Below are 243,793 nucleotides of genomic sequence, written 5' to 3'. Positions count from 1 at the left end.
CCTGTTTGCTAAGGATGCTCTGTGTGTCGCAGGGGATTCTGGGGGTCACGTTCTATGGCTCAGTTTACACTAGGAGCTCCCTCCTAGCCCTGCCTCTCCTCACTCCATTTGCTACCAAGCCACGTTTAAGGTTCTGCCTATTTCTGGGGTCTCCAGCTTGTGCCTGTGGGCACCAGTGTGCCTGGAGACACCTCTCTTGAGGCCCATCAACCTCCCCAGTCCTCCTGATTCATATATTATTATTGTTGCTGTCGTCGTTTTAATTAGGAGGCTGCCATGCTCAAAAGCGAAGTGCTGCTCTCCAGCACCATCTTTGAGATCAAACAAGTAGTTTTGTCATGGTGTTCAGCCCCCCATCTCTCCCTTGTACCTAGGTTCTCTCGGACAAGTTACTTTTCCCATAGACTCAACTGTTTGATTGCCTTCTGGAAAATGAGGGTTGTGACCAACCCTGCCCATCATGGCAGCCACTTTAGGAAAGGGCTACCCCCCGCATGGCAGCCATTTTGTGAGAGTGCCCACAACACACTACCTTCATGGAATCTCTCTTCACGTATGTATTCATGGGACACTTTCTGCATTGCCTTGTCTGCCAGAGAGTTCCTGTCAGGGTGGAAACTGAGCCAATAGAGCCCCAGAGCAGTTCTGATTCTGAGGAGGAACAGCAATCCGTGGGAGAGGAGCTCGCTCATCTCTCACAGGCACAGCAGCTGGCAGAGATTCCTCCTGCCAGCATTCCTGGGAGAGATAGTGACCCTGGCAGTGAGAGAGCGCTGGAGGGGGGCTTGCTGGACGCTCGGCGCAGACGCAGGGAGCGACGACAGATGGAGGGCGCAGAAAGGAGGCGTAGCGCCTGTTTGGCGCGCAAACAACGGCCACCTCCCGTGGACCAAAGGGAAAGAGGGAGGATCTCTCCCTAGCCCATACGTTCAGGGTCTTCCCGTGGTTCTCCTTCAAACGGGGACCAGCTGCCTTACCTGGAGCTTAGGCTACTCTGCTCTCTTTCCCCAGTGCTGTTCCTTGCTTTGTCGCTAGTGATTAGTATCTGAAAGAGTCATAAAGGAATAAAGGAATAAAGTCTCGGAAAGAATCCTCATCATCTGCGTCCTGAGCTGGCTATTGGTGGGGACTGCAAAAGGCAGCTAGGGCGCTCCTGACAGCTTGGTCCCCGTTACTCTTTTTCTCTCTCTCTGCTCCTTCTGCCTCTGGAGGCTGCCGTGGAGGTGCAAGCTTTCGTGCAAGAGAACCAGGCTCTTCGTGATCAAGTGGCTCAACTGACGACTGCCGTACAGAGTCTGCAAGCTGCAGTTCAACCGCCGCCACCTCCAATTCCCTCCCACCGCAAGTGCCCAGTGGCTCTGCCAGAGAGGTTTTCTGGTGAGAAAGGACTTTTTCAGATTTTCCGGGCCCAATCAGAGCTGTACATGCGCCTACGACCTGAGGATTTCCTGACAGAACAGGTTCGTGTGGGCTTCATCATTAACCTTCTTTCAGGCATGGCAGCTAAATGGGCTTAGGGACTTCTTCTTGCTAATGATCCCCTGCTTGGGGACTATCAAGGTTTCATGACAGCGATGGCCAGTTTTTTTCGGTGACCCCCTGCGCATGCAGACGGCTTCTCAGGAGATTCGCCGCCTCAGGCAGGGCAAGGACTCAGTTTCCAGGTACACAACAACTTTTCGCTTGCTGATACAGGATTTACAGTGGAATGATGCCGCGCTGGTGGCTCAGTTTTTGGACGGTTTGAACGAGACTTTGGATGAGTTGGCATGCACGCCTAGCCCACCTACTTTGGAGGACCTCATCCAGACCTGCCTCCAGATAGATAGTCAGCTGGAGGGGTGCCGGCAGACCCGTCGGGGCGCCGGGGGCCCAGATTTCCCTCCTCCCATTCCCTGCCCCCTCCCCCACCCCCACCCCTGCGGTGGGGGCGGAGGAGACCCCAATGCAGCTGGGAGCTACCCGAGCCCCGCTGCCACCGGAGGAACTAGATTGGCGGCGCACCGATGCTTTCAGTGTGGAAAGCTGGGACATTTCACTAAAACCTGCCGCGCTAGACCCGCAGCCCCACTGCCTCTCCCTCCTCTCCTTCCTCCTCCTCCTCGCCCCCAGGCCTGACTAGGCTGCCCCCCAAGCCTGTTGGGGGTCTCCAATGTGGGGGTCGGTTCCCCACCAGGTGGGTGCCTCTCCCATCTGCTATTGCATGTTCACCTCTGCTCCTCCCAGTGGGGTGGGGTGGAAGCCCTGGCTTTAGTGGACTTCGGGGCTACGACCAGTTTCATGGATGAAACGTTCGCTCACCTCCACAAGATTCCTACCCTGCCTCTTCCTGCCCCCTTGGCAGTGGAGACCATCGATGGGCATCCTCTTTCTTCGGGCGCGGTGACCCGGATTACAGCTCTGCTCACTCTGTGCACCCAGTCCCACGTTGAGCAGATTCAGTTTCACTTGGCCAAGGTTCCCCAATACTCAATCGTGCTGGGTGTTTCCCGGCTCTCTAAGCATAATCCTCAGATTTCTTGGGGGCTTCAGCAAGTAGAGTTTGCGTCTCCCTAGTGCCCGGAGCATTGCCTCCTGACTGAGGAGCTAGTCCCAGCCCAGGCCTTAACCCTTTCCTCCCCCTCCTCTTCTGCTTCTGGCAGTTCTTCAGCTACCGTGATCCTCCCAAAGAAGTATGCAGCTTTTCGGGATGTTTTCGACAAGAAGGAGGCCGACCAGCTCCCCCCTCACCGCCGTTTTGACTGTGCCATTAACCTCATTCTGGGGGCGACCATCCCCGCTGGCCGGCTGTATTCGATGTTGGAGCTGGAACTTCGAGCTCTGCGGGAGTTTTTGGACACAAACCTCAGATGTGGCTTCATTTGCCCTTCCTCCTCCCCCGCCTGCGCCCCTACCATGTTTGTGCACAAAAAATCGGGAGAACTCCGCCCGGTGCACTTCAGAGCGTTGAATTCGGTCTTGATCCCCGACAAGTACCCCGTCCCCCTCATACCAGAGATGTTGGAGTGCCTGGGGCGAGCCAAGATTTTCAAAAAGTTGGACCTGTGTGGCGCCTACAGTCTGATTCGCATCCGGGAGGGGGACGAGTGGAAGACCTGTTTCGGCACATGGTACGGAGCGTATGAATACCTAGTGATGCCATTTGGGCTCGCTTGCGCCCCCCCCCCCTTTTTCAAATTTTATGAATGCCATCTTCCGGGACTATTTGGACACTTTCCTCATTGTGTATCTCAATGATTTACTTATATTTATATTATACTGTCCTCTGGCGCCTCCGCGAGCACCATCTTTATGCCAAGCTGGAGAAATGTGCATTTGACCTAACCTCTTTGGACTATCTTGGCTACATTATCTCAGCTGACGGTATCAGGATGGATCCTGCAAAGGTCCAGGCTGTCCTCTCCTCGCAGGCTCCATCCACCAAAAAGGACTTGCAACATTTTCTGGGGTTTGCTAATTTTTACAGAAAGTTCCTGCTCAGCTTTGCTCGGCTGACTTCTCCTCTCACGGACCTCCTTAAGGGCAGAAAATCTCCTTTTCATTGGACGGCATCTGCCTAACAGGCTTTTGAGAAACTTAAGAAGCTTTTCAGTTCTGAGCTGATCCTGTTACATCCTGACCCAAGAAAGCCTTTTGTAGTGCAAACTGATGCCTCTGACTTTGCGGTGGGGGTGGTGCTTTTTCAGCCAGATCGGGCGGGCGGCAGGTTGCAACCTTGCGCCTACCACTCCAAGAAGCTGAACATGTCTGAGAGGAATTATACCATCTGGGAGAAGGAACTCTTGGCCATCAAGTCCACTTTGGAGACCTGGCGTCATCTGCTGGAGGGGGCACAGCACCCAGTCGAACTTAGAACCGACCATCGCAACCTGGAACATCTTCAGACAGCCCGTGCCTTAAACCCGCAGCAGATTAGGTGGTCGCTTCCCCCGCCCCCGATTCCACTTTAAGATTTGCCATGTGAAGGCCTCCGACAACCTACAAGTGGGTGCTCTTTCTCATAAGCCGGACCTCCAGCCAGAGGGTGAGGGAAATCCCCCCCTCTCTGATTCTTCCCCCCCAGACCTTGGCGGCAGCTGTGGTGCTTCACTCTTGGGAGGAACTTATTCACTCTGAACAGGCTCAAGATGCTTTTGTCCGCACAAAAGTGGAGGAATTGGGGCTAGCCTCTGCCCCCCCACTCTACCCCCTTCTCTTTGCGAGGTGGCCTGCTTTACCATTCCGGCCGGGTCTATGTGCCTTCTAGACCCCTCCACAAGAAGGTCCTCCATCAGTGCCACGACTCTCCCACCGCTGGGCATTTTGGTTTTGCCAAGACCCTGCACGGAGTGACGTGGGATTTTTGGTGGCCTCGTGTGTGTCGGGACATCAAGACATATGTCGCCTCCTGCTCAACCTGCCAGCGGGCGAAGGCCCCCTCAGGCAAGCCCACAGGCTTGCTTCACCCCCTGCCTACCCCCTCAGGACCTTGGAAACTGCTCTCCCTTGACTTCATCACTGACTTGCCTCGCTCACATGGTAAGACCACTATTCTGGTGGTGGTGGATTTGTTTTCTAAGATGGCCCATTTCATCCCCTGCTCTGGGTTGCCCACAGCCAGGGAGATGGCGGAGCTGTTTTTGGCGCATGTTTTACAGCTCCACGGATGGCCCGAGGGTCTCATTTCAGATAGGGGGGCCCAATTCACTGCCCATTTCTGGAGGGAGCTACTTGGGCTTCTCCATGTGATGCTCCATCTTTCCTCCGCCCACCATCCACAGACAGACGGTCAGACCGAGTGCACCAATGCAACTCTGGAGCAATATTTGCGCTGTTATGTCAATTACCAGCAAGATGACTGGTTTTCCTTGCTGCTTCTCGCAGAATTTGCTTATAACAATGCCTGCCATGCTTCCACCCGCCAAACTCCATTTTTTGCCAATTTTGGTTACCACCCCAAGGCTTTCCCATCCACCTTTGCTCCCTCTTCGGTGCCAGCGGCCCATTAACTTTTAGAGGAGTTGCGAGTGGTACACCACCTCTTATGAGACTCCCTTGAGCAAGCCAAGACAGCCTACAAGGCCACTGTGGACCGGCTGCGCCAGCCGGGTCCGTCTCTGCAACTGGGGGACTGGGTTTGGTTGTCCACCCAATACCTCCCCTTTCACTCGCCCACAAGGAAGCTCGCGCCTCGCCTCACGGGGCCTTTCCAGTTTACTGCCCAGATTAACCCTGTTGCTTTTTGCCTGGCTCTCCCCCCCTCCATGAAGATCCATCCTGTTTTTCATCAGTCCTTGCTGTCCCCCCTGGCTTCTAGTGACCCTCACTGCTCGGCCAGCTCCCCTCTGCCCCGCTGCCAGTGCTGATGGAGGGGGAGGAGTTTGAGGTTGGGGATTCTGGACTCCCGCCTTTCTCGCAGCCGCCTGCAATATCGGGTGGACTGGAAGGGGTACGGGCCAGATGAGCAATCCTGGGAACCCGTGGAAAATGTGCACGCTCCGTTGCTGCTGAGGCAATTCCACCAGCTGTACCCCCACAAACCCGGAGCCCCAGGGGAAGAGCACGAGGGGAGGGCTCATGGGAGCGGGGATGATGTCAGGGTGGAAACTGAGCCCATAGAGCACCAGAGCAGTTCTGATTCTGAGGAGGAACAGCAATCTGTGGGAGAGGAGCCAGCTCATCCCTCACAGGCACAGCAGCTGGCAGAGATTCCTCCTGCTGGCATTCCTGAGATAGATAGTGATCCTAGCAGCGAGAAAGTGCGGGAGGGGGGCTTGCTGGACGTTCGGCGCAGACGCAGGGAGCGACAGCAGATGGAGTGCGCAGAAAGGAGGCGTAGCGCTCGCTTGGCGCGCAAACAACGGTTGTGTCCCGAGGACCCAAGGAAAAGAGGGAGGATCTCTCCCTAGCTCATATGTTCAGGGTCTTCCCGTGGTTCTCCTTCAAACGGGGACCAACTGCCTTACCTGGAGCTTAGGCTACTCTGCTCTCTTTCCCCAGTGCTGATCCTTGCTTTGACGCTAGTGATTAGTATCTGAAAGAGTCATAAAGGAATAAAGTCTCGGAAAGAATCCTCGTCATCTGTGTCCTGAGTTGGCTATTGGTGGGGGCTGCAAGAGGCAGCTAGGGCGCTCCTGACAGTTCCCAGGCATGAATCTGGCTCGGAACCCCCAAGGAGCAAACAGAATCTGGGGTACGTTCTAGGGGACACGCTCAGTACACATGCAGCTCTGGACTAGCACGCTGGGCTTCATTGACCAGTTGCACAAACTGAGAGAGCAACCTCGGTCACACTCACTCCTGTGGCTGCACATTGTCAGGGAAGATCCACAGAGGTGGGCAAGCTGTCTTCCAGAGTTGTTTGTGTGCCATTCCTGATCTCCTGCAGAACCCTTGGTACAGGAAACATTTTGAAGGTGTGTGGAGGCTGGAGGCAGGGGTCTCAAAACTTCAATACTAAATTAAAAAAAAATCCAAAAAGATCCCAAATTTATGGAAAAGACAACGTTCCTGAATGTGATGGAATGGTAGAATAATTTAGAAGTTCACTGTTCAGGGCTCTGTACTTCACTCTCAACCTCAGCTCTGTCTCCTTCTCTCTCCATGCATTAGTTCATAGCTCAGCTAGGCTTTTCTATCCACAGCAAAGCTCTGCGGAGGGCTCTGGGGGAAAAAAAACACACGCGGCTACGGCCGCCGCCATTTGCGTTCCTTATTTTTGACGTCTTAATCTACGTAAATAATTACGTAGACTAAGACGGCGAAAATAAGGGGAATGCAAATAGCGTAGTGGACGCTATTTGCGTTCCCCTTATTTTCGCCGTCTTAGTCTACGTAATTATTTACGTAGACTAAGACGGCCCAAAATAAGGAATGCAAATAGTGGTGGCCGTAGCCTCCGCCATTTGCGTACGCTTTTTTTTTTTTTTTTTACCCAGACGTTTTAGGCTATGTAAAAACTTACGTAGCCTATCACGTGTGTGTAAAAAAACCCCAAAAAACTGCTAATGGCGGTGGTGGCAGCCGGTCGGAAGACCAGCCGCCGCCACCGCCAAAGACGCCCGGAAGATTCGCCCCAGGTAAGTCTCGTCCTGGGGGGATCTGCAGGGGGGTGGGTGTGGCAGGCCGTTCCGCCACAGATTTTTTGGGGCCGAATGCACTGGCATTCGGCCTCCCCGAGATCCGTGGCGGAATTCTCTGCCATCCCTAGGGATATGAGGTGGTGGGGGTAACTATTGGGATAGGCCAGGAAGTCGTGGTTATCCTTTTCCTCTCCTGCTGCCATTTGCACTCGGAGGAAAGTATGCTTTTAAAAAAAATCTTCAAAATGGTTGTTTTTATTCACAAGCAAAGGGATGCAGATTTTAAAATGGATAGACTACTGGGCTAAAAGACATGGCCCAAACCCAGATCAGGTTTGTCACACTCAACTCCTGTTGAAATGAATGGGACACAAATTAGTTGTAGCTAACATGTCCCATGCCAGAGGTAGGCAACCTGGTGCCCTCCAGATGTTTTGGACTACAACACCTGCCTTTCCGGAACATTGGTTATGCTGGCCGGGGTGGATGGGAGTTATAGTTGCCCCTGTCCTTATTGGTCTTGGTGGGAATACGGGATAATTAAATTCCTCTGGATTTGGCCCCATATGACTATGGATTGCGTGAGAACCCATATATATTTGCACATATATATGTGCAATATGCATGTCTGTGTGTGTATTATATGTGCAAATATATTTCACATATTTGCCCAACATATTTCACAGATTTGTGAAATATATATGTGTTTTCACACATATTTTTATGCAAACACACACACATACACAATAAGTATCTGTATGTACAGGTATGTGAATATGTAATCGCAAGAAATATATCATATTGATACATAAACTGAGTATCACTGTCTGTTGATATTGTCCTCTCAACAAAAAGTGCAATCATCCTAGTCTAGCTTGGCACCTTCCAAATTTGTGGAGCTATAGCCCGAATCATCCGCAACCAACATGACCAATGGCAATGCTGGCTGGGGATAATGGGAGTTGTAATCCAACACACTGGGAGGTACCAGGTTGGGGAAGGCTGTTCTAGTCAATCAGACCATAATGCAGGAGAGTCCCACAAATAGGGGAAGACAGTGAAAAAATTTAAATAAATCAGCAAGTCATACTAACAACCCAAACTTGTCTGGGTTGGCTGGTGTTTGTGTACCCATATCAGGATGGGTGAATGAGCGATGTTTGAGATCCTCAGGATCTCCAAGGATTGTCTCACTGCTTGTCTCGTGCCCAATTTCCCTTCGCGATCACTGCTTGCTGTGTGCGAATGGGAAACTTGCCCAAATTGAACAGTGATCGGACTGGAAACTTGCACAAATCGTGTGGCAATCGAATGGGAGATTTGCGCAAATTTCCTAATCGGTTTCTGTACAAAATTTGCACAAATTGATCTGGGAATTAAGAATGAGATGAATGCAAGCATGTGTGTAAGAATTTATGAATGTTTTGTGGCTTTGAGCAGGGCGCACTTGCACGTTTTGCAAGCAAAAACAAAATTCTCATACATTCCCTAGCTCCATAGGGAGCCAAAGTGAGTCAGTGAAGCCTCAGCACAAGGTTTTGATACGTTGTCCTTTCACAGTCCCACAGATGGTGCTTCGTGACATACTCCTTTGCCCTTGTCACAATCTTTTGGTGCAAAAATGGGTCGTCGATCAAGGTTTGGGACAGCTGGACAAATTCCTGAAAAGATAAAATTACTGTGATCACTAACATCATCCATATCCTCAACCTCATCGCACTGTCAGTGTCCATGGCAGTTTACAAAGGACTAGAGGACAGGATCCCTGCCCCAAGGGACTTACAATCTAAAACACGGCACACAGCAGACAACCAAAGTAGGGGTGAATGGGCAAGAATGCACATTTATTTCAGTTATGCACAGAGTGGGATTATGTGCAATTAATGGCACCTTCAGGGGTGAATTGTGGCAGGAATATGGTGCAGTGGATATGGCAACCTGGTGCCTTCAAGATGTTTTGGACTACAACTCCCGTAAGCCCAAGCCAGCTTGGCCAACAGTCGGGGATTTCCCAGACTTAATCGCTGTGCACATGGAAAGTTGGTTTACTGCAGCTTTCCCCAATCCAGCGCCATCCAGATGTCTTCGACTACAGGCCCCATCATTCCCAGCCAGCATGGCCAATGGGGGTGATGGGATCTATAGTCCACCATGACTTGTCTTGCCGCAAAGGAGCATTTTGAGATTTATATTTGACTACAATTGCTATTGTACACACGTTCTTCACACAAACACACAGAGACACAAAGAGATCATTCCACTTCCCGAGAGAGGGCATCTATACAAATATTCATTATCCTTAAGCACACAGCTTGGAGGGCTCCATAGAGAATGAGAAATTAATGGCTTTCTCTGAAGGCCCTCTAGGGGGATGTAAAGGGAAAGGATACATAGGAAGACCCGGGCGGAAGTCAAGCTTAGATGGTCATATAAAACTGCCTGGTACTGAATCAGATCAAAGCAGAATCACGCTGCAAGAGGGCTATTTAGGTTAGAAAGAAGGCGAGTAAGGGGGCTGGGGGCAGACAGAGATGTATGCATAACTGATTCATTCATGCCTCACATTTCTAAACTGCGCAATAGCCGGAGCTCTCTGGGCAGCAATGATTAAAACCTTAAAAACGCGTTATAAGAGCCATTTACATATGCTGACATTGATACATAGATGTATAAAATTAGGCATGGCCCAGAGAAAGTGGAGAGGGAGAAATTTTCCTCCCTCCCTCCTAATACTGGAACCTGGGGTCCTCCAAAGAAGCTGAGTGGTGGATGATTCAGGACCGACGAAAGGAAAGACTTTTTCAAAATGCACTGTGGAATTCGCTACCACAAGATGTACTGGATGGCTACCAATGTGGACAGCTTTAAAAAGGGATTAGGCAAATTCATGGAGGAGAAGGCTATCAATGCCTATTAGTCCCGATGGCTATGTATGCCTCTATGTTGGCAGTATCAAATCCTGCCTATATGCTATCTCCAGTATCAGAGGCAGTATGCCTATGTACACCAGTTGCTGGGGAACATGGGTGGGAGGATGCTGTTGTGCTCATGTCCTGTGTGTGAGTTTCCCACCAGCAGCTGGTTTGCCAATGTGCCAACAGAACACTGGACTGGATGGACCCCTGGCCTGATCCAGCAGGGCCCTTCTTACGTTCTTATGGCTTAGAAGCACTTCTTGTTGCTGGGTTTTAGAGCTACTGACTCAACGATTTGCTTCCCGGATAGGCATCCTGTTAAAATATGGAATTCGCTACAACAAAATGTAGTGATGGCCACCAATCTAGATGGCTTTAAAGGAGGGTTGGACAAATTCATGGCAGATAAGGCTATCAACGGCTACCAGTCCTGATGGCTATGTGCTACCTCCAGTATCAGAGGCAGTGTTCCTGTGTTCACCAGTTGCTGGGGAACATGGGCGGGAGGGTGCTTTTGCACTCATGTCCTGCTTGTGGGTTTCTGGTGGGCAGCTGGTTGGCCACTGTGTGAACAGAATGCTGGACTGGATGGACCTTGGTCTGATCCAGCAGGGCTCTTCTTATGTTCTTGGTATATCAGTTGGTGGGAAACATAAGGGAGAAGACACTATCGCACTGCTTGTGGGCTTCCCATTGGGGCATCTGGTTGGCCACTGTTGGAACAGAATGCCGGACTAGTTAGGCCAATGGTCTGATCCAGGACCCGGTCTTTTTATGCTCTTATGGCTATTGACTCTTGGGTGACAGCAACGAGGGGTGGAGTCCAATGTGTCTGTTGTGCTTTGTCTGCTTGGCACGTAGGTTCATAGAATCCTAGAATAGTAGGGTTGGAAGGGGCCTACAAGACCATTGAGTCTGCTCCATGCAGGAATCCAAGTCAAAGCATCCCCGACAGATGGCTGTCCAGCCTCGTCTTGAATGCCTCCAGTGTGGGAGAGCCCACCGCCTCCCTAGGGAATTGGTTCCATTGTCGTATTGCTCTAACAGCCAGGAAGTTTTTCCTGATGTTCAGCCGGAATCTGGCTTCCTGTAGCTTCAGCCCATTATTCCGTGTCCTGCACTCTGGGATGATGGAGAAGAGATCCTGGCCTTCCTCTCTGTGACAATCTTGCAAGTCCTTGAAGAGCGCTATCCTATCACCCTTCAGTCTTCTCTTCTCAAGGCTAAACATAACCAGCTCTTTCAGTCTCTCCTCCTAAAGCTTTGTTTCCAGTCCCCTGATCATGGATCTTGTGCTCCCCGTACCATGTGGACAAGGCAACAGCCATGGCCTTTGGTAGTGGGGAGTTTGCACCCCTCCCTCCCCAAGAACAACAGTACATGACGGAGGACAACTGGCCGTGTCCGCAACCTACCTAGAAGACAATGTGAAAATATGAAAACGATGTTTTCAAACAAAGGGAGGGAGACTGGCAAGGAAGAGAGGAGGGCGATGACAAAAAAATCTGACAAAAACACCAGGAAGGAGACTTCTACAAACAAGACTTTTCTCCTTATTTATTTAAAGCATTTGTTTTCTCCTGCTTCTCCACCAAAAAAGGTTCCCGGAGTTACTGACATGCCATCAATAAAAGGAAGGCTTACAATCGAAAAAGACACGACACAAAAGGAAAAGGCCTTGGGAGGAAAGAGAGCTGAACAGGACAGCGCTCATCCTACCCTTCCATTCATGGACCTGGCTCAAATTCAGGAACGACCAGAAGCCAGCTGGAAACAACACGTCTGCTAGTTCCAGTATCTGCTGCCTGGTCTCCAGTGTCTTGCCTTGTGATGGATGCTCCATATTACTGACCCTGGACTGTTTCTTGACCCTGCTTCTGAACTCAGTAACATACCTGACTGATTTACTGTGTTTGACCTCTTGCCTGTTACCTTGGCTGCTTGTGATGTTGCCTGACTGTTGTTGTCCGCATGCCTGCCCGCCTTCTGACTTCTGTCTGGATTTTGTCCGCTCTTGCCTTAGCCTAAACCTCCTTGGACTGAAATCTGTGTGCTTGACCATTTACTTGCCAAATTGACTATTCTGTTGCTCCCTGTATTTGCTTGCAAAGAGCCAAGACTCAGTCTAGAGCAGGACAGGAGGCGCCCAAGTTGCCAAATCAAGATCTATTGGCATTAAAAACACTCGCCCCAGATCAACTCTCATTTTGTGATTTTGAGCCATAGGTACATACAAGAAGAAGGAGAAGCCAACTGGGATGGCTTTAAAAGGGGGTTAGACAAATTCCTGGAGGATGGCTGTATGCTACCTTCTGTATCAGAGGCTGTATGCTACCTTCTGTATCAGAAGGCAGCGTGCCTATGTACACCAGTGCACAGAATACCGGGCTAGATGGACCTTGGTCTGATCTAGCACGACTCTTCTTACGTTCTTATGTTTTTAAGGAGAAGGAGAAAGACTGTCTTTTTTCCTGGAAAACAGGATGCATTTGTTAACAAAGAGATTCATTTGTGAAGACCGTGGGGAACAATGAACTCTCTGGGGAGAAAAATGTTAGGCGCAATCATTTTTTGGGGAGGGGGGGTAAGGAGAAAGACGAGGAAAATACTGCACTAAAATAAAGCACTGCCAAAGACTAATGAAAACAGAGAATCCACCTTTCTGAGACTCTACTTAATAGTATGCATTAATCATGGGCAAGCTGAAAAAAAAGAACCTTGAGAAGAAAATGCATTTTCTACTTTGCAGTTTTATTTAATCTCTCTCTCTCTCTCTCTCTTTCTGTGTGTGTGTGTGTGTGTGTGCGTGCATACACATACATACACATGCATACATACATTAAAGTGTAGTATTACTGCACTTAGTTCATTATTGATGGAGACCGAAATCTAATTTATGGAATCAACAGGATTAATTCTTTCACACTCCCCCGCCACACACCTTTCCAAGCCTAATTAAAGCTACTGGATAATTAGGATATAGGGTGACGCTTCCAGAAAATGGAAAGCATGAAAAGTGGCATGCTGAAGGCTTAAAATCATCTAGGCCACATTTGCTGCTGCTTCTCCTTGGGCGTTGCAAAAGCCATCAGAGTGCTCAGCTCTAACAAGATTGTGAAATACTCTAGTAGGGGCTACAAGTCCCTCAGGATGTGATCCATCCTCCAGCCCCAATGGGGGCAGCTGGGCCTAGTGAAGAAAAATGAACCCAAGTCTCTATAGAGACCTCATCCTTCCTCAGGTCCCTGAGGAACTTGGAAGCGGGAGATTCCAGGGGCTGGATCAGGAATTGTGTGCAGGTGATGCTGGCTGAGGCTGCTGGGAGTCTTAGTCCAACACACGTGAAGGCCACCAGATTGGGGAAAGGTGATGCACAGTGTACGCTCCATCACTGAGCTATGGGGTCTCTCCCAGGCCCGTTATCCACGATCAACTGAGGATACCTGGGATCAGACCCGGGACTTGCTACATGCAGAACATCTGTTCTACCACTGAACTCTGGGCCCTTGACCGTGAACAGGTATGAAGCCATTCACTCTCACTTGTGATGACCTGTTATGCTTTTAGACAAGACAGAAGGCATCAGTCAAGGCTGATTTCAACATGACACAAGTCATGGACTAGTGCAGATAACTCTCAGGAGATCCTAAGGATAATGATATTCTTACAGAGCCATCCTATATTACCTGGGTGAGTGTCCCAGGGACCATAGGATGGCTTGGAAAAACCCTTCCAGCTCGGAGACAGTGCTCCAACCTCATAAGAACTTCAGAAGAGCCCTGCTAGATCAGACCAAGGGTCCACCTAGTCCAGCATTCTGTTCACACAGTGGCCAACCAGCTATCAACCAGGAACCCACAAGCAGGGCATGAGTGCAACAGCCCCCTCCCACCCATGTTCCCCAGCAACTGGTGTACACAGGCTCACTGCCTCTGGTACTGGAGGTAGCCACAGCCACCAGGACCAAGAGCCATGGATAGTCTTTTCCTCCAGGAATTTGTCCAACCCCTTTTAAGGCCATCCAAACTGGTGGCCATCACTATGTTTTGTGATAGCAAATTCAACAGTTTGACTATGTGTTGCGTGAAGTCCTTCCTTTTATCTGTCCTGAATCTCCCACCAATCAGCTTCATAGGATGACCCCGGGTTCTAGTGTTTTGAGAGAGCGAGAAAAATGTCTCACTATCCACATTCTCCACACCATGCATGATTTTGTAGACCTCTATCATGCCTTCCCTGACCCTTCTTTTTTCCAAGCTAAACAATCCCAGCAGTTGTAACCTTCCCCAAGGGGAGATGCTCCAACCCCTTGATCAACGTCGGAAGGAGAAATCAGAGATCTGCCACCACCCCGCCTGCTCGCAGCAGTGTGGAGAGAACCACACCTTGGAAAGGGGGAAGAGGGGCCGTTCTGGTGGGTGGAGAGGGGAGGAGACTGGAGAGGCCAGGATATGATTTATCTTGAGCTTCCTCCGTCCGCCTTCCCGCCTCCTCCAAAGTGCTGTTGCTAGATGGGCTGAAATGACCATCTAGTGAAAATATAGGAGATCAGAGGATGGCAAGGCAAAGATCATCTCCGCCACTCCTTCCGCCAGGCCAGCTTCAACCTGGCAGGGCACAGGAACCTTGGAAGATTCCAGGTTCGGAAGCATCCAAGCAGCGATGGAGCATTCCATAGGATTGCCCCCTTAGTCCGTCTTTTTATGCACTGGAGGCCATTGAGTATTCTAGATAATGTGCATTCCCATTTATTTATCTAAAGCAAGGATGAGGGATCCTGAAATCACAGAATGCCAGGAGTCTGAGAGAGCAACCCTATGCATGTTTACTCCAAGGTAAGTGTCATTTTCTTACCTGGGGATTCGAAAATAACAATCCGGTAGCTTCGTGTGCAATTATTGCAGCATTCCCTGGGATATTCCTTGCCAGCACTGGAACACTTAAATCCATTGCCTAAAGAATTGCATAGAGGAGGAAAACACTTGGGTTAGGTAGAACTGGAACTTTGCAAAGGATTCTGGAGCAACAGGGGTTTACAGGTGGTGACAGACATGGAACAATGTTACTGGGCAGCTTTATGTAAATATAGTAAGTTTCTAGTCCTTACGGAAGTGAAGAGCTTTTAAGGCAGGATAGAAATGTTTTAATTTTTTTAAAAATGGGTGTGCCTTCCATGCAAGACTCAAAGCAACTCCCCCCACCCCACATATCCTGATTCAGTCAGTAGCTATTAGCTCTACGATAACAGCACAGACTCAGTTTGAGTTGGCAATCCCATTGTTCAACGTAAATTATTTCAAACGTACAGTGCCTTGCACCTTGCTCAGTTTCAGCCACTATGCAATGGCATGCTACCAAGATAGGAAGGAAGGAAGGAAGGAAGGAAGGAAGGAAGGAAGGAAGGCACGGATTCTAAACAAATGCAAACCTCAGAGGTTCATGGAAGACCACTCAGCACACCAAAAGTTGCTGTGATCAGAACAGTGGTCTTTGGTGTTCTAGCGATGCTAAGAAAAATAGGATTCACCAGTGGAGGAATTGCAGGAGCATCTCTTGCCGCAAAATGATGTCAGCCTCGGCCATCGCCAGTGGTGGAGGAGTTCCCGTGCACAGCGTGGTGGTGATATTCCAGTCTGTTGGTGCAGCAGGACTTTCATTGGCTACCAAATGTAGTATGACAGCTGGGGCAGCCAATGGCAAGGCAGCCATTGGTGCTTCCAAGAAGGAACCCCCTCCCCATCACGCAAGGTCTGTGGATGAGACTATGCTCTAGATTCCATCTTGGTGGCGGCGGGGGCATTACCCTCCACCAGGAGCAGGGCCTTTTTGGTAGGTGCCCCAATGCTGCTAGAACTGCTAGGGAAATTCCAACAGCCTCCTCCCTGCTTTCTGCAGACAAGTAAAAGCACTGTTGTTTCAATTAGCCTTTGGGAATTAACCATGTCACTGTCCTGTTTGCATTTTAACTGCTGCCTTGTCATTTTCAGTTTGTATGATAGCTGTTGTTGTCGTTTTAATTGTTGCAAATAACACTATAGAACTTTGGAGAATAATGGTATAGAAATATTGGGTTTGATCCAGATTTAGTCATACCCAGAGTAGACCCATTGCAATCAATGGGACTTGAGTGAGTCATGGCTAACTCAAGTCCAATCGATTTCAGCGGGCCTACTCTTAAGTCTGACGAAATCTGGATCCGACCCATTTTAAATAATAAGCAATACTGTTAAGAATACATCACCTGGGTTTACTTGGGCTCAAGAGCACTCACAGCCCTGGTAAACGTTCATCTCCATCAGGGCTAGAAACTTTTTGACAATGCAAAAAACGAGGCACGGTAAATCCCCCACTGTCATTCCCGGGGAAACCCAGACGCAAGTTCTGCTCGTGTCCTCATCGAGCAAAACCACCGCCCCACCCCCATCGAACTCACATTTTAATTACCGTTGCGCCAGCTTCGGAAATCCTGAACACATACAGTCTTTTGAGTGCTTAATGCCTTATCTTGTACAATTATCGCAGTGTCAGACAACAGAAAGAAATCCACTCTCCAGGTTGTTCAATCCATACTGATTCACTGGCACTTAGGGAGAGAATGCACTTTTAATTACTGTCATTACGGTTTCCGACTGGGGAGGGGGAGGAGTGATTTCTCTGCAGCGAAATCAGCATGGAAACAAAGCAGGCGACGTTTGGGGTCGGAGAATTCAGAAAAGCAGATTCTCTGAGCTCACCTGCAAGCACACCCGCTTTGTTAGATAGGGCTGCTACGCTGAATTGACGGGATGGATTGATGGCGTAACGACGCAATCCTATACATGTCTGCTCAGAATAACATCTCGGGAGAAGAGCTTACAGAACCCCGATTGAGAAAATACTGGACATGTTCGTGGTTCAAATCCGGTACGGGGAAAATGTGCATGTCTGGAACTGGTGACGGGACAACGTGTCCCTGAAAAATACATCCTAGCCTGCTGGTGAAAAAATGCTGCTTGAATCCTTCTGACAGATGTATAATCAAAGATGGGATTACAACTCCCATCATCCCCATTCAGCGATGGAGGCCACTACACTGGGGAAGGCTGATATCTGTGTGCATTTAATAATAATGATGATGGTGATGCATATATATAATGCACACACACTGAAAACACATTTTGCAGGGCCATTTCTGATACATATATCAGAAAGATTCAAGCAGCATTTTTCTCACCAGCAGGCTGTGATTTCCTTATAGCTTTCCAGAGCAGTATCTGCCCAGGGTTAATGGAACAGGATTTGGACAGATGGCTCTCCCCTCCGCTGACCATTTCAGGTAGGGTTTTTTTTGCCTAATTAAAAGAGCATCCTCCTTCAAGAGCTCTCTTGTCTTTGTTTGCTAGGCAGATGGTGCCACATTATTGTCAAGGCCAACAGGAGTATCCACGGGGAAGCTGGACAAGATAAGGCTTCAAACAAATGTAAAAAGAACTACAGAGAAATGGGACGCTTCATGTCTTATGGATCTCCTACTGTGGGAAAATAAATAAATAACAACCCTAGAGGAAAACATGTGAATATGGCTGAGCAGATCAGTCCGTTTCCGTATCAAATCCCTGTCAATTTCGCACATGTTCATTCATAAGCCCATTCCATCACATCTCTGTATTCGTCCGCAACTTCTTCTTTTTTAAGTCTGCAAGAAAATTTCCACATGGACCGACTGGAGTCCACCAGGAGAAGAGCCTTCCGTGTGGTGGCCCCCTTTCTTTGGAACTCCCTGCCCCTGGAGGTCAGGCAGGCACCCACACTGTGTGCTGTTTCTGGCGCCTCCTGAAAACAGCACTGTTCCAGGAGGCATTCCTTAACTGACCAGTCACGGTTTCTATTGGCATCCTGTTTTTTAAAAATAGCATAATTTCAATCTGGTGTTTTAATCTATTTATCCTTTTACTGTTTTATCTCTTGTGTTCACCGCTCCAAAATCTGTTCTAGATATGGAGCAGTATACAAATATTGTAAATAAATAAATAAATGTGTATAAATGTGTATTTAGGGTCCAATCGCATGCATATTTAGATGGGGGGGGGGACCATCCTACAACTCCCAGCATGCCCCAGCCAGCATGACGGGCTGGGGCATGCTAGGAGTTGTAGGACCTTTTCCTGTCTAAACATGCATAGGGGTGTGCCCTTAGACACATAATTTCATCACAAAATACACATTTCTTTTAATGTACATGTACACCGAAATGTCTTTTATTCTAAAATATGCATTTTGGGTACTTTTTTTGAGCGGAGAACTGCACACAAAGGCCTCTTGAACTGCTCCCTCTTAAGGGTGGACAGACACAGATGTCTTGGCAGAAACCTCGCCTTTTAAATCAAGGGCAGAAAATCTCAGACTTGGGGGCTAAATCTGGCCCGCCTGTAGTCCAAGTCCAGATGCCTCGGGTTTCCCGGATGAACTTGCCTCCTTTCTCCAGACCACCAATCGTTTGGTGGTTTGGAGGGTGAGCAAATGCTCTGCAGTGGCTTACGGAGGGAACCATCTAGCTACGAACACCAGATGCTGAAAGGCATTAGATTTGCTCTGATGGAGGGGGAAAAAACTGTGATTCTTGGAACTGCAACACTCTGGACTGACTGACTGAAACCAGCCATGTGACAATTACACCAGTGCGTGTTGGAACCTAGAAGATCTCAAATTATTTTCCTTATGCAACGCCAGCTTCATTCTCAGAGTCTGTAAACATATCCTCCCCCCATGCATTAATGCTCTATTCTAGCTTTATGAAGACTGTAGTTAAGTGCAAGGGGATTTGCCCTGTCTGTTTTGCTAGAGATTTGATTTCCAGCCTCACTGGTATAAAACCCAGGAGACCCCGTGACCTTTGGAAAGCTGAGTACAGCATTGAAGCAAACAGGAAATTTGTGCTCCTTTTTTTTTTTTTTTCTTCTTCCTTATTTTTAAAACTCCCCCCACCCCCAAACATCATGCTTCAAGCATACTTCTATAATCATGAGGGCTAGAAACTCACTCTTTCTTTCTTTCTTTCTTTCTTTCTTCCTTCCTTCCTTCCTTCCTTCCTTCCTTCCTTTCAAAAAAGTGAAATTGAATAAAAATTTTGGGACGCTCAGATTTCTGATGAGCTGCTATGGGTTGCACAGAAATTTATTTATTTTATTTTATTTACAATATTTATATACCGCTCCACATCAGAAGATTTCGGAGCGGGGAACAACATGATAAAAGAATAAAACAACAGGTTAAAAGAGTTAAAACATTTTTTTTTAAAAGACAAACCCCAACAAAGTGGAATTTAACAAACCACAGCTGGTCATGCAAGGAAGGCCTCTTGAAATAACAACGTCTTCAGGAGGCACCAGAAGAAACACATGGCACCTGCCTGACCAATAAAGGCAGGGAATTCCACAGGAAGGGGGCCACCACACTGAAGGCTCTTTTCCTGGTGGGCTCCAACCAGGCCATGGGTCCATGTGGAACCACCAGGAACTTGCCCTCTGATGACCTCAGTGACTGGGCAGGTTGGTAAGGAAGGAGGCACTCTCTCAGGTATCCTGGTCCCAAGTTGTTTAGGGCTTTGTACACTAGTACTAACACCCTAAACCTGACCAGGTAGCAAATAGGCAGCCAGTGCAGTTCCCTCAGCAAAGGAGTTACACGCTGAAAAGGGGCAGCTCCTGACAATATCTCGCTGTGGCCCATTGCTGGAATGAAATATTTAATTTAATTTATTTATTACAGTTCTATACTGCCTAATAGCTGAAGCTCTCTGTACAATTCACAACAATTCAAACCATAAAACGTAACATAAGATAGGCTATAAACGTTTAAAACAGCAATATAAAATAGAAGTAGAAACCAACGTAAGACCTAGCAGCAATGCAAAGATTTAAAATACAGTAAGGGTCCAATCCTATGCATGTTTAGACAGAAAAAAGGCCTACAACTCCCAGCATTCCCCAGCTGGGTGTTGTAGGCCTTTTTCTCTGTCTAAACATGCATAGGATTGTGCCCTAACAGATTTAAAACAACAGAAACTGAAAGACTAAAATGCCTGGGAAAATAAGGTCTTCCCCTGGCGCTGGAAAGAGCACAACGTAGGCATCAGGTGAGCCTCTCTTGGAAGCTCATTTGAAGAATTCTTATGCTGCTTTTTAGGCCCATGCCCTCCCAAAGCCATGCACAAAAAGCAGTGACAGCAATTTAAAGGTGATCACATCAAAACAGAGGTTATACACTGGCGATAGGGTTAGAATCATGGAGTCAGCAGGGACTTCGGAGATCATGTAGTCCAACTTCCTGCTCAGTGCAGGCTCTGCAATGCAGAAGGCACCTACTGCATGCCTAACATTTGGCCGTCCAGCCTCTTCTTAAATGCCACCAGCAAAGGAGCATTTCCCCACTTCCCAAGGCATTCTGTCCCATTCAGTGGAGGCTGGTGATCCTTGGATCTCTCCTTTAGAGTTCTGACTGAAACCTGGAGCAGATTCACCGCCCCACTGACATCGGAGCCCCCAGCCTCCACTGCTCCCACTGCTGAACAGCCCTCATGGCCTGGAAAACACTCCTAATGATCGGCTGGAATCGGGTTAGTGAGAGAGAGCCAGGGCTGTGCTTTTTGAGAAAGGGAACAGTGAAGGACAGCCCAGCTTGGCCATTAGAATACATAATGCAAAGTGCATCTATGCATGGATAATCTCTCTCTCTCTTGCCGAAGGCAAAAAGGGAGGGCCTTAATACAAGCATGATTGTCAGGGTTGTCTCTGGGCCCACAGAGTCCCAAGGTAGCTCTGATTCTGAGGAGGAGATACAATTCGTGGGGGAGGAACTCTCTCAGACTTCAGAGGCACAGCTGGAGGGGGAGCCCCCCCTGCTCACATCCCTGGGAGCGACAGTGACCCAGGCATGGAAAGGGAGGGACAACTTGAGCTTTTACATGCGAGGCGCAGGCACAAGCGAGAGATTGCAGGAGCCGAGCTTAGGCACTCAGCCCGATTGGCTCGACATCAACAGCTACGCCCAGACGCATCACGGCAAAGGGGGAGACCTTCTCCTCCCACCCCTTAAGTGCAGAGAGTTGCCACGTTTTTCCCAAACGGAGATCAACTGACATCCTAACCCTTAGAAACCCTTAGATGGCTGTCCCTTTGTAGTTCCTCTGAGTCTCAGGCAATTAGCATCTGTATGTCTACTGTTAGTGGGTACTGTTAGGGAGGTACTGTTAGTGGGTGGTTCGTCTGCCCGGCTAGGTGATATTCAACCTGTTCTGGAGGGGGTTGCACTCCCTCTAAAGGATCAGGTTTGTAGTTTGGGGGTGCTCTTGGATCCAGAACTGTCACTTGAGGCACAGGTGAACTCAGTGGCACGGAGCACTTTTTATCAGCTTAGGCTGGTATACCAACTACGCCCTTAGCTGGACAGAGATAGCCTAGCTACAGTTATCCATGCTCTGATAACTTCTCGTCTGGATTACTGCAATGCGTTATACGTGGGGCTGCCTTTGAAAACGGTCCGGAAACTTCAGCTGGTCCAAAATAGGGCAGCAAGATTGTTAACAGGGACTGGCCTGCGAGCTCATATTACGCCAGTACTTTTCCAGCTGCACTGGCTGCCAGTCCATTTCCAGGCCCGATTCAAAGTGCTGGTGTTAACATTCAAAGCCCTTAACGGCTTGGGGCCAGGTTACCTGAAGGATCGCCTCCTCCCATATGTGCCTGCCCAGACCTTAAGGTCATCATCAGCGGCCCTCCTCCGTGAGCCCCTGCCAAAGGAAGTGAGGCGGGTGGCTACTAGGAGGAGGGCTTTTTCTGATGTGGCACCCCGGCTCTGGAATGAGCTCCCTAGTGAGGTTCGCCTGGCGCCTACATTGTACTCCTTTCGGCGCCAGGTGAAGACCTTTTTATTTTCCCAGGCTTTTTAGCTTTCTAAATTTTTATCTTTGCTGTTTTAAATCTGTATTTTAAACTCCTGTACTGCTGCTAGGTTTTATTGTGGTTGTATTGTTATATTGTGGTTTTAATGTTCTATATATTTTAAATTGTTTTATTGTGTGTTGTTTGGTTTTAATTTTTGTGAACCACCCAGAGAGCTTTGGCTATTGGGCGGTATAGAAATGAAATAAATAAATAAAAATAAATAAATAAATAAATAAATAAATATGTCTCATTAGGATGAATGGAATTAAAGCCTCAAAAAGCAGCCCTTTTGTCTGAATGTTGATTCTGGCTATTGGAGGATTCAGTAGGCAACAGGGGCATCTTGACAATGCTTTAGCTTGAAGTTCTTACTGCCAGCAACTAAGCCTTAGGAGAGGCATCTCAACTTCTTAGATCCCTCTGACTGGTGGTTGGGGTGTGTGAAAGTTTGAGGCCTCAGAGGCAAAGGGGGAAAAGGGTCAGGCTTAGAGGCCTGGAGTTTTGTCCCTGAGAGAAGTAGTTCCACTTCCCCGGTTCAGTTGCATGTCTTCAGGTTTGAAACAATACTTTCAGTTTTGAGGGAGGAGGGTATAAAAAGAGTCAGAGAGAGACGGAGTGGGAAGCAGCAGCCTAAGGCTAAGTGCAGCTAGGGTGAAGGAACTTGCGTTTTTACAACATGTGTTTTCTCTTAATGCCTTTTGTATCACTCAGCTCTATTGCGTAAATACATTTAGTTGTGAAGCTGCTTGCTTCAATGTACCAGTAAACTGTTGTGGTTAAACCCTAGAGTGTCTAGAGTGTTAGTCACCCCACGTCTACAGCCTAAACCCCACATTATTGGGAAGGGGAAAGTAAAAGAAGGAAGGTGAGACTCTTAAGGAGGCAAGAGATCCTTAAGGAGTTGCTTAGGGGGGCCAGGTCATAAGGGGAACCCTAGCAGAGGGAAATGGAGTGGGGCCAAGAGAAGGGGGCATAGCCATCTGAGAGACCCCAGAGGGTCACACTGGGACCCTGGGAGGCTGAATTTGGCCCCTGGGCCTGAGGCATCTGCACCTTTGCTCTAGACATACATATAAGTCCATTCAGGCGTTACACCCTATGCAATTAGATTCCCAGGACGATGGGTGTGGGGCTGTGATTACTGGACCCGCCACTGCATTCCCACTGGCACTGGTCTCAGGTGTATGTGGGGGGTCTGAAGTGGGGAGGCTGCTCTATGGGTTTAGCCTTGTCACATGACGTTGAGCCCTGATCGTGCAGGATTCTACTCTTTGTGGGTAGTTGACACATTTCAAGCAGGTTCCCTACTTCAGACCATCTGTCGAACACGTGGATATGAACGTGGGCTGTGGGACCAGCAAGAGTGTCCCTGCTGTCCCTCTCCCCAGTGCAATAAGAATTATGTGAAGCATAGTGCCTGAACGGGACTCTGCACACCACACTCGCTTTGCGCTGTTCGTCATTGTTTTATGCACTTAGAAGACCGACATTGTCTGCTTGAAAGGACCCCACAGAAATTTAAGTAATGGAAGACCTTTCATAAAATAAATAAATAACCAACAAACCACATCATTAAAAAAAAAAAAACATATTGAAGAATGGTGGTCGGCAGGCCAAAACAGAAAAATAAAAATGCATCTGTCTCCCAAATCTAAAGAGCAGAGTTTGATTCATAACACAATGAGGGTGCCAGCTGGAAAATACCTTCGAATTGCTGACAAAACATCAGCAGGGAAGCAGACAGCTGGATCGGGTAGGGGGCTGTGGGGGTGGGAGGGGGAAGAACTTATACCTTAGCGGCAGAGCGCAGGCTTTGGATATAGCGGAAGGCCCGCAGCTCCATCACCAGCGCCTCCAGCTTAGACGACCCAGGTAGAGGGGCTGGGAAGGACCAGTGAAGGTGGGTGACCCTGATTCCAGTGGGACTGTGAATCCATTCCGGGTTTCCATCAGGACCAGCCAGAACTCTAAACAAGCTATCCAAGATGCTGTCCCAAAAATAAGTTCCACACTTTGGATAGCTCCATTAGGGTTCTGGCTGGTTCTGACTGACACCCAGAATGGATTCACAGCCCCACTGGAACTGGAGCTGCCAGCCTCCCCTAGGAAGAACCCCCTCCGACCCACCTGCTAGGAGAGTAGAGACAGCATTGGGCTAGGCCAGCCTTGCCCAAGGTGGTAGATTCCAGATGTTTTGGACCACAACTCCCACCAGCCTCACCCAGCATGCACAATGGACATGGGCGATGGGATTTGTAACCCAAAACATCTGGAGGGTGTCAGCATTTATTTATTTTTATTATTTATTTATTTAAAACATTTGTATCCCGCCCTGTATCATTAAGATCTCAGGGCGGCGTACAGATAAAATAAATGTAAACAGTATAAAACAATAAATAAACAGCTAAAAACATATTGAACAAGCTAATACCAATTAAAATCTAAAACAATAAAATAGTTTAAAACAGTGTGCTACCTTAGGGAATGCATTTAGCCCTCAAAGGCTTTGGTAAAAAGCCATGTGCTAACTTGGCACTGAAATGAAACCACCGTCGGAGCTGATCGGGCCTCCAAAGGGATGCCATTTCACAACTGGGGTGCCACAGCAGAGAAGGCCCCTCCCAGATCCCACCGTAGTGTACTGGTGGGATGCAGAGAAGGGCCCCTCCAACAGATCTGTCCTCAGGCAGGCATATATAGTGGGAGGCACTCCCTCAAGTATTGAGGTCCCAAGCTACTTACAGCTTTAAATGTCATCACTAGCACCCTGAATTCTGACCGGAAGCGTATCGTCAAGCAGTGCTAATGAAACTGAATGAGACCAATGTCTGCGCCAATCGGGTCTCCAAGGGGAGGGCATTCCACAACCAGGGTGCCACAGCAGAGAAGGCCCTCTCCCACATCCCATCGAAGTGTTTGCCTCGCACTGGTGGGATGTAGAGGACAGCCCCTCATCTCAGTCCTCAGGCAGGCATATATAGGGGGAGGCGCTCCCTCAAATATCGAGTCCCAAGACACTTAGGGCTTTAAATGTTGGAAAGGTTGGGGCTAGATGGACTGACGGTCCGGCAATATATAGGGATGAGTGAACCAGCAAAACGTGAGCTCGCCAAAGTTCTCCAGATTCCATCTCGAAGCTCATTCCAACTCAAGTCAATACCAGGTTGCGAGCTATTTTTTTTTGTGCATGTAAATCCGAGTGTATTTTCACCTGGATTTTCCCAAATGTGTGCATCAATTGTGCACGTCTTTGAAACATATGCATTCTTCTCCCTTTAATTCTCCCGTATTTGGGCGCATTTTTCAAAAGTATGCATTTTCATGTACATTTTTCAAATGCCATTGAACGCATGCCGTTGAATGCATTTCGGGGGGCTCCGTGAATCACATTGCAAGCTCGGAAATGTATGGACTTTGACCGCAGGTTGCATCAGAGTCCGTTCAGTCTGGATGTATGGTGAGAACCGGGTAAATCCCGATCAAAAACAACCTGAAACAAATTTCTCGTACGTGCCTAGCAGTATAAGGCTGCTTCGTTGTTATTTTTTAAATTGAGCAGGGGAGACCTATAAGTCAATAGTCTTATTGCTTTTAATTGCCAGCCTAAATCTGACCAACGACTACAGGAGTTTGCTCACCTCTAACAATGGCACTGACTTACCCTACAGGGCTGATGAAAGGATGACAAAGGTAAAGAAATGGTACAGATTCAGCCAGAATGGAAACACATTGGAGTAGAAACCACATGGGAGGAACACCTGGATTTTATAGTTCCAAAATGGGGGATCCAACATTTTTCCCTTTCTGGTTCCCAGGAATTCTAGGGGCAGCTGTAGGTCCAACCAACCAATGACTGGAAGAGCCTAATTTGACTGTCTGCAGACCACACTATATCCCGGGGCTCTAAACGTGCAGTCACTGCGACTTCACTATCCAGTCACTTTTTTTCCTCCCCGGTCCCCCCCACCCTGCCCACCACCCCTGAAACCTGATGAAGAGGTCTGGAGATCTCCAAAGCTTGCACATTTTTTCTGTTCGTTTGGGTGGTGTTTTGAGATGGAGTTTGGAAGACAAAGTATCTGGCACATTTTGACCACTAGAAAACCCTGTATCAGGGGTGGGCAATTTATGGTCAGTGGAGACTGATGGCTCCAATTTTGGTGCAGTTGTGAATCCATTCTGGGTTTTAGTTAGAACCAGCCAGAACTTTAAAGGAGCTATCCAAGGTGCTGAACCTGTTTTTTTGGCTAGGGCTCAGCATCTTGAATGGTTCCTTTCGAGCTCTGGCTGGTTCTGACTGACACACAGAATGGATTCACAGCCCCACTGAAATTGGAGCCACCAGCCTCCACTCCTTATGGCCCTCCGTATGTTTTGGCCTACATCTCCCATCATCCCTCACCACCGGCAATGCTGGCTAGGGCTGATGGGAGTTTTAGGAGGGTCACAAGCTGCCCACCCCTGCCCTATATCAACACTTCTGTATTGTTAATTTCACAGGTTGGCTGAAATTGCTTGAACAAGACCGTGGTGGAGGGAAAGTCTTTTGTTTTTTGTGCTTTTGCGGGCTTCGAAAGGCAGACAGGAAGGCTGATGGAGATTTCAAATGAAGCAAAGCAAGGGAACATTCAACATGGAGCTCAACGCTCAGATGTAATTACCTCCAAGATTGCCGCTGACATTCCCTCTGAAATGGAACTGTTCACAACAGCGAAGCTTTTTTTCACAGCAGCGTGGAGATCTTCCTGGGGGATCTCCTGTAGCAAATGTACCCCATCCACCCTTGCAAGGAAACATTGTTTCATCCGTTAATTGGTCTCCAGGCCCTGGACTCTGGGGTCATGCAGTGTTACTGTATGGCAGAAGACTCAGGGACAACAGTGTGGTCTCATTTCGGGAAAAGAAAGACGTCACAGGAAATTGCCTTATTCAGAGTGAGACCATTGGTCCAGCTGGCTCGGTATTGTCTACTGTCAATAACGTCTATACCAGGACATCATGTGGCCTGTGGACTGAATGCGTCCCCCACCACACCGCTGAATTTGGCAGTGAGAAAAAGAGAGAGTTGGATTTAGCGTCATGGAGTACTAAAAAGGGGCAAATTTAGCTCGTCTGCAAGCTAAATTTGACCCTTTCAGCACTGCGTAGCCACTATGGAGTGCTAAAAGTAGGGATGTCGGAGGAATCCGTCCAGGGGGTGGACTTTGCCAAGCTTTCAGCAGCTTGGACTTCGGCACGTCTTCCTGTGAGCTGGCCAGACCCAATCTGCATCGAGTCGGGTCAGCTCGTGAATTTTCTGGGTTTTTTCTTAAATAGAAAGTTGTGCAAATTGCAGTTTATGCAACTTCTTGTTTACAGGGGGAAAAAACACCAAAAAAGGTTCCCGGATTTCAAGAAAAACCCTTGGCTCGGCTCATGAATGCAAGCCAAGCTGGGCAGGCAGTGGGAATCCTTCGGGCCCCCAAAGGGCCAGATTTGCAAATAATGGACACCTCTAGCGAAAAGGGTTATATTTAGCTTGCAGACTACCTGAATTTGATCCCTTCAGCACTCCATAGAACTACAGTGCTGTTTGCGGCTGAATTTGAAGTCGAACCGCCATTGTTGTTTTAAATATAGAGTGTGGCTTGCAGTGTGTGTGTGTGTGTGGGGGGGGGGGGAGTTCAGGCAGTAAAAATGGTCCCCACCCCTCCCAGAGCTGTTCACCCTTGGTCTACACGGACCGGTAGCAGCTCTCCAGGGTTCCAGACAAGGGTTTTACGCAGCCCTACTTGGAGACTCCAGGGATAGAACCTGGGACCTTGTACATACAAAGCAGGTGCTGTGACACTGAGCTACAACTAGGGATGGGTGAATGAGCAATGTCCAAGACAGCCAAGATTCTCAACATCTCACTGCTTGCCTTGTGCCTGATTCCAGTTTGGGATCACCGCCCCCCCCCCCCATGCACAAATGGGAAACCTGCACAAATCGAACAGCGATCGAATAGGAGATCCATGTCAATCCCCCCAAATTTGCGCAAATCCCCTGAATGTGCACAAATTTCCACCATAGACAAAAACATGGCTGATTCAGTCTGCAGAGGAAATGTGCACAAATAGAACTGGGAATCAGGAACAGGATGATCATAAGCATGTGTTGGGCAAGTTACGAATATTTTCGGTGGGCACACGCTCACGCTTATGCTTGGAACTTTGAACTTTGAACAGGGCATGCTTGTATGTTCTGCCAGAAAAAAACGAAGGTCTCGTACATCCATAGCTATGGCCCTTTGCCATCATCTCAAGAGAAGAACTGAAGAGGGCCCATGGCTCAGTGTTAGAACGTCTTATGTTTTGAACATCTTCTGTCTACCCTCCTGTTCACCAGGGCAGCAGTCCAAAGTGTGTATGGGGGGTAAGTGCTTGGGGGGCCAAGAATAGATGGGAGGAAAAGAGGAAGTACTTCAATTCTTTTCCAACTCGGATGAAAATCCAACCGGAGAAGAATTATGGGGGTCATGATGCTTTGCTCATATTTGAAGTGAACTTTCCAAGCCCCCAGTGCTCATATTTCCAAGCTGGGGGGGGGGGAGATACATTTCAGTGACATCACTGCCCCAAATCAAAATGAATAAAGTAAAGGGAGCTGGGGGAAAAGAAAACAAAAAACCTCTCTACATAAATATAACATTAATAGCCTACCGTTTCACTTTCTCTTTGACTTCCTCTGCAAACACTGGATCGACCTATAGCAAAAAAAGGGAAAGAAAAACAGAAAATAGGTATATCATGCCAACACAGCACCCTCCATACTGGGAAAATACTAACGCTCTTGGGCTGAAAACAAATGCTTCTTTCCTAAGAACGGTGGGTTAAAACAGGACAAAGTCTTTGCTACACACTGCACAGGCAGAAGGGTATTTTTGCAACAAGGTTCTCCCCAAGGTAATGCTGCTACTTTTGAGTCCCTCAACAATAAAGCAAAACAATCATAAGTCAACCATCAACTGGTGCATTTCACTGAATGATATTTCTTCCCTTTTCTTTTTCCAGCAAAGCTGTTGGAACATTTACACCCAGTCTGGCCCAGAGGGGTTATTTGATAAGTCAAAGATGGCACAGTAGACACGGCTGATACCATCACTTACGATACATGTGGATCCTAAAAGTGCATTTTGGGGGTTGGGGGGTGATCTCAGTGAGATCAGGACATGATAAATGATGCCTACTTTTCAGGTACAGTTGTACTTCTATAAAGTTACTAGCTGATATACCCGGCGTTGCCCGGGATGTAATTTTGTCATAGGCACTATTTGTTAGAAACACATTAAGGTAGGTTTACGCTTCTCGGAAAGGCCCCATAAGAAAGGGGAAAAGTTGAATCCACCAGGCTGGATTAAAAAAGCATAACAACTATAATGAGTAGATTGAATAAAAAACACTACTAAAAATGCAAGAGACTGCATCTGTAAGCACTACTACAGTATAATCCACACTGAATCTCATACCACTATTAAAATGTTCAACAGAGGCTTCCTTGCTGGATATTGCAGGAAGAGGGGAGAGAAACTAAATGCTCTGCACAGTCAGAAAAGAAACCATGAGTAAAGGGGAGGGAACAAACGGCGGCCAGCCCATCCAAGGTGAAGGAAGTCAGAGTGAATGGGAGAGAGACCAATAGAATGAAAGATGGCCGATGGCATGACTGGTAGCTGAAATCAGAAACCTGGCCTGCCCCATGATTGAGAGGGTGCACTTGTTAGTAAGGGAAAGTATAAGCAAAGTAATCATGTGACCCAGTGACTCCTGTCATACAATCCGGCAAGTGAGAATGTGAACTAAAAGCGGCAAGAACTCTAGGGCCCAAATGGCAGGCTCACTGGGCCCCTACAGTGTGATTACACCCAAGGCAGCTCCCCCTTATTCCCTGCGTTACAGACAGCCCTGCAGCCAGCCACTGTCAGGGTGGAAACTGAGCTGATAGAACCCCAGAGCAGTTCTGATTCTGAGGAGGAACAGCAATCCGTGGGAGAGGAGCGCGCTCATCTCTCACAGGCACAACAGCTGGCAGAGATTTCTCCTGCCAGCATTCCTGGGATAGATAGTGACCCTGGCAGCAAGAGTGCGCTGGAGGGGGGCTTTCTGGACGCTGACGCCAGGAGCGACGACAGTTGGAGGGCAAGGAAAGGAGATGTAGCGCACTCGTTTGGCGCGCAAGCAATGGTAGCGTCCCGAGGACCCAAGGGAAAGAGGGAGGATTTCTCCCTAGCCCATAAATTCAGGGTCTTCCCGTGATTCTCCTTCAAACAGGGACCAACTGCCTAACCTGGAGCATAGGCTACTCTGCTATCTTTTCCCCTGTGCTGTTCCTTGCTTAGTCGCTGGTGATTAGCATCTGAAAGAGTCATTAAGTTGTAAAAGGATTAAAGCCTTGAAAAGAATCCTTTTGTCTGTGTCTTCAGTTAGCTATTGGAGTAGCCTGAAAGAGGCAACTAGGGCGCTCCTGACAGCCACAAACCCACAAACCCACACACAATTTTTGACTTATATATATCATTATCATATATATATGATAAGCTGTCACGTTGAATAGTGCTGAAATTGTATTTATTATAAGGACTTATATACCACTCCATGTAATAAAATCCCCAAGTGGTTTACAGGTAATAATATCAAAATCACAGCTTAAAATATGCTATGAAGACAATCTCACCTACAATAATAAAAGCAATAAAAATTTGCATCATGATTAATTATGATTCACAAGCTAGTGTAGAGAGCGAGAGTGTTGGACTGGGAGCCAGGAGATCCGGGTTCTAGTCCCCACTCAGCCATGGAAGCTCACTGGGTGACTCTGGGCCAGTCACAGACTCTCAGCCCAACCCACCTCACTGGGTTGTTGTTGTGAGGATAAAACGGAGAGGAGGATTATGTACGCCACCTTGGATTCCTTGCAAGAGGAAAAGGGTGGGGTAAAAATACAATAATAAATAAATAAATAAATAAATAAATACAAGCTAGAGAAAGCCAGAAATGAGTTTATCAGAGTCAAATGAATAGAAAATCGCAGGACATTTAATTGATCAAAGTAAAAATTATAGGACATTGACCAGTCTTGTGGACAATAGCAATCTCTCTCTTCCTGATCATTTTGCCTGTGTGTGTGTGTGAACTCACACATGTGACTCAGCCCCCCTGCCAATCTGAGAGGGCTATTTGTATAGTAGTAATGCTGTTGTTCTGACCCACCTTAGGTCAGATAGAGATCCAGTACTGGGTTCTGACCCACCAACTGAAGATAAATGTTCGACGGGGAACCTACCCTAGCTCAATGGCAGACCACATAAGAACATAAGAAGAGCCATCAGACCAAGGGTCCATCTAGTCCAGCATTCTGTTCACACAGTGGCCAACCAGCTGCCCATGGGAAACCCACAAGCAGGACATTAATACAACAGCACCCTCCTGCCCATGTTCCCCAGCAACTGGTGTACATAAGCCCACTGCCTCTGATACTGGAGGTAGGACATAGCCCTCAAGCCTAGTAGCCACTGATAGCCATCTCCTCCAGAAATTTGCCTAGCCCCCTTTTAAAGCCATCCCAATTGGTGGCCATTGTCACATCCTGTGGAAGTGAATTCCATTGTTTGATTATGCACTTTGTGAAGAAGTCCTTCCTTTTATCTGTCCTGCATCTCCCACCAATCAGCTTCATGGGATGACCCCGGGTTCTGCCACATGCCTTGCACGTAAAAGGTGGCAGGTTCAACATCTACTTCCTGAAATCCTGAAGAGGCATCACCAGTGTAGAACATACAACGCTGAGCTGGAAGGACCAATGGCTTTGTGTTCCTCCACCAAGGCAGGTGTGATGGTTGGGGGGGGGGGAACAGGGCCTCTCTGGTGGCAGCACCCTGATTGCGGAAATCCTTCCCAGTATGAGGTTGGCTTGGCTCCTTCTCTGTTGCCCTTTAGGTGGACAGTTAAGACGTTTTTGTTCAGGGTTCCACAGATTAACTCCATGCTTAATAGCCAAACATTATTTCTGTTAGCCAGCAAGAATATAGTCAAAGTGCCTGTGAAGACATGCAGAGTGCCTTCCTTTTCCTACCCAGACAGCTTGCCAGTCCCACAGAATTAAGGAAAAGGGATAATCGTGTGGATGGCACTGTTCCCTGTAAAGCCCAGAGGGTCAGATTAGGACTCCAGTTAGGCTGGATTTTCAATACCCATGTTATTGTTGTTTTAATTATTATTACAACATTTATATCACACCCCTTTTCCTCTTGCAAGGAACCCAAGGTGGCTTACATTATCCTCCTCCTCTCCATTTTATCCTCACAACAACCCTGTGAGGGAGGTTAGGCTGAGAGTCAGTGACCGGCCCAGAGTCACCCAGCGGGCTTCATGGCCAAGTGGTGACTAGAACCCAGATCTCCTGAGTCCCACTCTAACCACTACACCACACTGACTCTGAAAAAGCGCTATAGAAATGTTTTATAAATAAATTCATGGCCTCATCCACTATAAGGCAGTTACATATATAAGGCAGATACATATATATATCCACTATAAGGCAGTTACATATATATTTTACATATATAAGGCAGTTACATATATATACTATAAGGCAGACATATATATGTCTGTTTATTCCAGACATTCCTCTTTTTTAACCAATCCCCTGCTGTGGCATAAGCAGTTTCAGAACCTTAAAAACAAAAACGTGATTCCCCTGGCAGTCATAACTAAGGTTAGGATGTATAATGTCTGAAGCGTTTTCCATATCTGTGGGGCTGTGGTAGATCCTTTCTATTCCAACGGTTCATTTGCGGGGGAAAGTGAAGCAAATGGAATGCAACAACTGAAACGCCTGAAGTCTTTACAGGAGGCGTCTGAAGGAGTCAGAAGCACAAACCGCATTATACCTGCCTCCCCATTTTCTCTTCCACCCCAGTTCTCTTTCAAATCTTGCAGTGTATCAGAGTGGAAAGAAACGAAGATTAAAAAAAGAAAAACAAATCAACAGCCGACCACCACAATGAAACGGGGAAGGTAATAAGACAGCATGATGTTTTAATGAAAATATAGGGGCTGGACGTTTTAAAAGATAAGTTAATAAAAGAGGGGAAAGAACAGCATTCGTTTTACATCAAAGATGTTTGGTGGGGGCATGAAACGACAGAGCGGGGTTGCTGTGGTATCATCTGGCAAACTTTACCAACTCGTTGTTAAGCCTGGGTGACTCTACGTTTATTTGCACAAAAATAAGGATGGGGAGGGAGGGAGGGGAGCGAAAATAGTTTTAGGGTGCTGTCCTATGGGCTGCGCTCCCAATACATAGGAGGGCTCCGTGTTCAGAGACCTCCACCTGTCCTATGACTTACTGGCAAGAGCCAAACAGGGAAAGAGGACAGAGGCAATTTGGCCTCCATTTACATTGGAGCCAGTGTGGTGTAGTGGCTAGAGCGTCAGACTGGGAGCTGGGAGATCCGGGTTCTAGTCCCCACTCAGCCATGGAAGCTCACTGGGTGACTTTGGGCCAGCCGCAGACTCTCAGCCCAGCCTACCTCACAGGGTTGTTGTTGTGAGGGTAAAATGGAGAGGAGGAGGATAATGTATGGCGCCTTGGGTTCCTTAAGGAGGAAAAAAGGCGGGATATAAATGCAATAAATGAATAAATTGCCAAAGGCAGCAAGATAGCCCTCTGAGCCTCTCTCTAGCTGACTTACCTTTCAGTGGGCAGGGAAGGGACTGGAGAAGCCATAGGATTCTGTGTATGACAGCCTCTCCTCCCCCCAGATCCCTCAGCATGTCTAAACCAACTCTATGACCTGAGCGCAACCACTTGTCAAGATGGAGCTCAGGCTCCCTGTTTAGACTTTCAGATTTTGAGTCCGACTTAGAGGCAGAGCTAGAATCTCAGTCAAGTCCGAGAGCAAGGGAGGAAATTCCCCAAGACTCTCCAAGAGGCAAGGAGGAATCTTCCCAAGGGCTTATCAAGAAGGAGGCCCAGGTTCAGAGACCATCTTCCCACCTCCCGCGTGCCCTTTGGGAACTCAAGTCTTCGTCAGAGGGGAAGGGAGCACCGGAATGGACGGATCTCAGAGTCTGCCGTGGGGCTAAGCAGGCGGAGTGGAGAGCAAGGTGGGAGGTGGTCTGCCAGACCAACTGCACATCAGAAGCTGGGTCTGAAAGACCCTCCCTGAAGGAGGAGTCCAGTAAATGACTGTCCGGCATGGCGGGAAAGCATCCTAATGCCATCTAAAATGATACAGCCACTGGACAAGCATGGTTATCTCCATATAACCATTATAAATTAGTATTACAGATTTTAAGTGCTTTGGGATATTAGTATACAATAGGTCTAGGAAGTACAGGCACTCTGTATTATAGGGTGCAGAGAAGCCCCTCACAGACGTCAGCATAACTCTGCCCCATACCAGGCATTCCAGTGCCATGCTAGGCTGCTATGATGCTTCAAGTCCATGCATGGTAAGCCTTCTGACTGTAATTTAAAGCATCCAGCATCCCACTCCTTCCCAAATCCCAAGGATTTGTTTAGCTAATTAGGTGTAGAGGGCAGCTCTTAGCTTTCACAGAGGCTACAGGTGTGAAGAGGTGTGTTTGCTGAAACAAGACTTTGTGGATTGCACAGCGAATCTTGGTGCCTCTCTATTCAGTGGGAGGGCTTGGCATCCTTGACACCACTGCTAGAAAAGCGTTTGGCCTCGGAAGCAGCTGACCTTGGGGATGGAGATGGTCCAGGCAACCTCCTGTCACTGCACGACTCACCTTTTACACGCAGTGAACATCTCTCTATAAAAGCCAGGTCCTAAATTGGTCACACTTCTGTAAAATCCATTCTATGTTTGGCAGATTGCCAGGTACCTTTCATTCCGTCATCCGCTTGTTGATGGAACAGGATTTTTCCCAATTTCCCCAATTTGCGCAAAAGTGCATTCGTGCCAATTCGCACTTGAGAAAATGCACAAATCCCCCCAATATGCACAAATCCCCCCAAATGCACATTTTCATGCTTTAGCTCTTGGGGAAATTGTACATTTTTTCTATGACCAAATTTGTCTAAAATTCCAGAAAATTAAAAAAACAACCAAAAAAAAAAAAAAAACAGTCTGCAAACTTGCGGAATCTGTGCGACTCAGGAAAAGCCAATCTGGTGTGGAATCCATGGGTCAAATGCATAGAAATCCGAACTCATTTGAATTCATTGTGGATTTGTCCAACATCCGTAGTTACACTTGAGTGTGACCAACAGGCAAGACTCCTGCCTCTCATCACTGACAGAGGCTTTTGCCAAAATATTTGGGCAGAACAACAGCTGGGGGCAGTTCTCCTTTGAAAAGGGAGGAGATGATGAGTAGGTTTCAGGAAATGGGCTTTTTACTTAGGTGACAAATTCCCCCTGTCCCCACCATGCCATCATGGAGAATCTAACCTTTGGTGATTTTTTTGGCCATAAGCAACAGATTTCCATTGTTTCTGCCTCCCCTTAAGTCCAACTTTCCCAGTATTGCAACCCCAAAGATTGTAGCCTGAGTCTCTACACATAATTCAGATTTACCTGGGGTTGTCCCCACCCCCCCGCAATCCCATTGTCAGCTGGAGTTTTGTACAGACTCTTGCCAGATAGAAATCTCAGTCATTTGCTACCAGCTAACATCTGTTAATTATGTGCAAAAGCAGACCAGCAGAAATGGCCTCGAAATAGCCTGAACTGCGTGGAACACAGAGACGAGTTGGCAGTGTTGACGTGAGAGGCGTAGAAAGAGAAACAACGGCTCATTAGTAGTCACAGGACGTGTTTACTCCATAGGGGACTGTGGCTCCTGCTTGCGACGGAGGCTGAGAAGCCTGATCTAAACGTTCAGAAAAGCAAGTAGAACCATCAGGGCCAAATGGCAGGGCCAAAGGAGACGGGGTGATTTTTTAGCAGGCAAGTGTCATGAAGGATCCTGATTTGGATCAGGGTCTCCTTTGCTTTTTTGAATACAAGAAAGAGAGTTCTCAGTTGAAAGCTGTTCCTTTGGCCAATTACCAATTGCAGTTACTGATTCTGAACATTCAGGGGCAATGAGTTCCCCAGGTTAACTATGTTTTGCGCATCGGAAGAGCAAGCATATCCTTGGTCCCAGGTTGAAGCAACGGCATCTTAATCTTATCTAGAATTCAGCGCACCATGAAAGACAGCAGTAACACCAGATGCCTTTTAATGTGTTGCCCCCTTGTGGCTAATTTTCCCTACCCAAACTGAGCTTGCTTTCTTTCTTTTCTTTCTTTCTTTCTTTCTTTCTTTCTTTCTTTCTTTCTTAATAGAAATTCTACAAGGAAGAGAGACAATTTGACAGGTTGTTTTTCATGCCGACATTTTGTGATAGGCTGAAAAGGAAGATGAAAAGGTGAAAGGTGTCCCCAACCAGTCGTGTCCGACTCTAGGGTGCAGCGCTCATCCCCGTTTCTAAGCTGAAGAGCCAGCGCTGTCCGAAGACGCTTCCGTGGTCATGTGGCCGGCATGACTGAACACCGAGGTGCATGGAACGCTGTCACCTTTCCCGCCGAGGCGGTACCTATTTATCTACTTGCAATTTCTTGCTTTCGAACTGCTAGGTTGGCAGGAGCTGGGACTGAAGACGGGAGCTCACTCGGTCACGCAGCACTCGGGTCTCGAACTGCTGACCTGCCGACCTTCCAGTCTGCAGTTCAGCGTCTTAACCACTAAGCCACCGCGGTCCCTTAAAAGAAAAGGAAGATACAGTTGTGCTTTTGTGAGGCTCTTGCAATGATCTAGATAGAAAACCCGTGAACTTTGGCTCAGCCCCTGACGAAATTGAAATCCCTTGGAGGAAGAGTGGAATTAAGAAAATAACACATAAAGATGAAAAAAATGTATGCAAAAATTGCCTCCTGAGAACACTATTTTAAGAATTATTTATTATACTTCTATATAACACACACCCTTGGCGTTAGAAATGCTACAGCAAGCATCAGGCAGTCTCCACGCTCCAAGGGACTGGAAACATCTTGTACAGAAGTACTGTTCAAGATGTTTCCAGTCCTTCAAGTTAGGTACGGGGCAGGCAGAAGGGAGATAGGGATTGACTGGCCGATCGCTGGATGATTTGCAATCGATCGGCAAGGGTTTCCAACTCCCTTACCAAAAGCAACAACAAAAAAGCTTTCCTCCCGGCCACCCAATCCCACCTAAATTAGGCTGTCGGAAACCCTGATCTGTAGTAGCGCAGATGTAGATTTGACTTGTATACACAGGTTCGGACCATAGGAAGCTGCCTTATACTGAGTCAGACCACGGGTCCATCTAGCCCAGTATTGTCCTGACTGGTGCTGCACTGGAACCCAGTATCGTCCACACTGACCCTCTTCCGGGTTTCAGACAGGTGGCCTTTCTCAGCCCTACCTGGACATGCCAGGGATCGAACCCAGGACCTTCTGCATGAAAAGCAGGTGCTCTACCACTGAGCTATGGTCCCTCCCAGTGTATGCTCATGAAGTACAATAAGTAATGATGGGAGGGTGCTGTTTAACTCGTGCCCTGCTTGTGGGTTCCTGGTCGACAGCTGGTTGGCCACTGTGTGAACAGAATGCTGGACTAGATGGACCCTTGGTCTGATCCAGCAGGGCTCTTCTTAGGTTCTTACATTCTTATGTAATTGGTGGTGTCCTGGGCCACCACTTTGTACCTGGCACCTCCCTCATTTCCCCTGCTAATTCCCATCTTGCCTCCACTTGATGGATCCCAAGGTTCCAGTAAAAACAACAACAACAACAAAGTAAATCCTTCAGGCTTTGAAATGTGGTCATGCCTGTTTCAAACCACCAGGATGGAGGCTGTTATTCATTTCACAAAGTACATCAAATGCTTGGGGTGGGGGGAAAGGAAGAGGTAGCAAAGTGGTGATGGTTGGTGAGAAGGGCAGGGGTGTTTAACCACTTTCAGCCCAAGGGCCAAATTCCATTTCAGATAAGCTCTTGGGGGCTGCATTCCAGTGGTGGGCAGAGTCAAAGGCAAGACGGTGTGGCTGAATGCAAAACAGGGTGGTCCCCAAATACCCACATATTCTAGCTTAAAGCTCTTACTGCCAGCCACTAAGCCTTAGGAGAGGAGTTTCAACCTTTTAGAATGGGGGAAAAACTGCACAGAAGCCATGAAAACCACCAAACAATTGATGGTTAGAGGAAAAGTGGTGGTGCCACTGGAAATGGTGAGGGCTACCTGAGGAACCCTGGAGTGCTGCATGGGGCCCCGGTGTGTGTGTGTTATAAGACCTGCTTCCCCCCCGCCCCCATCAGGCGGATTCCGTGGACTTGTGGACCGGTCTTTTAACTTTCCCAAATTTGGCGCAAATTTTGACATAGAGAAATATGCCAAATACCAAAAAAAATACAATAAATCATGGCCCCAAATGGGCATTTTCCACACAGGCTAAAGCACGAAAAGCACATTTGGGGGCGACTTTGTGCATTTTTGCACATGCGCAATGGTGCAATACAGATTAGAACAAATGCAAATTTGCACAAATCTGGAAACAAACAAATCTGATTCCATGGATGGGTGGACCACAGAATGGAAAGCGCCTGACAATCTCTGAAACACAAGCAAAACTGATTTTACACGATCTGTTCATCCCTACAATGAGATAGGTCCTTGGAATGCGGGGAGGCAGGTTTTGAGGGTCTTTGAGGGCAGACAGATCCGATCTGGGGGCACAATCCGGTGAGAGATTCTGCACAAGACCTGCACTGCCCTTTATTGGGTGGTGGCAAACCTCTCAACGGTGGGGGCTGGTACCTAAGTTAACAGCACTAGGATGCAACAAAATGTGAAAATAAATTTACACATGACCAAAATCAAGGAATCTGTATTTCAAAAGATTGTTCGGGAAAAAAAGGAAAATAATAATAACGACAACAAGAACTTACAGCCGGTCCAATGATAATCAGGTGTACGCTGCGCTCCTCTCTGTGCCATTCTATCAAACAATGGGAGAAAGTGCTGGTTATGGAAAAATTGGCATTCGTTGTCCGTATTGAGAGTTAAGGCATCAAGAGGTTCAGTTCTACCACGAGAGGCTTGAATCAGGATAAAGGTTTTATGCTTTAAAAAAAATCACCATACCTATGTAGATTGGGTTACCTAGAACCAGAATGCTTGTATTATCAGTAACAACTGTTTTGTGAATGACAGCTTCTAATAATGTGTCAGTACCTTCTGAATTTAATTTCCCTCTGACCTCAGGGTTTATAATCCCTTCCCCCAACTATATGTACTGTATATAAACCTGAAAATTACGATAATACTCCATGCATCTAATGAAGTGGATTGTAGTCCAGAAAAGCTTATGCCATAATAGACTTTAAGGTGCTACAAGACTCGTTTTTTCAACAGATAATTAAGGTTGCAATCCTATACAGACTTGACAGCAAGTCCCAGTGAACTCAATGGGATTTACTTCTGAGTAGACATGGATAGGGCTGCATTGTAAGATGGGTTCTTGCTTTTTGATTCATTGATTGATTGATTGACTAATAAGGTGCCTCTGATTTACTAGGCAGCTTCACAATTTGGGGATAGGGAAAGACCTATGAATTCATAGTACAGCATCCATTTCAAAAGGGTAAGACAGATCCTTGATAGCTGCAGGGGTCCCCAACCTTTTTGGTTCAATGGGCACACCTGGAATTTTGAGTGTCATGGGCACTCTCACAAAATGACTGCCATGGGGTGTTGCCCGTCTGTCAAATGAGTACCAAAGGGGACATGGCTGGTCACAAAAGACTCATTTCCCACAAGGCAACTGGTGAGACTAAAAGAAAAGGAACTTGCCTAGGAACCAAAGTACAAAGCAGAGGTGGGTTCTGACACCAAAACACAAAACTACCCTTGTGAATCCAAATCATGGATTCCTTGTGAATCCAAATCATGATGCTGTCAGTGGGCAGCATTCTGCTTTGCAGCAGCCCAGCCTCCCAGTTTTTGTTTTGTTCATCAATTTTAAAAATCTTAAGAAATATAATAAAAATCAGAAAGAGCAGGAAGCCTAGTGGATGCCAAGAAAGGAGAGCCCAGGCTTGGAGAGCCCAGACTTAGAAAGGGGAAGTCAAATGTAATTCTTAAAAAAATAATAAAAAATGAAAAGGCAGGGGGAGATGAAACCCCACAGGACAACTGAGCCCATAATTGTTGAGGATTACATGGAGAACAAAGTGGTTCAGGTGTACAAAAACATTTTACAAATACTTCAAACAGTGGCTGGGATTTAGAGCATTCCCATGAGCATAGGAGGGCAAACTGATTTGTTGACTAAATGCAATACAATCCATCAGCTAAGATTGTTTTAATCAGGTGACAGCCTTACTTTTATTAGTGAAGTGCACTACTTACTACGCCAGGTTATATTTAGAAAATAGTTTTTATAGCTTAGTTTCCACACAGGAAGATTGGATTAGTCCGACAATTAATTCCATCATTTAATCAATAATATGTCGCTGACGGCCAGTTCTGAAGTCATGTCACTTTTGTGTCTTCCCTCCTTTAACACAAATGTAGTGGTTTGTGCCTCTCTCTCTCTCTCTCTCTCTGTCACACTCACACACACACACACACACACACACACTTTCCTTGTCTCTCTCTCAATAACATAAGAACCATGCTGGATCAGACCAAGGGTCCATCTAGTCCAGTGTTATCTTTACACAGTGGCCAACCAGCTGCCCATGGTAAACCCACAAGCAGGACATGAGTGCAACAGCACCCTCCTGCCCATGTGCCCCAGCAACTGTTGTATACAAGAACACTGCCTCTGATACTGGAGGTAGCATATAGCCATCAGGACTAGTAGCCGCCAATAGCCTTCTCCTCCAGGAATTTGTCTAACCCCCTTTTAAAGGTGGCCATCACTATATCTTGTGGAAGTGAATTCCAGTGTTCCAGTGTTTAACTATGTGCTGTGTGAAGAAGCCCTTCCTTTTATCTGTCCTGAATCTCCCATCAATCAGCTTCATGGCATGAAGAAAAATAGGGAGAAAAAATTCTCCCTATCCACTTTTTCCACACCATGCATCATTGTGTACACCTCTATCATGCCTCCCCCTCCTCCCCTTTTCTCTAAACTACATAATCCAACCTTTCCTCATAGGGGAGTTGCTCCAGCTCACACGCGCCCCTGCCCCCCCGCCCCGGAACTCCTTAACAAGGAATTCTGAGCACCCACAGAGACTACAATTCCTTGGAAGAACCAGCTGAAAACTCATGGCTGCCGAACAGACACAGGCGTCTGTACTCTCCTTGTGTGTGTGTATACACACACATACATATACTTGTGTGTATGCATCCGAGGGAGAGAGAGGGAGAGAATTCTGCACTCACCCATTCCAAATTCTGAACCAAAAAAAGCTGTATTCTGCATCCTCTTTTACGAAATGCAAAGGGAGTACAGACATCCATCTGAAATGAAATTCCTCTTAGGATCCCCTCCCCATGAATCCTTTTACACCGCGAAAAAATAATTATTTTCACAGCCCAAAAATGCACCATATATTTTGTTTTGATTGGAGCTGCATTATTCCCAGCAGACAAGGAAAAGCACCCATTATGGAAATAATGCAGTTTTCAGATCAGTGTTTATAAATGTGCCTGTGTGTGTGAATGGATAGATAGATATAGACACAGTATAAACAGACGCACTGAAAAGAAGGAATGAAAGAAAGAAGGAATGAAGCTACGAAGCAGAGCTCCTGTGTTGTGCGCAGAAGGTTCCGGGTTCAATCTCCAACATCTCTAAGAAGGGCTGGGAAAAATTGCCATCTGGAACCCCGGAGAGTCCCTGCCAGTGTAGATCAGTGGTGGCCACCTCTCGCTCTCCAGATGATGTTGGACTCTGTCTCCCATCATCCACTGCACGGCTGTAGCAGATGGACTTTAACAACATCTGGAAGGCCACAGGTTGCCCAGCTCTGGTGTAGACAATACTGACCGAGATGGACTGACTCAGAATAAGGCAGCTTCCATTTTTCTTAAGGGGGGAAATGGAAAGTATGTGTGGGGGGAGGTCCTGACCTGCAAAAGCGTCCACTAAGTAAAGTGGATCCTTGACTCTTCTCACCCCGCAGATTAAGAAGAAGAGGCGTAGATCATTGCTGTCCTGGGGAATCCCTGTTAAAAAAAAAAAGCCAAGAAATCTTAAACACGGTTGGGAGAAGTGAAAAGGGAAAAAAGAGAATGAAAACAGGAACAACCGTAAATAAAGGCAGGCAGCAAATTATGATGCTACTATCTAAATCTTTGTGAACTACCCAGAGTACAGTATAGAAATAGAATAAATGAAATGGAATGAGCCCCCCGCTCCCCCCCCAGCCCCAATCCAGCACCTTGATTTCCTAAAATCTGTGTGATCTCTTTTAAGACTGGCATAAAACACAGGACACTCAACTCTCACACGCTGTCGAAATAGCTCTGGATGCTTATTTCCCCTAAATGTCACTGGGGGGGTTGTTAGCTGGTGGCACGTTCTGGCAATATTGCTTTTTAAAATTAAAAACCAACCCAGGGATTTAAAAATGCTTTCATTTTCGCAGAATTTTCAACCGCATCATTTAGCTTCAATCTGAAAAGGCTGAGCTATCGCAGAAGGCTCCAGACGCCAGAAGAGGCAATGCAGTGTGATCTAAGGAGACGGTATTTTATAAACGTGACTGCTAAAAAATAAAAAAAAAATGCCAGGAATCAAAACAGAGCTCAGTTACAAAATGTTGACTAAGGAGGAATGAAGAAAAAAGAAAATTTCTAACCAAAATATTCCTAACGCTCTAAAAACTCAAAACGTATATTGCTTCATATAGTCACCCTTAATGCCACTTTGTTTAATATTCCAATAAAATCTAAATTATTTCCATTGTTCTCCAAATTGATTTTTTGCCATCTCGCTTTGCACAGAGGTAAGTGGTTATTTTGCTTGCAAGAGCAAAATCCCATATATATATTTTTAATAACCATTCTTCCAGGGATGACATGTTCCTTTTCCCTCCCCCCACTCCCCCAATATTTATCAAAAGATTGTTCTGGCTTCTACTAACCTATAAAAAGTAGTGTTCCTTGATCCCTTGAAACTACTCCATTCAAGTACATCCACGAGCATATGGTTAATGTGATAATGTGTGCAATTTGATAATGTGTGTAATTTGATAATTTGATAAACTCAGCCCCAGTGTCAATCATATATAACAGGGGTGAGGGCGATTTGTGGCCCTCCAGATGTTTAGGTCTACAACTCCCATGATCCCTCACCATAGGGCTGATGGGAGTTGTAGGGCAAAACGTTTGAAGGGCCACAAGTTGCCCACTCTTGATATATAGCAGGGGTGAGGAACCTGCAGCCCTCCCAATGTTGTTGGTCTACATCATCCTCAACTATTGGTCACAATGGTTGGGGATAATGGGAATTGCAGTTCAGCAACCTCTAGACAGGTTTCCCCATGCCTGACATATAGCATAGCGTGTGTGTCCATAAGACCTCCACACAGGGCTCAGGAATTAAAAGGAGATAATCGTCAAGGGTTCCCTTGCCGCCCACCGTCCCCCATCCCTGCCTTTTACTCTGAAAAGCAGGCTTTTGTAACCCACTAGGCCACTTAAGAGTTTTTACTCTCTCTTTGCTTAACTGAAGACAGCTGTAAGGGTTTCTAATTCTCACTGTTTGTGGGTACGTGCTCCTTCAAATCTTTAAGTGAGGTGGCAAGAGATAGACATTTATTTATTTTTTAACCTCAGAATAGCCACCTGGGTAGCAAGGCCTATGAAGTGAGTCACCCTAGCAAAGGGTGCTATGGCAACTAGGCCCCACAGCCCAGGATGGCTTTCCCCAACCTGGTGTCCTCCAAATGTGTTGGACTACAACTCCCAGTATCCCCCACCCAGCATGGACTGGGAGTTTAGTCCAGAACATATGGAGGGCACCAGGCACCAGGAGGGCACCAGGCTGGGGCAGGCTGCCCCAGGCAGTTCCATGGTGGGGTGGGGAACTTGCTCGGAGAGTTCTGCACCCCATCCCAATATCTCCTGGGCATGAGTCCCTTTTCTGATGCAGGGACCCACCTCACAAGGACACTTCGACACTGGCAGCTTTGTAACTTACATATGAATACCAGGGAGAGGGCCTTTTTGGTTGTGTCACCCTGCTAAGGAGGCGTGCTGAGAACAGTAACTCACACAGGGGGTTCCTTTCAGGGCAGGCCACTCTTCCATATTTCAGTCGCCAAACACAAACCTTTCGGGACGTAAGAGTGAAGGTGGTGCGCCCCCTTCTCCTGGGCATGAAACAAGAATACTGGGAACCATGTTCGAACAGTCGCCTAGGATGAAGAACCCAACGTGTGCATGCACGACCGACGCAATCATGACCCCCCCACACTTTGAAGAGTCATAGCAGTGCTGATTCGGACACTGCACGGTGCCTTCATAGACACAGGCCGCTTTTCAAACATGACTCCGGGGCATAGATTAGTCGGTTGTATTCATTTACTTACTACCAAAGGACATCACAAAAGATTACTCTGTTTAGCCCAAGAGAAAGAAGCCAAGATCCAAATCAAGAGGACAGAAGCACTATCTCTCTGATTACCTCTCCCCCCACAAAAAACCGCAAGGGTCATTATCTGGAACAGGAAGCTCATTGCACAGTATCTCAATGACTTATCTCAAACTATCACTACAGCACAGTGACTATAATTAACACTCTGCATTTCTGATTCTCTCGGTGGCTACTGCGAACAAAGTCATCTTGAAGGTGACAAGTCTGTCTGAGCCATATCTATATATATCTATATAGATATATCTATATAGATATATATCTATATATGGCAGGGATGCAGGGGAGAATCAAAAACAACAAGCATTTTGAACGTATGTGAGCCGTGTCAGTCCGGTAAAAAGCATGGCAAAAAAACACATTATCTTGCATTCTAATGAGCACTGAAGGATGGAGAGGGAGAAGATATTTCGCGCCACATCCCTGCCCACGTAGTGCAGCTCACAGAATGTCTGCATAAAGCAGGGGTGGGGAATATGTGGCAAGCCAGATGGTGCTGTACTACAAATACCATCACCCCCAGCCAAAAAACCCAATGGGAGGTGTAGTCTGACAACATCTGGAAGGCTACAGGTTCCCCACCGGCGGCACAGAGATTCCCTTACATCTGATGATGAGGGAGGGAGGCAATGAAATGTGGTGGTGTATTGCCATCCTGTAAGAGGATATTCCTGTTGACAGCTTCAGGCAGCTGGGAACTGGAACCCTGGGGCAGAGGAAAGGAAGATTCAGGGGCGACAAAGGGATACAGGCCCCCCTTTTTCCCACTTACTCCCGCCTGAGGACTTCCTGCACTATGCTACAGAGCTGCCTCCCCCAAACCGGAGTATTTTCTATATTGGTGTGTGATGATGTAGATTGTTCAGAAGGAAATGGCTGGGTAAACAATGGCAGCTGCAAAGAAGATCGCCAGTCAAGGGCCCTATTTCAGCACACACACACACACCCTGAAATGGGCTCAATTTATATTTCTTATAATTAGGCCATTGTGGCTCATTAGCTTTTTAAAAATCTACCCATTCTTCAGAGGACCTAGGAAAATCCAAAACGTCCACCCATATAAAGTTTGCGTAGAGGCAGTTATGTGAACATTCTGTAACCACCACATTTTAATGCTGCCAGCACTCTGGAGCATTGTTCAACAGATTTTCTTTGTTTGTTTGAGGGTTGGGGGAACTTAACCAAGATGGAAAGTGCTTTGGCTTGTCTTGAATCGTAGGACCTGCATCCCATATTAGATTTCGCGAGCAGGCATATTAAAGCGTGAACTGTTGGCAGCTGGCAACTACACCATGCATTAAGACGGCTGGATCGGCAGTTTCCAGGGACGGGCGTAGCTGGCGCACCAACCTAAACCGGGCAAAGGGTGCACGTGGCTACAGCTGTCACCTGAACATCTAGCATGAAAGCTGGGTCCAGAAACACCTCCAGACTATAAAACTGCTCTTCCAAGGGGAACGCTACTCTGTCCAACACAGGTTGAATCCTTATCCTGGTTCAGCCGTAGTACTAACCAGAAGCACCTCCATTTTGGCTGGATTCAGTTTCGATGTACTAGCCCACGTCCGGTCCGTTATTACCTCAAGGGATGTCCTGTGCTTCTGCGCTGGTGGAGGCCAACAGCATTATCACATCCAGGGATGTCTGTCGCTGTGGAATCTGGCACTTTGGGGGCTCGACAGCCTCCCAGCAAGCACTCGACTCGGCTCACATTTGTGGGATGAGCCGCAGGGCTTTCCCTGAAATCTAGGAACTTATTCTTTTTAAATACATAAATAGGAATGTGTGCAAACTGTGGGGCATGCTTTGCATGATTTACACAAATTTTGGCTGCAATTTGCGTAATCTGCACACATTTTGGTCACAATTTGCACAAATTGCAGCTGAAATTTGGTAGATCACATTTGTGTACATTTCTAATTATGTAAATTAAAAAAATATTTTTTAAAATTTAAAATTAAATTTAAAATTGAATTTGCACACATCTCTATTTATGTAAATTTAAAAGAAATCAGAAAAATCCACACGATCGAGTCAGGCCAGCTTGCAGGGAAGTCCAGGGGGCCGAGCTGATAAAATCTTGGCGAGCTCTATCCCCACCCCCGGGCAGATTCCTCCAACATCCCTAATCACATCACAAGGTACGTCTTCGTATGCATTAAGACAACCTTCCCCAACCAGGTGCCTTCCGCATGTTCTGGACTACAACTCCCATCAGCCACAGCCAATATAGCCAATGGTCAGGAATGCTGTGAATTGTGGTCCAAACTATCTGGAGGGGACCCGGTTGGCGAAAGTCTGACTTATGGGAATGGATGAGAATTTGAGGTGGAAATGCCATTTCCAGCGGTGGTATCCCCGTGTCTCCGGTCACGTCACCCTGCCGTAAGCAGGCTTCTATTAGTCTAAATTAAGACATGGAGTGTTTGTACAGCTTCTTTTGCTCCCTCTGAAAAGGAGACTTTGACTTTCTCCGAGCATAATCTTCCCCTAGGCTTTGTAAATACATCCAGGAGAGCATATGGGGGGGGGGGGGGACGACGACACCTAAAGGCCTGCCAACAGAACGCATAAAAAAAGAGAGAGAGATAGAAGAAGAAAGTACAGAGCAAAACACAAGAAACATCCCTTTAAAAGGGCTTTGGAATAGCATTCACTTAATGCCATCCCAGCGTGTGTGCCGAAGAATGAAAAAAGCCCAACTGTTCGAGAATCGCCGATAAAACCCTTACAAAACACGTCTTGCAAATCGTTAATCTTACCACAGGGCCTACAGGCCTCTATGCAACTTAGCAATATCAAAGCGAAACTCGCTGGAAGTAAAGGAATCTGCCAGGGAGATTCCTTATCTTATCTTAAGTATTTCTCCCCCTTTGCTCAAAGAAAGAAAATGCAAGACGTTTTGTCCTATTTGAGGCTTTTACGCAGCTGCTCGCCTCACCGCGTTCTCTGATAAGAGAATGTTCAACACCCCTTAAAAACGGAGACCGGCTTTGGCCGGTACCTGCACACCCCAGTTCAGCAAACGACTAACAGTGCCAAAAACAAAAAGTTGGTCCCAGGTCAAGATCATCCCTGGCTGTCCCTCATGAACAGAGACAGTATAGCAGTGAATAGCAGTCGTTAGGGACAAAAGACTGGGAAAGACCATCACTTTCAGCGCAGCTTCTGACCTCACACTGCCTGCCCTTTGGAAACAGAATGCAGGTCTAGACCAGACTGACACCCTCCAGATCTGTTGGATTACAACACCCATGTCCATACTGGCTGTGGATGATGGGCAATATAGTCCAACACATCTGGAGGATACCAGGTTGGGGACGGGCTGGTTGGATCGGCGCTCGAATTACAGGGAAGTCCCAGCTCCTTGCAGATTTGTTCTCCGAGCGTGTGTCCTTATGCAGCCAAAACGGCACCACCCACACACACGAGGGAGGGATCAGGGGGCTTCGGGGAACCCCTAGCTTTGGAGAAATACAATTTAAAAATAAAACCTTAACCATAGGGAAGGGAGCACCCCCCCCCCCCCGGCAAAATAGCCAGCTGAGAACTAACCATGCTTGGCGGACACAAAAGTGTTGGGAGAGAAAAAGAATGGAAAAACCAGGGAGGAGGGGCAAATGGAATGAAATATCTTAGAAAAGGGCACAGCCGGCCAGCTGCCTGGAACCCTGAACAGGAGCACTCCATACTGCAACACTGGGGTGTTAGAAGGCTACAGTGTGTGTGTATGTGGGTCTGTTGTGGTGGTGGGAGAATGATATCGCTAACACGATGGGGTGAATCAGGAGATGTGGCTTCTGGATTTAACCAAGGGTCTCCTCCCTTTTCCTGGGGAGGAAAGCTATGGCCAACCTAGACAGCCTAGTAAGAAGCAGAGACATCACCTTGCCGACAAAGGTCCATATAATCAAAGCTATGGTTTTCCCAGTAGCAACGTATGGCTGTGAGAGCTGGACTATAAGGAAGGCTGAGCGCCGAAGAATCGATGCTTTCGAACTGTGGTGCTGGAGAAGACTCTTACGAGTCCTCTGGACTGCAAGGAGGTCAAATCAGTCCATCCTAAAGGAAATCAACCCTGAGTGCTCATTGGAAGGACAGATACTGAAGCTGAAGCTCAAATATTTTGGCCACCTAATGCGAAGAGAAAACTCCCTGGAAAAGACCCTGGTGCTGGGAAAGACTGAAGGCAAAAGGAGAAGGGGACGGCAGAGGATGAGATGGCTAGATAGCATCACCGATGCAATGAATATGAACTTGAGCACGCTCCGGGAGAGAGCGCAGGACAGGAAGGCCTGGCGTGCTATGGTCCATGGGGTCACCAAGAGTCGGACACGACTGAACGACTGAACAACTCCTTCTTTCCCCTGAATGGCCTTGGTCTGACGCGTCACATCGATCCGCACGCTCTCATGATGCACCCAGTCTGCGCTGCCCATCAAAACAATGGGTGAGCACAGGCACGTGTCGGTTCGGCTAGAAGCCCCAGGTCACCCAGTGCGCTTCATGGCCGAGTGGGGATTAGAAGCCAGATCTCCTGAGGCCAACACTCTGACCGCTACACCGCGTGGGTTCTCTCACTCGGCGCTTTCTGCTGAGCTGCGGGGGCTCCTTGATAAGACACCGAGCTCCGTGAGAGGAACGGGCTTGCCTGCAAGCTCCCCTTCCGGCTGTCAGGTTGAAAGGAGAGATTATGAAGCTCGTAGACTTTGCAGGCCGGGCTGGCGGGTGCGCTCTTGTTTCCCCTCCAGGGTTTGTGTACATGGGAAGGGTTGGGTTGAACGTCTCTATCAAGGCTCAAAATAAACATTACTTTAAACGATGTAGGTTGGGGGCATAGGGAGGATTTAACCCTTTTCCCTTGGTGCGGTCCTGATCCAGATCCCTCTGCCCCCATTTTGCAGTTTATACTACCAAAAAGGAGTCCCTTGGCACAGGAGAGGGACCGGATCAGCGTGGGCAAGGGGATTAAATACCCCTACGTCCCACGCTAGGATCCCAATCCAGATTAGGTTCCCTGTGTTTACTTTTGAGTAAAAAAAGGAGCGAGCCACACGTCTTTAGAGCAACATATGGATTGATTCGAAGTCATACTTCTCTGGAGCATCATTCATTCCAGAACAAAGACCTGTTTGTTTTGTTTTGTTTGTTTATTTATTTATTTATTTTATTTATTGCATTTATTGTTGTTGTTCAGTCGTGTCCAACTCTTCGTGACCCCATGGACCATAGCACGCCAGGCCTTCCTGTCCTGCGCTCTCTCCCGGAGCGTGCTCAAGTTCATATTCATTGCATCCGTGATGCTATCTAGCCATCTCATCCTCTGCCGTCCCCTTCTCCTTTTGCCTTCAGTCTTTCCCAGCATCAGGGTCTTTTCCAGGGAGTTTTCTCTTCGCATTAGGTGGCCAAAATATTGGAGCTTCAGCTTCATTATCTGTCCTTCCAATGAGCACTCAGGGTTGATTTCCTTTAGGATGGACTGATTTGACCTCCTTGCAGTCCAGGGGACTCGTAAGAGTCTTCTCCAGCACCACAGTTCGAAAGCATCAATTCTTCGGCGCTCAGCCTTCCTTATAGTCCAGCTCTCACAGCCATACATTACTACTGGGAAAACCATAGCTTTGATTAGACGGACCTTTGTCGGCAAGGTGATGTCTCTGCTTCTTACTATGCTGTCTAGGTTGGCCATAGCTTTCCTCCCAAGGAGCAAGCGTCTTTTAATTTCATGGCTACAGTCACCGTCTGCGGTGATCTTGGAGCCCAAGAAAGTAAAATCTGTCACTGCTTCCATTTCTTCCCCTTCTATATGCCAGGAAGTGATGGGGCCAGATGCCATGATCTTCATTTTTTTAATGTTGAGTTTCAAACCAGCTTTTGCACTCTCCTCTTTCACCCTCAACAAGAGGCTCTTTAGATCCTCTTCGCTTTCTGCCATTAGGGTGGTATCGTCTGCATATCGGAGGTTGTTGATAATTCTCCCATCAATCTTAATTCCGACCTCTGATTCATCCAACCCGGCATTTCTCATGATGTACTCTGCATATAAGTTAAATAAGCAGGGTGACAATATGCAGCCTTGTCGTACTCCTTTCCCAATTTTGAACCAATCGGTTGTTCCATGTCTGGTTCTTACTGTTGCTTCTTGACCCTTGTACAGGTTTCTCAGGAGACAGGTAAGGTGGTCTGGTACTCCCATCACTTTCAGAATTTGCCACAGTTTGTTGTGATCCACACAATCAAAGGCTTTAGCGTAGTCAATGAAGCAGAAATAGACGTTTTTCTGGAATTCTCTTGCTTTCTCCATGATGCAGCGAATGTTGGCGATTTGATCTCTAGTTCCTCTGCCTCTTCGAAACCCAGCTTGTACTTCCGGTAGTTCTCGGTTCGCATACTGCTGAAGCCTAGCTTGTAGGATTTTGAGCATCACCTTGGTGGCATGTGAAATGAGCGCAATTGTGCGGTAGTTTGAACACTCTTTGGCGTTGCCTTTCTTTGGAATTGGAATGTAAACTGACCTTTTCCAGTCTTGTGGCCACTGTTGAGTGTTCCAGATTTGTTGGCATATTGAATGCAGCACTTTAACAGCATCATCTTTTAGGATTTTAAATAGCTCGGCTGGAATACTGTCATCTCCGCTAGCTTTGTTGTTACTAATGCTTCCTAAGGCCCACTTGACTTCACTCTCTAGGATGTCCGGCTCAAGTTCAGTGACCGCACTATCATGGCTATCAGGGACATTCAGATCTTTCCTGTATAGTTCTTCTGTGTATGCTTGCCACCTCTTCTTAATCTCATCTGCTTCTGTTAGGTCCCTGCCTTCTTTGTCCTTGATCATGCCCGTCTTTGCACAAAAGGTTCCCTTGAGATCTCCAATTTTCTTGAAGAGATCTCTAGTCTTTCCCATTCTGTTGTTTTCCTCGATTTCTTTGCATTGTTCATTTAAGAAGGCCTTCTTGTCTCTCCTTGCTATTCTCTGGAACTCTGCATTCAGTTGGGTATATCTTCCCCTTTCTCCCTTGCTTTTCACTTCCCTTCTTTCCTCAGCTACTTGTAAAGCCTCCTCAGACAGCCACTTTGCTTTCTTGCATTTCTTTTTCTTTGGGATGGATTTCGTTGCTGCCTCCTGAACAATGTTACGGACCTCCGTCCATAGTTCCTCAGGCACTCTGTCTATCAGGTCTAATCCCTGAAATCTATTCCTCACCTCCACTGTATATTCATCAGGGATATGATTTAGGTCATACCTGAACGGTTTAGTGGTTTTCCCGACGTTCTTCAATTTCAGCTGAAATTTTGCAAGAAGCAGCTCATGATCTGAGCCACAGTCAGCTCCAGGTCTTGTTTTTACTGACTGTATGGAGCTTCTCCATCTTTGGCTGCAAAGGACATAATCAATCTGATTTCGATATTGACCATCTGGTAACGTCCATGTGTAGAGTCGCCTCTTGTGCTGTTGGAAAAGAGTGTTTGCTATGATCAGCATGTTCTCTTGGCAAAACTCTATTAGCCTTTGTCCTGCTTCATTTTGTACACCAAGGCCATGCCTGCCTGTTATCCCGGTGATTTCTTGACTTCCTACTTTAGCATTCCAATCCCCTATAATGAAGAGGACATCTTTTTTTGGTGTTAGTTCTAGAAGGTGTTGTAGGTCTTCATAGAACCGATCAACCTCAGCTTCTTCGGCCTCAGTGGTTGGGGCATAGACTTGAATTACTGTGATGTTGAATGGTTTGCCTTGGATTCGTACTGAGATCATTCTATCATTTTTAAGATTGTACCCCAGTACTGCTTTTCCCACCCTTTTGTTGACTATGAGTGCTACTCCATTTCTTCTAAGGGATTCTTGCCCACAGTAGTAGATATGATGGTCACCTGAATTAAATTCGCCCATGCCTGTCCATTTTAGTTCGCTGATTCCCAAGATGTCGAAGTTCAATCTTGCCATCTCATGTTTGACCACCTCCAGCTTACCTTGATTCATTGATCTGACATTCCAGGTTCCTAAACAATATTGTTCTTTACAGCGTCAGATTTTCTTTTCAGCACCAGACACATCCACAGCTGAGTGTCCTTTCGGCTTTGGCCCAGCCACTTCACTCTTTCTGTCGCTACTTGGAAATACCCTCTGCTCTTCCCCAGTAGTATATTGGACACCTTCCGACCTGAGGGACTCATCTTCCGGTGTCATCTCTTTTAGCCTTGTGTTACGTTCCATGGGGTTTTCTTGGCAAGAATACTGGAGTGGGTTGCCATTTCCTTCTCCAGTGGACCACATTTTGTCAGAACTCTCTGCCATGACCTGTCCGTCTTGGGTGGCCCTGCACGGCATAGCTTATGGCTTCACTGAGTTACACAAGCCCCTTCGCCACAACAAGGCAGTGATCCATGAAGGGGATTGCATTTATACCCCGCCTTTTTTCCTCTTGCAAGGAACCCAAGGCGGCTTACATTATCCTCCTCCTCTCCATTTTATCCTCACAACAACAACCCTGTGAGGTGGGTTGGGCTGAGAGTCTGTGACTGGCCCAAAGTCACCCAGTGAGCTTCCATGGCCAAGTGGGGACTAGAACCCGGATCTCCCAGCTCCTAGTCCAACACTCTTGCCACTACACCATACTGGCTCATACTGGCATACTGGCTTTAAAGAGAGTTGTTTCAAAACTCCCCTTGTTTTGGGGGGTAATGGCAGGTGCTCTAGTTATCATGAATAGGAATGTCGGAGATATCTGCAACAGAATCAAATGAGTTCAGATTTCCATGAATCCAACAGCGGGTTGGATTCTGCACTGGACCGGCTTTTCCAGAGTCGCACAGATTCAACAGACTTGCAGACCATTTTTTTTTCTTTTTAACTTCCTGGAATTTTACCCAATTCTATTCATAGTGAAATACGTATTTTTGAAAAACCACCGGCCAAAAATGTGCATTTCCCCCCCGTAGGCTAAAGCATGGAAATGCACACTGGGGGCGGGGGGGGGGGATTTGTACATTTTCGCAAGTGCGAATTAGCACAAATTCGGGAAATTGGAAAAAATCCGAGTAGATGACGGAACGAAAGGCATCCGACAAGCTGCAAAATGCCAACGGAACAGATCTGACAATATCCATACATCTCTTGTCCTGGATCAGTACCAGTCATAAGAAAACAACACGTGAAGCCGTCTTTCACTGAGAAGGCAAGGCTGCCATGAAGAGACCCGCTTTCTGGGCCATCGAGTTTGCATCCAGCAATGCAGGGGAAGCAATCGGGATTTGCAGAATCATTGGTGACTGTTTTAGTTCCACTTTTTTCAGCAGCATTCAAGAGAGTTGGGAGGGGGGTGATAGGGTGCCAGCCTAGTTCTGAAACATCTCAGACCTTCCTTGTTTGGATTCTCTTTTCTTCAGAAGCCGAGCCTACGCTCAAGCCTGATGGCAGGGGTTACATCTCCTCTCTGATCCTGGCGCTCTGTTCCCTTTGAACCACCTGGAGTCTTTCATCCCCCCCTTGAAGAGCGGCCCCTTTCTTCTCTCTTCTAAACATTTCAAAGTGTTAACTGATCATCTACAAAAAGCAAAAGTGGGGCTTGCTGAGACCTCAGCCTCAGCCCTACAAGGATTGTTTTATGTCCCAGTGTTTTTGGCCTAGGGAAGACTTTCTCCAGACCTGAAATAAGCTTTCTGATAACTTTCCATAAGGATCCGAGAACTTAGGTTTTTCCTGCACATGTGGAGACAGTCATACGTGGGTGGATACATGGATGTTTCGGGTTCTGGGGCCATCTGAAATGTTTCATGAAGATACAAAGCCCCCTAATATCAAGTCAGAGCATCAGAGCCATCCCTCTCAAAATTGCCTACTGCATCAGGTGTGGCAAGAAAGTAGATCTGCAGATGTTTGGGGCTTCAATTCCCAGCATTCCTGACCACTGACCATGCTGGCAGATGGTTCTGGGAACTGAAGTTGAAAATATCTGGAAATCTACCTTTGGCGCGTTCCTGTAACTGGCAGCGGCTGCCCAGAACACAGTGCATGGTCAAGCTATGGAACTTGATACCACAGGATGCAATGATGGCCACCAATTTGGATGGCTTTAAAAGGAGGTTGGACAAATTCCTGACAGGGAAGGGCTATCGATGGTTACTAGTCCTGATGGCTCTGTGCTATCTGCAGTATCAAAGGCAGCATGCCTTTGTATACCAGTCGCTGGGGAACATGGGCGGGAGGGTGCTGTTGCGCTCATGTCCTGCTTGTGGGTTCCTGGTCGGCAGCTGGTTGGCCACTGTGAGAACAGAATGCTGGACTAGATGGACCCTTGGTCTGATCCAGCATGGACCTTCTTATGTTTCTTTCTTTATTACATTTATATCCTGCCTTTTTTCCCCTTTAAGGAACCCAAGGTGGCATACATAATTCTCCTCCTCTCCATTTTAGCCTCACAACAACCTTGTGAAGTAGGTTGGGCTGAGCTTCCACGGCCGAGTGGGGACTAGAACCCAGATCTCCCGACTCCCAGTCCAACACTCTCGCCACTGCACCACACCGGCTCTCTTAACCGTTCCTAATTTCAGAAAAGAGTCATTCCCAGCCCTACTTGGAGATGCCGGGGATCAAACCAGGGACCTTCTGCATACAAAGCAGGGGCTCTACCACTGAGCCACGGCCACTCTTGGATGCGACAGAGCGCCTGGTGACAGAAAAGTCACGCGATGCTGCTGACGGTGCATTTCATCTGTACGTTATTTGGCAGGCACATACAGCCTCTGCTTACCTCTGCTTCTTTCTTCCTATGCGACGGCATTAGAGAACACTAGAAGCGATGCTTGCGTTTTTCAGATTTCCACCCCCTCCCCACTGCACCTCCTTCATGTATTTGTCGCTGGCTCCTTTAATCACACAGAACAACCAGATGCAGGATCCAATCATCACCAGGGGAACACTCCCTGGTGCCAAATCATCCCGCTTCTGAAAATTATGTATTCCCCTCCCCGCACTGTTCCTGGGCTGCACCCGCGCACTATGATTTACTGGAAATGAAATAACCTCACAATGCCCAATTTAAGAATCGGACACTGGTTCTGAATAATGACACACATTTACTACTGTGATAAAGCAATTGAATCCCCGCAGTTCATTTGCAACAGAGGGAAGGCTGCACTCGCCGAGCAGGGATTGATGAGTGGGGGATGCTAAAATGCTTTTTCTTGAGTACTTCCCCAGAGTGAAATACAGAGAATCCGGCCCCCACCCCCTATCCCGGGCGATAGTCAAAGGAGCATTTACTGTTTTGGTGGTGTGAAAGGTAAGGCGGCCTCGTGGAAAAGAGTCATTTTTTCAGTCTGTACTTCATTATAAAAAAAGGTAAAGGTGTCCCCAACCAGTCGTGTCTGACTCTAGGGTGCGGTGCTCATCCCCGTTTCTAAGCTGACGAGCCAGCGCTGTCCGAAGTCGCTTCCGTGGTCATGTGGCCGGCATGACTGAACACCGAGGTGCACGGAACGCTGTTACCTTTTACGCCGAAGCGGTACCTATTTATCGACTTGCAATTCCTTGCTTTCGAACTGCTAGGTTGGCAGGAGCTGGGACTGAAGACGGGAGCTCACTCCGTCACGCAGCACTCGGGTCTCGAACTGCTGACCTGCCGACCTTCCAGTCTGCGGTTCAGCGTCTTAACCACTAAGCCACCACTGCCCCTTGTACTTCATTATAAGCATGTCTATATCCCACCTGTCCTCCAAGATAGAACTCCAGCAAGAGACTCCCCAACGGCCTCCCCTCCAGGCCCTGACCAGGTCTGGTCTGGCGTGGCTTCAACAAGGTGCAGCATCATGTGCCTTCAGACCACACCCCGCCTCCTTCCAGAAATGAGCATTTCCGCTCATTTCGGGGATCCCTGGAAGCACTAAGCTGCTATTGCACCAGAGCTGGGGAACAGAACTGGAAGGGGAGGAACAAATTCGGCAGGGGGAGAAGCGCCCCGTTGGATTCTGGTCAACGGCAAGAAAGTGCCCTATAATTTATATTATAAATTTATAATCCCCTCCTTCCTCAAGAACCATTCTTTCGTCTATAGCAGACTTCCCTAACCTGCTCCCTCCAGATGTGTTGGACTACAATATCTGGAGGGTGCCAGTTGGGGAAGAATGATTTAAGTCTTATTGGGAAGGTTTGGTGGGGATTAGCCAAACTTGTATTGCATTCGGTTTGTAGGCATACAAGTTGGTGTGTGTGTGTGTGCTTGTTCTTAAAAAGCTACACGATTTCTAACTTATTGTTATTATCGCTGTTGCTGAATTAAAAGCTGGATCGGCACCCTCCCCCTCCTGACATCGTTAAGTTTTGGTTTAGAGCTGGAAAAAATCAATTTTCTCCCTGCCAGCAGGAACTGTAACAAACCCAGAGGACATGGCCTCTGTTTAGCTTTCAATTTCAGTTCTCAAAAAGAGTCTGTGTTACGCTGCTTAAATGAAAGATATGGGCATTAATTATGAAAGCTCAACTTTTTTTTTTTTAAGGGAAGCTTTTAACGAGAACTTGGAAAAGATCCATTCAGAAATGGGTATCCAAATCATTTCACCCATTTGGCCAGCCTGTACAGACATAATGGCAGAGGCCTGCGCTCAAGTGGAGATGGGCAAATGAGTGCTGTTCCATATCACCAGGACTCTCTGAACGTCCTCTCGCTGCTCATCCCATGCTCAATTTCTGTTCGCGATCACCGCGTGCTCTGGGCGAATGAGAAACTTGCGCAAATGGAGCGGCCATCGAATGGGAGATTTGCGCAAGTTTCCCCAAATTTGGACAACTATCCTCCACAGAGTAAAGCAGGGCCAATTCAGTTTACAGTGGAAATTGGTGCAAATTAAGACATTTGCGAAAATCGAACTTGGAATCACAAACAAATGCAAGCACGTGTTCGCCGACAGAAGACTATTTTCGGCGGACACATGCTTGCGCTCCTGCTCAGGTTCAGAGTTTCGAATGGGGCATGTTTTGCGAGAAAGAATGAAATCCTCATACATCCCTATGTACAATCTATTTGGGTGTCCCTGAAATCACATCAGGCTAGAGAACCTCTGTCTTATCCAGCAGTGAGCCCAGTTCAGCGCCCCTGAGACCTTGTTCACAGGAATAGTAATCCTGTCTTCCCATAAATGAGCTGTGTTCTGCTATTGCACATAGCCTGTTCACTCCTGCCGGTATGAAAGGCTAAGCAAGTCAGAAATGGCTGGCTTAGCATGCCGTCCAAACCAGGAATCCCAGCTTGTTGCTCCCAAGCAAGCCAGGATCCATAAGCCAAAAACAAACCTGGCTTTATAATCCTGGCTTGCAAGGGCGTAACAAGCCAGAACCCCTGGTCTGTGTACCCCCTCCTGCTAGCAGGAGGACCCAAGCAGGAGCAAACGGGCTGCATGCCCCAGCGCACAGCTCATCACAATAAACCCCAGAGCTGTGGTTTACCATTCCGTGAAAACGTGGCCTTACTGTATGGGGAAAACTGGACGAGACATTCAATCAAGGGTGTTGAACCCCTTTCTACCCAAGGGCTGATTCAATTTCGGAGATGTTCTCAGGAGCCGCATTGCGGTGCTAGGCAAATGTACCAAAACTACCAGCTTGTTTTTGCGTAAAGCTCTAATTGCTGGTAACTAAGCCTTGCGAGAGGCATTTCAGCCTTCTACAGTGGGGGACAGGACTCTGAAATGGTGAAATGCGTTAACGTATTTTACTGAGACCAGGTTTTGTTTGTTAAAATAGCGGCCACGGAGAAGGACACAGAGAGGGAGAATCAGGATTAGAACTGCGGCACTCCGGGAGAGGGAACCCTTGACTTTCCTGTTGCAGTCCTGACAAAAAGCACTCCCTACTCCTGAAGCTGTTCTCTCCCACCAGAAGCGGAAGATGCTCTTGGCACCAAGGGAAGCATCCCTCTCAGGGGGAACAGAAGCTTTGGGAGGCAGTTTTCGTGGCGGGGCAGCACAGCGGGGAAGGATTCACCTCCTCCCAGTGGCCCTGATCTCCCCTCCCCACCCCCCAAGGCTGTCATTTTAAAAATAGACTTGTTAAACGCATTCATGCATTTAGGGCACAGTCCTATGCATGTTTCAACAGGAAAAAGTCCTACAGCTCCCAGCATTCACTAGCTAGCCGCACCTTTAATGTATCATCAAATTTGGCTCTAGATCAGAGGTGGCCAGTTTCCATGGGTTGGGGGGACCTGCACCCCTCTCCTGACAAAACTGTTCCCACCGGCGGCAAATCTGCTGCCACCACAACAGTAGCAAAAAGCTAAGGATTTCAGAAGGAAACAGAAGAACCACGCTCCCGGCAGGCTTCCATGAGTGCACTTCTGCTTCCAAACAAGGTGTATGCTTCCCTCTGCACCTTGTTTTCTCCCAAAATTGCTGCTGCCGCTGCACCAAATCCCTCCAAAATGGCGGCGGGGGGGGGCGTGCATGGGGCCTGCACGTTGCCCACCCCTGCCCTAGGTTGTGACACCTAACTGCACATTTGCAGACATCCATACAGCCTTCCTAAGCAAGAGTGCACAACTTCAGAATCTGAGCAAGAGTGCACAACTTCAGAATCACCTTACTGGACCAGACCAAAGGGTCCATGTCACTCAGCATCCCATTGCCCACAGCAGGGCAACTAAATACTTCTGGAACCTGACAAGCAGGGCATGGATGCCATTGGCACCCCCCCCCCCGCCCAGTTTTCTGCTTCCAGCACCTGAAGCTTAGAGGGGTCCGGACTCTGAATGTGCAGCTTTCAATTAGCACCCCCGGGGCGCTTGTGATATACAAGCACTCGCCTCACACATTCTCTGTGGCACAGAATAAATGGGCATTTTGCGAGTACGGATCAGGTCTGCCCATTCAGAGCTGCTCCTCGACAGGAATAGGAATCTTTGAATGGCATAAAGGACAGAGATTTGAGATCGGCGAGTCTTTTGTCTGGAAGACTGGAAAAAAAGTGTGGATGTGTGTATTTACCTGCACTCTGAAGAAATTCCTTCCAGTTAAAAGAGGCATTGGGGGTGGTCAGAATTCCTAAAAACAAATAAACAAACCAATAATCATAACAAGCATTAAATCAGCGGTGGGCATCTTCGAGAGATCCAGGGGCTGCTTCTACCTGCCCCGCTGAAAAATATATGTAAAAAAATTTAAAATAAAATACAAAATCGGTGTCTGGAGTGGCTACGGAGCTCCCAAAGGGTTAAAAAAAAAAATTAAGCTGATTTTGACCCTTTTGATCAAAGGACCAAAAAAGCTTCAAAATGGCTGCTCTGGACCCACATTATTATTATTATTATTATTATTATTATTATTTTAAATTACAAGTTTTGGGTAGCGTGCATTACATCATCTGTGGCAATCCATAGCAGGCATATTGCACCAAGTTAAGCTGGATTCTTCTTTGTTTCTGGGTCTCTATTCCAAGTACTGGTGCTAGCCCTGTATCTCGCGGTGGGGATCTTGTTGGACTCCAACTCCCATCAGCCCCAGCCATTGCAGCCTGTGACAATGGGACCTGTAGTCCAATGTCTGGAGGGCCACAGTCCCCCCCCCCCCGCTATATACCACAAGCGAACTCATCTTTCAAGTATAGCTTGTTACGTACCCCAAAGGGAACCCTTCGGTAAGGGTAATACCTGATTCTTCTGAGCTGGGGGTGCCAAGGACTGAACCTGGGACCTTCTACATGCAAAGCATGCACTCTACCTGGGTTCTTCCCTTCACCATGTTGTCTACTAGCCACAGCCTGCCCTATGCCTTGGGGAAATTCAGACTACATTCATAAAAGTGAGATTTATACCCTCCCGTTTGTTCTGAGCATCTGATAGACCTCCGATTTTATTGTCGCTTAAAACCAGGACGTTGCATTTTCGGCTGTCGTTCCAGCTACTGACGAACCTATCCCCTGGATTATCTACTCTCTTTGTTATGCCTTTTACATGAGCAGCCATTGCAGCATCTCATAGCAAAACATCGCTCTGTAGGTTCAGATCTTGGTTGAAGAAATAGGAAACAAGCACTTACCTTGAGGTTGGATGTATATTTTGTTCCTGGCGTGAGGCTTGAAAATGAGAGAATAAGAAAGGTGGTGGTGGGGGGGAGAAACAGGGTAATTTAATTGTGCCCAGCAATGTAGGAGTGTCACAAAGTCATCTTGTTTTAGAGAATGCTGTTTCCAAGCCCTTTGCAGAGGGAGGTAAGGAACATGGCAGCAAACCAGTATGGTGTGGTGATAGAGTGCTGGACTGGGATTCAGGAGATCTGGGCCATGAAGCTCACTGGGTGGCTTTCGGCCAGTCACAGACTCTCAGCCCACCCTACCACACAGGGCTGTTGTGAGGCCAAAATGGAGAGGAGGATCATGTAAGCTGCCTTGGGTCCCTTGCAAAAGGGTGGGGGGAGACAAGATATAAATGAAATAAATAAATAAAATAAAATAAAATAAACTGTCCGTGTCCGACTGGCTGTCCTCCAGTTGTTTTGGACTATCATCCCCAGCCAGAACAGCCAATGGTCAGGGGTGATGGGAGGTGTAATCCAAAACATCTTAACAGCACCAGGCTGGGGAAGGCTATTTTAGAATGCTTGACTGCATGAAGGAATGCCCACGAGCAAAGCCGGTTGCATTTCATATAGGTTTTGCCCCTTTGAAAAAGCAGCGTTTTGAGCAAGGTCAGGAGCAGAGAGGGTCTGGAGGCCTGAAATGAGCTTTAATGAATATATACAGTAACCACCAACCAATTTTGTAATTTGACACAATTACCAGGTTGGCTCATAAGCAGACTTTAAAAAAAAAAATTATGGCATGCTGGTGACATTTTCAAGCATCCATTAGAGAGTGTGCATTGCGCGGGGGGGGGGATGCCTCCTTAGGAGGAGACTGTGGGGGTGGGAGGAGGGGGATGAAAAGAAACAAGAACAGATAATGAAGGCTGCAGGGTGGGGTTTTTTTTTTTTTTAAGGTTGCCAACAAAGAAGGTGCAATTTGTTTGGAAGACGAAGAATAATTGCAGAACAGCGTATTTATCTGGAGCAGGGCTTTTCAACTGTATCAAAATAAATTAAAGCCCTGCCTGCGATTGCTATCAAATAGAGTATTTATACAGAAGGGAACTCTCCCATACTCCAGAGCTCTCTAAACCAAACTTCCTCTTTACGCCTGACATATTTTTATAGCCACCACAGGTCCGCTGTTCTGCCAGTGGGTTGGTTCAGACACAATCGTACACTAGCATTTCCCAACCTGGAGTCACTGGATGTGGTGGGACTACAGTTCTCACCATCCCCAGCCAACACAGCCAAAGGTCAGGGATTATGGAAATTGTTGCCCAACTGCCTCTCAGGACCCAAAGTTGGGAAAGGGTGCTCTACAACTTGGTTTGGCGTTACTTGCATAAAGAGACACGCATGGCACCGAAATTTCTGAACTAGCTTTTGGATTCTCAGCAAACCATCATTTGCCACTGCACAATCACCCCAATTTGGGTTCCCATTTTGCGGGGTAAACTATGGTTTGGATGAACAATAGCAAAACACCCCATTCTTTAAAAAAAAAAAAAATCAGGGCTTTATGCCTTATTTTGGATTTAAATGGTTTTTATAATTATGTACTGGAAGCAACCCAAGGAGTTTTATGTTGTTAATAAATAAATAAGTGAGCAATAAGGATGGGATTTGAATGGAGGACTTCATGGTGCACGGCTCAAAGTCACTTCGCTACATTAGCCTCTGAATGGGGTGCCATAGATAATTTGGACTTCAACTCCTATAAGCCCCAGCCAGCATGGCCAACCGTCAGGGATGATGGGAGTCATAGGGGCTGTTCACACCACACGCTAACCCACACTCGGTGGCTGAGTGTGGGTTGTTCTGAATGGTGGATTGTTTGTTGAGCCGCAAGTTAGCATATTGTCTGAATGCACCACGTTTTCCACAGGGTGGGGTACTGTGTTGTCTGAACATGGCCAGGGTGGCTTGGCCTGAACAAGCCAAGAACAGACCACAGGTTCTCAAGGTGGCTTGTTCAAGAAAAGAAGCCACGCTACATGGTGAACAAACCACCCTGGCTACGTTCAGACATCACGCTAACCCACGGTTCAACAAACAACCCGCGGTTCAAAACAACCCGTGGTTCAAAACAACCCGTGGTTCAAAACCACCCGTGGTTCAAAACAACCCACGCTCAACCACTGATTGTGGGTTAGCATGTTGTTGGAGAATATGGGGCTGTTCACACATCTGGAGGCCACAGGGTTGCCCTCCCCTGCTCCAGGTGCCAATCATTATTTTAAACCTCGCACTTCTGCACACGCCCTCGTAAAAAACAAGGCGGGAGCAAGATCAGAACCCGATCCACATCGAGGACACTCGAGCTGACGTAGGACTGTGCCATTACGGTTCCGCCAGCCAATTTCCTATTAAGCTGAATAGGCTGGCAAAGCGAACAGTTGAGGAGGAATAGGGCTCCGTTATTATGGAAATTGAAACCGAAGGGATGCTGACGCAGCCAAGTTGCCACCGCTGCTCTTCACAAACCGAAACGGAGGGATACGACCACGTTACCACCCAGCCCCATTGATCAGGAGGCACCAGCAACTCTCGTGCTCGGATCTAACAATGGGGAAGGTTTATCCCAGGTTTATCCCTGCGTTATCTGCAACACAGCAGCCTTGATTTCCACATTCAGAGACAGCGTACCACTGAATACTAGGCTCGGACCACTCTGTCAGCTTCGATTAGGCTGGGCTAATCTGTCAATTTCAATTTGGCTGAGACAAAACTGTCCATTTCAGTTTCTCATTGTCCCGACTCCAGTTTGTTCCGTCACGTTTTCCATTATCAGTTTGGGACTTTAGAAAGAAAACGTCAGCTCGAAAAGCATATAGGCATTTTTGTGAGCACTTTACATCACACACGCACACATTTTAAGACACACATTAGTCCAATATCCAATTAGTCCAATATCCACTTTCTTTCTTTCTTTTTCGGCAAGCCATCTCCTGTGCAAACCTGATATGGAAAATGGGATGGAACGAACTGGACATGGGAAAACGAGAAACTTAAACTGACAGATTTGTCCCAGCCTAATCGAAATCGACAGATGTAGCCCAGCCTAATCGAAACTGACAGAGCAGTCCGAGCCTAATACTCAGCTGTGGAGGCTGGTCGGTCCACTGTCAGTGGGGCGGTAAATCCACTCCGGGTTTCAGTCGGAACCAGTCAGAACTCTAAAGGAGCTATCCAAGGTGCTCTGCTCTGGACAGCTCCTTGGGAGTTCTGACTGGTTCCGACTGAAAGCCAGAGTGGATTCACTGCCCCCTGACATTGGACCTTCCAGCCTCCACTGATTCAGTGGTATACTGACTCTAAACATAGAGGTTGAGGCTGTTCTGTGGTAGAACACCTGTTCAGCATGCACGACCAGGGCCGCAGCCTGGGGGTCATTTTAAACTCCCAGCTGTCCATGGAGGCTCAGGTGCTAGACGTGAGCCGGGCGGCGCTGTACCAACCCCATCTGATATGGCGGTTGCACCCCTACCACCCTAACCATCTGCTCCCATCAATAGTTCATGCCCTGGTCTCCTCTCACCTAGACTACTGTAATGCGCTCTACATCGGGTTACCCTTGAAGACAGTTCGGAAGCTGCAGCTGGTGCAGAATGCAGCGGCCCACCTGATTAAAGGCGGCCGTCGGCAAGATCATATCACTCCAGTGCTGAAGGAGTTGCACTGCTTACCAGTTGTTTTCCGGGCCCAGTTCAAGGTGTTGGCATTGACCTTTAAAACCCTATACGGTTCCCGCCCAGTCTATCTCAAGGAGCGCCTCCAGCAACACCAGGGATGCCGCTCAACGAGATCGGCCTCGGAAGGCCTTCTCTCTGTCCCATCAGCCAGGACAGCTAGGCTGGTGAGGACGAGGGAGAGGGCCTTTTCTGTGGTGGCCCCTACTTTGTGGAATTCCCTCCCTAGTGACTTCTGCCACGCTCCCTCTCTGATGAGCTGCCGACAGGCATTGAAAAGCTGGTTGTTCAGGCAGGCATTTGGGGTGGGTTAGGGTTTTTTTTTTTAGAACAACGTTGTTTCTGGATCATGTTGTATTTTGTGTTATTATTTGTTTGTTTGTTTGTTTATTTATTTCATGTCTATACTGCCCAATAGCCAAAGCTCTCTGTATTGTATTATTTGTATTGTACGCTGCCTAGAGTAGCTGGGTAGCCGGCCAGATGGGCGGCTAATACATCAAATAAATAAAAAGAAGGTCCCAGGTTCAGTTCTCGACACCTCCATTTTGAAGGATCAGCTGACGGAAAGACTCTTCCGTACTCGAGACCTTGGAGAATCACTACCAGTCAGAGCAATCACTGCTACAAAGAGTCTGACCTGGTCTAAGGTAGCTTCCCAGGTTCCCTCCCACACGATACAGGCTCCTTGGGGCAGAGATCTGTGTTTGGGGTTTGTTGTTGTTGTTGTGCAGGTTGTGTGTATTTGTGTGCGTATTTATGTTACTCTGTAAAACACCAGTACATTGATAGTGTGATAATCGATAAGGATCATGAATTATCCTGGCAAACAGCAAAGGAATAACCTGTGGAGGCCACCTTCTTCAATGGAACGGCTCCTGCGCCTTGCAAAAGCTGCGCTGCGGGCTGGAATCCAACGCCAGGACTTTTCCCCAGCATAGAAATGCTGTCATGGGAAGTGCTGGAGCGATTCCGTGTCTCTGCCTGTTTATCACAGAGGCGCCTGTTTATTAAAAAAAAGAAAGTGGCAACCCTAGAATAAAATGAAACTGCGTAGGCCAAGCGAGAGGAAGGTTGGGCAGTTGGCCACACTGAAAGCTTTCGCTCATCCTTACTTAGACGCCTAAAAGTTTTCCCTGATCCTTAAAAAACAAAACCCTCCCACCCTCCCCAAATGCAATCAAATTCTTGTTTTACAAGACTGCTTGGCAAGAGATGCTACCACAAATGCCAGCATTACATACCCAGTATGCTAGGGCGGTTTCCTTCATTGCCTTGGTGAAAGACACGGCAAACCTAGTGGCGATAAGAAGAAGGGGTTTAGATCATCCCTGCCACATTTCCCAAAAGCCCCATTTACTGTGAAGCCTTTGGTGCAACCCCTTTGTTTGTCCGTTTGTTTGTTTGGAATATTTTTAAACCACCCCCTCATCTATATCGGGGTGGGCAACAGAGTAGCCCACGGGCCGTATGCAGTCTCCGCTGCCCCCCCCACGAAAGTCACTTACCATTTCGAAGGGTGACATTCACGGTGGGGGGAGGCGCTCCATCCCTCCCCCCGAAATTCTCTCCGGCCGGCTCCGCGGCGATTCCGCGGAGCCGCCAGCCGGGGCCACCCGCAGCCGGACATCCGGCCGCTGGGCAGCCTGCAGGGACGCAAATGGCGGCTGCTGTAGCCACCATTTGTGTCCCTGTATTTTGCCGTGATAGGCTACATAAATATTTACGTAGCCTATCATGGCAAAAAAAAGGGAACGCAAATGGCGGCCGCCGTAGCCGCCGCCATTTGCGTTCCCTTTTTTTTGCCGTGATAGGCTGCGTAAATACTTACGCAGCCTATCACAGCTTCCGCAGGGACGCAAATGGCGTAAATAGCTTAAATAGCATAAATAGCAGGGACGCAAATGGCGTACGTATTTACATAGCCTATCACGGCTATAGTGATGAAGTGAATGGCGGCTGCGGCCGCGGCCACCATTCGCAAAGCAGCGCAAACGGCAGCAAGTAGGTGTCCCGATTCGCGCGCCTTTTGCGGGGCGGGGGGGGGGGCTTTGTTCCGCCACGGATTTCGGGGGGCCGAATGCACTGGCATTCAGCCTCATCGAGATCCATGGCGGAATTCTCTGACATCCCTACTTCAAAGGCCTTTTAATCCTTTTAGTTCTCTGTAGTCTCTACGGAGCACCCAAAGGATCAAAATTAGCTAATTTTTATCCTTTTGGCGCTCCAGTCCCCCCATTTTTTTTAATTAAAAAAAAAGCACAGCTAGGGTGAGTGGATGGCATGTAAGGGGAGAACATGGCCCCTCAAATTGCCCTCCCCGATCTATATGGATACCAGGGTGATATGCAAAGGGCATGACCCAGACTAATCACACCAAAAAAATACAATACAATAAGGACACAATCAAATAAAACAAATTTCAAAACAGTAAATGCAACAGACCAGTTAAATGGACCAACGCTGAAAATGCCTGGCCAAATAAATCAGATATTCCCCCTTCAGTCATTCCCCCCCACACACACCACCATCCACTACTGAGGTGAAGGCCTCAGCCTAGTCTTGAAGCAGAATGAGGTGGCAGAATGGACCACAGCAATACAGATATCATTACATTTGTTTATAAATGTATGAGTCGCCTTTCGGCCCAAATAGGATCCTCCAAGGCGAGCTACAATTAAAACTGAACATAATTTAAAAACTTTAAAAACTTTAAAAACAATGTAAAGACTTTAAAACAAAAATCGCCAAGAGCAAAATTTTGAACTCCACGGGCCTTATTTCTAAGTACATGTATATAGGACTGCATTGTTAAAATACTACGGTGGTCTTCTCCTCTGCATTCCACTCTACATGTTTGCTAGACAGGCGTTTTCGCCCATCTAGCTGGGGCTCTGTGGACTGGGAGGGAAGGAGGCTAGGGAGGTTGGAGGATTCTTCGTAAGTTGTCCCCCCAGTCCGCTCCCCTCCCCGCCCACAGAACCGCCCCCTTTCCCTCCTCTCCGAGGGTGCTGTTGCAATCTCGGAGAGGCAGCGGGTGCAGTTCTCTCCGTGCTGGCTGTGAGGGGGAGGAGGCGGGGAGCTCAGACTCCTGGCACTGTCTCTGTCCTCGGATCCAAGAATCCGAACTATCCTATGGCCCCCCAGATGCTGTCAGAGGGCGGGGGGCTAGGATCGCTCACTAGGAAGCCATGCAGAACAGAAAATTAACAGCTTGCCTAATGCTGAAGATAACTGATTGTGTGTGGGGTGGGGGACAGACACCATTTTTGAATGCTGCCCTGTCTAAGAAGATCTCAGCGCACCAGTCCTGCTGTGGAAGGGGTCAGGGAAGAGATCTCGAAGGGAATTCTGACAACTCGAGCCAAACGACAAATCCCCAGCTGCACAAGTCCAGGAGCGGCAGAGGTGAGGAAGGCTGACGTTCTCCCATCATTTTGAAATAGCCAATTCCTCGGCTATGGGCCTCTATTTGAAGTTTAATTGTCACCACCAATTCTGTCCATGCCCAAATCCGACAGCGACGAGGTTTTATCGGAAACTTAGCAAGAGGCGCACTTTCCCAGAGGCCCTGCGCTGCTCTAATTTCTTTTCCCACAAATTATATTTCCCAATCTACGACGTCGCCGAGTGGAAGGAAACAGGCCCTCCTGGGGGACTGGAGGGGGGTGGGGGTGGACAGTCCAGCGATGGACTGCCTAATTGGGAAACATAGCCTCAAGGAGAAACAGACTTCATTTTTAAAAAAGTTTGATTAAAAATCAAATAAAATAGCATGTTCCCTTATTTATTTATTTATTTATTTTTAAACAAGCTAGATATGTTTCTTCTTCTATTATTATTATTATTATTATTATTATTATTATTATTATTTTGATGGAGTCAGAGAGACCATTATGCAGGTGAAATCAAATCTACGATTCCATGGACTCTGTATGCTCAGGATGCTGCAAACAGTTATTTGTTTACTTATGGTATTTATATACCGTTTCATATCTGGAACAGATTTTGGAGCGGTGAACACAAGAAATAAAACAGTAAAAGAATAAAAAGATTAAAAACACCCCATTCAAATTATGCTTGTTTAAAAACACAATGCCAATAAAAACCGTGACTGCTCAATTAAGGAATGCCTCCTGGAAGAGTGCTGTTTTCAGGAGGTGCCAGAAACAATGCCGTGTTGGTGCCTGCCTGACCTCCAGAGGCAGGGAGTGCCAAAGAAAGGGGGCCACCACGCTGAAGGCTCTTCTCCTGGTGGACTCCAATCGGGCCATAGGTTCATGTGCAACCACCAGGAGCAAGCCCCGCAATGACCTCAGTGAGCGGGCAGGTTGGTAAGGAAGGAGGCGGTCTCTCAGGTATCCTGGTGCCAAGTTGTTTAGAGCTTTGTACACTAGTACTAAAATGTTAAACCTGGCCTGGTAGTGAATAAGCAGCCAGTGAGTCTAGTTCCCTCAGCAAAGGAGTTACATGCTGAAAAGGGGCAGCTCCCGACAAGACCGCTGCATTCTTGGGAGAATGATCCCAGTGCACTGGTAAAGCCCCTACTTTGCTTGCAGAAGGTTCCAGGTTCAATTCCCGGAGTCTCCAGGCAGGGCTGGGAAAAACCCCTCTGTGAAAATCTCTGTAAAAACCTGGAGAGCCACTGCCAGTCACTGTAGACCCGGGATATTGATCCTCAGGACTGTGGGCTAAATCTGCCCCGCCCCCACGGGTCCCAATTTAACCTCCTGGGGTTTCCCTGATAACCAAGTTTCCCCCGACCAGCATCATTTGGTAGCTTTCTGGCTTTGGCGTGGTTCTCCACCCCCGTTCTTAAAAGTCGAAATGTTTATCCTACGGCTTAGATATTGGCAGGGAGAGCTTTGAGCTAAAATACACCGGTGTCTGTTGGACACTTTTGTAGCCCACCCCCCCTTTAAACATTTATATTCCGCCCTGTATCATTAAGGTCTCAGGGTGGCGTACAGATAAAATCAATTCAAACGGTCTAAAATGACACATAATTTAAACAGCTAAAAAAGTATTAAACCATTAAACAAGCTAATGCCAATTAAAATCTAAGACAATAAAACTGTTAAAACAGTGTGCTACTTTAGGGAATGTATTTCGCTCTCAAAGGTTTTGGTGAAAAGCCATGTTTTTACTTGGCGGCAAAATGAAACCAATGTACGCGCCAATCGGGCCCCCAAGGGGAGGGCATTCCACAGCTGGGGTGCCACAGCAGAGAAGGCCCTGTCTTACGTCCCACTGTTGTGTATTGCTCACACTGGTGGGATGCAGAGGAGGGCTCTTCCAACGGATCTCTGTCCTCAGGCAGGCATATGCTCTATGGCTCCTCTATGAACCAAAAGTACTTCTTCTGAGGGATTTTTGCATTAAAACGTTTTGCATGAGCGCGAGAACCTGGCCCAAGATTTATTTTTATTCTTTAAATTTGCACCTACATGCACATACAAAAGGCAGCGTGGCATGCTTTTTGCCTTCAGCTCCCAGCCACCACTGTAACGCGCCTCCCGAAAGCTTCTCCAACACTGAATTTGGCCCACGGACAAAAGCGGTTCAATACCCCTGGAGTAGATGGTACTGAGTGAGACAGACCCATGCTCTGATTTTGCAAAAGACAGTTTCCTGTGTTTCTTTCAATGAGGGGAAACAAGGATTTGCCATAACAAAGGCAAGAAGTGACCAGTAAATGCAGAGTCTATGACAGCCTTTCCCAATCTGGGGCCCTCCAGACGTTCTGGATTACAACTCCCAGCATCCATGGCTGGCTGGGGCTGATGGGAGTTGAAGTCCCAAACATCTGGAGGGCAGTGGGATGGGAACAGTTGCTCTATGAACTGAAAGTACTTCTTCTGAGGGATTTTTGCATTAAAATGTTTTACATGAGTGCTAGAACCCGGTCCAGGATTTATTTTTATTCTTTAAATGTGCCCCCCAACACATACACACACAAAAGAGAGCGTGGCATGCTTGTCAGTCATTTCATTTCATTCATGGCTGGCTGGGGAATGCTGGGAATTGTAGGACTTCTTTCTATCTCAACATGCATAGGACTGTAGGACTATTTTCATCTCAACATGCATAGGACTGTAGGACTTTTTCTGTCTCAACATGCACAGGACTGTAGGACTATTTTCTGTCTCAACATGCACAGGACTGTAGGACTATTTTCTGTCTCAACATGCATAGGACAGTAGGACTTTTTATGTCTAAATATGCATAGGGCTGTAGGATGTTTTTCTGTCTCAACATGCATACGACTGTAGGACCTTTTTCTGTCTAAACATGCATAGGACTGTGCCCAAAAGGGACCCTTCTCAGCAGTCTGGCCTAGGGCCTGTGCTTTGATCTGTAGAACAGGAAAAAAGTTTATTAAGTGGTCCGTCAAGGCCACCAGCAATTTTTAAATGGCGAGGGTGGGGGGAGTTTGAGAACCAGTGCACTACCTGGCTTCGTCAAGTACTGTCCTCATCACCTGAACCTTCTCATCACACTTGACGTCTTCGTTGATATCGGTCCCACCAAAGATGATTCCAAAAGGAATCCTGCAGCCTGCAAAACATGAAGGACCCAAGATCTAGTTGTCGTTGACACAGCTTGTCTCTCCTGAATCAGCAAACGGATTTACAGTTTAGCGCACCTCGCCTTTCCACATTCAGGACCCAAGCTAATGTCACAACCAGACACAAGCAGCCGCAGTTCTGTACGCCAGCCTTCTCCAACTCTGTGCCCTCCAGATTTTGGGGACTTCAATCCCCATCAGCCTCAGCTGGCATGGCCAATGGTCAGGTATGATGAGAGTTGTAGTCCAGCAATATGTGGGATTCCAGGTTCCCCTATGCTGGCTGGGGAATGCTGGGAATTGTAGGACTTTTTTCTGTCTAAAGAAAAGGCCAATGGTTAGGAAGGGGGGGGGCATTGTAGTCCAAAACATCTGGAGGGCACCAGGCTGAGAAAGGCTGCTGTACCCACTTACCTAGGAGCAAACTCCATTGAATTCAATGGGACTTACGTCTGAGTACACACACCCACACACACAGGCTGGCACTGAAACTACACAGCAGAAAGAAGCAATCATTGTAATAACAAGGAAAAACAGCACATGTGATTAAAGAAGAGCAGAGAAGAACAAAAGTAGTCACCAAATTCAAGCCAACTGAAAAGCCCCACAGAGGAAAAGGAAAGAGCAACTCAACTCACAGGCAACGGACGTTCTCATCATTTCATGGCCAACCTGCAAGACTTTTAAAATTGTGTTTTCCCCAGGCTTGATCGTTTCGGTCTGAAGTCATTTTAACTTAGAAAAAGGGTGAGTAATGGTGCATGTGAGAGAGGTGTGGAAAACTAGGCACGTCGAGGATGAAGCGGACACAATACTAGAACCCGGGGCCATCTAACGCAGCTGAGGGTTTGGGAGATTCAAGGCAGGCCAACGGAAGGTCGGCGTATAGTTAAACTATGGAACTCACTACCACAGGATGTAGTGATGGCCACCAATTTGGATGGCTTTAAAAAGGGGGTTAAATACCTGGAGGAAAAGGCTATCGATGGCTACTAGTCCTGATGGCTCTGTGCTGTTTGCAGTATCAAAGGCAGCATGCCTTTGTATACCAGTCGCTGGGGAACATGGGCGGGAGGGTGCTGTTGCGCTCGTGCCCTGCTTATGGGTTCCTGGTTGACAGCTGGTTGGCCACTGTGTGAACAGAATCCTGGACGAGATGGACCCTTGGTCTGATCCAGCAGGGCTCTTCTTAGGTTCTTACGGTACATCATTACCTGAAGGATCATCTCCTCCCATATATACCTGCCCGGACCCTAAGATCCGTGGTTCTTCTCCAGGAGCCCCCACCAAAGGAAGTGAGGGGGGTGGCTACTAAGAAGCAGGCCTTTTCTGCTGTGGCACCCAGGTTGTGGGAGGAACTTCCTGGAGAGGCTCGCCTGGCACCTAAGTTGTGCTTTTTCCAGCGCCAGGGGAAGTCCTTCTTATTTCCCCAGGAATTTTAGTATTTCAGTTTCTGTTGTTGTAAATCCGTTACCGTATTTTAAATCTTTGCACTGCTGCTAGATTTTATTTTGCTTTTTTATTGTATAGGGCAGTTTAAAACTTTTATATTGTACCTTATGTTGTACTTTATGGTTTTAAGTGTTGTGAACCACCCAGAGAGCTTCGGCTATTGGACGGTATAGAAATGCAATAAATAATAAGTCATGCAGCATATAACAACTGTGGCATTTGCTACCCAGTCCCACTTATTTCAGTGGGACTTACTACCTGGTGAGAGTGCACAGGATGGAGGCTGTACTCAACTAATACAGGCCTCACATCTTCCTAAACCTGTTCCGTCATCTCGGATCCGCCTGTTTACACACAGGAAGGCAATTCACTTTGCTGCACTGCTGCCTCTTAAAGCAAACATCAGGTGGAAACCGACGCTCCTTTCACGATGCTGGCAAGACAATAAACATGACTCTCGATTCTTTTAAGCATTGGAAGTGGGCTGGATGGGGAGAGACGATTAACTGGACAGTTTTACACCTCATTAAGCTAACAAATAGCGACATGATGGCCGGTAATTAGTAACATTGCTGCTTCTACATTCTGGATGAATGAGTTCACTTGCAAAAAATGAATCAGGTAACTGTCAGAAGGATGTCGGAGGTGCAGAAGTTTTTCGCGAGCTGAATAACACTCTAGCCCAGGGGCACAAAAAATGCGGCCCATGGGCCACCAAGCTGTTTCTAGCAGCCCGGCACGCACACACACGCACTGGGAAGGGAATCCTTTCCCTATCTCTGATGAGAGATAAAGGATTCCCTTGGGAGTGCTAGCATAGGAAACCCTTGCCTTATCTCCAAACCCTGATGAGAGATCACAGATAAGGGATTCCCTTGCTAGTGAGAGAAACCACAAGCTTGTGTGTGTGTGTTTGTGTGCTGGCATGACCCCTTGTCTCTGCCCGATCCAGCCCTTGGGCCCAAAAAGGTCATTGGTTTTCCAGCCCCTCTCTAGCCAGCTGAAATGTCACCCTCATAAAGCCAGGCTAACATCCTGGCTCCAGTATGCAGAGCTGAGGAAGCAATATCTTGAGCCCTTAACAGCTGGGTCCAGCAACAAATCTTCTCTAAGTATAACCTTACTACTACTGGCTGGTACAGATTACTATATGTCATACAGGACTGCCAAGTTTGTCCAATGGGCTTGGGAGAAACACAAATTATTGACTAGCATTGAAGATTAAGTCTGCTAACATATACGTCAATAAATATTGTCTAGACTTCGTGAAATGTTTTAATAGCCCCCTAGGAAATGTTTTATTTAGCCTTTTCATAATCACCCTCCTTGATATTTCTTATTTTGGTGTCACTTCCTGTCTAAGAGGGGCATTTCATTATGTTTTTGCATGCGTACGGCCTGACTGGTTAATAAGCAATAAACTGAACTGAACATCCCATCTCCCAACTATGGGATAAGGCCGCTGGTCTGCCATACAGGCCCCCTTTGCGAAGATCGCACCAGCCTTTAAATCAGCCTTCCTGACGCATCTGGACTGCAACTCCCATCATCCCCAGTCAGCACGGAATGGCCGCACTGGCCAGAGAGGATGAGAGTTATAGTTGGGGAAGGGCCAGCCTGAGGCAAAAGGACAAGATCATGCCTCATAAGAACGTCAGAAGAGCCCTGCTGGATCAGACCAAGGGTCCATCTAGTCCAGCGTTCTGCTCCCACAATGGCCAACGAGCTGCCCACAGGAAACCCACAAGCAGGACTTGAGTGCAAAAGCACCCTCCTGCCCATGTTCCCCAGCAACTGGTGTACGTAGGCTAACTGCCTGATACTGGAGGTAGCACATGGCCATCTGGACTAGCAGCCAATGATAGCCTTCTCCTCCAGGAATTTGTCTAACCCCCTTTTTAAAGCCATCCAAATTGGTGGCCATCACTACAGCCTGTGGTAGCGAGTTCCAAAGTTTAACTATACGCCGTCCTTCCGTCGGTCTGCCCTGGATCTCCCAAACACTCAGCTGCGTTAGATGGCCCCGGGTTCTAGTATTGTGTCCGCTTCATCCTCGACGTGCCTAGTTTTCCACACCTCTCTCACATGCACCGTTACTCACCTTTTTTCTAAGTTAAAAGGACTTCAAACTGAAACAAACCAACAAGCCTGGGGAAAATAAAATAAAAAAAGTCTTGCAGGTTGGCTGCAAAATGATGAGACTGTGAAGAAGTCCTGAATCTCCCACCAATCTATTTGGCTTTTTTTTTTAACATGTATGTTGTCTGTGTGAGTGCGCTGTGTTTTTATATGTTTTTATGTAAATGGTTTTACACGTTGCGTAATGTATTTTTAACTGTTTGTAATCTTTGTGAACCGCCCAGAGAGCTTCGGCTGTGGGGCGGTATGGAAATGTAATAAATGAAATGAATAAATGAAATGGCCTAGCCTGCTATAAGGTAACGCTAACATGCACAACCGTTCTTTGAGCGACTGTTTCCTGTTATCATTTTTATTCATTTATCTTCTGGCGTGGAATCCCTGCAATGAATCGTGGATGCACGCTTGTTTCCTTGGGCTTACACAACCATCAACCAGCCAGAGTGAGACCCAACCCACTCGCGCTAACGGATGACTCCCAGGGGCACAAAATGCAGGCAAAGGTTTGTACAAAGTGAAAACTAGCCCTCAGGGACACCCACTCCTGAAAAAAACGTTTTGCTTCTTCTAAAAGGGGGGTGGGTGGGCAGGGATGCCACAACAACAACAACAGAACACCAATTTCAAAATCAAGGGACCCACTACCTTGCAGAAGTCTGCCTGCTTTATACAGATGGATACCCAGAGCGGCCTCAAAGTTCTCAGAGGAGATGAGATCCGAAACCGTCAGCGGGGAGTTGCAGCCAAAAGTATCCTTGAGTGTACACCTGTGGCCGGCAGCTTCCAGATGGTCCCTTTGGGCACAGGAGCAAATGGAATATTTTTTTTTGCAAGACAGGAAATTGTTACTCATATCTGCTGCAAATTTACCATAACGCCACGTAACTTAAAGAAGGCTTTTTGCCTCCCGCTTAATAACTTCGGGATGTTTTATAGGTCCGGCTGAATCGACGGGTAGAGCTTTTTCTGGCCTGTACTAGGAGGTCACTGTTTGAATGCTCCCTGGCAAACAAAACTCCCTGAATGTAGAAAATTAGCACATCAGGGTTGCAGCCTAGCCTCCTCTCCTGGCAGAGCATGGGATTCTTCATCTCATTCTCACCGGGATCAAGGCCAATGGGACACAGCTCAAAGGCAAAGAACTCACTTTGCAGGCTGGCAGTCCCGGGTTCGATTCCTGGCATTTTCAGTTAAAAGGATCTTGAAGCCAGCGACTCTGTGTGAGTCACTGCCAGAGAGAGGAGGCAACAGTATGTTATATGGACCAACGATCCAACTCCGTATAAGACAGGTTCATAGATTTAAGCCTCAGCCTTTGCAAAGGTATCTTTGAGAAATGGAAGAATAACGCTGCTCTTATGTTCATGTTGGCATCACTTTTATGCACTGTGCTAACTAATGATTGGGAACACTGGTGCAGTTAGGTCATTTTAGGGTGCAATCCTATGAATGTTTAGATGGAAAATAGTCCTATAACTCTCAGCACTCCCCAGCTAGCATGGCTGGCTGGAGAACACTGGGCATTGTAGGACTTTTTTCCGTCTAAACATGCATAGGACTGCATGCATCGACAGACAGATAGATGATTCGGTCCCTCCCAATTTTAATCACAGAATCGTAGTTGGGAGGGACATAGAAGTCATGTTGTCACCTTCTCAATGCAGGATGCAGCTATGGCACTTGAAGACACACCTATGTCCCCTGACCTTCTCGACTCGGTTGAAGCTAAAATGTAAGCAACGTTCATGAGACTGCAGTTGTTTCCAAGCTCCCAGCTCTTTATTCAACACAGAGCTCAACCAGCATCCTGAAAAAGTAACTGAAACCATCTAAACATGCATAGGGTTGCGCCCTTAGACTGTGGGCTTAATGGTCTTACAGGAACCCTGCAAAGCCCCCTGGCTGTTATTATTATTAATAACATTAATATAATGTATTAGATGCCTTCCTCTAAAAAAAAAAATGACAGAAGGCACCATACAGCACAGGGTTAAAACATACAACACATATGATTGAAAAGGGGAATAGACACATTGATAGCTGATAAGGTTATCAATGGCTACCAGCTATGATGGCTACACGTCTTACTTCAAAACAGCCAGTGTGGCATTGTAGCGAGAGTGTTGGACTGGGAGCCGGGAGATCCGGGTTCTTGTCCCCACTCGGCCATGGAAGCTCACTGGGTGACTTTGGGCCAGTCACAGACTCGCAGCCCAGCCTACCTCACAGGGTTGTTGTGAGGATAAAATGGAGAGGAAGATTATGTAAGCTGCCTTGGGTTCCTTGCAAGAGGAAAAAAAGCAGGATACAAATGCAATAAATAAATAAAATAAATAACCTGTGGTAAATAAAATAAATAAAATGTGGTTTGGAGAATCTCCTGCTCATTCTGCTGCGTGGAGTCCCTGACAGCACCATTTGAATAGGATCTTCCACCATACCTATTTCTTTACCGGCACAACACGCCTTCAAGAAGACGCCCCAGGCCACATCCTTTTCAATCCACCCCCTCTTTCTGCTTCTCCCCTTTTCTCTGCTTTTCACATGATCAGGTTTTAGCTTCTACTTCTTCAACCGCATACAACATCGCAGCTTATAATGGCACAATTATGAACAATTTACAGTAAATAGAACTATTAACTTTGGCACCTGCTAACCCGAATGCCACAGCTCACTTCTCAATTTGGATTTAAGTAACGGTGATTTATCCCGAAGCCCAATACTTAAAAAACAACACCATGTATTCTTTCTCCAGGCACGGAACAAAGACGAGCAGGCAGTTTATGCCCATCAATGAGACGCAAGGTATTGTTCCTCTTTCCATTAAACCAATTACCACAGATCACTCCCTTGTTCAAAACAATAAGTTTACATGTTACAGTTAATTTGAAACTAACTTTCTAACAACACTCAGGAGAGATGTCAGAATCCAAAGAAAATTCACCAGTGTGGTTGCTCTGAAATAAATCTACAGAAGCAGAAGATGTTACAGTCTTGCTTGGAGTTCCAGAGCTCTTTAGAAAATTGTTTTTCTGCACTGCAAGTCATTGACTGGTGGAACTCTCTTCCACCAGAAATACAAACGGCCAGTTCTTCAGTTCCACAAGATGCAGAGATGGCCGCCAGCTTGGACAGATTTAAAAAGGGAAGAGACAAATTTGTGGAGGATAAAGTTCCCAGTGACCACTGGTCATAAAGTCTGGCTTTTCTGTTTTCAGAAATGGGGACTAGCCACTCTATCCCAAAATACCCTCAACAACTACCAGGGACTCATTCATTCCTCAAGCAATTTCCATTTTGAGACTGGGTCTCTCCACACTGCAGACCTCATGGCCATAGCATCTGGCTGAATTTTTTGACTTCTCTATTTTCTTCCCCCATCCCTTGCTTTTTGTATCACCTAGCCTGATGAAGAGTTCTCAGGAACTCAAAAGCTTGTATATGGTTGTGGAATTCTGGATGGTCCTAAGAAAGTTATTGCCCAACTGTGGATTTTTGGTCTCCCTGCTGCCCCGCCCCAAGGACCAGTATAGGTTTCTATTTAATCTATCTATCCAGCCGTGATGGCTGTATATTACGTCCAGTATCAGAGGAAACATGCCTCTCAGTACCAGTAGCTGGAGAACGCAAGTTGGAAGGTGCTATTGCACATGTCCTACTTGTGGGCTTTCCATGGGCATCAAGTTGGCCACTGTGGGAACAGAATGCTGGACTAGATGCACTCTTGGTCTGATCCAGCACGGCTCTCCTTATGTCCTTAAGGGCACAATCCTATGGGGATAGGCGGCCACCTCTGAACTCAGAAGCGACCGCCTAACCAATGCAGGGCAGGAGAAGCATGGAGGGAATTGTTCCCTCCGCACTTCTCCTGCCTTGCATTTGCAGCTAGACAGCCCATTTCAGCTGTCTAGCCGTGGGAAGATGGAGCGGGGGAGGAGGCTGCTGGAAGACACACAGGATGCGTCGTACTGGCATTTCCGCCTTCCCCGCCCCGGAACACCCCCCGAAATGCTCCATTTTGGCCGCTCTGCGCTCCTCTTCCGAGCGTGGAGCCCGGGGCAGTGAGGCAGTGCAGAAGGGGGGGAAGTTCGGTTCTCTGGGAACCAGCGTCGGAGCGCGGGCTCCGAGGTCGGTTCCCGGAAAACCACATATCCTATGGCTGTCTAGCGGCTGACTAGCGGCCACAGGATTGCTCCCTAACAGAACGGAAAAATGATGTCAAAAGTCCAGGAAGATGGAAACAGCAAGTGTTGCAGGACAGGATACCAACACATTTCAAAACACTTATCTGCAGCAAGTAGACGTATAGAAACTTTCTTTAGAATATTTCAGCCTCTTTACAAAATAAATAAATAAACAAACATAAAAAACCCAACCCTACCCACACCAGTAGAGAGTACATGTAACTGACAATTTTGTTGATTGCATGAAATACTTTGTAACTGAAGCAACCTACATGTAGGTATTATGCATGGAATATAAATACCATTTTAAAAACAATTGGCTGTGCACCCCACATAGGAGGGAGGGAGAGAGGGAGGGAGAGAGGGAGGGAAGAAAGAAGGGAGGATGCCTCTTTTAAGATAGTGCTTGTCATTCTTATGGCATGGAATGCAGCACTTTAAAATCATCTGCTCTGTGTTTTTGGCTGCTCAGTTATTTATCTCTTTTAAAAGTCGACTTATTTATTTATTTGTTGCTGTTGCTGCTTTTAAAATAATACTTTATTAATGTATTTTGCTTATTGGTTTATCATTGGCTTCATTTTTTTTTACTTTTATTATGTACATCACCCTGAGAATTTCAGCTATAGGGTGACTCATAAATTGAATGAGCAAATAAATCTGCAGTTTTTGTATGTACTTGAATATATATATAATACACACAAAAAAATATTTTTATATGCATATCCTGTCTGTTTTCTAAGAAGCTCAAGCCAGCATACATGTCCCTCCTTTTTTCCTCACAACAACCCTGTAAGGTGTGTAAATATGCATGCACGCACAGACACAGCTCTGTTCTCCGATTAATTATAAAGCTACCTTTTTAGATTCATCTGACTAGCAGATTAAACTTTGCAGCCCTTGACGCACACGGAGACGTGGCGCGGCCAACAGCTTCGCCTGGTTAGTCTATGCTCTGTGGCCATCTTAAAAGCCACTGCTGCACTTATGAAAAGGTTTTAGCCCATTAATCAATAACTTCTTTTGCAGCCTTTAGACAGAGTATAAATGGCATCAACAGCTTCACCTACTGAACGTCTGCCTAAACGGGGCCAATGATACCAAGAGCTTAACCAAGAGAACTGCTGCCTAAATGGGGCCACTAACGCCTACAGCTTCACCTAGCGAGCGTCTGCCTAAATGGGAACAATGATGCCTACAGCTTCACCTACCGAGCATCTGCCTAAATGGGGCCAGTGTTGCCAAGAGCTGCACCTAGCGAGCTTCTGCCTAAACGGAGCCAATGATACCAAGAGATTAACCAAGAGAACTGCTGCCTAAACGGGGCGACTAATGCGTAGAGCTGCACCTAGTGAGCGTCTGCCTAAATGGGGCCAGCATTGCCAAGAGCTGCACCTAGTGAGCTTCTGCCTAAATGGGGCCAGCGTTGCCAAGAGCTTCACCTAGCGAGCTTCTGCCTAAATGTGGCCAGCGTTGCCAAGAGCTGCACTTAGCGAGCTTCTGCCTAAATGGGGCCTGTGTTGCCAAGAGCTTCACCTAGCGAGCTTCTGTCTAAACGGGGCCAATGATACCAAGAGCTCAAGCAAGAGAACTGCTGCTAAACGGGGCCACTAATGCCTAGAGCTTCACCTAGCGAGCGTCTGCCTAAATGGGGCCAGTGTTGCCTAGAGCTTCACCTACTGAGCGTCTGCCTAAATGGGGCCAGCGTTGCCAACAGCTGCACCTAGCGAGCTTCTGCCTATATGGGGCCAGCGTTGCCAAGAGCTGCACCTAGCGAGCTTCTGCCTATATGGGGCCAGCGTTGCCAAGAGCTGCACCTAGCGAGCTTCTGCCTAAACGGGGCCAGCGTTGCCAAGAGCTGCACCTAGCGAGCTTCTGCCTAAATGGGGCCAGTGTTGCCAACAGCTTCACCTAGCGAGCTTCTGCCTAAACGGGGCCAATGATACCAAGAGCTCAAGCAAGAGAACTGCTGCTAAACGGGGCCACTAATGCCTAGAGCTTCACCTAGCGAGCGTCTGCCTAAATGGGGCCAGTGCTGCCAAGCGCTTCACCGAACGAACTCCTGCCTGCCCTTCTGCCTGAAGCGGACCCGGCGCGAGCCCCGGCCCCCGGAAGCCGCTCACCGGATCCTCCTCGCCGTGGTGCCGTTCCCGGTCTGGGCTCGCAGGCTCGCCAGCAGGAGCATCCGCATGGCTCCGGCCACGTCGAACCCCCCCCTTGCCCTACTTCCGGCGGCGTCCCTCGCCTTCCTTCCCCCCGCCAGCGCACCGGAAGCTACCTGTCCGCGCGGTGAGCCGCCTAAGCCGGGGAGAGGCGAGTCGCGCCACCTTTCGCTTCGCTCTATGGTAAACACAGACGCTGCCGCGGACCTCCGAGAAACGGTCTCCCAGGAAACGAGATCCAGGAAACGCCGTTCCGCGTCCCTCCTTGGCAGGGGCCAGTAGAGAGAAGGTGCAATTCTGCCCCTGTTACACCGATATTTGCTCCCTGTCCCCGCTGGCAGGACTCTTGCCCGTTTTGATTTGAAAGGGCTGCCAAGAAGGCAGGCATTCAGCAGGTGCAGCTTTTCCCATCTCAGGAAGAAAAGCCACACTATTACGTTCTCATATTCATTCATTCATTTCATTCATTCATTCCAGGAGCAATCCTACCGCCATAGGCGGCAGGAACTCTGAGGCGACCGCCTATCCAATGCAGAGCAGGAGGAGCGCGGAGGGGATCGTCCCCTCCGCGCTTCAGCCGCCCTGCATTTGTGGCTAGACAGCCAATTTGGACTGTCTAGCCGTGGGAAGGAATTGCTGGGGAACCCGCAGCCAGATGGCATGTTGGATATGTTTTACCAGATTTCCGACCTCCCCGCCCTGGCACACCCCCAGGAACACCCCGTTTTCACCGCACCGCTCTCCTTTTCAGCGTGCGGGGCTGTTCCATGCTGCCTATGAGGCAGCGCGGGCAGAAGTGAAGGTCAGTTCTCAGAGAACCCACCTATCCTATGGCCGTCTAGCCGCTGACTAGCAACCATAGGATTTTGCCCTCATAGTATATTTATTGACTAGTCAAGAGACCCAGCTTGGCATGGGGTGGAATAGCCCTTAGTTTGATACAGCAAAGCCTTCACGCAAGCTTTCACAGCTGGACGCATTGTGCCTACCCCATCGGGGTAAAGCCATGGCTGCTGGCACCCCTAGGTATGGCCCCTGCCACGGTGCATCCCCGTAGCCCCCCTAGGGAGGGGTCTGTCTGCTCCATTCCCCTGAGGGGGAGGGGTCTGCAACAGCAGGGGGCAGGCATATAACTGTGTCTCTCAGACTATTAATCTCCCCGGCTTCAAACTACAGACTGCAAAACTATGTACTGGTTGGGGAGGTCAGTTCCTAGTGGCTGAAAGTGTTATTGCAGGTTTCAACCATGGACACGTTTAAATCAATTAAAAATTAATGTGTTTTAAAAGCAAAATAACCTCCAAGGTGTGCATCCTTTTAGGTTACCCACCCCTGCTTGTGGGTTCCCGGTCGACAGCTGGTTGGCCACGGTGTGAACAGAATGCTGGACTCGATGGACCCTTGGTCTGTTCCAGCATCAAGGCTCTTCTGATGTTCTTATGAGTCTAGGTTTCGCAGTCTTGGTGCTAAGGAACTGACGGATGGACTAACAGACACACATCTTTGATTATTAGAGATACTGTCTGTGTACATAGCACTTTACAGAGTGAGAACAAGATAATAGTTCCTTGCGCTGAGACATTCCTTGCGCTGGAGAGGGTTCAGAGGAGGGCAACAAAGATGATCAGGGGACTGGAAACAAAGCCCTATGAAGAGAGACTGAAAGAACTGGGCATGTTTAGCCTTGAGAAGAGAAGACTGAGGGGAGATAGGATAGTGCTCTCCGAGTACTTGAAAGGTTGTCACAGACAGGAAGGCCAGGATCTCTTCTCGATCATCCCAGAGTGCAGGACATGGAATCATGGGCTCAAGGAAGCCAGATTCCAGCTGAACATCAGGAAAAACTTCCTGACTGTTAGAGCAATACAGCAATGGAACCCATTCCCTAGGGAGGTGGTGGGCTCTCCCACACTGCAGGCATTCAAGACGAGGCTGCACAGCCATCTGTAAGGGATGCTCTGGCTTGGATTCCTGCATGGATCAGAGGGTTGGACTTGATGGCCTTGTAGGCCCCTTCCAACCCTACTATTCTATAAGCTCACTCTGTAAAATGTCACATGTGAGAAACTGCAGAGGGAAGGGAGACAGAAACAAAGGTACATAAAAAAAACCCCCAAAAGCCTTTCTCCCATGCCCCCAAATTAGGCTACTAAAATCAAGAAAGCTGGAGCCAGGGGCTGTTTGGAATAGATTTGTGCGTGAAAGGACCACGTTCCTCAATTTTATATCCACTTTCCTGAGCTGCTATTTTGCACCCAACTCCAGCTGACAGCCCTCAGGGGTCTATTGAAAAGCAAGGTAAATTCTGCAAGCCTAAAATCAGTCCCTCCTGCCTTACTTGACACAGAACTGAATGCCCGGTTTGGAAAAGTTACTTATTCCTAAGCGCGGCATGGAGCCATTGCGTGTCAAAGCAGGTCGCGCAAAAGCAACACTTTGGACCTGAAAGAATGCTGGTGCTCTTCAAAGAGGACTCCCCCCGCCCCCCCAGCTTAATGAAACGTACTTCAGGGCATGTAAATTTCAGTTTCTTTTTCAGGATGCTCACTTCGCTCTGTGTTGAATAAAGAGCTGGGAACTAGGAACCAACTTCATTCTCATGAACGTTACTTACATTTTAGCTTCAACAAAGTCGAGAAGGCTGAGGAGGGCTGGTGAAAATAGATGTGTCTTCAAGTGTTTCTTAAAGATGCCATAGCGGCATCTTGAATTGAGCAGGTAGTTGGACTAGATGATCTCAAAGTCCATTCCAACTATGCTGATTCTCTGATTAAAAGTGGGAGGAACCAATTCACCTATCTATCTATCTATCTATCTATCTATCTATCTATCTATCTATCTATCTACAGGCACAATCTTATGCATGTTTGACAGAAAAAAAAGTCCTACAACTCCCAGCATTCCTCAGTCAGCTATGGCTGCCTGGGGAATGTTGGGAGTTGTAGGACTTTTTTCCCATCTAAACATGTATAGGATTGCACCCTAAAATTATCTCTAGGAACCCTCTCAAGGTGGTGGTGAATTCAAGACTCAAATGAATCGTGAATATGAGTTCCAAAGATAAATGCTAAAGAAAATGCACTAACTGCTGATCCAACAACTTTTTATAAGAGCCGAGAGAGGGAGGGAGGGAGGGAGGGAGGGAGGGAGGGAGGGAGGGAGAGAGAGAGAGAATACCGATATAAATGATATAAAGATATATATACATATATATAAATACACACACACACACACACACACACACACCAAGGTTGCAGTCCTATACACACTTCCCTGGAAGTAATTTCCATTGAAAACAGTGGGGCTTACTTCAGAGCATACATATTATAGGACTGGCCTGCAGAGATTGCTATTCGCAATCTGGCCTCTGCAAGTCGAATGCGTTCCATTCAGGGGTGGACAAACTTCACACTTACAGGGTTTACTTTGTTATTGTTTTTTGTTGTACTGTTGTTGTTGTTGTTGTTGTTATTAACTAGAAACCCAAGAACCAGCAAGTGCAGCCTGCTGCAAAAGAAAGACACATAGAATTAAAAATTCACAGCCCAGGAATTTGTTTTGTGTAACAGAACTGAATGGAGGTCACAAAAACCCACTTCTGGTTCTAGCTGTCTTCATTTCAGCAGTCTAATTTAGGACAGCGATCCTTGGCGATCTACTACGACTCACCCAGTAGATCGGCTGTACCATCGTCTCACCCCTGATTTCAAGGACTTGAATGAGTGACATCCTGTTCCTCACTGTTGTGACTCATTCAGGTCATACAGCTGGTCACTGGAGCGTTTCCTTCCAAGTTGATAACGTCAATATTTCATTCCCCCATAGAGAAAGGGTCTGTCTTTCCCAATAATGACAGTGTGGTGTAGTGGCTAGAGCAGGGAGAGTCAGATGCCGTTCTAGGTGTGTGCCTGTTAATTTGGGTTAAATCTACAGTGTATAACAGCTTCCTTCAACTGGGTGCCTTACAGATGTGTTGGGTTACAATTCCCATCATTCTCATGACCATGCTGGCTGGGGATGATGGGGGTTCTAGTTCTAGAGGGCACTGGTTTGAGGAAGGCTAGTGTAGAAGATGTTCTCATTTTGTTTTTCCTCTCGTCAGGCCCTTCAAGAAACTGGATTGCAACATTGTTTGCTCATAGCTATGGCGATTGTTATTTCACAGTATCAACTTACTCAGTCTGTTTACACCCAAGTTGTCTGAAACTATCTCAGCCCGCCTTTGAAATCAAAAGAGAATCAACAGTTCTCATTGTTGAAGAAAAGGATATGGGGGTGCAAATCCTGTGCAGGTTTAGACAGAAAAAAGTCCTACAACTCCCAGCATTCCTCAGCCACCTGGATGAGTAATGCTGGGAGCTGTAGAACTTTTTTCTGTCTAAACATGTATAGGATTGCGCCTTTCAGATGCAATCCAAGCCCCATTGAATATAGTGGGACTTACTTCTAAGTAAACTTGCATAGGATTGCATGGTTAAATTATATGACGCAAGGCTCCTATCACACTCAATTCTTATCATCATTAATTGTGCACAAACAGCCTTCACTGACAGTGCTACCTGCGTGCATTTTCTTAAATGATGTATGCATTTTGAAAACAAACCCAGAATATTAGATTTTAAACACGTCAGTTGATCTTTTGGTCTAACAATGCAATCCTCTATGCATCAACTCAGAAATAAGTCTCGCTGCGTTCAGTGGGCATTACTCCTAGGTAAGCATGCGTAGGATTGAAGTCCTATACACACTTCCCTGGGAGTAACCTCGCAGAACATAGTGGGAAGTACTTCTGATTAGACATATAGCATTGTGCTGCTAGCATCTGTCTTTTAGGATGCTTGCACGCAACTTAGAATTGCACTGCATGAGACAAACCAATATAGGCATCCTCTCTCAATAACACCATCTCTCAAAGGAGCATTTAAGAAACCTCAAAAGAACTCTGTGGAAAGCAGAAATTTACCTTTCTTGGACCCTCCCTGACAGCGGGTGACCCAAGCTCCCATCATGATGTGAGCAGGAACTGGCATGATCAATCTATTGAGCTTTAAGAGCAGGCATTTTCTGAAGCCTAGGTGGAATGTCAAAAGTCTGATTTCTCTCATTCGCACACCCCCTACCTGCCTTTCAAGGTTATTTTCTTCCAGAGGAGAGAGGACAGGCTCTTGATTTACAGGAAGGATATTTGCAGGGTGGAGGGGGGTGGATCATAGAATCATATAATAGTAGGGTTGGAAGGGGCCTACAAGACCATCTAGTCCAATCCCCTGCTCAGTGCAGGAATCCAAGTCAGAGCATCCCTGACAGATGGCTGTGCAGCCTCGTCTTGAATGCCTGCAGTGTGGGAGAGCCCACCACCTCCCTAGGTCATTGGTTCCATTGTCGTATTGCTCTAACGGTCAGGACATTTTTCCTGATGTTCAGCCAGAATCTGGCTTCCTGTAACTTGAGCCCATTATTCCGTGTCCTGCACTCTGGGATGATCGAGACGAGATCCTGGCCTTCCTGTCTGTGACAACCTTTCAAGTACTTGAAGAGCGCTATGCTATCTCCCCTCAGTCTTCTCTTCTCAAGGCTAAACATGCCCAGTTCTTTCAGTCTCTCTTCATAGGGCTTTGTTTCCAGTCCCCTGATCATCCCTGTTGCCCTCCTCTGAACCCTCTCCAGCTTGTCTGCATCCTTCTTAAACTGCAGTGCCCAGAACTGGACACAGTGCTCCAGATGAGGCCTAAGCAGTGCTGAGTAGAGGGGAACTAGTACTTCCCAGGATTTGGAAGCTATGCTTCTATTAACGCAGCCCAAAATAGCATTTGCCTTTTTTGCAGCCACATCACATTGTTGGCTCATATTCCGTTTATGATCGACAACAGTTCCAAGATCCTTCTCGCTTGTAGTGTTGTTGAGCCACGTATCCCCCATCTTGTAACTGTGCATTTGGTTTCTTTTTCCTAGGTGCAGAACTTGGCATTTATCCCGATTCAATGTCATTCTGTTGTTTTCTGCCCAGCGCTCCAGTCTATCCATATCACTTTGAATTTTGTTTCTGTCTTCCAAAGTATTAGCTATCCTGCCCAATTTTGTGTCATCTGCAGCATTCCCTGCACCTCCTCCTCCAAGTCATTAATAAAAATGTTGAAGAGCACTGGGCCCAGGACTGAGCTCTGCAGTACCCTGCTTGTTACCTCTCCCCAGTTGGAGAAGATTCCATTGAGAAACACTCTTTGATTCCGATTCTGTAGCCAACTGTTGATCCACCAGATCGTTATTTCATCTAGCCCACTTTGAGCTAGTTTGCTCATCAGGATATCATGGGGCACTTTGTCGAAAGCTTTGCTGAAGTCGAGGTATATTATGTCCACAGCATTCCCACAGTCCACAATGGAGGTTACCTGATCAAAAAATGAGATCAGATTCCTCTGGCAGGATTTGTTCTTGACAAATCCATGTTGGCTTCGAGTAATCACTGCATTGTTTTCAAGGTGCTTCCAGATGGATTCCTTTATCATCTGCTCCAGAATTTTCCCAGGGACTGATGTCAGACCGACTGGTCTGTAGTTCCCAGGTTCCTCCTTTTTACCCTTTATGAAGATAGGGACATTAGCCCTCCTCCAGTCATCTGGCACTTCCCCCATCCTCCATGATTTCTCAAAGAGAATAGACAGCGGTTCTGAGAGTTCTTCTGCCAGTTCCTTTATTACTCTAGGATGCAGTTCATCTGGCCCTGGAGATTTGAACTCATTCACAGTCATTAGGTGTTCCTTGACCGTATGCCTATCGATCTCAAGCTGCAATCCTGCCCCTTCAGCCTGTACTTCGCCTTTGCCAGGCGGGTCATAGACCCTCTTTAGGGAGAAGTCTGAGCCAAAGTAGGAAATGAGCACCTCTGCCTTTTCTTTGTCATCTGTTATCATTTTGCCGTCCTTATTTAATAGCTGAACCACCATTTCTTTCCTCTGTCTTTTACTATGCACATAGCTGAAGAAAGCCTTTTTGTTGTTTTTAGCATCCCTTGCTAACTTCAGCTCATTCTCAGCTTTAGCCTTCCTGATGCCATCCCTGCAATTCTGTGCTACCTGCCTGTACTCTTCCTTTGTTACTTGGCCTTCTTTCCACTTCCTATATGTGTCCTTTTTTGTTTTCAGGTCATCTCTAGGCTTTTTGTGAAGCCACATTGGCTTCTTCTGTTGTCTTCCACCTTTTCTTCTTGTTGGAGTTGTTTGTGATTGTGCCCTGAGAATTTCCTTTTTAAAAAACTCCCACCCATCTTGGACTCCTTTTCTCATTAGAGTTGCTTGCCATGGGACCTTACTTATCATTGTTCTGAGTTTATCAAAATCAGCCTTCCTAAAATCCAGGGTACGTGTTTGGCTACACTTGGCTTTTGCTTCCTTTAGAACCATGAACTCAAGTATAACATGGTCACTTTCCCCCAGAGTTCCTCTAACTGCTACTTTGCCCACTAAGTCATCTCTGTTGGTTAGGATCAAGTCAAGGATAGCCGATCCTCTAGTTCCTTCCTCTACTTTCTGTAGGAGGAAGTTATGCGCCACACAAGTCCAGGAATATCCTGGAGGGGCCATGTTTTGCAGAATTTGTCTCCCAACAAATATCGGGGAAATTGAAGTCCCCCATTACTACTACATCATGCTTCCTTGAAACATTGGCTATTTGCTTTTCAAAAGTTTTCATCCTCGTCTTCTCCTTGATTGGGTGGCTGGTAGTAGACTCCGACCACCATGTTCCTTTTATTCTTTGCTGCATTTATTTTAGCCCAGATGCTCTCGATGGGGCTACCAAGCTCCTCCTCCTGTCTTTCTGTGCAGAGATACGTATTTTTCACATACAGTGCAACCCCACCTCCCTTTCCGTTCCTCCTGTTCTTTTTGAACAAGTTATATCCTTCAATTTCTGCATTCCAGTCATGAGAGTATAGGGGCATTTTGTGGACTTTATCTGTTCAAAAGATAAGAAGGTGAATCTGTCTTTCATTGTCTAACACCCCTCACCCTCAGATGAGCCATCTTCTCTCTCTCTCTCTCATATTCTGACAAAACAAACATTACATAGGAAAACCAGTTACAGTCAACTGGGATCACAGGAGTTTCAATATATTAATAACCTTATATTTATCCACAGAAGTTCTTTAGGGGTTTAAGAGTCAGTTGTAATTATTGAAATGTATCTCTCCATATCTGTCCATGACATGATGGTCCCCAATTTCTTTTTCCAAGAATCCTTCCTTCCTTCCTTCCTTCCTTCCTTCCTCCTTTTAACTACTTTGTATATCTTTCCCTGCCAGTTTTTCCTTCCTTCCTTCCTTCCTTCCTTCCTTCCTTCCTCTCTCTCTCTCTCTCTTTCTTTCTTTCTTTCCTTCTCTCTCTCTCTGTCTCTCCCCCCATCCCCAAACAGTCTTCCTCCCTTCCTCCCTCTTTTCACTTACTTTGCAACTATATTTGCCTACCTACCCAAAGCGATCTCAGAAAGAGTAATGAAAGGGCCATCTGTGGTGGACTGCAGTTGCAACATCTCAGAGTACTACCTGAAGTTCCCAGGTATTAGGCTGTGATGGGAGCTCAAGTCCTACAGACAGCTGGAAGCAACAATAAAATGAACAGCCGAGCTCATGTTCAGTGCCCCAGCCAGCTGCTTCTGCTCTTTTCCACTCCATTTCATTCCCCCCCCACCCCCTGGTTTTCCCCCTCCCACTCGTTCAGTCCTAATTAGGCTGTTTTGGGGTCCCCCCTTCTTAAAGTCCCTCCCTCCAGCCACCTTTTGGTAGATCTGGGAAGCCCGCTGATGTGTGTGGTGGGGATCTATTTTGGCTACATAAGCAAGCACACTCATCTCTGAACATCGGAAATAGAAGGAGTTCGCAGGAGGACACTGCTGGATGCTTGCAACCCATAATGTCTGCTGCATTTTCAGTAAGAAGAAAACACATTGGAAGAGCCATGCTGGATCTGGTCCATCCATTTCATCATCCCATTTTTAGCACTGGCGAGCCAGATGCATCCAAGAGGCCCCCAATAAGCAGGACAGGAAAGGAACTTCTTTCTCTCAGGGTTTCACCCCACCCCAACCACTAAAACTCACACTCAGATATCTTGCCTCTGAACCTGGAGGTTCTGTTTAACTCTCCTGGCCAGTAGCTGCTGTGAAAGGACTATTCTCTGTGTCTATCTAAGGGTGCAATCCTATGCATGTTTAGATGCTAAAAAAAGTCCTACAGCTCCCAGCATTCCCCAGCCAGCATGGCCAATGGTCAGGAATGATGAGAGCTGTAGTCCAACGATATCTAGGACTCCTGGTTCCCCAGTCAGTATAGGTTCCCCTATGCTGGCTGGGGAAAGCTGGGAGTTGTAGGATTTTGTTTTGTCTAAATGTGCATAAGGATGTGCCCTTCGTCAATAACAATGTCACCACTGGAATCTACTTCATCAAAATCCCAATAGGCACACTTAGACAAAGGAAGTCACACTTCTTAAAAATATATATTATTAATTATTATTATTATCATCATCACCACCACCACCACCACCACCACCACTATTACAGTCTTTCCCCAACCTGGCATACTTTTTTTTAAAAATCTATTTTTATTTTATTTTTTATAAATGAATAAACAATACCAACAACATAATCAAAATCTTCAGTTTCCAACATTACAGTATTCTGAGTGGGGCGGGACAGGGGAGGATAGCAAAAGCCTGGCATGCTTCAGGTGTTGGGAGCTGTAGCCCAACACCTTCTGGAGTGCACCAGGTTGGGGAAAGACAACAACAACAACAACAACAGTAGTTATGTGTTTTTACCCTTCATACAATGTATTTTGTACTGCTTTTCTATCTTTATAAACTGCCCAGAGAGCTTTGGCTATATAGTGGTGTAGAAATGTATATTATTATTATTATTGTATATTATTAATGTAAATGTGTTTTTACACTTCATACAATATATTTTTACTGGTTTTCAATCTTTGCAAGTGCCCAGAGAGCTTTGGCTATGGGGAGGTATAGAAATGTAAATAATAACAACATTTTTATGTAAATGTTTTCACCCTTTGTACGATGCATTTTTCATGGGCTTTAATCTTTGCACCCCGCTCAGAGACCTTTGGCTGTAGGATGGTGTAGAAATGTATATTATTATTATTATTAATGTAAATGTTTTTTACACTTCATACGATGTATTTTTACTGGTTTTCAACCTTTGTAAACGCCCAGAGACATTTGGCTATGGGGAGGTATAGAAATGTAAATAATAACATTTCTATGTACAAATGCATTTTGCACGACGCATTTTTCATGGGCTTTAATCTTTGCACCTCGCTCAGAGAGCTTTGGCTATAGGGTGGTGTAGAAATGTAAATAACAACAGCTGGCTGGCTGGCTGGCTTCCGAGCTTGCGACACGACTTCGCGTGCCACTGCCCTATGACCTCTCCGGGGCAACGTCCATCGTCCCCGGGCTATAAAACAAAAGCAATGAAACGCGGCACTCCGGTCTGGAGCAAGCCCCGGCCCAGCCCGGCCCGCTCTCGGCCCGGCCCCGTTGCACATCTGCCCTCGCTCTGCACAGCGCCCTATTTTGCAGCTGCTGGACCACGTGAGAGCTGAACCGGGAAGAGCCTCCCTCCGCTGAGCGACGGCGCGGAGGGGCCAATCAGCGAGCGCAGCCCGAGTCGGCGAAGGCGGGACCTTGGGGAACCTGGGCATTCCGACCACGGGGAGAAGTCCGTCGCTGCCGCCGGAGACGGCGGAGGGCGGGGGGCGAAGAGCGCGGAACGGCGGCCGGCGGCAGAAGTCTGTGGGGGGCCGCGCGGAGGGCGGAGGGCGCGGAGGCGGGAATCGACCCGGCGCGCTTAAGGAGCCCTGGAAGGGAGGCGCCCGTAGCGGGGAGGCTGCGAGTTCGAATCCCGGGTGGGGCAGTTTGGGTTGTGGGGGGGGGCGTGAGCTATGAGGCCCGGGGAGATTGGGGGCAGCTGAGACTGTGAGAAGTGGGGGGATTTTCGGGAGGCAGCCCGTGGCCCCCCAGTCTCACTTTCCCCTCAGTCCCAAGAGAGAGAGAGAGAGAGATTTGGGGGTGGGGGTGTAACTGGGGAGCCTGCTTGGACGGGCTAGGCGAGCGGGTGGGTCTAGATAGGCCGTGGAAGGTTTGAATTGGACCGCGCCGGGGGCCAAGAGGCGAGTGCGAATCCTGGGGCGGCACCGAGGTTTCCCGCCGCCCCCATGGAAGAGGCCGAGTCGAATGAGAGGAGCCCGCTCTTTGGGGGCGCCCCCCGGTCGCCCGCCGGCCCCGCCGGCGCCAACGTCTTCCGCGGCCGGCGCTTGGCATGCGCCGCGGTGCTGCTGGCGGAGATGCTGGAGAGGGTGGCCTTCTACGGCATCACCTCCAACCTGGTGCTGTTCCTCAACGGCACGCCCTACAACTGGGAGGGGGCCCAAGCCAGCCAGGCCTTGCTGATCTTCATGGGCATCACCTACCTGGTGTCTCCCTTCGGGGGCTGGCTGGCCGACGCCCTGCTGGGCAAGTTCCCCACCATCTTGGTCAGCATGGCCCTCTACCTGCTGGGCATGCTGGCCTTCCCCGGCATGGCCTTCCCCGGCACCCGGCAGTGGCTGTGCGGCGAGATGCGCCTGTGGCCCATCGAGAACTGCTCTTCGCCTCTGGCCTCCAACGCCACCACCACGGTGCCGTGCCGGCTGGAGGGGGCCGCCCGCTACTGCCTCGTCCCCACCTTTGTCGGCCTGGTCCTGGTGGGACTCAGCGTGGGCTCCGTCAAGGCCAACATCACGCCCTTCGGAGCCGATCAGGTCGAGTATTGTTTGTTTATTGCATTTATGTCCTGCCCTTTTTCCCCTCTTGCAAGGAACGCAAGGTGGTGTGTGTTATCCTCAATTTTATCCTCACAGCAACAACCCTGTGGGCTGGGCTGGGCTGGGCTGAGAGTCTGTGACTGGCCCAGAGTCACCCAGTGAGCTTCCATGGCCGAGTGGGGACTGGAACCCGGATCTCCCGACTCCCAGTCCAGCACTCTCGCCACAGTGCCACACTGGCTTATTGCATCCGCTGTCTGACTGTTCAAATGGGGTCGTGCGGGCCAGGCGGTCAGAATCGGCCGTGCTGACGGATTGCCTGACCAAATGTCACAAATGGAGTGCATAGGAAGCTGCGTCATGCTGCGTCATGCTGTTGGTCCATCCAGGGTCGGCAGGCTTGGGCCCCTGACGTGGGCCCACACCCCAGCAGGGGCCCACTGGCAAGAGTGCCCCGCTCTTCACTATTGAAACCTGCTTGTTCACTGCCTCCTGCCCTGGCCCGGATAATGGTGGTGGTGAGAAGCAGGAGACGCCACGGCCTCCTTGCCCCCTGGCTCTCTGGCTGTCAAGCAAGCAAGTGGTAGCAATGATGAGAAGCGGGATGAGGAAGAGGAGCAACAGGTGACTCTGGTCATGAGAAGCCAGACTCGGGGGGGGGGGGCACTGACCGTATCTTCCCCAAGAACCCCCCAAAACCTGGAGCCTGGTCCATCCATCCAACCCTTCCCCAACTTGGTTCCCTCCAGGCCTTTTGGACTTCAACTTCCATCAGCCCCCGGCCAGCATGGCCAATGATGACCAAGCATCCTGGGAATTGTAGTCCTCAAAACGTCCTGGGGGCACATGGTTGGGAATGGCTGATCCAGCTCAGAACTGTTCCTTCTGCCTTCTAGCGGTACATGGGCAGCTACGGGGAGCAGTGGTAGATCATATGCTTTGTGAGTAGAAGGTCCCAGGTTCGATCCCTGCCGTCTCCAGGTAGGGCCAGGAAAGGCTTCTGTCTGAAAACCTGGATTGCTGCCTCCGTTCGGTAAAGATAACCCTGTGGTAGGTGGACTTGGGGTAAGACAACTTTACTTCCTCTCCCATCATCCCTCATTGTTGGCTTTGCTGCCTAGGCCTGATGGAAGTTGCAGGTCAAGGCATCTGGAGGGCCACACGTTGCGAGGGAAGGGCCGTGGTTCAGGGTGAGAGAGCCCCTGCTTTGCATGGAGAAGGTCCCAGGTTCCATCCCCAGTGTCTCTAGGTAGGGCTGGAAAAAAACTCTGCCTGAAACCCTGGAGAACCATTGCTGCCAGTCAGTGTTGGCTCTACTGGGCTAGATGAACCAAGAGTCTTGACTCAGTATAAGGCAGCTTCCTGTGTTCCATTGTTCGTAGTGGTAGGTCACCTGCTTTGCATGCAGAAGGTCTCAGGTTCGATCCCCGGTGTCTCCAGGTAGAGCTGGACAATCCCTGCCTGAAACCCTGGAGAGCCATTGCTGCCAGTCAGTGTTGGCCATATTGGGCTAGATGGAAGGGACTGACTCAGTATAAGGCAGCTTTTTGTGTTCCTATGTTCCAAGTCCCATCAGGGGTTGTTCCTAGAGGGCTGGTGGGCTCTCGCTCTTGCCTCTTCCTACTCTGTGATTCTGTGAACCTGCCACGTGGATTTGCTTGTTCTCAGCTATTGAGATACGGGCCTTTCCTTCCCGCTCGTCTACCAGAACAACCCTGGCATGTCTGCCATGGAAAGTCTCTGTGTGATGGGAGATTCCAGAGCCAGGTTTCAAAGGGCAGAGAGTCAGTTCACCGTCTAGGCCTTCTCTTGGGGATGTTTTGTTTTCAAGGAACTAGAAAAGGGTAAGTAAAATGATAGAGTCCGAGTACCGACCTTATAAGGAGAGGCAGAAGCTTTGGGGGCTTGGAAAAGGGGGAAAAAAGACTAGGCAGAACCGGAAGTAGGTTTATAAAATCATGCAAGATGTTGGGAAAGTGATAAGAGAGATCTCTCTCTCTCCCCCCCCCCCCCCCAATAATACTAAACCTTGAGGTCACCCAAGGAAATTAATTGGAAGTAGATCCAGGGACAGAAAAGAGGAAGGACTTAATTTAATGTGTGGGCTACTGGCTGACAGCACAAATTTGACACCTGTCATTTGCCAAGTGAGGCCCCGTTGAGACTGACTCCCGAGTGCGTTGTGCGTGGGATTGCAACTGTAGGTGGTCCTGAAGGCAGGGAGGGGGAGAGCACTAGCAATGGCTCTTAGTCATGATGGTGATACGGAACCTCCATTTTCAGGGGCAGTATACCTGTGAATATGGGCTGCTAGGGAGGAGGGACATTGTAGGAAAGGGCTGTTGGTTTTGTGGTTCCCTGGAGGCTGAGGAAACAGGGTATCTAGACTATATGGATCTTTGGTTTGATTAGCATGGCTGGTCTTGTGTTACTTTTTCATCCTTAATTTCAGGTTTCCCTGGAATGCGATTCCAAACCTAGTGTCTTAAACCAATTACTATAGGTGTGTGTGTGCTGGAGAGAGAGAATGTGTTTTTGTGGCCCTCCAGATATTTTGGCCTACAGTTCCCATCATCCCTAGCCAGCATAGCCGATGGTGACGCATCATGGGAGTTTAAGGCCAAAGCATCTGGAGGGTTGCAAGTTGCCCACCCTTGCCTTAAGTCAAGGAGCGCCATTTTGAATGGACACAGAACTGTTTTTTACTCATAGGTGTCCAAAGCAAAAGGAAAAACAAACAAAAAAATAGCTGTTCAATTTGAACTTGATTTCGACATTGACTTACTTTTCTTTCCGGCGCCAAATTGTAACATTTCTTTTTGCCCCGGCATTTTAACATCTTAATATTGTAGCATTTTTATCATTAACATTTTTAATTTAATTGATTTTTAAACTGAGTTGATCTGTTTTTGTTTGGCTTGCTGATTGAAGGGTTGTTTTAATTTTTCTTTTAATGTGGGTTTTAAATATTGGATTAGTTTGTTTTTAATGTTGCGTACACCACTCTGGAATTGCTTGCAGAGGAAGGATGGCTTGTAAATTTTAGAAATAAATGCATAAATACATTGTTGGTCTTGCTGGAAGTTCCGCATTTACTTCGTTTTCTAGCATTTTTCACTTACCCCTGGCTAAAACTTTTCTCTGTCTTGTTCCTGGGATCTCCAGCAAAGGCAAAAAGTGGATAATCCAGTTAACGCAGCCTTTGTTTAAGCTCTTAGCCATTTAAGATGCTCCATATTATCCAATTAAGATCAGCCTAGACATGTCATCTTAGATTTTCTTTTCCACTTTAATCACCATTTTCTGGGAGAGAGTTCTGCATATATCAAAAGTTTGCTTCTGTCACTGCGAAGATGAATCACTAAAGCAAAAGGATTGTGTTGTTTGTGCCCTGCGTTGGGTATGTTGCAAGGTTGACGTGGCTACTGACGTAGTTTACTCTGTTGCGTTGAGCATGCTGACTTTTGAGGCATGCAGCGCTCTTTGGCGGGTAGAATGGGGAAAGAAGCGTTTTTTGCAAATGTTATTTCGGAAAAAAAATAGATGGATGATTGATGCAACTTGTGCAAAAGAAGTTCTGTTTGCAGTGTAATGTGAATGTCACGTCAGTGCTAAGGATCCAAAATTTTTTGCGATAACCTTGTGCACCCAAGTGTGCTATAGACATGTGGTTCTTGAATCATCCCCTCCTCCCCTTGATCAGTATCTGTGTTATCAACCAGCAGGCCTGAGTAGCAGAATGGAGGATGTTAGGTCACCTGTGTCTTCCCCAACCCCAATCCTACAGAGCAGATGTGAGCATGTCCCAGTTGAACAGCTTCCATTCTCACTGCATAATCTTGCCTATGGTTTGGCAACAGGTGAGACTACTTCTAAATGGGCTGGATTTAGCACTGGGGATTCCACTGTTGAAGAAAGGAGTTTCAAAAAGTGGCTGCCAGTATGCTTGCTACTGCAGGGTGCGGGTATTGTTCAAAGAATAAAAGCCAAAATTATCACTGGACATGTATAAGCTCTGGATGTACATGAAACAGCTCTTTGGATCCTAGCCTGTATCTTCAAGATTACAACATGAGATCTCTCTCTTCTGGTGTTTTTGTGATTGGGGGCTGTGCTATCCATCAAATACCCGTATGAAACCTTGAGCCTTGCAAAACCAGTACCTCTCCATCTTTAAGCTGCTGTGTAACTGTATAATACTGTTGTTTTTTTGTAGGGTCCAGAATTGTTTATTCCTCAGGTGCGGATTTGGCGCTCAACCCCCTAATATTTATTTATTTGTCGTCCTGACTTTCCGTCAAGAGAGTTGGCCAATTTCCACCGCTTGTTAGCCAATTAGGCCTATTATGTGCATCACCCTTTTAGCGTGTGCAGGGTTTTTGAAAAGCCACCTACCTCCAAAATGGGTGTGTGGGGGTGGGGTGAAGCCAACAGAGATAACGCCAAAGATCAGCCTCGGATGGCCTTCTCTCTGTCCCATCAAGCCAGGACAGCTAGACTGGTGGGGACGAGGGAGAGGGCCTTTTCTGTGGTGGCCCCCACTCTGTGGAACTCCCTCCCTAGGGAACTCCGCCATGCCCCCCTTTTAATGAGCTTCCGCCGTGCATTAAAAACATGGTTGTTCAGGCAGGCATTTGGGGTGGGTTAGGGTATTTTAGAAAATGTTTTTATTGTAGAATTTTATTGTTTTAAACTGTTTTATTGTATGCTGTACATCGCCCAGAGTGGCTGGGTGACCAGCCAGATGGGCGATTAATAAATTTAATAATAATAATAATAATAATAATAATAAAAAAGAGCAATTTAAACAGAGCCTTAAAATGTCGGATGTTTGCACTAACGCCAGCAACGGTTTTGTGAAGGGTCACTGTTAATCACTGTTGACTTTGTGCATTTCATTTCTGTTGACCTCACGGCTTACTCCCCCGCCAGCCAGCCGCGCCCCCAGCTCAGAATAATGCTTCACGCATCTCATGAAGTGGATTTGAGCCACAAATGTCACATGGTGCAATTGGGAATTTTCTAGTCTTTAGGTTGCCACGAGGCTCTTTGTTGTTTTTGTAGCAACAGACTGCGCTGTCCATGGAACACCCGTACGATACCTTGAGCCTTGCAAACCAGATTATTTCTGCCTCCCGGAACATTGTTAAAGAGTTGTTGTTTAAGTAAATAGATGGTTACTATTAGGATGTAGCATGAAACTGAAAAATCATATGCGGCGCACACACAATATTCAGCCTTCCCAACGAACCTGGTGCCTTCCAGGTGTTTTGGACTTCAACTCCTATCCTCCCCAATGATCGGGAATGCTGGGATTTGTAGTCTAAAACATCTAGAAAGAACCAGGTTGGGGAAGGCTGACCCAGTTATTTGGAGGGAGAACTGAGGAGCTGGTTTTCTTCCTTGGATTGTCATTCTTCATATTTCATTTTCTTTTCTCTCTGCCTTGTAATTTCAAGTTTTGTGCTGTCAAAATGATTGCAGGGTGGTTGGTTTTTTTAAAAAATTATTATTATTAGTTTCTTCACCTCTTAGGAACATCAGATGTCTTTTGGTTGCTGGCCCCTGCTTGGAATACAATGTTGAGATAGCAAAATGCAGGGTCCGGACGCAGCTGTGCAGAGATCTCCAGGCCTCAAATAACTTCTGAGCAAATTTAGGCCTGGAAAGAGCAAAATGCAGCCCTGCTGGGATGATCTCTTGCAGCCCTCCTGGAATGTTAGAATCCCAGGAATTTGGGGATAAAGGTAAAGCTGTAGGACCCCCTCCCCCCGTGTTTTTCTCATTTAAAAATAGTTTTAATTCTCCCTCCCACCCATTGCCTTTTAAAGATCAATGTGTTTGTTTTTGATCCGCTTAAATAAGAACAGAACACCGACTGGAATGTGTACGAGTCTCTTCAGGCACAGACTCTGGGATGTAAGCAGAGGAGCGGGAGGAGTCTGTGAAGTAAAAGGTGGAGCTTTGGAGCTCAGGAGGTGGAGTCTGATGGAGAAGGGGTGGAGCTAATGGGGAAAACTCTCACCCCAAGCACGAAATAACCCTCCCGCTGAGATTTTACTCCTTCCCATGGAAAGCTTACAAAGGAAGCTACAATGACTTAGTCTGTTCGGCTTATCTTTAGTCAACACAACTAAAAATACGCTGTGTTTGATTCTTTTTTTTTATGTGCTAAATGAATATCTGAAAAGCGTTTCCAATAGACAAAATTATTTGAACTGAAATATTTGATTAAAGCTCCAGTGGGGACCCTGTGGCCTTCTAGATATTTTTGGATTTCAACTCCCATCAGCCCCAATCAGCATTATATATTATTTACCAGTACTGTCGTGATGCATGGTCAATGGTCAGTTGGTTCCATTCATTGCCTCTGCATTCTCTGACATTTCCTCTGGAGAGATGCTTAGAAGCAACTGCAGAACGGTCTCCTCCGTTGGACTACAACACCCATTATCCACAATCACTGGTCTTGTTGGCTGGGCTGATGGGCGCAGTAGTCCACAGGACCCGGGTTCAGGGAAAAGCTGCCCTTCAAATGGTTTCTTATGATGATGGTGCCTGCATTTCCAAAGAGCAGAAGTTCCCCACTGCCGCCGCCATTAACTTCCAGCACAAACATCGCAGAAGTGCTTTGCTTTTGTAATGTTTGCACCGGCACGTGAGTGGAGATTGAACCGCTCCATGCCAAGAAGGAAGTTCTTGCTGTCTTGAATTCCTCCCAGTTCGGAGAGAGCCTTCAAGCTGAATGCTGCCTCTGAAAAACCTTATATAAATTGTTCTCTGCAGGAAGATGAAAATGGTGCTACTTTACTCCAAACCACCCAAACTTTGAAGCATCCAGAAGAAATATCCAGATATTGCTGGATTCCACCAAAATGCCCCCCCCCCCAGTAATTTAGGGCATAATCCTATCCAGATGCCCATTGGCCTCTGAACTCGGAGGCTAATGGTCATCCTATGCAGGGCAGGAGGAGTGTGAAGGCGGTGGTTTCCTCTGCCCTCCTCTCGCCCTGCATTTTTGCTAGACTGGCGATTTCGCAGTACAAAATGTACTGTATAGGTAGAGGGAATGACTGTAAGATTCAGCAGGCCTCCAGCACAACGCTTCTTTATTTATCACGCACAGAAGTGAAGAACTTAGCAGAAGCGCCATCCGCTGTTGCTACTCCCAACTCTACAGGAGCTGCCAGGGTTCAAAACCATAACTCAGCCACAGTACCCCCCCATTCCAGGATATATAACATTCCTCCCCCGTTAGCTGTCATAGTCTTCCAACCAATGGGGAGGGGCCCTTTCTCGGCACGGTCTCTGCACTCGGCGAGTGGGTGTCGATTGCTCAGATGAATTTCTTTCAGCAACTGCCATAGCTAAGGAAGGAGCATTGCCCTGCGGAGTGGAAGGGAAGCCGGCTGGGGTCGGTTGGCAGATCCTTCATACGCCGGCTGTCCCCTCTCCACCCCTCCCCGCCCATAGAGCTGTCACCTTTGCCTCCTCTCCGAGCGCATGTTTGTGAGCCCGTGGAGGCAGTCAGTGCAGTTCTTGCCATGCCGGCTTGGAGCAGGGGAGCACCTCAGACTCCTGGCTCCGAGGTTGGAGCACCATCTCCGGCCTCGGATCCAGGAATCCAAACTGTCCTATGCCCCCCCCCCAACTCTGTCTGGGGCCATAGGATTGCTCTCTTAGCATCTTAAGTACAGTGATGAGGAAATCCCCATCTCTGCCTGAAAACCTGCTCCTTCTGCTGCTTGTCCCCGTCGACAGTATTGGCCCAGCTCAGGGCTGCAGAACCTTTTTTCAGCCCGAGGGCTGAATTCCATTTCAGAGAAGCTCTTGGGGGGCCGCATTTTAGTGGTGGTGGGGGAGGCAAAAGGGATGAGACCAAAAAGAAACCAGCATGTTTTAGCTGAAAGCTCTTCCTGCCAGGGACTAAACTTTAGGAGAGGCATTTCTGCCTTTTACAATGTGGGGAGGGGGAACTGCACAACAGCCGGGAAACCACCAAACGATTGGTGGCTGAAGGAAAGGGGTGGGGCCAAGGGAAGGGGTGGGGCCTTTGGGGACCTCCCAAGAGCCCTATTGGTACTGCAGGCAGGCCGGCCAGATTTGGCCTCCAGGTCTAAGGTTGTGCACCCCTGGGATAGGTGGTCTTGATGTGGTAATGTGGTAATGAGTCAGGTGCCTCCGTTGGTCTGCGATTTGAATAAAAGTTTCTCAGACACAAAATCCCCATCTTTGCTTACCAAAGAGCAGGAAAAATCCTGCATTCGTCATGGGAGGGCACATGATAGTGTTCCTACTAATGTCTTTCCACCACACACACACATATGCAGACCTTTCCAGGAATATAGACTTACGCAATACAGTGACTTAAAGCTGCCTTTCGCCATCCTCAAAAACCTGATGTTGAATGTTATGTTCCTGCTATCTTCCAGTTCCCCTTTCATGACACACTGCACGCTGTCTGTTTCCTGTTCTTCTGTGTGACACATTCTGATTTATTTCATTTTGTTTTTATTTTTGGCCTCTTTCAATTCTGAATTTGGCCTGTTTGGTGACAAGGAAACGAAACCGGCCTTAAAAAAAGAAGAAAAAAAGTACAGTGCCCCATTGCTAATGCAGGGCTCAGTCTGGCAGGCTTGTCTACTCTGCAAGCACCCCTGAAACTAACAGTTGTGCCCCATTTCTTTTAGTGGCGCATGCACGGTAGACCCTCATGCTGAATCGTGCTCTCGGTATCTGGCAGTCTTTATTGGTCAGTTAACATAGTATATGTTAAATCTTTTTGGTCAGTTTTGGAGCAATTATCGAGAGTTTCCTTAGTATGCGTTAGCTTGGTCTTCTTCAACCATGTGCCCTGCAGATGTTTGGGACTACAACTCCCATCGGCTCCCACGCAGTGTGGTTGGTGGTCAGGAATGCTGGGACTTGTAGTCCAAAACACCTAGAGGGCAGGTGTTTGGAAGGCTGAGACATACATAGGGATAACCTGAATAAACAAGTAAGGATTTACATCTGAGTGATTACAGACCAGGGATTCCAATGCAAAACTTAAAACTGTCCAGCATTGCTGTGCAAGTCAAGAGCAAATGATCCGTAGTTGTATTTTATAGGCGAGGAACACAGAGGCTAACAAAGAAGTGATTGGCCTATCTCTCTCTCTCTCTCTCTCTCTTACATTTATATCCCTCCTTTTTTCCTCCTTAAGGAACCCAAGGCAGCATAAATAATCCTCTCCATTTTATCCTCACAACAACAACCCTGTGAGGTAGGCTGGCCTGAGAGTCTGTGACTGGCCCAAAGTTACCCAGTGAGCTCCCATGGCCGAGTGGGGACTAGGACCTGGATCTCCTGGCTCCTAGTCCAACACTCTCGTCGGTATACCACACTGGCTCTGGATATGGAGGAAAGATCCAGAATATCCCCACAAGAACAAGATTGGCAGCAACCCTTTGCTTTCTCCTAGTGCAAAAGACACATTAATGAAATAAAATGGATCTTTCTCAACATGCCATCTGGTTGCTTCTCCTTCCAACCTGCAAGTACAATACCTTCCCTTCCATGATCCCCAGCTGCAAATTACAGCTGTGGGACTAGGATAGGGGACTGAATTTGGATTGGGTCAGAAATTATCAGAGCTATTTCCAGATTTTGGGGGGAGCAAGGCCAACATCACTCCCTTCAGAGCCGATCAGGTCAAGTATTATTTATTTATTGCATTTATATCCCGCCATTTTTTCCCTCTTGCAAGGAACCCAAGGTGATGTACGTTATCCTCCTCCTCCATTTTATCCTCACAACAACAACAACCCTGTGAGGTGGGTTGGGCTGAGAGTCTGTGACTGGCCCAGAGCCACCCAGTGAGCTTCCACGGCTGAGTGGGGACTAGAACCCGGATTTCCCGACTCCCAGTCCAACACTCTCGCCACTACACCATCCTAGGTTCTCACTTGGAGCTATCTACGGTGCTGATTTGTGCCACGGGGGCTCCTTGAGGTCTGTGAAAGAGGAACGCTCTCACGTGTAGGCTCCTCGTTCAGCTGTCGTGCCGAAACTAGAGATTGGGAGGCGGGCACGGGCTGTGTGGGTATGGCTGGCAGGTGCAGTCTTGTGTCCCCTCTAGGTTTCATGTGTATGCATGGAAGGTTTGGGTTGAACACTTCTGTCAAGGGTCAAGCTAAACGTTACTTTAAAAGATGTAGTCGAGGGCATGGGGGATTTAATCCTTCGCACCTGATGTGGTCTTGATTCAGATCACGCAGTGGGAACTTCAGGGCTGATTGGGGACTGGAACCCAGATCCCTCGAGTCCAACGCTCTGACTACTATACCACCCTGGCTATTATTAACAACTTGCCACTAGCATTATTAGCGTTTTAGCACTCCAGTTTTTTGTTTTGTTTTTTTAACTCTGCTGTCTTAAATCTGCCATTACGTTTTAAATATATGAACTGCTGCTAGGTTTTATTCTGGTTGTGTTTTTATTCTGTAGTTTTAAGCTATTCTATTTTCTGTTGTATTTTTGTGGTTTTGATTTTGTGAACTGCCCAGACAGCTTCAGCTGTTGGGTGGTATAAAAATGAAATACATACATACAGTACATCCATACATAAATTATCATTATCATCATCATCTTGCTGTCCTTAAACGGCTGGCAGTCAGAAAGCCTTGTTGCCGATCTCCTGCAAATCACCCAGGGATCTGTCAATAAAGCCTGATCTATCTTTTGCCTGGCCCTGGGCTAGAACACGCCCCAAATTTCCATGTTGTTCCACATTTTTGTGAACCGCCCAGAGAGCTTCGGCTATTGGGCGGTATAGAAATAAATAAATAAATAAATAAATAAATAAATAAAATTAACGGGGAAAGATCAGGTGAACCTGCCTTTTACAGAAGCCCATTTGCTGTTATCATTACCTTTTTTATCACACTTGTCCTCAGAGGACCTCAGCGGCAGCAAGCATGTCACCGTTCCTGCACACAGGTGATCGTCACAGGGTTAGGTCGAGACAGGTTGACTAGGCCAAGGCGGTGCCTTGATAAAGCCCGGTGAGCTTTATCGCTGAGTGAGGATTTGCACCTGGTCTCCCCAGTGCTAGCCCACTGCTCTAAGCACTAGGCAACACTGCTGTGACTGATCTGCACATGGGGGGAATCCCTGCTCAGCCTCCGAGGGATTTTCCAGAACACCGTTTGAAAACCGCTGCTTTAAAAATGCAACTTGCTTCACTCCCCCCCCCCAATATAGTCTAAGGCAGGGGTGCAGAAACTCATGGGCTGCATCTGGCCCTCTGGGGTACTCTAGATGGCCAAACCCCTTTGCTGTGGCCCCACCCCTTTCCCTCTGAACACTGATCATTTGGTGTCTTCCTGGCCTTTGCGTGTTGTTTTCCCCCATCCTAAAAGGCTGCAGTGCCTCTCCTAAGGCGTAGTTGCTGGCAGTAAGAGCTTTAAGTTAAAATTGGCTGGGTGTTTTTGGTATTTTGGTCCTCCCCCCTTTTGCCTTCACCCCACCCACCACTGAGATGTGGCCTCCAAAAGCTTCTTTGAAATGGAATTTATCCCTTGGACGGAAAGAGGTTTGACAGCTCTGGTCTTAAGGGCACAGAACAGGATACATTACACTCAGGGAAAAACAATGAATGAGGAAAACTGGATGCAAGCTTCTGGTTCACACAGGACTCTTCCTCCACGGAGGGCATTAAACAAAACGCAAACAAACAGACAAAAAACCCAGCACCGGAGTACTATTTAGAGTGTATACCCAATGGTTCTGCCAGGCCTTCTGTTCGCCCAGCCGTGTTGGCCCCAATCCAAAGATGGAGGAAACTGGACACTTAGGTTAAAATCAGGTCATGCCAGTGATGGAGCGTGAACCGGGATGTGTATCGTATTGCTGTGTTCTAAATGTACGGGTGGCCTAACTGGAAAAGCACGAGGGGTTCAGCAAAAGAGGTTCCTGTTGATGATTCAGCAGAAAGCACGGGCTGCTGCAAAAGGACAGCTCTGCATTATTTTTTTTTTCTTTCTTGGAGCTAGGAGCTTGTCGGTCGGCGGTTGAGTCAGGACTACTGAGCGTAAGCACCATCAGTTAATCACGAGGTTTGCTCTTGGATTGTGTGTGTCTATGTCAATATATTCCTGTAACTGTTATCTGGGGAGGGGGGAGAGACCCTTCCTTCCTTCCCTCCCTCCCTCCCTCACCCAGCCTTCCCCATCCTGATGCCTTCTGGATGTGTGGGACTTCAACTCCCATCAGCCCCAGCCAGTGGCTGGGAATGCAGGGAGTTGTAGTCCAAGACATCCGGAGAGCACTAGGTTGGAGAAGTCTGCTTTAAACAGAGATGCTCTGTGAGGCCATAACGTTTTTCTGACATGTGCTCTCTGCAGTAACTCAGACCTCTTGACAGAATGAAAGTGCACCAATACACAAGTTTCAGCTGCGCCGGGGGCAGTCTCTGTTTTCCAGTATCTCTCCTTGGTAAACCCTTGTCCGGATTTTGCCCTTTTATGGGGGAAGGAAACTTTCCTAACATTTGGTTAGGATGCGCAGATGTAGTTGAGCTGCGTGATTCCATAAGTACAGCCACATGCTGTTGAGAGATTAAACCTTCTACTAAACGCAAGTGGGACCTGCAGCAAAAAAATGCTGTGTGGAATGTCCCTATTCATTGTTCCAGCGAGCCGGCCATGCCCTCCTCCACAATACTCCATTCCATTCCCCCTCCTACACAGTTTTCTGTCTCTTACCCCCCCCGCATCCCCCAACATTCAGTCAGTCCTCAATGGGGGGCAGGGTCCCCCACCCCTTAGGGTTTTTTCTATATGTTTTTACTTTCACAAACTCTGGGGTTCCCCTGAGCCTGTTCATATGTCTTCCTTGAATGTGGGTGGTACCGTTTGGGCTACAAAAGGATTGGCACACAGACACTTGAGATTGCTATTAGTACATGTGATGGTGATTGTGCGTGCGTACAATTATTTTTGGATTTTGCTGCTATGAGATGTGGTTGCCACTAGTTTAGATGGCTTAAGAGGAGGATTAGACAAATTCATAGAGAGGGATAGATCTATCAGACAACTGTTAGCCAAATGGGACTGGGGATGTATGCGAATTCTGTTTTGGGGGTGGAAACTTGATGGATCTTTCCAGTTTGGCCTTGGCAGATTTCATTCCGTTTCCCCACACTGGTATCGACTTGATTGATAGCAAGTTGATCCAATGCATGGATCCAGGTTTTTTTAAATGGTGGCAATTTGTGCAAATTGGATGGAGGCGGGGCGGAGGATCTTGAAATGTGTGCAAATGGGGTCACCAGGTAGGACCACACAAGCATATGCCCCTCTTGTAAATATCCTTGTCAGTTTCATCCTCGCCGCACACTACTTGGTTTAGCCCAGCAGAGCCCTATGCACTTGTCAAAGAACTGGTCAATTTCATCCTCCACTTCAGCGCTTCCGGAGAGGAGTAGTGTATGGAGAGGATGAAACTGACAAGGATATTTACAAGAGGGGAATATGCCTCTGCCGGACTACATAGCGGACAGGCACATTTGTGATCACGAGCTCTTGCACAGGATCACCAATAAAACCACCAATATCACCAATAAAATCACCAATATTTACAAGAGGGGAATATGCCTCTGCGGGACTACATAGAGGACAGGCGCATTTGCGATCATGAGCTCTTGCACAGGATCACCAATAAAAAAATATTTAAAACAAAATTACGGCCCCATTTAAGCAAATTGTGGGACCCGAAAAAAAAAATTCCCAAACATTTCTGGAATCGGGGAAGAAATCCAGTACAGTCCGCCACTGCTTACTGGAATGGAAACACTGCGGAATCCCCTTGGGCTGAAAAGGAACGGAATTCCCAGCATCACACATTCCTAAATGGAACCTCCAGATTCAGTGACAGTCTACCTATGAATACAGACTGCTGGTGGGAGGGGGGCAGCATTTAAACAGAACTATTGCCATCCGGTCCTCTTGTGGGCATGAGAGCATCTTGGCAGCTACTGTGGGAAGCTTGATGAGTTGGTTGTTGTTCAGTCGTTCAGTCTGTCCGACTCTTCGTGACCCCATGGACCATAGCACGCCAGGCCTTCCTGTCCTGCGCTCTCTCCCAGAGTGTGCTCAATTTCATATTCATTGCATCGGTGATACTATCTAGCCATCTCATCCTCTGCTGTCCCCTTCTCCTTTTGCCTTCAGTCTTTCCCAGCATCAGGGTCTTTGCCAGAGGGTTTTCTCTTCGCATTAGGTGGCCAAAATATTGGAGCTTCAGCTTCAGTATCTGTCCTTCCAATGAGCACTCAGGGTTGATTTCCTTTAGGATTGACTGATTTGACCTCCCTGCAGTCCAGGGGACTCGTAAGAGTCTTCTCCAGCACCACAGTTCGAAAGCATCAATTCTTGGGCGCTCAGCCTTCCTTAGAGTCCAGCTCTCACAGCCATACATTACTACTGGGAAAACCATAGCTTTGATTAGACGGACCTTTGTCGGCAAGGTGATGTCTCTGCTTCTTACTATGCTGTCTAGGTTTGCCATAGCTTTCCTCCCAAAGAGTAAGCGTCTTTTAATTTCATGGCTACAGTCACCATCTGCGGTGATCTTGGAGCCCAAGAAAGTAAAATCTGTCACTGCTTCCATTTCTTCCCCTTCTATATGCCAGGAAGTGATGGGGCCAGATGCCATGATCTTAGTTTTTTTAATGTTGAGTTTCAAACCAGCTTTTGCACTCTCCTCTTTCGCCCTCAACAAGAGGCTCTTGAGATCCTCTTCGCTTTCTGCCATTAGGGTGGTATCGTCTGCATATCGGAGGTTGTTGATAATTCTCCCAGCAATCTTAATTGTGACCTGTGATTCATCCAACCCGGCGTTTCTCATGATGTACTCTGCATATAAGTTAAATAAGCAGGGTGACAATATGCAGCCTTGTCGTACTCCTTTCCCAATTTTGAACCACTCGGTTGTTCCATGTCTGGTTCTTACTGTTGCTTCTTGACCCTCGTACAGGTTTCTCAGGAGACAGGTAAGGTGGTCTGGTATTCCCATCACTTTAAGAATTTGCCACAGTTTGTTGTGATCCACACAATCAAAGGCTTTAGCGTAGTCAATGAAGCAGAAATAGATGTTTTTCTGGAATTCTCTTGCTTTCTCCATGATGCAGCGAAAGTTGGCGATTTGATCTCTAGTTCCTCTGCCTTTTCGAAACCCTGCTTGTACTTCCGGTAGTTCTCGGTTTGCATACTGCTGAAGCCTAGCTTGTAGGATTTTGAGCATCACCTTGCTGGCATGTGAAATGAGCGCAATTGTGCGGTAGTTTGAACACTCTTTGGCGTTGCCCTTCTTTGGAATTGGAATGTAAACTGACCTTTTCCAGTCTTGCGGCCATTGTTGAGTGTTCCAGATTTGTTGGCATATTGAATGCAGCACTTTAACAGCATCATCTTTTAGGATTTTAAATAGCTCAGCTGGAATACTGTCCTCTCCGCTAGCTTTGTTGTTACTAATGCTTCCTAAGGCCCACTTGACTTCACTCTCGAGGATGTCCGGCTCCAGTTCAGTGACCGCACTCTCCTGGCTATCAGGGACATTCACATCTTTCCTGTATAGTTCTTCTGTGTATTCTTGCCACCTCTTCTTAATCTCATCTGCTTCTGTTAGGTCCCTGCCTTCTTTGTCCTTGATCATGCCCGTCTTTGCACAAAACGTTCCCTTGAGATCTCCGATTTTCTTGAAGAGATCTCTAGTCTTTCCCATTCTGTTGTTTTCCTCGATTTCTTTGCATTGTTCATTTAAGAAGGCCTTCTTGTCTCTCCTTGCTATTCTCTGGAACTCTGCATTCAGTTGGATATATCTTCCCCTTTCTCCCTTGCTTTTCGCTTCCCTTCTTTCCTCAGCTACTTGTAAAGCCTCATCAGACAGCCACTTGGCTTTCTTGCACTTCTTTTTCTTTGGGATGGATTGTGTTGCTGCCTCCTGAACAATGTTACGGACCTCCGTCCATAGTTCCTCAGGCACTCTGTCTATCAGGTCTAATCCCTGAAATCTATTCCTTACCTCCACTGTATATTCATCAGGGATATGATTTAGGTCATACCTGAATGGTTTAGTGGCTTTCCCTACGTTCTTCAATTTAAGCCGAAATTTTGCAACAAGAAGCTCATGATCTGAGCCACAGTCAGCTCCAGGTCTTGTTTTTACTGACTGTATAGAGCTTCTCCATCTTTGGCTGCAAAGGACATAATCAATCTGATTTCGATATTGACCATCTGGTGATGTCCATGTGTAGAGTCGTCTCTTGTGCTGTTGGAAAAGAGTGTTTGCTATGATCAGCGTGTTCTCTTGGCAAAACTCTATTAGCTTTTGTCCTGCTTCATTTTGTACACCAAGGCCATGCCTGCCTGTTATCCCGGTGATTTCTTGACTTCCTACTTTAGCATTCCAATCCCCTATGATGAAGAGGACATCTTTTTTTGATGTTAGTTCTAGAAGGTGTTGTAGGTCTTCATAGAACCGATCAACCTCAGCTTCTTCGGCATCAGTGGTTGGGACATAGACCTGAATTACTGTGATGTTGAATGGTTTGCCTTGGATTCGTACTGAGATCATTCTATCTAATCTAGCAAGATGGTTCTAATACCTTGGATTAAGGTATTAGAGTGGGAGCGTTGAACCTCTTTCAGTCCGAGGGCTGAATCCGATTTCAGAGAAGCTCTTGGGGGCCGCATTCAGTGTGGGCAGGGTGAAATGCAAAAGGGGCGTGGCCAAAACTACCACCATACTTTAGCTTAAACCCCTTCATGCCAGTAACTAAGCCTTAGAAGGGGCATTTCCATTTCTTGGAAAGGTGAAAAGTAGAAAGAAAAAAAACCCTACCAAAGTCAGGAAACCATCAAATGACTGGCAAGGGACGGGAAGGGGACATGGCGATCTTGCGAACCTTGGTGCGGGCTGGATTGTGGCCCCCAGGCTGCCTGGATTGGGTCCACGGCTTGAGATTCTGCACCCCTGTTTTAGAGCTAGGCATGCAATAAGAAAAGAAACCCCCCTATTGAGTGAAGGGCCTTGATTATGGTCACGTGTTTGGCAGGTGTGAGAAGCCCCTCTCCGCAGGTACAGATGTACATATGTAGAGTTTCTTCATGCATGAGGCAGGGTGTGTGACCCTGGACTAATCAGGACCCTCCCCTCGACGGGAACCCATCTGAACCCCTCTTAAGACAGCCTGCTTTAGAAGCCAGTGCAGGGCACTCTTCTAGTGAGTCAAGGCATATATAGTGCAGCTGGCGAGGGAGATCCTGGAACAAGACCTTGTTGGAAGGTCGGGGAATATCCGGCAGCAATCCGTTTGTTCGGTGAGAATAGGACTGCTCTAAGCGCACGAGGCCGTCCCTGTTTTTGGCTGTGAAACGTCAGGCAGGGATGCTGGCGGGATATAAATATGACCAGCTCGGAACTATATTTTGCATCTCTCGGTTCCTTCTCAGAGAGTTTCTTGCTGCGTACACCTGCTCCTCGCCAGCTTCCTGGAATATCTCTGGCCTCATTCTCACTGCGGTGGAAAAAAGTGTGTCTGGAATGGACCACTTCCTACTGCAGGTGGAGCTTCATGTGGCCCCTTCATCCCCCCCCCCATCCCTTCGCATATAGTATATGTTAAGGAGAAGCGTTCTTCTAGCAGCTAGCCCAACTTTCTTCTCCCTGACTTACTAGCTTTCTGTGTGTGGGGAATTCATTTTTACACAAAAGAGTGTTCAGTCATGGGGGTGCCTGCACTGAAACCACTACATGTGTGCATAGAAGACTAAGCATCAAGGAGAAGGTTTCTGCTAGCCCATCCTTCCTCAGCCTGGAGCCCCGCAGATGTTTTGGACTTCAACTCCCATCTGCCCCGGCCAGCATGGCCAATGGTCCGGCATACTGGGAGTTGTAGCCCCAAAGATCTGGAGGGCACCAGGTTAAGGGAGGCTGTTCTAGCCCCATTGTCCCCTCCCTAGCTTGCTAGCTTTCTGTGTGCGGGGAATTTGTTTTTGTATGGAGGAATGTTCAGTCATGGAAGCCCCAGTTGGAACCACTGTGTATGTGTAATGACATTGGCCCACATTCTGCTCTCCTTGCTGTGTTCTTTTTCCCTAGTGCCTTATTTTGTGTTGCTGGTATTAGTAAGCTCCTAGGGGACAGGAAACTGCCTATTTTTGTTCATGAAACTCTGCAGATGCAGGCACATTATGCTGTTTAAATAATAATAATAATATATAAGGGGTTCAATGAGGGGTCCATCATGGCCAACATGGGTCTTAGTTGATGGCGTAATAAATGGTATCCTCTGTTTTTTCTTTAAAAAGAAAAAGAACGCCACACCCTGTGGTTGGTTGACAATCTTTATCTGACTGCAAATTGGGTCTTTGGCGATGTGATGTGTGGTTTTGAGCATAGGAAGTAATTCTCAGATAGAGAGGGCTTGAGAAGAGAAATGTGGCTTCTGATGGAAGTTCTACTGTTGCGGTCCTTCAGCCTCTTTAAAGATTAGAGAGGGAGAACAATTCCTTTTGAGCTAATTACTTCTTACATGTGGTTTAATTTTCTTTTTTAAAAATCTCTGGCAGGTCAAGGATCGAGGCCCTGAAGCCACCCGGAGGTTTTTTAACTGGTTTTATTGGAGCATAAATTTGGGGGCCATCCTGTCCCTCGGAGGCATCGCGTACATCCAGCAGAATGTGAGTTTCCGCATTGGCTACATCATCCCGGCCGTTTGCATCGGCGTATCCTTCATCGTCTTCCTGTGCGGCCAGGGCGTCTTCATCACAAAGCCCCCCGACGGCAGCGCCTTCACCGACATGTTTAAGATCCTAGCCTACTCGTGTTGTTCCCAGAAAAGGCCGGAGGAATACTCTAGGAATAGGTACGTGAAGGGACACACAGTGGAGGCTGCTGGCTCCCATGTCAGTGGGGTGGTGAATCCATTCTGGGTTATAGTCAGAACTATAGAGGAGCTAACCCCAGTGCGAAACCTGGAGCGGATTCACTGCCCCCCTGACATTGGAGCCACCAGCCTCCGCTGCATCCAGCATTTGCTGAAACACCGCCGATGAAGGAGAGCACTTGGATATCTCCTTTAGAGTTCCAAGTTACAACAGCTGGGATTGTTCAGCTTGGAAAAAAGGAGGGTCTGGGCAGGCATGATAGAGGTCTACAGAATTATGCATGGTGTGGAGAAGCTGGATAGGGACACCTTTTTCTCCCTCTCTCAAACTACTGGAACCCAATGGGATCATCCCATGAAGCTGAATGGTGGGAGGTTCAGGACAGATAAAAGGAAGGGCTTCTTCACACACCGCAGAGTTAAACTATGGAAATCGCTACCACAGGAAGTAGAGACGGCCACCACTTTGGATGGCTTTAAAAGGGGGTTGGACAAATTCCTGGAGGAAAGGGCTATCAATGGCTACTAGCCTTGATGGCTATGTGCTACCTCCAGATAAAAGGGAGTACTTCTTCACACAACACATAGTTAAACTATGGAATTCACTACCACAGGATAGAGTGTCGGCCACCAATTTGGATGGCTTTAAAAGGGGTTAGATAAATTCCTGAACGAGAAGGCTATCAATGGCTACTAGTCCTGATGGCTATGTGCTACTTCCAGTACCAGAGGCAGTAAGTTTGTGTACACCAGTTGCTGGGGGTCATGGGCGGGAGGCTGCTCTTGCACTCATGTCCTGATTGCGGGTTCCTGGTCGACAGCTGGTTGGCCGCTGTGTGAACAGAATGCTGGACGAGATGGACACTGGGTCTGATCCAGCAGGGCTCTTCTGATGTTCTTATGACTGGTTGTGACTGGAACCCGGAGTGGATTCACCACCCCACTGGCATTGGAGCCACCAGCCGCCACTTGGGATACCCCCCACTCCACCCCAATCCAGGGGTGGCGTTCTAGCTGAATGGCAGAGCTCCCGCTTTGCATGCGGAAGGTCCCATTTTCAATTGCTGGCTTCTCCAGGTAGGGCTGGGAGAGACCCTTATCTGGAACCATGCAGCCCCACTGCCATTTGGTATAGGCCAGGGATAGGGACCCTCCGGCCCATGGCCCTGATTCAGCTTGCAGAGATTCCCCACCTGGCCTGCACCACCTCCTCTGTAGGCAGTGGAGGCTCCCCCATTTGCATAGCCCTGGCTTTGGCTCTCTTCCATGGTCACACCGAAGCACGATGGTTGGCCAAAGGGATCGCACGTCGGTCACTTGGCTCTTCCAGACTCGCGAGTGGGACCTGCAACAGGTCGTTGCAGTATGGAGTGAACAAAACCTGGCAGTGTGGAGAGCTTCTCCAGAGTGCCAGCCTGCCACGCTCTTCTACATTAGGAACCTAGGAAGCTGCCTTCTGCTCAGTCAAGCCGTTGTTCCATCCAGCTCAGTATTATCAACACTGACTGGCAGCAGCTCTCCAGGGTTTCAGGCAGGGGTTTTTCCAGCCCTACCTGGAGATGCCGGGGATTGAACCTGGGACCTTCTGCATGCAAAGCAGGGGCTCTACCACTGAGCCATGGCCTTTCCTCCATTTCCCTGTCCCAGAAGCCTGTTTTGTTTTTCCACCCCAGCACTCAGCCAATCTTCTGCGGCCACTGAGCATACTAAACCTTCATTTGGCATTTTTGCACTCCCCCTACCACTTGTCCCCCCAAAAAAGATTTTTTTGTACTCCTTCAAACTTTGATGTTCCCCCAAACATGCTTATACCTCCCCACCCTGCCCATTTGTACTTGGAATGGTGGCATTTTGTCTATATAAGGATCCGCACTCGGAAAATGAGTTCACTTTTAGCATATACAGGATTCCAAACCATTTCCGTTGTGAATCTTTGACTCCATCTAACCTCCCTCCTTTCTCTTTGCCTCTCGGAAAGGGACACCCAAGGGATACTCCAGCAACAGGCTCCCAAGCAAAGCCTCTTCGAGATGGCCAAAGCCTCCCGTGGAGGGCCGTTCAGGGAGGACAAAGTGGAGGATGTAAAAGCCCTTGTCAAAATCATCCCCGTCTTCCTGGCTCTCATACCTTACTGGACGGTCTATTTTCAGGTTGGTGACTGGGACCCCGTGAGCTTCTGACTCCTCTTGTGCCCTAGAAGCCAGACCTGGATCCTTTGTGGTCTGTGGCGGTTTGTTCAGACAGGTTCCATAATGGCAAGCGGATTAGAACAAGAGCTGTCGCTCGCTTAAAAACACCTTGTGGCGCGTGTGTCTTGCACAGAGTATTTTTAACGCGCTCCTCACCACAAACCATCCTGGAACGGCTCAGATGCAGTCGGTAAAACAAGACAGTCCCTGCCCGCAACCTTACACTCTAAAAAGTCACGACACGCAAGGAAAAAGGGATGAGAAAAGAAGAGGAAAAAATGTAGCAGTCTTCCAGGAGGGCTGGTGTGTGGAGGAGAAAGCTAGTAATGGCTACTGGTCACGATGGCTGTACGTCACCTCCAGTATCGGAGGGAGCATGCCTCTCAATACCAATTGCTAGGGAGCATGCAGATGAGGGTGCAGTCGTTTTCATGTCCAGCTTGTGGGTTTCCCATAGGCAGCTGGTTAGCCACTGTGGGAACAGATCTGGTCTGATCCAGCAAGGCTCTCCTAATGTTCTTATTAGTGCTGTGCTGAAAATTTCTCCCACATTGTTTTCAACTCTTCTCATTCAATTTGATAGAAGAAACATTGCTTTCGAAAAGAAATGCAATGGTGAAGAAATTGTGGAGGAATTCTCAAGGGTTGGGCTTGGGGTTCTTGGGTTTACCTTACGCAGGAGATGGCCGAGGAATGAGCACAAGCATCCTGTCTTTCATTGTACAATCATCGCTTTGGCAGCCTGTAGCCTCCTCAGCTGCCCACACTTCAGTTGAAGCCCAATTTAAGGCACCATGATGTAATTCCTCCCATAGGGCTTTTTCAGATCAGGATGTGCAGGCAGCCTGGGAGGCTGGCTGTGATGAGGTGAGCTCAAAAACACCAGGAAAAGAAATTCAACATAAATTATAGACTGTCCTGAGAGCAAGGCAGAACAATGGAAGCCCCTTTCCTGGGGGAAGAAAACTTCCTGGAAATTGGAGGACAGATTTTGGCAAAGCACTGACTCCACCTCATCCTTGGAGCTGGACACGACACTGCCCCCCCCCACACACACCTGCATTGTGATGGATGCAAACTGGGCCAGCCTGCCAACGCAGTTGCAGCACGACCCCCCCCCCCCAATCCTTACCAAAAAAAGAAAGAAGCTGTGCTACAAGCCCTGCCAATGGGGAGCCCGAGCTGGGAGAAACAGTTGAGAATTTCTCCTCCCCCTGGAGAAATTTGGTGAAATTATCTCCCAAATTTCTCTGCACACAAATAAGGTGGAGAATTTTGAGAGGCCATCTGCGCACAGCTCTAGTTCTTATATTCTTAAGGATAATCATTTTTTTTCAAAAGCGTGTGACGGGGAGGCTCTCAAAGACTGCTGGATCTCTTTGCCAATCCATCTCTTTAAATAAAAAAGCACTAAGCATCTACTTCCAGAAACGAGGTCCACAATAATGTCTGCCCATAGATTGTAATCTCCTCGGGGCAGGGACCTTGTCCTCTCGGGCTCCGTTTGAGAGCACTGCCTGCCGATGGTGCCGTATAATCACTTATCTGTAACTTCAGATGCAGACGACATACGTCCTCCAGAGCCTGCACTTGAGAATCCCTCAGTTCTCAAACAGCACCTTGAACAGCACCTCCAGCAGCCATACGGTAAGGGCTTGACGGGGGGAGGATGGGCTGGGGAGGGAAACTGTGATGTGACGTGTGCATTTACTATGAATTTGCGGTTATATATGTGGATTTACGTTATGGCTCTGTGTTTTATGGTGAGTATATCTGGAGTGAGAGTGGGTGAGTGACAGGAGGCATGGCGTGTTGCATATGCGAGGTGATTGGCTGGGTGAGTGGGGGCGGGATGAAGGGTGTGTGATATATATAAGCAGGGAGCTGTGTGTGCGGAAGGCAAAGAGCGTTTGTGATCAGAGAGGGTTAGAGACAGGCTCTGTGGAGCGTGTGGAGAGAGAGAGTTTGTGAGGAGATAGAGGGAGATTAGGATTTGAGTGGATAAGATTAAAGCCATTATTTACTGTTCAGCATCACAAGTCTGTAAATAATAATGCTACTAGTCCTGATGACTCTGTGCTACCTCCAGTATCAGAGGCAGTGTTCCTGTGTACAAGATATTTCAATTCACCTGCACATAGTCTCTTGGATTTACAGTTGCTTCCAATAGAACAAAGAAAAGACAATGACATGCTGGACAAAATGTACAGACTCAGAACTCTCAGTCCATGTGGTGTGGAGAACGTGGATAGGGAGACTTTTTTCTCCCTCTCTCATAATACTAGAACCTGGGGACATCCCATGAAGCTGACTGGTGGGAGAATCAGGACAGATCAAAGGAAGGGCTTCTTCACACAGCGCAGAGCTCAACTCTGGAATTCGCTGCCACAAGTCCAACCCAATTTGAATGGTTTTAAAAGGGGGTTGGATGGATTCCTGGAGGAGGAGTCTGTCAATGGCTACCAGTCCTGGTAGCTGTGTGCTACTCGAGTACCAGGGGCGGCATGGCTGTGCATACCCATTGCTGGGGAACATGGGCAGGAGGATGCTGTTGCACTCCTGTCCTGCTTGTGGGTGCCTGGTCGACAGCTGGTTGGCCATTGTGTGAACAGAATGCTGGACTGGATGGACCCTGGCTCTGATCAAGCATGGCTGATGTCACGTACTAATAATACATCTTTGCTTTATAAAATTCTGTGCCTATGACTCGTGGCTACATAGGGGTAACTGTACCAAGGAGAATTCCAAAGGTCAGAGTAAAAGGCCAGTGTGTCCTCACAGCTCAAGGATTAAGTGTGTTGGTCCAGCGGTACTGAGTGTGTGTTCTAGAAGGTGTTGCCGGCTGTGGGAAAGGCCTTATACAAGAGGTATTCTCACTGGGAAAGAGGCAGGAATGCCACAGAAACACATCTGTTTCCTGAAAAAGCTTGCCTCAGCAACACTTTCTGGGTTATTGGTTTCATTCTTTGCTGCATTTCTGTTCTGCTTTTCAGAAAATCATTGTCTGCCAAGCGGCTCACATCAATTGAAAAAATGGGGGGGGGGAGGGATTGAATGGCTCTGCCTTCAGGGTTACAAACTAAACACATGTAAGCAGAAAAGGACAGCCAAAATTATAAAAAGAATAATAATAATATCTAAGTTCCACAGTTGGACAATACCTGTATTAGGACCAACCAAAATTCCACACAAAAATCATTCATTTATTACATTTCTGTACCCCGCAATAGCCAAAGCTCTGTATTTTTGTGGTTTTAATTTTGTGAACCGCCCAGACAGCTTTAGCAGTTGGGCGGTATAAAAATGAAATAAATACTCCTGATAGCTATATGCTACCTCCGGTATCAGAGGCAGTGTGCCTATGTACATTTGTTGCTGGGGAACATGGGTGGGAGGGTGCTGTTGAACTCATGTCCTGCTTGTGGGCTTCCACGGGCAGCTGTTTGGCCGCTGTGTGAACAGAATGCTGGAGTATATGGATCCTGGGTCTGATCCAGCAGGGCTGTTCTTTGTTATTTATTTGTTTGTTTGTTTGTTTATTTAATTTTATTTTTACATTTATACCCTGCCTTTTTCCCTTTTAAGGAGCCCATAGTTCTCCTCCTCCTCCTCCTCCATTTTATCCTCACAACAACAACCCTGTGAGGTAGAATGGGCTGAGAGTCTGTGACTGGCCCAAAGTCATCCAGTGAGCTTCCGTGGCTGAGTGGGGACTAGAACCCAGATCTCCCGACTCCTGGTCCAACACTTTAGCCACTATACCACACTGGCTCTTCTTGTGTTCTTGGAGCTTTAAGCTATCGGATGCTTTTAGTTCGGCCCCTCCCATTAGTTTTCAGCGCTTCCCACCGCTGGAATGTGGCCCCCGGGACCTTCTCCGAAAGAGAATTTGTCCCTCCAGCTGAAAGAGGTTCCCTATCCCTGTGTTAAGTTTTTTGTGCCTCCTTGGAAGTCTGGAAAAAGTGGCCCATACTTTAATAAAGAGGTGTGATGTGGTGGGTGGGGCAGAGTGCATTTTGCAGTAGGTATCTGTTGGTCTCACAGTGGCGGGCCAGTCCGGAGTAGACTGCCACCCTCGTTCCCTGACTCAGATGGCCACTGTTCATCTTTGCATGACCATCACTGCGGCAGTGTGGTGCCCACAGGGCCTTCACCGCCACCCTAGGTAGGCAAGGAAACATTCCTTTCCCAAAACTCTGCACAAGCTTAGAGGCTTTCTTCCCAAGGAGTTTTGCAAGCAAAGGGTGGCATCCATCCATCCATCCATCCATCCATGGGGCTGTCAGGATTGTGCCAGGGTCCCTTTCTCCCCCTGGCCTGCCCCTCTTTGTGGTGGGGGAGATCCCTTGCCCCAAATATCTGGACTGTTGTAGCTATATCTACCGGCTTTGGGGTATTTATTTATGTAGTTATTTATTTATTTTTGCGATACCACTCCACATTGAAGATTTCAGGGTGGGGAACAACAAGATAAAAGAATAAAACCCCATCATTAAAACAATTAGAACATTTTTAAAGAACGGATTCTTTAAAAATAAATTATTCATTGATTGATTGATTGAAAGAAGATTAAAATGGATTAAAAGAACAGTGATATGTAAATCCAAAAACTTCCGGAGTAGGGCAGGTTCCACATAGGGCAAGTGATGCATATGGACCCTTGCTTTCGGGTTTCACCTTGCCCTTTCTGCAGTGCCGTTCCTGCAAGGTTGCTAAATGATTCATCGGTGTCATCTGAAGGAGCGGAAGTTGGAAAGACCACGGGGCCCCTGTCTCTTTGGATACGAACTGCTGCTGTGCTGGCAAACGTCCTTCCTGAAGCATTCTGCTCGCGTCTCTGTCGTGCTAATCACCCGTATTCATAATGCATGATGATTTTAATGCAGTATTCATAAATGAGGTTTTTAATCTGAAAAACCCAGCCTGCTTAATATTAACGAGTCAGCAATTCCAAGCAATTCGGAAGAACTGTGTCTTGAGAAGCACCTTACTTCAAGGGGCACAAAACTTCTAAAGTAGCAGCTAGAGTTCTGAACTCAGAAGTTTGGGGTTAGGGCTCGTCTTGAAATTCTGTATTAAAAAATGTGAGCTGTGCCCTTTTCCATGATACTCCCTTAAGAATCTAGGAAGCTCTTTTAAAAAATGGCTCACATTAGCAACAGCACCAACCCCTAAACCTCAGTCTAGCGCAGTGCAAGGGGGGCACCTCACCCCTCACCCCACTCCTCTAAAAATGGCATTACAGCGGATATCCCTAAGATCCTCAGATCATCTGCCTGGATCCTAAGATCATCCTCAGCAGTCCTTCTCTGGGAGTCCCTGCCAAAGGAAGTAAGGCACATGGCTACCCAGAAGAGGGCCTTTTCTGCTGTGGCACCCTGGTTGTGGAATGAGTTCCCCAGCAAGGCTCGCCTGGCATCTGCATTGTGCTCTTTCTGACGCTAGGTGAAGACTTTCTTATTTTCCCAGGCATTTTAATCTTTTAGTGTCTGTTGTTTTGAATCTGTTACTGTATTTTAAATCTCTGCACTGCTGCTAGGTTTTATTTTGGTTTTTACTTTTATACTGTAGTTTTACACTTTTAATTTTTATATTGTATTTTATGCTGTATTTTGTGGTTTTAATTGTCGTGAACCACCCAGAGAGCTTCGGCTATTGCGTGGTAGATTTTATTTATTTATTTATTTATTTATTGGCAATATTTCTTGGTATAGAAATGTAAAAAATAAATATCCGCTGCCAAGGCGGACAGGTTTCAGGGTCCATGGGGGTCCCAGTTATGAGTCCGAGATGGAAGAAGTAGTGACATCAAAATCAAAGGCAGGGGCATGGAACCGATGGTCCTCCAGATGTTATTGGACTCCAGTCCCATCAGCCCCAGCTTGTGTGGCCGGTGGTGGTGATAATGGGAGTTGTAGTCCAACAACATGTGGAGGGCCACAGGTTCCCCTGCCCTGATCAAAGGGACCAGAGACCATTAATATAGCTTAAGACGGGCAGGAGGTCTTACAGCAGGGTTGTGGAACCCTCTTTCAGCCCAAGAGCCACATTCCATCCCGGAGAAGCTCTCGGGGGCTGCATTCCAGTGGTGGGCAGGGCCAAAGGCAAAAGGGATGGAGCTAAAACTACCAGCCTATTTTAACTGAAAGCTGTTCCTGCCAGTAACCAAGCTTTAGGAGAGGCTTTTCGACCTTTTTTTGCCCCCCTTTCTTAGAGCAACTGAATCAGCAATTGGATGGCCATGGGCAGGCACATACTCCAAAGTCAGAGAGGCTGGGATTCAGGTTCCAAGAAGCAGCAGTGCAAGGGATAAGGAGCAGGACCTTGGCCGGGCCTCCTGCGGGAAGTTGAGCTGATCAGACTGAGGAGTGAGTTCTGGCCAGGCAAGATCTTTATAGTGCCTGGCGGGCAGGGATTGGCCCTGGCGGTCATCAGCTGACTGGAACACTTTCAACCGCATTAACAGGCTGGTACTGCTCCCTAGGAGGCAGCCTTCGCACACAGTGTTCAGCCTGTAAGGCTTGTGATGGACATGGTCTGAGACCTCCTCTCTGTCCCCCCAAATAAAAACGATTCCATGCAACAAATCCACAAACCTCCCAGTGGCAGAGTTGTTGCGCTGTGCTACGCTTCTATCCTTTTCAGAATTCTGGGTGCAGCCGAGGAACTTGGCACCCAAATTTGCAAACATGACTATTTAATCGTAATAATCATTTTTGCTTTTTTTAGAAAAAAATAATCCATGTGGCCTCTTAAATGGAGGGTCTCAGCGAGGTTTTCAAATATTAATGGCACCTTTTCACCTCTCCCGTTTGAACTTTTCCAACGTTTGCCGGCCTGCCTGGAAAGGGCTGCCTCAGTCCTCCGAGTTGGAGTACATAAGCCTTGGCAAAGTGGACCTCTGCCATTGTCTTGTAGGGAGGAATTTTAATGAAGGAACGTGAGGACAAGTGCCTTTTTAGAGGGCCTAAAGTGAGGAGCCGAGGCTGAAAAGGGTGTGTGTGTGTGTGTGTGTGTGTGTGCAGGTGTTTGTGTCAGTATCTCTATTATAAACGCTTTTCGTGCATGCCCTCTGTACATGCAGCTTAACCTTTGCTCTCTGCCATACTCTAATCCTGTTATCAGTTGTTTTTGCTGAAGGCTTTGGGCTGGTGCAGATGGCGTGTTATGTTCCTTTAATGACTTTGCAGACTCGGGGAACATGAATTCCTAATTTTGCTGCGTCTTGGGCTCTTCCTTGGCTTCCGCACAACGGCTGGTTAGTGCCAGGGGTTTACCAGCTGCTGTACAGAAGCCAAAAGTTATGCACTGAATACTTTCGTCCCCTGGCTGAAAGCACGTGCAGCCTACGGATGTGAAGGAGAGGCCAAGCAGAAGGGGAGAGTTTGGGGGAGCTCCCCTAACCCCCGAGAAGATCCTCGAAGGATCTGCGAAAGGTTTGCCTAGTGTTCTGTCTCCAGTGGTGGGCAGCCTTTGAAAGCTCATAAGTAGGATGTGAAGGTGATGGCTTTCTTATTGTTATCCCTGGTGCATAAAACGGGGTAGGCAGCTTTTGGCTTCAAGGCTACATGCGCCCCCCCCCCCCCGGCCTAATTTCATGCAGTCCTCCATAATTAACCAGTTCAGACATCTGGCAAGGGTGATCTTTCCCTTCCCAGGGAGCCCACTGGACAGTGAGGGAGAGGGATAAGGAGGTGGCAGAAAAAGAAACGGTTGTGGGATATGGGGCAATTCTTTGGGAGCACAGGAAAAGAACCAGTATGACACTGGGCCAGGTCCTTAGGTGGTGGTGAGATGGATGGCTACTGAGGAAGAGGGCCTTTTCAGTGGTGGCACCCCAGTTGTGAAATGCCATGTCAGGTCCTGTTTGTGGGTTTCCCGTGGGCAGCTGATTGGCTACTGTGTGAACAAAATGCTGGACTAGATGGACCCTTGGTCTGATCCAGCAGGGCTCTCCTTATGTTCTAATGCCATCCACAGAGAGGCTTACCTGACATCCACACTGTGGCCTTTTCGATGCCAGGTGAAGACCTTTTTATTTTCCCAGGTGTTTTTCAGTCCTTCACTTTGAAAAATGGAGTTAATCGATGCCTTTGTTTAAAGGCATTGGGTTTTATCTTCATTTTCACTTTGGTTTTATTCTCATTTAAACCTTCAGGTTCTGATCTTAAGTTTTTCTTTGTGAGTGTATGTTATGGTTTTAAGTTACGTCACCGCTGGGGATGGGCCGTTGCTCAGCTGCTGCCAGTCAGTGTCGATGACACTGGGCTAGATGGAGGAAGGGTCTGTCTTGATATAAAGCAGCTTCTGATGTTCCTATGGTTCACTGCTGCCTTGGATGCTAACTAGTTTAATCCCAGGGTGGGGAGCATATGGCCTTCCAAAGCTTGGTGGACTGCAACCCCCGTCAGCCTTCGCCATTGGTGAGGGATGATGAGGCTTGCAATACCCCACCCTTGGTTTAACCAATTGCAATAAGTAGAGTACAAGCGGAGCCTGCAACACAATGTTGCAGTGTGTAGTGTTCCCTTATTCAGGGTTCCAGCCAGCCACGTCCTTTTCCAGGGTACTCCATTCCACTCCGGTTTTCCACGCACACCCCCCCCAACAGTAAACTAGTGTTATGTGCCCACTGACGGCAGTATTCAACTGTGTCATCTTGTTGGTGCAAATGACGTTGTGCTAGTGGAAACTAGGTTCCAAATTTGCACAAGAGGAGAATCCAACTCAAATTACGTTTGTGCAAGCGGTTTTGCATAACTCTTGTGCAACCCGTGTGCAACCCGTTGTGCATTCCACTTCTGCGACTGGTTGCGCAGCTGCTTACACAACCAGTTGCACAGTGGAAAGATTCAGCGGAACTCCGCCAGTGATATTTGAGTTTGCAGAATGTCACCATCGCATACTGCCCTGAGCTTTCGCAGCCTTCACTGGGATATAGATACAAAATGAGGGTTTCTGTACTGGGCAAACCTTTAGGTTTTTATTTATTAATTAATTATATTTATATATCACCAAACAACTGAAGATCTCTGGGCATTTCCCCTGTGCCTGCTGATACCTCCCTCTTGAGGGTGGAAAGTGCCATTTTGGCTACGTAAGGATTCTGTGCTCAGAGAATTGAGTTTGTTTGTAGTATATAGGATTTTGAACCTTGACGCTGTTTGTTTGACAAAGGGGCTTCAAGCTTTCTCTCAAACAGGTGAAATCTCTAACTCGAAAAACAACACACAAAAACTCAAAACACCTTGAAATGCTTAAAGCAAATAGCAAAAACCATACCAAGTTTTAAAAGGAAAAACCAACATGAAACTGCTCTCAAAGCCCATTCTTTGAAGAGGGCCAGTTCTCCTGCTTTGATGTGCTTCCTTAAGGAAAAAAAAAAGAGTTGCTCGTTTCCACTTGATGAGTTTATTCAATCGTTCAGGGTCGAAGCCTGGGTAATAGAGCAATAATCCCAGCATCCTGATTGATAATTCGAATGGCATTTCTTCAAAGTGACAGGTGAATTCGTGATAGCTTTCCCCCCTTTCTCTCTTTCTCTCTTTGTTGATATAACTCCGGGGCTTTTAATCCTGGCCGTTGGTTAAAAAAAATTCAGAAGAATCTTAACATGCAAAGCATGAAACTGAAAAGAAAAAATGTCAGATATGTGTACGGTTAAATGCAACGTGCAACATTTGTTCAGCTTGAGTAAATGTAATGATGTGGTGGTTTGATTTAAAAACACAACATCTTGTGACGTCTTAAAAGACAGGCGCCTAGAAATCATTGACTTCCCCTGGTTTTTAAAAAGGGAATGTATTATTACAGTGTTCAGGGGTGGGGGGGACAAAAACACAAACTAAAAAATGAAGCACAAACAAGTTATTAACTGGGTAGATGTGTACAAATGAATAGATATGCCCCCATATGTTCAGAAAGGCTTACTTAAGCCTGCACAGGATTCCAGTGTAGCTTTCCCCCCTCTTCATTAGTGTATGCCTATACCAGGTCAGATGGCTGCCCAGCTTCAAGATGAAGCTGGACAGCCACTTGTCAGGGATGCTCTGACTTGGATTCTTGCATTGAGCAGGGGGTTGGACTCGATGGTATTAGAGGACCCCTCCAATCCTCCAATTCTATGATTCTATGAAATTGCACTGTGTACGCTTTCAAAACTGTGACGGGTATGGTTAACCTAGCCTTCCTCAATGCTTTCCAGCAGTTTTGGACTAGAACTCCCATTATCCCCAACCATTACCCCATGGTGGCTGGGGCTGATGTGAGTTGTAGTCCAAATCAACTGCAGGACACCAGGTCGGAGATGGTTGCATTTCACCCCTTTAAGAATTATAATGCGTGAATTCCTTTGTTTCTTTAGTGATCTTGATTTCTTACGATGCACGTTCTTCTTTTCATTGCCTTTATTTTGTTAACTTTATTTCGTAATAAACATTCATGATAATATCTCCAGTAGTAATACTTGGACTGTTTAATATGAATATAATTAGGAGTATTGATACCTGGAGGCAGGGAGTATTGATACTTGGGTATGGGGAGGGCAGAAGCTTTATTAATAATAATACTGAATATTACAGATGGTTTGATGATCATGGCAACAGCAATGCAAGATCCAGAGTGCTTGGTTTTGGAACTGCTTTGCAGCGGTGGGAAACCACCGAGCAAAACCATGCCAAGGAGCATGTGGTTCTTGAAGCGAAGGGGAGTAGTGGGGAACGCATAATTGACTTTTGACTGCCTTCTGTCACAGTGTGCCGTCAATATTAGCACTGATGGCTGTTAAAAAGCCATCTTTGTGTGTATTTATTTCAGTCATTTACAGGGCTTTGTTTATCAGATATGAGTGGCGTAATCCATCATGCCGCAGACAGGTGTTTTGGTGATTAATCGGGCTTAATAGACTCTGCAGCTCCTGCCTGACAATTGTGTTTTATTAACGAGATTCCGGGATGAGCCGAGTGATCAAGACTTTACGGTGAATGTTAATGGCCCTCTGTACGGAAAGGCCTGTCTCCCTCCCTACACACACGCTTTAGATTGCTACCGACAATGCACCTCTTCTAGTTGTTAAAATGCACCATTATCCAGAAACTCATTTTGAATCCGTTCCAGTCCTGCAGTTGTTAAAATCTGAGTGGAAAGGATCCCAAAATCTAGTGCAGCATTCCCCAAACTTAATATTTTGTTATATCAGGTGGTATTATAGGCATTACGAATAAAGAAATTATTTATTTCTGTTGCTGTCTGGGTGTTTGGGGCTTCAGCACCCATCAGCCCCAACTGGCATAGCCAGTCGTCAGGAATCCTCTGAGTTGGAGTTCAAAACATCTGGAGGGCACCACATTGAGGAAGGCTGGTGACCGCTTCTAAAAATGGATATTGCAGAGTTGGGAAAAGTGCAGAAAAGGGCAATTCAAATGGTCAGGGGGCTGGAGCAACTCCCCTATGAGAGAAGGTGACAAAAGCTGGGATTGTTTAACTTGGAAAAAAGGAGGGTGAGGGGAGACATGATAGAGGTCCACAAAATTATGCATGGTGTGGAGAAGGTGGATAGGGAGACATTTTTCTCCCTCGAACCCAGTAGAGTCATCCCATGAAGTTGATTGGTGGGAGATTCAGGACAAAGAAAAGGATGGACTTCTTCACCCATTGCAGAGTTAAACTATGGGATTCACTTCCACAGGATGTAGTAATGGTCACCAGTTTGGATGACTTTAAAAGGGGGATAGACAAATACATGGAAGAGAAGGCTATCGATGGCTATTAGTCCTGATGGCTATGTGCCACCTCCAGTATCAGAGGCAGTGAGCTTATGTACACCAGTTGCTGGAGAACATGGGTGGGAGGGTACTGCTGTGCTCATGCCCTGCTTGTGGGTTCCTGGTTGACAGCTGGTTGGCCACTGTGTGAACAGAATGCTGGACTAGATGGACCTTTGGTCTGATCCAGCAGGGCTCTTCTTGTGTTCTTTACCTTCTGGGATATGAGGGTTGTGTGACCCTGACATTGGCCAAAGCCAGCCTTCCCCATGGGGATGATGGGAATTTTAGTCCAGACACCCCTAAAGGTCACCGGGTTGGGGTAAGCTATCCTATACCCAGCGATTTCTTCAGTTCAATAGCAATATACAAATTTTAATATTGTCCAGGCAGCAAAAGCTTCCCAATCCTCTTGCTGTCAAGGGTCCTCGAGAGGTCTTTGAATACTGCATGGAAAAACGTGGCACTGTCTTGAAAAGTGTTTTAAGTAGTGTTTTGAGCAGAATGTGTCTGACCTCTCTCTCTCCTCTTCCTCCTTCTCCTCTCGCTTTCTCAGTTCCCAGCAGCTTGGCTGACCATGTTCGACGCGGTGCTTATCCTCATCCTGATCCCATTGAAAGATAAAGTGGTCGACCCCATCTTGAAGAGGAACGGCCTCCTTCCGTCGTCTCTGAAGAGGATTGCGGTCGGGATGTTCTTTGTGATGTGTTCTGCTTTTGCTGCAGGTAGGGAGAGAAGGGAGGGGAGGGGAAATTGACCCTTGTGCACAGACTTCAGAGGGAGCCATCTGGACCACCTGGAAAGCGCTCTCAGGTAGCATTGGACTAGCATTGAGAGTCAGCGTGGTACAGTGGTTAGAGCTAGGGATGTGCGCATCAGCAAAACGAGCTCTCTGAAAGTCTCCAAATCCCATATCCAAGCTTGTTCCCGCTCAAATCCGTATCAAAATTGCGAGCTTTGTTTTATTCCTTTCCGCATGAAAATCCATCTGTATTTTCGTGCACATTTTTACAAACGTACACATGGATTGTGCGCATCTTTGAAATGTGCACATTGTTCTCCCATTGATTAAAGCGCATTTGTGCACATTTTTGAAAAGGACACATTTTTTCATGTTCATTTTTCAAATGTACGCATGGTGTTGAATGCATTGGGCGGGGGGAGGCATGTCTGTGAATCACATTGCAAGCTCGGAACTGTACGGACTTCAACTGCAGATTGCGTCTGAGTCAGTGTTCAGTCCGAAAGGTGCAAACTGGGTAAATTCTGATCAAAACCAAACTGAAATGTTCCCCAGCCCTGGTGCCTTCTACATGTTTTGGACTGCAACTTCCAGCATTCCCAACCATTGGCCATGCTGGGGATGGCTGGGTGGGCAAAGGGCAGGGGGACTCAGGTCCCAAACCCCACTCAGGCCTGAAGCTGACTGGGTGACCTTGGCCTGGTCACTCACGCTCAGCCTAACCGACTCCCAAGGATTGTTGTGAACATAAAAAGTCATCTTGAGCTCCTTGAATGAAAGGTGGGTAAATCTGTAATGATAATAGTTCTCAGGCCAGGAAGACACATACAGCAGCCTCCTGCAACTTGGTGCCCTCCAGATGGGTTGGACTGTGTTGGAGGCAGCCATGCTCATTGGGGGGATGCTGGGAGTTGTAGTCCCAACACATCTGGAGGACACCAGGCTGGGGAAGGCTGATTCACAGCGGATTCTGTCACTGTCTGGGCAAAGTCCCAGCATGACCCAGAAGCCTTCCTGGTCAGAAGGAGCTCATAGCGATCCTGAGTAAAGTGAGTCACTCCAGGGCCCAGGTAGGGATAGGCGTATCTGTCCCTTTTGGTTTCCCTCCGTTTCTTCTTTTCCCAATCTTAAATTTGTTTGCTTGTTTGTCTGTTTATTTATTTCTTGCATTTATATCCCACCTTTTTTTCCTCCAAGGAACTCAAGGCAGCGTACATAATCCCCCTCCTTCTTCCATTTTCTCCTCACAACAACAACCCTGTGAGGTAGGTTGGGCTGAGAGTCTGTGACTGGCCCAAAGTCACCCAGTGAGCTTCCATGGCTGAGGGGGGACTAGAACCCGGATCTCCCGACTCCCAGTCCAACACTCTAGCCACTACACTGCACTGGCTGTGATAAATAAACTGATAAATTTGTTCAGTTTATCTCGAACTCAGGGACTTTTCCCAGCCTTAAGTTCAGTCTATGCCAAACTTTTAGATTGGGGGTTTGTTTTGGTTTTTTGTGTTTTTAAAGTTTGCATGACATCTCATGGGCCTTCTTTGCATTTTTCTCCTAATTCATGCATTTTTGGTCGGCGTTTCGCCAAATCTTTGGCAAGCGGTTTTCTTAATGTAATGCATATTTGAACATGATTTCCTCTACTCTGTGCTTTTTTTAATTGTAAAACTCCATTGCGAAATTTGGAAAAGTGTAAATCTTTGAAGATGACAGACCTTCGATTTGTGCAGTGGGTAGAAATTGTGAATTTAGGGAAGTTTACATGGAAATGTGAAATGCAGGGATGTCTCCCCCATCCCTAGGCTTAGGTATGGTCTACTCCAGCCTTCCCCAATGTGGCACCCTCCATACTACAACCCTCATCATCCCTGACCATACTGGCTAGGACTGATGGGGTTCCTGCTCTTTGTCCAAGAAGCTCAAAGCACGATAGATGCCCGTCCTTTTATCCTCACAACAATCCTGAGAGGTTGGTTAGGCCAAGAGATGATGTTTGCCGACTGAACTTTGTGGCTGAGCGGGGTGGGGGAATTTGAACTCAGCTCTCCCTTGTCAAAGTCCAGCATTCTAGACCCGACACCACACAGACTCTGCTTCTTTCCTCGTTCGCTGGTGTTTCTGTTACGTCCCCTGCTCCTTAACCTTCTCTAAATGCAGTGCAAAAACAGTTTACTTGTGGCACGCAAGTGGAAAAGGTAGTGACTTTGTTGGATCTGCAAGACAGTCTGATTTTGGGGGGAAATGATTTTTGACCTGTCGGCGCCTTGAGCAGTGTTTCATGAGCTGCTCAAGCCTTCAGCCTGGTCCCCGCCTCAACCAACGTATTGATAAAGCATTATGGCATTAAATAAATTAATCTTGGGGGTTTGTAACCCTCCCAATATATCAGAGAGAGGGACACTTTATAGGGCCATTAAGGCAACTCTCGACAAGAGAGGTAATTACCTTATTAGGGACAAGGTCACTTTGATATGTGGGCAAGCGAAGTTCTTGCTGCAAAGTCATTTGAACTTAAAACAAAAGTATTTCTTCCGATTTTTTTTAACTTCTGCCATTTCAGATGCTATACATAGGGCTGTGGGTTCTTTCTACTTCTACTTTTAAACGTCTTCTTTTTTTTTTAAGGCAAAGTTATGTCGGCCTTTTTAAAAGCTCTTTTAAAAGGCAAAGGCAGCTTTTTTAAAGGCAAAGTTACGTCAACCCAGCTTTCTGCTATCCATATAAATTAAGCAAAATGGGATACTTTGCGTACGTGTCAGCATTTGGGACTGTCCCCACCCTGCCCCATAATGCACTAACTCAACTTGTCATGAATTTGCGTGTGCGGAATAGAGGGGTTCCCCCAAGAGATCTTCAAACAGGGGTGTTGAACCTCTTTCAGTCTGAGGGCCGAATGGAGTTTCAGAGAAGCTTTCGGGGGGCGCATTCCAGAGGTGGGCGGGGCCAAAGGCAAAAGGGGCGTGACCAAAATATAACCACGTTTTAGCGTAAAGCTCTTACTGCCAGTCTTAAGAGAGGCATTTCAGCCTCTTACAATGGGGAGAAACTGTACAAAAGCCGTGAAACTGTCAATAAGCAGTTAGGGGAAAGGGGGTGCAAGCAGGGGGAGGAGGCATGGCCTTCTGGGGAACCCCAGGCGGCCAGATAGGAACCCCAGGCAGGCAGGATTTGTCCCACAGGCCTGAGGTTCAGCACCCCTGCCTTAGAAAACCAAGCCCCCCCAAATCTTCCCTCCAGCCCTTTCTGGCAATCTCCCTTCCTTTCTTAGAAAATTCACCTTTGCCAACGTGCAACAGCGGCGAGTCACTGGCCACTGTCTTGCAGGCCTCGTCCTTAAAGGCCTGAATGCTCCTGAGCATGTTCAGGACCACCATGTCGGGTTCATGGGATGTGGAGTGTCTTCTGCCTCCCAACCCAGTTCATTAAATTAGGAGGCATAGGACACTTCCTGCCGGGATGTATGGGAGTGGTAGTTTTCCCATGCCTCCTAGGATACTCTGCCCCTTGGGCTTTATAAGTTTAAAATAGCACTCCGAATTCTGACCAGAAACAAACAAGAAGCCAGTGAAGAGCTTTAAAAACTGGGAAAACATGCATATGTTGCAAGTCCCAGTTAACAATCTGGCTGCCATGTTCTGAACCGGTTGAGGTTTTTAGTAATCCAGTCTGAAGGTTATCCAGGTTATTCCTTATCGAAAAAAAAGTGTAATAGTAGCATGGGTTGTCAGTTGTTCCGCTGGCAAAGGTACAAATGACTGGGTTCACACAACACGCTAACCCACACTCAGTGGTTGAGTGTGGGTTGTTGTTGAACTGTGAGTTGTTTGTTGAACCGTGGGTCTGAACTCGGGACTTTTTTCTGCTGGGTGGCTTGTTAACCATGTGGTGTGGCTTGTTAACCACCCTGAACCAGCCAACAACAAGCCATGGGTTCTCAAGGTGGCTTGCTTGAGAAACATAAGCCACCCTGCAGGAAACGTCCTGAGTTCAGACAACATGCTAACCCACGGTTCAGCAAACAACCCATGCTTCAACAAGAACGCACACTCAACTACTGAGTGTGAGTTAGCATGTGTGTGAACAGCCCCAGTGAACAGGCTAGTAACACCTTTTTTCATGGGCTGGTAACTTCGGTTGGGTAGATTTCAGACCACTTTGGAAGTGCTTCATTGCTGTTGATGCACTGTCATGAGTTGTGTGCATTGCGCTCTTGAGCCTGCCCTCCTGCCAGGTGCCAGCCGTCCCAGAAGCAATTTGGAGCGCCTGTGAGAGCGTTTCGATTATGTTTTAGATATCTTATTAATGGTGTGAGAATGCAGCTGATTAAATTTAACGAACGTCGGCCGTGCTTACTCGCGTGGCTGGTGTCGTCAATTCTTATCCAGCAGTATTTAAGGGTACTCAGCCGAAAAATCAACTTCATTTGTAGACTTTTAAAACAATTACGGCAAAAAAAAAAATTAATCCCAAACTTTAAATGGCAAGAAGCATCTTTGAGCTCGCCTTGAAACTTAGTGCTGGTCTATCCCAGTATACCAAAGAATGGCTGGAACCTTATTTACTATTATTATATTTGCATCCCACCTCTTTTCTTCTTGCAAGGAACCCAAGGCGGTTTCCACGGTCTGCCTCCTCTTCTCCATTTTCTCCTCACAACAACCCTGTGAGGTAGATTAGGCTGAGAGTCAGCAATTGTGCCAAAGTCATCCAGTGAGCTTCATGGCTGAGTGGGGACTAGAACCCAGATCTCCCCACTTCCAGTCCAACCACTACACTACATATGCAATTATCATTATTAGTGTGTATTATATATGTATCATATTTTTATCCCTCCAAAGAGCACCGGGCAGCGTGCATAGTGTCTCTCTCTATTTTCCCACTTTATCCTCAGAAGAATCCTCTGAGGTAGCTTACGTTGTGTGTGCACCCAGTGAGCTTCCTGGCTGAACAGAGATTCGAACCCAGGTCTGTGCCATCCCGAGTCCGACACTATTCAGTAGGAGTACTTATTCTTGATAAGCCTGTTTGACTCAGTGGCCAGATCACATCAACCAATTAAGAACATGAGAAAACCATCTTTAAAAATATAAAGGGCAGAGTTAATGGCATTTCAGAACATTTGGAAGAGGTCCCCCCGACCTTCTGTCTCGGAGGACTGAATCCCTCTCCTCTGAGATGGTGACCCCAGCGAGGTATATGTGAATGATCCAAAATCAAGGCAAGTGTGTGCTGTTTTCTTCTTGGTATCCAAGCTCCTGCAGATTTTAATTGTCTAAAACCCGCACCGTTTCTTTCGGCTCATTTCTTTAGGCTCCACTCCTGTACACAGCTACCCAGGAGTCTGCCCCATTGAAGTCTATAGGACCATCTTCTCAGCAGACATGCATAGGATTGCACTATGCGTTGGGATGAACGCCCTCTGTGCAGTGGTGACTGGTCACTCCAGCTCTGCGGGGGCTGTGATTTCATTCAGGGTTTTAGTTACCACCAGCCAAAACTCTGAGGGTGCTCTCCGAGGTGCTGAAGCCATTTGGGGACTAGGGTTCAGCACCTCAGGCAGCACTTTTCAGTGCCTTGGACAGTGCTGTTGGAGTGGTAACTAAACCCTTGAATGGAATCACAGCCCCTCCAGAAATGGAGTTGCCAGCCGCCTCTGCAGTACAGTTTCGCTTACGGATGCTGGAAGGCGCTGTACAAAGAATGGAATAGTCAGCTCAATTTGGGGTGGGGTAGGGGGCCGAGAAAGAGGAAAACGAGCAAAATCGGAATATGTTCACTTTACAAACTACCCAACGGTGAAATGGCTGCTCGCAGTGTCCATTCAGTTAGTCCTGCCCAGAGAGCCTAGCGTTTTTTGTCTCCCTCCCTTCCCTTCTCTCCCCACCCCACGCCCAACAGCTGCCAGGTGGAATTGGCTGCCAGTGGCACACATTACCTGCTTTCAGGGGGAACAGGAAGCACAGGCGAGTCGCCCTTCCTTTTTTCACCCAGCTGGCGTAACGTTCAGAAGAGGACTCGCCTTTTCCAAGAGTTACACAGCAGCTGTGCCGAAACAGGAAACAGGCTCTTCCACGCTTCCAGTTCCTTGGCAGGCAGGTGGACGAAAGTGCTGCCGGAGCTGAACGTCGTTCCTCAGATGGCTGATGCCCGGTGTTCTGGTAAAGACTGAAATTGAGGCCACACTTTCATTTCATTTCATTAATTGCATTTCTGTGCTGCCCAATAGCAAAAGCTGTCTGGGTGGTTAACAAAGATTAAAACCTTAAAAATATAATATTGTACATAATACAAAGAACATTTACATACAAACATATTTGTATGCAAACATATACAAACATTGACATATGCCAGGATTAACTTACAAACACCTTTGAATGCAGACATATACAAAGATTGACATATACCAGCCTTTACCAACAAACACTTTTGTATGCAGACATATACAAACATTGACATATACCAATGTTTACCTACAAACACCTTTGTATGCAGACATATACAGACATTGACATATACCAGCCTTTACCTACAAACAGCTTTGTATGCAGACATATTTATTTATTTATTTATTTCATTTCTATACCGCCCAATAGCCGAAGCTCTCTGGGCGGTTCACAAAAACTAAAACCAAACAACACACAATAAAACAATTTAAAATATGTAGAACATTAAAACCACAATATAACAATACAACCACAATAAAACCTAGCAGCAGTACAGGAGTTTAAAATACAGATTTAAAACAGCAAAGCTAAAAATTTAGAAAGCTAAAATGCTAAAATGCCTGGGAAAATAAAAAGGTCTTCACCTGGCGCCGAAAGGAGTACAATGTAGGCGCCAGGCGAGCCTCACTAGGGAGCTCATTCCAGAGCCGGGGTGCCACAGCAGAAAAAGCTCTCCTCCTAGTAGCCACCCGCCTCACTTCCTTTGGCAGGGGCTCACGGAGAAGGGCCGCTGATGATGATCTTAAGGTCCGGGCAGGCACATATGGGAGGAGGCGATCCTTCAGGTAACCTGGCCCCAAGCCGTTAAGGGCTTTGAATGTTAACACCAGCACTTTGAATCGGGCCCGGAAATGGACCGGCAGCCAGTGCAGCTGGAAAAGTACTGGCGTAATATGAGCTCGCAGGCCAGTCCCTGTTAACAATCTTGCTGCCCTATTTTGGACCGGCTGAAGTTTCCGGACCGTTTTCAAAGGCAGCCCACATTGACATATGCCAGGATTAACCTACAAACACCTTTGTATGCAGACACATACAAACATTGACATATACCAGCCTTTACCTACAAACACCTTTGTATGCAGACATATACAAACATTGACATATACCAACGTTTACCTACAAACACCTTTGTATGCAGACATATACAAACATTGACATATACCAACGTTTACCTACAAACACCTTTGTATGCAGACACATACAAACATTGACATATACCAACGTTTACCTACAAACACCTTTGTATGCAGACACATACAAACATTGACATATACCAACGTTTACCTACAAACACCTTTGTATGCAGACACATACAAACATTGACATATAAACATATACTTACGTGTGCCATGTAGAAACATAAACAGACAACACACACATGTACACATACATATATACAATTACAATAATCAACAATAATGAATCCCAGGACCTGATTAAGACCTTATCATATGCTGCCTGAATGACTGAGAATAGAGGAAGGTGTTAACCTGGTGCCCAAAAGATAACAATGTTGGCACCAGTGAGGCCTCACTGGGGAGATTGTTCAAGTAGAGGCTGGGGGCTCTGATTTCAGTGGGGCTGTGATTCCATTCTGGGTTTCAGTCAGAACCAGCCAGAACTCTGAATGTGCTGAACTCATTTTGAGGATAGGGTTCAGCACCTTGGATAGCTCACTAAAACCCAGAATGGAAACAGAGCCCCACTGAAATTGGAGCCATCAGCCTCCACTGGATTGTTCCATTGAGGCTCAGTTCATTCTTAGACCGAATAGGTGTGTGTGTGTGTGTGTGTGTAGAGAGAGAGAGAGAGATCCTCTCCCACTTCACAGAGCAATAGGAGATATACACACACATGTGTGTGCACAAACACACTTATGTACACAAGAGGGACCTGCACCAAATATTGTCAGTGTCTCCGGTCAGCCTGCTGTGCCCTCCAAGATATATGATTCTACCCCCACCATTACACACACACATACACACACACACACACACACACTAATTTTTCCATTTTTCTTTTCCACCTCACAATATTCCATGTCTGTCGAACATTCTCAGTCGTAATTGGACAGGGTTTTTTTTGTGGAGGAGTTCCCCTTTTCAGTGTATGTATTTAATTTTATTTTGGGCAATTTTGGAAATCTCAGGATCCCTCTGAACACGCTCCCTCTGGGTTTTTCAGTTTCAGCTCTCCTCCTGTCGGCACTCACTACTTCAGTTCACAATTAGAGGGAGGGATGTATAGTTGCCGTTGTTTTTATTGACAGAATTGTATATACTGTGTGCCTTCATCCCAAAGAGGATTTAAGGGCAGTGTGTGTAAAAATTAAGCACAGCATAGACTCAAACAGGGGTAGGAAATCAAGATGGCAGGTGGCTCCAGGCCGAAGCTTTCGTCTGCGGTGCACCCATTTTGTGATGGTTCCCAGGACAGCTTCTCAAATTGCCACATCTGCCCACAACCTCAAAAACATTGCCATCCCCTGGACTGAATGATGCATCCAAGATAATGGCTTGAAAATTTACAGGATACAGCAGTGCCAGCCGTGTGATACAGTCGTATTTACTGACACAGCTTTAGGGTGCGCAACATCTTTCATCCCAAGGCCCGAATTCAGTTTCGCGGGAGCCATGTTCCAGTCGGGGGCAGGCCCAGCATACCAGCATCTTTCTAACTTAAAGCTCTTCAGCTTAAAGTTACTGCTGGTAACTCAGCCTCAGGAGAGGCATTTACACCTTTTAGAGTGGGGAAAGAACTGAAAAATCTGGAAAACGACCAACTGATCAGTGGTCAGGGGATGTTGTCAGGAAAAGGGGTATGGCCATCCATCTGAGGAGCCCTGGAGGGCTGGTTTTGACCCCCAGGCAGGCCAGATATGGCCCCTGGGCCTGAAGTTGCCCACCCCTGTAGTAGATGGTAGATTGACCAGTAGTCTGTCAGTCCAGGCTACTGACCAGTGATAAAGCATCTCTTTGACTCAGTGGAGGCCGGTGGTGCCGATGTCAGGGTGGTGGTGAATCTGCTCTGGGTTTCAGTCAGAACTTCGCAAAGCACCTTGGATAGCTCCTTTAGAGTTCTGACTAAAACCCGGAGCACATTTACCGCCCCCCTGACATTGGAGCCACCAGCCTCCGCTGCTTTGACTTGCCAGGGCATCCAGTGAAAAAAGTGACATAGGACTGTATCGAACGACTTCTGAACTACACAGCATAGCAGAGCTTTGTATGAGGCGTAGGATTCACAGGACTGGAAAGGGATTAAAGTCCTACTCCTTCAAGCCTACCATAGCATCGGGTTGACATAAAACCAGCAACCATAGGTGCGTCTGTTTTTTCACCAAGTCACAGGTTGTTGTCCGCCAATGCCTTGCACTGACTTTGCACTGGGTGGGAGATGGGGGGGGGGGGCTTTTAGTGAAATGAGATTGCCCCAACATGAATTAATGTTTGCATCAGTAAATCCGAGCTAATTCACACAGAACAAGGTACAGATTTTTGAAATCTTGGTTCATAAAATGAGAATGCAATAACTCCCAAATCCTATGGTTAGCAAGGAACATTTTCTGGAAATGGCGGCTGCTGCTTCTCCTTCTCCTTCTCCTTCTCCTTCTTCTTCTTCTTGTGTGCTTTTATGGTATTTTTACATGCAAATATGAGGAGATGCAGCTTAAGCTGTGGTTTGAGTTCAGGTAATCCTCTTGTAAAGCAAAGAGATCCTCATTGATTCCCTTCCAAACCCAGAACGGTAATGACCTCATGGATTTGGGCTGCCAGTCTGTTTGTCGAGCATCGCACCTCCAAAACCTTGTTTTAAATCTGTATTAGCATGTTTGTCTCTGTGACATTACACGTCTATATATAATAACTCTATGTCTATGGTTATGTAGACCTGTTGTACCTCTGTGTTTTATGGTGAGTATTTCTGTGGGGAGAGAGAGAGAGAGAGAGATGAGTGACTGGAGAATGGTGGGTTTCTATATGTGTGATGATTGGCTGAGAGAGTGAAGGGTGGGGTGAAGGGTGTGTGCTATATAAACTGTGGGCTGTGCTGTGGGAGTCAGATAGGTTAGAGACAGAGATATGATTTGATAGGGTTAGGATTTTAGGATTGAGAAGAGAGAGAGAGAGAGAGAGAGAGAGAGAGAGGTCTGTGGAGATTTGTGAAGTGACTGTTTGAGAGTGTGAGCTAGAGAACGTTTTATGAGAGAACATATATTGATAATGCCATTAAGAGTTACCTGTTTATTATTCAACAACTTATAGCTGTAATCAGTAAAGCTTTCTTATTTATAAATCCTACGCTTTTTGCTCTTGGCTATGTAAGGGGAGGTCTAAAGGGAATGGTCTAAAGGGAACGGTACAAGGTCTAAAGAGAATGGTTTAAAGGGAACGGTACAAGGTCCTAAGTAAAGTCTGTGTGCCCTTATAGATAGAGGACTGAATAAAGGGTTGGAATTGAGCCTTAAAAGTCCTGGTGGCAGCAAAGCCTGGTGTATGTGAAAGAAGGTGGTTCCTGCTGGGGTGAGAAAGGTCTTGGAGAAGGGGAATTCTCACTGGGAAGAGGCAGGAATGCCACAGTCTCCCTCCCAGTCTCCCAGGTTGCAGAGGGTTTCTGCATGAAAGTACCGGTGACCTTGGTTTGGATACATGGGGTTAGTCTTTCTTTTTCTTAATTCCTGCAACAGCCCTGCAGGCGTGCAGCGATCAGTCACTGAATCCCAGCCTAGCCTACCTCTCAGGTTCTCATGAGGATAAAATGGAGAGGAGGAGGGTCACGTACACCGCCTTGGGCTCCGTGGAGGAAAGGTGGGGTAGAAATGTGACAAACAACTAAAATATGAAGATACCAATAAAGTTCCCTGTGCATTTTTTTCTCTCTTCCAGGGATCTTGGAGAGCAATCGGCTGAAGGTTGTAAAGATCAAGACGATAGATCAGAAGATCGGGACAACGGTGTACCACGCGGCTGATATGTCGGTCTGGTGGCAGATCCCCCAATACATTCTGATTGGTTTTAGTGAAATATTTGCAAGCATTGCGGGTGAGTATTTAGGAAGGGGGTGCAATGGTGGCGGGGGGCTTATTTGTTTCCTCTTATCACCGCTGAAGGTCTGGTCTCTTTAGGGCGCAATCCTATGCATGTTCAGACAGAAAAAAAGCTCTGCAGCTCCCAGCCTGCCCCAGGCAGCCATACTGACTGCGGCATGCTGGGAGTTTGGGCAGACTTTGTTCTGCCTAAACATGCATAGGATTGCGCCCTTATTTATGTGAAGTTTCTGCTACAGTTTCTCGCGGAGCCCAGCAGTACGGCAACGGCATTTTTGAACAGGACTGTCCACAGCTCTTCCTGAACTACAAAAAGGCATAGTGCGTAGCACGGGGCCAGTATCTGGATTGGCACTGGAGAGGAGGGGGGCACATGGGCTTTAACTTTGCTGCCACCCAAACGTCCCCCATGCCAAGCTGTTGTTTCAGCAGTTCTGGATTGTGCACCTCTTGGTTCAATTCTTTTGTGAAGTGGGTTATATACCTCTGTTAAATAAGTCAATACATGTAGGCCCCAAATGCTGTGCCCTCGAGATGTGTTGACAGGGCTGGCCCCAGACGTTTTGCTGCCTGAGGCAAAGAACACAACGGTGCCCTGTCCCTTTCCATGTAGAAAGGCCGGCTTGACTATCAGATGAATCTTACTTCAATACTGGGGATGGAACATCTCCCTCCGCTGGACCTGAGGGCAACAGGCTAACTGAGGGTAGGGGGTGCAGGGCAAGCCATGTGGCCACAGGTCTCTCCTCCGACACTTTCCTGCCGCCTCCCAGCATCTGCTGCCTGAAGCAACGGCCTCACTCCGCTTAATGGTAGGGCTGGCCCTGTGTGTTGGATTACAGTTTCTATCCAGCATCTCCCAGCTGGCTAGAGGTTTAGGGAAGTTTTAGTCCAACACGTCTGGAGGGCACCAGGCTCAGCAAGAAGATGGGGCATTGTCTGACTGGGCACGGTTATACCCTCCTAGTAGGAAGGCTTGTAGCCCGGTGGTAGAGAACATGCTTTGCATGCAGAAACTCCCGGTTTCAACCCCCGGCGTATCTACCGAGAATTGGGGAGCAGAACCTCATTCACCCCAAGGGCTGACTTCAGTTTTGGAGAATCTCTTGGGGGCCACATTCCAGTGGTGGGTGGGGGCCGAATGTGAAAAGTGGGGGCAGGGCCAACCCCTCTCCCCAAACCAGCCTATTTTACCTTAAAGCCCGTACTTCTAATAAGTAAACTCTAACGAGAGGCATTTCAGCCTTCCAGAATGGTGGGAGGGGAGAATGTGCAAAAGCTGGGAAACCAAGAAACGACCAGTGGTTGGGGAAAGGGGGCGGACTGGTGGGAAAGGAGGTAAGGTGGGGGAAAGGGGGCGGACTATCTGAGAAACCCTGGAGGGCTGCATTTCGCTCCCGGGCTGGCCGTATTTGGCTCCTGGGCGTGATGTTCTCCACCCCTGGCCTAGAAGGCCCTTGGGTAGCAAGGCTAGGGAGGTCCTGGAGAAGACGGCTATCAATGGCTACTAGTCTTGATGGCTGTGTGCTGCCTCCATGACCGGAGGCAGTGAGCCTATGTGCACCTGTTGCTGGGGAACATGGGCGGGAGGGTGCTGTTGAGCTCATGCCCTGCTTGTGGGTTCCTACAGGCAGCTGGTTGGCCACTGTGTGAACAGAACGCTGGACTAGATGCACCCTGGGCCTGATCTAGTAGGGCTGTTCTGATATTCTTCTGTCCCCGTTTGGGCTCTTGCAAAACTGTTGCCAGCTGGAGCGGGGCCAGATGGGTCCATGATCCAGCTCTGCGGATGCCACAGCTCTGTGTGATCCCAGGGCACCACTTGAAAACCAAACCACAAGTGTCCTTGAGCATCTAGCCTGTTTGATGTAGTGTCCGACAACATTGGCTCCTATTGATCCCCCCCTTCTTTCTTTTCTTTGGGTGTGTGTGTGGAACCTGCAAATGGGAGGAGTGAGCGTGGCCATAAAATTTCATTTTCTGGTCTGTTTCACACACATTCAGGGTTCATTAGCAAAAAATATAGCCCCAGCTCCGTGCCGCTGTTTCACACACGGCTTGTTTTGCCTAGCCTTCTAATTAAAGGGCTGTGCTGCTCTCTTCTCTCTCTCCCCGTGTAAACATTTTTGTTTAGTTTAGTTTTCTTGTCCCCCTCAGTGGATTTACAAGGGCATGGCTCAAAGCCAGGATTTAAGATGGCTGGCAAGGTGTTCTTAATTCCGTGAATCAAAGAGGCATAGCAGTGAAAGCCCGCACCCAGTGGGAAGCTGCGTTAATGTCAACTCAGACCTGTGGTCGATTTGGCTCGGTGGCGTTTGTTCTGGCAGCAGGCTGTTTCCTAGGCTCTCTGGCTGGGGATCTTTCCCAGCCCTGCTTCTTAAATCCCCTAAACCCAGTGATGGGAAACCTTTGGCCCTTGGGCCAGATGCGGCCCACAGAGCCTTTCCAGCTGGCCCGCAGCCTCTCCTCTGTTGACCCCTCCCATTAGCTCTGCCGTGCATTGATCTTTTTGTTTGTCAGAGCTGGCTGACTAGGCCTCTGGGCTTCTTTCTGTCCCATCTGTTAAGCCCACTCTGAGGACAAGGAACTCCTCCTTTGGCTTTGAGGGTGATGGGGAGGGAGGTAGTGAGAGAAGCAAAGGGTGGGGGGAATGGGAGACCGACAGCCTCCTTTTCCTGCTACAAACCCTGGCCACATCCTCAGCTATGCCTCCCCCCCCCCATGCATGCGCTTAAAACTGCACACTGGTTTTCTATTTTCTCAATCTGGTGTGCAGCTGCTGTAAAAAAGGCCAACTCCATGTTAGACATAATTAGAAAAGGAATTGAGAGTAAAACGGCCAACATCATACTGCCTTTATATGAATCTATGGTGCAACCACGTTTAGAATACTGTGGTCCAGTTCTGTTCACCACACCTAAAAAAAGATATTGTAGAGCTGGAAAAAGTTCAGAAAAGGGCAACTCAGATGATCAAGGGGCTGGAGCATCCCCCTTGTGAGAGAAGGTGACAACAGCTGGGATTGTTTAGCTTGGAAAAAAGGAGGGGAAGGGGAGACATGACAGAGGTGTACAAAATGATGCATGGTGTGGAGAAGCTGGATAGGGAGACATTTTTCTCCCTCTCTCAAAATACTAGAACCCAGGATCTTCCCATGAAGCTGGCTGGTGGGAGATCCAGGAGAGATGAAAGGAAGGGCTTCTTCACACAGCAGATAGTTAAACTATGGAATTCGCTACCACAGGATGTGGTGATGGCCACCAGTTTGGGTGGCTTTAAAAGGGGGTTAGACAAATTCCTGGAGGAGAAGGCTATAATTAGGTACTAGTCCTGATGGCTACGTGCTACCTCCAGTACCAGAGGCAGTGAGGGACCTCTAGGGAACATGGGCAGGAGGGTGCTGTTGCACTCATGTTCTGCTTGTGTGTCTCCTGTCAACAGCTGGTTGGCCACTGAGTAAACAGAATGCTGGACTAGATGGACCCTTGGTCTGATCCAGCAGGGCTCTTCTGATGTTCTTATGTTTTTGCCCCCCAAACCAGTTGTGAAGGAAGGAACAGGCAAAGAGGGGATGAGGCAAAAGATTCCAAGCCAGCTTCCTCTCCAACCCACCTTTCCTGGCACATGTTTGTTTCTTAAGCACATTTGGTTCTTAAGAAGCACTTCAAAAAGAAGCACTTCTTTTTTATTTCATTTTTACTGAGAGATTTCAACAACAAAAACTCAGAATGTTTAAAAAGAAAGAAAAGGGGGGAAAAGAAGGAATACACACACACACACACACACACGAGATTTGTATATATCCATATCTATGAATACATATGGAATGCATATAACTTTTTAGCAATTCCACATAAGCTTCAACCAATGCAGACCTGATATCCAAATAAGTATTCATTTGAAAGTGGCGCCTATGTGCCACCCATTCAAATATTGAAAGTGTTGTAAAGTCCTCAACCCGTTGCATTAGAGGAGGTGAGCGTTTATCCTTCCAGTGTTGTAATATCAGCCTTTTAGCTGTCAAAAGAGTGCAGAGTATCTATTGATGCTGATCATTCATTAATTTCCAAGAAGCAGGTAGATAATTTAAAAGTGCCTATACGTCAGTGAATATTAAAGACTGTTCCAGTACAAAATTTATCCGTATAATCTCCTCCTTCCCAAAAGAAGCAGCAGCTGGACACTGCCAAAACATATGTTTAAAAGAAGCATTAACGGTGCGTGTTTGTTCATTGCCCATGTGTCGAAATTCTGATCCTTTCTGACGAAGCGTGCAGATAAACCTACCTTTTTAATGCACGGCTGAACCAGGAAACGTGCATTGTTTGCTTTTTCCTGGGAAGGATCCCAGATGTGTAAGGCCGGTGCAAAAGGGATGGGTGGGGTTGCCCCCATTGCTCAGCAGTAATCAAAGAGATCGGTGACAGATCTTGGAGGGGCCAAGAGTGAAGTGGCATGGCTGTCGCAGATGCAAAAGGCTGTTTCTTGGTTGCAGGGCAGGGGAGATTCATGCAAACAGAAACAGTTAAAAAGTGGCTGTGGACAGGCAGGTCATACTGGTTTGACGTTCAGTCACTGTATTGCTTCAGCTGGTGTTTGCATTTCTCCTCCTCCTCCTCCTCCAAAACCAATGGTAAGTGTGACCTCCCTTCTCCTCCCCACCCCACCCCCCGAACGTGGCCTAGAGAACACTGCTTGGCCTCCATCAAAATTGCTTAGATTTTTTAATTATTTTTTTGGTCTGAGGAGAAATGCTTCCCCCGCCACACACACACACACACACACACACACACACACACCACTTTCTTTCAGGAAAACTTTAATGGCAACCCATGAAGTCGAGTTTTTTCTCTCAGTACCACACTGTGGCCATCACATGGCAAGGTTTTAGCTCCTCTTCTGCATGGAGGGAAAACCTGGGAGCTGTTTTTATCCTGAGGGAAGCCAGTTGACGCTTTCCTTTTGGGCACCCAGATCTGGATTTTGTGCCACAAATGCCGAAAAGACTATGGTCTTGGTTTGATTGCTGCTAAGCACACTTTTGTTCTCTTCCAAGAGTACGGTTAGCCGTTCCATTCCAGAACCCAGTTACATTGCCATTGACTGGGCTGACATACAAACCTAAATAAAAATGAAAAAGTCATAATCTGCCTTGAGTGCCATTTTTCTTGGTAGAAAGAGAGAAATAATGTCATATACCTTGCCTGCTCCATCACGCTAAAAAGGTAAAGGTGTCCCCAACCAGTCGTGTCCGGCTCTAGGGTGCGGTGCTCATCCCCGTTTCTAAGCCGAAGAGCCAGCGCTGTCCAAAGGCGCTTCCGTGGTCATGTGGCCGGCATGACTGAACACCGAGGTGCACGGAACGCTGTTACCTTTCCCGCCGAGGCGGTACCTATTTATCTACTTGCAATTTCTTGCTTTCGAACTGCTAGGTTGGCAGAAGCTGGGACTGAAGACGGGAGCTCACTCCGTCACGCGGCACTCAGGTCTCGAACTGCTGTCCTGCCGACCTTCCGGTCTGCAGTTCAGCGTAATAAAAGCCATTCTTTTTCACCTGCCTCCCATTTATTTAAGGGGTTGACTTTTACACCTCCATAGCCTTAAAAGCCCTTCCTTCAATTATGTATCCAAAATGACACCACCTCACTTCCCCCAGCAACTCCCTGGAAAATCGCCTCCCCGCCCCCTCCACCTCGTAGGCGGCGTGGACCATCCCCAGGCTCCGTGCTCGGAAGAGCAGCATGGAGGAGGGGGAGAGGGGCCCCCCCAAACAATTAAAAGAATCAGTTATAAAATGATTGTTGACAAGGAGGCCATACTTGGTGTGAATCCTAGAATAGTAGGTTTGGAAGAGGCCTACAAGGCCATCGAGTCCAACCCCCTGCTCAATGCAGGCATCCAAGTCAGAGCGTCCCTGACAAGTCGCTGTCCAGCTTCATCTTGAATGTGGCTTCAGCCCTATTCAGCTGTTCTGTTTGTGGATGAAGCAGACACATTCGTTGCCCTCTACTCATAGAAGGCAACAGTCTGAGGAGGGACTCCAGTATCCTGGAAAATCTGTGTTCTAGCTCAGGGGGAGAATCTCCACAGAAACTTGAGGCTTCCTCTTCAGACTGTCACCCTGCACAAGTCAAGGGTGACCAACGCGACGAGGGAGAAGGACCGGGCTGGCGTGCTCTCCTCACAGGGTTGCTTTATCCACGTAGAGAAAGCCTGAATAGGGCTTTTGAGTTACTGTGCTGCTGCAAGTGGTGTTTATGTCTTAATAATCATGATCATTCATGTATTACATTTCTATATCTCCCAACAGCAGAAGCTCTCTGGGTGGTTTACCAATTTTAAAAAACAGTAAGGGAGCAATCCTATGGAGATAGGCGGCCGTCTCCAAGCTCGGAGATGACCGCTTATCCAATGCAGGGTTGTTGATGCGGAGTGCTGAGGTTATTTCCTCCTCCGCACGCCGGACGCTGTGCATTTGCGGCTAGACAGCAGATTTCAGCTGTCTAGCCATGGGACTTTGGAAGGGGCTGGGGGGTGGGCAGGCCAGACAACACATAGGAAGCGTTATACTGGCATTTCCACGCTCCCCACCTCACTCCCGGGAATGCCCCCTTTTGCTGTGCTCCGCACTGCTCTTCCAACACCAAGCCCAGGGACGATCTGCGCTGGCTACGAGGCGGGGAGGTGGTTTTCCAGGAGCCAACCTCAGAGCTCCCGGCTAGCAGCCATAAGATTTCACCCTTAAGAACATTATACAAAGTGTAAAACCATTTACATGCAAACATATAAACAGACAGCACACACAGAGACAACATATATCTAACACAATTCCAAACAATCAACAATGAAACAAATCCAGGATCTGATTAAAACCTCATCACTATCATTTATTACATATCACATATGATGAGGTTGATGACCGTAAATTTATTCAAAACCAGGGATAAAGTAGCAAACCATCTTTCTCCTGTATAAACCAGATCTTCTGGGGAGGCCTTGTTGGTTGTCCTACAACATACAGGGTGTCATCAAGTAATGGCACATAACCAGGCCTCTTTGGTAGTAGCATCCAGTTCTGGAACAGTCTCCCACATGTAGTTCGAGAGGCAAAAACTGTAGACATCTCTTGGAGATGCACCTGTTTACTCAGGCTTTCCCTAACATGTGATTGCACTGTTCTGTTTGACTGTTTCTGTCATTTGTGTGTGTGTTTGCTTTAAATGTATTACCTAATTTTTTTTTTTGCATATTCTGTTTTCCATATTTCATATGTGAACCACTTAAATAAAGTGTGATGCACACTCCTGCCCCCAAGAATGTGGCTCATCTTAAGGAAATGGCATTTTCCCCTGTCTCCCATTTAGTGGACTTCACTTATTTATTACGTTTCTATACCACCCAACAACCGAAGCTCTCTGGGTGATTCACAACAATTAAAACCACAAAATGCATCATAAAATATAATAGAAAATGTAAAAGCTTGAAACTATAAAAAGTACCAACCAAAATAAAACCTAGCAGCAATGCAGAGATTTAAAATGCAGTAACAGAGTACAAACAGCAGAGCTAAAAGACCAAAATGCCTGAAAATACGGAGGTGTTCACGTGGTGCCAGAAGGAGCACAACGTAGGCGCCAGGTGAGCCTTTCTGGGAAGCTCATTCCACAGCCGGGGTGCCGCCACAGAAAAGGCCCTCTTGATAGCCACATTGCTGTTCTTCTAAATAATAAAGTAGATCCCACAAGTCTGAAGTGTGCCTGCTTCCATGTTCAGGGCTTTCCAAGTAAGCACCAGCATGTAAGAGCAACATGTTTTAACTTTAAACAAAAGCCCTCTGTGGCCCCAAGTGTTGGGGATGAAATGCGAATCTTTCTGTGTGAACGGAGGATTTCCTGCCGATTTTAATTGCTTTTTGACATTTTCCCCTCTCGTCTGGTTTGCGCTACAGAGCTTTTGTTTCAATCTTCTGAGCTAAACGTCTTAATATCAAGAAGCCTGCACCTTGAGATAGGAGTTGGAGATTTCAGGAAAGTGGTTGAAGTTCAAACGTTTTGATGGGCGTGTAGTGACGCTGCTCCGGAAAGCTCTTTAATTTGCATCATGAGTTAAATCATTGTAACTTTGAAACCTCTCTGCTTTGAAAAGTGTGTATCGTCAATTTCATACAGAGCAGAGACCAAGCTTTGCTTATCAAGCAGCTGTGATCCAACTATATTAGTTCCACTTCAGAATTTTGTTATATATTGAAAGTAAAAAAGACAGATATTATCAGCAATATATAGGGAAAACTACAATAGACTTAAGAACAAACATAACACAAATCTGCAAATCTCTCCCCCCCCCCCCAAAATGGAGCAGCCTGTTGCAAGACATTTCAGTTCACCTGCACATAGTCTCTTGGATTTACACTTGCTTCCAATAGAACAAACAAAAGACAAAGACATGATGGACAAAAAGGAACACTTCTGGATCTAGAGACTCAGAACTCTCAGTCCATATGGCCTCAGTCCATATGGTGTGGAGAATGTGGATAGGGAGACTTTTTAGTTAAACTATGGAATTCACTACCACAAGTTGTAATGATGGCCACAAATTTGGATGGTTTTAAAAGGGGGTTGGTGGAGGAGTCTATCAGTTGCTACTGGTCCTGATAGCTGTGTGCTACCTCCAATACCAGAGGCAGCATGGCTATGTACACCCATTGCTGGGGAACATGGGCAGGACGGTGCTTTTGCACTCAAGTTCTGCTTGTGGGTTTCCTGTGGGCAGCTGGTTGGCCACTGTGTGAACAGAATGCTGGACTAGATGGACCCTTGGTCTGATCCAGCAGGGCTCTTCTGATGATCTTAATCTCGAGGACAATTCATAAACTTCATAAACCACTCATCCCTCAGTTTTTCTCCTAAGGGACTTTCATCTCAAGGCATTCCAAACTGCCACTCCTGATACCCAGTTAACAGAACAGCTACTGATGAGGGTGGAAGCCGAAACATTTAGCTCAAAACGTTTAGCTCAAAATTTAGTCTTTCTTTCTTATATATTTTACCTTAAGACTTGACTGGAGCCATACTGGATCCAAAGCCTCCTTGTTGCCATCAGGGATGAGTCTAAGCATCTTGAGATGTCTGACAGCTCCAATTCTGAATCAGAGTTGGAGCAGCAGTTAGATCAGAGGCCAGGGGAGGGACCCTTCGTAGTGAGCCAGCCGGGGGACAGATGCTCCCTAAGTGAGCCAGCCAGGGGAGTGAGCCAAAATGCTGGAAGGAGTCCTCCCAAGACCTTGACCAATAGATGGCCCAGACTGAGTCCCTGCCCCCTTCCTCCACCGTGAGAATGCAAGTTTCCAAGGAGGAAGAGATGCATGACTTGAGAGATGCTAGGGCACGATGCAAAGCAAAGTGGGAAAAGTTAGGGTCAGGGCTCAGATGCTCTGCCCAGATAGCCACTCTTGGAAGCCAACATAGGGGGGAGCCAACCTAAGGGAGGGGCATCGCTGTAAAGCTAGCTTGGCCGGGAGGTTCATACCCCAAACTGCTGGCAAATTTCTCTCCCTCTGGTTCATCTCCTCTGCTTAGAGATCGTTGTTTAGTTGTTTAGAGCCTGGGGCAGCCTGAGAGTTTCTTTGAATCTGCATTTGTAGAGAGACTAGGCTCTAGCAGAATAAAGTCATATTAACCTGAAGCTTTTTTGTGTTATGGTGTTGATTGTGAACGGAAAGGCTGATCCATTTCTCACAGTTGCTTTGCTGTTGTGCCGCTTCACACCTACCTCTCTCTGTATACATATCCTAGATAATCTTGTAGGCACAGGGCACTTAACTGTTGTGGGCTTGGCTTCAGGCTTCATTTGTAACTGCCGTCGTTTAAACCAAGGATGGGCAACTTCAGGTGATCTGGAGACCAATTCTCCATTCCCCTCATCCCCCGCGGGCTACATCCCCCTGTAGTGGTGGCAGTTTAAAAAAAATCAGTGTCAAACTGCTATGGGGCTTCAACCATACGCCTTCGTGACCCTTTTGCACATGAAAATGCTACCCAAAATAATTGGTCTTGATATTGTCAAGAGCTCCTTGGAGGCCTCTCTCAGTCTAATCCAGTAGCCAAGTCCAGACACAGACAAAGGGATTCTTTTCAAAGCTTTATTCCTCTTTTACAACTTAACAACTCTACTGTTAGCAACTAGATATGAGCAGCAGAGTACCTATGCCCTAAGTTGGAACAGTTGGTCCCCGTTTGAAAGGGAATCACTGGCAGACCCCTGAACTTAAGGACTAGGGAGAGTCCCTCCCCTTTTCCCTTGGATCCTCTGGGCGCAGCTGTTGTTTGCGTGCCAACCGGGCACTACGCCTCCTTTCTGCGCCCTCCATTTGGCGCCGCTCTCTGCGTCGGCGTCGCGCGTCCATCAAGTCTGCTTCCCACGCTCGGTCACTCCCAGGACTGCTATCTAAGCTAGGAATGCTGGTGGGAGGAATCTCCGTCAGCTGTTGGCCCTGGGAAAGAGGAGCGCGCTCCTCTCCCAGGAGCGACTCCTCTTCCTCAGAATCAGAACTACTCTGGGATTCTATGGGCTCAGTGTCCACCCTGACAGATATCTCTTTATTGGTTCTTCTGTTCCAGGTCTGGAATTTGCGTATTCCGCTGCTCCCAAATCTATGCAGAGTGCAATTATGGGACTCTTTTTCTTTTTTTCTGGAATCGGGTCTTTTGTTGGCTCGGGGCTCCTGGCGTTGGTGTCTATTAAATCGATTGGCTGGATGAGTAATCACTCTGATTTGGGTAAGTTTATATCTTTCCGTTCCAGCACACTGGAGAAAAAACAATGCGGAATGCTTAATCTGAAGGCACACTGTGACTCATCTAATTTGGAAAAAAAAATCCAACCCTACCCATTAGCATTTAAGTTGCAGTTTTCACCGGCAACCTTCACCAGAGGAGGCATTTAAAAACCAAGCTCAGATCACACAGAAATTCCCATCTGGCACTTTAATAATGCCGCTTTTCTCTCCAAGTGCTTGGTAGTGTGTTATGATGCTTAGAAACTGTAAGATGCTGTTGCGGAGAAACACTTCCCTGGGCAAACCAGTTGATATTGGGCTTGTGCCTTTATTTGGTTCCATCCTGAGCTAAGAATAGGCAGTTGGAGACACTGAAGCCAGATCCAATTCTTTGGAATGGATCTGGGCCCTACCATCCCCCTTTATGGATGGATGGATGGATGGATGGACGGACGGACTGCATTTCTATACTGCCCCAAAGCCAAAGCTGTCTAGGCGGTTCACAACAAAACCGCAAGATGCATCATAAAATGCAATATAAAACGTACAAGCTTAAAAAAACAATATAAAAGTTCAAACCACAATAAAACCTAGCAGCAATGCAGAGATTTAAAATACAATAACAAATTTAAAACAACAGACACTGAAAGACTAAAATGCCTGGGAAAATAAGGTCTTCACCTGGCACCGGAAAGAGCACAATGTAGACAATGTAGGCACCAGGTGAGCCTTTTTGGGAAGCTCATTCCACAACCAGAGTGCCACAGCAGAAAAGGCCCTGTTCTTGGTAGCTACCTGCCTCCCTTCCTTTGGCAAAAGGACAGCTGAAGATGTCTTAGGATCTGGGCAGGCACATATGGGAGGAGATGATTCCACTTCCAACTGCTTACCCTCTTCTTATGCGCCTTCACCATTTCCCCCCACATGAGCCGATGCGTCAGGCAGGGTTGTTAAACCTCTTTCAGCCTTGGTGGCTGAATTCTGTTTTGGAGCTTTGGCCAGTTAACATCCTGTCCACAAAGGGGAAATTACTGCTTTTTAAACATTCATGCTCTTTGGGTGAAATATATTGTATTTTTATCATCAGCTGAAGGCCTTGTTGTTCTCTTACTACTTTTCATTACAGATTCATTTAACTAAAGTGTACTTTTCAATAATTAAAGTAATTTCACCTTGACGCACAAGCAAGGATGGATGAGATCTGGATAGTTTCTTCCCTCCGCTCCTGCCCAAATCAGTATAATAACTATAATGGTCCAGCTGGCTAGACCTCAAGAGGCCAATTGGCTGCCATCCATATCGTGCTTGGACATGAAGCAACAGTAAGAGTAGAGTCCTTAATCCAGGGATAGGGAACCAGTGGACTACAACTCCCACCATCTCTGGTCATTGGGACTGATGGGAGTTGGAATACAACAAAATCTGGAGGGCCCCAGTTTCTCCATCCCTGACTTAACCAAAGGGTGATATTCAGTGAATGAGCTTTCTCAAATTTAGGTGTGTTCCAATGTGCCCTGTGAAGGTTTGAGGCCTACAGAGGCAAAGTGGGGTGGGGGGAAATGGTCAGGCTTAGAGGCCTTGGAGGTTTTGCTGTGAGGAGGTATTCCTGAGAGGAGTAGTTTCATTTTCCCGGTTAAGTTTCAGTTTCATTTCTTCAGGTTTGAAGCAGTATTTTCAGTTTTGGGGGAGGAGGGTATAAAAAGAGAGTCAGAAAGCCCAGAGCAGTGAGAGCAGAGTCAGAAGACCAGAGCAGGAAGAAGCAGCCTAGAGGAGTCAGAGTGCAGCTAGGGTAAAGGAACTTGTGTTTTGCAGCTTTTCTTTTCTTGTAATGCCATTTGTATCACTTAGCTCTATTGTGTAAATACCTTTAGTTGTGTTTTGCTTGTTTTAAATTTACCAGCAAACTGTTGTGTTAAACCCCAGGTGTCTGGAGTGTCAATCACCCCACGCCTACAGCCTAAACCCCATGTTATTAGGATGGGGAAGTTCAAAAGAAGGACGGTGGGACTCTTAAGGAGGCATGAGATCCTTCAGGAGTTGCTCAGAGGGTCCAGGTCATAAGGGGAACCCTAACAGCCACAAATCACTCATTTTTAAGCAGTGTGGAGGGAGGGTATCACGTATTGGAGTGGGGAACCTATACCCCTCTAGATGTTATTGGTCTCCAGCTCCCATCAACCCTCACCATTGTCCAACCTCTTTGCCACTTCAGCTGGCCCCTAATACATTTTAAGCTGGGTAGAGGGTTTCCACACAATTCCAAGAAAAAAGAAGTGTGTACCTTAGTAATTGTGAAGCTGTAACGCAGAAGTGGGAACCTCCAGATGGTGTTGGACACCACCATGGCTAATGGTCAAGGACAATGGGAGTTGGAGTCATCTGGAAGGCCACCGGTTCCCCACCCCTCCTCTACTAGATAGTTCCAATATGATTATAAACGCAGCTACCTGGAGGAGAGAACTTGTGTAGTAGAATACTCCTTTGGTTCATGGGACAGTATCTGGAGAGTAGAGTGGTCCCCAAGATTACAAAAGTTAGCCATCCTTCCTGTGCGTTCCTGATTTGACAAAAGATGAGTGTGTTCCTGTTTTGACAAAATATGGCTCGGTTCCAATTGCACAGGATTGAATTTTGCTTCTTTATGGAACTGAATTTATTTGTTTTATTTGTGTTCTCCTGCCAGGTACTTAATTTGTCTCTTTAATTCTCCCCAGGTAACATTAATGGTTGCCATTTAAACTATTACTTTTTCCTGCTGGCTGCTATCCAAGCAGCAACACTTCTGCTTTTTCTTATTGTCTCCGTCAAATATGACCGCCAAAGATCTCGGACTAATGGAGCTGCTGCTGGTGGGCGGACCTGACATGATCTGTAATGGAAGAGCACTTGATTTGACCGGCATGTGTTATTCATCGAATCATCAGTCTGCAAGGTCTTAAAATGCTACTGCAGGGGGACATTTTCTTTAAACTTGCATGTTACCATTGAGTTCTTGCCTCAGCCATCTTATTATTTTTTTCTTCTTCCCCTGTGAAAGTAGGTAAGTGCCTTATGTTAGCAAGATAATTCTGTTTATCTTGCCTTCTGTCCTGAGGTGTGGCACAAAACCTATTTCTCAACAGTCTTACCCTTTGGCATTGAAGATGCACCAGGTTTGTTCCAAGCTGTTTTCTCCAGTTTGTTAAAGCCAGGGACAGTTAAACCTTCGGAAATGGAGTTAAAAAAGCGACTGCCTACTGTGGATACGTTTCATTTTTTTTTCATGAAGGGCTTTGAAGGAAAGTGGATGAAAACACCACTCATGATTTTCTTTTATCTCTCCCTTTTTAATGTTCTCCTTTCTTAAAACTGAAGCCACGCAAAGTAGATCAGGCAAGAAATATCTCTTGTTAAACCTGAAATGGATGGGGAATTCTGTTGGTTATATGGGGATGAGTTGGGAAGGAATATTTTTTTTCCTACATTGGACAAAAAGGGATGGGGCTTAGGGGTATGTGTTTTTCATAAGCGAAGTTGAAACTACAGTCTTTGTTCATGAATAGGCCTCGCTGTGTGACGTGGTGGTCTTTCAGCTGCTATAGGGTGGTTTTTTGTTTTGTTTTTTGTACATGTTAAATCATTTTGGGGTGTGAAACTGAGCTGGTATCAGAATTTTACTTTTGGTTGTTGTTGTTTTTGCCACATACCTTGAGAATTTCTTTTTTTTAGGTAGGAGTTGAACTGTACAAGCTCATTTGGAAAACATTGTGTGCTGTGAACAAGCAAATCTATTGCTTCCTGGTTTAAAGTTCGCTTTCCCATTTAAAAGCTGATGTGTAGAAGGAGCAAAAAGTAAAGTACTGAGACTTAGTTTTACATGCAGCTGGATGGATGTCTTAGAGGTCACAAGTCTACTCATGGTGGAGGTGCAAGTAGAAAGACATTGTGAGATGATCCTGCATTGACTGGGGATTGTGTACCAATATGAGGCCCAAGAATCTCTACTGAGTGTCAGCCAAACTTTGCCCACAGCTTATTCTTATGTAGTTTAAAAATTAAAAGCCACTGTGCCAAGAACAAAACAGTTGTGTATATAAATCCACACTGAACCTTTTGGTCAAAAGATGGACAATTACACACGAGTCTCCTTAAGCCCTTTTCCAGCCTTTGCAATAACCAAACAAAAGGAAGGACTGTGATTTCAGACAGCACGTGGGGAAAAAGTGGCTCTTTATTTCTCACGGAGCCTATGTTTAATTGCGTTTCCTCTGTTAACCTTGGCAGCAATACGTAAAAGCAGTATTTTGCACAGAAATGACAGAATCCACTGGAGAAGGGGAAGGAATCAACTTCGTCTGATAACAAATGGTTTTTAACAATTTTCTTTCGGTGTTTTAATTTTTAAGCATATTTACAACATTGGGAAGGGAGAGAAAAAGATCTTTGGTTTTCTGTAAATCAAGTACCTTCATTTAAACCTGTTTACAAAATCTTTGCCCTGTGAGCCTGTGTTCCAAGGTGAATAAAATTATGTTGCAGGTATTCTGTTCTCTGTAGTCTTTAAAAACAAATCTCGTATTTTTGAACTTGGATATGCATACTGCAGCCTCTCCAAACATAGCGCCCTCCAGAGGTTTTGGACTGCAATTCTCAGCATTCCTGACCATTGCCCACAGTGGGGGCTGATGGGAGTTGACGTCCAAAGCATCCAAAGGATACCAGGTTGGGAAAGTCAACATTTGCTGAGATCCCCAAAGGATAGAAGAACCTTTCCTTGAATCAGAGTGAAAGTCCATCTAGTCCAGCATAATGTTCCTAGAGTGGCCAATGCAGATGCTTTCAAGAAGCTGACATGCAGGGTTTGAAAGCAACGGTTGGCTGTGGATGATGGGAGTTGTAGTCCAACACATCCAGGGTACATCAGGTCGAGAAAGGCTGGCATAGACGTTTCTGTTGTTGCTGAAATGGCTGTTTTTCCAAGATTCCATGATGGCCACAGAAGGAAATGCCACCCGCCCACCCCAGAGAAGCGAACTAAGTAGCAGCCAGGACCAGTAAAGCACCAGATGCTTTTGTCCCTGGGGGTGGCACACCTCCTTTTGGGCAGGTGAACCATTGGCGGTTGCTGGATCTTTCTGCGGCAGAAGTGACTGAAGCCATGGGGGAACTATGGCGTTGACTCTCCACTCCCCAGACTTTGGGTCAGGCCTTTGGGCCAAATCTGCCCCAGTGGGGTTCCCCGGGTGGCCACAACCCTTCTCCTGGCCCTACCCCTGACTGACGATCGTTTTGCGGTTTCCTGGCTTCAGGGCATTCCCCCCCCCCCATTCTAAAAGGTTGAAATGCCTCCCCTAAGGCTTGGTGGGCGGCCGCAAGGTCTCGTCCGAGACGTGCTGATAGTTTTGCGGTGGAGGCTGGTGGCTCCAGTTGGGCTGGGGCTGTGAATCCATGCTGGGTTTCAGTCAAAACCAGCCAGAACTCTACAGGAGCTGTCCAAGCTGTTCAAGGGGTTCTGAACCCCAACCCTCAAAATAGGTCCAGCACCTTGGATATCTCCTTCAGAGTTCTGACGGAAACCCAGAATGGACTCTCAGCCCCACCGAAATCAGAGCCGCCAGCCTCCACTGTAGTTTTGGTATTTAGGCCCTGCCTCTTTTGGCGTTGTCCCCGCCCTGTTTTGCTTTTGGCCCTGCCCACCCCTGGAATGCAGCCTCCGAGACCTTCTCCAGCATGGAATTAGGCTCTTGGGCTGAAAGAGGTTGAAGCTGACAGGATTAGGAGCATGCCTGCAAAGTTTCTCCAGAATCAGAAGCAGAACGTGTTCCCTGTTGTCTGCTACTTTATCTTAAAAACAAAACAGAAAAACTAGAGATGCCAGAGACCTTCTGCGCAGAAAGCACAGGTGGGGAACCTGTGGCCCTCCAGATGTTTTTGGACTACAAATCCCAGAATCCCTGGCCACCGGCCATCCTGGAGAGGTTGATGGGAGTTGGAGTTCAACAACATGTGGAAAACCACAGGTTGCCCACCTCTGGGGTAAACCAAATGTTGCGTCACTGAGCTTTCAAGCCTATCTTTCCAGTTCATAAGGACTAGAAACTTTCCTGAAAACTGAGATATGCAGGGAGCTGCATTTGGTACCTGTTAGCAGATTCATCAGGGATTTCCAGTATTCTTGCTGAACCATAGCATACATATGCAGCCCTGGTTATTGTTTTGCATGCTTGCTGCACCCTGATCAGATTTTTGAGACCCTGTTTTGGTCAATTCACCACATCCCGCCCTCATGAGCATTTTGTTCCATTCGCTTTTTGTTGGGGTCAAATACTTCTCAACACCCCAGGGAGAAGACTAAGTATGCAATCAGTTGCATAATTTTACTTCTAAGAAAATAAAATAAAATAAAATACGGAATGACTTGGCAGGAACTCCCCACGTGAAATTATGACCATTTATGAAGATGAATTTGGCACTTGTCAAAAAGGGAAAGCCTCTTTTCATTCAAACGTTTACAAGATTCTCTGTCTGCCAGTTTGTGTGTATATTTGTGTGTGTGTTTTCCCTTCCCCGTTCCACTCCGAGAAAGACTAATCCATTAACTTTATGGCTAATTAAAGAAATACCTTGCTATGCATCGTTTATAGCTATAGCTATAAGATTTATAGTTGATTTGGCTTCACAGATTGGTTCAATGTAGCAGAAATATCTCTTGCATTAAAGGGTTGTTTTGTGAGATGCTAACCAAGGCAGGAGTTTGTAAATTAATAAATCAAGATGTAGTCTTAGAATTCAGCTATACCAGCCTTGGTGCTCTCGGTTGAACTACAACTCCCATTATCCCCACCTATGATGGGTGTAGTAGTCCAACATATCTGGAAGTTGTCAGGTTGCGGAAGGCTGGTCTATACAAAGTGCAAATTGTTTGATAAAAGTCTTGCACTGCACCATTTCTAAGTGAGAGAGAGAGAGAGATGGAGGGACGGAGAGAGAGAGAATGAATATAATCTGAGGAGGGAAACTCACTGTATGTAGAAATCTACTACATGAGGGTTCTGACCTACCTACCATCTTTGCCATGCTAGATTTCTACATGCAGGGTTTGTTTTGTTTTTTCACCATTCGAACAAGCCTCCACCCCACCTATAGTCTAAGCTAAGTGGAATATTAGAGCTGTGCACAAACAGAATCTTGGAAATCTCCACCCTATTGCTGGGCTGAGAAATTGGAGTGACTGAGTCAATTTCTCCAGGGGGAGGAGAAATTCTTCAACAGTTTCTCAAAGAAAACAGGGGCCTCGGTAAAGCCTAGCTTGGCCATACAAACAGAGTAGTCAACCAGGACAGCTTGCATACTATCTTTTAGTATACCATGTGGATGGGAGATGTTTCAATTTCACATGAGGGTTCGGGCTAAACATGCGTTAGAATGGCTGAAAAGACTGTGGAAGATTTGCACAGAGGCTGATCCTTCTATGTATTAAGAAGCACTCCAGACTGAATTGAAACTTGGCTCTCCTGTTGTTCAGCAGGGACCAAGGTCCTTGCCCATTACCATCGTGTGTAGTGGTACTTTGGGGGCAAAGAGCTGCGGGAGAAAACAGGGTACAGCATACAAGCAGCAGGAGGGGAAATGGACTGTAGCTCAGTGGTAGAACACCTGCTTTGCATACAGAAATTCCCAGGTTCACACTCCAGCAACTGCAGTTAAAAGGTTTGGGTCAGGGGGTACCCAACGCACATCATGGCACCCATGGGCACCTCCGGTGATGCTCACACAGTTCTTCATTCCCTGCCCACTTCAAAAAAGAGAGAGAGAGAGAGAGGGAAGGAAGGAAGGAAGGAAGTAAAGAAGGAAGGAAGGAAGGAAGGAAGGAAGGAAGGAAGGAAGGAAGGAAGGAAGGATGGATGGATGTTAGGGCACCAGGCCCTCCTCCTTGTTCCTGAACCTGTGACCGATCAGCTGTTCAGCGGGCAGGAAGAGAAAGCAAGGCAGAGGGGAGGGGATGAGTGAGGCTAGGAGCTGGGAGAAAGAGCAAGGTAAAGAGGTGGGCAGGAGAGAAATAATGAGGCTAGAAGCTGCGAGTGGAGAGAAAGTGGTGAGTGGGAGAGAAAGTAAGGCTAGGGGCTAGGAGGGGAGAGAAAGGAGAAGGTTGAGAAAGAATAGCGAGGAAAGGGGTTGGGGGAGAGAAACAGCAAGGCTACATGCTGGGAATGGGGGGAGAGATCAAAGGCGAAAGGTCTGTGTGGGAGGAAGAAGATGGGGCCGGCCAGGAAGTAACTCTTTCCACTTCCCCCTCCCTCCCAGCTTCTAGCCTCACTATTTCTCTCTCTCCCCAACACCTCTTGACTAGCCAGGCCCCCATGGCAGCCATTACATGACTAGCTGCATCCTTCAGGGGAATATTTTGGGGTGGTGCAGACAACAGTTCCTCAAATTCCTAAATGTGCCCATGGGTCCCAAAAGTTTGGGGACACCTGGATTAGGTAGCAGGTGATGGGAAGACCTGAGATCTTGAAGGGCTGGTGCCAATCAGAACAGACCATACTGAGCTAGATGGACCAAAAGCGGTATAAAGCAGGGGTGGGCAGAAGGTAGGACTGGAACTACTGGTAGATCTCTGCGTGACCTAGAGTAGATTGGCATGCATCTCCGGCTCCCAATAAGTTCACAGTAGCAGCAACAATATGGGTCCTGCCCTGCCCTTAATTAGAATGATGAAATGCTTGGGGCATCCAGGAAGTGTTTTTGTGATCAGAAGGATAAGGAGCTTAATTCAGTTCGGGTCCTCAAAATAACTCCCTGGGCTTGGATTGGTTTGATTGTATGTGTCTTTTTTTTTGCCTTTTGGTGGATCTTGAGATTCTAGTGTCTTTTTTTTTGCCTTTTGGTGGATCTTGAGATTCTAGTGGGAAAAGAACCTAAGTAGATCCTGCAAGCCTGAAGTTGTCCTTGTATAAGGCAGTTTCCTATCCTAGTTTACACCTCCATATTTTTTTTCTATCCTATCCACTGTTCAGCTCTAGAACACCTCTCCAGATGTTTTGAACTACAACTCCCAGCACCCACCCAGCCAGCCCATGCTGGCTGGGGGATGCTGGGAGTTGTAGTTCACCACATCTGGTATGCTCCAGGTCAGAGAATGCTGCTACAGTTTTGTTTTGCTGGTTTGGCTTTATTTTTAAATAAAATAATTTTGCTTTCTGAATAAAGTCTAAAATCACATTTTTTACGTATTTGCAAGGGATTATTCACATATTATAGCAAGAAACAGACAGACAGACAGATTTATATCAATGTGGAGAGGGAGAGATTTATATTTATAGACTTATATTTATTTTTATTTTTATTTATAGATATAAATATAAATCTATATATAGATATAGATAGGTTTATTATAGGGACTTATAGCCCTAATAACTGCTCCTACCTTTGATGAAAAGACTTCTGACTTAAGAGAAAGCTAGAGCGTAACTACCTTTCTCCATGGTTATATATTTATTGGTGCTATGCTGAACAGTTCTTAAACTTTTTTTTTTACCATTCTCATTCAGTTTTATAGACGAGTAATTGCTTTCGAATAGAAACTCAAAGGAGAAGAAAAATTTGGAGAAATTCTCGTGATTCTGTGTTCTTGTGCTTACCTTACTTATGAGTAGGGATGTATGCGCTGTGTGAAATCCACTTCATCTGTGTTTCGTGGATTGTCATGCGCCCTTTCTCCCATCATCCATTCACAGACGAATGCGATTTGTTTTTAACGTGCGGAAAAATACACAAATAATTCCATAAGAGATTTTTGTAACAATTTACACAATGTATCTTAATATGTAACATTTAGCATAGTGTCCCGCATTCCATGCAGCTTATCCTCAGCACAAACTTGCGCATTTTCCTTTGAATAAATACATGCAAATTTTGGGAAAGTAAAAAAAAATAAAAAAATTCAAAAGTCCACGAACTCCACGTTGCCTGAGGGGGGCGCTCTGCAGCAGATTCCGCAGGTCGGATTCTTAGAAAACCGAGCTCATTTTAGTCCATCTCGAAGTTCTCCAGTATCCCTACTTATGAGGTGGCCAAGGAGCGTGTGTGAGTGTGCTGTCTTTCACTGTACAATTACTTCAGCTTCCCACACTACAATTGAAGCCCAGGGGAGGACATCATGAGGTCATTCCTCCCATAGGGCTCTTTTGGATCAGGAAGTGCAGGCAGCCTGGGAGGCTGCAAAGCAATGGACTGGAGAGATACAGAATTGAAAGAAAAAGCACACAGTGCCCTTTTGGCCACTATCAAATTTTCTCCACCATTTTTGTGGCGGCTCCCCCCCACACAAACACACACAATGCCCTTGAATGACACTAGGCATGGGTCATGGTGATGGATGTAAAATGGTGACCAGGCTGCCCACACATCTGCTGATGTTGCCACTTTCAGTAGCAGCACAAGAAACAAAAATCCTGAGCAAAGAAAGAAAGAAGCTGTGCTGCAACCACTGCTAATGGTCAGCTCCGCTTCTGAGAAACTGAGAATTTCTCCTTTCCCTGGAGAAATTTGGTAAAATTGCCCCCCCCCCCGTTTCTCTGCTCACAAATAGGGTGTAGAATTTCAAGGGGACATCTGCACACAGCTCTAATATTTATGCTTATCTCTTAGCAGCTAATTATCCTTACTCCTCTCCCCCTCCCCATCTCTAAGGAAAATTAGCTGCTCAGGAGAAATGAGATATGCATAGATCAACAGCAGAGAGAAGCCCTGTTCAAGCATTCTACCTACCTTCCTGACCATCTGCTCCCATCGGTAGTACATGCCCTGGTCTCCTCTCGTTTAGACTACTGTAATGCGCTCTACGTGATATTACCCTTGAAGACGGTTTGGAAACCGCAGCTGGTACAGAACGCAGCAGCTCGCCTGATTAAAGGCAGCCGCCAGCGAGATCACATCACTCCAGTGCTGAAGGAGTTGCACTGGTTACCAGTTGTTTTCTGGGCCAAATTCAAGGTGTTGGCTTTGACCTTTAAAACCCTATATGGTTCCGGCCCAGCCTATTTCAAGGAACGCCTCCAGCAACACCAGACAGGCTGCTCAACAAGATCAGCCTCGGATGGCCTTCCCTCTGTCCCATCAGCCAGGACAGCTAGACTGGTGGGGACGAGGGAGAGGGCCTTCTCTGAGGTGGCCCCCACTCTGTGGAACTCCCTCCCTAGGGAATTCCGCCATGCCCCCTCTTTAATGAGCTTCCGCCGTGCATTAAAAACATGGTTGTTCAGGCAGGCATTTGGGGTGGGTTAGGGTATTTTTAGAAATACGATGATTTTACTGTAGAATTTTATTGTTTTAAACGGTTCTATTATACACTCTGTACATCGCCCAGAGTGGCTGGGTGACCAGCCAGATGGGCGATTAATACATTTAATAAATAAAATAACAATAAATAAATTCTACTTACCACGTTGTATGAACAAGTGAAGAGAGGACTGCTCCAGGCCCACCTCCCTCCATCGTCGCATCTGTTGCCCTGTACTCATGGATGGCGACAGTCTGAGTGCCTTCTGTACCTGCAGACTCTGTCCACGTGATTTAAGAACCCTGGAAAATCCCCAACCCTTCTGTTACCCGCCTTTGGCACATGGGAGGGGCTATTTTGGCCAAATAAAGATTGACCCCTTGTGAAGGAGTTCGCTGTTAGTTTATGTGATATGTTTTAACTTCTTTTTAAGGAATGGAATGTGCCTCCACTTTTAATCTGGAAAAATGATGCCCCGGGTATCTATTTGCTGTGATGCGCCTGCTGTTCCTGAGTTTAGTGCCCACCTGCAACTGAGTACAGTGACAATTCCAATTCAAGGTCACCCCAGCCGGCAATGAAATCAATTCACAACCAACTAAGGACCCATCTGGAAGGAAGCAGACTTCATTTGCAGATGGAGATATGATTAAGCAGAGCAAACGGCTGCTGCCCCACCGCCTTGTCCTCCTTGGGACCACCAGCCAAGATGTGAAATTGTTTAGTTCCCTAGAAAGTGAGTTTCATTTGGACACTGTGCAGCAGAGGTAGAATAAATCCCACAAATGAGAATTATAGACTCCAAAGACAATCTTGCTGTTGACCGATGCGATTATCAGAGATCCTGAAGGCAATCCTTGATGCTTTGTTACCAGTTCAGCTGCTTCCCTGGAGCACCTTTACCCAACCCTATGCCTTCCATATGTTATGTTGTAAAGCCCAGATTGTTTGGAATTGTATTATTGCTTCAGTTGTGTTTCAACATATGCCAGAAGCAGGGTTGATTAGAATCACAGAACAGAATCTCTGGATCCTGGCATACTGCAAGTCACCACCTCCAAACACAATTCCAGTTCCTAATGTTGGATATCATAGAATCATAGAATAGCAGGGTTGGAAGGAGCCTATAAGACCATCAAGTCCAACCCCCTGCTCAGTGCAGGAATCCAAGACAAAGCGTCCCTGACAGATGGCTGTCCAGCTTCCTCTTGAATGCCTCCAGTGTGGGAAAGCCCACCACCTCCCCAGGTAATTGGTTCCATTGTCATATTGCTCTAACAGTCAGAACATTTTTGCTGATGTTCAGCCGGAATCTGGCTTCCTGCAACTTGGGCCCATGATTCCGTGTCCTGCACTCTGGGATGATCGAGAAGAGATCCTGGCCTTCCTCTCTGTGACAACCTTTCAAGTACTTGAAGAGTGCTATCCTGTCTCCCCTCGGTCTTCTCAAGGCTAAGCATGCCCAGTTCTTTCAGTCTCCCCTGATCATCTTTGTTGCCCTCCTCTGAACCCTCTCCAGTTTGTCAGCATCCTTCTTCAAGTGTGGTGCCCAGAACTGGACACAGTACTCCAGATGAGGCCTAACCAGTGCAGTACTTCCCGGGATTTGGAAGCTATGCTTCTATTAATGCAGCCCCAAACAGCATTTGCTTTTTTTGCAGCCACATCACATAGTTGGCTGCTATTCAGCTTGTGATCTCCAACAATTCCAAGATCCTTCTCACTGGTAGTATGTTGAGCCAAGTATCCCCCTTCTTGTACCTGTGCATTTGGTTTCTTTTTCCTGGGTGCAGAACTTGGCGTTTATCCCTATTAAATTTCATTCTGTTGTCATTGTCACGTAGGTGTATTTTACACAATGTCACACTGAATCATGGGATTAGCAGGCCTGAATGTTAGAAACCAATTGGGACTCTCACAGAGCCACAATTAATTTGACATATGCACTACATCAAGGGAGCCAGGGAGGTGTAGTGGTTAGAGGGTTGGACTAGGACTTGGGAGATCTGGGTTCAAGTCCTCACTGAGTGATTCAGGGCCAGTCACTGACTCTCAGCCTAACTTACCTCACTTGCACTATTGTGTCCAATGAGATGTGTGTAATTATCATGACGTATTCATTCGATCTCTTTGTGCCTGCATGCAAGGACATGAGTGATACAACCAGAAGCGACCCAGTGTTTGAAACTAGTAATAAGGCTCCCCTCTCCTTAGCTAGGTTTTCATAGGGATTCAGTGTGTGTGTGTGTGTGTTTCTTCTGCCTCTGAAGACGAGAAAATATACAGCATAATGTGTGTCAGTTCTTGATAGTTTGATGGCATAGAATTATGTGGCCATGAAATTATACAGCCCAACCTTTTGAATCTCGCTTGAACACCAGTGTTGACTTCATCAGATTTCCCATACTTGATCTTTAAAAGTAATCTCCAGTCATTAAAAAAAAAAAAGGGGGGGGGAGGAGACTACCATTTGATAACCTCCGGTTTGAATTACTGCAGGGGGACTCATTGTAGAAAAGTGCAAAATGATACCTTTTGGGAAGGATCCAAGAAATTAAGCTTCATTTGCCAGACAGGACTTCTGATCCATTTGGCGCTAGATTTACATGCCCCATTAAGAAGGGGTTGGTACATGTGAAGCAGTGCACCACTCGATAAACCATTCTGAAAGGGTACCTCTTGCCGTATTGTGGTACCTCGTGACAGATTACAGCTAGACCTGGCTTTGCGGGGGCTTCTGAGGGGGAATTTGGCAATATGTGTCCCCAGGCAAAAAGCGCACATTGCTTGCATCACTTTTGCAACCCATAACTTACCCCCAATCTTGAGCGCTAGGAGAGTAATAAGGTAATTGCATTGGGGTAGCCATTTGGGGCCAAGAGCAGCCAAAATGGGGATATTCCGAGGTGGAAATAGATGGAGAGGTAAGAGTTGGGATTCCCCCCTCTCCATCTCCCCCCCCCATCTCCCCCCCACCCCCCGTAAATAGGGCAGACTTTGTCTTGGGACTAAGGGCATCTCTACACCAGCCTAAAATCCTTCATGTAAAACGGGGATTTCTGCTTCCCTTTTAAATGCAGGATCACACTGACTCCATTTTTCACCGACTCCATTTCCCCTCCATTTCCCCCCTCCCTCTCCCCATATCTGAGTCTTCCATTATCTTTCATTGATCCCACTGTTCTTGCCACTTTTCGTCTTTCCACGGAGGGAACTCAAGAGGGACATAATGGGGTAATTTGAAAGCTCATGATCTGCAATTTATTTAAAAACGGAACAAAGGGCGTTTAGTGCAAGAGACGCCCTGGAGGATCACAGCGTCATGTAAAGAGCCCGCAAACTTCTGTGAAGGAGCAATCTTAGTCGCAGGATAAAAGCTCTGTGTGAAGAAAGCCTAAATAGCAGGCATATTTTCATGGACAGAATTTTTTATTTCCTTCCATTGATATCCTGCCATTCCTCCATGGACCTCAGGGTGGCAAACATGGTGAATGTGTTTCCCCACTCTTTTTATCCTCACAAGAACCCTGTGGGGTAGGTCAGGCTTAGAGAGAGAGGGAGGGGAGAGAGAGAATGGCCCAAGGTCACCCGATGAGCTTCATGGCTGAGTGGGGATTTGAACCTGGGTCTCCCTACTTCTAGCACAGCACTCTAACCAGGGGTGGGGAACTTCAGGCTCAGGGGCCAAAAATCCAGCCCTCCTGGGCTCCCCATCCAGCCCTCTAGGGTTCCTCTTCCGCCCCCTTTCCTGGCTGTAACCACTGATCATTTCTTGCTTTTCCAGCTTCCGCATGCCCCCCCCCCTTCTGAAAGGTTCAAACGCCTCTCCTAAGGCTTAGCTACTAGCAATAAGAGGTTTCGGGCGCAGTCCAAGCTGTTCCACCCTGGGTATTCATAAGCCTCCAAAGTCAGAGGCTTGCAAGTATCCCATGCAGAGCAACACACCTCCCACTCTGCATTTTAGGTAGATGGGCAATTTTGCCCATCTAGTGGAGGCTGAGGGGAGGGGAGGAAGCTGGGGACAGCTGGGGATACCTCGTATCTCCACGTCCCCAGGGAATACCCCGCCTGGCACCAACATTGTTATCTTTTCTGCACCAGGTTAAGACATTTCTCTTCTCCCAGACATTTGGCAGCATATGATAGATTTTAATCGATCTTGGATTGTCTTATGGTTACGATCAGTTTGCTTGAGATCGCTTGTTTGAAGTTGCTTTAGATATAGGTTCCCTGGTGTGTGTTGTCCGTTCATGTGTTTTTTATGTAGACCGCCCAGAGAGCTTCGGCTATGGGGCAGCATAGAAATGCAATAACAAATAAAAATAAATGTAAATGGCTTTTAATTAGGGCTGCGCAGGGACTCCACGATCCGACTCGGAAGCTGCTTCATGGCTTCTGAGGTGGGCCCGATTCGTCTCGGGCTGATTTAGGGCCCCCCAACCCCGAAGCGGGATTCGGATGGCCGAATCCCACTTGGGGGCCCTTGTGATGGTCCCGCGCAAACCCCCAGCTTCTTACCTGGACCGCCACTGCCATCTCCTCCTCCACTGCCACATCTGCTGCTGCCGCCAGCTCCTGATCCCTGGACGCATGCTGGCTTTTCTTCTTCTGGGAAGTCGCCATTGTAACGGGGCCGACTTCCGGGAAGTTGCCATTGTAATGGGGCCAACTCCCTGCAGTAACAGCCAGCGCATGTCCCGGGTTCAGGAGCTGGCAGCGGTAATGATGGCGGAGACAGAAATGGCTCAGGTAAGGACGTGGAGGTTCCAGCGCAGCTGGGCCAGGGATGTCAAAGCTCCAGAGCGCACCGAAGTGCTTTGGAGAGCCCCCAGCCCGCTGCGGGTTGCTTCATGCCCCCTACGCTTCAGCCTATCAGGGAGACAAGGCATTGGTCTGTTTTTATGTGAGGAAGTTTCTTTAATATTATAAACCAGTATCGATGTGTTATTTTCTTAACATGATAATTATTGCAGTCGGAGTAACCCTGATGTTCTCATTTGAAGCTTTTTTTATGTATACAGACAATAACACATCTTTGCACGTTCTTGTTCTTATTTTCTGCCTTGTTGGTTTTAATATGTGTAAAAGTAATGGTGTCTTGATTTTTATATGAATGTCAGAAGTATTAATTGTGTATAGCTTGAAACTGGCTGCTAAATTTATATAGCTTTATAGAAATCATTTATTTTCGGTGTGTTTGGAATGTTTTTATATGTTCTGGAGTAACATAAAATGACTCAGTGGATGTATGCATATATTTTTATTGTAGCCCCCGAAGAAGGAAATCAAAATTTCCGAAACACGTCGGGCCAACATAAAAGAACCATAATAACCTTTTCCCTATAGGCACCTGGGATTTCTCCATTTCCTTTCTTCTTGTTTTTTCCATGTTAAAAAAGGCCACTCCCTGCCATCAGAGCCAGCGCACATCCAGGGATCAGGAGGTGGTGGCGGCAATGACGGTGGCAACAGAAACGGCAGCTCAGGTAAGAACTGGAGGTGCTGGCACAGCTGGGCTGGGGATGCCAAATCTCCAAAGCGCACTGAAGTGTTTCGGAGAGCCCCCAACCTGCTCCAGGTTGCTTTGTGCCCCCTCCGCTTCACCTCGGGAGGGGCCCGGAGCAGCCCACTTCAATTTGGGCTTTGGGCCTCAGGCCCAACTGCACAGCCCTACTTTTAGTCTCTGTACACTGTCTTTTTAATGTTTTTAATCCTTGTAAACTGCCCAGAGAGCTTTGACTATTGGGTGGGATAGAAATGTTGTTGTTATTATTGTTGTTGTTGTTGTTATTATTATTAATTTCAACCCCTACGAACCTGCATTTGCGAGCTTATAGCAACAGCCAGCCCCGTTCTCTCCACTCTGTGAGGGGACAAGGGAAGAGGCAAGGAGTATGGTTTCCTGGGTCCGAGCTCAGAGCCCTGTCTCTGAGCCAAGAAACTGAAATATCCTGTGTCCCCCCAGGGGCTGTGCACAGGATTGCTCCCCCGCCCAGCTAAAATATGTTGGTAGCTTGGGTCTCACCCTTTTTGCCTTTGGCCTCATCCACCACTGGAATGCATCCTCGGAGAGCTCCAAAATGGAATTCAGTCCTGGGACTGAAAGGTGTCCCCCACTCCTGCTCTAAGCACTACACCAGGCTGACTCCAAAGTCGGAGTACCCCCTCCATGAAGAACCTCTCTCCAGTAGATGCCCGCCTCATTTCTGAAGGAAAGGATATCCAGAAAAAGGGACTCGGTCAGAATGTGACCTCGATTGCCAAAGAAGGAAACTCAGGCTCTCAGAAAAGGATAGAACTGTTTTATTGTGATAAATTCCCAGGCTGTACTGAAGCACGCTGGGACAGAAAAGGAAATGGTATCCAAGGTGCTTAAATACTTTCCCTGCTACTCTCCAGAAACTCCCGCTAAGGTGGAAGAGACCTTTAATCCGTTTGCTGGCAGTCCAGAGGTGATGAAAACTGTCCACCTGTTTGCTTAGCCAAGAAAGAAAGAAAGAAAGAAAGAAAGAAAGAAAGAAAGAAAGAAAGAAAGAATATCTCTTCTCTGTGTGGAACAGGATTAAACCAAGTCAAATGATTATCTCTGATGGGTGCCTTTTAGCTTCCATATCAAAGCCATGTCAGTCAGACACACAAGGCCAGCGTTTATCTCCAGATAAACACAGAGTTTTGTGCCACAAAAAGGCTAATTGCAGAGAGGGACTGCAGGGAAATTGAATAAAATCTGCATAACTTGTAGCTGGCAGGGCAGTGGGGGAGGGAGGGGGGGAAGCTCCCACCCTCCATCGCTCCAAAGCCCTGCTGCAGTTATTGCTGTGCAAGGGGATTCCATGTCTTGCTGAAGTCCTAGAAAATTATCCCTCTCTAAACTGAGCCCTGGCTCTTTGCTAGCCAACACAGGGACGTGGAGAATGGAGTGGCCAGTTCAGCAGGCAAACGGTCGAGCACAGGCAAGCAGTCAGATACGTGAGGTCCGGCAAAGGCGGCAGTGGTCAAAAGAGCAGGCAGAGGTCAAAACACAGTGAGGCAGTCAGATACACTGCACAGGCCAGAAGCAGAGTCAAGCAGGAGTCCAAGAGTCAGTATCGCAGATCATCGATCACAGAGCAAGGTCCAGGAGGCACGGTACAAGATACTGGAGCTGCTGGGATGGTGTTGCTTCCAACACCGGATAGGCAGATACCGGAGGCTTTTAACAGCAGAGCCTGCTGTCCCAGCCAGGGCTCAGCTGAAGGACGTTACAGCTCTCTGGTCAGAGCCCTACTCACGAGGAGCCCCTTTCCTCCTGAGGAGACCTCAGCTGCAGCCTGGCCCTTCACTCACTCACACACTCACTCACTCATTACATTTATATCCCACCTTTTCTTCTCCTGAAGGAACCCAAGGCAGCGTACATAATCCTCCTCCTCTCAGTTTTATCCTCACTACAACAACCCTGTGAGGTGGGTTGGGCTGAGAGTCTGTGACTGGCCCAAAGTCACCCAGTGAGCTTCCATGGCTGAGTGAGGACTAGAACCCGGATCTCCCGGCTCCCAGTCCAACACTCTCGCCACTACGCCACACTGGCTCTCATTGAGGTTCCTGAGCTGAGCCTGCCTCCTCTGGGACTTGGGGGGTGCCCAGCGTCATCTGAGGCAGAGCCCCCCTCTTCCTGAGTGTCTGGGAGCTCAGCAGGATCTTCCATGGGCTCAGGCCCCTGTTGCAGTGCGCGCCCTGGCAGGAACTGGGCATTGTCCTCTGTCGGGGCCTCTAACTCCTCCTCGGAGGAGACGGATTCCAACAGAGGCATGACAAACCATTTTAGGGTGGCCATGTGCCCTACTTTATGGCTCTCTGTTTGAAGGGTGTCAGAGGGCTGTCCTCCTTTTGGAGGGCTGTCCAGTCCAAGGCTGGTTTAAAGATAAAGAACCATCAGAAGGGAATGCAAACTTCAAGGGCCTTGAGGCTGACCATTCACAGTTAGTATCTCTTGACAGCAATGGGCTGAGCAGGCACAAATGGCTCTCCGGGTCACGCTCTTCCCCATTATGGGGAGATGGATCGTATTCCTATTTGAATCAAAAAGTTAGAACCTCCCCATGAAATGCACACATTACCTCAGGGCTGTTGAACCTCAGGGCCAAACCCTGCCTGCCTGGGGTCCCTTATTTTACAATGTTTATATACCGCTCTACATCAAAGATTCTGCAGCGGTGAACAACAAGATGCCTGCACATTTTCCCTAATGTCCATGAGGACCAGAACCTTGCTGTATATAAAATCTAAATTTATAGGGAGCCAGATTCCATAGTAAAGCTGAGATCCTGCACTAGGTGAGCACTGATGCTCACCATGCATCCCTATGTAGTTAGTCTGACTTTTCTTCCTCTCTCTCTCCTGTTTTCACCACGCTTGTTTTTCCTCTACGTTTTTTCTCTTGTTTTTCCTCTGCACTTTTTTCCTCTTCTTCACACTTGCTTTTCCTCTCTCTTGTTTTTCCATGCTTTGTTTTTCCTCTGTCTCTCCTGTTTTCACCACGTCTGTTTTTCCTCTGTCTCTCTGTCACCATGTGCTCACCATGCATCCCTGTGTATGTTAGTTTGACTTTTCTTCTTCTATCTCTCCCGTTTCTGTCAACCATTCAATGTGTTGTAACTTAATATATCTTAATGGGTCTGAAGTTGTCCACTGAGGGCCCAGCAATGATTAATCTATTACTCTGTTGTTACATATTTATGAATGGTTCGTAATTGTGAAAATACTTTGAAAGAACCATAACGACTTCCCAGCTCCAAGGCATAAAATTTGATGATCTCCAGTATTGTTGAATTGCCCTCAGTGATACAAAGAAAAGAAATGCTTGCAACGAATGTACTTCTAAATGAGACAGAGAGGGAGAGAGGGAGACAGAGACAGAGAAGCAAAAACTCAAAATTGCACTGTTTGTGGCCACAGGAGTGATTTTAAAAAAAATACTGACACTTGAAATATATACATACATACATACATACATATATATATATATATACACACACACATATATATATATATACACACACACACACACACACATACATGAAGGATTTTAGATGAATGGCAATCAAGTATCTTTTTAAGGTGTGTGGATTTTGTGAAATGCAAGATATATTTTCTCGTAATACCCACAACTTTATAAAAGTGAGTATTTTATTATATAATAATGTTTTTATTATATAAAATATTGTATTAGAAAGTATTTATTAGAAAGTATTAAGTATTTATAATAAATAATAATATAAGTAATAATAGTAATAGTAATAAGTATTCATAGGTATTTATTATTATATTTATTATCTATTATAAGTATTTATTATAAAGTATCTTATAATATGAAACACGGCAGTTGCACCCCGTCTGCAGGCAGAGTTTTGCTCCTGGGACGGTGCCGGGAGCACGATTCTGCTTCCAACCAGGCACATGCTGTCCAAGCACTTCGCTCCCTTGCCAAATCGCTCCTTGTTTTTGCTGCCCCTGGTGCCAAATTCTGCACTCCTGGCTTAGTTGCTGGCAGGAAGAGCTGTAATGTGCTGGGGGGCGGGTGGGGCAGGTACCACCCCACCCCGGTTTTGCCTCTGGCCCCATCCACCGCTGGTTCTTTATCTTCATAACAGCCCTGTGAGGCAGGTTAGGCTGAGAGTCGGTGACTGGCCCAGAGTCACCCAGTGAGCTTCATAGCCAAGCGGGGACTAGAACCCTGGTCTCCCCAGTCTGTGCCTACATGAGATCAAAATGGTCTTCCAGAAGGCGGCAGGCACGAGATGCTGATTTCCTTGTTGGGCAGAAGCCATGGGGCTGAAGCTGCTCCTGTTTCATGATCTAGGTGCATTCATTCTCTCCCGCCTGACTCCTGATCAGGAGATTAATGCATCTCTGCAATGCAATCGGGTTATTTATATTAAAGCAAAGTGAAACCTTTGCCGTGCTAATCTGATATATTAAACAATGCTGCCTTTAATCTGGTTCCCGGGTCTTCCCCTCTGGAGAGGTTGGTTGGCTTTCCACCTAAATGCAATCATGTCAATTCCACTTGCAAAACAAAACAACTGCACCAGTGAAATGCAGAATGATAGAAAAGAGCCCGTAAAGGAGATAGAAATATTACTTTTGTACTCTCTGGGTACCTTATACGGAACTACAGTAACACCACTAACCTAAGCCAACCTTGTCCAACTTCGCTCCCTCCAGACTTGTTGTACTACATCTCCCATCAACCCCAGCTAGCACAACATGTCTGGAGGGTGTTAGGTTGAGGACAGGCTGACATATACTGTGACAGATATTTGCCTTAAACCCCACAACATTCCAAAATTTCTGCCTGCCTCTGGGGTGTGTGCGACACCTGTCAAAGGGGCGAACGTTCCAGAGAAAGAGAGGAGACAGCCGGTGGCTCCCACACTTGTTGTATTACAACACCCATCATCCTCAACCATTGGTCATGCTGGCAGGGGGCAATGGGACTCGTAGTATAATGGCATTCAAGGGACCAGGTTGTGAGCCACTGGGTTGGAGTAGTGGACTATTATTGAGTGATCAATTGGTTTGATTAGTCGCACAGCACATAGTGAAACTCTGGAATTCACTACCACAGGATGTAGTGATGGCCACCAATTTGGAAGGTTTTAAAAGGGGGTTGGACAAATTAATGGGAGGAAAAGGCTATCAATGGCTACTAGTCCTGATGGCTACATGCTGCCTCCAGTACCAGAGGCAGTGAGCCTATGTACACCAGTTGCTGGGGAACATGGGTGGGAGGGTGCTGTTGCACTCATGTTCTGCTTGTGGGCTTCCCATGGGCAGCTGGTTGGCCACCGTCATGCTGGATTAGATGGACCCTTGGTCTGATCCAGCAGGGCTCTCCTTATGTTCTTATGTTTGTGATGCTTGAATACTGGTGAATATAACAAAATCCCTCAGTGGTTCACAATAAATATTAAAATTGCATTTAAAATACACTATTAAAAACACAACATTAAAAGAACTTCCAGCTACAATTAAAACAACAACAACAACAACAACAATTCAAGGAGCAGTAAATGGTGTGTCATGATTAATTCAATTGCAGCCTGGGCGAACTCGTGTGTTTTCAGGAGGCGTTTAAAAGATGCCACATTTCCTGCCTCCCGAACTGCATGAGGGAGGGATTTTCCAAAGGGTGGGTGCCACCATCGAGAAGGCCCACTGCCGGGGTACTGCATGGCGGCATTCCGTTCATTTCAGAATGACCAGCAAGGCCTCCTCTGGTGATCTCCAAGTTCACCTGGGTATGTATAAGGGAAGGCGGTCTGCTAGGTATCCTGGTCCCGAGCTGTTTAGGGCTTTGTATGCCAATAACACAACCTTGTTTGTGGCTTTGTAGCTAATAGGCAGCCGGTGCAGATCTTTTAACACAGTTATTAGATGAGCATAGCCCAGGGAGCATCCTAGCTGCCACATTCTGCGCTAGCTGCAGCTTCTGAACCACATAGAGCTCATTGCGGTAGTCTAACCATGAGGTTACCAGTGCATGGATCACCGTGGCTAGGCTATCCCTATCCAGAAATGGGGATAGTTGGCATACCAACTGAAGTTGACAATGGGTGCTCCGGGCCGCTAAGGCCACCTGGGCCTTCAGTGACAAAGACGGATCCAGGAGCACCCCAAAACTATGGACCTGCTCCTTCAGAGGGAGCACAACCCCACTCAGAACAGGCAAACACCCCAGTTCCCAGACCTGGGAACTGCCAACCCAAAGGGTCTCTGTCTTATCAAGATTCAGCTACAGTCTATTGGCCCTAGAACTGGGGAGACACTGGTTCAAAACCCGACTCATCTCATGAAGCTCATTGGGTGACCTTGAGAAAGTGACCTCTTTCTCTCTTGTCCTACCTGACCAGGTTATTGTGGGGACAAAATAGGGGTGAGTAAAACCACACATACCACTTTGAGCCCCTTGGAAGAAGGATGGGGGTGCCTTCCTCCCTTACCAGCCTCAATCAGGTTAAATTGAATGCCCATTGGAAATGGACCCTCACTGACCCACACTGGGTTTCTAGGGGTGACATCGCTGTGCCCTTGCTGCCCCAGCCTCCCAAAGAGAGCTTCAGCTGTTGGGCAGTATAGAAATGAAATGTAATGAATGAATGAATGAATAAATACATAAATAAATGTGATTCAGCAAGAAGGGAGTTCTGAAGAGGGTGCTACTTTGACCTCACGTTTCCCTCTGCATGGCTTTAGGACAGAGATATCCCTTCTCTGTTCTACTTAAGGAGAGGATGGGATTTCTCCTCTACACCCACGGAGACTCACCCACAGCAGCATCTAAATCTAAAGCCGTTCCACACCATGTCCTCTAATCACAGTCGTCCATCTGTGGTCCCTCCACATGGTCTTTCAGGGATGCTTTTGTACACCATTACCAATCTCTCCATTGGGGAGCCTTCCCCAACTTGGTGCTCTCCAGATGATGGGGGGACGACTACAACTCCTATTGTCCATGACCATTTGGCCATGGCTGGGGCTGATGTGGGCTAGGGGTTTGTAGTGCAAAACATCTGGAGGGTGCCAAGTTAGAGAAGGCTGCCTTTGGAGGAATTCCTGAAGGAACTTCTTGACGAAGCCAAGAGCAAAATGTCTGGAGGGCCACAAGTTGCCCACCTCTGCTCTAACCACAGTCCTCAGGGACCCTGGGCTAGAGAACATACTGCCCAGGTCTAGATTTGTTGTTCCTCAAAAAAGGAACTATTATGTGGAGTCCCTCAGGGTTCCATTCTATCCCCAATGCTGTTTAATATCTACATGAAACCACTGGGAGAGCATCAGGAGGTTTGGGGCTGGGTGTTATCCATATGCTGATGACACCCAAATCTATTTCTCAGTATCCTTATCCAAGGGAGGCATGACTCTTCCAAATGACGGCCTGAAGTCAGCAATAGGCTAGGTGAGGGAGGACAAGCTGAATCTGAATCCAGGCAAGACAGAGGTGCTCATCGTGAAGGGTCCTAATTCAGGTATTGAGGTATGCCAACCAGTTCTGGATGGGGTTGCACTCCCCCAGAAAGAGCAAGTTCATAGCTTGGGGGTGCTTCTTTTATTTATTTATTTATTTCATTTCTATACCGCCCAATAGCCGAAGCTCTCTGGGCGGTTCACAAGAATTAAAACCAAACACACAATAAAACAATTTAAAATATATAGAACATTAAAACCACAATATAACAATACAACCACAATAAAATCTAGCAGCACTGCAGGAGTTTAAAATACAGATTTAAAACAGCAAAGATAAAAATAGGGGTGGACGAAAGTCACTTACCTTTTCTCGCAGCTTGTTCGCGGTGGGGGGGAGCGCTTCGCTGCTCCCCCCGCGAAGTTCAGGTCGGGGGGGGGAGGCTTCCCGCCTCGCCCAGCCGAAATTCAGGCCGGGGGGGGGAGGCTTCCCGCCTCGCCCGGCCGAAATTCAGGCCGGGGAGGAGGCTTCCCGCCTCGCCCGGCCGCGAACACGAAAGTAAAAAAAAACAACAAAAACACGTCCCCTGATAGGCTACGTGACGATTCACGTAGCCTATCACGGCTAGATCTGGAAAGTCAGCCGTGATAGGCTACGTGAATCGTCACGTAGCCTATCACGGGTGACTTTAAAAAAAAAAAGCGCGTACGCGAATGGCGGCCCCCATAGGGAGCCGCCATTCGCGTTCCTTATTTAGTTGCTGTAGTCTACGTAAATGTTTACGTAGACTACGGCGAAAATAAGGGCAACGCAACTAGCGTTGTCCTTATTTTCGCCGTAGTCTACGTAAACATTGACATAGACTACAGCGACCAAATAAGGAAGGGGAATGGCGGCTCCCTATGGGGGCCGCCATTCGCGTACGCGCTTTTTTTTTTTTTTAAAGTCACCCGTGATAGGCTACGTGACGATTCAGGTAGCCTATCACGGCTGACTTTGCAAATCTTGCCGTGATAGGCTACGTGAATCGTCACGTAGCCTATCAGGGGACGTTTTTTTTTTTTTTCTTTCATTGCAATGGCGGGGGCGGCAGCCGGTCGAAAGACCGGCTGCCGCTCCCACCCCGCTCGAACACCGGACGAACCGCCAGCCGGACCCGCCGCCGGGAGGGACATTCAGGGAAGGTAAGTCCCGTCCCGGGGGGGGTGCGGGGTGCGGGGGGGGTGCGGAGGAGTTCTCCCCGAAACTTGTTCGGGGGGCCGAACACGTTGGCGCTCGGCCCCCCGAAGTTTCGGGGAGAAATTCTCCGCCATCCCTAGATAAAAATTTAGAAAGCTAAAATGCCTGGGAAAATAAAAAGGTCTTCACCTGGCGCCGAAAGGAATACAATGTAGGCGCCAGGCGAACCTCACTGTTATCAACTTCGGCTGATACACCAGCTACGCCCATTCCTGGAACCTGTGGACCTGGTAACGGTGGTGCACGCATTGGTAACCTCTAGGCTTGATTTCTGCAATGCGCTGTACATGGAGCTGCCTATGGCAGCCAGGTTGGTCTCTGGGACATCCCACGGAGACCATATTACACCAGTTTTAAAATCTTTACACTGGCTGCCGATTTGTTTCCGAGAAAAATATGAAGTGCTGGTTCTGACCTTTAAAGCCTGACATGGTCTAGGTCCAAGGTACCTTAGGGAGCGCCTTCTCCCCTGTGTCCCAGTCTGCCACCTATGGTCCTCTGAGGGCTCTCTGCTGAGGCTATGTGAGACCGGCAGCCACACGCAAGAGGACCTTTTCCTTGGCCGCCCCTCAGTTGTGAAATGACCAGCCGGTTGAAATGCACCTGCTGACCCCCTTGAAGGTTTTTAAGCAGGCATTAAAGACGCTATTATTCTGGCAGAACTTCCCTTCTTAGAACTTTTGTTCCGTTGGCTGACTCTCGCATACTGTTTTTAAGCTGTGTTATTCTATGGTTGGATTTTTGTTGTTAAATTGTTTTCAGTTCAAAGTTGTTTTTAGTTATATGTTCTTTGCATATATTGTCCGTATGCTTTTAGACTTTGCATATTGTATTTTAATGTTTTAACTTTTGTAAACCTCCCAGAGAGCTTCGGCTACGGGTCGGTATAGAGATGATGATAAATCTCTGATAGTTTTATCTCCATGACATTATTGGGTTTTCTTGCAGTGCCTGTCGTAGCTTCTGCTTCTTTTCGTTGACTGCTATTTTTAATTGACTTTTTGCAATTGATGGATGTTTTGATATAATTTAGATGGGTTTTGTGCTGTACGCTGCCTTGAGAGCTGTTTGCTATGGGGCGACTAATAAATCTTAAAAAGGTAAAGGTAAAGGTGTCCCCAACCAGTCGTGTCCAACTCTAGGGTGCGGCGCTCATCCCCGTTTCTAAGCCGAAGAGCCAGCGCTGTCCGGAGACGCTTCCGTGGTCATGTGGCCGGCATGACTGAACACCGAGGTGCGCGGAACGCTGTTACCTTTCCCACCAAGGCGGCACCTATTTATCTACTTGCAATTTCTTGCTTTTGCACCAGAGCTGTGCGCAAATGGCCACTCAAAATTCTCCAGCCTATTTGTGGACAGAGAAACTGGAGAGACTATTTCACCAAATTTCTCCTAGGGGAGCAGAAATTCTCCAGCAGTTTCTCACAGAGAGGGCTTACCATTGGCAGGGGCGGTAGCACAGCTTCTTTCTTTTTTCCTCAGGGTTTTTGGTTTATTGCATTGCTCCTGCAAGTGGCAACAGCATCAACTGTGGTGAGGCTTCCACTCTTCTGAGGCAGAAAACTGAATTTCTTTTCATGGCATTTTTGAGCTTACCTAATCACTGTGAGGCAGCCAAGGGTGCAGTGAGTGTTTTCTCTTGCTATCACACATCTTTCCATTGATCTGCAGCCTCCCAGGCCTCCTGCACTTTCTGAACTGAAAAAGTTCCATGGGTGGAATTGCCTCATGATGTCTTCCTCATGAGGGCTTTAACTGAAGTGTGGGAAGCCAAGGAGGCTACAGGCTGCCACAGAGACTACTGCACAATGACTGACAGGACACTCCTGCACACTCCTCAGCCACCTCATAAGTCAGGTGAGCCCAAGAACCCCAAACCCAACACATGAGAATTTCTCCAAAATTTCTCCTCCTCTGAATTTCTTTTCGAAAGCCATTTCTTTTTGATCAAATTGAATGAGAATGGTGGGAGAAATTTTCGGCACAGCACTAAAGCAAACGAACCTCCATTCTACCATGTCTAGTGTGTCCATCCAGTCTGTTAACTTTCCTCTCTGTTTTGATGATGACTCCAGTCTCCAGCAGTCTTTTGTGACTTTAAAAAAAATCTAGTTGCATAATAAAGTTTGGTTGATTTCTTTTCAAGGGTTCATTTGAACTCTGTTTTCCATGTCACTGCCTGTTCCTAGAAACTGGTGTTGCATACCAGGAATCCAAAAAATGCAGTTTTGTGGGTGTCTTGGCAAAGGATGATTGATTCGCTAGACACGGATAAAGAGAACTGTAGCGATGGGTGACAGAGTGAAAGAGACTAAGGAAGGTGGAAAAATGCACTGGGAGGATGGTGAAAACACAGCTTGCAGATTCTGGGAAATGGTTGCACGGCATCTCTGTGGTCAGCTTTGTATATTTGATAGAGAGCTGCATATGTCTTTGGAGCAGGAAATATATTACTTTCATGGTGTCTGATTGCTTGGAACCTAAGATAAGTTGACTTAAGGGAGTTTATAGAAAAAGGGTTTTCCCATCCTTGCTAACCCAGTCCCCTGCCCATCCCACATTATTCAGGAGGGCCCTCCAACACCCCTCAGAAATATCTTTGGGGGGGGGCACAGTTGTCTGTAGTGGGGAGGAAGGTATGGGGAAATTTATTTCCATAAAAACATCCTTAAGTTAGCTTCTCTTGGGATCTAAGCCAATGTTTATAATATAGGATCTTCCCAGCCAAGGGGGAGAGAAGGACCTATGTAAATTGGACCCTCATAGGGCTTCTTTTAGAAAAAGTAATAATACTATGTCCCAGGGCACAGCCTGAAGGCACAGGAGGCAGCCACCGGACTGAAGCTAAGCAGGTCTGGTTCTGGTCAGTGCTTGGAGGGGAGACCACCTGGGAACCACATGTAGCCACCTTGAGGTCCATGATGGAAGAAAGGTGGGATATAAATGTAAATAACAATAATAACAAAACCAGTGGCAATACTACTGGCAAATCCCATCACAGATGCCCTATATCATGTCTAGTTAAGCTCTAAGATGATATTTACAAAGTGGTCTACACGTACAAAACTTCACAGTCGATTCATTTCTAATGCAAACATAGGCTTTGCATACAAAGTCTGTCTTTTCCCCCCCATCTTTTTTGGTATTGTTATTTTCCTCCCAGCTAACGTCTCCTGCGTGTCAATTAAAATCAAGCTTTCCTGCAATTACTAATTTGTTTTCCAGTAGTATTTTGAAACAAAGAGACAAAAGCCTGATTACAGAGAGGAAAATAATTGCACCCCTTGCCACATACTTCGAGTGCTTATGATAATTAGGCATTTTGTAAGCCCAGGAAGGAGCCAATGGACTGACTTGGGCCTCAAAAGTTTGCGCCATTGTTAGGAAACAAAGTGGAAAGAATTGGCAAGGCTTCTAATTACTGCAGCAGCGAATGGCCAGCAACTTGGCATGCTTTCCATGGAGCTGTCATGACCCTGGACATGTGAGGAACTCCGTAGGAACAAAGGTGATTCATGCTGGGTAATATAAGATGACACCCAGCAAGCATCTTGGCTTCTGGTCACATGTATAGAGGACTGAAAGCCAATCCACTCAACTTTTTGCCAGGTCCATGACTGGCCAGGTGCCAACAAGCTCCACCCACAATTAGCCAGGCTCCACCCTTCAACTTCCAGATTCCATCCTCCTTCTGTTGCTGACCTGTCACATTCCTCCAGGCTCCACCTCTGACTTACCCCATTGGCACACAACCCTTTATTTTCTCCCACTCATCCCTGCATGGGTGGGGAGTAGGGAGGTTGTGAAATCCATGCCATCTGCACTTCACACATTGTCAGGCATCTTCCATTTTGTTGCCTGCTCATTGACGGAATCAGATGGTTATTTTTTTTAACCGGAGTTTCATCTTACGTGTGCTAATGTGCATGAGTCCAAGCGGGCACTGCTGCAAATGTGCATTAATTAATGCAAATTAGTGCAGATCCCCTCCAAATGTGAAAATCTGGTTCACAAGTCCACCGAATCTGTGTGACTCAGAAAAATTTGGCCCCCTGCAGAATCCATAAGTCAGATTCATAGTAATCCGCACTCATTTGAATCCGTTGTGGATTTCTCCGGAATCCCTAGTGGCGAAAGATGAAAAGTGCTGCCTTTGGGGGAAATGTAATGGGGAGGTCGAAATCTTCTTTTCTGCCCAGGGTGGTCATGTGTCTTCTTTTACAGGGGGCAGTCCTCTACTTTATGGGCTGCCAGAGGACTGCCCTCTGGGCGCGATGGTCTTATTGGCCCCTTCCAACCCTACTATTCTATGATTCTTATTTTGAAGTCGTCCGCTATTGGAGGGGCAGTCCAAGACTGATTTAAAGAGAGAGCCAGTGTGGTGTAGTGGTGAGAGTGTTGGACTGGGAGCCAGGAGATCTGGGTTCTAGTCCCCACTCAGCCATGGAAGCTCACTGGGTGACTTTGGGCCAGTCACAGACTCTCAGCCCAACCCACCTCACAGGGTTGTTGTTGTGAGGATAAAATGGAGAGGAGGAGGATAATGTAAGCCGCCTTGGGTTCCTTTGCAAGAGGAAAAAAGGCGGGATATAAATGCAAGAAAATAAATTAATTAATTAAAGATGAGGAACCATCAGTAAGAAGAAGTGGGCCTTGAAGCTGCATATCTACAGCCCCTGGACAGCAGACGGAGGGAGCAAGAAGGCACACAGGTCACTTGCTCACAGGCTTCCACACGAGAATGAGATGTCCTACTTTTCTATTTTAATTTTAATAATTATTTCTAAATTTGCATCTATGGATATAAATCAGCATATGCAATTTTTATGCAAACTTGTGTGCTCTTTTCCTTTTTTTTCTTTTTTTTGGGGGGGTGATGTGTTTCCTCCTTTTTTTTTTTGGCAACTCAGAAGAGGCCACCCTATTTCTGCACCTGGCAGGGAGTGGACTGGACCTCACTGACAGCACTAGGCAATGCTTCTATGTGCCCAGAGTAGAAACACACTGTCCCCCGCTCCCCTTCCCTCAGGGCAGTGGAGACCGGCAGCTCAGATATCAGTCCTCTGAAGGAGCTATCCAAGGTGCTGAACCCATTTGGGGGCTAGAGTTCAGTGCCTTGGATAGCTTCTTTAGAGTTCTGGCTGGTTTTGATGGAAACCCAGAGCGGATTTACAGCTCCACTGACTTCAGAGCCACCAGCCCCCACTGATACAGGGTGCCTTTTCTATGACTATAGGCAGGCCTTGAAGGGGCTAGGCCTCCCCAGTTGTTTGTCTCCAGCATATGGTGTTTGCAGGTACATTGCCCCATGTATGCAGGTTCCACTAAGAACAGAAGAAGAGCCTTGCTGGGTCATACAAAAAGTCCATCTAGTTCAGTGTCCAAACAGATGTGTCCAGGAAGCTGGCAAGCTGGGCAGGAAGACACCAGACCACCCCATTGCTCCCCTTTAATAGCTGGTATTCGGTCTCACAATGCCTACAAATGATCAGGTTTTATTTTGCCATCATGTAGTGCAGTGCTGAGAGTGTTGGACTGGAACACCCGGGTTGTAGTCCCCACTCAGCCGTGAAGCTCACTGGGTGATTTTGGGCCAGTCACTGACTCTCGCCCTAACCTATCCCACAGGGTCGTTGTGAGGATAAAATGGAGAAGAGGACTGTAGGCAGAAGCCGACGGGCCCCTTAGGTCCCTGCTGATTCTTTTATACCCCACCAGTTCTGCTTTTGCAAGCGGCCCCCTCTGCTTGTGCAGTGGTGATCTAGCACTTCTGGGGCAAACAGAAACGAATGGAAATGCTCGTTTCTGGAAGGAGACAGGTCAGCAGAGCTAAATCTCTTCTAGAAAGTGCTAAGTCTCCCACGTAGATGTGGTGGGTCCTGCTTGTGCAATGGAATTGGTGAGACCCACGGCTCGCAGAAGGGAATTAGCTGGGTGGAAAGGAATCGGCGGGGGCATAAACACCCCATTGGATTCTGCCCTATATAAGCCACCTTGGGTTTGAGATGAAAGAAAAAGGCAGGATATAAATGCAATAATAAATGATAATCAGTACAGTTCTGACTCATAGCAATCAATCAGGACTTGCAGCTGATAAAATTCTCATCCCCCACCCCCCACTGGTATTCCCTGTATTGTTGAAATGCATTTCAAAAGATTGCGATACCTACAAACTCACTTTTGCGTCATTGACAATTGCCTTGACTGGATTACCTTTTCAAACCATGCCTACCGTATTCTTGGATGGCAGGTCGTAAGAAATTCCTACAGTTTTGCATCTGCGGTCTGGGAAAGGTAGAGGATATCTCACATTATTTATTGTGCTGCCCTTTAGATCTAAACCCCAGGGAGACGTTCCCAGGCCAGACGTTGGCATCTTTGCAGGGTAAAAGTATCTACGTGAAGATTTACCAGTTACTGCCGGATTCTGATCCTTAAGTTACATATAAAACAGCTTCGTTTGCTAATGCAGCAAAACATATGCACGCTGTCCCTCTGAATATTATTGCCTTTGACTGTGCAGGTGATCCATTAAGTGGATGCATATTTTGTTTTTGGTTGTTACATGATGTTTCAAGTGATGTTTGTAATGGGTATTAGTCACATACAATAACATGTTTGAGGGACTGACTATAGATAGATATTGGTCACTAATAGCTATCTATCGATAGAATCAGCATTGATATCTGTTGGCTGATCTCCCCCCCCCCCCGCTGTAGCGTTAAATCCATCTCTGCAAAACGGGCATTACGATATCAATGGCTGTGTCTCAAACGACTTATAAGTGCCTAGGAAAGCTTACGGCCAGCTCAGCTGCTGAAAACAGCAGTGCAGATGTACAAAGCCAATTGGATGTGGCTTAAGAAGAAAACTGGGGGGGGGGGCGGGAGGTGGCTTTTCCATGCCCCAGCATGGGAGCACTTTAAAGAGCTCATCGAAATCATGGAAACAATTTTAGCGGCAGGAAACCGGGTACTTTGCAAGCCTTTTGCGCAGATACTCTGAGCACCGTTGTTGTTTTCACATCGACTTAATGGGCTTTAGTGTGGAGGCTCGGATTCTGCTTTAGACTCGGTTTTATGTTACAGGGCTAGGGAAAGAGAAGGGAGGAGGAGGAGGAAGAGGAGGAGGAGGAAGGAGATCTGATTGTGCTTGTCAGGAGGAATCAGATGCTCTCTGCTGGACAGTTTGGAAACAGCGGGTCCGGGGTTGGAAATGGAGAGTCTTTCCTTTCAGAGATTGAAGTTGGTATCAGCAGACATCGTCGCCTCCAGCATGTACCCTCATTCCAATTTTTTGCCTCGGATCAAGCAGGTCTGGCAGGGTTGGGTGATGCTTCAAAAAGTGCCTGCAGAACCTGTTTGAGTACAGGTGACAGCAAAGCAAAAAGAAATCGATGCGTACCCTGTGGGCAATGATGACTCTGGTGTCATTGTTCTTCCTGAGCTGATCAAGGTGTATCTTCGATATCTATCTAAACATCTATCTAATACTATTTCTAGTCTGCCTTTGAGGGTGGAGCCCTCTCAAGAGAGCGAGAGGGTTGCACTGCTTCCAGCTGCAGTTTGCATGATGGATTTCCCCTCCATTAAAACAAAAACACAACTTCCTTGCACATAGAAGACTAGCATGTCAGGGAGAAGGCTAGGCTAAGTTTTTATGGATTGACTGATGGATTGTATTACATTTCTCATCTCTTGTGGAATTAGAAACAGTTAAAGAAACACACCCTAAAATGACATAGAACAGTTAAAAATATAAAATGCCATACAAATATTTAAAAGAATAAAATACAATGTCATAAACAATAAACAGCACAGGAATCGATCAAACAGCCATAATAACTGAAAACTAGGTCTCTAAAAGGCCTGGGAGAAAAGAAAGGTCTTTGCCTGGTGCTCAAAAGATAATGCAGGTGCCAGGTGAACCTCTTTGGGGAGTTTATTCCACAAGTGAGGTGCCACCACTGACAAGGCCCTATCTCTGTTGAAGCCACCCGCCTAGCTTCCTTGGGTGGGGGCACACAGATGAGGGCTTCCAAAGATGACCTAAGGGTCCGAGCAGGTACATGCGGGAGGAGATGTGCCTTTAAGATACCCTGGTCCCAAGCCATTTCTGCATGGAGGGGGGTTTTTTTGGGGGGTATGAGTAACATCCTACCCAGTGGAGGCTGATGGCCAGCCAGAATTTAGTCAGCCAGAATGCTAAATTAGCTTTTCAAGGTGATGAACGCCCTCCCCTCATAGAATCAGCATGCCGGATAGCTCCTTTATAGAGTTCTGGCTGGTTCTGTCTGAAACCCAGAATGGATTCACAGCCCCACTGAAATTGGAGCCGCCGGCCTCCACTGATTCTATCCTGCGAGCCCCTGGCCTCCCACAATATGGACCGGTACATATATATATGCTCGTCAGAGCTGGAGCATGGGCAGCAGTCCAAGGTGAGCCAGGAACTATGGGACAATCCAGTAGACAGGACCAATGACAACCCAGAAACCAAGGGACAACCCAGGAGGCAGGATCAAGGAGCAAGCCAGAGGTCAGAGCCAAAGAACAACCAAGATTCCAGGACCGCACCAGAGCTCAGGAAGTCCATCTTGCTCACTCAAGGCTGAACTGGAACAGGAAGCCCTTTTATACTCCTTCCTTTCTGGAGGGATCCAATCACCACTCTGGGTGGGCGGAGTCAAGCCAGAAACTGAAGATACTTCCCCGAGAGGGCTCTCCAGCTGCAGTGCAATGGTTCACCACAAGAGGGAGCTGCAGAGACCCAGCAGCTCCTGACGCATGAGCGCTAAGCACGTGCCCCGAAAACGCTGCTGCAGGTTTTCACCCCCCCCCCCGCAAATCCCAGATTTATTCAAAAATACATTCTGACAACCGGCTCAAATTTCTGGCATTTACACACACACGATCGGGCCAGTGGTCTTGTGGCCAAACAAAACAACTGGGCACAGACTTTGCTGGTCGGTTGGCGACTGTAATCCTGTTGGTGCCTCTGTTAACATTGCAGTTACCAACTGGGATGGCCTAGAGGGCTTAAGGCCAGGGATGGCGGAGAATTTCTTTGAGAAAAAAAAAAGCGCGTACGCAAATGGCGCTGCCATTTGCGTTCCTTATTTGGACAGGGGTAGTCTACGTAAAGATTTACGTAGACTAGACGTGCCAAAATAAGGAACACAGATGGCGGCGCCCATGGGCTGCCGCTATTTGCGTACGCGCTTTTTTTTTCTTCAAAGTCACCCGTGATAGGCTACGTGACGATTTACGTAGCCTATCATGGCTGACTTTGGAAATCTAGCCGTGATAGGCTACGTAAATCGTCACGTAGCCTATCACAGGTGTTTTTTTTTTTATTGTACTTTTTTTTTTTCGCGGCCAGGGAGACGGGGTGCTCCTCCCCGGCCTGAATTTCGGCCGGGCGAGGCGGGGCGCCTCCCCCCCTTGCCTGAACTTCGGGGGGAGAACCGAAGTGCCTCCCCCCCACCGCGAAGCAAGCTGCAGGACAAGGTAAGTCCCTTTCGTCCATCCCTACTTAAGGCACAATCCTATGCATGTTTAAACAGAAAAAAAGTCTTACACCTCCCAGCATTCCCCAGCCAGCATGGGGACTTTTTTCCTGTCTAAACATGTGTAGGATTATGCCCTATCCAATGCAGGGCAGGAGAAGCATGGGGGGATTGTTCCCTCTGCACTTCTCCTGCCCTGCATTTTCAGCTAGACAGATGATTTTGGCTTTCTAGCCGCTAGAAGATGGAGCAGGGGAGGAGGCTGCCGGACGACACATAGGAGGCATCGTACCAGCATTTCTGCCCTCCCTGCCCCAGGATGCCCCCCAGAACACCCCTTTTCGGCCACTCCATGCTCTTCTTGCGAGCGCAGAGGACAGGGCTGTTCTGTGCTGCCTCCAAGGCAGCATGCAAGAAGGGGGAGGTTGGTTATCTGGGAACCGACCTTGGAGCGCGGGCTCGGAGGTTGGTTCCTGGATAACAGCATATCCTATGGCCGTCTAGCCGCTGACTAGCAGCCATAGGATCGCTCTTTTAATTTTTCGAGGTAGACTTCAGCTGCTCCTGCAACACAAGGTTTAGGAAACCGCCGCTCTGGTTCCAAACTGCTGCTCTGGTGATCCGCTCCAGGCTTCAGTCAGAACCAGTCAGAGCTCTGGAGTCAGAAGTTTAGAGTTCTGCCTGGTTCTGCCTGAAACTCGGAGAGGATTCACTGCCCCTCTGACCTCAAAGCCACCAGTCTTTACTGCCTCTGGCCTTTCCTCAGATAGTGTGTGTGTGTGTGTGTGTTGGTGTGTGTGTGTGTGTGTGAGAGAGAGAGAGAGAGAGAGAGAGAGAGAGAGAGAGAGAGACTCCTGGACCATGATGTGGGTGGAGCACACAGCAAAAGCTTTCAAGTCAAACAAAACTAGCCTCCCCCATTCCCCCTGAGCTGTTGCCCCCTTTCTCCTGGAGGCCTGGTTCAAAGGTAAAATTTGAGGGCAACCCTGTCTTCCCCTCAACCTGCTGGCAGTGTGAGATGTTTACGCTATTCAGTGGAGGATTGCGGCTAAAAAATAATTCAGGATTGCATGTGGGTGTTCCCACCCCCCTCTTAAGCGGCAGTTACATTTCTTTGAACAGATCAATGGAAGAGAAATTGAATTACAGATACAGAACAATTTCTGCAAAGACGAGTAACCTTCGAACCGGGTCTGATCTTTGGAATACATTTGAAAGATCACGTGGCTGTCTGTTCCATATTCCCAGTATGTCCTCACAACTTGAGACTGAATCTCAAACAGGACAGCTGGCATACTGCCTTCCTGAAGGCCAAATGAATGCATCATTCACCAACATTTTTTCGAACAATCTATTAAAGACCATTGTTCGAAGTTTAGGGGCAGCTGTATTGCATGGGGTTCTGTGATGAAATGCTTCTGTCCTGACACTTCACAGGCTACAATGCCTACGTAGCTTGCAGAACTCCCTACTCCAAGATGTGGTGACGGGCCACTGGGTCTGAAGAGTTTGAAAGTGGAGGATGGACACAGGAATGGAGGATGGCTCTCTCCTTGGCTCTTAGGACTGAACCTGGGGTCTTCTGCATGGAAAGCAGGCCCAGTACCACTGGACAGTAGCACCCTCTCAAGTGCCAGGAGGCACAGCCTGCACTGACATAGAACCCCCAGAGCTTGGGAGGTGCAGAATTTAATAGAGACACACTGCCCCTTTTCTGGATCCTGGCATACTGCAAGTCACCACCTCCAAACACAGTTCCAGTTCCTAATGTTGGATATCATAGAATCATAGAATCATACAATAGCAGGGTTGGAAGGGGCCTATAAGACCATGGAGTCCAACCCCCTGCTCAATGCAGGAATCCAAATCAGAGCATCCCTAACAGGTGGCTGTCCAGCCTCGTCTTGAATGCCTCCAGTGTGGGACAGCCCATCTTTGTTGCCCTCCTCTGAATCTTCTCCAGCTTGTCTGCATCCTTCTTAAAGTGTGGTGCCCAGAACTGGACACAGTACTCCAGATAAGGTCTAACCAGTGCTGAGTAGAGGCTCTCCACCCTTTTGCCAGATCACAGAATTATAGAATAGCAGGGTTGGTTGGGGCCTACAAGACCATCGAGTCCAACCCCCTGCTCAATGCAGGAATCCAAGTCAGAGCATCCCTGAGAAGATGGCTTTCCAGCTCATCTTGAATGCCTCCAGTATGGAGAGCCCATCTTTGTTGCCCTCCTCTGAACCCTCTCCAGCTTGTCGTCATCCTTCTTAAAGTGTGGCGCCCAGAACTGGACACAGTACTCCAGATGAGGCCTAACCAGTGCTGAGTAGAGGCTCTCCACCCTTTTGCCAGATCACAGAATCATAGAATAGCAGGGTTGGAAGGGGCCTGTAAGACCATCGAGTCCAAGCTCCTGCTCAGTGCAGGAATCCATGTCAGAGCATCCCTGGCAGATGGCTGTCCAGCTTCATCTTGAATGCCTCCAGTGTGGAGAGCCCACCACCTCCCTAGGGAATTGGTTCCATTGTCATATTGCTCTAACAGTCAGGACGTTTTTCCTGATGTTCAGCATTCAGCCGGAATCTGTCTCCCTCTGTCTCCTCCTCCTTCTCCCCTCCCCTTCTCTTCCTCCTGGTTATAGCTCTTCTTCAATGCCAAAACAATATGGGTCAGATCTCCTCTTAGTCATGCTTAGTTTAGACCCACTGGAATCAATGGGACATGTCCCATTGATTTCAATGGCTCTCCTCTAAGTGTGACTAAGAGTGCAATCCTACGTATGCTTAGACAGGAATAGGTCCTACAAGTCCCAGCGTTCCCCAGCCAGCATGCAGTTGTAGGACTTGTTTTTGTCTAAACATGCATAGGATTGTGCCCTGAGTCTGTGTCAGAGCCGACATTTCTTCCTTCATTTTTCCCTTTGCAGGGAAAGGCAGCCTTGGCAACTCAAAGCAGCTTCTGCTGCCCATGAGCCAGAGAATGTCCCACGTTTGTCACTGGGATCCTGATGGCCCTGTTTGACAGGTTTCCACCACTAAGTGACGCATAAGAATCCCATTATGCTTGATTTCATCTCGGGTTTTCCTCCTGGCCAAATGAAAGCTTTTTTGTTTTGTGTTGTTAAATAGCAACAACAGCTGTGTGTCTCCATTCTCCGAGACCTGGGGAGATGGCACAATGGATGGGAGAAGGGCCATCTTCTATGATTTAGCAGCATTGGCGATGGCATGTAGATCTATTTGACATAACCCATAATAATAATCCCAGATGTCAGAATGCTATTAATCTCCGACAGCTGATGGATGGAGACAGCAAAAGATGCTATGGATCTTGGCCCTGCAGGGTACCCTAGACATCAGAAATGTTATACATAAAGGGGAAGACCACAACCCTGAGGAATAATGAGGTTGTCGATGACTATCCAGCTTAAAGTTATACAAGTGAAGAATGTAGGAATGAGTGATGTCGACGAAGTCTGTAATTCCTCTGCTTGGAATGCAAACTCTGGTGACTCATAAATACTCGCCTTAAATTATGACGCAAGCCTTACAGACTTCTGGAGCTCTTCTCCACTTTGAATTGTGATCCAAGCTGAAGTAAAATGCCTTCTTCCTTCATAATAACCCACCCTCTTTCCTGGCTGCTGCAGGGGGAATCATATCCGTTTCTCATCCATCACGGATCAAATCCCTGATGTGTGAGAAATTCGTTTCAGTTCACTTTTGAACAGGATTTACCCAGTTCACACTTCCAGATTGACCACAGACTCAGACACAATCTGTGATTGAAGTCTGCACATTTCTGAGCTTGCAATGCGATTCGCAGACTGCCCTCCCCCCCAAAAAAATTGACAGCATGCGTACATCTGGAAGATGCACATGAAAAATGAGTGCTTTTGAGAAATGCACAGAAATACACTTTAATCCATGGGAGAAGAATGCAAATTCAAATTCAAGGTGTTGGTTTTGACCTTTAAAACCCTATATGGTTCCGGCCCAGCCTATCCTAAGGAGTGCCTCCAGCAACACCAGAAAGGCTGCTCAAAAGATCAGCCTCGGATGGCCTTCTCTCTGTCCCATCAGCCAGGACAGCTAGACTGGTGGGGATGAGGGAGAGGGCCTTCTCTGTGGTGGCCCCCACTCTGTGGAACTCCCTCCCTAGGGAACTCCACCATGCCCCCTCTTTAATGAGCTTCTGCCATGCATTAAAAACATGGTTGTTCAGGCAGGCAGACATTTGGGGTGGGTTAGGGTATTTTAGAAATATGATGTCTTTAGTGTAGTCTTTTATTGTTTTAAACTGTTCTTTTGTTGTACATCGCCCAGAGTGGCTGGGTGACCAGCCAGATGGGCGATTAATAAATAAATACATACATACATACATACATACATACATACATAAGGAAGTGTCAGAACGGCACTTCTGCCCACCCTGCCCCACCCCTAGGAACACCCCTTCTTTGGCACTCTGCACTCCTCTTACAAGCACAGAGAGCAGGGCCAACCTGTGCTGCCTACGAGGCAGTGCGGGCGGGGGTGGAGGTCGGTTCTCAGGAACCAACCTATCCTATGGCTGACTAGCCGCTGACTAGCGGCCATAGGATTGCGCCTTAAATTAATTATGTGTCACATGAAGAGGTACATCCTTCTGTCAGCCCTGAACCCCCCGAGACTCAGCTGTAACTTCAGTGACATCCCTTGGGATGCTAAACATAGCACAATGACTAGACACCCACATCCTTTATTACAAATTTCCTTCATAATTAGTCTCTTGTATGGTTTCCCTGTTTCATGCGACACTGTGATTAATACATTTAATTTAAAGAAAACAAACAAATAAATAAAAAAATTCATGGAGCTCCAAAGTCAAATCATCACCACCAACAGTTTTAATAGTTTTAATATTCTGAGGAAACAACAATAGAATCCCCCTTCCACCACCACCCTAAATTTTTTTGGGGGGGGATTTTTATTTATGTATTTATGTATTTATTTCATTTCTATACCGCCCAATAGCCGAATCTCTCTGGGCGGTTCACAAAAATTAAAACCAAATTTTAATTTGGGTAGGTCAATATTCCATATAAACATTAGGTAGAAATACACTAAAAATGCAACTAAAAGTCAAGATTTCATCTGGGTCAATTATGCAAGTGCCTTGCATTGGTAACTCCCCCAGATTAATTGCTGCAACTGGACTCCTCAGATGGTTGCATCTCGAAGGGGAAAGCGAGAGAAATTCCAGCGGGAGTCATTGATAATATCATACTTTTTTTGGTGCCCGGAGCAACGCTGTCTCCCCTTCACAGATCACAGCCTACCTATACAACTGAAGTACTTAAGCCACATCAATTCCTCTACCATGATGAGTCCACGGGAAGGCAGAGAAAAGAAGAAGCCGAATTTAAGTTATTTGTCAGCACCATGAAATTTCATTTTCTCTCGGCGTTTTCATTAAAGCAAATCCCTCGGATCAATATTGAAAACGACGGTGAACGCATGAACCCAATTTAATCAAAAACACAAACTTCGTTCAGCCCTGGACCAAAACAAAACCAAAAATTGGATGCTGGCTAGGAAAATTAAATAACGTTGTGTCGACACAAGGGCAAGGCGCATAGAGAGAATGGTTAGTTAGAGTTGTATTGTAGTCCTATTAACTTTGAGAACATAGGATGGAGCCTGACCAGGGCCAGCGTCAAGAGTAGGCATGATGGGGCATCCTGGACATGCTCCTCATCTTCAGCATTGAAATCCGCTTGTCCACCTTCCTCTGTCTCTGGCCCCGACAATGGTCGTAGTGAGAAGGAGAAGAAGGAGATGCCACGGCCTGGTTGCTCCCTGGTTCTTTGCCTGTCAAGCAGGCAAGCGGTAGTCATGATGAGAAAGAAGATGGGGACAAGAGCAGCTGGTGTGAGAAGGTCAGCTCATCGAGGGAGGGTGTCACGTTCCTTCGTCCTCCCCCCTCGCAAGCAACACACTCCGAGATACCAGGCTTCTGGCTCACTACTGTATTAGTTAACAACCAGGTTCCTTATAAGTGCAAATTCTAGGAAACTCTCAGGCGACAAAGGAAACAGCTACTGCACACAATTACAAATGCCAATAGAGGAGCCGAAGTGGAAGTTAGAGAAGTTGCCGGCAGTTTGAACAAGGATCGCCTCCTCCCATATGTGCCTGCCCGGACCTTAAGATCATCGTCAGCGGCCCTCGTCCGTGAGCCCCTGCCAAAGGAAGTGAGGCGGGTGGCTACTAGGAGGAGGGCTTTTTCTGCTGTGGCACCCCGGCTCTGGAATGAGCTTCCTAATGAGGTTCGCCTGGCACCTACATTGTATTCCTTTTGGCGCCAGGTGAAGACCTTTTTATTCTCCCAGGCATTTTAGCATTTTAGCTTTCTGAACTTTTAGCTTGCTGTTTTAAATCCGTATTTTAAACTCCTGCACTGCTGCTAGGTTTATTGTGGTTGCATTGTTATATTGTGGTTTTAATGTTCTATATATTTTAAATTGTTTTATTGTGTGCTGTTTGGTTTTAATTTTTGTGAACCGCCCAGAGAGCTTCGGCTATTGGGTGGTATAGAAATGAAATAAATAAACAAACAAATAAATGAAATAAACAAATAAACAAACAAACAAACAAATAAACAAATAAACAAACTTCCTGGCCAGACCAGCTTAGGGGGGACATCCCTCCCTTACAGTGGCTCCCTCCTGCTAGGCTATCACGCATAGCCAACCTGGAGGAGCGTCTGAGCTCTGCCTCTAACTTTGCTTTGCTCTGTGATGATGGACCCTAGCATCCCTCAGGTCTTGCCCCTCACTCTCCTCCTCCCCTGAGACCTGGGTTCTCATGGAGAAGGGGGGGGGGTCCTTCAGGCTGAGCCATCTGTGTGCCAAGGTGTTGGGAAGCAGGCCTTGCCATATCTGAGGTCACTGGGGAGGGATCCTCCCCTGGTTCTGGCTGTTCCCATTCTGAGCAAGCTACTAACTATCTCCACATGCTCAGATTCATTCCAGACAGAGGGGGGCATTGATGGTGTTTTTCCCAAGGGATCTCCAGAACCTGGAGCTGACACTGAGCCTGACACACCAAATATCAGGAAATACAGATTTATTTATTTTTTCCTTGTTGTTTCCATAGAAGAAATGCATCATATGCTAATAGCTAACCCTGAGGCTGTCTTGTACTTGGACACTTTCTAAATGCCCCATGAGATAGAGGACTGGCAGTCTTGTTATCCAACCTGCTGTAACAAGGAAGTCTCTGGACATGCTACGAAGGCAGCCAGTGAGCAGGATCATGACAGGTCCAGGGTACGAATAACATAATTGTTTTGGAGAAGCAGCAGCACACCGGGTTGGATCCAGAATGAGTACAACTAAGTCTGGATCCGACCCACTTTGTTTGTGGATGATGCGCTTCTGTGTTGCGGTAGGCATTCTCTCCTGCATGGAAAGAAAGCAGGGCGCTTTCCCAAAGGTGGTGTGTGCCATCTGCAGTTTATATAAATACTTGTATTAAAAATAATTCTTTTTTTTAAAAAAAACAGGGAGGAATATTGGATCCCCCATTTTGGAGATATAAAAACTTGCGGTTACTCAGATGTGTTTCCACGCTGGTTGAAGCACGCAGGCTCCTTTTACCAGTGGATCACAGAGAGAAACATGGCGTCTTTATTTTATCCAAGCTGGAGACCATTTTAGGTGCTGTACTAGGTACAAACAAAAGTCCATTAAAGCCAGATTGGTAGCTTTACGTAATAGTTGGAGTGAACCCTGTTTTGCCAAAGGCAGAGAGGTTCTTTCTTGGATCCAGAGCAATGACTACACAAGGGAGTAAGAGTTGAAAAGTGTTATTAACTATAGCAGGCAGAGTATTACCGTTAAGCATATGATGTTATAAAGCAAACCTAAGCATAATATCTTACTCCTCTGTTCTGCTGTCGGGAGCCCCAGATGACGACAGTGGAGAGACTCCAGTTGGCTGATGCGCAGCACCTCCACGGTCCCAGTCTGTGCTGAAGCTCCAACCGAGTGATGCTCCGGAGGGACCCATGTCTACATGCTGTCTTTCACAGCTCCCTAGTCACACCTGTTGTGATGGTCTCCTGATGTTTAGGCATTTTTTCATCTTACCTCAAAGATAAGCTAAATATGCAGGTGGACTGCAGCCAAAGAGGTCTTTCCGGCCTCCAAGGCCATACTATCCTCTGGTTTGAAGAACAAGGACTTAGGCCAAGAAGCTAGAAGGCTCTCAAAGAGGCCTGAGACACCTGTTTTTTAAGGTTTCACTGGAGGTTCAGTCATAAAAGAAGCAGTTGTACCATGTCACACTGTCTCCTCAATATGCAAAGGTCTTCCAGGGAACTTCATCTACAAACCCTCAGAAAAGAAAGGCCCAGCTAGGGATGATGGATTGTGTAAAATCCATTCCATCTGTGTTTTGCGGGTTGTCAGGCATTTTTCATTTCCTCATCAGCCCATCGAAAGACTCGTTTTTTTGGTCTTTTTTCGTTTCCAAATTTGTGGAAATTTGCACCTGTGCAGAATGCGCATTCAAGGAAATTTGCAAGTACGAAAATGCACCCCCCAAAAAATGCACCCCCCCAATGCTCATTCTCATGCTTTAGCCTACGGGGAAATGCACATTTTTGGCCCGTTTTAAAATAAATTTTGCATGTTTTTCTGTGGACGAGAGTTGTGCAACATTCGGGAAAGTCAGAAAAATGGTCCACAAGCCTGTGGAATCTGCAGGTTCACAAATATCTGAACTCATTTGGTTCTTTTGCAGATTTCTCTGGCAGCCCTAGTTCCTGCTTCAGGAGGTGTAAAATCCTCTTCCTGCAGTGTGGGGTCCCATTGTGGAATGGCTAAATTCAGGTATTCTTCAAGAATTACCTTACTATTTTGGATCTTTCCTTATGGTCAATCTTTCAGGGCCTTTTTACCGGAGGGGGCGGGAGGACAGGGGAAAATTGGCTTGGGCCTCAGATATGGTGGTGGTGGGGCTCTAACTTGGAGGGGGGCACATCAACATTGGCATTCCTGCATTGTTGCCAACTCTTTTCTTTCAGGATCTCACACACTTGAGTTCCATAAACCTAATGGGGGGGGATCACAAAACAAAGTCTATTGGTGGTTGTGTCCTTTTGTCATGATAGCATGAGCAAGCTGGTTGCAGCTGTGGGCAGTGCTAACAACAGCAACCCAGACCAACTGTAGTCAGGCACCGGTGTGCTCACAGAAACCCATCAGACTGTGCTCCATTTCCAGGGCCCTCAAATGAACTTTCTGTCCCAGGCCTGTCAGGTAGGGATGTACAAAAGTGACTTACCTTTCGCGGATTATGTTGATGGTGGGGGGGGAGGCATTCCGTCCCCCCCCCGGAATCCTGGCCGGGGGGGGAGGCGCTCCGTTCCTCCCCCCGGATTCCTCGAACGGCCGGCTGTGCTCCGCGGCAGCTCCGCGGAGCAGCCGGCCAGGCCCGGCCCGGCCAGGCCAGAGCCGTCCGCAGCTGGATTTCCGGCCTCGGAGGGCTCTGGGTAAAAAACAAAAACAAAAAAACCACCCGCGTACGCAAATGGTGGTGGCTACGGCTGCCGCCATTTCTGTTCCTTCTTTTTGGCCGTCTTAATCTACGTAAATATTTACGTAGACTATGATGGCGAAAATCAAAAGGAACGCAAATAGCGTAGCAGGCCCTATTTGCATCCCTATTTCATTCACTGTTTTAGCCTACGTAAATCTTTATGTAGGCTAAAACAGCGAATCAAAAGGGGACGCAAATAGTGCCTGCTATGCAATTTGTGTTCCCCTTGATTTTCGCCATCATATTCTACGTAAATATTAACGTAGATTAAGATGGTAAAAAGAAAGAACGCAAATGGTGGCGGCTGTAGCCACCGCCATTTGCGTACACTTTTTTTTTTTTAAACCCACCCCCAAGATTTGGGGCTACGTAAAGATTTACGTAGCCTATCACGTCTTTTTTTTCTTTTTTTTTAAAACCTAGCCATGATAGGTAGGGATATCAGAGAATTTTGCCACGAATCTCGGGGAGGCCGAATGCCAAGCGCATTCAGCCCTCTGAAATCGGTGGCGAAATGGTCTGCCCCCCTGCCCCCCCAAGACGGGACTTACCTTGGGCGAATCTTCCTGGCGGCGGCGGCTCTGGCAGCGGTTCGGCAGCAGTTTGGCGGCGGCTGCGGCGGCTGGTCTTCCGACCGGATGCTGCCGCCGCCATTTCCAGTAAAAAAAAAAAAAGTGATAGGCTACGTAAAGATTTACGTAGCCTATCATGGCTAGATTTTAAAAAAATACCATGATAGGCTACGTAAATGTTTACGTAGCCTATCATGGCTGATTTAAAAGAAAAAAAAACGCGTTTTTAGTCTACGTAAACTACGTAAACATTTACGTAGACTAAGACGGCAAAAATAAGGGGAACGCAAATAGCGTAGACGCTACGCTATTTGCGTTTCCCTTATTTTCTCCGTCTTAGTCTACGTACGCTATTTGCGTTCCCCTTATTTTCGCCGTAGTCTACGTAAATGTTTACGTAGACTAGACATGCCAAAATAAGGAACGCAAATGGCGGCACCCATGGGCGCCGCCATTTGCATACGCGCGTTTTGTTTTGTTTTTAATCAGCCATGATAGGCTACGTAAACATTTACATAGCCTGTCACGGCTGACTGGAGGGACGCAAACGGCGGCGGCTATGGCCACTGCCATTTGCGGACCCGGCTGGCCAGGATTCGGGGGGGGACGGAGCGCCTCCCCCCCGGCCAGAATTTTGGGGGGGAGGGACGGAGCGCCTCCCCCCCACCTCGAATCAAATTTTGTTAAAAGGTAAGTGACTTTCGTACATCCCTAATGATAGGCTACGTAAATCTTTACGTAGCTTTTCACATCTTTTTTTTTTCCCCACAAGCCTGGAAATGGCGGTGGTGGCAGCCGGTTGGAAGACCGGCCGCCGCAGCCGCCGTCGGAGCTGCCGCCGCCTGGAAGATCAGTCCCAGGTAAGTCTCGTCCTGGGGGGGATCCATGGGGGGGCAGGGGGGTGGCAGGCCATTCCGCCACAGATTTCGCCATGGATCTCGGTGAGGCCGAATGCCAGTGCATTCGGCCCCACCGAGATCCATGGCAGAATTCTCTGACATCTCTACTCTCAGGGTGCAATCTTCATGTCTAGACAGAGAAAAGTCCTACAGCTCCTAGCATGACGGGAGTTATACGATTTCTTTCTGTCTAAACATGCATAGGCTTGTGTCCTCAGCATCTTTAAAAGGTTTTTTTTTTTTTGGTGAGACTTGGAAAATGAGGGGAAGACACCCACAGTTTGTGTAAGCAGGATGTTCCCCTCAACCAGTAGTCCTTGCTCATTAAAGCTGATGTGCAATTAAGGAGCTCAGTTCTCAGTTACTCCAACTGAATTCACCAAATCATGAGAGTCAGAGGGGACCTCAGTGCTCATCCAGTCCAACCTGCCGCCGATGTAGGAAATGTGCAGCTACAGGATCCCTGATAGGTTGCCATCCAGCCTCTACTTAACACCTCTAACCCAGGAGATCTCGCCACTATGAGACAGGCTGAAATTCTATAGGACAAGGTGCTAAAAGGATTTTTTGGGGGGTGGGGGACCCCAAAACCTGCCCTACACATTGAGCTTCTACTAACATGAACTAGCAGGATACCTCTGAAAAGTTAGTAGAAGGTAAACATTCATTAAAAAATACAACAAAAACCAGCAACACAAACTGTGATTTCCAGAAGGTGCGAGTGAAAGACTCAGGGTGAACAAGTGGGCTGGCTGTCTGTTTAATCAATGATGTCTTAAATGTAATTAGCCCCTTAATTGCCACATCTCCATTTAGCCAATGTGTGGCTCATGTCATTAATTACAGTTAGGGGTTTCTCCACCTTGACCCTTTCTGATGACGACGTTGTGTTCTCCAGCTCCCACGCAGCATATTAGCTGGGGAGTCATTAGTCCTGGAAATCATGCTGGTGATATTTCCATCAATGCTGAAAGCAAAAGAGCAAAGTTACAATGTGTTTCCCACCTCCTCTGTCTCGCTTCTCCTAAGTGACAGTGACATCCCGATCTTTCAAAGATTCCCATCTACACACAAAAACAACCTCATAGGAGGTACTTGTTGCTGGATGGTACCGCTTCAGACTGAAAAGGAAGGGGGACAGATGGTTCTGAGTACAATTCAGTTGATGGTATGATGGTCATGTACGATTATGTGAGAACATAAGGACAGCCCCTGTTGGGTCAGAACAAAGTTCTATCCAGCCCAGCATTCTGTTCACATAGTGGTCAATCAGATGCCTGTGGGAATTCCACAAGCAGGATATGGGTGCAACAGCATCACCCTGCCCAAGTTCCCCAGCAACTGGTGTACATAGGCATACTGCCTCTGATACTGGAGGTAGCATAGAGCCATCAGGACTAGTAGCCATGTGTAGTCTTATCCTCTATGAATTTGTCTAATCCTCTCTTAAAGCCATCCAAACTGGTGGCCATCACTGGTAGTGAATTCCATTGCTCTTGTTACCTGAAATCTTTTTTATGCAGGGATGATGGGGATTGAACATGGTACCTTCTTCATGCAAAGCAGGTGGTCTACGACTGAGCTATGGGCCCTCCATAAAACACCCTTGGGAGATCCCTTCCCATATGGTCTCAGTATTATATAAAGAAACAGTAATCTGGGCAGGCCTTCAGTAGCATTTGTCAACTTGGTTTCCTTCATCGCTTGCCTTTTAGACAAGTTTACCTTGAGATCTGAACAGAACACCGTCTTCTTATAATGGATGATATTACAATTTGACTCAGTTATTACCATTGTAAAGCTGAATGCTCCACTCTGGAAATGAGACCGGAACAGTCGGTTCTAAATCTGGAGGCCTTTGAATGACACCACACTCATCCATTTTTTTCAAATATCAAGACTAGGGGTGTACAGAACTCTTACCTGGCTCCGCGCTGGGCAATCCGCGGTGGGGGGGGAGGTGCTCCGTCCTTCCCCCTGGAATCCTCCCCTGCCGGCTCCACTCCACTGCGATTCCACGGAGCGGCCGGCCGGGGCTGCCCGCAGCTGGACATCCGGCCGCTGGGCTGCACAGGGACGCAAATGGCGGCCGCCGTAGCTGCCGCCATTTGCGTCGGTGTCTTTAGTCATGATAGGCTATGTAAATATATACATAGCCTATCATGGCTAAAGACACCGACGCAAATGGCGGTTGCTCTGGCGGCCGCCATTTGTGTTCCTTCCTATTGCCGTGATAGGCTATGTATATATTTACGTAGCCTATCGCAGCAAAAGACAGGGGCGCAAATGGCGGCTGCTACGCCATTTGCGTCCCTACCCTGAGCCATGATAGGCTACGTAGATACTTACGTAGCCTATCATGGCTTGCCAGGGACGCAAATGGCAGCTGGCATAATGGCTGCCATTTGCAACCACAGCCAGGTAGGCTTCGTTTTGTGGGGCTTTTACAGCGTGGTGAGGCGGGTTGCTTTGTTCCGCCATGGATTCCGGGGGGCCCAATTCACTGGAATTTGGCCTCCCTGGGATCCGTGGCACAATTCTCTAACATCCCTAATCAAGACACCATTTTTGTACATGTTATTATTTAGCCCTATATATATATATATATATATATATATATATATATATATATATGAGAGGGTGTCTGTCACTAAAAAATAATCATTACCTTTCGAGTGACAAACACAATAGGGTCATTACCTAGACTGGTAGAGTTTTGCATTTGCATGCTCGAACATGAGATGATCAGTGGTGCTGATGTTGGTTTAATTTGTTTTTAGTTCAATTGAAATCCAAGCACTATTTTTTAAAAAAAAATAAAGTATGATTTGAAAGTGAATATTTGTTAAAGCCCATTTGTCTGGGGCAAGATGAGGGAACAATAGGCCAGTTCAATGTGTTTCCATAGCAACGTCTCCTTTAAGTCCTGGTATGTGGTGCCTAGTGGTACTTTTGAGCTATGTGGAAGCTCTTAAAACACTGATGGGTTATTTCACCTCTTCATTCATTCCCAGACAATGCAGAAGAAGATAGTCAACTCCTGGGGACGAGAATGGAGCATTTTCATTAGCATTTGGGGATCTCTTCCCAACAGGAGGATGCTGTGTCGACATGGCACAAAGTAGTTGTGGAACCACCATGCTGTAAGTTTTGAATGAAAACCAGGCACATAACCTTGACTTGATCCTTGACTCCTCTCTCCCCTTTGTATCCCATATTCTGTCTGTCACCAAGTCACATCATGTCTCCCTTTACATCAGGGATGGGCAACCTTTTTGGGTTGTGGGCACAACTAGGGAGAGGGCCTTTTCTGTGGTGGCCCCTACTTTGTGGAATTCCCTCCCTAGTGACCTCCTCCATGCCCCCTCTTTGATAAGCTTGTGCTGGGCTTTGAAAACCTGGCTGTTCAGGTGGGCATTTGGGGTGGGTTAGGTTTTCTTTCCTTTTTTAAAGAACAATGTTGCTTTGTTTAGTTGATTATGTTGTATTTTGTGTTGTTATTTGTATTGTACGTCGCCTAGAGTGGCCGGGTAGCTGGCCTGATGGGCTGCTAATAAATCAAATAAATAAATAAATAAATAAATAAATAAATAAATAAAGTGAAACAGTCCTGGATGCAACCACAAAATGGCTGCCATGGGGGGGGGGTATGGTAAAGGATAAGTAAACTACCCCAAACACTGAGTGCAAGGCAGAGGTGAGGTTGGAACTCCAAAAACTAAATAACTCCCAGAGTTTTCAGCATCAGCAGAAACCTATTTCACAGCAATCCCAGGTGAAAGTAAGATAATGTGTTCATTTTGTTTTGTTAAGTGGGAGGGGTAGGGCACCTTGGTGGGCACCAAGAAATACCTCTGTGGGTGCATTAGTGCCCATGGGCACCACTTTTCCTACCCCTGCTTTACAACACTGCAAAAATCTGCAAATGCTCCAGTCCACACTCTGGTTGTCTCTTGCTAGACTCTTGCATTCGTCTCCTTTCTGGTCTTCCATTGCCAAACCTCTGTGTCCCAGCAACTCTTTTGTCCAAATCATTCACCACTCTCCTTTCTTTGATCATGATGCTCTTCCTTCAGTCCCAACAACCTCTTGCCTCACTCCTTCAAGTCATCCATGGCTTTGCTCTCCCTCCACCTCCCCACCCCCCCAACTCCCTTTTCAGAAGAAATTTATGAGCAGATAATTTTCTCATCCCGTCTCGCTGAAAGACACTTGTAATATGCTTGTGCAGCTCTACGACGCCTGAGCTTTTATATTCCCTCATCGGGGGAACTGCAATACATTTGCCAAGAGCAATGCCATCCGAGTTGCTCTATCCATGCCATACAGAGCCTCTTCGGCGCATCATTCAGAAATGCAAATCCCGACATTTCGACCCTACACAGATTACTTAAATCAACGCTATTTCACAGCCTGCCGGCTTCGTCCCCCATGCTTGTGCTGATTGAAATGACTTCTGATAGAGCTTTTTGGTCCGCAGAGGGGGGAAAAAATGCACGGTTATTTAAGAGCACAATGTTATGGAGCGATGGGGTATATCTATTGCCTGATGGGAGGGGTGTTGCTTCGATATTCTTGCTTTAAATCAGCAGTGGGGTACCTCAGGCCCGCAGATCAGATCCAACCCACTTGGAACATCAATTTGGCCCTCTGAGGTTGCATATAGCCATACCTCTTTTCTCTTCTCAAACCTTCTTTTGCCTGACCACCAGTCATTGGGTGGTTTTCCACCTTTTGTACATTTTTCCCCATTCTTAAAGGTTGAAATGTCTCTTCTAAGGTTTAGTTACTGGCAGCAAAAGCCTGAAGCTGAAATATGCTTATAGTTTTGGTGGTTTAGGCCCTGCCCCTATCGCCTTTGACTCCTCCCACCACTGGGATGCACCCCCAAGAAGTTTTCCAAAAACGAATTCAGCCTTTGGGCTGAGAAAGAACAGAAGAAGAGCCCTGCTAGAGTAGACCAAGGGTCCATCTAGTCCAGCACTTTCTTCACACAGTGTCCAACCAGCTGCCCACAGGAAACCCACAAGCAGGACAGGAGTGCAACAGCACCCTCCCGCCCATGTTCCCCAGCAACTGGTGTACATGGGCATATTGCCTCTGATACTGGAGGTAGCACATAGCCACCAGGATTAGTAGCCATTGATAGCCTTCTCCTCCATAAATTTGTCCAATCCCTTTTTAAAGCCATCCAAATTGGTGGTCATAACTATGTCTTGTGATAGCAAATTCCATAGTTGGACTATCTATCTATCTATCTATTGAATAACATTTCTATACCGCCCCATTGCTGAATCTCTCTGGGCAGTTTACAAAGTTGTGTGCACCGTGTGAATGGGAGATTCATCTTTCAGTATCATCTTTCATTACAGAAAGGGCATTGAACCTCTTTCAGCCTGAGGGCCAAATTACATTTCAGAAAAGCTCTCAGGGCCCACATTCCAGTGGTGGGTAGTGCCATGGGCAAAAGAGGGGACCAAATTATCAAAATATTTTAGCTTAAAGCTCTTTCTGCCAGTAACTGAGCCTCACAAGAGGCATTTCAATCTCTTAGAATGGGGGCGGGGGGATGGCACAATAGCTGGGAAACCACCAAACAATCACAAGAACATAAGAAGAGCCCTGCTGGATCAGACCAAGGGTCCATCAAGTCCAGGATTCTGTTCACACAGTGGCCAACCAGTTGTTGACTGGGAACCCACAAGCAGAGCATGAGCGCAACAGCACCCTCCCGCCCATGTTCCCCAGCAACTGGTGTACATAGGCAGGCTGCTTCTAATACTGGAGGTGGCACATCGCCATCAGCACTAATAGCCGTTGATAGCCTTTTCCTCCATGAATTTGTCTAACTCCCTTTTAAAACCATCCAAATTGGTGGCCATCACCACATCCTGTGGTAGCAGATTCCATAGATTAACTACGTGCTGTGTGAAGAAGCCCTTCCTTTGATCTGTCCTGAATCTCCCACCAATCATCTTCAAGGGAGACCCCATTGGGTTCTAGTACTATGAGAGAGGAAGAAAAGCCGTTTCCCTCCTCTGCCTTACGTTTGAAAAAATAAATAAATCCACCCCTTTTTTAGATGTCATGAATTGCCATTTTGGCATTCAGTCACATTCAGTCATTGTAGGAACATGTGGGAAGGATTCAATGTTGTCCATGTGCTAGTAATGCCTGTGCCTGTGCAACATCAACAGTGCTTTCTTAGAGCAACAAGAAATTTGATGGCGCAGTGGCAGCAAAAAAAATAGGGGCTATTTTCCTTTAAAAGAAGGCATTCCGGAAAAACACCCACAAAAAAACTAGGGAACCAGCATGGTGTTCCAAATTCTCAAAGCATTTTCAAATAGGAATGGATGAGAATTTTGTCTTTGCTTGGAAAACATGCGAACATGCCCCTGTTCAAAGCTCTGAAAGAGAATACAGGCGGGAGCACGTCCACTGAAAATATGTGTAAATTGTAACACGTGCTTGCATTTGTCTCATTCTGAATTCCCAGCTTGATTTGCACAAATTTCCTCCCTGGACTGAATCAGCCCCACTTTAGCCTATGGAGGAGAGTTGCACAAATTAGGAAACTTGTGTACATTTGGAGAAACTTGCACAAATTTGGGTAAACTTGCACAGACTTGGGGAAAGTTGCACAGATTTGAGGAAAGTTGCGTAAATCTCCCATTTGATCGCTGCTCAATTTGCGCACATTTCCAATCATGTACTGCTTATATGTATGACCGAAGTAGAAAGAGGGCCACCGTCATCTCCCTGCACCTTCTCCCATCCCTAGCAATAGTAAATAACAATCATACTGTGGGGTGGTAAAGTGTTCCATATCCTATCTCCTGTTTTGCGCAGTTCAGATGCTACGGAACACATTTAGCCAGCACAAAACAACTGCACTGATGTGAGAAATACTTGTCAGTTGCGAGCGGAGATGAGTCAAAGAAGAGTCAAACAACAAGGCTTGGGTTGAAAATTGGGCCACATTTATTGAAAATATCTGCAAAGGGGTACCTAAGACGGGCAGCTGACTGAGAAGATGGGATTCAGTTTTGCCATTACGGCTCCTTTGCAATGTGATGGCAGGGACCAGGTCCCAGTTACTGCAGCAGGCTGGTGGCAGAGTCTCCCCCTCTCCAGTTTTCCACAGGAGAGGCCAACATGATTCTCATCAGGCTCTCAACCCCGTTAGCAAGTGAGCGAGGTCTCCGGTGCCATTGTTCATGCCCTTGGTGAAGCAGCAATGAGCCAGCCCTTCCAAACAGCGACAACAACGCCCTGCTATCCATCACCATGTTGCCACAGAGAATGATGAACTGCTTTGAAATGTCACCAGTGGCAGAAACAAGGTTTTCTGGAGCTTTTCATGTCGACAATGACAGCAAGGATGAGTTTGATGGATGATGATGCTGGGGGTGGACCTTGTCTGTCTGCTGTGCCCTTCTGCCATACTATCAACCACTGAGGCTGGGCTCGCCCAGCAATGCTGTGTGTGAGTTCCTGCAGCCTGTGGAAGCAGCAACGGCTGGTGGCTCCGATGGGGGGAGGGGCTGTGAATCCATTCTGGGTTTCAGTCAGAACTGCCCAGAACTCTAAAGGAGCTATCCAAGGTGCGGGCTGTATTTTGGGGATAGGTTTCAGCACCTTGGATATCTCCTTTAGAGTACTGGCTGGTTCCGACTAAAACCCAGAATGGTTTTTCAGCCCCACTGAAATCGGAGCCACCAGTCTCCACTGCTCCTAACAGACATGCAGGCTATGAATGTATGCAGTTTGGGAATTTTTTCCAGATGGGGCCAGACTTGCAGCTCCCCAAGTTTGGCCTCCCAGTCTGAGGTTTGCCACCCGCCCAAGAGCCCAAGAGGGCTGTGCTGCTGTTCCATCAACTCCCCCCCCCCCAACCAGATTGTGGCGAGGGAGCTAGAAAAAATAGTCTGATGCAGCCTTCCACAACCTGGAGCTTTCCAGAAGTGTTCAGTGCAAGCTGCTAGCTCTGAGTTCAGTGGGGCTGTGAATCCATTCTGGGTTTCGACCAGAACCAGCCAGAACTCTGAAGGAGCTTTCCAAGCTGCTGAACCCCATCCCCCAAATAGGTTCAGCACCTTGGATATCCTTTAGAGTTCTGGGTGGTTCTGACTGAAACCCAGAATGGAGCCATCAGCCTCCACTATATGGAAGCTCCAAGATATTTAGAGTAGGCTCAAGGATGATCATGGTTTGATTTTTGACATTTATTTTTTAGTGGGTGGTGACTGATTTTGTTTTGTTTTGTGGTAGCCTTCCCTGCCACCCCAAGCTAGTTTTCTGCTGTTTGTTGCCATTTTCTCCCCTTTTGGCTGCTACTCCAGGGCCATAGTTTTGTGAGGCAAGGGTCAGGGCATTGCTTGCTTTCCAGGATCAGCCTTCCCCAACCTGGTGCTCTCCAATTATGTGGGTCAACAACTCCCATTGTGCCCAGCCAGCAAGGCCACTGGAGGACACAAACACACCTTGAAGGCACCAAGCTAGGATAGGCTGTCCTAGAGTGATCCCAGGCAGTCCAGGAACCCACAATGAACACCATGCCATCACTGAGACCTAACAAAGTCAATGGAGAGTGAGGGCAATGCTTAATGAATCAGTCAAATGGTCCCCCCACCAGCCAAGTGGATCACTCCTTGCCTCATGCTGCATGGATGAACATTTTGGCCATCTTTTGACCTTCCCACCCTTTCGAATGTCCCAAAGTGCTGAAACAGGGATTAAAAAAAAAGAAAGAAACGTTGCTAAAAATGTTTGCAACAAATGAATAAACAAGCCTCCTTTGGCAGGAGATTCAGAACAGATAAAAAGAGATTACTTGCTTGGACAAAGTATAATGGATGCATAGAATTTTCTAAAACAAGCGGCGGTGAGGACCACTGACTTAGTTGACTCTAAAACGGGATTAGCTTAATTCATGAGGGAAAGAGATCTACCAAAGTTAAATGGTGTCTCCATGTTCAGATGCAATATGCCATTGAAGTCTAGCTGCTGGAAAGCAGGGGGGAGCAGCCTGTGGCAGTCTGGATATGTTGACCTCCAACTACTATTATCCTACACCATTGGCTAGGTTGACTAGGGCTGATGGGAGCTGAAGGTTAAAACAACAGGAGGGTCATTAGTTGTCAGCACTTAGGGATGCAGGAGAAATTTGAGATGGACCAAAATGAGCCCAGATTTCTAAGGATCTGACCTGCGGAATCCGCTGTAGAGCGAGCCCCTCAGGCCACGCAGAGTAGGGATGTGCGGAACCCCTACCTTTTGTTCTGGGGGGGGTTTCTGTGGGGGGGAGGCAATTTGTTCCTCCCCCCCCAGGATCCTCTGGAGCGGCTCCGCGTCTGCTGGATTCCGTGGACCGGCATGTCTGCTCCTGATCCTCAGCTGATAAGGCAATGGCAGCTACCACTGGCATTTTGCTTGGAGAAAAACAGCCGCAAATGGCATTGTGGACACCACCTGCGGCCATAAGGCCCTGAATTTTACATAAATAGAGCCATAAACGGCTGCAATTAGGTAAATCTCAGGGCTTTATGGCTGCAAGTGGTGTCCAAGACGCCATTTGCGTCTGTGTTTTTCCCTGCGATAGGCTAGCCTATCTCCAAGCAAAACAGCAATGGCGGCTGTATCAGCTGAGGATCCGGAGCAGGCATGCCGGTCCAGCCAGAATCCTCCTGGAGTGGAGGTAAGTGGAGCTGTCCCATCACGGACTCTGGAGGCTGGATTCGGGATCCAGCCTCATTGGAGACCGCGGCAGATTTCTCTAACATCCCTAACGCGGAGTCTGTGGACTTTCGGGTGATTTTTTTTTTTTTACCTTCCTGGAATTTACACATATAAATTCATAGGAAAATACATAAGTTTCTGCTGAGGAAACGTGGAATGGAATGGGAGACATTTGCTAAATGTTACGGAGTAAAGTAAATTATGTTACTACTCCTGTAAATATTTACTCCTGTAAAAACATAGCTATTTGTGCATTTTTCCGCATGGCGAAAAAGAATGATCACATCTGTCTGTGGGTGTGTGATGGAACAAAAGGCACATGACTATCTGCGAAACCCAGACGGAGCGGGTTTTACGCAGTCCGCACATCCCTATCAGCCCTTGCTGCTGAGTATCAACTAAGGAAGGGCATTGCCTCCTTGTCCTGCTCATGGGCTTCTTGGAGGCATTGGGCTGGCTAATGTTGAGAAGAAGAAGAAGCGTGATGTATCGGGCCTTTGATCTGACCACCACATGGAGGTGGGTGGCTCCAATTTCGGTGGGGCTGTGAATCCATTCTGGGTTTTAGTCAGAGCCAGCCAGAACTCTGAAGGAGCCATCCAAGATCTGGAAACCATTTGGGGGATAGGGTTCAGCACTTTGGATGGCTCCTTCAGAGTTCTGTCTGGTTCTGATTGAAATCCAGAATGGATGTTTTTGTTGTTGTTGTTCAGTCGTTAAGATGTGTCCGACTCTTCGTGACCCCGTGGACCATAGCACGCCAGGCCTTCCCACCAAATTCTCAGCCGCCACTCTCTGCTGTGCCCACCAAGGTTCTTCTTTTATTCTTCTGCTTCTTTTGTATTATTGGAGTGTTCTGCATGGCTGTTCTTACCACAAGAACATTATTGCCCAGTTGAAGGATGGGGAAGGAGTGGCCCTCGAGAGGTTGTTGGACTGCAGCCCCCAAACCCCCAAACATCTAGAACGGTGTTCAAAGGGCCTCGCAAAATTCTCCAGCCTATTTGTGGGCAGAGAAACTGGGGGGACAATTTCACCACATTTCTCCCAGGGGAGGAGAAATTCTCCAACAGTTTCTCACAGAGAGAGCTCACCATTGGCAGGGGTTGTCGCACAGCTTCTGTTGGCTTTCCTCGGGGTTTTTGGTTTATTGCACTGCTTCTGTAGGGGGCAGCAGCATCAATTGCGTTGAGGCTTCCACTTTTTTTGAGGCAGTATTTTGAATGTCTTTTGGTGGTATTTCTGAGCTTACCTAATCATTGCGAGGTGGCCGAAGGTGCTGTGTGTGTTTTTCTCTCTCTATTACACATCTTTCCATTGCTCTGCAGCCTCCCAGGCCACCTGCACTTCCTGAACTAAAAAAGGTCCATGGGAGCAGTTACCTCAGGATGTCTTCCTCATGATGGCTTTAACTGAAGGGCAGGGAGCTGAGGAGGTGATGGGCTGCCACAGATATTATTGTATAACGACAGATAGGACACTCATGCACACTCCTCAGCCATCTAACAGGTCAGGCAAAGACAAGAACCTGAAACCCAACCAATTAGAATTTCTCTGAAATTTCTCCTCCTTTGAATTTCTTTTGGAAAGCAATGTCTTTTCTATCCAATGGAATGAGAAGGGTCGAAAAACATGTGGGAGACATTTTCGGCACAGCACTACTTTCATCCTCATCATCCCTCACCATATCTCGGTCTGGGGAGATGGTAGCTAGGAGCTGGACGGCCACACATAGAGATGTATGAGAAATTCATTTCAGTTCATTTTTGGTCAGGGTTTACCCACTTTGTACCTTCCAGACCCACCACGGACTTGGACACAAATCCGTACATTTCTGAGCTTGCAGTGATATTTGCGGGGCCCCCCAAAATGCATTCAACAGCATGCATGCATTTGAAAAATGTGCATGAAAGAATGTGTACCTTTGAAAAATGTGCACAAATGCACTTTAATCAATGGGAGAAGAATGTGTACATTTGAAGGATGCGTGCAATTGAGCCGTACATTGGGAAAAATACGCATGGAAATACGCACGGATTTTCACGCGAAAAGAAAAAAACAAAGCTTGCAATCTGATTTGGACTTGAGTCAGAACCAGCTTCGAAATGGAATTCAGAGAACTTGGGTGAACTTGTGTTTTGCTGATTCACACATCCCTAGCTACACAATCTCGACCCTGACATAGTTGGTGATAAACAAATCTCAAAGTAAAAGAATAATTATAGTAATACAAAGAAATAATGTAAAATGGAATGGGTTGGATCCAGGTTTAGTCAGACTTAGAGTAGGTCCTCTGAGATCAATGGGACTTAAGCTAGTTATGACAAACAGAATTCCTATGACTTTCAATGGATCTACTCTAAGTATGACCAAATTTGGATCAAGCCCTATATTTTGAACACTCCCTTCTCCAAAACAATTTTGTATTTGAACACCCCTCCCCACACCTCAAACAATCCTCCTTGACCAAGCCATGTAAAGCATTTTAATTACAATTTGTATAACATGTATAAATAAATTACATTCTTTCAGTCTACAATGCATACTAGGCAAGTCTTGTTAAAAAGTCCTTCTATGTTCTAGGGTGGCAGCTTCTGTTGCATCCAGGCAGGCAAAGGAAGAAGTAAACAAAGGAGGAAATTTTTTTAAAAGGGCCCCAAATAAAACTTAATGAGCCATTGAAATAATAATTGGAATGATAGTCAGAGTGTGTTCCTGCTTGGCAGACACCAAAGAGGCAGAAGAGAGTGATGGAGCCCTTGAATTATGACAGGATTTTCTTGCAAGCCAGGAGTAACTAGGGATGGCAGAGAATTCCGCCACGTACTCCAATGAGGCTGGATTCTAAAGAATTCTAAAGAATCCAGCCCCTCGGAGTCCATGGAGGAATGAAGCACTCACCTCTACCTCCCCTGGAATCTGTCCAGGTCGGATCCATCTCGCCGTTGATCTTGCAGAGATGGCCACCTGCTCCGCATCACCACCGAATGTCGATACATCTGGCAGCCATTGCTGTGCCGTATCGCTGTCAGTCAGTCTCCGGATGCAAATGGCGTAGTGGGCGCCATTTGCGGCCGTAAAGCTGGTAGATTAGCTTAAATGCAGCCATTTACGGCTACATTTAGGTTAATCTACCAGCTTTATGGCCACAAATGGCGTCCACTACGCCATTTGCGTCCCTGTTTTTTGACGTGATAGGCTATGCAAATATTTGCCATTTGCATCCGAAGACTGACTTACAGCGATATGGCATGGCAATGGCTTCCAGCTGTATTGACATTCGGCAGTGATGCGGAGCAAGCGGCCGGCTCCGCAGGATGGACGCGGAGCAGAGCTGGCCTGGACAGATTCTGGGGGGGAGGGACGGATCGCCTCCCCCCATGGGTGGATTCCCCTGTGGAACGGCAGGTAGGGAATCCACCCATCCCTAGGAGTAACCAGGGTTGGAGTCCCAGGGTTGGAGTAACATCAGGAACTCTGCTATGCTGTCCCCTTACGGCAATCCATTTGGAACTGCAAGTTGACTGTTTCCCTGGGTTACTATGTCCTCCCAGACTCCAGGGTGGTGCCACCCACTCAGGGATCCCATTGATTTCCCTTGGACCTGGTGTCCAAAAACTCTTCAGGGTCAGGTTTAGGTTTTGACTGGGCAATGGTCTTCCTCAATAGGGGCTGGTTGACTATTATTCCTGGCTCTTGGCCCTAGGAGGGTTTGCTCTTTTGCCCGCCCACCTTCCCATCTCCTTGCTGAATTCCCCTCAGCCTCCAATTCCAGAGACCTCTATCTCCTAAGGTGGAGACTTATGCATCCCCCCCGCCCACACACACACTCCAAAGGAAACGCATTGTGTGGTGTAGTGGCAAGAGTGTTGGACTGGGAGCTGGGAGATCCGGGTTCTAGTCCCCACTTGGCCATGGAAGCTGACTGGGTGACTTTGGGCCAGTCACACACTCTCAGCCCAACCCACCTCACAGGGTTGTTGTTGTGAGGATAAAATGGAGAGGAGGAGGATAATGTAAGCCGCCTTGGGTTCCTTGCAAGAGGAAAAAAGGCGGGATATAAATGCAATCATAATAAATAAAAAAAAGAGAGGACAAAAGAGGGCACCATTGGCATGCAATGTGCGTGTGCTAATTTATATGCACATATGCCAATTTGGAAATAATACATGTAATTGAAATGAGAAATACAGGACATCTCACCCTAATGTGGAAGACTGTGACTAGGTGGTCTGTGTGCCTGCCTGCTCAGGATGCTGTCAAGGGGCGGCTGGGGGCGCCTTCAAGGCCCAGCTCTTCCTTCTGATAGTTCTTTATCGTTAAACCAGACGCAATGGGCAGCCCTTCAAAGAGAGGATGGTCTTCTATAAAGTAGGTCACCTGGCCACCCTAGATTATCTCCTGCTTCTCACCTTGCTCCCAGTGGCAACCATTTTTGCCCCCCCATAACTCTTTCTGTTTGCTGCTGTATCGTGACATCAAATCATGCAGAGGGGTTTCTGGAGTGGGGAGGTATGGCAGCAGGTGGAGAGAAAACTACCACTGCCACAGGAGGGTTTCATCATCGGCCCTCACATTTTATGCCCCAACATCCCAAGAGGACTACAGAAATACCCCCCACCCCTGCTCCACTTCTGCAGTCTGTAAGCTCCAAAAGACGGGCATTTCAGGCACCCCTACAATATCCCTCGTTTCCATCTAGCTGTGTTTGCTCATGGGCCTGCCTATTTGCATACACTGATCTTCTTTGCATGATTTGTTCCATAGTGACTTGAGTGTTGGACCAGGAGCCAGGAGATCCAGGTTCTAGCCCCACTTGGCTATGGAAGCTGACTGGGTGACTTTGGGCCAGTCACAGACTCTCCACCCAACCCACCTCACGGGGTGGTTGTTGTGGGGATAAAATGGAGAGGAGGAGGAGGATTATGTCCAGTGCCTTGGGTTCCTTAAGGAGGAAAAAAGCTGGGATAATAATGAAATAAATGCAAATACATAAATAAATAAATAAAATGGAGGCAGGTGGGGGCAGAAAGGAATATGCCTTGGGTCCAATGTCCTGTACACTAGGAATCTTGCTCAGTCTAATTCCTGACTTCTGAGATTTCTCTCATGATCCCTCACACCCTTTCAAGCATCTCTGCCCACTCTTGAGGACGAGAAACTTGACATTTAAAAACAAAAGAAGAAAATACATGAAAAGCTGGGCCTGATACCACATTTCGTTTCTTTTTTCTTTTTGTGGGACAGAATATTCATCACCCTCCTTGGAGGTCATATGGGGTGTGTGACATCTTTCCTTTCAAGATTCTGAATATCAAATTAAAATGTTCCCCTCCCCCCAGATTATTGCCTGCCCCCCGCTCCATGTTTTTATCTAGCTCCTGGATGGCCAACTTCTACATTTGTATGGCTACTTGATTGTACAGACACTACTCTGTAGACTGGAACAATGCAACCTCCTTCCAATGGCAAGAACTGATCTCAACATTCTGTCACAGTTCAGTGTGACTGAGAAATGAAATGTGTGTGTGTGTGTGTGTGGGGGGGGTTATGCAGATGACAGAGCAGAGCTCCATTGCCTCTCAAGGGACAGCGTCACTGGGAGCAAGAAACAGGTCCCATTGAAATCAAATGGTGCATCCCTTCCCTTTCTCTCACACAAATGAATGGCTACCATTCAGTCCTATGGGGCAGAGCAGCCTTTCCCAAGCTTAGGTGCCCATATGTTGTTGAAATACAACTCCCATCATCCCCAGACAACAAGGCTGATGGTGAGAATTGTAATCCAGCAACACCCACGGGTAGAGTAAAGTGGTGTAGCATGCTGTAGCATGCCAGTTGGGTGACTCTCCCAACCAAAAGGAAACCCAGGTGCCATCCCCAATCTTGATGAAATCCATGTGTTTCAAAGAACTGAAATTATTTGTTCACATTCTAATCCTCTGAGTTCTTCAAACGCTGAGATTCTCTCTATATATGCACTGTTATTATTTTTGCGGGGTGTATGTGTATTATTTTTGGCCCATAGAGCAGGAGTGGGCAGAAGATAGATCTGGACCTACTGGTGGATCTCTGGGTGATTTTCACTAGAATGGCAAGAATCTCTCACTCCCAGTTGTTTCACAACAGCAGCTACAAAATGGCTCCCCTGAAGCTCCATAGTGGACTGCTGAAATGAAAAGAGCTTGGAGTAACCAGGAGTGAATTTTTGTGAGAGAGGACCGTGAAGCTATCTTCAGTTCTGCTCCTCAGAACAAATTCCTGGGCTCAGAATTCTTTAATTCTAAATGCATTTTTTTTTTTCTCACCAGGCGCCGGTTGGTGGGTTTGGGGTCCTAGCAAAACAAACAAACAAACATGTCCTGCATGCTTGAAGTCCACAGAGAAACTTTTTGATCTGAAGACTAAAAAAAACAATAACTTGTTAACCTCACCCCCAAATTGCTTGCATCAAAAGAAAGAGCTGAAAGGCTCTCTCTCTCTCTCTCTCTCTCTCTCTCTCTGTGTGTGTGTGTGTGTGAGAGAGAGAGAGAGAGAGAGTGAGAGTGAGACTAAGACTTGAAGGAGAAGGTTCTACTTTCAGTGTGTGGCACAATTATTTTTTAAAAAAGGAAGGAAGAAATTGGAAAAAAAAAACCAGCTCTTTTCTCTGCCGGACATCACATCCTCTCTCCATCTGCAGGACCTGAAACCTACTGTCCGATTAGCGCCTCCACACGGTCTCTTCGTATGTCCTACTTTCATATTTTCCAATGCTTTATTAGAAATATAAAGAAGTTTTCTGTCTTTTTATTTCATTTTTCCTTTTAAAAAAGAAAATAATACTTTTGGTACCTTGTGTTTAATTGTCTTTGACACCCTCATCATCACTTTGCCTTGTCTTCAGTCCATCCAAGTCATTACTTTGGACTTCTTATTCAAATGCATGGACCTCCCATTCAGGCTGGGAAAAGAAAGAATAACCTACCATGGACAACTTTTGCCAAGACTTCTCCCTGATTATAAAAATCTGCCCCATTAAGTCATTTCAGTTCCTTCCCCAACACACACATCCGTCCATCTTTATTTTGCATGTCCTGGTACAACTGAAGGCATCAAGGTGTAGTTGCTAACCCATAAAAACCTAGAACCAGAGCTATGCTTTGTCCTTGAGCTTCTCCATGTAGTTTCTGATCTCTGTCGTTTCCCCCACGTCCATATCTTGGCACACCCATTTAATGTCATCGTCATTGCAATTCAGGATGGAGTTGATAGTGGGGCAACCATCGTCCGGAGGGATGGTGGTGAAAGTGGTGAACTTGACCCGCTTTCGCTTGGAGGTGGGTGAATGCAAAGTGGGCTCGAGCTTCTGCTCTTTCCCTGCCTTGCTCCCAGAGTCAGCCAACCGATGGATTTGGTTCTGGATGCTCTTTGGCGTGCTGCCATTGAGGAGCTGGTTACTCTCCTCAAAGCCTATCCCTCGGTCAATGTTGGTTGTGTGTTCATCCTGCCGGGGCGAGAGGTCCACCCGGTTCCCCAGCAGCTCGGTTTCGTTCCCGAGCCACACCCAGTCATGGGAGTGACTCATGGAGGCCTGTCCTTCCACCGGCACTTGCTTGTGCCGATATTTCAAGGTGAAGGTGGCACAGTTGATCAGGAAGACTAGAATGGCGAGGCAGAAGACGCCAAGCAGAGCGTACATCCCGATCTCCAAGTCGCTGAGGCCCCTGGGTGCCTGCACCAGGTCATTCTCCTCTATGCCACCATTACTTTTGGGGAGGTCAATTTGAGCGGGGAAGTTGGTGAAGTCTATCGGGATGTTTTGGAGCTGCCCATCATCTGAGAGCTTTTCTCCATCCAGGCTGCTTTTAAAGACTTTGCCTTTGACCATAGACTTGTCTGTGGTGCCAACTTTCTTTGCAGTGCCTTCCTCTCGTTCAGCAGAAGAGCTCCCATAATACCGACCATCTTGGCCATACCGCTCTTGGTCCAGCACCTTCTGCCTCCGGTCACTCGCATGGTTTTCGATCTCATCGGCATCATAGTCGCCAACACTGTGGGAGTTGGCGTCATTGTGGCCAAACTTCACCTTGATACTACCATTGCCTACTGCTAGGATACTCTTCCTTTTGGTCTTTTGGCAAGCTTCAGAGATCATCATGTCCACTTTAACCAATGTGCCTTGCCCTTCGCCTTCCGCTGAAACCACAGGCCATTTCACCGTAGGGCTTTGATGGGCTGAAATGACTGATTCATCAAGTGACAAAGCAGAGAGGGAAAAGTCTCTGGGGTCATAGATGTCCAGTGGAGTCACAGAGCCATCACTGAACTGGATCCAGGAGCTGACCACTGCTTCCTAAAAAGAAAAGAGAAATACTGGTTAATGGCAAGGGGTTGGAACCTGATTTAAGCTGGATCAACTGTGCTGGTAGAAGTGGACTTCCCTGTCCCTTTCTTCCATGGGAGCTTCTCTAGTCCCCTGAAAATGCTACACAGAGAGTCAAGAGCCCCTGCTGAATGGGGTCAGCTGCAGTGTGGGGGGGAAGTGGGATCCCCCCAAATTGGGCAAGGGGACCTTCTATGAGTGGGCAGCTTCTTCTTGCAAAAGGCTGGATCCAACCTGCAAACTGAAAGGGAACTCACCTCTCTTCATGGTTCTGAGGTGAAGTCAACAGAACAGGATATATTGCCAGGATCCAAACAACAACGGTTTATAGGGACTTAGTAGGATATTATTTTTTCCCTTTTCCTTACTTCTTTGCAGTTTCAAAAATATTTGTGTGTGTGTGTGTGTGTGTGTGTGTGTGTGTGTAAATCACAAATCAAAAGCCCCTTAGATGTACTGAAAGTATACAGTTCTTTGGATCATGACCAATGAAGTTAATGCTCTTGATGCAACTCAAGTATGAAGATAAAAAACTGCCCAAATTGGCAGAATGCCTTTCCCCATTTCACTCCCTGTGAATGGGATGGAGAATTAGGGGAAGGCATTTTGCAACAGCCCTAATTTTATCTCAGAGCTCAAACACATGCCCAGTAGAATCTCTTGAAGCACCTTTTACTGGGCTGTACCATGTCTGCCCACAAGAGGTTGGCTTGCATGTCTGAATATAGTCTACATAATTTAAAATACTCCCCGGGGCAGAGAAAACCAGTGTGTCAGGGATAGTGACCCTAGCCCAGACTCATCCCAAACACACACACACACACACACACACACACACAAAATGTACAGGGAGGAATTTTCTTTAATATGGGGAAAACACTCAAATGCAGTTTGAATGGGACAACCCAGTGAAAACTACACCTCATGATTCTCCTGATCATGCATTTCAGCTGAGACATCAGGTTATTAACAGATCAATTTTCATTTCCTTATTCAGATTTTTGATATGCTCTGTGATCCGGATAACAATGCTTTAGAAATGAAACTCAATTTAAAACTAGAATATGTTAAATAATAACAATAACCCCACAGAACAGATGAGATGTTTTCTTTGTAAGCTGCACATGTATTAGTGTGGAGGATTACCATGAAAGCTATTAGGTTTCATATCTAGCAAGAAAAAAAAATGTTCTATTGCCTTCTTCTTGATAACCATATATAAATGGCCTTGATTTAATTGCCCTGTTGTTTGTTTCTTGTACACAGTTAGAGGCCTCCATTAACAAAACAGTATAATATAGGAGGTCAGTACATGGGGAAAAAAATCTGCTGAGTCCCATCTAGAATGCAGGAACTTAATCTTTGTAAACTGCCCAGAGAGCTTTGGCTATTGGGCAGTATAGAAATGTAATAAGCAACAACAACAACAACCAAATGTTCATTTCCAAATATGGGATTCTCAACTGTATACAAAGTAGTGGTGTGTGTGTGTGTGTGTGTGTGTGTATGTGTGTGTGTATGGGGGGCTGGGGTGGGGGGTTGCCTGTTGCTGAAGCAACATTTGAGCTTGGCTTCTATAAGTCTCCATCTTGAGCTCCCCAGGTAGCTGTCCAGGCTACTATCTGCATCCTGAGCTCCAGCTGTGCTTTGCTGAGCTTGACATACCTTGCTTTGATTTACCAGCACCTAGACCTCCTTTTCCTTGCTTTGCCTTGCTTGATCCTGTGATGCTTTGCCATAACCAGGGCTTTGCCCTACTTTGCCTTGTCTGGCCCTGCTTTGCCAGAACCTAAATTCTTGCCATGCCCCCTCCCCCCACCCTGGAACTGAGCCTTAAATCAGGGCTGGGCAATTTTGTTTCTGTCATATGCTACATTCACTCATGGTTAATCTGTCAGGGGCCACATGTCTTCAGCGGGTGGTCTGAAGCCGATGGTGGGCCGGGATGGAGCCCAAAATGTGTGGGTCACCTCTTCCCCCACTCTCTTTATGGCATCCCCTTTTCTCTCTCCCCCTCTTCCTTTCTGCTCAGAGGACTGCCAAACAAGGACAGATCACTCTCGCCAGAGGTCTGGACTGATTGCACACAGAAGGCTTTTGAATTCAGGTGGAGGGATTTTGGAAATAGGCTGAGGGCTGCATATGGGCTGTTGCTTCAGCTTGCCCATCCCTGCCTGAAATGGGGCTGCAACTCCATTAGGGTAACTAGTTTGGCTTCAGTGAGAAAAGCCTCTTTAGTTAAAGGCCCCTCTCCTGCTTTAATAGCCATTGACTCTGACAGCATGGGGGAGAATGTGGTTCTGCTGGGGTTTAGGGCTGGGGGTCCTCAGCATCAGAGGAGGGCAAAACATCGAGACCTCTTTGGACCAGATAGGTGTGAACCAAATAGACTCCTGCATTGCTGGCTCTTCCAGGCCACTTGGATGTATCCAGCCAGTACTGAGTTCAGTTCCCTCTCCCTTTCCAATTAAGGTTGTATGAGAAATTCGTTTCAGTTCATTTTGTTACATCAGGATTTTACTGAGTTCACACCTTCCAGACTGAACACGGACTTGGATGCAATCTGCAGCCGAAGTCCATACATTTCTGAGTCCGCAGTGCCATTTGCAGACCAAAAAAAGAGAGAAGTGTTTGGCAGCATACATATATTTTAAAAATGTGCACATTTCAAAATGAGCACATTTCACAAATGTGCACCAATATGCTTTAATCATAAGAGAAGAATGCACACATGTCATAACGTGCACAACTGATGTGTATATTTTGGAAAATATGCAAGGATTTTCATGGCAAAAGAAGAAGAAAAAGCTCAGTATCTGATATGGACTCAAGTTGGAATGAACCTCGGGATAGAATTTGGAGAGCTTTAGTGAGCTCAGGTTTTGTAGATTCATACGTCCTACTTCCAATGCTTCCTCTGAATCCATCATGGCTTCATTTCTCAAAGATGTGGAGACGGACCCTGAGGTCATGACAGCTCCTCTGTAAGTCTGTCATTCTTACCCCTTCCAGACTTGGAAAGTGACGCTTTTTGTTTGGGGAAGGGTGCCTCAAGCTTCCAGTTGCCTTTAATATCTTTACTTACATGACGTCAAAACGCTTGGGCCCAATTTTTCCATGCGAGGGGCAGGAAGGCATCACCTCCTTTTTAATGCCAAATGTGCAATGCCATGTTGCTTGCACTTGTTTAAGATCAGTTAAGCCACAGCTCAGGACAAAGGGAATTTCCCCCCACACGCACACACACTACATTTTTATTTTTAATTATTTATAGCATTTGTATACCACTCCATATCCAGAACAGATTCTGGAGCAGTGAACATAAAAGGTAAAATTATAAACAAAAGTTACATTTCAGACTTCTCAGTGAACACAGCAAGATGCATTTAGCTCTTCAAGAGTGTGCAATGGAGTGAATATTTAATTTTTGAGCCAGTACGCGGCATGATTTGCAGAGACCATGTGAAGGGGGAATATATCTATATATCTATATTTATATCTATATATATATATTGCCAAGCTGTTTGCCCTCTCACCATGGTGTGTATGTATGTGTGTGGATGTGTGTGTGTGTGTGTGTGTATATATATATATATATAGGCACCGTGGTGAGAGGGCAAACAGCTTGGCGATTTTAACATGCTCAGCAGACAGCAATGAAACAGAGGCGATGACAGGGTGAGCTTCAAAGCCAGAGCGATACAAAGAATTTGTGAGGGGAAGACAGGGATGTAAAAATAGCCAATTGTACAGCCGTTGTGCAGTTGCACAAACCAAGGAGTGAAGGAATTTAAGGCCCCAAATGCCCTGTTTTATCCCACCTGCCCATATTGAGCAGTAGCAAAGCAAACCGCAACCATAAGGATGTTGATTTTATACAATTTTGAGTCAAAAGAAGGTGGAAATATATCTTTAGTCAACATGGGAAGGGGGGCGTATATTTGTCCAAATCACTGAATTAACACTCTGGAATTTGGGTGTTTTAAAACTGTACTATTCAGACTGGGATCAGTAACATTTAGCTGTGCATTGGAACAGGGAACTGCCATTGATCAGCTGCTATACCTACCTTCATATTCTCCACCCTTGGACAGTGAAAATACCTGCTGTCCAACAAGTCTTAGTATCAGTCAATAAAATCTGGGGTGGGGGGAGTTATCCGGGACCCTTAGATTTTCTTCTGAATAAACCAGAAGAAACATCTATCCCATGATCTTGACCACTAGAGGAGTAGTATATGAAAAGCACTGGAAATCTAATCAAATCCCAAGGATTAGGGAATGGTAGTATATCAAGCCAGAGGTGAAGAATTTCAGACCCAGGAGCCCAATCCAGCCTTCCTGGGGTCCCAATCTAGTACTCGGGAGTTCCTCAGATGTAGGGGTGGTAGAGAATTCTGCCACGGACTCTAATGAGGCCGGATTTTAAAGAATCTGGCCCCTCGGAGTCCGTGGCAGAACAGATCACCCACCTCCGCCACCATGCAAAGTTTCCCCAGAATGGATCCTACCTACCACCAGCTGGGTCCGGTCCATCCACTGCCATCCGCTGCCGGTCTGCAGAAGCAAATGAAGTCTGGCATAGTGGATGCTATTTATGTCCCTTCTCTTTACCGTGATAGGCTATGTAAATCTTTACGTAGCTTATCATGGCAAAGAGCAGGGATGCAAATTGTGTCTGCTATGCCATTTGTGTCCCTGCTCTTTGCTGTGATAGGCTACGTAAGTCTTTATGTAGCCTATCACAGCCAATAGAAGGGACGCAAATGGTGTACGCTACTCTGGATGCCATTTGCGCCTGCAGGCTGGCAGCGGACGGAAGTCCGGCTGCGAATGGACCTGGCCGGCAGCTCTATAGACTCGCTGTGGAGCGGAGCCGGATGGGGAGGATTCTGGGGGGAGGGATGGATTGCTTCCCCCCCGCAGACCCCCCAGTGGACTGGTGAGTGGGTTTCATACACCCCTACTCAGATGTCCACACCCCTTTCACTGTCCCCATCCATTTTCTTTGACCATCAACCATTTGGTGGTTTCTTGGCTTTTGCAGGAAGGTTGAAATGCTCTTCTAAATTTTAGCTAATGGCAGTACAAGTTTTAAGCTAAAATATGCTGGTGTTTTTGGCCATGCCCCATTCTGGATTTGGCCCACTAGGGATGTATGGATCTGCCAAACTCAAGCTCACTGAAGCTCTCCGTATTCTATCTTGAAGCTTGTTCCAACTCGAGTCCATATCAGATTGCAAGCTTTGGGGTTTTTTTTCTTCTCTGCATGAAAACCCGTGCATATTTTTTCCAAATGTATGCATCCATTGTACGCATCTTTGAAATGCACTCATTCTTCTCCCACTGATTAAAGTGTGTTTGTGTGCATTTTCCAAAAGTACACATTTTTTCATGCACATTTTTCAAATGTAAGCATGTTGTTGAGTGTATTTTGGGGGGGGTCCACGAATCACACTCGAAGCTCAGGAATGTACAGATTGTGACTGGAGATAGTGTCCGAGCCCGTGTTCAGTCTGGAAGATGCAAACTGGGTAAATCCTGATCAAAACCGAACTGAAACACATCTTCTCATACGTCCCTAGCCCCACCCAGCACTGGAATGTGTCCCCTGAGAGCTTCTCTGAAACTGAATTCGGCCCTTGGGCTGAAAGAGGTGTAACACCCCTGACTTACATAGGAACCTTGAGATCAGGCTCAGGCTCAGAGGCCTTGCTCACTAGTGAGGTCTAATAAATTGGTGGACACAAGAGAATGGGTCTTCTTGGCAGTACACACAACATCTCCTTTACTGGCCTTTAAATGCCCCCTGGAAACATTTCCCCCCTCAAATTTCAAACTGCTTTTTAACACGTGGGACTCTGTATTGTTTTAAGTGCTGCTGTTTTAACAATGTTGTATTTTACTTTATTTTATATTTTACATGAGCGATGTGTGTGCGTGTGCTTTTGCACTCATGTCCTGCTTGTGGGTCTCACATGGGCAGCTGGTTGGCCACTGTGTGAACAGAATGCTGGACTGGATAAGATGCTTGGTTTGATCCAGCAGGGCTCTTCGTATGTTCTTATTTTCGTTTTGCATTGTGGTTTTATATTTGATGTGTGATGGTTTTGATGAAAGCCACTTTGGGAGAGTTTGTTTTTGTTTGGTGGTTTTAATCCTGAAAGATGGCATTCAAATCTCTGAAATATTAATAATAATACAAATTAACCCCTCCGGGGGGGGGGGGGGGTTAAGGACAGCCCTGCTGAATCAGTGAAAAGGTCTATCTACTCCAGCATCCTGTTTCGCCCAGTGGCCAATCCGATGCTTCTACAAAGCCCATGAGTAGGGCAAGAAGGCAATACAGCCCTTCCCTTCTATTTCCTCCCATGACTTGGCATTTGGAGGCACATTGCCTCTGAACTCTGAGGTTCTATATATTGTTATCATGGGTAATCACCATCTTTCTTTCTTTCTTTCTTTCTTTCTTTCTTTCTTTCTTTCTTTCTTCCTTTCTCTCTCTCTCTCTCTCTCTCCCCCTTCCCCCTCCTTCTCTCTCTCTCTCTCTCTCTCTCTCTTTATGTCAGAGGTAGTTTCAATTTGTGAATGGAAAGGAGAAGGAAAATGAGAAGGCAGGAGCTATGCTCCCGGCTTAGTGGAGCAAGAAGAACAGGCAGGAGTTATTTCACTCGAGGACGTCCCTGCACTTTCTCCCATTAGTACGGCAAGATAAAAAAGAGCAGAGCATAAGTGGCCATTAACATTTCCCTACTATGCTTCCCTTTTCCTTCTCCTGAGCCAGTTTCTAGCTCATTGGGTGCCCAGACAAAAGGGAGAGTCGGAAGGCATGGAGATGCATATGCTTTCTGCAGCGGGGAAATACAGATATCTCAGATCCCTGGCTCACAACTCTGTCTTCTTAAGCTGCTATTTTGCACTACCTCTCAGTTCATAGATTAGGTCAGGGATGGCCAAATTCTGGGGACACACAGAAGATTGGAAGTAAGAGCAGGGTGATATATATATATATATATATATATATAAAAAAAAGTAAATAAAGGTAAAGGTGTCCCCAGCCAGTCGTGTCCGACTCTAGGGTGTGGTGCTCATCCCTGTTTCTAAGCCGAAGAGCCAGCGCTGTCCAAAGACGCTTCCGTGGCCATGTGGCCGGCATGACTGAACACCGAGGTGCACGGAACGCCGTTACCTTTCCCGCCGAGGCGGTACCTATTTAACTACTTGCAATTTCTTGCTTTCGAACTGCTAGGTTGGCAGAAGCTGGGACTGAAGACGGGAGCTCACTCCATCACGCAGCACTCGGGTCTCGAACTGCTGACCTTCCGACCTTCCAGTCTGCGGTTCAGCGTCTTAACCACTAAGCCACCGCGGACCCATATATATATATATATATATATATATATATAGCGTGCTGCAACATGTCAATGGACCCATGACATGGAACAGATCAGGGGTGAGCAACATGGTGCCCATGGGCACTAATGTGTCCCTGGACAGTTATCTTGGTGTCCACCAATGTGTCCGACCCCTCCCACTTAAAAACAACAACAAAACACATTTTCTTATCAGCAACTGGGGCTGCTGTGATACACTGTAGGTTTCCGTTGGTGCTGAAAACTGTGGGTTCAAAGGAGTTGTTCAGTGTGTCGGCACTCAGATGCTACGTTGGCCTAGGGATGTATGGATTCTGTGAAATCCATTCTGACTGCACTTTGCAGGTTGTCAGGTGCCCTTTGTTCCATCGTCCGCTTATTGACAGAAACTGTTTTTTTTTTCCAATTTCCCGAATGTGCACAAATTAGCTTTTGTCCAAATCCACACTTACAAAAATATGCAAATCCTTCCCAAAATGTGCAAATCTCCCCCCTGTCCTACCCCCACACAGACAAATGCACATTTTCGTGCATTAGTCTATGGGGGAAATGTGCATTTTCAGCCTGTAGGTTTTTTTTAAATGTATTTTTCTACGACTGAATTTGCATAAAATCCCTGAAATTTATTTATTTTTTAAAAAGGTCAGCAAGTCCACAGAATCCGTGCAACTCAGGAAAAGCTGATCTGCTGCAGAATCCATGGGTCAGATTCATAGAAATCCAAACTCATTTTGTTCTGTTTCAGATTGCTCTGACATCCCTACCTCTGCCTTATACTCAGTCTTTTGGGCAAGTTACTTTCCTTTGCCATGTCTCCTATGGGAGATGTTTTCTGGTGGTTCCCAGGACAGTTTCTCAAATTGCCAACTGAAGCCAAAAAAGGTTGCCTTCCCCTGGATTAGATGCATTTTTCCCCAACGAAAGAGCTCCCTCAATTAATCGGGTAGCCAGTTTTTTACATTAGATTTAATACAAACATTCAGTCTTAGAAGAGGCATTCCCTGCTGTGTGACAGACAGTAAGAGAGAGAGAAAGATGATGCTTCCTGTGATATGTGCATGCATCATTTAAAAATAAAGGAAGTATGCGCCCCTTCTGGGAACTATTGGTGAAAATGTATGCATATTTAGGTTGCAATCCTATACTCTCTTACCGAGGAGCAATCCCCACTGAGCTCAATAGGTATTGACTTGTGAGCAGGGATGCCTGAGGATTTCATCTGGTCCACATTTTGAACTGATCTGATCTGCATGAGTAATGTGTGATTCAGAACACACCTATTCTTTGGATTGTGCATTCCTCCAGATTTTGTGATTCAGTTTGTGAACTGAACTTATTTGTCCCAGGCATTTTAATGTGCAATGTTGATTTGAGCTTTGTCTTCTCTGCTTTGTATGCTTCCAATCTGTTTCTATTGTAAGGTTTTATGTTTTGATTTTATTATATTTGTGGAACATTTTGGTTCTTATGTTTTTGTTCAGTGCCCCAGAATCTTAGGGTGAAGGGTTAAAATACTGTTGTTCAATAAAAAAGAAACAACAGCCACTGCTGCTGACAAAGAGGAGGCCTCAAAATTTAGAACAATTTTGTGTCCCCCCAAAAAATCAGCCCCCAGTTTCAGAACACCCCGTTTTGCCTCTATCCCATGTCCCTAAATCAAGCTGAAGTCCACCTCAGAGAGGTGTTAACCCCCTTCCCCCAAGGGATGTCCTGAAGAAAGGCCATCAGCAGGTTAAATATTTAAAACTGGTATGAAAGCTGAGCAAAGTGATTGAAAAATGAAAGGATTCCCATGTTCCGGGAAACTAAGTAGCAATAATCATGAACCTTGGACATACAGCCTAACTCAACCTTATTCCTACCTATGGGAGGTGAGGTTTCAGGGTGTCGTGTGGTTGTTGGTTTATATTTGGGTTTTGGAAAACATAGCAGCAGAAATCCAGCCAAGGCTCAGACCTGTCCAACTCATGTGATCCAATGAAACGGTAGAGTCCTGTGGTGTTGGAACAGACCGTGCCACTTCAGAAGGGATCACTTAAAAGAAGTCCCTCTATGTTAATAAGTCCAAGACTATGGGCAAAGGACTGGACTGAAAACTGTCTCCCTGATGGGTTAGTTTTGTATCTGCAGGTGTGGTAGGGTGTATCTTAACACTGGGGGGTATTCAAAAGTAGTATATTCCCCACCTTGAGTCTAAAACAGTTCTAGATTCTTAGGGCTGTTCTCATATATCTGTATCTGTCCCTGTGTTGTTCGTTGCCTTGCCTTGTATTTCACCCTTCTAAATATCTGCAGTGTAGTTTCTATTTTTAACTGTTTGCATTGCATTTTAGTCTTTTCACTGTTTGTAACCCACCCAGAGAACCTTTGCTATTGGCTGGATTAAGTATATAATAAAGGAAGAAATGGTATAGCCCATTCTGCCATCTCTTTCTGCTCCATGTTTGGGCTCGGCTCAAGTCACTGAGTCTTCCAGGAATGCATGTCTTTCTGGATCAGTCATCACTGACCGCCCTTCACCTTCTTATCTGATTTACCTCGACATCGGGACTTTTATGCATTCCTCGTCTCCATACCAGCCATGACCTCGGCCTTGCTTCTGGGAAGCTTTGCCTGGCTGGCTCAAAGCCTCATAGCCCTGTGAATTAAGTAGGAGCAACACCCTGTTGCCCTAATGAGCCCAACAGCTAACCTGTCTCCGTCAGCCAATTCTGAGAATAATAGGACAGTGGAGGTGAATTTCTTTGCCCTTCTAACTCAAAATACATGACTGCACTTCTTCTGTTCTCTCTCTCTCCTCAACTCCGTATCTGCTTTACCCAATGCGACTAATGATGGGAAAAGGGGACAATGTGAAATACAGCCTCCCCTTGTTCAAAAACCTCGCCCTAATACAGGGCCAAATTAAATTTCAGAGCTCTCAGGGTCTACCCGAGAGTGGGTGGAGTCAAAGGCAAAAGGGGGCAGGGTCAAAAGGACCAGCATATTTTAGCTTAAGGTTCTTCCTGCCAGTAACCAAGCCTTAGGAAGCTTAGCAACTCTCCTGTGAGGAAAGGTTGTAACATCTTGGACTGTTCAGCTTAGTGAAAAGGAGGGTAAGGGGGAACATGATAGAGCTGTACAAAATATGCATGGTGTGGAGAGAGTGGACAGGGGGACATTTTTCTCCCTCTCTCATGACGCTAGAATCGGATAGGGGTCATCCCATGAAGCTGTTTGGTGGGAGATTCAGGGCAGATAAAAGGAAAGACTTTTTCCCACAGTACACAGTTAAATTATGGAATTTACTTCCACAAGATATAGTGATGGCCACCACTTTAGATGGCTTTAAAAAGGGGTTAGACAAATTCCTGAAGGAGAAGGCTCTCCAGGAAGCAGTGGCAGGGTCTGTGTGAAACCAACAGAAGGTCAATCTAACCCAAGCCCAGCACCCTCCCCACCCATGTTCCCCAGCATCTGGTGTACATAGGCAGACTGCCTCTGATACTGGAGGTAGCATACAGCCATTGGGACTAGTAGCCACTGATAGCCTTTTCCTCCAGGAATTTGTCTAACCCCCTTTTAAACCATCCCAATTGGTGGCCATCACTACATCCTGCAGAAGCGAATTCCATAGTTTAATTATGCATTGTGTGAACACATCCTTCCTTTTATTTGTCCTGAATCTCCCTCAAATCAGCTGCATGGGATGACCCCGTTGGGCTCTAATGAAAGCCTTTCTAATGAAAGCCTATCGGGAAAGCATAGCTCACCTGGGCTCCAGTCCAATAGAGTCTATTTGATATGAGAGCCCTAGAGAATAGCATTCCCCAGAGCCCCTTCAGCCTGGAATACAGCAATAGCAGCTTTCTTCTAAGCATCTCAATAGAAGGAGAAGGAGAAAGCTTTCTGCAGTCATCATTGCCTCCCCATCACATAAGTTTGGGGAAAGTGAAGGGGAGGTGGTGAGGGGTGGGTGGGTTATTAGGATATGGGGGGGGGGAGTTACAGGTGGGTTTGTTGGTGGGGAATTGCCTAATCCATTCACTTTCTGTGAGCACTCAACAGGAGGGTTTTTTTTTTTTAGCACTTGCAAGGAAAGATTACGAGGGGGAGAGAGAGAATCATAGAATCATAGAATAGTAGGTTTGGAAGGGGCCTACAAGGCCATCGAGTCCAACCCCCTGCTCAATGCAGGAATGCAGAAAGAAAGAAAGAAAGAGAGAGAGAGAGAGAGAGAGAGAGAGAGAGAACCCACCGAGGCAAGCCAAAGAGAGGAGACACATCCCTAAAAATGCTTCTTTCAAAACAGCTAAACCACAGGTTATCAACACAGGGTCCCCCTTCCTCCTAGGTGCAGAACCAGGTGTAGGCCAACACTACCACTAGGCAGAGTGAGACAGCTGCTTCAGTCAGCTGATTTTGAGTATCATGGAAGTGCAGAAAATTGCATTTTTACTGCCAGGGGATGGGGTGGAAGTGGGGAGGGTGCTTGTGGGATTTTTAGCTTCAGATGTCTAAATAACTTGGCTGGACTTGGATGCTGTCCATCTTTTGTGTGTGTGTGTGTGTGTGAGAGAGAGAGAGACAGACAGACAGAGAGACAGAGAGACAGAGAGAGACTCTTTCCTGGCAGCAACATCCCTTGGACCAGCCCAGTGCAGAACTCTCCCAGCAAATTGGAAGAACCAATAGGATTGTAGCTGGGTGATAAAGCACCCACATTGCATGCAGAAGTGCTGCAGCGTTGCTCCTGAGCATCTCCAGGTAAAAAAAGCTCAGGGGCCAGGGCTGGGAAAGACCCCCCCCCACTGAATTCTTGCAGGCCCAATGCCAATGAGAAGAGTCTGGCTCAGTAAGAGGAAGCTTTGCATCTTCATATAATCTGAATTCTGTAACCTGTATGGATTAAGCAGTGTTCTGCAATTTTTACTCTTCAGCATGAGATTGGCTAGTCATGGAGAAGGGATAGGAGACAGACAAGGCAGGGAAGCTCAGCCTTTTTGATGGATCCCCAACCCGTCAATTTCTCTGGCTTCTGAAATCCACCGTGTGCTTTCGAACCTATCACCTTAACAGTATGAACTAGAAAGTTAACACAACGGAAAGCCAAGTGCCTCTGGAAGCTGAGTTTTGCAGCTTTTCTACACAGTATTGGAATCATAGTTCACACGCAGCTTGGAGTGTCTCGATCAGGAGAAGAAACAAGTGAGAAGAGATACAATAGGCTTCCACATACTCTACCTGTTTGGGGGTATAGAGCAGCTCTTGGGCAACCACAGAAGCCACAATAGCCCGATTACTTGCCGCACTGGGTTGAAGAAAAAGTGACAATCCGGCTACCAGCTGGACACCCATATCTGTGATGGTCACCTTGTCATCCAATACCGTTACAGTCTTCTCTGCCAAAATGGAGTCAGACAGCGGAGACAGGACCTTCGGAAGAAGCCATGATGGGATCCATTAAGGAAGGGGTTGAAAGAGTAGCAGTCCTTCCCCCATCCCAATTTCTTATGATATCTGACATTCTCTCTCTCTCTCTCTCTCTCTCACACACACACACACACACACACACACACACACGCACACACACACAGAGTAATGTCTCGGCTAGCCTTTTTATTGCTGGGGTTTGTTGATTTGTTGTTGTTTTGCTGTTTTATTATTTTCACAGTCTATTGTTGGAAGACACCTTGGGGGACTCCTGCCTTGAAAGGCATCCTAGAAATATTTTAAATACAAATAAATAAATACAAATCAACAAGTATTTTAAGGCTCTAAACACGGCACAGAATTGCCAATGGCAGGTCCTGGAGAACCCTGATGGTATCATCACAGGTCTATAAAATGCATCATACCTTAACTATAATTCTTGAATGGTGGTTAGAATGTCGGGCTGAGACTGGGGAGACCTGGGCTCAAGTCCCCACTCAGCCACGAAACCCACTGGGTGACTTTGGGCCGGTCAGCCTAACCTACCTCACAGGCTTAAATGGAGAGGCGGGGAGTGGGGATCATGTATACCGCCTTGGGCTCCCTGAAGGAAAAGGCAGGATACAAATGTCACAAGTAACTTAAGTAGTTGGAAATAGGACTCTGACAAAGATTGAGGTATCCCTTTGGTGAAGAGGGCACCATTGGGGAGGGTGTATATGGGGAGATAGGAATGCTAGATCAGGAGGAGGCAGAACGGAACCTTAGCCCAGGTTCCAACCTTCCTAACAGAAGCCACATCACCCAGTGGTGAGATATTAGCAGAGAGGGGGATGTTTAAAAAATGCTGAGGGACATCCCCGCAAGGCAGCAAACATTGCCTGCTCTTCCATGTTCTGGGAGGAGAGGGGCTGCAAAGGGCTGTTGAAGTTGAAGGTGCTGCAGTCCAGGTTTGTACTGAGGTCCTGATTTGGGACCCACATTAGTGGAACGGGGCATAGCTTGAATGCAGGAGCAGGAGGAAGAGCTGTATGGACAATAAAGGACTGATGGATCCCCTCCCATTCTGCATATATATAGAGAGAGCGCCAGTGTGGTGTAGTGGTTAGAGTGCTGGACTGAGAGTCAGGAGATCCGGGTTCTAGTCTCCACTTGGCCATGGAAGCTCACTGGGTGACTCTGGGCCAGTCACTGACTCTCAGCCCAACCCACCTGACAGGGTTGTTGTTGTGAGGATTATGTATGCCACCTTGGGTTCCTTAAGGAGGAAAAAAGGTGGGATATAAATGAAATAAATAAATAAACAAACAAACAAACATTCTGCAGTGTGGTGGCTCCCATCCTCTGGAACTCCCTGCCTCTGGAAGTCAGGCAGGCACCAACACTGGGTTGTTTTTGGCACCTCCTGAAAGCAGCTCTTTTCCAGGAGGCCTTTCTTGGTTAACCAGCCTTGGTTTTATTGGCACTTGGTTTTTAAAGAATAACATTAATATCCTGATTCATTCATTTTATCTTTGGTTCATTTGATCTCTTGTTCACTGCTCCAGAATCTGTTTAGATGTGGAGTGGTATACAAATATTGTGTGTGTGTGTGTGTGTGTTTATGGGGTGTAAGAATTCCCTACCTGGGTCCATTTTGGGGCATCCGTGGGGGGGGCGATCCGTTCCGCCCCCCCCCTTGGAATCCTCCCCGGCCAGCTCTGCTCCACAGCGAGTCCACAGAGCCACTGGCCAGGTCCGTCTGCTGCTGGACTTCTGTCCGCTGCCAGCCTGCGGATGCAAATCGCATCCGGCGTAGCGGACGCCATGTGCGTCCCTGCTCTTTGCCGTGATAGGCTACATAAATCTTTACATAGCCTATCACAGCAAAGAGCAGGGACTCAAATGGCATAGTGGATACCATTTGCATCTGCAGACCAGCAGCGGATGGGAGCGGAGTCAGTGGATGGACCCGGACCCGGTTGGCAGCAGGTAGGATCCAGCCAGCACAAAATTCGCATGGTGGTGGAGGGGAGTGGTCCCTTCCACCACGGACTCTGGAGGACCGGATTCTTTAGAATCCGGCCTCATTGGAGTCTGTGGCGGAATTCTCCGCCATCCCTAATATATATATAAAGGTAAAGGTGTCCCCAACCAGTCGTGTCCGACTCTAGGGTGCGGTGCTCATCCCCGTTTCTAAGCCGAAGAGCCAGCGCTGTCGGAAGATGCTTCCGTGGTCATGTGGCCGGCATGACTGAACACCGAGGTGCACGGAATGCTGTTACCTTTCCTGCCGAGGCAGTACCTATTTATCTACTTGCAATTTCTTGCTTTCGAACTGCTAGGTTGGCAGAAGCTGGGACTGAAGACGGGAGCTCACTCCGTCATGCAGCACTCGGGTCTCAAACTGCTGACCTGCCGACCTTCCAGTCTGCAGTTCAGCATCTTAACCACTAAGCCACCGTGGCCCCCTATATATATGCAGAGTCCTGATATGTATCTAATTCAGAGATGTGATACAGAGATAATTCAGAGAACTCATTCAGAGGTAGTTCAGAGACCAACAAACACCTTCCTTTGCTACCATTCATGCATCAGGTCTTGAGTGAATGAGTGAATGAGAAAGGCTTTCTGGTCGCTAGTGGGACAGGATGGTCAGGAAAGCTTGCGATATTGGTGGGTAGGGCCCAAGACAGGATTTCTTGAAGCTGAATGCCTGACCACTTGGGGTTGGGGTGGGGGGACAGGCATCATGCCATTGCTCAGCTTTTGCCCATGGTCCAAATTTGGCCAGAATCCATGTTAATAATTCCAAGCACCTATGGGAGTTTTGGCCTCATGTTTCTTGAACAATAACAGAATGGACTGCTTGTGTGTGCATGTGTCTGTGTGTATGGGGACTGGCCCAAGATGTTTTGCTGCCTGAGGTGAAGAACAAGATGGCACCCTGACCTGTTCCATGTAGAAAAGCTGACTAGACTGTTTCTTCAACACTGACAATGGAACAGCATCCTTCACTGAACCTGAAGGCAGTAGGTTAGTTTAGGGGTCATAGGGCAGCCACCTGGCAGTCAGATCTCTCCTCCAACAGCTTGGTGCCGCCCCCCAGCACCTGCCAACTGAGGTGACTGCCTCGCTCTACCTAATGGTAGGGCCGGCCCTGGTGTGTGTGTGTGTGTGTGTGTGTGTATCAATGCTGTCATACTTAGGTGCAATCATCATCACCTTGGGAGGGTTCCTGCCCTGAAAGGTGGCCAAGAAATAATTTTTAATAAATAAATAAAATAAACCATCACAGCTGAAAAGTTGGCCTAACATGGTTGACTGACCTGGACCATCGTCATGCCAACTTCCTGTCCAACGAGAACCTTGCCTCCCTGTAGCTGGGCCACGTGAGGTTCTGCAAGCTTCATGAAGTCTGTCACCAAATCTGTGATGTCAAACTGCCAATCGGAACCCAACAAATATGTGAGTTGTCCCCATGGGCTGGTGTCCTCGGCCACGAACTGGGTGAGAACACGCACCGTGGCGTGCTGGTACTGGAGGGCACAGCCTCTTCCCTTCCGCTCATCTTCGTCCTCGTCATCACTGTCTCGTGTAGGTCTGAAAGATTATCATTTGTAATTACAGTCCTTCTTGACAACATGGGTACCAAGAAGGCATGCTCCAAAACCTCATGTCTGTGGACGTGCCCTCTGCAAAGGAAATACTGCACAGAGGGGGATTCATCATTGTGCATATTGTGCCCTCTGTTGGCTTGGAGAAGAGATCAAGGAAGACCCACAATATGTCATTAGAGTTGCTGCATCTGGACCACTATATTCCCACCAGAGTGTCTGGGTTTCATGGATTCTAAGGTGCTTTTTGTTCCGTCATTGACTCATTGACAGAATTCAATTTTTTCCAATTTCCCATGTTTGTGCAAATTCGTCCTCGTGTGAATTCACACTTGTGGCAATCTGTACTTGAGAAAATGTGCAAATCCTCCCATGTGCAAATCCCTCTAAAATGTGCATTTTCATGCTTTAGCCTGTGGGGGGAATGCACATTTTTGGCTGCTTTTTAAAAATTTTATGTATTTTTCTACAACTAAATTTGTGTAAAATTCCAGAAAATGCAAAAAAATAAAGAAAAAAAGTCTGCAAGTCTGCAGAATCTGTGTGGTTTGGGAAAAGTGAGTCCACTGTGGAAACCATGGGTTGAATTCATAAAAATCTTAACTCATTTGATTCTGTTGCTGATTTCTCTGACATCCTTAATCCTGGGGTGCAACTAGTCCCCTCCCCCATCCCATCCTAGAGGATATTTAAGATCAGCAAGAAAGGCCCTTCTCATCTGCCCTCTTCTGAGAGCAGTTAGGTGGGTGACCACACATGAGAGGGTCTTCTGTGCAGTGGCCCCACAGCTCTTGGAATAAGTTGCCATTGGGGGTCCGCCATGCTCCAACATTACAGGCTTTTAAGAAGACCTTGAAAATGTATTATTTTACTCTGCCCTTCTAATATGATTGCTTTTGCTGCTGCTTTTATTGCTGCTGCTGTTGTTTTTATTGCATTTTTCCTGTTTTATTGTGTTGCTAGCATGTGCTGGCTGGGGATGATGGCAGTTGTAGTCCAACACAACTGGAGAGTGCAAGGTTGGGGAAGGGTGGAATACATGATACTGGCCTGGATGGACAAACTGTCTGGCCGAGTGGAAGGCAACTTCCTATGTCCTGTTGTCAAGTCCCGTTGCTACAGGTGATACTCTTCTGTGCCCTCTTCTATCTTGTGGATTGACAGTAGGAGGGCAATTTGGGCAAGGTGCTGGTCCTAGGGAACTTCTTCCATGAAAATGGGTCAAAGCTTGCAGCAAACGGGTCAAGGCTCAGAGCTTGTTTTCTATTTATTGCCAAGGAAGCGAGCTCAGCTTTGCCTGTCTCAGACTTGGAAGGCTTCTTCTCTACAGGCAAGGGAAACCAGAGTGGGTTTGAAATACACACAGCTGACCTTTCCATTTGGCTTGGCTTGACCTCTCCATTTGGGAGAGCCGCCTGGCATTGTCCCTTCTACTGTTATCTCCCATGCATTCATCTTCCTTAAGAGAGTGGAATAAGAAGAGCAGGAAAGGTTAGCTGTGTGAGACTGCATTTTAGGCCTGGCCAGCATTCCTTGCTGTTATGAAGAAGCATTTTTCGGGGCTCTAAAGAGGTGGGCTGATTCCCATGTGATGCAAGTCAGGTATAGCCTGCCTCTGAGAACATTCGGTACATTAAGAAACAAAACCCACCTCTTGTTAGAAACAATGGGAACTCTCCAGCCTTTTATTTGGCTCAGCTCGGTGTCTGAAACTTCAATCTGAAGAGGCAGGCGTGGAACCCAGACTGTCACCTGCAGAGGAGCACTCAGGTACTGGTAGGTGAAGTTCACTAGTGCATTTACCTTGCCTTTCATTTCCTTGCCATTGACAAAAACGTAGTCACACCTATCAGAAACCTAGAAGAGAGGGGGGGAGGAGGAGGAGGGGAAGGAGAAGGATCCTAGAATCATAGAATCCTAGAATCACAGAATCATAGAATCACAGAATCATAGAATCATAGAATCATAGAATAGTAGGGTTGGAAGGGGCCTACAAGGCCATTGGGTCCAACCCCCTGCTCAGTGCAGGAATCCAAGCCAGAGCATCCCTGACAGATGGCTGCCCAGCCTCGACTTGAATGCCTCCAGTGTGGGAGAGCCCACCACCTCCCTCGGGAATGGGTTCCATTGTCATACTGCTCTGACAGTCAGGAAGTTTTTCCTGATGTTCAGCCGGAATCTGGCTTCCTGTAGCTTGGGCCCATTGTTCCATGTCCAGCACTCTGGGATGATCGAGAAGAGATCCTGGCCTTCCTCTCTGTGACAACCCAAAGGCAGTAAGAGCTTTAAGCCAAAATATGATGGCATTTTTGGTATTTTGGGCCCCACCCCTTTTGTCATTGACTCCACCCACCACTGGATTCAGCCCTCAAGACCTTCTCCAAAATTGCACATGGCCCTCGGGCTGAAAGAGGTTCAACACCCCTGCAGTACCTGGAGATGCAATCCATCAATCTATCATTCAATCAGAAAAGAGAGTTAGCCATGAATGCTGTTGTGATTTTTTTTGGCCACTCCTTATAATATGTTCTGTGGTCCATAGCATCCCATATGCTAATTCTGATTCAGTTCACTGAATGCCATCAGGTATGTAGCTGAAACTAGTGCTGTGTGCAAAGGGCCTCTCAAAATTCTCCAGCCTATTTGTGGGCAGAGAAATTGGGGGGACAATTTCACCAAATTTCTCCTAGGGGAGGAGACATTCTCCAACAGTTTCTGAAGTGTGGGAAGCTGAGGCTACAGGCTAGCACAGAGAGTACCATATAATGACAGACAGGACACTCCTGCACACTCCTCAGCTACCTCATAAGTAAGGTAAGTGCAAGAACCCTGATCCCAGCCCATGAGAAGTTCTCCGAAAGTTCTCCACCTCTGAATTCCTCTTTGGAAGCAAATTCTTTTCTATCAAATTGGATGAGAAGGGTCAAAAAATGTGGGAGAAATTTTCAGCACAGCACTAGCTGAAAGGGCAATTGCCACACACAGGAGGGAGCCATTGGCAGACTCAGGGGAACTCCACCGTTCATAGTAGAACCCCTAATTCTTTCCAACAGAAAGGAATGCTGGCCAACTGTTGGGAGGAAAACCCAGTGAAAAATGTGTGTGTGTGTGTGTATTTATTATCCCACCTTTCCTCCAAAAACTGGTGCTCAAAGTGGCTAATGATCAAACCCAATTAAAAACAAAATCTGAATTAAAACATAACAGAAAAACAAATGTATTTTTTAAAAAACCCAGTTAAATGGAATGGATTATCCTGGTGAAGAGACACACAGAGATATGGCAGCACCCACCCTTTCAGTCACTCTGGGCAAGCCCCTGCCTGAGAAGGGTGAGCTTTGAAGGCTCCCCCACCCCAATACAGTATCACCAGGCTTAGGGGGAATTCCAAGGTTTGCAGAAGTATGGGAAAAACCTCCCTAAAGGGGGGGGGTACCCCAAATAACCCATTAAGGACTGAGCGTGCTCAGTAGGCACAAAATGCTGACTGATGGGGGTAGAGGGCAGAAAACCAGGGAGGAATGGAATAGAGCGGCTGGAATCCTGAACAGGAGCAGCACTCCATGCTGCAACATTTTGTTGCGGGTCTCCCTTGTTTCACCTAATCTCATTTTGCCTTCATCATTATGGTTTTTAAGATTGTCCAAATCCCCACACCAGTTTGGTACAGAGAAGGAAAACACACACACAAGAGAAAATAATCTCCTCCACAATAGGCCACAATCTGTTTATAAGCATTTACGATTCATGAAAAGCTATCGAGCTCTTCCATTTTCCCCCCTGCCCTCCCTCCCTCCTCCCCCCACCAACACTGCGGTGGATTTATCATTAGCATGTAAATACTGTTCTGAAATACAAGCATGCATTAGCATAGTCAATTTAAGAGTTATATCAGCAATCACTCCTTTAATCAATGTTGTAATTTACAGACCATTGAGTTTTCTCATTTATTATTAGGCCGAGTACAAGTGGGAGGAATGTTTTTTTCTTTTCTTTAAAGCAGGGGGGTGAGAGACATCCTCTCCAGATGATATAAATCATTAAGAAAGATGTGGATAGGATGAAGTGGTTTGGTGTGATAAAGTCATTGTCATAGCGATTCCTAAAGGTGTCATAAACATCGGGGGAAATCTTGCAATACGTTAATCATGCATAAAGTAGCCTGCAATGACAAAGCTGGCAGAAATTAACTGGAAAGCCCAATGGGCAGCTTCAAGTCCCATCATGACGCCTGAAAATCCCATCATCTCTGAAAATGATTTCCTCTTTTTTTAGAGACTGGAAGGGTATTCGCCCTCCCTGCCTGAAGGCTTAAAAGAACAAAAAACAAAAAAACAACTGGGGCAAGGTGAGTAATGCTTGTTCCACGGATCAACCACAGAGTCATGGAATTGGCATTCTGAGAATTTCACCTTGTGTTGAAATGGAAACACGAACCCCAAAGTTCCTAGGTCTCATAACAAAGAGAGGAAGAGGAAGAGGAAGAGGAAGAAGAAGACACACTCCAAAATGTGTAGACCGAGTCATATGCTGACAAAAGGCCACTTTTTGAGCCTGTGGGCACATCTAGAAATTTGAGACATTGCCATGGGACAATCATAAAATCATTCCTTGTTGTGTAGCACCCAGAGAGCTTTGGCTGTTGGGCACTATAGAAAAGTAATTTGTAACAAAATGGCTGCTATGATTGGGCATGGCTAGGCACAAAAGACTAGAAACCTGCCCAGAAGCATTCATGGGGAATTAGGATGGTAATGTGACTCCATTAATAAAGATGGCTAGCGACTTCCAGTTCACTTCGGAGCAATTGCTCCTGCCAGTAAGAATCTATCTATCTATCTATCTATCTATCTATCTATCTATCTATCTATCATCTATCTATCCATCTCTCTCTCTCTCCCTCCACCTCTCTCATCCCTCCCTCCCCCTCCCCCTCCCTCCCCCTCCCCTCCCTCATCTATCTCTTATCTATCTATCTATCTATCTATCTATCTATCTATCTATCATCTATCTATCTATCTAATCTCCCTATCTATCTCTCTTATCATCTATCCATCTATCTAATCTCTCTCTCTCTCTCTCTCTCTCTCTCTCTCATATCTATATCTATCTATCTATCTATCTATCTGTCTGTCTGTCTGTCTGTCTATCTATCTATCTATCTATCTATCTATCTATCTATCTATCTATCTATCTATCTATCTATCATCTCTCTCTCTCTCATCTATATCTATCTATCTATCTATCTATCTATCTATCTATCTATCTATCTCCCTATCTACCTCTCTATCATCTATCCATCTATCTAATCTCTCTCTCTCCCTCCCCCTCTCTCATCCCTCCCTCCCCCTCCCTCTATCTATCTATCTATCTATCCATCCATCCATCCATCCATCTATCTCTCTATCTCTCTATCTCTCTATCTCCCTATCTATCTCTCTATCATCTATCCATCTAATCTCTCTCTCTCTCTCTCTCTCTCATCTCTCTCTCATCTCTCTCTCTCATCTCTATCTATCTATCTATCTATCTATCTATCCATCCATTTATCCATCCATCCATCCATCCATCCATCCATCTAATCTCTCTCTCTCTCTCTCTCTCTCTCTCTCTCTCCCTCTATCTATCTATCTATCTATCTATCTATCTATCTATCTATCTAAAAGGGAGGAGTAGGGTGTCTCTGGGCACCAAGGAAGGTGTCTGAGGGCCCATTTGTACATTGGTGCCTGTGATGCAGGCACCATGTTGCTTACCACTGCCATAAACAATATGGCTACCATCTAGGGATGTCAGAGAATTTCACCACGAATCTTGGGGAGGCCGAATGCCAGCGCATTCGGCCCCCCAAAATCGGTGGCAGAGCAGTCTGCCCCCCCCAGGACGGGACTTACCTTGGGCGGATCTTCCTGGCGGTGGCGGCTCCGGCAGTGGTTCGGTGGCGGCGGTGGCTGTGGCGGCCGGTCTTCTGACCGGCTGCCGCCACCGCCATTTCCAGTTAAAAAAACAAACAAACAAAAAATTGTTTGTTTGGCTAGATTTTTAAAAAACACCATGATAGGCTACGTAAATGTTTACGGCTGATTTAAAAGAAAAGAAAAAAAACACGCATCCGCAAATGGCGGCGCCGATGGGCGCCCCCATTTGCTTTCCTTATTTTGGCATGTCTTAGTCTACATAAACATTTACGTAGACTAAGACGACGAAAATAAGGGGAACGCAAATAGCGTAGCGTCTACGCTATTTGTGTTCCCCTTATTTTCGCCCTCTTAGTCTACGTAAATGTTTACGTAGACTAAGACGTGCCAAAATAAGGAACGCAAATGGCGGTGCCCATGGGCGCTGCCATTTGCGTGCGTGCGTTTTTTTCCCTTTTAAATCAGCCATGATAGGCTATGTAAACATTTACATAGCCTATCATGGCTGACTGCAGGGATGCAAACGGCGGCGGCTATGCTAGCCGCTGGCGGAGCCGGCTGGTGGCTCCGCAGAATCCCTGCAGAGCGGAGCTGGCCGGCCAGAATTTCGGGGGGAGGGACGGAGCGCCTCCCCCCCGGCCAGAATTTCAGGGGGAGGGATGGAGCACCTCCCCCCCACCTCGAATCAATTTCACTAAAAGGTAAGTGACTTTCGTACATCCCTATCACCACCCAACCGCTGACCGCTATCATCTATCAATGATGATATCAACCGCTATCATCTATCATCTATCAATCTAATCTCTCTCCCCCCTCTCTCTCTCATCTCTCTCTCTCATCTCTCTCTCTCCCTATCTCTCTCTCTCATCTATCCATCTATCTAATCTCTCTCTCTCTCTCATCTATCGATCTATCATCTATTTATCTATCTATCTATCTATCTATCTATCTATCTATCTATATCTATCATCTCTCTCTCTCTCTCTCTCTCACACACATCTCTATCCCTCCCTCCCTCCCTCTCTCTCATCTATTTCCTATCTATCTATCTATCTATCTATCTATCTATCTATCTATCTATCTATCTATCATCTATCAATCATCTATCCATCTATCTAATCTCTCTCTCTCTCTCTCTCTCTCATCTATCTATCTATCTATTATCTATCTATCTATCTATCTATCTATCTATCTATCTATCTAAAAGGGAGGAGTAGGGTGTCTCTGGGCACCAAGGAAGGTGTCTGAGGGCCCATTTGTACATTGGTGCCTGTGATACAGGCACCATGTTGCTTACCACTGCCATAAACAATATGGCTACCATCACCACCCAACAGCTGACTCACCCACCTATGTCCCTCAATGTCCTTTGGACTGGAGTTCCTTATTTTTGAAAAGGAACAGATAGATGGATTTTAGAGGCAGGGACTCCATGGCACATAGGCTTCGCCTAGAAATCTGATGGGGAACAGGAATCTGTTGGGGGTCTTAATGCAGTGAACCCCCATCTTATGGTCAACCTGCGTATATGTGTCCATGAACCTTATATCACAGGGATGTCAGAAGCCTGTGGTGACCTAGCTCCAAGGAAACCAAAGCCTGGGTAAAGAATGACTGGACCACTGGCATTCCCAGCTGCCCAGAGGAGTGGGGTGTAGAGGGGAATAAGGTCCATGGGTATTGCACTATTTCTGCAGATATACCAACATTAGGAGCTAGCCGAGAACCATCTGCAGTGGGGGGGGGGAGCTTTCTTTCTTCCAAGAGTTCCATGCAAAAGCCCCTAAATACATAGCCAATTCAGAATCAAGCTGAGAGGAATGTGTCCATTACTGCTTTGGGGAATAGGGTAACGTGGCCTATTATTTCTAATCTCCTCCATGACTCACTGCTGACCTGGAATCTGTAAGTTGAAGGGAAGCCTTACTGCTTTGCAGAGAGAGAGAGAGAGAGAGAAAGAGAGAGAGAGTTCTCGCAATACATTTTTCACCTTCAGGTTGACCCGGCTGTAATGGACACAGCTATGTGATATAATGTTATCTGAAGCCAAATACTCCATCAGAATCAGTACAAATGTGTCAGACAAGGTGGGGGCAAGGCTGGCACAGAGAAAGATCAGAGGCAAAGCAGCATTTCCAAAAGGTTTCTGGGCTGACGTCCAACCTGTGCTTTCCCCTTGCAAAGCCACTGCTGACCCACCTCAGTTCTAAACTGAAAAGTTCAGCACATCTCGGAGAAGCGGTGTTTGCAACCATGTCCCTGTTGATAAAGAAACCAAGCATAGGTTCTTGCTTGATGGTTGCTTTGCTGTGCAACTACGATGATGGGCTTTGGGGACGAAACCCCAGAAGTCTCTACATTAGCGATGCTGCCGAATTTTGTAATTAGTTGGCTTGTTAGTTGAGACTCATGTGTTCCTAACGTTCACCTTTGTATTGAGCTTGGATTGTCTTACCAATTCACTATTCATTTCGGAATAGATTGTGAGCTGCAGTAGCTGCAGTCTGCATCTAAACTACAGTATTTCTGCCCATGTACTGAGTTGGTTGGTTTAACCCTTTTTTTTTCAAAAGGAAGTGTGGTGATGTCACTTTAACCCTTTACGCTGGCGTTTGAACTTCTTCCACAAACCAATCATGCTTGAAGAAACAGCTGCATAGGTTGCATACACCTCGATATACAGATCCATGTATCACTCACAGATGCAAACTCTCCCAAATTCTCCAATTCAGCTCAGAGACGCAAAGCAAGTCATACAAGCCGTGGAACTCCATCGAGCCACCCCTTCCCCTGATTTCCCAGCGACAGACATCCCTAAACTGTGAAAGCTTTTCTGAAATGAAATTTGGCCCTCTGGCTGAAAGGGGACCAAATTCCATTTCAGAAAAGTGTATTCACCCCTGCTGTCAATCCTGCATTGAGCAGACTAGATGGCCTCCATGGTGCATTCCAACTTGCTTATGGTCAGAGAGGTAACTTGCTGACTTACAGCTACAGCAAAGAAAATTGTGCACAACCAGAAGGAACAAGAGACCTGGACAAAAGGGAAGATTGTTTTCTCTCTCTATCCTTTTTGGAAGACTTTCCACCTCAAAGATCACACTCTAAGCCGCTTAGGCTCTATAGCAGCCTTGTGGAGTCCTCTGTGAATGACCCAGCAAGATTCTTCCTCTCTAACTCCAGGTTCTTATTTCTCCCCTCCCCCCTGTGAAATGTTTTGGGGCTTTCAAACTTCTTTTTATCTTTGCCATGTGAAGAGGTGAGAGATAGGGAGAGTCAGTTCTCTCCGCTTCACAATCACCTTTATGCAAATCCCCTCCTCCGTTCTGTTGGGTGGACAGGCATGGCAATTGTGCATTTGAAGGAGCTCGATCTGCTGCTCTCTCAGTGCTTTCTTTGATGATCAGAGTTGCACTGCAGAGACTTTTCCCTGCTACCTCAAACTTTCAAGGAAACATTGTGGTGCGCGGGGGGGGGGGGAGGAGATAAAGCAAAGAAGAAAATAACAGAGCTAAGCCGAATTTCAGAGACACTTTCTTCATTCTCTTATTTCCTTTTCCATTCCCCCCCCTCCAGTTAGTTTTTTGGCACCTCTTGTAACAAATGAGTTTGTCCTCTGATAAACCCCACTGTGCCAAAATGAGTGGTACAAATTGCTGGAAAGTGCCTAATCCTGGACCACCTGAAAGCAGGACAGTGGTCCCGAGATCCCCCTAAGCATCAGAATGCTGGAGGCAGGATAGCCCAAACAGGGCTGTTGGAAAAATCCATTTGTGGGGTGATTGATCATTTTTTCTAGGTTCAAACTGCCAGACTGTGTTCCAGTTCCCACTGTGGCACCTGACTTGGTCTGCTGGGAAATCCAGTTCTTTTTTGACTCGACTGAGTTCCATGGCGTGTACAACTCAATTTGCATTAGTGAGCCGAGCTGTGGGCTTTTCCCTGAACCACGTGCACTTTTTTCCCTGCAGGTTCCGCAATTTGTGCAACACCCTCAGCAATTTATGCAAGTTCTGAGTTGGGCCACTGTGTGGATTTTCTGGGTGCATTTCACACATTTCCCCCCAAATTTCTGAGCAAGTTGCATAAATTATGGCCAAATTTGCACAAATGTGGACATAATTTGCACAAAGTTGGCCACAATTTGGGCAAATTCACCTGTAATTCACTTGTACACTCAGTTGAGTCAAAAAAGAACCAGATTTCCCAGCAACAGACATCCCTGAGCCCAAAACAGGGATGCCCCAAAGCAGGGGAGGGGCCATAGCTCAGTGGTAGAGCAGATGTTTTGCATGCAGAAGGTCCCAAATTCAATCCCTGGGATCTCCAGTCAAGAAGATCAGGTGAGCAGGTGATTGAGAAGTCTCTTCTCTGCTTGAGACCCTTGAGAGCCATCGTCAGAGGAGACAATTCTCGGCCAGATGGGCAATTCATCCAACCTGGTATGAGGCAGCTTCCTACGTGCCTAATGCTTGGCCTTCAAAACAGATGGAACAAACAGTGTATCCTCCCTAGCGCAGGAATGGCTGACCTTTCAAACTGTGGAATTCACTACCGCAGGATGTAGTGATGGCCACCAACTTGGACAGCTGTAAAAGAGGACTGGACAAATTCATGTAAGAGGAGATGGCTAGCAGTGGCTGTAGTGAGGAAGGTGCACCAGCTTTCTCTTCCCCTTAAATCCAACCTGGGCAACTGACCTGGTCTACTGGGGAAAATGACTGCAAATTACTCCTGCGATCTCAAGGCAGGAGGCACACAGCTGAGTTTATCCATGAACAGCTGCAGCTGCCAGTTAATATGAAATGGGAGAAAACTCCCCGTGGCTATGTGCAGGAAGGATAAAAACACATTATCTTAGCAGCAAAAGGTGGAGGCAGTGAGAGAGGAAGGAGCTGAGATGCTGAGGGAAGGACTGGGCAGACCATTGGGTGGACCAACGGCAGCATCTGGGAGTGGCTGCCATCCCGAAATTCCCAGCTTGGGGAAAACCGGACCCTTTCTTCTCTGTACTGAAGGCTCCCACTGGGTGGGTGGATCCAAGGCACTGGATTGAAAAGAACCTGAAAAGAGAGCTGTCTTCTGTATTTTTAGTTGTACAGAGCTGGGAGTTAGCTGATGTTTTCATTTGGACTGCTGTTAAGTCCCATGGGTTATCTGCATTGTTTTGTTGAACTGTTTCAGAGGCTCATGCTATTGCCCCAGACTCTGCATTATCTTTTTGGTTTTCATTTGATGCCATGCCTGACAGCACAGCTCTGTTGGTCAAAGGACTATTGGGAAAGAAATCCAGCTGAAGCCATGAGTCCTTCCCTGTTTATACAGAATAAGGAGGAAAGCATAGCATTTTGTGACCATCTCCATCTCTCTGGGAATGAGCTTTTCACCAGTGCTAGAACACACCCTCTAACAAGGGTTACTAGTCATGATGGCTGTATATTACCTCCATTATAGGAGGCAGTATCCCTCTAAATCCCAGCTTCTGGAGGAGACAACTAGGAGGGTGCTATTGTGCTCATGACTTGCTTATGGGCTTCCTAATGGGGCATCTGTTTGGCCACTCTGCAAAAATAATCCTGGAAAGTGTCTCCATGACAATGGAAGGAGAAGCGAATGGGGGGCGGGTACCAGATTTTTTTTTAAAGGTAACAGCTTTGCTGCTCTTTGGTCCATGCAGGGCTCCACGGACAAGTGCTCCGCACCAGTAAAAATTGCTTCACAGAACATACTTCCGGGTGGGGGTTGGAGTGAATGTCATCTGTCTGGCAGGGGCTGCTCAACCAATAAGAGAGACTTCCCCCTCCCCCCTCCCCCACAGAGCACTTTTTATCAGCTTAGGCTGGTATACCAACTATGCCCTTATCTGGACAGAGATTGCCTAGCTACAGTGATCCATGCTCTGATAACTTCTCGTCTGGATTACTGCAGTGCGTTACACATGGGGCTGCCTTTGAAAACGGTCTGGAAACTTCAGCTAGTCCAAAATAGGGCAGCAAGATTGTTAACAGGGACTGGCCAATGAGCTCATATTACACCAGTACTTTTCCAGCTGCACTGGTTGCCAGTCCATTTCCGGGCCCGATTCGAATTCAAAGCTCTAAACGGCTTGGGTCCAGGTTATCCGAAGGATCGCCTCCTCCCATATGTGCCTGCCTGGACCTTAAGATCATCCTCAGCAGCTCTCCTTCATGAGCCCCTGCCAAAGGAAGTGAGGTGGGTGGCTACTAGGAGGAGGGCCTTTTCTGCGGTGGCACCCTGGCTGTGGAATGAGCTTTCTAGTGAGGTTCACCTGGCACCTACATTGTATTCCTTCCAGCGCCAGGTGAAGACCTTTTTATTTTCCCAGGCTTTGCAGGTTTTTTTTTTTTTTTAGCATTTTAGCTTTCTAGACTTTCAGCTTTGCTGTTTTAAATCTGTATTTTAAATATTTGCATTGCTGCTAGGTTTTATGCTGGTTTTATTCTGGTTGTATTGTTATATTGTGGTTTTAATGTTTTTATATTTTATACTGTTTTACTGTGTGCTTGTTGGCTTTAATTCTGTGAACCTCCCAGAGAGCTTCGGCTATTGGGCGGTATAGAAATGAAATGAATGAATGATAATATTTTTTCTCCTTTCCCCTGAAATTCCAGATGCCCCTGCATTTCAGAAGCAAGCCTCATCGAGCACAATGCGAGTTACTTCCAAGCAGGCACACATATGCTTGTGCTGAGAAAGGGGGGTGGGATGACACAGGGATGGGAAACCAGCCCTCTTTATAACTGCAGGATCTCTATAAGGAAGGCGTGAAGTAGTTACTTCCTAAGGCAATAAACCAAGCCACGGAGAATCGGAGAATCGCAGGTTTGGCGAAGTGCTTTACAGGCAGGCTTCAGGGAAACAGTGCTTTAAAATATGTATTTCAATTCAGGGGGATCTCTGTAAATTCTGATGTGCACACGCCTCATTAAGCACAATGGGAGTTACTTCTGAGTAGACACTAATTGGTTTGTGCTGGGAAACCCAGGGGACAGGACACACCCCTTGACCCGGGTCGTGGTGAAAGGCACACCCCTGGGCAGGGCTAGCATACTCGAGGTAAATGCGGGGGTTGGGGCACTCAACAGCTGTACTGCAGAGAACCCAGCTTAAGGGAAAGAATCAGACTTTAAGCAGTCTCAGGAAATCCATTTTGGTTTCTTTCCCTGTTATGCTCCAGGGTGGCTGCTGGATGGCCATGGCATCATGTATCCCTAACAACCTCCACAGCCAGCCAGTTTGGAGTAAATCGCTGGTGGAGACACCGCCCTGGACTAACTTGCCCATTGGTATCATCCAGCATGGCTCTTGTTATGTTCTTATATTTACTGCAAATCCTGTACCTTCAATAGTGGTTGGAAAGGTCTTAATCGAGCTGTCACCCAGTTAGAGATATTTCACAGCACAATCCAATGCATGTTTACCCAGAAGCACTCCCAGGGAAGCCGGTACTGGATTGCTGCCTTAATTGATCATAAGAGTTTTGGTCAATTAATTTATCAATTATGTCTGTATAAATTTGCATTTAAGATGACCCCCCCCCCAAAAAAAAAAACCATACACAAAACCTCTAATAGTTTGAAGGGAGGAAAGCATACATTTCCTTTAGATGAGGGGTAGGGAACCTCCTTCAGCCTGAAGGCCCAATTCAATTTTGGAGTCGCTATCAGGTGCCACATTCCAGTGGCAGGCAGAGCCAAAGCTAAAGGGGGTTAAAAGCTAAAGCCCCCCCCCCAAATACAAAAGAATACCAGCAGATTGTAGCTTAAAGTTCTTACTGCCAGGAACTAAATTTAGGAGAAGCATTTCGACTTTTTAGAATGGGGAAAAACTGTCACAAAAACAAGGACACCACCAAGCAATTGGTGGTTGGAGGAAGGGGGGCAGTGGAGGGGTGTGTGGCCCTCTGGGGAACCCCAGAGGGCCAAACCTGCCCCCACCCCACCCTAGGAGGGCTGGATTTGACTCCTGGGCTTGAGGTTCTCCATCCCTGTTTTAGAGGATGCACACATATGTCAGAGAAGGTTCCTGTTCAGAGTATAGTTCAGGATAGCCAGCAGCTGGTCTGCACCATGGACAGCTCACTGTGGGGTCTGGTTGCAATGCAGAGCTGGATGCACAGCAAACCTACAAGCTGGGAGACGTTTTGCTCTAGTAACTGTCTGGTTTCAATGGTGACCTTAAGTGATCCTGAGCATCTCAAGCTCTGTCCCTTTGGAGTAAAACTGCTTGGGTATAATGTGTCTGCATGTTGTACACACCCTTCATGGATCACTGCCTTGTTGTGGTGAAGGGGCTTGCATAACTCAGTGAAGCCATAAGCTATGCCGTGCAGGGCCACCCAAGACGGACAGGTCATGGCAGAGAGTTCTGACAAAATGTGGTCCACTGGAGAAGGAAATGGCAACCCACTCCAGTATTCTTGCCAAGAAAACCCCATGGAACGTATCACAAGGCTTAAAGAGATGACGCCGGAAGATGAGCCCCTCAGGTCGAAAGGTGTCCAATATACTACTGGGGAAGAGCAGAGGGTGTTTCCAAGTAGCGCCAGAAAGAGTGAAGTGGCTGGGCCAAAGCCGAAAGGACACTCAGCTGTGGATGTGTCTGGTGGTGAAAAGAAAATCCGATGCTGTCAAGAACAATATTGTTTAGGAACCTGGAATGTCAGATCAATGAATCAAGGTAAGCTGGAGGTGGTCAAACATGAGATGGCAAGATTGAACATCGACATCTTGGGAATCAGCAAACTAAAATGGACAGGCATGGGCAAATTTAATTCAGGTGACCATCATATCTACTATTGTGGCCAAGAATCCCTTAGAAGAAATGGAGTAGCACTCATAGTCAACAAAAGGGTGGGAAAAGCAGTACTGGGGTACAATCTTAAAAATGACAGAATGATCTCAGTATGAATCCAAGGCAAACCATTCAACATCACAGTAATTCAAGTCTATGCCCCAACCACTGAGGCTGAAGAAGCTGATGTTGATTGGTTCTATGAAGACCTACAACACCTTCTAGATCTAACACCAAAAAAAAGATGTCCTTTTCATCATAGGGGATTGGAATGCTAAAGTAGGACGTCAAGAAATCACCGGGATAACAGGCGAGCATGGCCTTGGTGTACAAAATGAA

At 47.0% G+C, this 243,793-nt stretch overlaps 3 protein-coding genes across 4 annotated transcripts in view; 1 reads left to right on the top strand and 2 right to left on the bottom strand.

The window, feature by feature from the left end:
• Positions 1-6,911: 6,911 nt before the first annotated feature.
• On the bottom strand, positions 6,912-80,809 carry GLT1D1 (glycosyltransferase 1 domain containing 1). Its single transcript, XM_084819700.1, has 12 exons — positions 80,709-80,809; positions 75,047-75,195; positions 70,695-70,800; positions 65,487-65,538; positions 60,527-60,563; positions 59,477-59,533; positions 41,974-42,069; positions 38,838-38,887; positions 28,581-28,624; positions 26,559-26,679; positions 14,831-14,929; positions 6,912-8,722 (listed from the first exon to the last, which is right to left on the bottom strand). Exons 1-12 carry the CDS (start codon positions 80,774-80,776, stop codon positions 8,576-8,578), a joined length of 1,026 nt encoding a protein of 341 aa, XP_084675826.1. The 5' UTR covers positions 80,777-80,809; the 3' UTR covers positions 6,912-8,575.
• A 10,407-nt stretch (positions 80,810-91,216) lies between these two features.
• Positions 91,217-152,751, top strand: SLC15A4 (solute carrier family 15 member 4). 2 transcript variants are annotated; one of them, XM_084819699.1, is made up of 8 exons: positions 91,217-92,559; positions 111,177-111,472; positions 113,472-113,643; positions 115,240-115,329; positions 126,001-126,169; positions 137,297-137,452; positions 148,074-148,232; positions 150,946-152,751. In XM_084819699.1, exons 1-8 carry the CDS (start codon positions 91,975-91,977, stop codon positions 151,092-151,094), a joined length of 1,776 nt encoding a protein of 591 aa, XP_084675825.1. In that variant the 5' UTR covers positions 91,217-91,974; the 3' UTR covers positions 151,095-152,751. The 2 variants fall into 2 exon arrangements, with proteins under 2 accessions (XP_084675825.1, XP_084675824.1); XM_084819698.1 differs by lacking the exon at positions 150,946-152,751 and having other exon boundaries at positions 91,894-92,559; positions 148,074-148,490.
• Positions 152,752-207,974: 55,223 nt separating this feature from the next.
• TMEM132C (transmembrane protein 132C) overlaps positions 207,975-243,793 on the bottom strand; it is a 291,113-nt gene continuing 255,294 nt past the window's right edge. The window contains exons 7-10 of the mRNA XM_084820472.1: positions 230,374-230,579; positions 228,435-228,708; positions 224,938-225,129; positions 207,975-212,312 (exon numbers count right to left, since the gene is read on the bottom strand). Coding sequence (XP_084676598.1) covers positions 211,113-212,312; positions 224,938-225,129; positions 228,435-228,708; positions 230,374-230,579 — 1,872 coding nt within the window. The 3' untranslated portion in view covers positions 207,975-211,112. The remainder of the gene's footprint in view (positions 212,313-224,937; positions 225,130-228,434; positions 228,709-230,373; positions 230,580-243,793) is intronic.

The sequence above is a fragment of the Heloderma suspectum genome, chromosome 13 (genome assembly GCF_057233095.1).
Source record: "Heloderma suspectum isolate Gila_16-S chromosome 13, 16-S_ref, whole genome shotgun sequence".
Classification (NCBI taxonomy): domain Eukaryota; kingdom Metazoa; phylum Chordata; class Lepidosauria; order Squamata; family Helodermatidae; genus Heloderma; species Heloderma suspectum.
Note: the sequence above shows the minus strand (reverse complement) of the source record. Positions and strands in the feature narration are given on the sequence as shown.

Bases quoted from the DNA above. Each gene is read 5' to 3' on its own strand.
- SLC15A4 (XM_084819698.1), top strand. From the start codon at position 91,975: ATGGAAGAGGCCGAGTCGAATGAGAGGAGCCCGCTCTTTGGGGGCGCC. The intron at 92,560-111,176 runs GTCGAGTATTGT...AATCTCTGGCAG, and splicing joins CGCCCTTCGGAGCCGATCAG to GTCAAGGATCGAGGCCCTGA. The intron at 115,330-126,000 runs GTAAGGGCTTGA...TCGCTTTCTCAG, and splicing joins GCACCTCCAGCAGCCATACG to TTCCCAGCAGCTTGGCTGAC.
- GLT1D1 (XM_084819700.1), bottom strand. From the start codon at position 80,776: ATGCGGATGCTCCTGCTGGCGAGCCTGCGAGCCCAGACCGGGAACGGC. The intron at 75,196-80,708 runs GTGAGCGGCTTC...CTGTGCCCAAAG, and splicing joins ACCACGGCGAGGAGGATCCG to GGACCATCTGGAAGCTGCCG. The intron at 70,801-75,046 runs GTAGTGGGTCCC...CATGTTTTGCAG, and splicing joins AGCAGGCAGACTTCTGCAAG to GCTGCAGGATTCCTTTTGGA.